Source organism: Oxyura jamaicensis, chromosome 9 (assembly GCF_011077185.1).
Source record: "Oxyura jamaicensis isolate SHBP4307 breed ruddy duck chromosome 9, BPBGC_Ojam_1.0, whole genome shotgun sequence".
Taxonomy (NCBI): domain Eukaryota; kingdom Metazoa; phylum Chordata; class Aves; order Anseriformes; family Anatidae; genus Oxyura; species Oxyura jamaicensis.
The window spans coordinates 3,977,996-4,196,505 of record NC_048901.1 but is presented as its reverse complement, the minus strand read 5'-3'; the positions used below and the strand labels follow the sequence as shown (position 1 = coordinate 4,196,505).

Below are 218,510 nucleotides of genomic sequence, written 5' to 3'. Positions count from 1 at the left end.
TATATATATATATATATATATATATATATATATATATATATATATATTAATAGAACATAGCAAGAATGTCAGATTATATGCTTCTAAAGCTTCCTAATCAAATTGCTCTCTTAATGCAAACCAGCTTAATTTTTTCATATTCCTTAAAAATAACATTATTTACATTTTACACATTCATTTCAATACCCCAAAAGTGATTTCAAAAGTGACTGTCAGTTTGAAAGATTAGTCCTACTTACCATGCTTTCTGTACTGGTAAGGAAAGCTGACAGGTGCATCATCAGCAAGCATCCAAGGGTTTCTGTGATTAAACCCTCGAGTTCACATCAGAGCAGATGAAAGGATTTAAAAGCTTAAATATATTTTTTTTATTCCTAATGAACTAACTTTAAATATTTAATGATTCTCATAGGCTTTTAGGTTTGTAAAGTACCATTTAGAAAAAAAAAAAAAAAGATTTAAGAAAAAAAAATCCCAAAGTAATCCATTTATTTTTACATTTTCTAACCCAATTCTTTGCTTTATCTGAAGTGACCACTTACCTACCCAAGAGAAAGTTTTGATAAAACTTATTTAGTGTCTAAAAATGTGCAGTAGAATGAAAATTCAAATCAGCACTGCTAAGTTCTCTAAAAGGGAAGACCTTAAAAATAATTTAGCTGCATATTGTTTACTAGTAAAGAAGGAAGATAGGAAATCAAAACCATAAATTAAACTATAATGAAGATTTTTTTTCCTATATGTTATTGACTTACCTAATTATATAACATTATACAAGGGGCTGAAATTACGTAGCTTTATAGGACTGTTCATCATGCACTGTACGTCCAGGTATTTCCTCTGATCTATTCTCAGTTCTAAGGCATAAATTGATGGACTGGAAAGTGATTTCTCCTCTTGTGTTACAGTATTGCATCTGCAGCCAATGAAGTTAGGATCTAATCTCTATCCTTTTAAAAATCAGTGAAGGACTCATCAATTTTAATGATTGTAAGACTGGAACCTTCCAGAGCAGCATCAGGTAGCTCTGCTGGGGTGAGAACACTTTATAAGACAGGTAAAGTGCTGTCAGCAGTACATGCAGTGAGACCTCAGTGCCAGCACCAAACATGAATTATAAGAATTCCTTTGCTGAACAATAGTTTCTACATAAGCTAGATTATCCAGTTACATCATTTTAATACGAAATGGTACTGAAAGCAGCATGGGAGAACCTTTATGAGAGAGATTCATTTTTATGATAGACAGTTTCATTTAAAAATAAAAGTGCATAATAAAGATCTTGTATACTGAAGCTGATACCCAAATTGCTCTCAGAATAGAGTTCATATAGAACAGGGTACCCCACTAATCTGTCTTTCTTCTGCAAAATTACTACTTTTCCCACTTTGAAAAGGAATTCAAGCAGTAAAAACATTAATTGATAATACCGTTCATTAAGATGGTATAAAAATAAAACGCATTGCCAAAATTGTTCGCCAGCAATCACTCCTCATGAAGTACATATGCACACATTTAGTTAGGAAAAGCCTGCATTCCTTCAGTCTGTCCTTTTACAAACAGAAAAAGAAAGGAATTACAGAAGTCCCACCATGCACAAATCCTTCCCAGCATGTAGAAACCTGTGCCTCGCCAGGGCACATCAAGATGTGGGTGCCAGCTAATGAAGAAAGCAAAAGGTAGAAAGAAGTATCAGTGTTCGGCCCACAGCACATCTCCTGGGAGCGTGGGGCTGTCACCTGCTTTCCCTTGTGTTGGCGCTGCCCTGCAGGACACGCGTGCTGAGCACCCCGTGGCACCATGACCAATCCCCCCCTTCCCCACCACTGCTGCTGTGCTCCCCGGCTGGACAGGAGAAGCTCTTCTGTGCGGTGCAAGGCAGCCAGTGCCAAGCGCGTTATGCCACTAGAAAAGTGTGGCAGATGAGCCAGAGGAGCTGCCTTGCAGCATATCTACAGCATGGCTTAAGTTCAGTGAACTTGGGCTCTTCAGCGTTTCTCCTCTGGTTTTTAGGAAGCTTTGAGTTGTGCTGGTTATTCTACACCTTGAAACCGGGCCCCAGAACCTGCACAAGCTTCTCCCATCACCTTCAGTCCTGTTTCAAGTCCAGCTCAGAAAGAATTAGGGCAAAGAAATGTAGTAGAAAGAGGACGCAGGCTTTGAAAGCAGCAGTGTCACTCATGAGAGCATACCTTCTCACATAATTACTTTCTTTTCATAGTTTCTTTGTTTTCAGTAAAACAAAGGATATGCATTCAGCCAGAGTAATTAGATTTCATTTAATAAAACATTTAAGGCTTGATTCGCATTTTGAAGGGGAAAGAAAAGAAATATGGGAAGAAAGAAACACCAGCTGTTTTCACAGCTGCCACAAAGGTAAAGTCAAACACACAACAGAAGCTGTACATTTTTCAAAGTCACGTCCCACTGGGAGCTCCAGACCCTTGCAAGTGCCATGCCCATCTCCCACGGACACGCAGCATCTCTTACACACCCTGCTCGGGTCTCATCTGCTGACAGACTTGGAACAAAGTTACGCTCCCCAAAAGAAAACTACAAATGCAGAGACAAAGAAATCGTATGTCACAGATCATCAGCCAATCTAATTATTTGGCTGAGATGATGTTACATTCCAGCAGGAAAACAGCATTTAATTAGGCTGGCATGAGTATTATAACCAGAAATAAAATGAAAATTCAAACAAATGCCACATATGGGTATAATCTTTACATAACTAATAGCAATTTCAATAATATGGTTAATTTGTCAAATTGTTGTGACTCGTATCAAAAATAAAGGAAGAAAAAGAAAAGTTAAACTCCAGAAATGTACATGCATATTGGCCCAAGGCTGGGAAAATCTGCAAGAACTGTTCAATAGTGATGAAGTTATCCCAAGTGCTCTTGGGGTCAAGCAATAAGGAAGGGTCCAGAGAGCCTCAAGCAAGAAGGCTGCGGGAATCGAGCTCCTGAAGCATTGCAGAGGAGCCTTGTGAGAACCAGACTTTTCCTTGGTACCCTATTCCCAAGTCTTACTGTAGTGATTATGTTGGCAGGCTTCCTCTGGCCCCTTCTTTTCAAACTGATTTCCTCCTGCTGTCCCTCTTCATTCAGTTTCTCAAGGTCAGATCTTAGCCAATAAGCAGTGCACAAATGAGTGATGACTAGGGAAGAAAGCAAAAATCTGGACTGAGTTCACAAGGTAGCTTGCTCAGAGACAGAGTCAGGCCCTAAGATCACAGGCAGTAGGAAGTCTCTGGCTGGACAGTGGATGGAGGGGCTGCAAAAGGAGAGAAGGGAGCTGCTAATGCAGCAGGGCACCTTGGTCTTGATTTTCTTTGCAGGTAACACCCTGTCCTCAGGGCAGTTACCCCAGACGTACAATAAAGAATTGGATCCTTTAACACCACCAAGTCCCAACAAGCAGAGATGAGGTTTTCGGGTGTACAGTCTCCAAACAACTTGATAAGGAACACTGACTGTGCTTCTTTTAATACACAAGAATTGCAAAGGTAATAGCTATATGGAAGAAAAGGAAGAAGAAAAGCTAGCAGAGAAGCTAGACTCCCACTTGAAGCTTGAGTCTATTTCTGAGGAAACGTAGGCAGTCTGATAAGATGACACAAGATTGAAGTGTGAGAAACCCAAAGGAATTCCTGAATTCACCTAATAAGCAAATGGCAAGCTCCAATAAGTAAATATGTGAAAAAAATCAAATTTAATAAATCTCAATTCATTGCTTGTTTATTGAACGGTTATGTCCTACTGCTCATGTGCCAGAATTACTAAGAAGGTGTTTTCTTGGAGCCAGACATCCTGAGAAGAATCCACCAACGGAGAGCTTGAAGAGACCAGCCAGCCTGAGCCCTCACGCATTGAGTCCTTCCCACCAATGTGGGCTACTGCTGCAGGACCAGTGCTCGTAGGCTCGAGTTCCATTCTCGTTGGACTTGCTTGGTCTGCTCTTGTGCATTCACAAAGTTTTGTATTGATTATATAAATATTTGTGGTTTGTATGAATACAAAATATCCATGGAGTGCAAAAATGAATGCTCACATTCAAGGTACAAAGAACTACTCTCAGGTAATGCTCTGTCACGCCTATTGAGTTTACACAGATACCTTTAGTTCCTCATGATAAATTAGAGACATGCAGCTATGTACCTGTCCAGGTTCCTCCCTTCTTTTCTTAAAGCACACAGTTCTTTACCACTGCAAGAGAGTGAAGTTGTCATTTCCCTTAAATCATCTCGGGCTTTTAGCATCGATTCTCATTTTGCACAGTTGCAAATGACCTCAGCTGTCACAGGAGAGATACAGTAGTGGTTTTGTTTACAAATTATTTATTTCTATAAAATATAATAAAGTTATTTTGACCATACGGATTTAGTATGCCAACGATGCAGCTATGGAAATAAAGAACATCATTTCTGAGTAACAAGAAAAAGAATTTCACAGTAGAAGAACTATTGATAAACTGCGTCTAGGCTGTCTCATATTTTAAAGGGATCAAACAATCAGATTATCAAAGGGTGTGCAGGTAAAGAGCATTATATCAGGTTGGACTTGCTATCCATCATGCCTGATGTCCCATTCAAACCAATCAATCCTCGTGATTAAAAAAGGAATTTCCCCTTCTTCTACCAACAAACAAAACTTCAAATCCTACTGCAAGTCTCAGTGAACTAAGTCAGCTGGAGAACTTTTACCTGTGAGATAACAGAACTAGATTCAATTTCTGATCACTTTAGTTATCCAAACACTTCACCCTGACCCCGAGTTACTTCTAGTAACTCTTCCATTGTCCCCTCCTATCCTTCAGCTTCAAAGACATCACTTACGGGAAGTTTATTAGCAAACACTCAGACTAGAAGCGGGTTGAAGATGGTATAAAATGCTCTCTCTGGCCCCAAATAACTGGCACCCTTGTGCCAGTTCTGCTAATCCAGGAAGTTTAGAACCCTGGCCTCAAGTCTTTCAGGATCAAGTCACTGTTACACAACACAGCCTGATTCCCAACAGTTACACTGCAGTGCAGTACACCTTCACATCCTCAAAACCGTATTATTTTTCTCAGCAGTTTACTGGAGGAAATCAGTAAGTAATTACTAATGGTCAACCCCGCCAAAACCTCGTGGTGAAGGCCTGGAAATTTTCCCAGCAGTGAAAACAAAAGCATTTCCCTTACAATACACTGAAACGTTTGTCACCAAGGCTCCTCATTTCCTGTAACCAGGTTTCAAGTTAAAAGGTGTCAGTTTGACACCATATGCAAAGCTGCTAGGTACCTAGATTGGAAGTTAGCACTTTATTCCCTACAGACGCAAGAAGTACACATGAAGGTTAGAACAGATGGTGGGGAAGTCAGGAAACGTATGTTTTTATCTGGACACCTTCACACTGAGAAATGAAAGAAAGAAGCCACCTTTCCTCTGCTGATACCACTCTCTCTTGGTCTAGCAGACAAAGTTCATTGTTTTTACTTCTCTGACTTTCACCAAATTAACTGGTTCCACCTCCCAGGGCAAGCTGAGTGAGCTCTAGCCCTCCTCTGTTGCTCCGTGTCATCCTAGGGAGGATGTTGTGAGCAATCAGGGCACAAGCTCCACAGTTACTGCAGTGCTGCGTGAACCTCTCTAGCTTCTTTATGAACTGTAAACAGCTAAGAAATGGGAGCAAAGGCATCAGATTTTACCAGTTAATGCCACATGAATTTTAACTGCTCAAACACAAATCTACAGAGGCCTAAAAGGCATTTAGCCTCCTACTGGGACAGCAACAGTGCAGATAAGGTGCACACTGTGCCGTAATACCAAGAATTAAAGAACTTTCAGATGAATGATTACCACAAAAAAATAATAAAAAACACTCAGCTTTCCATTTTGGTCAATCACTGATCTTTTATCTTGAATGAGACATGTTTCCAATAAAACTACCTTTAAATTAAAAACAGATTATTTTTCATTAATCAATTTTGTTCTGCTATTCTCATAAATTCAAGACTGGGAAACTGGTATTTCAGTAAAATCACCATAATACTTCAAGTCCAAAAGAGACCTTAGAACTTCATTAAATCAGAGCTGACCTGCTTGCATTCTCTGCAGCGATTCTGTTTCCTGTGATACACCAAAGCCCAGGAAATATTATCCTTCTTCTCACCTATGGAAGGAAAACAAAAGGTTAGTGTGATAATGATTGTCCTCGTAGTACACGGCTGCTAATTCTAATCTGTCTGCTTCAGCCTCGGGAGGCTGAAAGGCAAAGGTGAAAGTGGTACAAAATTGGCATGCACAAACTGCAGAATGGCTTGTTTTAGATGAAGAAAATCATGGGGAAGAAAGAGGTTTCCATAAACGACTACAGCATTTTGGCTGACCATGTTGCACACTAAGAGCAAAAATACTTTTGTCTCTGCGTAAGTGTTCATAGAAGTCTGATTCCCTTTCCACAGTCCTCTTCCCAGCACAATGAATTTTCTTGTTATGTTAAACAATTAATTTCCCTTCATGCCCTATTCAGCTTTCAAATACTCTTAGACGACAGACCCCTTCCTTTGTCACTACTTAATGGGTTTATAAACATTTAATCTTTCCTTGTAATTTCATCCCAGCTGATCATTAATCACTGTCCCCAAACTCCTTCTTCATCAGGAAGAATCACCAAGGCTTGACAAGCACATGCAGCCATGCTTTATGCCCACACACACGTCCCGAGAACAACCACCTCCTTGGAATGGCCTTCACCCACTTCCCAGCACGCAGGGTCGGTGGGGAACCCTGTAATTCCAGGAATGTCTGAACGCACAGAACTATGCAAAACCAAGCTCTAAAGGCAGCTTTGCATTCTAGCTTGTTCTGCAAAATTTGAAGCCTTTCAGAGGGCTAATTCCAGTTGGGCAGGAGCCTCTATTCACCAGGAACATATCTGAAAAAATGCTTTAAAGCCTAAATTCAGCAGGCTACAATGCAGTCCTAGGAGGAGTACATCCCAAATCCTCACAACGTGAGTATTTTCCATGCTGGGCATTGCTGTGATGGTACTGTCAGTGAGGAAGGATTTCTTACTGTCTTTTTGCCAGTTGCCAGATTTTTTACTGTCTTTTTGTCTTTTGGCTCCTAGGAAACTGTGCTTTGACAGCGGTAATTATGACTAATACACATATACGACAACCACAAGACAAAGATCAAATGATTTGAAAGTCCCAAGATTATTTTTTTAATTAGAATGCATCTCTGCCCTGAAATTTAACTATTTCTAAAAATTATTTAGTGATTCAACGATCATTGCTCTTTAGCTTTACTTGCTGTCTGAAGGGAAGAAAGTGCAACTGAAAATGACTCACAAGCACGTGTTATTCATCATTAGCCACAGGAAAAAATAATTTGATTCCATCTCATTGTTAGTACAACATGAGGAGCTGTGATGTTTCATTCATAGTTGTATGTGATCATGAGAACTTTGTGATCATGAGAACTTCTGAGTACAAGCTGGTTAAGAATCTAAAAAATACATGAAGAAAAGGGAATAAATTTCTGGTTCTGTATGTATTCAATAATACTTTGACCAGTTAAAACCCAGATAAATTGTTCACAGTATGTTTTGATGATTTATTCCCTAGAAAAAGTCATGGCTTTCAATTTTTCATTGCTGCCTTTTCACAAACGAAAGGTAAATTAAGAGTATTCCCTCAGATGCATTAAAGTAAAGCACGATTCTTTATGCTCCAGTTACTGGAAAGACCAGAGCAGTGGAAATAACTGAACTAAAATATTCTATGAAATATACAGCTCCTTAAGCTCTGCAACCTGGGCAACTTTTCCAAAAATCACTGGCTTCAAAAGCTTCTGAAATCCTGCGAACAGATGATGCTCGGAGAGCACTGTCTTAATTGTCTGCAGTGGAGCTGTTATGCGTAAGTATTTTGCAAGCTTACTACTTGTCTGACTGGGAAATTCATAATGTCTCTCTTAAGGAAAGAGCTTACTGCACAGAAACAAGACAGACACCAAATCCAGAAGCCTGTATAGCAACTATTTTATTTACCTTCTATTTACAATAGAAAGAAGAGGTTCAATCCTTGCTGAACACTGGTCAAGCAAACAGGCACATTATAGGAAGACGTGGCTCGTGAGGCATTTTACCCTCTCCCATTTCTGCCATACACGGCAATGCCTGCCTAAATCGCCTCTCCCAGGCTGTGCATTGCAACACTGATGGCTTTATCTTGAACCCACTCTTCAGAGAAACGACATCTTTAGGTAATTCAGTTTTCTTTGATCAGCCACTGAGACACTTCGGGAAAAATAACTGGAAGGCATACTTAAAGGATGCAGAAGAGCTGAAAACCTTTGTGGAGTAAAGGGAAAGATTTTTTATTTTTATTTTTTATTTTTTTTTTCTAGGGGGCAAAGAAGTAAACATCAAGCAGGCAGAAAAATACTAGTTTTGGACTTAGTGGGACAAAAGCCTACTATTCCACTTGAAAAGCTGCCTCTTCAAAAAGAATAGGGGGACAAGGATTTAGGATATAGATCAATACTAAACCTGAAGGCAAACACAGACAATGAGCCCATCAAGAGCATACAACAATATTCACACGAGGAAAGATGGCCATGACCGAGTAGCATATGCAAAACCACTACCGCTAAACAGGCAGATTAATCCTCTTCCACCTGACCCAGATCTGACAAGACTAGCAATATCACAGCACGGCCACCTCTTCCCCAGCACAGCAGCGAGACAGAGCACAGTTTCCCCAAATTAGCAACAGAAATAATTGAAGGGTTAATTTCTGTTTGAGTGGAACGTAGAAAGATGCGCACATCAGGAATTAACACTTACCAAGAAAAAAAATGGACTGAACTGCTACAAAATACTGCTATGAAGAAGAAATTATTTAATGTAAGTAGTATGGGAACAAATACATATGTGAAATACAGGGTAAAAATTTGAGAACAATATCGTTCCTGAGAAAGCAGCTGTAACATGATTGATCACTTTGGTCTTATTGAAGCAGACTGAAAAACTCTTGCAAACACATATTGATAAAGTCATTCTCTTACTGGATATTCCAGGAGATCTTTCCTACCTCTAACAACACTTCATTCTACAACTCTTCTCAATCATGGAAAAAAAAAAATATAGAAAACTCCAACCTCAAAACCCAGAGCACATGCATGAGATACAGCCAAGAACAGGAATTACTTACAAATCAGACTTGAATTCTTGGCATGTAACTTTGGGTGATCTAAAAATAAATGCGTGTTTTTTTAGCATTGTCGTTTCTTAATCATGTAGCATAAATAAGGTAATACAAAGGCTACACATCTGGTTGCTGATGATTTGCTTTTGTGCCTGAAGTTAATAAAAAGAGATGAGTGAAGCTAAAAAACAATCATTTCTCATTCACCCAGTTATAAAAATGATTTGTTTGTGCTCTTTCCCAGTACAATGTCATGTCAATACAGCAAACAGCTGAAGCTACTAATATATTTCTCTTTATCACAAAGCATAAAGCATTTAAATTTATGTTAAGAAAATAAAACTATATATGTTTATAAATACTATACATAAGCATATATTGGTAATATATTGCAGAAAAGCATATATTGTCAAAACTTGCAAGATTAAGTTCACCAGTACAAGGAAGAGGTGACCTGCAACATGCAAAGCAAGTCGGTATTACAGTGATGATTCTTCACAGATCAAAAGGTATTTAAAAATACTGTAGATTGCACATATCTTTTCTTTCTTTCCTTTTTTTTCTCCCCCTCACCCCCTTTTTTTTTTAAAACAAAAACAAAGCAATAGCATTTTATCCCTTTTGCAGAACTAGGGAAAGAATTAAGAGACACAAAATGCCTTCCTGAAAGTATTTGACCAGGCTTGCAATAAAACAATGACATGCTATGCACAAGCAGTGCTCCTACTGCTAGCCACAAAATACGCTGTTCGTTTCAAGTCATTCAGAAGGCTGTTGTGAAAGAATTTTTACACAACAGCTTTTTTTCAGACTAGATATCGGGCTTCAAGTCCCTTTGTGGCGATTTACTTTGAATCACACATAATCGAATCTTCCAGGTGTCCCAAAGTCAAAAAAGTCTTGACAAAACATTTTTTTTTTTTAACTATACCATTCAAAACAATTTTTAGTAGGTTTTGTTTTCATTTCAAAGAAAGAGATATTGAAAAATCAAAAGTACTTTAAGGGAAACAAGATTGTTAACTTCAGTCCTCTATAAGAATAACATTTTTTAGACCTGCTTGATGAGTTTTTGGGCGTTTGATTTCCCTTCAAGTGGCCTGGAAAATCCCACTCTGTTTACAGCTATAAATCTCTCACCTTTCGTAAGATTTAAATACAGTGTTTAAAAAGTTATAAAGAATATTGTCACAAGACAGGCAGCAATATGTCCCATGTCATAAAAAATGATCAATTCAGTTTTTAAGCAGTACAGAAAGGCATGAGCCAAAGCACCCAATTAAAGCGTTCTACAACAGTTCTGCATCTCAGAGAGATTCCTTATCCCCAAGTTCCTTCACAAAATAATAAATAAATAAAATAAAAAATAAAAAGGATTTCTGAGAGCCAGCCAGAGCACTGGATAGGAGTTTGACAAAGGTATTCTGCACATCGCAATATCCATGATTTTTTTTTTTTTTTTTTTTTTTCATTTTTGCAAAGGTAACGTTCCAGTCAACACAATGAATTCTAAGTCTAACACAATACCTTACAATGTACTCAATCTGTATAAAACACGAAGGGATTCTCTTCTCTTTGGTCATGTTTTCCCTAAGTAAATTTACACTGTTGTGAAAATACCAACTGGAAACATTCCTCCTATGTGTTTTGTGTTTATATACATGTTACTGACCATATGAGCATCTAGAATCTTTAGGTAACCTACATGTCAAATGCTGGCTATCCAAACCCCTTTGGATCAGCAGTAATTCTTGTTGCCTGAAATATTTTTTTTTCATTTATGCCTAAAAGACTTCCACTGCAGATTCTTAAAAACATGTGCTTCAAAGAGATTCAAAAGACCCTGTGTTTTTATTTAAACTACTGCTCTACATTTGGATTTCCCTGAGGAAATAGGACAAAGTAACAAGCTTGATCCCCTTCATTCACGATTACCAAACCTTTCAATTGCATTTATTGCAGCTCTTGTATTTTTAAACACACTGAAATGGTGACTCCGCAGTCCAGCCCACAGCTGCTGGCAGGAAAGCATTGCATCTGAAGCAGAAAACAAGGCTAATCTTCTCCACCTTAACCTCTGAGGAGAAGCCAGAGGCAAGTGTGGTCTCTACAAAAGGAGGTCGGAATCATCTATTATGCCACCAAAAATATTAACCAACCAACCAACCAGCCAAAAAAAAAGTATAAAGATACATAAAATAACATCTACTGTAAGACGTGAGGAGGGAACCACAAAAACAACTGTGCAGCCCTAGCATGTATTCATTTGTCGATTAATATCCTTAAATGGTCCCAGGAAATGAAGCAGAAAATAAACTTACAGAAAAACAAGACTTATTAAGCAACTCCATTACCAGCAGCGTGCATGGGGTTGCCACAAGAGAGCTGCTCTCTGCCCTCCCTCCCCGGACACCCACCACCTGCTCCTCTCCTCCTCCCCTGGGTTAGAGGAAGGCCTGATGCACACAAGATGTGCATCACAGAATGGGATGGGCTGGAAGGGTCCTTAAACATGACTTAAATCCAACATGATTTAATCCCTGCCATGGACAGGGACACCTTCTACTAAACCAAGTTGCTCATGTATATCCAACACACTGCCTGGGGAAAAACAATCACTGCGGCTAAAAACTCCTCTAAACACTCCTAAAACTCCAGACCACTTAATTTAATGAAACACACCTTCCCTGCCATGCTTACCCAGCAAAAATCTCTCTGAGATTTTTTCTTTTTCCCACATGGAAAAGATCCTGCCCAGGCCAAGGCAGGCCTTGGCTTGCAGGCAACCAGCATTCCCCACAGAAGCCCCTTACCTGGTGCTTCTCAGGGCAGGCTCCCCTGAGGCAGGTGCTGAGGCACTGCTGGGGGATGGCAGCAGTAGCAGATGGCTGCTGCCACATGCTAGCCCTTTGTGGGCAAGGTGGCACTTACTGCCTCACATCACCTCACTAGGGCTGGGGTGGTGCTGCCCTTCCAGCCACCCAGCTGCCTTGGGCCATTAAACCCTCATGGTAGCAGAGATGAAGGATGGCGTCTGGCTGCCTGCGGCACTCAGGTAGGCTGGGGTGCCAGTAAGGCAGGGGAGTAGCTAGAGGGGCTCATACTGCTCAGGTAATATTGAGGCAGAGAGAGAGGGATAGACTGGTGTTTGGGGCTGCTGGAGGCTTCTTAAAGATGAAGGAAGTTTGAAAAAAGTCTGAAAGAAAATCTCAAGCATCCCACTGCCCTGTGCCGTGGGGCTTTGACTGTCCCCTGAAGTGCTGAGGTGAAGCTTGGGCAATGGAACGGTGGTGGTGGGTGCCCCGCTGTGGGGCTGTCAGTCAGAGCTGGGGCTGTCAGCCGGGGGTCTCCTGTCCTCAGACAAGGGTTTTTGGGAGTCATATTGCTGTGTGGGTATCTTAGTGTGCACCTCCTAACATAGTCTGTCATGTTGGATGTGTTGTGTATTTTGAAAATCGGTATGTCTGGGGAGGGATTTGTGAGAGGCCTGCAATTGCCTGCACCCAGAGCAGCAGCATAGTGCTGGTGTGTCGTCTCCATAGATAAACCAGTGTGTTTTCTTGTGTGGAAAGGCAAGCACCTTACAAGAAGAACTCTTGCTGGTCTAAGCCCTAACCTTCTTTTAAGATCAAAGCTCTCAGTCTAGATGTTAGCAATCCCTTCCTATTTGGAAGGTACTCCCCCTTCCTTTGCGAGACATCACTTCACACTTGACCAGTGCTTGGGCATGAATGTACTGCCTTTACACAGGATGTTATCCGTTTTTTTTGCTTACCTTTATAGTTGCTTTTGTTTGTTTGCTTTTTTTCCCCAGCAGCATGTTGTTATCACCGCTGTGTTGTGGTATGTACTAGCAAACAGCCGTGTACGGGTGGGCAGGGGGTGAAGCCCCTGGAGCTGACTCGCTGGCCTCAGGAACAGACTTTCCTCCTCTGCCGCCAGCACCTTATAGCCAGGGGCACCAGGACCTGTTAGCAGCTTTTGTTAACGAGCACCTGTAATGGCTTTAACTGTGTTTTTTATTATTATTATTTTTTATTTTTTTAATATATATTTATATAACTTGATCGTTTTTGTTGTAAGGCTGCAGAGCACTGGAGGATTCCCTCACTGTTGATGTCTTTCTCCCCAGTGTGTCAAGAAGCAGCAGGCAGCCTGTGGTGTTATAGACCCCTCGACTTGTTCTTAACTTTATCTTTGTGCTAATCTCTGCATTATCCAGGAAGGATTTGATACCTAATAACCAAGAAATAAATACTGCATCTCGTAAAGGAAGTGGGTTATATCCTGTTTTTGTTTTTCCTCCCTTCCTTCACTACCTGTGATTCTGATAGCAAGAACATGATTATCTATTGACTGGAAAGGGAGTTTGCTTTCTCCTTTGGGGTGAAACTGGGAAATCAACCTTTTAGGTGAGCTTGGACTGGTGTAAGGGGTTTTACCTTCTTTGAGAAAACATAAAGGAAGACCATGTTTCCTGTGTTTGAAGTGATTTCCTTATGTAAAGGTCTCTGTAAAAGAACATGTCTCCCGAGCCTATTACAAGTCCAAGCTTTTTTGAACTGTGTCTACACCCCTGGCGGTGACTTGCGGGAAAGATCCAATACAGCTATTCCTATGCTCTAATTCAGCTAAGTGCTTAAACAAACTGTTTCTAATCAGTATTTATCACACTGACCTGAGGCCTTCATAGAGATGCTTGGTAACTCACTGCTGGTTTTCTGCACTGTAATTCTTCAGTAATTCAGAATGCCATGCTGTGCGTCTCTTGCCTCTGGTCTGTGGACTACACACTGTAAACATCAGTTTTCTGTCTGTTTTTTCTCCCTTTGGTGCCCTGCCCCTCTTCTTTCTCAAAGGCTGTGCTGCTACATGTGACTGCATTTTACAAAAGACAGCATTAGTGATTGCTGGCTGAAATTCCAGGTACATAATGATGAAAAGGGGCCAGAAATCCAGGCTGGAGTAAGGCAGTGAATCAGCTAGCTGGAGGTCACACAGGTTTAATGAGGAATTTGTCTTTCCAGTACAAAAAGATAAAACAGAAGCGTACCACCTGGAGGGTGATGTGCTAATGAGCATGCATTTGAGGGTGACTTTTCAGTGGGAGCAGAAGGGAAACACCTAAATGTGCTCTTCAGAGTGCAGTGGGGGACCAGTGCTCACACCCCTCACATGCAGAGCTCCTTCTGGGAGCTGATGAGCGAGCATCTTGGATAGCAGGTCATTATAGGGTGATTTTGGGTTCTTTGTTTGTTTGAAATTTCTGTTACTGCTCTCTCCTAGACTTGGTGTTTGACACTTCATGTCAAGGCCAAATGCTCAGTCTTGGGGAGGTTACCATCAGAAACAGGTGTGAAAAGGAGGTGAGAGAGGGTGGAAACACCACAAGTGCTTTTGGCTGTGTCTTGTTTGTGTCTGTGAACGTGTCTGTGGTGTTTCTTTAGATCTGTAGCAGGAGGTGTACAGTTTAGGGTGGGAGTGAGCAGGACTGATTTTTTGTGTGTGTGTGAAAAAGTGATATGACTTCCTAAATAAGGCAGATCGCAATCTTTTGCTGCTTAATCTTGCTCTCTGTGATGTCCTTCCTGGAACCAAGCAGCTGGACCCTCTCAATTCTTGTTGCTCTTCAGTTGATCTTACTTGTGCCTCAGAGGAAAAAAATAATATATATATATGCATAGACTGGACAGTTTTCATTATTGGAAAAATATGAGGAGAAAAGCAGTACTCTTGCGTGGCTTTCCTGAATATTAAATTTCATTAAATAAGATGTATGGATTACTGCTCTCTAGGTACATTCTATGCAGCTGGAGGAAAGTGATCCATGGTAGTTTAAGGTGTTTGTTTTTCTGGTTCAAGAGGAATGGGGACAGGAACTGGGGAAGGACAGGGACACTCAAGTGTAATGTGTGAATTGCATAAATCATGAGCAGTGTGTGCACCCCAAGTGGAGAAATAAAGATGAAGATGAAGTTTGAATAGGCTAGGAAATTCAAGTCGGGGCTTCAAGGAGGCTCTTGGTAGTCAGAATCCAATTATATTATTTCAATAGCTCCTTGAGAAGTTGCAGCACGAAGCTCCTTAGGCCTTTGCATATCTAATTGGACCTTTGGTTATTGGGCTGCAGTCTATTAATACTATTCTAGTGTGGTGCTGTTACTGTTCACACAATTTTCTTGTTAAGCAGCTCGCATCAAGATGCATTATGGATAAATGAAGACGAAGAGCTAGAGTTAAGAATTGAAAAGACCTTAATTTCCTCAGAGACTATCCTTTAAAGGTTGTTGAGGTTGAGGCCGCAGTGTTGACTTAAGCAGGAATGGTGAAGCCAATGCAACTGTCTACTGAACTAGTTAATAACAGTAAAAGAATTTCTGTCACTAGGTGAAATTGGCGGTTGTTGTTGCCAGTAAATTGCAAGTCATTTAAATGCAGCCAAATTTATTTTCAGCATAGTTGCATGTTCCTTCTTCTGTAGTCTCTATTTTCCTTTCATGTTTGTACTGACTTTCAAATGAGAAAGCTAGTGCTTGTTCTGAAGGGATACAATTATTCAACATTATCTTCTAATTAATAAATGACTAATCATACTGTATTAACCTTAGTATGTACTTTCTGTGGATGACATGCTAATGCAGTGTTCAGTAATTGATAATATATGGATTCATCAGAGTACGCTGACCCTTACAAGCTATCTTGCAATGTCTATCAGTAGAAAATGAAAAATAAATCATGCAAAAGGAACCCTTTTTCAGAGTTCAGGTGCAATATATGTTGTATCTACATGTATATTTATATAGAAAGGAGCCTCGTTTACTTTTTTCTTTGTTTATATAACGCTTTTTTAAACAAGAGTCAGGAATACAGGACTATAACATTATTGATACGTGGAATGTAAATGTTTTCTCTTGGACTCCTGTAGCTCTCTGAAGATATGAAATACTTGACCTTTGTAGAGTGACATGCTTCTGCTTTTCCATATGTCACATAAATAGCGATGTGGAACTCAGGAGTCCATTGGAGGGACAGACTCTGCCCTGTGCTGGTCTCAAGTTTTCACTCCACTGGTGACTAGGCCAACTCATAGCTTGATCTCTTTTCATTTGACAAGCTTTCCAGTCTGTTACTGTTCCTGCATCCGCTGGGAGTTGCCTTCCCTAAAGGCTAGTGACTGGAAGGTTGGAAATTGCTTATGGACACCTAGCAGATCACAGCAATGCCGCATCCCAGATCTGTGTTTGTATCATCTCCTCTGCTTTGGGACTTCTGAGGAAGTGTACAAGATGTTGTATCCTTGAAGGCTCCATGAACTGACATAAACAGGGTGGTGTTAAGAGCTCTACAAGCACTGTTTGCCTCCAGAGATGTAAATGACCCCTGTGCAATAGCTGACCTCTACCAACACAGGAAATAACATAATGTCACATCTTTTTGTGTTTCTAAGGGATAGTATTGAGATTTTGAAGAGTTTTTTTGCTTGGCAGGTATAGTTTTCTCAGGACTGGAAATAAACAGTTTCCTGTGGTGGGATAGTTGTAGCAAGAATAGCAAGTCATTTCCATGTATCTGCGTAGCTCACTTTGAATTGCATCTTGTTTTAAAGCCTTGATTAAAGAAGTACCAGCATAATTTATTTTCTTGGCTAAGGTATGCGCTGTTTTACCCTACACAACTGGTAAGTCTAGGAGAGAAGCTTTATTGCCCTCAACAGATAGGTGTGGGAAGGCAGGGGTAATAGTCTGTGCAGATCTGCGTCCCTTTTGAAATCAGGTATGCTGGCATGCCACTTTCAGTGCGAAGGGGATGTGCTCATCTCTAATGAACATGGCTCTAAGGCTACAATTAAAACTCTGACTTGTTCATTTCTATTAGCTGCCTCAGCTGTGCTGTTGTGGTTCCTAATAGGCAATGATACTTAAAATGGCATTATGAAATCTGAAGCATGCTGCATTTGTGATTGTTTGCTTTAAAATAAATTTTGCTTCATTGTAAGTGTCCAATGTGATTATTTGGGAGTCACTGCTGATAACAGAATGCCTAGAGCTTCTAGGAAATAGGAGTTAATCAGCTTTCAGGAACAAATTCATGGTGAGATAATCAAATATTTCCCTGTTCTGGCTAACTAGCTAAGTTTCATTTATGGATAATGATCAGAAGAAGCCCTTTGAAAGGATTTTTAGCCAAATGAATTTGGAAAAAAGCTACTGAGAAGTTCATGTAAATTCTTCCATCTGTAAGGTTCAGAGCAACCTCTAGGTCAAGAATTTTGCAGTAATTTGCAGAAGTATAAATGCCTTAATTAAGCAAGTTTTAAATAAAAAGAGGAGCTCGAAATTGTTGTCTTTAATCTATTTATACATCTGTTTTTGAGGTATTAGGGGGGTAAGTGGAAAGGCATGTTAATCTCAACAGCCAAAATGAGATTGCCATTATATCCTGAAAACTTCTGTAGACATTTTCACATTCTTCTGCTTTGTAACTGCTGCCACACAGTGTTAGCATAACTAGCTAACCTGATGGAAGCTGATTGTCTTATCTGAGGCAATTTAATCAATCCTTATGATTGTTATCAAACATAATGCTTCTGAGGGATCACGTATTAGCCCAGACCATACACTGACAAGCAATCCCCTAATGGAATGCATTGCATACGTTTTGGTCCCAGCTGGGATTATTGCTTTCATTTACTTAAATACAAGTCTTGGATGTTTCAGGTAAGTGCTTTGTCCTTTAGAAAAAGACGAAGAAATATCATTATGAAGTATACAACCAGTTATTGTTTACAACTTCTTTTTCTTTGAAAGGGAATTAATATTGAGTACTGCTCTGCCTTGTTTTTTTTTTTAATTTTATTTTTTATCAGTAGATGATCTGAAATGCTCCTATCTCAGTTCTGCTGGCCCCACAAACTGGCAAAGGTCCTGAGATGATTGTGGTGGATGTTTGAATCCAAAGCGTGAGCATAGGTCTAGATAGAAAAGTTCACCAAGCAGCAAGGTAACCAAGCTATTATTCTTGTGGCATTTGTGAGAACATAAATGAACAAAGGTGTTGTGGGTGAAAGTATTCTTGTTTTACAATGACTCGCCCTCAAGTTCAGAAGCAGCCTTTACTACAGATACATGGATATGTAACCAGCACGGGCTGTTGGACACAAATGTTCACTGCCAACTGTGCTACGTACCTTCAACTGTTCATTGAGCTGCCGTATTACAGGCAGCAAAGCAAATATTTGGACCTCTACTGTGTCACAGCTGCAATTGGGAGCCAGATCATCCTGTTTTATGATCCTATTTGACTCCGTGTATGCTAACAGTATCATTGGAAATGTAATAGGCTGGATCTTCTCAAAATCTGTAATGATGCTGCAGGGATGTATAACTCAGCAGCTACAGTGAAATAAATGTAAATTCATCCTGCTGTTCTGTTCATCTAGGTCTAAATCATGTTTCCTGTTTTGAATACATCTGAGATCCCTCCCTCACCATTTCCCCTAGTAGCGGAGTTCAAGTGCAGTTGTGTGTTTTGTAAAGGAGTTCAGCCAACTTCCAAATTTCAACACCTGTCAGCAATCAGCACTGACTTACCAGAGATGTAAACAGAGATGTAAATACAACTCCAGAATGGTGTTTCTTTTACTTATTTATTTATTTATTTATAGGGGAAGGGAGGAGGAGGAGAAAAGATTACACTGCATTATAGCTTTGGTCAGAAGAGGCTGGTGTTGTGCCCTAGCTAGGTGGGCTCCTGTGCCTTTTCTTGGTTAAAGTAGGGCAAGGTCTGTGGCATGCAGAAGCCACAGAGGTGATGCAGCTAACACAATATCCAGTCACTTTGGCTTTCCTGTCTTGAAAGAACTCTTGTAACCAGGTTAAAAGGGAAAGGTTTTCAGTGCGAGGTTAAAGATTGAATCTCTGCTCTGATACTTTCCCCCCTGCGCAGCTCATGGTCTTCGAGTTTTAGGCAGAATGAATGAGCCAAGTTTATTCTCTCAAATCTTTTATAATGCTGCTGGCTCTTGCCCACTGGAAAAAATCAGAGCCTTTGTTTGGTGTTTGTGCATAGAAGCAGTTTGTTGGCTTTGTTGTATTTGTGTAGGTAACCGGAGGAGTTAATAGACTCCAAAGGGATCGTGTCTCAGTTCAAACAGTGTAACTCTCATATGAAGAAGAGCATTGATTAAAAAAAAAAAAAAGGCAATATTTCCTTTTTGTGATTATCCCAGAATATAGTTGATTACTCATAGAACAGCCAGTCCTGACCTCATTGCTTCACATGTCCTCACAGTCTGTTCAGGGTTCTGTTGGTGAAGAACGGAGGCTAATTACTGCTTAATATCAATTGAACAGTAATAATGAAAGAAAATGCATTGCTAAAGCTGACGTGAATGAGTAGTAAAGCTATTGTGGCCACAGCTGTTTTTGTTTACTTGACTGTCTGATCCATTGGCTTCTGATGTAAAGTGGGCTAGTTGTATGGAAGATCCATTTACAAAATGGTAGTTTTCCCACACAATGTTAAAAAGGGAACCCGTGAGCACGATGACACATCTGCGAGGTTCATTCAGCCTCAGGTGATGCTGCATGTAAGAATGAAAAATGGCTGATTTAATGATCAAATATAACATGAAGAAAAACTGCAGAGGTAGCAGTACTTTGACAAATGTTCCAGGACTCGTCAGCAGACTACAAACTGGTCATAAAGCTTGGGTCCTATGCTGCTCCTTGATTGCTCTTGGCTGAGTGAAGTGGTCCTCTGCAAGACATTTACTACAGTTCTGGAAGTCCTCTTTTGGGAACCAGGTATTGAGAAAGATGCAGATTAAAATTCTAGATCTGTTTTCTTGTTGCTCTCTTTTAGACCACACAAGCTATGAGAAGCTGAGGCAGTTAACCTATGGGGTGTGGAAGTTTGTAAACAAAGGTGACCTGCTGCTCTGTCTCCCCTGAGAGCAGACCAAGGAGATGCTAGCTGAATTTTCAATCTGGAGCAGTTTAGACAAAGAGATGGCCTGTTCTCCACCACTGGAAGCCTGTAACAGTAGGTTGAAAGCAGCTCTGTGGGTTGGATTGTTATCCCTCTTGGCTTGGGTCAAGGCAATGGATGACAGCTTTTCTAGGCGTATTTTCTGTGCATTGGGTAGCATGTGGAGTCTCTTAAACTGATGATCTTGATGCCTAGCAGAATTGTTTGTGCAGGCTTTCACATTTTACATATAATCATATTAAGGTAGATTTCAAGATTAAGAATCACCCTAGTTTTTGTCCCAAAGAATAGATCTTTTTGACACAAGCAGGAAATCAGTCCAGATTTCACATTATCTCAAGTTTGATTTCTGGCTTCATTGACTGAGCAGATGGGATCAGTCCCATCTCAGTGTGCTGCAAGGAGAATAATGATGATTGCAGCTCTCTGTTGAGGTACTTAGGATATTTCTCATTCAGGGCTTAAATTAGAGTTTCAAGTTGTTTGTAAAATTAGTGCATGTTATGCTTATGTGCAGTTGAAAACATATTGTATAAATGAGCAAGAAGATCTGATCCTACATATTTATGTGTTTTTTTTTTTTTGCTGTTGTTGTTTTTTCCTCAACTCAGCAAATATGAATGGAATAAATCCTGGCCTGTTGAAATCTGGAAAGTGTGCACACTGTCTTAAGTCGCACCATGATTTCAAAATGCATTCCTTTCCCACATAGATGTGGAAACCATGTGAGCTAAATGTAGCTTAAGGCACGTTTTTATTTTTTTACAGCTAGGAGGTCTATGTACTCCTAAAAAGGCAGCTTGTTTTGGTACTTGTTTGTGATAACACAATAATTGCGCTAATATTGCTGCCCTGAAGTTTAAGATTGTAAATTCTCTCCTAAAAAAAAAATTAAAAAAATACACAAAAATTATAGTAAGTATTTGAATGGTAATAAGAATTCATCAATTTCAGCATGACATCTGAAATATAAGACTTTTGTTCTCTTTTTAAACGGAGCTCTGCTATGATATCCAGAAATACTTCCCATTAATCATTTTGTTCAGGCTTGCCAGCATGTAAATCTTGCCACGGCTGGGAAAAATCAGTACCCAAAATGAATTGGAAATCAGAAGCACCACAATAGAATATATGATGTGTAAAGCATTCAAAATACCGAGCTATTGTCAAAAGTCTAAAAAGCAAGTTGGCCAGCAAATGAGCTGGTGTGCCAGGCTGCAGCCTGAGAGCCCTGACAAAAGGAGCTTGCTGCTCGATGAAATCGGTATGGCACAAAAACGGGTGGAGAACAGAAAGAGCTGCCCTGTGTGTGCTCACGGAGCCCAGGCACTCACCTCTTCGTGCAGGGGCTGTCGGGGTGCTGCTACGTGGGTGCCCCCGGGGCCATGAAAGCTGCAGCTCGGCCGTGAGGAGCAGGAGGAGAGGTCAGGTGCTGGGCTGCCTTCAAATGCATAGCTTGAGTTGGGTTTCTTTTTCTTTGAAATTACTGCACGGTGCACAATCACCAGGACTGCCTTCTGGGTCAATAATTTGGTCTTTATGGTTGAGGGACCCAGTTTTTCCTTGAAGTATTTCCCTTCCCTCCCAGTCCTTTCTAGACTATTAAATTAAAAATTGGCTGATCCCCTTGTTGTCTGGACAAAATCACATCCTTTAAGTATTCATCGAGCTTGTCATGGGTGAGTTTTGCTGTGCTGCAGTTCGCTTCAGTCCTTCCTTAATGATCGCTGTAAGCTGTGACTGTCTCTTTGCTTTGGGTTTCTGTGGCACCAAGTGCAGTGGAGGCACCGCAAGCAACATCAGACCTTGCATGACACTGAAAAGCAAATACTATACATGCAGGTGAACAGTGGTTTTCATTTCTGCCGAATACATACTCATACATGCTTCAGTATCTTCTCACTAGTTCCTCCTGGCAAACTTGTGTGTGGAAATGCTTACTAGCAGAGTATTTCTGTTTTCTTTGTCTTCTTGCTTGAGAGCTTTTTGAGAAGAGATGCAGCCCCCGCGCCCGTGTGGCCAGGGGAGGTGGCGTGCAGAGCAAACTGCAGTTATCAGTGCGCCCATGGTTGGGAGAGGTTGTCAAACCGGGTGCTGAAATTCCTGCTAACGAGCTCAGTGTTCCTTCAGCATTTTGTAGGGTGGTGGCTAGTAAAAATGTAAGAAAGAGCAGTCTGCAGAGAGGAGGAAAAAAATAAAAAAGCCCCCCATATCAGTTTCCGTAGTAAAGGCAAAAACTGGCCAGAACTTCTGTTGCTTTTGACCAGGACCGAGTTGGAAGTAACAGCTTGATGCTGAAAGCATTTATATCTCATTACTTGTCCCTTGAGCTGTGCAGTTCTGCCATCAGGGTTTCACAGAAGCAAGCCTTCCAAAGCAAATAAATAAATAAAATCCCAGCTGACAAGCTAATATAAATGGTATGAAACAGAAGGGTAAATGGGGAAAAAAAAGACTGATTTGACATAAACAAATTAGAGCTGTTGACAGTGTGGGTGATTTTGAGAAGTGCGGTTCCATTAAATTCACAGATATGAATCCTGACAAATAACAAGCCACGGTAATTTATATAAACAAGGAAAGGAAATAATGAGTGGATGTGGAAATCTAACAAGAACTCGGTTGTTAGCACAGCACCAAACGTGGCAGTATGGGTAGAGAAAGCTGCGAGCCCCTGCCACGAGGAGACAGCGCCAAGTGCAGTGCCTCGCTGGAAGCGCTCAGAGCACTGCGCAGGTGTGGGGAGGCCGTGGGAAAGGCTGCAGCTCTCTGCCTTTCACATCCCATGACAAACAGAAAGCACGTGTAATCAGCAGGGTTAGACTGTAAAGCCATACAAAAGCTGAGCTCTCTTGGTGCTGTGTTGTGTGAGCAAACGAATGTCTGGGGGCAGATGTCTCCAAGGCTGATCCATGCAGATCCCTGTGCTGTACAAGCGGCCGGGCTGTGGTTTAACATCGCCTGAGACTCCTTCTCATTCATCTGGCATTTAATCAGCTTTACACTGAAGTCTCCATGCAGGTGTGCAGTGCTTGTTGAGAGTGTTTGGCCAGTACCTCACCTAACCTACCGCTTCCTGCCGGCAGGCACCTCCTGAAGTTCACGTTGCTCTGTTATTATTTTAAAAAGAGCTTTTTTCCACCTTGCATTGAGGGCTGCTAATGGACAAACCCATTAAAAATTCAAAGCACTGAATTTATTTAGATAAAAGCTGTTAATTATAAATGTCCAACCATATGGCCATTAGGACTAATGTTTAGAGGGATAAAGAGAAATTAATATTTCAGACAATAAAGAACTGTTTTAGAAAATAGAAACTTTCTTCATGTTATGTTTCATGTAGGCTTAACAATGGCCTGGTGGTTGGTAGCCTGCAGTGGTTCACTCTAAAGAACTTAGTATTTTTTTTTTCTAGTTAATGCCTTGCTATTGAAGTGTCTCTATTAAAAAAAAAAAAAAAAAAAAAAAAAGAGAGAGAGAGAAAGAAATGCCTCAAGGAAAGCCAGATGGCTGAATACCGGCATCTGAAATGAAAATAAAATATTCAGCCATACATATGTGCTTTAAATACACTTAGCTGTAGTCCTTTGTTTATGAGCCAGGCTTTTCTCTATTGCTTTTGCATTGGTAACTTTGAACTTGTTCTGCACATGTTTTAGTAGATCAAAGTTGAGTGAAAATGTGCTTAAGTCCATGTTTGTGCCTTGTGGTTCTTGTCCCAAATCAAAGATGCAAGGTCAGGCTTTGGGCAGATGTCACGTTTTTAAGGTAAATGTTATTTTGGGCAGGTGGAGAAATTAGTTTTTCTAATTTTTCTGTATTGGTATGTCAGTCTGGCAGTTTTATTTCAAGCTTTGCATGTGGACAGGGGCATTGTTAGCAGCGCTTTGAATGCGTCGCAGCACTTCCTGATGATAACCACACTGCCATTGCCTGTAGTTCTGCTCCTACTGAAACTCTTTTGACTTCACCTGCAGCTATGGAGTGCTAGTTGCCTGCTACTGCATTGTGCAAAGTGAGCAACAGCTCAGGAACACGTGTGTGCAAATAGGCAACACCACCACCAACTGAAAAGCGCAGCGAGGACTTCGGAAAGCCCCGTTCTGTATCTTACATAGAAGCCCAGACAACTCCCGGAGCAGTCTACGTAATTCCCTGCAGGTATCCAGCATTTTTCATACAACATTTAAAAGGCAACTGTTGTATTGTTTCTGCACTGTGAAGCTCTAGGTTTGGTGGAAAAAAAATCCTTTTAATCTTTCCTGTGTTTTCTTGCTTTAATAGTCAGGGTGTTTGAAGGCAGTGATTGGAGACCAGGTAGCATCAGTCGCTGGCACCAAAAAAAGCAATTTAGGAAAATGCGTCCATCAGAGATCCTGTTTTGTGAAGGGTGCCCAAACAGAACCTGCCATTTCCTTCACACTGCTGAAGGGTCAAAAGACCCTTGATGGAAATGGAAGGGAAAAACAGTTGCAGGGTCTATGTTTCTGTGAGTTGGGTCGAGAAAGCTGAAGAGATGACGGTTTGTTCCAGTCAAACCTGCTCACTTTTTTCCCCGATCTTTAAAGTTGTGAGCTCTCTTTTCTTTTCCTTGGTATAGCCCTAGCCTGGACCTGCTAGCAGCATTACTTTGCTACCATCAAACTCTTTTTTCCTTCCAGTCTTGAGACTAATAAGTGAGTTTAAAGGACTAAACCATTGGCACTTGTGATTCAAAATGTGGGCAGAAAATTACGTGGTGTAAATTAAAGCTGCATGAATTGCAGTTACGTGGCCCTCTGCACAGCCTCTTTCAGGCTTCCTTACCACCTCATCTTTTGGCCCATCCGCTCCAGAGTGCTATGAACTTTTGTGGCATGTGAGACAGCGTAAATACCATTTTGGCAAGTCACTGAGTCTATTTAAGGAAGGCTGCGAGTGGGTGCAGCTCGGTGTACCTTGCTCCCGTTGAGGGAGGGAGCAGAGAAGGCGTGATCAGAAATGAGATGTGGCGGGGGCTGGACTGGTGGCTTTCCATCAGGTCTTCACTGTCATAGCTGCTGCCTACAGCAGCATATTTTTAGAGCAGTTATATATTACAGTGATGTCAGATGCTGTTTTGGGTCTTTTCTAAAGGAAGAATGGGAGAGTGAAAAATGGATTAAGGTTTCTGGTAAAACTGCTAAAAGTGTGTGAGGACTTGCAAGGTGTCCTTGCTCTTCAGTGCAGAGGTGATCCGAAACTTTCAGAAAACATTAGGAAAGAAAGAGGCCCATCTAACAGTTCTAGGTTTTTGTTTCTAATAAAGGGTTATTAAAATTGGAAACCACTTTTAAATCGGCACAAACCATTTCCCCTGCCTCTTAGTTTTTACCTGCTGTCATTTGGCTCACCCAGCAGCAGCCGATGCAGCTTTCCAGCAGTGTTGTGTAGGGACAAATGGCACTTGTCCTGTACAGGAATGGAAGTTCAGAGTTAGCTCGTATCTGAGACCCGACTGAGGGAAACACCAAGCACAAGGTCAGACACTCTGACCTACAGAGAACCTCATTCAAGTTTGAAATTTTACGGAGTAACAGAACTGTAGGTGAATATGTGGAAAATATTTTAAGAGTGCTCAAATACTGGTACTGTGTAATAACACTGGCCTAATTCCATCACTAGACTTTTTGATCTGTTCTGGTTACTCAAAAGCTCCAACTGCAGAAGCAATGTGTGATTCCTGAATATGCAAATAAGATGACAGACTGGAATCCACTGCTGGGCAATAGAAGATAACTGAAAAGCTGTTGTTAGTAATGCTACCACAGGTTAGCAGAACTGTACTGCGCATTCATCAAGTTCCACAGACAGTAAGATGAGCTGTCCTCTGAGCAACCCTACTCCCAGTAACAGTTAGCTCATCGTCCAGTGGATCTGAAGCCCCGTGGGTGAATGCAGTGGTTTGGGATAATTTGGTCCCACAGCTCAGATTTTGTTTCTGGGCTGGCAAGTTACAGTTCTGTAGGGCCTTTCCTGAATCTAGTGAAAGCAGCTGCCTGATCTGAGACAAGTTCAGAGTAAGTTAATTTCTGTAGGAATCACTGTAGTGCCGAAGTCAGTAGTGATCTCACTACCCTTAATCGTGGATTTGCTGTGGAGTTAAGTTGGCCCTCCTGAATAAGCTTGTTTGTTTTTGAGGGGGTTGTTTGCAAGGTCAGCGTTGTACAAGAGAAATGTCAGTGCAGTGGTTCTCTCGGCTGTCAGCACATGGTGTTCCCCTCTCCCACCCCAGAAACAGGGAATTCATCACTGTGGTGTTTGGGCAGGACTCCTTGAGCGCTGGGCAAGGTGGTCAGGCTTCTCAGAAAAGAACTGCTCAAGATGGGGCTACTGGGACCTTGCGTTACAGGAAACGCTTTGTTGTGATGCACCTCTCTGCACTCCAGTGTGCATCCCTGTTAGGATGCTGGCGAGATGATTCCCATGTGCCAGTATGCCCAAAGCCCCTTTCTGGGGTTGGCTGTTAGTATTTCTGTAGGAATCTATCAAGTAACTTTTGGTAAATTCCCAAACCTCAGCTTTAATCTAGACAGAGACATTTGTGCTGTCTTCATTTCTTGAGACCTTTTTTTTTTTTTGAGGAAACTTCTCTTCTATTTGCATTTGTTTGTAAAACCCTTCCACTTTAGCAGATGGGAACATGTTCAGTGACTGTCTTATTTAAGTGTGAAAGTCAGTCTATTTCAATGCACATGTGCCTTATTATTTGGAATGAGATCTTTGTAACCATAACAATTGGGAGCTGGCCACACAATCTGCACTGGTTATGGGAACCTCTGTCGCCCTGACCTTCATCCGCTAGAGATGGGGAAGCAGTCTAGTCTGTTTCCAATCCTGTGCGTCGCCCTCTGAGCTAATTTGTTTTAAATTGTATAGCAACAGCATTTACTGTTTAAGCAAAAATCTCTTAGCACATGTCTGTCTTTATTGCCTTTTTTCCTCCTCCCTTGAAGCTCTTTGCAATTAAACCTCAGTAAAATACGAAGCATCAGAAACGTTAAACTATCTTGGCAATGAAGAGGCATGAAACAGATGAATAATGAGAAGCAAAAGATAAGCAGTAATGCCACTTTCATTCTGGAGTGCCTATTCTGGCAGAGAGTTCACGTCACCTTTTACTACTTCATATCCTATTTATGACTCACAGGAATGATTAAGAAAAAAAATATCCCAGCAAAGAACAGTCCTTAGATTTCTGCTTTAATTATGGAAATGAGAAACTTCAAGGCCTCTTTTGCTGCAGATTAAGAAGTATCTGTGAGATTTCCAGTGCAGTTTAACTTAGTCACATGAGGATAAAGGAAAGAGGGGGGGAGACTCCTGCATTTTTCATAGATGTGCCCATTTTGAGTAGCATGTGAGTTCAGCTGAGACAACGTACATCGCTTCCTTTTTATTTCTTCCCAGATGTTGGCCTGAGACAATCCTGTGTTCATGGATAATAGACACTTGTGATAAATATCGTTCAATGAGCTTTGCTGTTATGAGCAGGAGATCACGGGGGTCTGGAGACTCCCTGTGCAGTTTTTTAGCTCTTGTATTATTTTTCTATGTGAGAAAAACGTGAGAGCTCTAAAACTCAGTGGACCTGCTTCTTTCTGTGTTTACACTAGTTTTACAGGGATGTTTCTTTATTGCTTTCAGTGGAGTTTGCTGCTAATTCTCACTTCTGGAAGAAGTCTGAGTCCTGTTATGTTTGGCAATTTAGGTTCACAAAATTTATGTGGTGTTATTTGTATCCTGCTCTATATTTAGCCTTCTTTTTAGCAATCCGGAAAGCAGGAAGTAAAAATCCCATCAAATACTTCTGTGTAGTGTGCTGAAGTGAGAAGTTCGGGTAGGTCAGCGTGGACTGATTGGCAATGAGAAGAATGTGGAGGCATTAGGTCTGAATTCTCAGCACTATAGGCAAGTGATATAACGCAGGGAGATTCAGCAAAAGTTACTGTGGCAAAAAACAAGCCAAAGATCAGATGCAAAGGACCAAACCCAGCAGTGTGCTCCTATACAGAGGGGAATGTAATCACCTGAAGAGTTCCCCGAGGTGTCTGGAGGATGTAACACAACACTGATCAGTTGTGCAGAATGCTGCAAAAACATTCTAACTCGGTCTTGTTCTCTTGCTGCCAGTTGAAGCAAGCCATGGGATAAGCATTGTTTCTGTATTTTCTACATCGTGCCAGGAGATTGAGGAGATAATCAGGAAATAGTTTGGTCAAAGTGCCATGTTTACTCTGGCTATATAACAGCCCAGAGGGTTTCTGGTGTTCTGTGTAATAGAAGATGGGAGCCCTGAAGTAGTCGCTGATGTTGGATGGGAGCGTGCCCGATAATTTGTCATGAACCCTAAAGCTGGTGTTTCAGGATCTGGGTTCCCCTAATGCTTGCCACTACCCTGGCAGGTTTCTGCTACAGTTTCATATTGCCACAAAAGCTTTTCAGCTTAACAAGCTGGTATTTTCCAGTATGAGAAAGCTTTGTCAGAACATCTCTGAGCAAATCTTCAGTGGTATTCACAATAGCAGCCTGCCAAAGGAATTGCAGTGAACGCTAACTAAGGTGTTCAAAGCCAATGTGAAACTTTAATAAAATGAACCTTGAGTTGCTTTGGATCGTGTGTATCCTTTGTGTGTGTGCATGGAATCAACCGACTCATATGCCATGGAGCCTTTAAACAATACCAGCTCTTCACGTTCATTCTCCATGCTGCACTAGGGAAAGCAGGCTCCATCTGCGGTGTGTTGGAGACCCACAAGGTAATTGCTCTATTCAAGTAGGAAAACAACAACAACAACAACCACTTCATACGTCTACAAACCCACTCTAGAGGGACTGCAGCAAAACCTGTGGAAATAGCCTTAATTCCTTTTAGTAGCACCTTGGGAAATGGGTTTATAGTGACATCATCCTAGAAGAGCACGTAGTGATTTCCTGGAGAGATCTACACACTTGGATGCATAACATAGGCGGCGTCTTCAGCTGACAGATCATATTGCACAGACCCACAACGCTATCTGCCCGTAGTAGTATACCGTGAAGGGGTAATGGGAAACTGCAGCTCTGCTCCTCGCATACCTGGCTGAGCCTGTACTCCAGCTCTCAGCGTGGCTGTCTCAGTGACAATACCTTGAATTCAGTACATCCTCGACCGAGTTCTGTATTTGTACTGTCCAAGCCACACAATTTCCTAATAACTCTAAAGGAGAGCATATCCCCTAAAGGGAGAGGCAAATGGTGAATAATTTGAGAATAGGTATGCTGAATGATGTCGTTTAAGGAGGCTGAAAGACAGGAATTCTGCAGTACACATTTTTCACCCCTATAAATAAAGCCAAATGAAAATAACAGATTATGTTCCCACTGCCACCTTATTAGCATAGCTTACAATATGGCAAGGGCTTCTGAATTTTCCATGCCCAGGAAGGCTTTTTTATTTTGGTTTCATGCTAAAGTTGAGTAACTGGAATACAGGAGAACTATGTAACGGAACCTTTTTGAAAAGTATGCCATTTGTGCTGTTCTTATGTTAAAATCAAAGCAATTTATTATTATTATTATTATTTACTTCCAGAAGAAAATTCTGGCAAAACATTAATTTGTTTAAATTTCTCTTTGGTCACCGGAAAGCATTTAAGTAGCAGTAATGTAAAATTCTCTTGATAATGGAAGAAAAAAAGTATTGTCATTAACATTCTGTCCAAATGTGTAAGTTTGGAGGAAATTTCATTTAAGAATAGCATACCGTGAATGTTGAATCAGAATTGGTCTATGTAGATCTGTGGGTAGGAGCACACAATTCAGTCAGTTCTGAAGATTTTGAATGCTTCATCTAGATAATAAAAGGGCTAAAATCACACATTTCTAGGCTGTGCTGTCTATTTAGTCATTGTTGTTGATCTCTTAGTGGTCCAAAATGATTAATGGCATCTGAAAATGGAAGCTCAGATATGCCTGTGACTTCTGCCCACTGCTCCACAGCCACCATATTTAAGTGAAAGATGTCCCTCAGACAGCTCCTCAGGAGACCGTCCACACTTTCTGGGCCTCACTTGAGTTGGTGCCTCTTAATGGAACTGACTGGGATTTTAATTAAATGATTTTTCAGCTTGAAGTGTTTTTTGCTTTGAAATAATTCCAGAAAATAAAGTAGCAGCTGGCCTTTAACATGTAAACTCAAGACAGACAAGGAAGCTCCACTTTTTCTTCGATTTACCCTGTTCCCCTCCAAAAAGCATTTCTGTATGCGGTGGCATTGGCTTGTATGCCTGCTGACTATGAAAAAACATAGTTTTTTCCAACTAGTATTTTATCAGCTGTACTATATAAAATGCAAGTCACTTTTGGTTGATCTAATTAGAGTTTGCAAATTGTAGTCCCAAACAAAAGCCAGTCGCTCTGTATTAAACATTAACTCTGGTGCACAGAGTGCAGGTTTTGTTTCAGAGGGGTAGTCTGTGTACATGCATTTAATTAGCCTCTGTCAGCTGTTGATCCTCTACTTTAAGACTAAAAACAAGACAGGATAACCTGGCATATCTGAATTGCTGTGTGCAAGCTCAGTGCTCAAAATGTTGCCAAGGTACATATAGATAGCTAACAGTACTATTGTAAATTTACTGAGAAATCCTGTGGTGAAAATAAAGGTTTAACTACAGCTTAGGATTCATATTGGGAACTACTCTTTTTCCATCTGGGTACTGGTTACACAGTGCTTACACTCCCTAGTATGCCAGCCCTCTTGCTGGGGACAGTTGATGATGAGCACACTATAAAATGCTTAAGCGTGTTTTGAGAGTGGGAAGGACTAACAAATGCAATATATATGAATGTGATACATTTGTAATGAATTGGACATACAAAAACTACATTACGGTAGTGTGGAGAGTGTGGTTTGACCATAAGGATGCCAGGGGATCTTAAGCTATTAAGGCTGATGCTTTGTCCTTAATTCACCCTGTCATTTCTAGGTATTACAGTGCATGGCACTAAACAGAGCCCACTGCCTCACATCTAGTGTTTAATAATTAAATATATGATGTGAATTATATTGGACAAAAGGAATCTGCTGTGAACACACTTTCATCCTACAATTTTCACACAGTATATTTAGGACAAATCTCAAGTCTTTGCAATTGGGGGGGTGGTGGTACATGAAGTAGCTGTAACATTGGGGGAGCGGGGGGCAGGAAATCATCTTGTAAAATTTAGTGCATTTGCAGTACAGAGTATTTAGACTGCTACATTAGAAGGCGGGTACTTAAGGGAATGTAATGGCTCAAGATAACAGAATCTGTATTTTGCCTCATTTGAGCTGTGTATCTCTATTGTGTAAATCCATAGAGGTATATTCAAGGTGATTAGCTAGGATTTAGTTCTGTGTGGGAGCAGGGGGAAAAGGTCTAATGGAAATGTTGACAGACCATTAACTAGAGTATCACTAATGGGTGCTGTAATAGATAGAGATATTTTTAATTGTAAAGAGGTTAATTGGTATTCCTCATTTGCATTCCTGTCTTCCTGAATGGTAGCAATTGTAGCTCATCCATTGATAGGAATGGCTATTATACTGAGAGAATATAAAGGATCACAATATTTTCTCCAAGAAAATAAGTATGTGTATGTGGAAGAGAAATAAGTTAACTGGCACAGGATGATTAGCCAGCTATAACTGTGGAGAAAAGCAGTTTTCCTAACAGTGTATGTAGGGAGTGCCTGCAGGAAGTTGTTTCCATAGTACTTAGAAGAATTTTATCTTTTTAATTGCTTGGGAAAAAATAGCTGACTTCCACTAAAACATTTGCAACAACACATAAGTCATGGTAATTTTCAGCCTGCTTCTCAATGGAAATGAAAATTTTTGGAAACGTATGAGAGAAGCTACTGCTCTTTTCCTCTGTCTCAGGTGCTGAGGGGAGTACTTACACAGAGCCCTAAATGAGGCCCATCTTCCTGTACTAACGGAATAAAAGGGGCCTCTGCTGCCCTCCTTGGTGCTTGGTTAGGCCGTGACCAGAGGAATTGGTGCCCCAGGGCTGCCAGGCTACCTCTCGCCTTGCCACCGGCCCCTTCTGTCGATAACTTTCCCCACATGCTTTGCAGCTTTGGATCCCAGCACGGCACTGGGGCCTGGAGCAGCCTGTGATGGAGCCCACTCCCGTGCCAAGGAGGCAAGGGCTGGCGGTGACTTCTGGCTGTGACAGGCCTCTCTCCTTTGTCCACCCACGGCTCTCTGTGCTTGGAGCTGGCTCCAGGGGGTGGTGATCTCCTGCACTGGCTGCCCCAGGAGCAGGAGGAAGCCCAGGGCCTACCCAGCACATGGCCTCTCCTCAGTGCACGATGAGCAGCAGGGAACTGGCCTCCCTCTCCATTGGAAATGCCCTGTGCAAGGCCTTCCTCTTCCACATAGCTCGCTTTCTTCAACTTGAGTTAATGAGTCTTTGTCTAATTAAGAAAAACAAGCAATAGACTTCACATAGCTGCATCCGCAGTTTTTCTTCTGCTATTGCCGCTTCTTTAGCTTCACCATCTCTACGTCCTTGTTATTTTTTGGCTGTCACACTTTTCCCCCTGCCCTGTACGTGCTCTCCCTATGGGTCTATCAGCTTTTTCTTCCAAACTGTCCTTGCCCTCCTGCCCGGTCCTGAAGCATGTAGCAACAAGTATTCTGTGTGGATTTTTTAAATACTGAAAGAAAACACATTCAACAAATGATTTAGTTCTGTGGTTTATAAAGCTTAAGTATATTTTACTGAATGAATATATAGTCTTTTAATTTCTTTATAAAATTAATTCCTTAATGAATTTAGCCAGTAGCAACAACTTACTCATAAATGTCATCTCAGTGTGCATAGCAAAACTGAATTATTTAATAGAGGACTCTGTCAATTTGTCAGTCCTTAAATGCAAAATGCAATTTCTTCTATGAGTCTTTCCAGTCTTTCAGCTTCTAGTATTTCTTTATCCAATGATCCAAATTCTGTTTTGTGAAAGTGAGCAACTCCGACTTTCCCCATCTGTGCCCATTTCCTAATTAAACAGGACTTACCTGCAGTGTTGGGGTGGTAGGGTGGGGATTTAATGTAAAGTTAAATAATGTAGATAGGAGTAATCCTATTTCAGTAAAAGAAGTTGCCCCTCACCTCCCATTCCCAGTTCTCTTGTAGTACACTTCATTGTGGGTTGCTTTTACAGGTTTTGTGCTCTGTGCCCTTCCAGGCACTTTATTTGTGGAGTTCCGAATAGCTGTGGGGCTCACTAGAGCTCCTTGCTCTCTGAGTAGCTTGGATATAAACAAGCAGTTGCCTGCTCCTGAATGAGACCCAGCTGGCCTGCCTTCCATCTGCTGGGCTGCCCTGGCTCTCTGCTGCCCACTGACTGCATAGGCAGGGTGGTCCTCTCAAGTAATAACATCCGCGTAGTGCCAAAATCCCAGGCTAGTTCTCAGCTTGATCGCTTTGCCAATCTGCTTCACCACACGGCCAAGCAGTACTTTGCCAGCGTGAGGCCGGAGCAGTAGCCGGGGCTGGGAGGGAAGCAGACCGGCGCTCCTGGTTCTGCGCGTGAGCCAGCGCTGCAGCTACACAAAACCCTGAGATGGCTGGAGATTGTCAGGTGCTCTGATAAGACATTTAACAGCTTACACACGTGGTCACGTTTTGTACACTGTGCACATGCCCTTCTCTGCCAGCTTGGAACTAATGGAGAGGGTTGCTTGTGTTGTCAGATGTCCTGGGGTTTCTAGGGCAGTGAGCAGCGCCTGTCAGCACCCCCACGAACCGCGGGATTTTCTGCTCCTGTAGGCTTCAGGAGGCCAAGCCTCTGTGCAACAGCTTTGGCATGTGTGCCGTTTGTGCAGTGGAGTCATGCAGATAGAAGCTGAAGCACACCGGTGTCTGTAGCATAAGGATTTTTCACTTTAAAAGTCACCGACTGCTTTGGCAGGGGTACTCATTCTCACGCTGTGAAGTGCCCTCTGCATTGTGTGGTGCAAGGAAGTGATCTGGTTGAAAAGAACACCCTCTTCTTTGTGTTTTTGGGTTTCCCCTCGTTCCCACCCCAAATGATTTCTGCTTTGGATCATGTCCATGACCCAGTTCCCTGCAAGGCCACACAAATGGGAATGAGTAGTGGGGTGTGGTGGTGACAAACAAGCTTAAACTGCCTTGCCTTTATACTCCATACGGCGGTGTGTGCCTGCTTGTGGGCTGGGAGACTGAGGCTACTCTAAGCAGAAACAGAGCATAGTGTGTGAGCGCAGCCCTACTGACACAGCTGGATTTATCCCAGAAAGCCGCCTACTTATCCCTTTCATGAGCTACACAGTAAAAATAGTTTTGCGTGTACAACTGCATCTAGGCTGGACAATTTTGCCAGGATCCACTACACTATAAATATAGATGTCTGGAGCTGGGACCTGACCAGAGAAATGTATCTTTACCAGCTTTAATTGATTTTAGCTAGGAGCAAACCGGCTCTAGAAGAACTACTTATAGCTTAACGTTTCTGTTGAAAATGTAGCATTTAGTAATTAATGGGTTTGGAAAGCAGCCAGAATCTTTCAATCTAATCCAGTTTAAGGAAAAAGAATCAATTGACTTTTTTTTTTTTTTTTTGGAATGGTAAATATCATGAAATATTTTACAGCAAATCATGGTTAAAAATAGCCCAGTTGCACCAACTGTCATATAGGATAAATCACTTGCATCAGGATATGATCTTTATGATTTGTGCTCTATGCAAATAAGCACAGGGTTTCGCTCTGCATTTTGTATTCAGGCAAAGTTCCCTGTGGACTTCAGTGGGAATTTTGCCTAAGCAATAACAGCAAAATTGGTCCCATGTGAAAAAAACTGATCACTGGGGAAAATTAAGAGATTTTTCTTAAAGGCACAGATGGCAGTTAAGCATTTAACTTTAATTGGCTTTTTACATGAGTAGGGACCCCTCTACCGTTGTACCTTTAGAAGACTCCTCCTCAGTATACTGGAAATGCCTTGCCAAAAGAAGAGAAATGCCTGCAGTGGTTGTGGATAGTCAGTCCCTGGGAGGGGTAGAGCCAGTGTGCTCCAGGGAAGTGAAAGGGCACTGTCGAGGGATGTGAAACAGCTGAAACAAATGCCACAATAAGGCAATGAGAGCTTCCTTTACTCTGTGTTCTCTGTTAGGCTTGTTGTGGCAGCATTGGATGTGTGAGGAGGGAGAGCAGGGCAAAAGGAGCCAAACGTGGCTGGGAGAAAGAGCAACTGCAGAAGTTCCAGGCATTTAAGAATGAGGCAAAGAGACATGAATGTTAAAGCTGTCCTGACACATGGGATGAAATCATTTGGAAACAGTTTTCTAGAAGTTGCTATGTAATCTTTCAGCATATGTCGAAAGTTACTTGCAAATAGGGAGATGGTTAGGTTTTCACTTTGCTTAGAGTGATCATAGCCTGATACTAACAGCATGAACAAACCACACCTCAGAAAGTCACTTGAAGTTGGGGTTACAGTGAGCACTGTGTTAGTTTCTGTAGTTCTACAGGTGGTTGTGGTGGTGGCAGTATGCGTTCTGGCTCTGGCAGTAATTGTGCAGCTTGCGAAGTGTAGACATGGCTTGCTTATTGCTCTCTAAGTAAAAGCTCCACTTCCTTAAGTGACACCATTCAGTCATGTAAAAGCTACCTTAGGCTTACTATGGTAATAAACAGAAAGGTGACGTAATAATCAAGAGACTTTTCTATATATTTCCTCTAGGCTGCTGCCATTTAAAAATATTAACTCATGTTAAAATCCAGATAAAAATCTAAGCAGTTTCTTTTCTATACCAATAATTTCCTTTTTGCTCAGTCTATGCATAAACAAACAAACAAAAAAATAAAATCATTTTGTATTTAAAAAGCATCCTTCTGCTAAGAGAACTGAACTATAACTCCAGCAGTCCCTAGTGCAGACACGTGAGCTATGGTTGGCGTGTACTGGTGAGCATACGCGCACGTTCAGTGCTACAGGCACGTCATCGTGATTGCTAAGCCAAGGCTTAGGATGCGGCATAGGTAACATTGCCATTGAAAATTTCACTTGCCTCTCATACATAAGATTTATGATAGTCTCTGTGATTAAACTGTTGTGTTATAATGAAATTAATACTGTTAACTTGGTCCTATCAGCTAGAACTAATTAGAACCAGGTACTAGGTCCTGGAGTTGAATGCAAGCCTGGAAAAGTCAAGGAGAGAAGCAAGAAAAGGCTTAGGTTAAGCGATGTGCTCAGAGGTCAGGAAGGCAAGGAATCCATATTACAACATGGTGTGGCTGCAGCAATTGAAGACTGGCAGCAATAGAAACTAAGAAACTAAGAACAAGGACAAAAAAAAAAAAAAAAAAAAAAAAAGTAAGGGGAGGGTGTAAAGGAGAAAGAAGCAAGCCAAGTTTAGCTTTGCTTAACCAAGGATTTTATTTATTTATTTTTTTATTTGGGGGGGGGGGGGGGGGTAGGGTGGGGAGGTCATTTAAGGTGATGAAACCTTTTAATACTTACATAAATGTAATTCATCTAAATAATTACATAAGGGTCTCTGCACTAAGTCATGTGTGGCAGACCTGGAAATCATGGGTTTTCCTTTTTGTTGGGGAGCCTTCCTCCATTTTCCAGCCAAGCAGAGACTGAGTCAATAAACCCAAACTCTGTAATCCATTTTTCTACAAGTTTCCCTTACTTCAGGGACAGGCGGACAGCCTTTCTCAGTCACTAAGTGGTCAGTTAGCATCTTAAATTAAATGTTCTCTTCCTCTTGAAAGCCCTTTGTCTCTCTGCCTGCAGACTTCAGGCCTTGCAAATCCACTTTGCTCTGAGCTTGAAAGGGCTTGTGGTCCCCTTGGCGAAGAAGCCTCCTGCAGAGGTCTGTCTCCTCCTATTGTGTGGTTTGTCCTTCCAGGCTACTTACTGCAGCTCTCTGCCTGGCCCTGTTGTGTCCTGCATCTATTAAAAGACTGAGCAGACACCAGTGTGCATTTCTACAGCAGATTGTTCATGTTCCCCTCTTTTCTCAGAGTGCAAATGCAACCACAGGTCAAGTGGTATCTCCCCCTGACGTTGTGTATGTTTATACATATATATATAAATGCGTGTGTGTACATGCACATAACTAAAATAAACGTATCTTTTAAGTAAGGAAGCCTTGTGTGTTTGTGGGTTGTTTTTTTTTTTTTTTTTTGCTTGTTGTTAAGAAATTCAAAGTGAGTGCAAATAATCTGTCTGCCAGAATCTTGCATGGTTGTAACTTCCAGGAAGGATCTAGTGCAAAGGAGATGGGGAGAGGGGCTTGATGGCTTCTCTGAGGAATGGTTCAATGGTTCTCCATTGCTGGCTGTCTTCAAACCACGAAGTCAGGTGTAGAGCTCTGCAATATGAGAACAGAGGTAGTACTCTCTGGAAAGGCATATATTTGTTCTGGTTAGGCCCCCTTTATAACTAAGGAGTGAAAGCTAGTCATGGCTTCATTAACGTTGTCTTTATACATTTATACATATTTAAAGATGATCCTTGGATTGTTCTGTAATGAACAATTTTTGGGGGGGTTGGGTGTTGGAAATCAGGTTACCTGAATTTTGATCCAGTCCTTCTGCCATCCATGCAGAAAGTCCTGCAAATGATAATGTAGATGCTTTTTCCTGGGCTGATGCTATCTGCCTGAGACAAGAAGCTTTTCTGCGGTTTAACTGGGAGTGGAGCCACCGGCCTTACAGAGGTCACAATAGTTCTCCAGTGCCCTTCCCACAGTGACACTGGAAGGCAAAATGAACGTTTCCTTCCAGAGCTGATGGAAACATGGTCCCTGGGATCACTGGTACAAGAGCGGTAAGACTTGGAAATTGCCAAGAGTTGCAATAACATATGTAGTCTGCAAGGGGATTGTATCTGGGTTAGTTCAATTACTGGGATGAATCATGCGGTGAAGACATAGCCAAGAGCAAAGTTACTCTGGAAAAGAAGATACTAGCTTTATTTCTGAGCCAGTATCAGAATCTTTTCTTTCAATTTCTGTTCCTCTGGAGGCTGAGTTAGAGCTACCCACAAAGTGATTCATGGAGATGCCCATTACTTGGGTGTTTCAAGCTTATGGATTAAAATTCATAGTTCTTCAAATTGTTAATGAAAGTATAATGAATTTAAAAGGATATCATTTTTAAACTAACATGGAAGAAATCTCAGGAGGCAATTTCTCTTTGTGGTACATTGACTTGGGGCAGAGATAAGGAAGGTCTGAAATTTTGGAAAAATATGGGAAATAAAATGCTGTTATTACATGACAGGAATCTCCACTTGACAGAAAAAAAAAAAGAAACAAAAAGAAAAAAAGAAAAAAGAAAGAAAAAGGAAGAAGGAATTCCTCAATTATAGCACAGCTACAGCTCTTCCTTTTAAAGTATCCTTCAAGGAGAAAAAAATCAGCGGTGGAGCTGTAGGCTAGCCTCTGGGCTAGGAGCAGAGCTCTTCTTTTAGGGCTGCGCACTGTTACGGGAAGTGGTGAGAGTCCTCCCTACAACAGGCACGGGTCTAGGAGCAAACTTTTCTCAGGCCATGCTTCTGATGGTCGTGTTGGCCAATGCTGCCTGAAGGAGGCAACCAGTCTTGCACTGTGGTTGTTTAGGTGGCCATCTCGAGTGCTCCTGAAGGGGATGTGATATTGGGGCTAGTAAATCTGCAGGAAGTCCTCTTTCTGTGGTCTGTGCGTGAGGGCTTGTGTTTTAGCACTGCTTTTCATGTGAACATGCATTGTTTTGAAAGGAGTTTATTCTTTGTACTTGATTTCTGGTATTAGAATAGCAGTTGTTAGTTTTAGAAATAAATTCATTTGAGCCAAGATTCATGCAAGAGAAATATGCCTGTAAGTTGAGAATGGAGGCAGATCAAAATGACATTTATTAAGGGGGAACACACACTGTGCATATTTGGACATCTCCCATTTTTCTGGCTTTAATGCGGGGAGTGAACACTTCTGCTTTGTGTCCAGGCTGCAGGTTGGGGAGAAAGCAAAACTGCACACGTTCTGAAAGGAGGAGCTACAACACAGGTTTCCACTCCAGGAAAAAAGGAAATGTTTCCGTCCAAAGCACCATGCTTACAAATTCTGGATGAGCCTAAACCTGCATGGTTTCATCCTGGATGCTTCTCAAACAGAACGCCTCATTCCAGGGCATGCATCTTATAGCAGCACAAGTAAAACAGCGTAAATGTCACGCTCGTTCTGTCCGAGGAGCTTAGTTTTGTTGCCGTGCAATGGGAGCAGGTGGTGGGAGGTTGTTTTGATGAGGTTAAAAAGCTCCTCCCCTCCTTCCCCAAGCAGCAGCCTAATCTGCGTCAGCAGTAATTGTGTGCCTTGCACTGCTTTCAGTGAGGGTGAGTGCAAAAGCTACAGCAATACGAGGTATCAAACCGAGGCGTAGACGTTCCTTTTAAGTGGCTGCTCATTTCCTTGAGCCATAACACGGGCTAAAGGTTAACTTACACATTCTCCGTGGAAGAACAATTTTTTTTTGGGGGGGGGGGAGAGGGGGGAGGAGGGAAGAAGAGGGGGAGGGGGGAAGGGTGGTGTTGCATATTCTTTTCTACCTATAGACTGAACGCGCCAGTGCTCTTGACGCAGGTCTCTTCCCGCTGGATGACTTGCTAGCTGGCCCCAGCGCGGCGGAGACGAGCCTGGCGCTGGCCGGGGGGGCGCCGAGCCCCCGGGCCGGGGTTGGGGTTGGGGTTAGGGTTGGGTTCGGGGTTGGGGTTGGGCCGTGGCTGCCCCCGTCCCCCTTTGCTCGGGCCGGGGAGGCGGCAGGAGCTGTCCGCGGTGCTGGGATGCGGCCGCGCCGGCAGCCGGATTGCAGCAGCCGCCGAGCCCCGCCGTCCTGCTGGCACCCGAAGGTAGGCTTGCTCTTTGTTTGAGAAGCCCTGATTAATCGGCAGCAACAGACTAAGGCAGCTGGAGAGAGCAAGCCTGCCTGTAGTCACGGGGGAGAGAGAGAGAGAGGCGATGCCACAGGCTAGGCTGCTTCAGACCTTCTGTGTCTAAGTGGCGATGAGGGAGCGAGTGTGTTTCCTGCTGCAAGAAGCCATTTGGATAGGATGTTTTCTACTCCTTACATTCCTTTCTTTTTGTCTCCACAGAACATATTCAAATGAGGCACCTTAGCAATCTCTGTGTTAGTGCATATGATGGTGCTGTAATCTTCTATGTTGTAAAGTGGGTAAGAACCATCCAGTTTCTTCTCTGCTGGACCTCAAAACAGGGTGTTGTTTATACCCTCCCATTATCTGTACCCTCTCTTCTCTGAATGTGGATTTAAAGAAGCAAGCACCTGTCTTCTCTTGCCACTGCTTTTTTTAAAAGCCAAACTTTCCATGCCGTTTTAATCATATGTTAAGAAGATCCGTAATGTAACGCTGACTTACAGTGATGCCGAATTCTACAATCTGGGCAATTTTGCCAACAAGATTTAATGCACTTTAACTGAAGGAAAAACTGAGCCTAACTGCAAATCTGTTTCTTATGGTGCTGAAATATCCCTTCCGACTGCACTGAGATAACCACAGGAAAGGGCTTTTACAGGCAAAAGTCACCTTTGATTATTGCACTTAGCAGTCCCCGTGGACTTGAATTTTGGTACGTACGTATTTTTGAAAATTCTTTGAGCATGCTGATAAAATATGGTGCTAATTAGAATGAAGAAATAATCATACTTACAGGATGAAATAATGAGTAGCTGGAATGCATAATGATGAACTTGCATGTCTTTTAGGGAGGTATTAATCAAGCCATTGCTAAAGTAAAAGCTGAAGTCGATTTGACTGTTTTTGTGTACTTCACATGTTGATTGTGCTTGTAGTAGAGACATTTTGCAGCTGGATTTTTTGTTGGTAAAAGGCACTGTTAAATAATTAAAAACATTCTTTGCTATTTTCTGATGAATTAATTGAAATAATTCTTAACGTCTATGTTAGTGACTTATTAGACACGCTACACCATTAATATTTTACAGCATCTTAACATGATGCTGGTGGTAGTGAAATCTCCATTTCATTTTAAGGAGAGAAAAAAACCCACATCCATCAGCAAGCAAACTCATTCTTCTGAGTTCTAATACACTCCTGTTTGCATACAGAATATGGGTGTTTATGTCCCTGTGTGGCTTTATTTCCTCTTTTTGTTCATAAATCGTCCACATAGTAATGGGATGATAAAATGTCATAATTGCACTTAAGTACTGGCTGTTCTGAATTTAGTTTTGTAATTGTCCAGCATCCGTGTGGTTAGGAGGAAGCATTATTTTCCTCAGGGGATAAAAGTGATAGAAGTGTTGCCTTATTGCAAAGTAAACAACAGCTCTTTACATTCTAGAGTCATCGAGGAGTCATTGTTAGCAAAGACCTTTCCCTTTTCAGAAAGCACTACCAAGGGATGCAAAATTCAAGGCTCATTCGTGGTCGTTTCTATATACATCCCGCCCTTCATATGGAATTTTTTCCCCATTTCTTAAAACTACAGGGAGGATGACTTTCCATATGAAGGGCGGGATGTCTATAGAAACGTGCTATTACTTTAAACCCATGCAATAGCATTCTCATTCTACTGAAGGAGCCACTTTTAACCTCTTTAAGTGAAGGACTTAGCACTACTTAGCTTCAATGATTTCACCCCGGTGCTAGAGCTCATGCTGTACAATATAATGAGGACAAGGTATATAATGTGTAATCCCAGTCAAAATACGGGGGTACATTTTGTATTTCCAAATGAATGTAGTATTTTTCTTTAAATGTCTGCATAAGAACTTGCCAAATGATATATAGCAGGAAACTTGTAGCCTACTTGAGACAGTCTTTACTTTCTATTTGACATGAGAATTGAATGCATTACTGTGTGAAAATAGTAATGCCAGAACATTAAGAATGAGGAGGGAATACAGCTTCAAAAAGCATGTCTTAGAAATTTTTCACATCATATTTAACTGTTTGGGTATTTCAAAGGTCAGTTGGCATAAGGCACAGTTTTGATAAGAGGAGACTTCTGGAAAGTGGTCTCTAGTATTTTTTTTCATCACTGAATTTTTCTTGGTTGCAGAGGAAGTATTCTTTGCACACACGATACCATTAGGTCCTCATTGGCACCGCTGTGGTCAGCAGTTAGTGAAAATTGGATATGGCTTGTCTACAAGTCGCTTATTGCCTTGCAAGTGACTAGAACACAACAGCACAAACTTGAGGGCTGAACGGCTGGTCAGGATCCTTCATTTGGGCAGAATCCTCCTGAAATACTGTGTTGTGAGAATTGCCAGGCAATGCGAAAGTGGATGTGTTTTCAAAGAGGAGGCAGTATCTGGAAGGGAGACAGGCAGGCTTGGGGAGGTATAGACCTCTTATATATGAAAGGTTGGGCTCAGGACTTTGGGCAACTGCACTCTTGTGTTACTGTGCTCGGTTCTCCTATGTTAAAATAACAACAACAACAAAAAAATCCCTCTGGTTTAGGAAGAAGGCAATCAGTGCCTTTGTCACTACTTCAAAAAGCTCCTTCAGTTTAATGTCAGCATTGCCAATTTTCAATGCAGCACAGCTGCAGCTTATGGCTGTCAAGCATGCTGAAAAGCAACCAATATTTTGGGGGTCCTCATGTGAGTAAGCAGGAGAACCACCTATCTGAATGGTAGCACCTAGCAGCGCTGCAGTATTGTGATACTAGGACAATTGCATCTTATTTTATGAATTCAGTATCTTTGCATGCTGATCACATGAAAAAGAGGTGTTTGGTTGTGACCAAGAAGCTGTATGTTTGGCATGGGAGAAAATAGTTGAGTAAAAAGTAAGGTGTGCAACAGTCTTGTGAAGCACAATGTGTTATTCTCGCATATAAATTATTTCTGAATCATTACAAAGCTCTTGACTTCAATTATGTAAATATTAGTAGGCAAAACCAGTAAGGGGATTGCTTGCCCTTGCCAGCAGCGAGCCAGATGTACTGGCTGGAGGGGGACAGGGACACCCACCCCTGCTTTACTCCTTCCATGCTGACAGTTGATTACACAGGCCATGACAGTGCGAGCTGCTCTCTGCTGCTTTGTAAATGGCTCTCTGATCTGGAAGAAAGCATGTCTAGATTTGGAGGAAATTTTATCTTCCTGAATTTTAAAAAAGACTGTATTGTCAGAGACGCCTTTTCTGGATGGTCTTAAAATCTTTCCCCAGGATGGTAACACTTGTTACAGAACTTAAACCAAAAACACTCAATGTTTTTATTCATCAGTGTATATTTAACAAACACAGCAGCATTGAAGGGACCAATGCACAATTATGTAATAAAGGTAGGATTATTCACTGCCCAGTCACCTGGCCTGTGTTGCTACTTGTAAGAACATGTACAGAGTTCTCATAATTGTAAAAGCTCTATTTATAGTGTAGAAAACAAAGATTAAGCTACAGGTGGAGGTGTGTGGGACTCCATTTGTGGCTATTTGGAGGCTCAGGTGACAATGAACACAACTGTATTTCTCAGGGAGGTTTCACATAGTGTTAGTGCAATCTTTAAGAGCAAAGTGAACACGTTGAACAACTCCTTACACGTGTCCTTTCACTCAGGAGAATTTCCAAAAATGTTCAGTGTTTATTGAATGCTTACAACAAAGTTCCTTCCATTAATTTCAGTTTTCTCAGTATGTTGGCTCCAACAGAGGCAAAAAAAAAAAAAAAAAAAAAATAGGGGCAAAATCCAGGGCTTTTCATCATGTTTCCTTCTGTCCCCACACAGTGAAGGGGGGAAGAGAAAGGAGTATTAGGAGAATATCCCAAACAGAGCAACTCTCAGTTACTATTTTCCAGAGTGTATTGGTTTCAAAACCAAAATATACTGAATACAATTTGGTTGCAAATAGAAGGTGGCCCTGTGTGCTCCTTGTTACTAGCTAATAAAATATCTGCCCGCAACATGTATGTTAGGGTTACCAAAATGGTGGTGCCTCACCTACAGCTCACACTACATATTTAACAACTTGCATTTGCATTTTTAATCAAATATAAATGTACCCAGAACACTTGCTTGTACTTGTATCTGCCCTGACAGATGGCTAGGAATTGCTTGCTGCCTGAGTTCACCAGCAAGCAGAACCTTTGATCACAGGCTGAGCGGTGCTGCCCACAATCAGCATTTCCCGATACGAGTGGCAAGCAAATGATGTGTATGACTTGGTGGGCCACGTGGACTGCAGTTGGAAAGCGCATTTACTATGTTAACGTAGTATCTCAGAAGTGGTATTGCTACCTTTCAGTGAAATTGGTCTGAATGTGCTATGCAAGGAATAGTAATACTATAAAAATGTTTACAGTAATTAGTTAAGCTTTTTGCCCCAGCTGTTTGCATTTTTATTCCCTGCTTAAGCAGAGCAAGTACAGCCATCAGATAGTAGTAAATGCAATGAGGCTGTAAAATACCATGCAGGCAGGAGATATGCAGGTTTTATTCCAGAAAATGCTTGCTGTAGGTATAGATGCTTTTCAAAATTAGTGCCATAAGAGCTTGCTAAAGGCTTTGAAGTCTCCATGAGCCCCCCCCGGCAGTTCCTCCAGGAATACCCCAAGCTGAATTTGGTGTCAGTAGCATGCAGGCATTGACTGTCAGTGAGGAGTTCAATAACAACAGCTATTCTCATTACTGTTGCAGGATTGGACCCCTGTTGGGGCAAAGAATGTCTTGATCTATTTAATTAAATACCATGCAAATTTTTGGCATTCTGAATGAGCTTTGTAGTAGTGATAAAACAGTATATGAAGTATTTGTTCAGCTGTGTGCAGTGACCAGAGACTTACTTATTTTAGTCTTTTTCTGATTGGAATGACCTTGGTATTAATCCTCCTGTATATAAATAAATTTAACTATAAAAGGAGATGCAGCATACCCTTAGGAGTCACTCATTTTAGACCTCTAAAAAGAAAGGTTAAGCATGGAAAAAATGCAGAATTGTCATAAAAGAGGGTGCAAAGCAGATCAAGTTCTGTCTCTTGGAAAAATAGATCTGAACTGCATTTATTGAGGGCCTGCTGAGGTTATCTTCAGGATAAAATTTCATATTATATTTCAGGAGTAAAATCTAGTCCTTGGAGAAATCAATGGCAAAACTACCATTAAGGTCACTACAGTGGGGTTTCTGTTTTACAGGTTTATCTGAATTGAATTAAATGCAACACCAATGCTGAAACTCAGCTTTACTAGAATTCCAAAATAGAAAATAAAGTGTAATAAACATATGCTGTGGCAATGGACTAGATCTTAACCATCAGGCAGCAGGAACCATTTGGGAAGCTTGGAGGCGCTGGAGTTGGAGCAGCCCATGCCATTTCTATTGCTTTTAGTCAGGCAGGCCTCACTGCTGTGAAGAGAGCCCCCCAGGTAGGGGATCTAGTGCCTGAACTTACTTTTCTTAATCAGAAGGGTTAAGAATTGGTCTAAAATGATGTCTGCTGGAGCATTCACTCCTTTGTGGACACTGTGCTGCTCAGTGATTGCTCAGTGCATGTTCCGGCCCAGTGGAGTGCTAGCCACCTCCAGTGCGACAGCTATGTGACATTGGCACGCATTCACATTTGGGCTGTGCTAAGACCTCTTCACTGGTTGTAGCCTGCGGGGATTAGTAGAAGATACCAATATCCCTGCTGAAAATACGTTAAGATCAATGCAGTGACCCTGAACGTCAGGCTCATCCTTGTGTTCAGGCGCAGATGATAGCAAAGGTTGTCTTGGGAGGCAGAGGTGATGGGCGCAGGCCCTTCCCAACCTCTGAATCTTCATGTTTTTAACACAGCTTACCACTGAACAGAAATAATTTTGAAATAGAAAAACAGAAAACAAGGGAAAAGTCATTGGTGTGCACCGCATTAATCATGAACTATCTAAAATCAGCTTGCTGCCATTGCCACTTCACATGATCAAAAAGGGGGAAGAAAAGGGTGGAAATATTTCTCTACCCTTCACGTGCCCTGCAGATTGCTTACTCCATGGATGTGGAAACATTTTGTTCTCGTGCTCAGGGCTGTGCCTGAATGTCCACAGTGATTGCTAGAATCTATTAGGTTTTTATTTTCATTTTTTTTTTAAATCAGGGCCTACCCTGATCAGAATGTTGCCTGTCCAGCAGAGTAATAAAGATCAGAAATATGGCAGTGTGCTAGGAGACGGAGGAGAAATTTTGATGATGATTACGCAGGGGCTCTGCCCCTAAAAACCTGTGTGCAGACAGGCTACTCACTGCCTATTCAGTAAGATCACTTCTAATAGCAGTGCTGGCACTGTTCTCAGGCACATTCCGAGAAGTCACAGCATCCTTCTGCGGGAAGGGAGGGCTGGTCTCGCAGCGGCGAGGCAAGCGGGCCTTGGAGCGGCGTGCAGCCACCGGGCCTGCCGGTGCCTCGCTCCGTCACCCCGCGACGGCCTCGGCTGTAAGATGGCGGCCCCCTCACAGCGGGGTGTGGGACAGCGCCAGTCAAGATCGTAGCATCTCCGTACCTTAGAGCAGGAAGGCTGCAATCAGCATGTAAAACGAGGTGGTGCACGCCTGCTTTTTAACGTTCTGTATTACTCACATAACAGATTGTTAATCTGGTTGTAGAGAATTCAGCTGGCCAGTATGTTTCTTCAAGTTATACCTTGTCTTTAGTCACCTGTAGTATTTATTGATGCCTGCACACCAGGGTTGTTGTGACTCCGAGGCTGTCTGCTGCTGAGTGGGAAGCCTTCGGGCCTTTCTGAGAGCCTTTAGGCTGCCTGCCATGGAGCCGTAAGTGGGCTGGGGATCCCAGTGCGTGCCAGCTCCACACTGCGCAGCTGGGGGTGCTGTAAATGCAAGTGTCTGTCATACCTGTGGAAGAAATACAGAAGCTTGGAGAACTCAAGCACTTCACAGTTCTGTAGGTCCCAGCTGAGCTGAGTTTTCTTCTCTGTTCTTGGAGCTTCAAGCTAATAGGCTGCCAGGCAGCAGATGACTTAGGGGCTCATGGATTCATTTCTGTGTTACTGAGAAGTACTGGAAGCTATTTTGCAATACTTCTTTCTAGATTTTGAACCTGAAGAAAAAAAAATAATAAATTTTTTGTTTCTAAAAACAGAGCGGTATTTTCCACCTCAATTTTTTGAGGTGGAAATATTCTGCAGAAGAAGAATTTTGTCTGGTCATCTGCTTTGAAGCTGTGTCTAAACTGTGAAAAGGACCTGTTGTCCTTGGAAACTTTTTCAGCCCCCTTCAAACCAAGATTTGGGGAAACCAATGTCCTTGCAACTGACAGCTGTTAGGAAAAGCAAGGGGTGGGAGAAAACCTTATAATCCACATAATTTGGGGGATTTGAACAATATATAATTGGGTGGATCAGCATCACTTGAAAGAAGAGGCTGTAGGGTTTTGTCTTCTTGTCTCTATAATACTACAGTTCTGTGTTCTGAATTACTTTGTTTATTGTCCTTTAGACAGGAGTAAGTATAAAAGTTCTTACAGAGATGTTAATTACAATTGACACAGTCTCGCTGTCATAAACCAGAAGTTATTTTCCTACTGATTAAGGTATTATGTGTTTTTCAACCTGCAGGAAACGTTGCTTTCCTTTGTTCATTATCTCCTGCAAGATGATGAGTTCTAATCAGGAGGAGGTCACTTTGGGCGCTTTTCTCCAGTATATTGAAGATATGGGGATGAAGGCCTATGATGGCTTGGTTATACAGAATGCATCAGACATTGCTCGAGAGAATGATCGCATGAGGAATGAAACAAACCTGGCTTACTTGAAAGAAAAGAGCGAAAAACGCCGAAAACAAGAAGAAGCAATAAAACGGTAAATATTTTGATAAAAAGATGCGTGGCCTGGCAGAGTGAATGAACAGTGAGCGGCTCAGAGTCTCAGCGGTGGTAAATCTGCTTAGAGCAGTTGACTTCCAGCTGCTTGTTGGTTTAAAAAAAAAAAAAAAAGAAAAAGAAAAAGAAAGAAAAGGCATTACAGGCCTGTGTCTGGCTACTAATTGCATGTGAATTATATTGTATAGACACAGTACTGAATGGTTCTCCTCTCAATGGAAGAGAGTATTCCCATCAAAATGTATTAAATTTAAGCATGTGTGGCATCTTCAGCAGGTGTGATTTGTAACAAAAATTTTAGGTGTTTGCAATTGGAGACCTATATCTAATGGAAAATAGGTCCTCAGCCACCTGGTGCTTTTAGTTCGACAGTGTCTACTTTGTGCAAAGATGTATTGTGCAAACCCTTGCAAACAGGGACAGCCTCACAGATGAAAACAGGTTCTTCTTGAGTTGGTTTCAAATTCTGATAAGCTTTCAAAGCTCTCTGATTGGTATCTACAAAAATTTTGTCTTGTGTTATTCAACTTCTTCACCATTCTGCGCTCTCTGAAGTCAGTAAAAAAAAATTGTATTTGAATATTTGAAGTGGATCACACACCTGATGGGCACAACCCAGTAACAGCTCTTGAACAATTCCATCAATTCTAATTGACAGTTAATGACAGGAGCACTTACACGATGTGGCCTCTTGTGCCAGAGGATAGTAATGAAATCTCTGCAGTCTTTTTGACAGGAAAAGAAGGGTGCATGGGAGAGTTATCTATCTATCTATCTATCTATCTATCTATCTATCTATCTATCTATCTATCTTTCTAGAGAGTTATTTACCTATATACATGTACACTCACACACACATTTGCATGTCCAAAATTTGTATTTTCTCAAAATGGACAAATTGTATAATACAATTAAACCATCGATCTAAAGGCTAAACTTTTATATGCAAATGGTTGGCTTGAGCACAAACTGGTAGGGGCCTTTGATTTCCCCCCCGTCCCCCCCCCCACCCCAGCATGAATTTTCCATATTTCAGCTTAAGTGATTAAATTTTGTGCCATATCTTGGGTAGTATACATCCAGGTATAACAGACACGCTGTGCTGTGAACATTCCAGTGATGCCTCAGTACTCTGGTAATTTTGATGGAATGTTAAAAGGAAAAGAGCAGCCCATATAGTCTGGGGGGAGGAGAAGAAGCAACATAAAGCAAAATAATGGCTGCTTTACTTTCCAGGAATTAGAATTATCTGGATTTCCACTAACTTGGTTTCTGTAGAGGATATAAGAGTAATGTGTAATTAAAAGTGAATAATGAGAGCCAATGCAATGTTTGTTTTCGTGCCTTCTGGACTAGTTACCTTGTTGGTTCCTTCTGGGTGATGATTAGAGGGATTCAAACTGTTGAGGAGTCAAAGGCATAGGTAGCTTGTATCAGGAGCTATGCTATGCATGACTTGACAAAGAAAAACATTTTTTCCTTGCAGCAAATAAATGCAGTTTTTGTTTTGTTTTGATCTATGCAGGTTTTATGCATTTAGTTTAATTCTTGCCAGTTTCGTTCAGTGTTCCTGGGAGCAGATACTGGAAAATTTGTTGAAGATGAGTGCCTTTAGCAGTAAAAAACAAAACAAAACAGTAACAACCACAAGAAACCCTGCAGTTTTAGTCTGCTCTTTCTTTTGACTACTGTAGTTACATACATTGCAGAATTTCCAAGAGGGATGAGTAGGGTCTGATGGTAAGGGGGAGTTAAACTGTAGTTGTATGAAGAAGAGGAAAAATTTGAATGTCTCATCTGCTAAGCAAAAGTGCTAGTCAGTAAACCACTGTTCTAAAGTAGTGAGATGAAGAGTACCTTCTTATCTGTGGGCAATATTGGTGGTAAGTGGATGGTTGGACTAGATGATCTCAGAGGTCTTTTCTAGCCTAAATTATTCTATGATCTTATATTATTGGCTTTTCCCACTGACAAAAATTATTTGCAAATCTAATTTGAACTTTTTTGAATTTATTGAAATTTCACTTTTTCATTAATTTACAACTGCTGCAAAAATAAATTCCTCGGTCCTTGTGGTGGCAACTTAATTTGATAAGCTGTTAAACTGTCAATGCATACAGATTTATTTAGAATATGGTCTTTAGGGTTGACAGCTAATTAGGCTGTGCTCTGGCTAAGCCTTTCACGAGCACTTTTATGAGGGATCATAAAGGTCACTAAATGCCAGAACAGGCTTTGTTGTAAATAAGTTTCTTGAGGCATGGGAGTAAGTTTTGGACCTACCTGGTTCTTAAGCTTCTCCATACCTAATTTGAATGGTGGTAATAGTATGTCCATTTCCAACCTTGTGGTTGTTTTATGTGGTTTTGTTTATTGATCCTGGCAAAGTGATTTGATGAAGAGGTCTGGGTAAGTGTTGATGATTTAGGGCTGAGCCAAATCATGAATTTCTTTGCTTACGTTAAACAGAGAGGGCTGAGAACAGAGCTCTGCTCCCCAGATAATGTCAGAAAATGCAAGGAAGATTCCCAGCAATGCTGTGGGTTTATCTGAGGAACAGTATATGTGTATTGTGCATGCATAAATGTGCGTGTATGTGATTTGTAGGCACCAACATTTCTTGGATATAGTACTATTCTGTGCCAAACTGTGTTCGTGTTGGGCCCCTCTACTCCCTGCCCATTTGGCTTATTGCAGTAGCATTGGTGTGTGTGTGCGCGCGTGCAATATCCTTCTAAGGAAACAGAGTAGGGCAAACACCCTAGGAAATCTTAGAAAACGTTTTCTTTACCTAGATTTTTCTGTCTTTTCCCTGTGTAAACTTGGGAAGGGAAAATAGATATTCATGATCAACCCTTGATCAGTACAACTAAGAGCAATGACAGACTGAGGGAAAACAACTGATTTGACTACAGGAACAATGATGTCTAAAGTCACTTAGGCTGATTGCAATCAAGTCTGCTCCCTGTAGTAACCTCCAGAGGTTCATCCAAGCCCATGTCTATTGAAACACAGCAGTCAGAAAAGGTAACGTAGGATTATTGACTTTGTTCTGTACTAGTTTCCTTATGTCTTACCTTATCTTCGTGGGTATTTATATTACCCTATTTCCTGATAGCGTGGCCTAGATAGCAAATGGTGCACATGTGCAGTGATAGCAGCGCTAACAGTCTGGAGACTATCAACAGCCGAAAACGATCTCCGTAGCAACAGGGGAGCCTTCCCCTGCGCCTCCCAGCAGGTAGATTTTGAGCAGGAGAGGGGCCTCCAGCAAACACACTCCTTTTGATGGCAGGAATCAAAATAAAGCAGTTGCGAGTCCTTGGCACCTACTGAAAATTGCATAAGTCTGATGATTTAATTTTTGAGAAGCTATTCAATGTTGGTGTTCAAATGGTCTCTTTGAGAAGTAGGCTGCTCATGTACATTAACAAATTAATGAGCACTTTAATATTAATACAGTGCTGGTATTCACACAAACATTATTGCAAAGAAGCTGTTATTTACCTAAGTCATCTGATAATCATGCTGAATGACTTAAAACTTCATTGAAATGCATTAGTATCAGCAGTTTGGAAACAAGATCTGAAAAATGACCCTAAAAAAAAAAAAAAAGTGCAATTATATTTTTGCCTTACAAAAGGATACATTGTGTTGTTTCTTCAATAGCACAGAGGTACTGTTACCGTGATTGCTATTTCATTCTCTGTGGTTCTGATAGGTTAATTGTGGGGAAAAATGTATGGATCTATTGTAAATTGAAGGGGACAAACCATGCATCACATTGGAAAAAAAAAGCAACTAGCCTTTGTCTGATCTTGCTGGGCTGAGTCAGCTGATCTGATCTGAATTTCTGACCTAATTTTAGTAGAGTACTTAGTGATCATGCAGAGAAAATAAGGTTAACATGCTGATCAGTTAGCTGGGAGTAAGCCATGGTAAATATTAGTGCGTATACATTTAAAGCCTAATTTTTAGGCCCTCTTTCTTCCTTCCTTTATTTGTCTGGACTTACTTACTTGATCGTTGTCTGTTCAGGAGGCTGTGTCCAGACCAAGACAATACACTGGCGTGTTGCCCACAGAGCTTATAAATTGCAAATAAAGTTACGAAGCAGCATTAGTTTCACTGGGAGTAAGCTGCAGTACTGTGAGATGTACATTTGCGATGATACAGTATCTGCCGTAGGCAGTGTTTCTGGGAACAGAAGGTAGGTTTGGCTCTGCTGTTCTGGGTGCCAGGGAAAAGGTGAGAATTTTGAGTTTACTTAAGGCACCTCTTATTATAAGCAGTTGCTTCCTTACTCATCCTTAACTGAAATACATATATTTAAATACTTTGCATCTATTATATTTAGTCTTGTGTGATACTTCCTTGGTGACTTTTTCTAAAATCGTATAAGTACAAAGCCTTAGTAAGAAATAATGAACCCTTCCTCCTCCTCCTCTGTCTCGTAAGGCTGAAGCATGTTGCATTAATCATAGGGAGTGGCAGGGGTTGCACACTTTCACAGGAGATGCATGCTTTCAAAGTTTTGGCTTCTAGTTTTTAGGTATCATTTGAGATCCTGTTTCTACTGGGGGAGTTGACATTTTGATTTGTAATACTACAAAAATGTGTCTGCTCTAGTGTGAAGCTGGTGGTGTCAGTAGGCATGCATTTCTGCCTGCCAAATCTTGGATGTCGCCACCAAAATATTTCTGCTTCTGATGGTTTCCCTGACTCCTAGCTCATTCCCAGCACCTAAATGGCTCTGTGCAAAGCCTTGTTTCTGCTTGTTGAGGGAAGTATCCAGACAGATGCCGTCAAGAGGAGGAGCTTTTAGGAGCACTGTTTGTGCTAAAGCTAGCAGAAATGGGCCAGCCAGCCAGTGGCAGAGTTAAGCTCTTGTAATAAAGAAGGAATTGTAATGAGCAGCTGTCATCCTAACCTCTCCTTTCCATGGCAACTCAAATATTGAAGAAGACTAACCCATGGGCAAAAGTAAGATAATATTTTTCTCTCGCTCTCTCTCTCTCTTTTTTTTTTTTTTTTTTTTTTAAGATTGTGAGGCAATTGAGTTCAGGTATTGCCTGTCTGTAGTTTTCTGTAGATTCTGTCCTTAGGTTTCTTCATAAACAAGACGTAAGTTATGTGTCCTTTGGCTAAAAGTTAAGTGTTATCAAGTGTGGGCGACAGCAAGCAAATATAAAAATACTTCTATGTATGGGACTATTCGCTGCCAAAAGCTCTGTTTAGCTGAGAAAATGTGTGTTAACTTAGAGTATGAGGTCATGTAGATGTGTTTCTACCAAAACTTCCTACCGGTATAAAAAATACCGAAGGAAAATAATTTCAATATGATCTTACTGTTTATAATAAACTTAATTTCAATAATGTATTGAAACCAGGGAAATACTTTAGGCAAAATAATGTTTAAAATACTTCTTTTTTTTTTATCTGAACATTTGCCTGTAGTTGAAATTCTGCATAGTGAACTAACATTCCTAAATGTGGAATGTATGCTTACTAGATTACAATATGCTTACAGCCAGACCTCAAGAAAAATGTCAAGGAAGTGCAGTAATTTTTTCTGATTTGGTGAGGGGCTCAATTAAAATACCTGCAAGCACATCATTGAGATGTTGTAAGTTACTAGCTTATGAACCTGTTGTTGATGGTTTGTGTTGGTGTGGGGGGTTTGTGTATGTGTGCGGCTGCTTCTGGTGTTGTGTTTTTAATTCAAATGTAAGTTCCCTCAATGAATGTGGGCTTTGGATATGGAGTCGGTGGTATATGCGCCCTTAATCAAAGGGCATGGGTTACGAGAAAGTTATGCATGTGGCATTGGTTCAGTTTTCTTTCTCCTGGATGTGTTGCACGCTGATTTCATCCTGGATTAAATTAATGTTGTTTTACCACCTTTATGGTTGAAGTGTCTGATGAGGTACGATAGAGACTAATTTTATTATGATTTCACAACCTTTTTCTTATAAGAACGATAGCCTCTTTTGGAGTTGAGTTGATTTAGAAAGAGTAGCATTGACAGTTTTTTCACTGAGAGTAAGTAAAATGGTTGTGCAGTCAGTGACCTCCAAATGTGTTTTGGTTGTATTTTGTAAGTAAACAGATGTGGTGGTCTAGCCAACAAATCCTCCTTTCCAAATGCTCGTATCCATATGGCTGCTGGTATTATTGCCATAGAAAATAAACAACAGACACAATGCAAACTATATTATATTGCTGTTGCTGCTGTTCTGAGAAGTTTTATTTTAGGACAGTCATGCAACAGAGATGCTATTTAAAATTTACCATAGTGGCTGATAGCAACTCGGTAATCCGAAGTTTTTAAAAATAAATAAAAATAAAATCACCTCCAGTTTGGTATTTAAACACTGATATTGTTTCCTATAAATCTTCCATGTTTTTAGGGCTTCTGCCTACTCCTTTTACTCTTTTTCAGGGGGAAGTAAGAGATCTCTTCCCCTTCATCACTTTACGAACTGCCCAGGCGTGTACTGGTCCACTACATCAGCAGGTGCATTTTGGCTTAAGATTCATTTGCTATATTTAAAAGCGTAATTAGAAGCGTGGGGTCACAGAGAGCCCAAAGGACTTATAAGTGGGTTACAGAGCCCTCTTCTACTGAAGATCCAGTCTAAGTGGCTCCACACTATTGCTATTGCAGGCTGTCTGACCACCTGTGTAAATGAGTGAGCTGGCCCTGGTCCAACTCCATTTGGACGATGTTCACACACAACCTACAGTCTGGTGTGCTTTCAGCAGCCCCACTCGTTGCGGAGAAGGTCTGGTGTACCGCCGGGAGATGACAGAATCACAGAATCGTGGAATGGTTTGGGCTGGAAGGGGCTGTAAAGGTTGTCTAGTGCTGGGGGGGCGTATGGATCATGATGTACAGTTCAGCCATTTGTTCCTATGCTAACTTTGTTTCTAGTTTTCTCCCTATCTCATTATTACACTATAATGAGAGAATGTGATTGTAATTTTAACTTGGAAGCATTGCCTCTTACCAAAAGTCGTCCTTAGCAAGACAGAAATGCACGTAGAGCTGTTACGTAGATGTTTTGCACAAGCCTGTAGGGTTCTGGTGGTGCTGCTATTTCCAGTCAGAGGCTTGCATGTGCTTTGAAAAATGTCTTCAAATACATTGTGAAATTGCATGGTGTTTACCTATAGCAGAAAAAAATAACAACTGCTATTGTGAAGACTGGATTTAAAAAAAAAAAAAAGCAAGACTATTTTGAAACATTCCCAGATAAAGTCGTTATAACTAATCTGGGTTGGAGTTCATTAATGAAGAAATGCATTCAGTACAATAGTACAACTGATGTCATGTAACACTAGCAAGCCTAGCCAGGACTGCTGGCAGAGTGCAAGCATCGATCTGTTCTCGTTCGTTCAAGGCTTCCAGTAACCACAATGTGCTGCACGCTGAAGTTCAGTGACACCTGACAAATGCTGTCGTTGGCTGTGACCTGGATTAAGAATTCCTGTTACAGCCTGAAGCACTGAGATGAAGACATACAGAAAGTAGTCTTGTGACCCATAAGCAGTAAAATTGCAGCTAGCCACACTCCTTGGCATGCACAAAGCATGTTCATGCACATGCATGTAGGAAGCTCTGCCAAAACTGTCTGTAATGAGCACCAGTCAGACAGCACAGCAGAACCAAAGATAAGTGCTAGCGCTAGTGTAACGACTGAATCTATTGTTTAACAATAGCTGTTCATAAAGTTGAAGACAAACATGTTATCTGAGCAAACCAGCTCAGTCCCTTGCTCCTTCTGGGGCCATAAATCACATCTGTATGTATTTTCCTGTTAATGATAATACAGATTACTGCATGCCCCACCCAGCTGGTAGGCATTTGTTCACTTTGCCTCTTCTCTTTCTCAGCACCCTTCTGACAGGCTACACATGCTTCTTATTTATTCCTTTTCCTTCACATGGAAACATAAACATGGTATGGTCCTTGACAATTTAATCAGAATCTTTATTTTCTTAGCCTAAAGAAGAGAGTCGGCTCTTAGGTATACCCTTGAAAATGCAGAATTTCAGCAGACCGCCTCTGCAACAGAGGCATCGGGTGATGGGCACCTTGTTGCCAGATTGACCTAGATCAGTGGCTAAAATGCATGTGAAATAGGAATGTGCATTTGTACTGATTAGATTTTTATGAAATGGGAGGCAGGAGAGATTAGAGAATAAATAGATTGCAGAGACATTGCTAGCTGTAGGTTTTATAGTTAATTTGAGACTCACTTTATTTTTTCTCGCTTTCTATTCTGATTTGTGTTGTAATCCTAAGTCAAATCAGTTTAAAAATATATATTAAAAAAAAAAGAAAAAGTGAAAAGTGTTGTTGGCACAGGGCCTTCAGCAATACCACGGTGCCAGCAGCGCAGGGCAGGATCCGCTCAGCCCTGGGAGGAGCCCCGCTGGGCTCGGGTGCTGCTGGGGAGCCTAGGAATGAACCAAGTGAGCTGTTCTGGTCCCAGAACAGCAGTCATAAGTGGAATTGGTTTTTGTTTTGTTATTGCACAGTACCCAAGGATCCCAAATGGGTTAGACTCCTCCGTAGCACTAACACTGCGTGCGCAAGGGCGGCACACAGCACGAGTCAAAATTGTACCCAACCAGTGACTAAAGGGGCAGCTGAAGAGTTAAGGGGCTGCTCATTTCCTTTCCTATATTAGTACAGCACAGGATAAACTGAAGTGTATCCCCGGTGGCTGTGATGAATTGCATCCAGCAGTACTCTCCGAAAGCTGGAGAGAAAGAAATGCTTCCAATAGACCCGGGCAGATGCTTCTGGAACGTGTGAAGACACGGCCACAGCCAGCCAAAGCACACAGAAATACTCCTGCTGACAAGCATGTTATGTGACAAAATTGTAATGTTTTAAAAGATCAAAAATGAGAATGACTGCAGGGCTTACCATAAATTAACAACATTTACCTGCATTTAATCCATTCTTCCTTCTGGTGGGTTATATAGGGCATATCTCACCAGTAGATCCTCCGCTAGCTGAGGGCACTTTAGTTATTAAGTCGAGATCACATGTTAGGAGCCATTAAGTGAATTGCTTTGTACAGCCTTTCCCTGAATGCTAGGGCAAATGCAGTATTTCATACCCTTAGCTAATTTCATGCTGTAATTTAATTTCTGAAACATACTTTTAATTGAATCTTTAAAGACAAAAGGAAACTGCTGAGTCCTTTAGTACTGCAAAAAAAGATTGTTTAAAAATGTAGCCCATCTAGAGAATAATCTTCTATAATTAAACATAAAGTTTGTTTTGCTTCCCTGCATGCAGCTATGGAGAAGCAAATTCCTGCTGTCTGCAGAAGGCTCAGGGCTGAAACAGAGGTACCGGGGAGCATGACAAGTTGTTTTGTGCCCGGCTTTGTAACTCTGACAGAAAATCCTGCAGCCTTCCACGATGTGCAGGTCTGAATCAGGAAACAAAGAGAGGCTAATTAAAAAATTAGACTGCTAACACCAAAATCACATTAGTAGGAGCTCTGACTAGTGATCTCATTTTTCTAATTTCTGGTAATGAGATGAACTTGAGAGATGTCAGCAATTTTGTACTAAACAAAAAACAGTTGTGCAGCAAAATTTGTTATTTGCATCTTGAAACTGCATCCAGTATTTCAGTGGCTAGATTTTGATATTCATCATCTGTAAACAGATTCAAAACAGTTTCAGTAAAAATCCATATACTCTGTTAGGCAACTGTGCTATGGGAGAAACCTCTGGATTGTAAATGTAGTGATGCAGATGTCCAATTTTATGGATATCAGATTATCAATCAACATTAAATGCAACTCGCGCTAATAGAGGAGAGGAAATCCTAGAGCATCGCTTCATGTTTTAGTATTCAGGTTTGTTTAAATCAGCAAGAGATTTGCAATGGAGATTTCTCCTTTTATTGCTATTGGAGAAAAGGATATGATACACAGTGGAAGTGAGATGTGTATGGGGACACGGAGAATCTAAGTGGAGTAAGAAGCATAAGGTTCAAAAGGAGAAGGATTCGAAATTAACCTGCAAAACCCAAACACAATATCTTCTAAGAAAGGGAAAGTACAAAAGCAACATCTTGTTCCCTGCTTGATGGGGAGGCTCTGCACCTCCTGATGCCATGCGTTGGTGGTAATTACAGGCAGGAATGGGGCCGTTGGAAGAGTTTGGAAGCCAGTGTGGGAGGGGGAGAGGAATCCACTTGGCTTTAACCCAAATTTAATTTTTATTTGCTTTCCTTGCTGGAAGGAAACACCAAGAATCAATTGTCTTTTCAATATAGGTTATTCTTTTTCAAGGACTTTTATGAAAAGCAAGGAAACAAAGGGCTAACTTTTATTAAAAAATTGTGTTGTATTGAGGTCTGCCTGCCTTTACTCACCTGCTTAGAGGCTCGGGCACTCAGTCTGTATGGTTAGACTCATGGCAATGTTTTTGCTTGAAGCTTGTTCAGTAGCATCAAAAATTATTTCAGGACTTGGAAATCTTTTCTCTGGAGCAGTAGCACACACAAAAATCACCTGCACACGTACTAAACACTGATGAGCTGAGGTCAAGGTGTGCCACAGGGCTGCTGGCGCCATGGTGAGGTTTCCAGAAGTACAGGAGCGGTGTGTTTTGTTGGAGCTGGCCTCCGTCAGAACAGTCCTCTGACTGCTCCTGCAGAAACAGTTCCCTCTCCAAGTCTGGCTTTGAGCTGCAGGTGGCTTCAGCCCTATTCTCTCGCTGCGTTGAAGTCCGTGTGATGCAGGTGTTGTCAGCCTGTTGTGTGAGCAAGCTTCTTAACTTTGGCACCAGGTATTAAAACCTGAAGACCTTTTCTACCTCAGTGTCAGGGACACGTTGCACAGGAGCATTTTGTTTTTTCACTGGAATAATTGTCCTGGTTTTGATGGCTGGAGCAGAAATACAATTTTCTGTGAATTTAAATGGAAAAGTGTGCAGAAATTCATGCACTGCAACATGTGACAAATCCACAGCTGCCTTCAAAGACAGAGCTGATGGGATTCACGCTGAAGGGCTATTGTTTTGAGCTAAATGGTATTTGTGACATGCTGATTAAAACTTTTCAGCAGATATTTTAAATTCTTTCAGCTTCGCATCTGAACTGTTAGGCTAAGCAAAGGACAGCTTTTCCTATGAAATCATATTCCTGCGTTGTTAATCTGAATTCTGCTAAGTCTCTGAAGTAGATCAAAAACTGCATATGTACTTGCCATGGCAACCCCTATACCACATGACAGACATGCTACTTCAGCCAAAGAGCTTCATGGCTTATTAAACAGGCACGCACAGACCCATACACACACCAGCCTGGCACGTGACAGCTCTAGCCCTGGCAGATTCTTAAAGGGAAGCTGTGTTGGAGCATCACAGCAATTTCTTCATCAGCCTCATCTTGCTGGAGTTCCTTCCTATCCGCTTTGATTCTGTGCTGAGTCTAAAAATATATATATAAAAAAGGCAAGAAAGTTGGCAAGACTCTGCTATAGGTATTTCACTTTCTTTCATTTGGAAAAATCTGTTTGAGAAAATGAAATAGTTGGTTTTGATTAGTGTAATTAAAATGGAAGGGTCTCTGCAGCGGGACAAGCAGTGTGCTGCTTTTCTGGACGCATCCTCTGCTGTTACCTCCTGTGGGCTCCTGTACAATTCTGTGTGAAGAAGAATGGGGAGGGGGAGAATGGGGAGACTAATCCATCTCAGTATTGATGGTGTGTTGCCAAAGCACTTACCAGAAGAGCTTTTCCTTGCCACTTAGCACGCATCCGCTCAGAGGCGCGCTGATGGAGATGGCAGTGATCTCTAGCTCCTCAGGTGCAGCCTGGCAGGACATCGCTCGACGAGCAGAAGTCACCCAAGGCACGTGATGAGCAAATCTGAGGGGCAGCAGTTTTTGTGGTGGGCAAAGAGAAGTGGAGATGGGGGTGGATTAAAGCCAGAGGGAGTTGACAACTTATGTCTGCCTGCACCTAAACGCCCTGAAGGAGCGGAGGACAGCAGAAGTGCAATCTTGCCCTGATTCAGGTGCTGTGCACGCTGGACTGGTGTCACCAGCTCTTCTGCTGCCCCTCAGTGCCCAGGGAAGCACACTGGTGCACTCAGAGCACCGCTGGAGCTATTTACTGGAACAGTGTACTGTGCCAGGGAATCCCTTTCTCCTTCTGTTCTCCTTTCCTCTGTCAGATCCCTGACCGAAGTGGCATGGTTTCTCTTTCTCTTGGTTGGAACCTGAGTTTTTGTAGCAAGCACTTCATCTGAGGCCAGGTGCAGCTCCAAGTGCCTGGCTAAAATGGAGAACCACACTTTGCACAGCAAACCCTGGTGAAAAGGCTGCTAGCTGCCGTGTCTGCTGTGCAGCTGCAATTTAACAAGAGTTACAGAGGCAGACTCTCGAGTCTGAGTGCTGAAATTAATAATTTTAGTGATTTATGGTGTTGCTTTTGAACTTAAGAAAAATCTATTTTCAATTTCCAGTTTCAGTCAGTCAGATTTTCATCTTCATTTCCGAAGTAGCCAGTCAGGGTGCAGACACGTGTAACCAACACCGGGCAGCGAGACAGTAACGGTTCCGTGCATTCTGCTTCAAGTGAGCTTGTTACCCCTTTGGAGATGCTCCATAATAAGGGCACACAGCCGGCTCTGAGAATTAATTTAGAGAGGTACTTGTGCGCAAATTGACCACTGAGCAGAGAAGCAGCGTTGTGTTCGTTGAGGGACACGGATGAGAAGGGCGCTCGGTTCTGAAGTGTGCGGCCACGCATCTCTGCCAGCCAGCACACACGGGCTGTCCTGCAAAATCAGCACTGAGCAGGGAGACGTTTGAAAATGTGATGCAGTAAGTCTTCTGGCAGGGCAAGGTATTTTAAGTTGCAGTTTTAATTGTATTTTATGGCACTATTGATCTCTTTAAACATTCTTGAGCTACTTTATTAATACCTGCTCTGGTACTGTAGAGGGAAATGGAAACTAAAGATCATGGATTTCCCAGGAAGGCACTAAACAAAGGCCCTGCCCACTCCAATGAAATGTAGTAAAGATTTTGGCAGCCACTCTCAGCTGTCTGCGAGCGCTGTGTAGTCCTAGATCTGCAGAGTGAAGTAGTGACAGCAGCGTTGCCCCTTCTGTGAGCAAAGAGCAGGCTTTTCAAAATTCCTTTGTGCCTGAAAGCAGGACTGCATTTGCAAAAGAAGTCGCCAAAATCAGAGCTTTGCTGGAAGACCGGCCTAAGCCTCTCCCCTGTTCCAGGGCATGGGTTTCATTTCTGCAGTCAAGCAACTGGAAGTTTTGTTATCTCAAGGATTACGTACACCGCCACAGGTTTCTTTCTGTATTGTATTTGGTTGCAGTTACAGCCATGGAAAAGGCTATTTAGGCTCATGACAAAATATTTTGACTAGCCTCTTCCTACAGACTCATTTGTTTGTCCTCAGTGTATGTTTATTGTGAATTGTCTTCCCAAGAGACTGCAAACAAAGCGGTAGCTTTCCCTAGCAGGTCTTTACTGTCGCTTAATGATGGGCTCATCCAGGAGATACGATATGAAAGGGGTTTGCCTGACTGGGTCTAAAATTTGTGGAAATCGTGTCATTACCAGAATATATCAGAAAAAAAGGCCCAGCAACTTCATTGCAAGACAGTTCTGGTTGCTAAGAGACAGCATGCAATTATCTGCCAACTTGTTTACCATTCGCAAACACTTAGCAGGGCGAGAGCTGTGGACTGCCTGCATTCTAAGCCATACACAAAATAAGCCAAAATGCATTTTCTTATCAAATGCTTTTTTAAAAGGGCATTTGACAAGGACACAAGAGCTTTAACTGTGACCTGTGAGTTTTTTCTAAATGTATATCGGTTATTTTCATTTCCCTGTCCATCCCCAAATCTGCATATGCTTGTTGCGTGTATTTCAACTGATGATACAGAAGATGCAAACAGATGAGATGTATAATCCACACAGTTTTTCTAGTGAAGGACTTCCAGCTACACTTCCTTGAAGATGGTAGTCTTACTTTATTAGTAGCAATGCTCAGCATTCCTGTGTTATGACAAGGTTACTGATGGCTGCTGGTGTTAATTTAAGGTTGACCAGCGTGAGTCATTGACTCGCTTTTTTCTAAAATGCTTTGTGTTGCGCTCGCACTTTGAGATAAGCAGTGCGATTTATTTTGCGTGCAAAAGAAGTTGGTGCCGCAGTGAAGCTTACATTTCTCTGTGTCACTGTGGCTATTATGTAGGCAGTGTAAGATTTATGCCATCCTAAGCTATTCATTTGCTTGGTTTTAAGGGCATGCATCTAGTAAATGAGGTACAGACAGTGCAAAGAGCAGCAGAGGTTTCTCCCTCTGTTTCCAGAATGGTAACACCTTCCACTGATTTTTATTTAGTTAAAAAATGAATTTTTATTCTCATTATGAAACTAGCTGTAAAACTGAAGAACTCACTGCAGTACCGAAGTGCTTCTGACCAGCCTCACAGTAAGCTGAAACCTGAGCTGGCATTCGGTCAGTAGATGAAATACATCCGTACACATCATGGTTTTGGGGGCATTGCTCTGGGAAGGCTGGAGCAGGGCACTGTTCAAGACTTCAGTCATCTCTGGCCTTAGCAACTTGTCCAGCAGAGGCTTTGAGTCCATCCGCTCACTGAAGTTCATCAGAATTGAAGAAAGATGTTTTCATGAAGCTCTAGCATGGACAAAATACAGGTCACTTCACCAGAAAATTGTCCCAAAACAACAATTTTTTTTCGGTAGATAGAGGTAACCTCTTGCCTTGTTCACACTCCTTCGGGGAAGCACACCGGAGTTTTTAGAGATGTAATGAAAACCATTTGTGTCAGCCCATGAGCGTCCATCTCACACATTTCTCTGATCCTCGTGGCTGCAAAAGGAGTTTTGGTTAAGTTCTGACTAAAGGCGTCTTTTGAAGCCTGCATCAGAAACCACAGAGCTGCAGGCACATTGGCTTCTTTCACAGTCACCCTTCTGCTGGCAGCAACAGCAGTGGGACTCTATGGATGGCCAAAGGACCAAGTCCCAGTTGTCCTCTTAAAAAGAACACCTGCTGGCTGCTCTGGAAAGCTCTGCTAGGCCACAGAAGCTTGGGAGGGACTTTCTGGTGGTTGCTTCTTTGGGGACCCAGTGATCTGCTGTTTGCTCCAATGTACAGCTGATGCGTAGCCAAGGAATGCTGTCTTAAGAAAAGTAGTGGGGTTAAGAAAAGTGGTGGGTTGTCCTGCAACACTGCCCAGGTACTGTGTTCAGATGCAGAAAACCTTAAGGGAACGGAAAGGCAATTCCATGAAAGGATTTGCTGCTACCTTATTTTTTTCTAAGATGAATTTTATCCTCTGTAGTCAGGAAAAAAAAAGATGTCCTTTCAATAGTATTCCTTTACCTGTCTCAAATTTCAGATGTACAACTGGCAAAATGAAAAAGACTGCTGTTGATACAGGGGAAAAGTTTCAGATTTGATTCTGATTCTCCTAGCTTTTTACTTTTTTTCATATGCAGAATCACTTTAGGGTGTTCTCTGAGAACAAATAAAACAAAGGGGCAGGAAAAGCTTTTTTGCGTGTCTTTCTTTAACGGCAAGGTATTCAGAACTGTCTATTTATTGTAGACCTCGTATTATAGAGCGCTTGTAAAAGACCGGGATAAACACTCCAGAGATGGTGTTGACACTGAATACGATGATGGTATGTGTACCTTTGCTGTTTCTTCAGCACAAAGCTTTTCCTACACAGTTTCCAATTTGCTCTCTATGATCACCTACTCTTTCTTTGCCTTAATCTTACAACATGGAAATAATACAAGTAAAATCTGAGGAGGGAGCTAAATGTCTTTGATACTGAAATTCCTGGCGTGGCTGTTTCCCTTCATGTTTTCTGTCTTTGAGATGTTAGTGATAATCCTGCCTTTTATAATTTTATTATTAAGACCAGCCATTTTAGTTCATTTGCAAAAGTGACCCTAAACAATTAGATGGAGTGTATGGTGGCTTGTGTTTTCATTAATTAAAGAAATGCGAATCATCATTCCATGCATGATTAGCAGTCCTGTGCTCACTACTGTAGTTTAGTTTGTGAGATAATGCATAATTTAAATAACGTTTTCTTCCAGCGTCCCCTAGTGCTGTACATGCTGTCATGCTAAGCTTCCTACTGCGTGGTCAATTCCATGTCCGAACGGCGTGTAGTTCATCTTCTGAATAATATTTCCTCTTTACTTTTCTAAATAATTTAACTTTCTTCATAGATTCAGTTGTATTTTGTATTAGGACAGAGTAAGAAGCTTTTGGTGGAAATAGCTGTCAGTGTATTTGAGTGCCTTCAATATTCTAGATGCTTTTTGGTACTTTTTTGGTACTTGTTTTCGTTTGGTTTCACAAGGCTGCACGAACTCGTGTGGAGTCGCACGGCTTGTGGTCTGATTACACGCGGTCCAGAGAGGCGCTTGCCTGAGCTTGAACCTTCGTTCTCACGGTACCTCCTGTCACTCCTTTGAGTACATCAAGTTTACTGGGCAGAGCCACCAGCAGCCTCTCAGCACTGGATTTCAGGTAGAAAGCATGCTTATGCACCAGCTGCTCTGTATACAGCCAGCGTTGTGGTGTCTCCCGCTGCTGAGCCAGAAAGGAGAGAGGCAAGGGGACGGCAGGAGGCTAAGCCAGCGTTAACGGCAGTGCGTCTGCTGTCAGAAGGTTCCAGGTAAGCCTGTGGCTCAGACGTCTGAGCAATACTTAGGAGGTACAATGGGAATATTGAATACATTAATTCTGCTTGTTTGAAACCATCACCTGTATCCCTTCTCCCTGGAAGGTGGCACAGCTGTTAGTCTGCAAGATGCCTTGGATGCTTGTTCTGTCCGGTGTGGGGATTTGCTGTTTTCCACGCTGATGATAAGGAAATGCGATTTTTTCACTGAAGAGCATGAGGGAGGACAGGGCAGCAGAATTTAGATTAATCCAAAACAGAAGTCTAGAGGCTGTGAAGAAGGCCTGAATTAGCATACACCTAATGGGCTCAGATTGCATGAAGGCCTACACTAGTTGAGCCATGGTTATTTCAATGAGCTTTACGAACCATCAGTGATTCAAAGTGCTACTTCTTTTGTTCTACTTGTTATCAGCCTTGTGGAAAGAAACCTTCCATCACCCAAGTAATTGAAGCAGAGATAGGAGAACAAAGAAAGCCATCAGAGGAACTGAATCTCTCAATTAGTTTCTGCTAAGGCATAAGGGACTGTGGTTGAATTAGCTACTGTTGGTTCCTGGACCCACAGGTCCCAAAACCAAATTTTTTGGTTTGGGAACTGGAAGCCCACTCTCCCTTTGTCCTCTCTAGAATATGGAAAGCCCTCCATTAGCTTTCAGCAAAGAAAGAGAAGGTAAGATCTGCACAAAATGGCCACAGAAAAGTAATATATGAAGAAAAATCTAGGCTTATTAAGATGCAATCTTTCTTCAGCGAATTATAGCACTACGCTGTACATCGAAGAAGGCCTTACTTTCATTGGAAGAGCAAATTGAACTCTTTTTTTCCACTTAAAACATTTTATTTTATATGCTTTACCCTTTTCCCCTTGCTTAAATCCAAGACTATTAATATTGCTGTTATTATTTGCATAGTTGACTTTATTTTTTCTATTTGCTGGTCACGTAGATCAAAGCAGGAGAGCAGATATCCACGTGAAGAAAACTGAGGTGCTTGTTTATACCGACAGCTATTTCCTAGCCAGGCTGCTCTTGGGCAGTGTCAGTACTTCCCAGACCTCCAGCTTGGACTGCAAATTTTAGACTCCACCTGTAAAGGTCAAAACAGGGCAAATTTCTGCTGCCTGCTGTTTGCTGCAATGTCCCTGTGAACTGATGATTATTTTGATAGCTCTGTATATGTTGAGAGTTGCAATTCTGGTGACTGCAAGCTTTTATGGTATAAAAGCTTTACTTTTTGTTGTTTTCAAGTGGGGCATCTCTTGGCTTCTCAAACAGCACAGCTGCATCCAAGAGCAGATGGTGCTCAGATTCAGAGGTTTTCAGGTTTAGTTTTTGCACCATATCGCATTGTAAATGCCTCCACCCATATGACTCAGGCATTCATGTTGTAGCAGAAGGTACCTGGATGAGCAGGATTGCCTGAAAATTTGCTGTATGGCTGTAAGTAACTCAGTGTAACTCAGTAACTCAGTAAGTAACCTGCAAGGGGACTCAAGTCCCAGTATGGTGCGGGCTTACCAGAGCTTTCATTTAAAAGGCTACATTTAGCCTTAAGAAAGCTAATGTGGGTGGCACTTGGGTGTGGAAGTGTATGAAATGGTAGAGAAAGATGAGAAAGAAGGATAATGCCTGCTCACCTTCTCTCCTTCTCCGTGAAGTCAAAGCATTAATCGTTTTTACCTCGAACTAAGAAAAATTTCTGGTTGTTTGATCAAAAGTGGTTGTTTGTGTCCTCAGACATGCCTTCATTTTGGTTGTTAGTTGTGGTTATGTAGTCCATGGGGTATAAAAACGTCTACTCTAACTGTGTTAATATTGCATGGGTTTTGTCATTGTTTTTGTTTTGTTTTGTTTTGGCTTGGGATATTTATTAGAACTAGTCAAACATCAGCAGAACTAATTCAATGAATAATTTGTTTAACAAGCAGAGGCAAGGTTCTTCAGGTGATTCATCCTCTCCGATTGCCTCACCTCAAGCTTTGCAGTTATTTTGTTTTCACTGCTACCTCTCCATTGGTCTCTGCAATACTTCCTGCTGAAAGCGATGCAAATCACTCTTCACAGTCCCTGTCATCCTTCTCTGAGTGTGTGCATGTGAAATAATGAGACGTACCCTAATTTGAGCATTTTGATCCTGCGGAGGCTCAGGCATCTGTGGCATGCTCGGCTCCCACTTTGAGCCTGTGGGTCTCATGTGAGTATAGAAGCAAAACATGAGTTCCAGTCATGTATTCTTCTTCAAACAAATGTGTCTTATTAGCTGATCAAGCATTAAGGAACGAATTGAGCTTAATCTTAAAAGTAGCCTTTCTCTTAAAAAAAAAGGAAGTGAATAAAACCATGGGTGTTGAAACATACGTGTGTGTAATGCCCATTTGAAGTGGGAATTTAAATATGGGGGGTATCTGAATGTGGTTCCTGACTACAGCCTGCAACATTTGTTAGGGATTAACTCTAATATTTGCTTAACATATTTGATGAAAAGGAGCTGTGAAAGCTTTAAGGTTTGGTGTGCAAAGCTACAGAGGAAAAAATGTGAGAAGTTGGTGCAGCTGCATTAGCTTGCAGGTAGCCAGTGTAGGGAATGGCAATACGGCAGCGTGGGCTGTCAGCCACAGTACAAATCCTGATCCTCTGGGGTTTTGTTCTCTGTTAACCCCACGCTGGAGCCACCTCCAAGTGACTTTCAGCACTCTTGCTATTGGTCTTACCCAACTCTAACCTGCTTGTTGCCGTAGATCCCATGGATGCAAGCACACAGCTAAACGTCCCTGCACTAACAGGTCGCTGCCAAGGGTTGTTCTGCAAGCTGGCTGTCACGCTCTGGTTTCTCATCTGGGGTCTTGTAAAGAAGCAGTTGGGTGTCTCCAGTCTCCTGAAGGTGTTTGTAGGAGGCCCAAGAGCACCAGATTTAGCTGGAAATAACCTCGTAGTCTGCTTGAGTTTTGTCTCATTGCCTGTTCAGCCTGGGCTTTGCTGCCTCTTGCAGAGCTGCCTCCTGCTCTGGTCCTGCAGCCCGTGTAGGACAGGGTGGTGTTGGCCCCTGGCCTGTGCCTCCCAGAGGGGCTGTTGGTGGCAATGGGACAAAAAGCACCCAACCAACAGTAGATCAGTGTCAAAAGGAGATCTGAGCAAAATGGTTTCCTAAATCATTTAGTTCATGTGATCTTAAGTGCCAGTATAGACTGTCTTCAGTGGGAAGTACGATTTTTCTCAAGCATTACCTCTCCAGGAAACTTGATGTCAGCTGCATAGGCTTATGCACTGAAGATACAGCATCAAGCAATCTGTCTGCATACAAAGACTAATCAGAGTAAACAGTATGAACTCATTCCTCACTTTTGTTTGCAATAAGTCATTGGGGAAGTGCTATTTTTTCCTCATCTGGTAGTTTATTTGTGAGTAGCCTGTTGCATTTTGGCAGTATTAAAGAATGCTGATGTGGGGGTTCTGATTCAGCTCCTATTCATTATTCATTAGCACTCCAAATAAGTAGTTCAGTTTGTGCTGTTTGCTGCGAACCATCACGCTGCTGGAACTGTCAGGGATTGCAGTAAGCAAAACAAAAGGTCACGAGCTCTCCAGGTCTTTTTGCAATTCTGCAGCAATCCTTCCGTACAATTGCATAAGCAAGCAACAAATACAGTGCTATCAAGTTGCCTTTCTCATCTCTGCCCTGCGTGATCATTAGTGGCTCTGCACCGTGTGGAGTTGTTCCGCCCCAAGGGAGATGAAACCCCACCTGAGAAGTTGCTCCTTAAGCTGCTGCATCCGCCAGCTGCTCCATGTCCCCGTTCTTTGAAGGTGTGACAGGCTGGGAGGGAACAACCCGCGCGGCTGCTGACATCGCGTGCGATGGCTAGCAGGCTCTCGGCGTCCTGGTATTCACTCAGCAAATCATGAGCGTGAAATGAAGGCAGTAGGCCCCACACGCCATTTGACAATAATGGTGTGTTAAACCCGCTGCTGTCTGTACATTAGAGGCATTACTTGTAAAACTGCGATGCTTTTTGAAAGGCTGTTCCCTGACTCACCCTCAGCCAAGTTTTTCCTTGCTCTGTGGGGATGCTGAGGAAAGGGGGGCACTACGAGGAGGCTCGCTCTGCCTCGAGGCTGCTGTGGGAGGCCCAGAGATAAGCAGTGCCTGGGTCCAGGGGGATGCAGTGATAACACCTTCCATATGCCTCTGGCACCAAGGAGAAACTGGGCCAAGAGGAGCAGCTTGTGCTTCTGATGTTTATGAGCATGACAGGGACCTTGCTTCTTCCTGCAGATTTTTTTACAGCTTTCTGTAAACACTGGGTGCCATCAAAGCGAGCAGGCTAGCTAGGCTTTGGGTGTGATCCAGTAGAACAGTTCCCGTGTACCAGCATTACGGACCGTGTGGAAGGAACCGCTTGTATATACTGATACGTTTCTGTCAGATTCTTTGGCTAAACTGGCTGTAGAGCAACATCTTCAAGAAATGAGGCTCCGTTATAAACTGTCAAGTTTGAGTTAATTTCCTAAGCATTTAAAATATTTCAGAATTAAATGTTTTACATTTCTGGTCACATTAATTCCCTAGTTGTGATTGTTTTAGTTATTCTTCCCTTCCAGACTCCCAGCCAGCTCACTCAAAAATAATGAATTGCTTTAACGGCGCGGTGACTGGCAGGGCTACTCCTGGTCTGTGAAGTACTCTGTGGTAGATAGCTTCCACCCGTGTGCTCTTTGCAGACCTGCGTTTGAGAGGGTAGGTGCCAAACTGTCACGTTATATGGCCTTTGCTAATTAACCCGGGGGGAGGAGGCATTAGTATTGGTTCTGGATGATTGTTTTTCGAGAAAAACTTTCGCAGACAATGATGTGGAAGTTATCCAGAAGTTTGGTTTAAAAAGTTCTTCTCATGCCACAGAAAGCAAAGATGGTATTTTGCAGGTAGGGCTATTTGGAAACCACTTGGTACCATTTAATGTATGAGATGGCTGAGTGACTTGTGGAAAATAAGGTTATCTGACAAATTCAGCCCATATTTCAGTTCATAAATCATTCATAAACTGATCCTGATTTCCACAATGTATTCATTATTCATAAGTGCTCACTGAATAATTTGTGCAAACAAATTTCAGCCTATAGAGTACCCATGAGTTTTGTGTTTGTTATTCTTAGTACGTGATCATGGCATTGGGTTCTGTTTTCTTATTGTATGCAACTTCTAAGTAGGAGAGCAGCAGATAACAGTGAACAGTTCCCAAAGCAAATGGAATACCTTTCCTGTATGAGACAAAGAGTATTTATGTCGTGCTTTGCGACTGCTGCCATAAACACAGCAGCACTGCTGGGTCTGTAGCTGCTTACATCTTCAAGCAGAAGCCCACAAAGACACTGTTCAGTTGTGTCTTTTCTTCTTAAGAATCGTACATCCAAACTCCTAGGCTCCTTCAGTTCTGTGCATTTTTTTTTCCCCAGGAAATTTTTTATGACAAATTGGCATTCTTTTTTTCTTCTCCTTTTTTCCTTCAACAGAATTATTCTTGTATGTGATTCTTTAGTGCTTGCATCACCATGAATACTATGATACACTTGATTACCGTGCTGGGGAGCTGGGGGAGTTAGGGTATGGGGGCAGAAGAGGTGAGGAGCAGGGAGAAGGTGATAGGGGGAAGCTGTAGACAAGTGTGAGTATGTGTGTATAAATTTTGGAAGTTATGTTCCAAAAAATCTTCATGAAATGAGCTGATGTAAAGTAAACCTCAGTTCATTTGAAATAAGACATGAAGTTAAAGTGTGAGGAGTCTCCTCTTGGCCATAGGAAGAAGGTTGGAGAGACTCCTGCTTGATCTCACCTGTCCTAAGTGGCACTCCAGTGGGCAAGATGTTACCCAAGGGTCACTTCTGTCTTGTGGTGCCTGTTTTTAATATCTCTAAAATAGATGTATCATTCCTTACTGGGGATTCCGAGAGATACTGCAGTTCAGGCACCACTTAATGCTTTTGACCTGTAGGAAACCAACTAGAAAAAAGTTTCCAGTTTTCTCTTCATTACAGGGAATAGATACGAGTTATCAAAAGGGATGGGTAAGGTACTTTTTGAACAGCTGTTGAGGTATAGATTTTGAGACAACAGGCTATTTTCAGTTCTTTGAAACATCCTGCGTTTGTTAACACAGTGATACTGAATTGCTTTATTGTGAGGAGAAGCAGCATGTGGTAGAAAATAGCTAGTAATGGCTATACATTTAATATGTCAGCTCTCTTTACTTATTTATTTATTGTGGGCATCAGGCATCTTGCACAGCATACATCTGGAGTGATGAGCAGACCCCATCTCTTGTGTGTAGACACAGACGTACACATGGCAGAGCCTTGACGTTACTAATATGCATCTTCGTGCTGAGAAAAACAATCACATGCATCCTAATTAGCTCTGTTTGGAAAGCAATAAATACTAAGATTGTCTGATATTTGTACAACTGCACCATCCAGAAGCTCTGAGGAAGATAAAAAGCAGCCTCATGCGTCACGGTAGAGTGGCATTTCTGAAAGCCTGGTCACTATAGCTGGCGAGAAGATCTGAGGCAGTGACTGTGTGAGTTTTATTTGGGTGTTAGAATGGAAACAGAAATCACAGCGCAGGGTTGCCGTGAGGTGCGTGACGCTGTGGAGGCTGCGTTCTTCAGCCGCTGTTTCTATACAGTATTTGCGATGCTGAGAGGAGAGTTTGGGTAACTTGCTCAGAAGGCCTGGATGCCTCTGACCTGCTGTGGTGAAAGTTAGGATAGGATGCAGCCAGCTGCTCTGCTGGAGGGGGACTGGACAGTTGCCAGAAATACTTCCTCATGTCTAGAAGTAAGCCTTGCGAGGTAGGAACACACACACTTGGAGCAGTATGTTTATTGAGAAGGAATTTTGGTAGTGTCTGCACATAAAAGGGTTGTTTTTAATCCAAAGAGTAAAATTAACTCAGCTGAAAGACTTTTGAGCTGTGAAAGAAGTAAAAGGCAGGTAGAACTTCTTCAGGAGTTTTGCTGCCCAAACTAGTGCTTCCTACAGCTGCACCCTGAGTGTGAAACAGTGAATGATGTGCCACCTATTGTAGTACAGCGAAACAAAAAGACCCAGACATCTGTATGAAAGGGCTCGTATCTCTTCCAAGCCCTCTGTTCACCTTGAGAAGTTTAATATGTACCACTAGGAATGATGACAGTTGAAGAGATGCCATTATGCCGTATGCCCTGTTATTGGTCCCTGGGGAGTATTTGCAAGTACGCAGATGAGTGTAAGTTACTGCTATGATAATCAAACCGTGTGTGTCTTGTGGCACATATAAATGATATACTATTTCATAAAATGCGTTCTGTCTTTAAGCAACATTTAATTTAAAAGCAGCATTTCCTTTCAAAGTATTTCTCTTGTATATAAGACCAAATAAGTATTTGTCATGGAGAGGGCAGAATTCTGTAGGCAATAGCTGCAGATTATTTGATTAGATCTGGAGACCTCAAGAAAAGGTATCAGTTCTTATGTCCTCTCACATATTGTGCTTAAATTATAATCTTTCCCTTTTCCCTCTGCTTTACTGGGTACTAATCAGCTGTGTAATTGAATTGGCAACGGTTTCACTGCTTATGTTATCAGTCCATATTTTTCAGCAAATTCAGCCATCCTTACATCTGAAAAATGAGTTTTTGAATGGAGAAATTCACAAGTGGAGATCTTCAATCCCACAGTAAATAACAGAGACAGTGGAACTCATTCTATTCCTGGTTCATGTTCTTGCTCTAGGTTTTCCATCTTTTCTAAAGTTTTGTTTCAAAGTGTATAGTTTTCCCACTGAGAATACACATTACTAAAGGATTTCAGCAAAAGGCAAAGATGGTTAGTGTGATCTGTCTGCCCACATTCGGGAAATTGACCTATCCGAAATGTATTTTTTTTTGTCACTGATGATCAGTTCAAGACTCTTGTGGGATTTTCCTTCTTCCCAACAACTCCTAAATATTTCCATAGCTGAAAAGAAAATCCTTGTGGCTAGCAGGACAGTATAGCTCCCTGCCCCAGTCCAGAACAGCCTCCCTGAAAACAAGAAATCCCTCCCAAAAGAACTTCAGGTCCCAGTCCTGGAGAGGGAAGCAGGAATTGCTCTGTGGCTAAAAGTTAGTTTCTATTTATGCGTAAGCTGAATAAAGCAGGGAACAGTTAATTTCTACTAATAGAAAGGATTGCGGAAAACAGCCCAGGGCTAGCTCCTGCTGCCTTAAGTTGATGGAAGGATTCTCACCCACTCAAATAAAAACAACATCAAGCTCCACATAATTCTAGCATTTTAGGGGCTGTTTCTTTCTTTGTTTGTTTTTGTGATTTTTTTTTTTTTTTTTTTTTTTACTGACAGCCAGGCAGTCAGGAAACTAACCAACTATTTAATCTAATGATGTGTTTGCATTTATTAATCAATCTGAATATATATCTTCCTCAATGTGACATTCTACCCCTTTGTCTCCTCCCCCAGATCTAAGCTGGTAGCATTCAAAGTGATGAGGATCTTTTTTCCTTTTTCACTTGAGAAAGTGGCACCGAAGTTAGAGCACTTCAAAGAGATAATCTCTGCACAGCTATTGTATAATTAAACAACAACCTCCCCGTACCCGTGTACGTTCTCCTTGATCTTTGAGAACGAAAACAAAAAGAAGAGGCATCTCCCATGTTTGTCTCATCTGACAGATGAGCATCAGCTCCTCACCTGTCTGCTCCAAGCTGCCTTGGCTTTGTTGGAAAGAAGCTGAACTAGGGCAAAAAGATTTGCATGCTGCTGTAGGAAGCTGCTAATATAATCTCTCTACCAACTGATTGAGTTGTGCAGATGTGTGATTAGTGACAGCTTGGTCAAATGTGACTTTTTAAATATAGGATGGGATATGTGCAATGACTTGCAGGATTTAATGCGGAGCCTTAAGCTACAGACAAGGGGATGCTGCTCGTCCCTTTTGCTCAGCATGTAACAAATAGGTTTTAGCTGTAGCAAATTAGGTAGAGCTAGATGAAATGAGAGCCACCTCCAGCTGAATTATCCAACTTAAAACAGCTTTAGCATGCTATTTTTAGATTTAAATATTCTAGCTTCGTGGTGGGAGATGCCAAAGTTAATCTGCTTATGAAGATTCAGACTTCTAAAGTTTCCACATGGGGTCTGTTCAAGAAGAAAATAGATTTTCTCTTTTAGTGTTTTAAACAAATTTAACTTTGGATTTTTAATTTAGCTGGAGGAAGCAAATTGCTATCCGGGACCACATTTTGGTACGGTAGATAAATCTTTACAGAGCCAAATGCTGAAGCACGCTAACTCACATAATGCCGCTGGTTCTGATGAAGTTACAAGATTCCTGCCATCAGCCAAGGAATTCACAGCTCTGGAATCAGTGTGAGTGGTATGAGAGGGGACAGGATGACATGGCTCCCCACACGGCTTATTTTTATCTGTTTCCACACACAAGCACAAAGAAAAGTGATCAAAGATGATTAAAATATCACCACCTATTACTGTCAAAGACAATGGACTGGCTATACAGAACCGTAAACGTTGACCCAAATGAGACAGCAGTTTACTTGGTTTCCAACTCGGTTTAATGAAAGCATCTTCTTTTAAAAGCTAGTTTGTCTGAGCTCTAATTCATTGTTACATATAACGCAACGGTAATTATTAGTGTTGCTGAGCTACGGTAGAGGGCTGAACGCACAAATAGCTTTTCCTGTAGTCTGAAAGTAAAACAGTGTTACTGGCCTGGCTGCAGTCCCAGCTGGCTGGTTATAGGAACGTGTCAAGGGAGAACAGGAATATAGACATCAGTGGTGTACTTGGAATTAAAGCTTGCTCTGAGCTCTTGATTCCTTCCCTCTCCTTAAGGGTTTCCAGCACAGTGTGATGTGGATAACTCACTTTAGCACAAAGGACCTGTCCAAGCAAGTGTCTGAAGTATTGTTTGAGATGGGTTTTCTCTAAGGAAAATATTTGTCCTTAAATCTTTTCAGCTCTAATTAGGCCCAGGTTACCTACATTTCATGTCTGTGTGAGCTGGAATTGCTAGTGTTTGCATGGAGCAGCAAATGAGGAGCTGCCACGACTGCTTTGTAAAATGCAAGCGAGCAGAGTCTGGCGTTCAGGCCCAGGCGGATTTTATGGCTGTGGAAAAAGGATGCAGCTCCTGCCGCATGCGGAGCCTGCTTCAAATAAATGTGCCTTCTTTCCAAAGCTCTTCTTCCCTTCAGGGGTGAGAGCGCTTCCCGGCAGCGCTGCCAGGGAAGGGGTGCTGCGTGGGAAGGGCTGTGCCCGACGGGGAGCTGCGGCTGCAGGACACTTCGCTCCTGTCTGCTGCGTGCCTGTTGGAAGCAGGAGGCTGGGAGAGCAGCCCCAGCGATGGGGACGGAGGGAGGAGAAGTGCTGGCGGCTGGCTGGGCGAGAAGGGAGGACCTGGTCATTCCCAGGCTCCAGTGGCATGCTGGCGGTGTCCTGCTGGGGCGGCGGGCAGTGATGGAGTTGTCTGAGCCCTCGGGTCTTTGGGCCCTCGAGGCAGAAGGAGCAGCGCTAATGTGCCCGTGGCAGCCAGGATGGGTCATAGCTCGTCATGCTGCGGTTCCAAGCACAAAGGAAAATGCTGCATTTCTTCTTCTGCTGGTGTTCGCTTGTTCTGGATGAACGGATTGAAATGACCGTGGAGAATGGGTATGTGGGAGGTGTGCGTGTGTCTGTCTCCAGAGACAGCGAGCTCGCTTCTGGAGTTGTTCTTGTGGCCTGGTTTTTCACCTGCCCAGCTATCAGGGTAAATCAAGGCGGTTCCATAGAGTGAATTATACTACCGAAATGTTGCTGGTGTGTTAAACCGCTGTGATGCTGGAGTCCGGCTAGTTGTGTCGGCCACCTGGGGGTAAGATCGAGCTGAGTACTGCCCTCCAGCAGTATAGTCACTGTGCAGGTCCAGTTCCTGGGCAGGGACCTCGGCAAAGATGTTGCCCTCAGTACTGCTGCTGTGCGTTAACCTGAACCACGAGCCATTGCACAGCTTGTATTTGCGAGAGTTGAAATGGATTTTTTTTCTTCTTGGGTTATTACTGTCACTGATTATTAAAGGACTAATTAATGCTGTTGATTCTTTATTATTGGTTTAGAGTTATTTTTTTTTATTACCCACTTCATGAATGCTAGTTACGTAAAAATAAAGGCTCTAATTAATTGACTGAGTTAACTTTTCCAATATACATCAGTCCCGCTCCTTCCCACGCATGCATCCAGACGAGCAGAATACAAGTGACATATGGTGAAAGGAAGCAGAATGTCTAAGCTCATGGCATTAAAGTGGTAATAATAAAGAATTCACCAAATGAAAAATACCACCAGTCTACTCCAAACAGTCTTGATCAACACTAAATTCATTTTTATTGGTTTTGGTGTTAATTATTTTTTGAAAAAAAATGATCCATATAAATTTAATTTGTAGCATGGTTGTTAAATTGTAAATAACTGAAATTGCTGAAGCTTTTCCTCTAATAAAATTGTAATTGGCCTTTTAAAATAACTACATTAATAAATTCCCCTTTTCCCTCCTCCTCATACTTGACAAAGCAGAGACCCTTGGTTGCTGTAAGTCAGCATCGTTCCTTGCGTGCTGTGAAGTTTTGCTGGCCTGCAACAGCAGAGGGTCAGGCCCAAAGGAGGGCTGAGACACGGGGAGAGAAGCACCCTCTACAAGGTGCTCGTGTATAGGAATGTTACTCCGGCTGAAGTCAGTGCTGTGCCACTGCCAGAGGAACAAAGTAAGACACTAAAATTACTTATCCTCATTTGGATGTTTTATACACATTGATTGAAATTTGAAGAAAAAATGCAGTTCTGTTTTTTCAGTTGCTGCTCGTTACATGTTGGATTGATTCTGTTTGTGTACTGAACCGATGACGGCTGTAACGCACCCCTTCTTGGTTTACCTTCAATACCTACATGTTGCCTGTTGTAGCACATCGGCATCTTCTGATCCACAGTGTAAGGATCTCTATGTTCTCTAGCTCTGAAACGGGGCAAAAACTTGGATTCATCCCAATTCAGGCCCATGGTTTGAATCACTAGAGCTACATGTTCGGATTTCCTGGGCACCTGCTGAGGAAGGACGGGGGCCTCCAAGGGATGAATCACAGCTGAGGCTTGTTTCTATGAAGGATGATGTAAAAGGCAGCTCAGGCAGTATGTGGTGAAGCAGAGAGGGGTATGGAGATCTTCCAGATCCTGAATGTCATGTAAGTTTAGGAATGTCCTCTCCTTTGCAGCAATCTCACAGACACAGTTCTGATGTTCTGTTTTCACTGCGTGCTGTTTCTGATAGCACTGTCGCCTGGAGATCATTTCTTTGTTAAAATCACCTTGGATAAAGTAATGGTTTTGTGCACAGGAATGCTTTGGGTTTCTGTGCTTACAACTGCCAATATATTCCTGGTTTTTAGACGTGAAGCCTTTCTTAGCGGTTAGTGTATTTCTGGGTAGCTCCACCTGCAGATTCGACATTAAATACTGTGGCTTGTACATGCATCCTTCACTGTTCTGCACGTGTACAGAGGACTTTACACACGGCAATGCAGATTGCCAAGCGCTGTGGCCCCATTTCCTCGGGCTTGTACCTGCAGCTTTGGTGCACCCTTGCGTTCGTACGGCAGGTATGTGATGGCCGGACAGCTCTCTGCCCTGCGCACAAGCCCCAGGGTGGAGCACGGTCCTGGAGCTGGGCTCTGCCTTTGGGCACCAGGCTGTGCAAGCACAAAACCATACTCCTCTGCAGGATTTGGGGCAGGATTCTTCCCCTCATCGCCAGCAGCCCCCTTCAGTCTCTTTAAGGCCTGGAGAAAGGCAGCCACCTAAGGTGTCACTTAACCATGCTGCTGCAGCCGCAGCCTCCCAGTTGTACCTGGAGAAGCGCTGCTCCTGTTACAGATGTGGGAGGCTGTACACACCCCAGAAATTGGCCCTTACATGCCAGATTGCAAGAAACCTGCTCTAGTGACTCATTATCCTGAGTCTGCAGGGTGGCTCTCTGGTTCTCTGTAAATAGCACTCAGTCTAGTCTCAACCTGTTAAAAGTGCGTGACGATTAACATTTTTTTCCAAGCGTTTCGTTTTGACAGCGCGATAAACAAAAGCACTTGTATGCATCTTTCTTTGCTGAATTATTTATCTGAATATAGGTATGAATCATTCTTTATTGCGGAACACAGCACAGTCAGGTCCTAGCACTAAAACATCAGTGCTAATTATCTGGAAATAAAATTGTCAAAAATACTTGATCCTAATTAGATTTCTTTTTAATGTTTATACACTGTGGGCTTGATCTTCCTCACAGTGACTGTGTAAATCTGGAATAATTTCATTGACTCTAGTATGATATCCATTCAAATAAGATGATAACTTTATGACTTGTTCTTATGGTTATTATGTGCCATTAGCTTAACAAGTAAGAAAGAATTTCAAACTTTACATTTTTTTAAGTAAAAGCTGACATATTAAGTTGACATATTTCCTGCTGCATATCCATAGCATATCCGTTTTAGAAGCTATACAATTCGAGAAATAGGTCTCCCTGTACTCTGAAAATAACAATATGCTATTATCTATTTTACATGTGAATATGGGTAATTAACTGGCTGATTTTTATATTAGCTGGAGTTCGTGGGGCCAAAGTATTACAGATGATGGGCACAATGAGTGATACTGAGTCACACGCATTCAAAGGTATCCAGATCCTCTTGGGTTTCCCCATGAAGTTCATTTTACTATTCTCTCTTCCTTTGAAATCAATTCTCTGTATGTTTATTAAATGAAGCTCAGCTACTTCTTGATGTAATGCCTCAGCTGTTCTCCATCCATTTTCTCAGTCTCTGTTCATCAGCACATTCCGTCCTGTAACACTGCCTCAGCTTTGCCTTTCTGACCCAGGAGTTTTCTGGAATAACCTCCTTACAGTCGGACCCCAGAACTGGATTTAACAAGATATCACGTGGGTTTGGATCTAGTATTCCTCTCACTGTCTTTACAATAGAGATAAAATTTAGCTTTGTATCTGAACCTCGTTTAGGTTTGAAATAGGGCACATTTAGTGAGCTTGCAGGCTCCTGTCCTCGGTAAATGGGAATTTCTGAATCCTGACTAATTTCTCAGGGACTCTTGGTGATCTCTCCAGGATCTCCAGAGGCACTTCTGCAATTCCTCCAGTCCAGACTTCCTTCGCTGTAGGCTACTCTTGCTAGGGTCCACGCATATTTAATAAGCACAAAGATTAAAACCAATAATAAAAAAGCTGATTTTAAGAGTTAAATTCAAATGCAGTTACGCCAAAACACCAGGGTTGCACATAGTTTATTTTTGCAGCTACATAAGTAGAAACAAAAATAGAAAACATTATTTACAGCGAATAATTGATGTTATTTTTCTCCTTTATAAATTGCTTAAGGGGGGTTATGATTTTATCCATATATTTATAAATTTCCTATAACTGTTTGGATAATTCCATAGCTAATTCTTGAGTTACTGAATAGTTCATAAACAATTCTTTTTGAGGGATTTGAATTCAGAATTCAGCGGCTATCAGGAGCTGGTTTCCGGGGACTGTGGCTAGCTCTGGGTTCCCACTTCTTCATGCTCTGTAGGACGTGTTGGGTCCCCGTGGGGCTGCTGAGGGTGCCTGCAGTTGAAAAGCAACAGGGACCTGAACAGGGCTGCTGTAACAGAGCAGGGTGTTATGTGTCTGGAATGAATGCTCCGCTTTGAATCTTGCTGTCTGGGAAGATTTGGCAATGTTTAGCCCTAAGCTGAGCCAGATCCGAGCCAGTGGCAGGCCAGGGTGAATGGGTGCACAGCAGAGGTGTCCTCCCACCATCCCAGGAGTCCTGGCCACCAGCCCCTGCTACCTCAGCCATGTTCTTGGGGGGTGCTCACCCCAGGATCTCTTTAGTCAAGTAAGAATAGAAACCACACTGCTGTATAGCTGAGAATCAAACTAGAGAGCTCTTCTGAAGAAATGAATCATTTCTTTTCCATACATTTCCTGAATAAATACCCAGAGAAGTCTGATTCCCAGTGTCAGCCTTCCTTGTCTTTCGTTTTGCTTTACGGGGACTTGAGCCTTGTTCTGTTGTGTTGCAGCCTCATTAGCACAACCTGGAGAGGCCATCTAGAGAGTGCACAGATGTACAGTGACACATGCATTTGTGTCTGATAAAATATGATGATCCAATAAATGGAGAGATTACATTTATCACCCAAGGAGTGTGAGTAGGAAATGGGGCAGATGCCCAGGAAAGGGCTGTTCAGGATGCTTTAGGCTGTGTCTCCTTTCATTCCAGAAACTCCAACTCAGTCAATTCTACTACGTTTATGACTGTAATGAGGGGTGTAATGTCTCTGTGAATTACCTGAAAATCTTTTAAAAGCTCCGTCGCTATTCTTTCCCTTGAGGTTTCAGACTAACCTTGGATATTTGCCAACCTGGGAATCTACCTAACTACGTGAGGTTACAGGCAGGGCAGTGGGAGATGCTTTGGGAAGGACAGTGGAACTGTTGTACTGCTTGGAAAGTTGGTAATTGGTAATTGCATAGCATTCCCCTGGAGACTGGTTTGAGGAGAAGGAGCTAGGAAAGTCCTGATTTCCTGACACAAAAGTCCCATTTTGAATTAGAACCATCTCCTAAAGTGGCTCATCTCATCACCCCAAAAATCTCCCACCACGTGGCTAGGCTATGTGAGGACTTCAGGTGAGGCAGAAGGCTGGTCTCAAAGCTTGTATTGCCAAGACAAAGAAACTCAGTGACTGTTACAGATCCAAAGGTATTTCCTCTTGTTCTAAAGCAAAATTAACTCTCTAGCCTTGTGAGTACAGAGTACACGGAGGCCATCCATCCCTCCCCTCTCCCAGACTCTCGTGCACCTCTGCAGCCCCTACTGCTCCGTTGCTTTCCCTGCCTTTCCCAAGCTGCACTGAACTGTGCTCCCTGATCAGCTCCTGCCTTCTGCAGAACATTTGCACTTGCAAAAACGTAGTCACTTGAAGAAAGCAAGCAGTTTTGTCATTCCTCAGAGGTCCAGTCTGTCTTTGTTTGGCTTGTCTCATCGATGCTGCTCCTGCTTTTCCTGGGCCTTGTGCTGCATGGACTGGAAGGCGGTGGCCTCATTTGTCCAAAAGCAAGGTGAGGGCTGTGGGTTGTGCTTGCAGGCTGAATGAGTCATCTCTCCCAGCTAGCCTCCTTGCATCCCTGCTGGAGTTGGCTAAATAAGAGACGTATCCCCTCCCTGTTCACTGCAGTACACTGCCTAACCTCATGATTGTATGCCAGGCTTTACAAGGCAGATACAAGCACTACAGCTTGCTCTCTCTGCTGTGGCCTCTTTACAGTACCAGCTAAATTTGGTTTTCATCCCAAGTCAGAACCCCTGTGTTTTGAGGAACGAGGAACAGCGTTCAGTCTAGATGGAGAATGGTAAGAGCTCAGCCTTGCCCTGAGTGCTAACAGACCTTCAGTGGGAAGGCCCCATGATGATAGTGCCCATCATGGGAACGCCGAGGTGATTAGTAGTTATTAAAGGTGGTTTGTTTCTCCTCTTGTGCTGTTCTTAAATCTGTGCTGTGAAGTCTGCTCTGTGGGGTAGCACAGAAGCAGAATAAATAGTTTTGTGCCAGGGTTGTGCTCTGCTAATGTGATCTTTTTCTTGGCCAGCAGTAATATTCATGCTTCAAGCCAGGATCACCAGCTTTGGCCTCCCCCTGGGCCTTTTCAGATTGACCCTGACATGGAGACCCCAGACAGAAGCACTAGAAAGCCTTTAAAATCCAGCAGCCTGGATCTGGTTTGTAGCGTACTGGTTGATCTGCTAGTGCTGGCATTGCTGCTGTGAAGGCAGCTTTTGCCTGTATAGCCAGCATTACCAGGAGCAGCATTATTCCTCAGTTTCTTTCCACTTCTGAGGCAGTATTTCACTGGTAACTGTCTATAATAAGCTACAGCAGTGAGGGAAGCCCATAGCAGAAGCCAAAATTCAGCCTTAATTCAGAGAGTAAAATCCTGGTGCTTTTGAACTTGGAAGCAGCATTCTTTACAACGTTGTTGGTGCAAAACACTTGGATCCATGGTGCTCAGATCCAGGGCAAATACAGTGCAGGCTTGGGAAAGAACAGCAATCTTAATTTCTTCTCACATGATCAAAGTTTAAATTAGGTCCCTAGGTATACTTCAATAATAAATATGTAATAAACTACTGAACTTCTGAAAGTTTTCCCTAGAAAGTTATAAAATATGCAAAGTGTTACTTAGGAGACTGGAATGGATTCTTCACAGTTGTGTTTACCCAGTAGATCAGACATGTTTAGGAAGTATTTTAAATCCTTTATTAGGGTTACACAAAAGAGCTATTTTATTCTAGCAGTTGAATCAATATTTAGGCAGGTTTAAGCTAGTTATAATTTGTCCAGGACACTGGCGTGGCTTATTGTGCTTTAATCTATCCTAAAAGAATGCATTTAGAAAGTATTTTTAAGTACTTTAAAGAAATATTATGACATTTTGTTGACAAGGTAACTCTATCTAGACAGCAGCATAAGGAACAACTGAAGAGATGGAGATTATTTGACTTGGAAAAAGGAGTAAAGAATGTTCTTTTACCCTATTTCCATGACTGTTCTGTGAGCTAAATCTTATGAATAGGCAGTTTTAAGGGTTTTGGGTTTTCAAGCTTTGTACACGGTATCTTATGACTATGAGTTCTACCAATGCATGATGTCAGTGGTAAGTATTTCTCTGTATATTTTGTACAAAAAAGCACCATATTTTTTGAGGGGGAATAGTTTGATTTCTGCGAAGCAGTATTTTTAATTATGTTTCCAGAAAGCAGGTTTCTCCTTGGGCAGTTGCTAAAACACAGCTTATTGAGCCTTGCTTTGCTTTTGAGCTAGAGGAAACTACTTTTAAAACACGGTTGTTATCCAAATGTTTTCCTTCTCAATGTAGCAAGTATGTACAGAAAAAATGAATTATTTTTCGGACTGAACTAGATTTGACATTACATTATTCATAAGCACAAACTAATAGAAAAGACTCTGCAGTGAAAATACTCTGCTTATACATATAGGAATCTGCAGTATGAGGTTCTTCATTTATTACACTGATACAAGATGGCCAACATTAGAATTGGAAAAATTTCTTTATAGCAATTAAATTACCTGGGATTCATTGTAGAGGCTAATTTAACATATCTTCTAAGACTTCCTTCTAAATCTAAGTAAACAGTCACTAGGATTTCTATTTGTATCATCGGAATAGTCCTACGTCTCCTTTATTTGAAGTGGTAGTATCGTATCCTTATGCTATGGTTTTAGGGTGAAGCAGAATTTCCAAGGTAATGATCAGATTTCATTCCTTCCAGAGAAAATACTGATTTGACTTTGGCCATCTTGTAAACATCATGGTGCAGAGGAATCAAGCAGAGAAACACATAAGATGTCTTTATTGATTTATATGTACAATGACATTTACAGTGTGTGGTTGCCCAAAGTAGCAACATACAATTTGATCTGAGCATGGATCTAAGTTCTCAGGCTTAGCCTCAAGAATAAATGAAATGGCAAAGCTGGAATTCAGGGAAACAATCACTGATTGACTCTCCTGAAGTAATCTTGACTCTCATTTTATGTCATTGAATCACCAGATTGTCCTTCTGTATCAGAATGGCAGTTTCTGTTGTGGAAGGCTGCTTGCTGTAGATGAGAGGCTTGCGAGGAAATGGGTGTCACCAAAAAAAAGTCAGCAGTTACATGATGCAGTATCTAAAACACGGGCCTAATTTTCTCACTGCAAACAAAGAGAATTTTTGAAGTATACCTTTGCCGTGCCAGCAATGAGAGCCATGTCAGCAGATCTAAACCCAAACTTTGGATTTGTTTGTGAATTCAGGACCATTATTAAATCATGTGCAAAGGTGGGCCTGTATCAAAAGACAGCAGGTAAGGGTGTTTGATTCTGACGTAGATCAAACGTCATATACTCCGGTTCCACTGATGGGATTTACAAAATTCAATACAAAATCTTATATCTGAGCTGACCTGAGCATTATAACCTGTAACCAGGTAGTGTCACTGTAGCATTCGCCTTGGTTATTCTGGAGATGCACAGAAGGCCGATGTGTTTTTAGCCCTTTATTCAATAATGAAACTGAAAATAGAAAAGAGTTTGCTCTCATCAACAGATGGGTTTTATATCCAGTCCAGAGAGGGAACAAATGTCCTCCTCTGTGGAGTATTGCCAGTTTGAATCCTGATGAAAGGATTAGTGTCTTTGGATCTGGTCCATGGAAATGGCTGATTTAATACCATGTCTTTTACCATTTATCTTGGCAGCAAACATTTTACCAGTGGCACCATGTATTTATATACAGGGTTATCCGAAGGGAAGAGTAAATCGAATGAGGGGACACCCATGACTTGTCTAAGTCATGTTGTAGTAAGGTAGTCACAGTGCCAAGCTGCAGAGCTGCTTCCCTTAAAGCCTCTGTCTGTCATCAGCTTGCATTTTTTTCCCTGCAGCGTACTTGGACTGCATCTTAAGCCATGTGTCTTTCGAAGTAGCCGTTGGTAACTTCAGAACCTTTAATATGTCAGCTTAGAAGAGTTTGATCCCAAGTCCAGTGTGTTGTCAGAGCTGGAAGTCATAGTCCACCACAATGGACAAGGTCTTCAATGGAGAATACACAGCGAGTGTGTTGCTGTTTAAAATGCCACAGTCAGCCTCTTAAGACTGTTGTTTGTGAAAGAGAGAAGGTTGCTGAATGTTACCGTCGCAGCTTGAAGTCCAACTTTTGACAGCTATGCTCTTCAGTTCCAGCTGAGGAATTATTGCTATTGTTTCTTCCTTTTTCAAAGAGTTTCCAATGCACTGGCAATAGGCTGAGAGGCACTCCTCACCTTCCGTCATGAGGCTGAAGGTTCTGTTGCTACCAGCTCATCTCTAACATCCAAGTCCCCTGTGAATGACACCTGTAACATGTTAGGTGGCTAGGAAAGTGTTACAACCTACGTAAAGTCCAGGAACTCCCTCTGAGTTTCCAGACAAATAATGCTAAATTTATTGGGCACTTGAAATCACATTTGTGGCCTTGAATGTAGCTTATTGTCAGTTAAAGGGGTCTTACGTCAGGTTACATGTAACAGCAAAACTTTTAGGTTTTGTGTTGCTTTGATAGAAAGCATTGAATTGTCCCCATGCAAATGTACTGTACTAGGAAGCTTATTCTTAACAGTGCATTGATACACTGTATTGTACAGCTGATGCAAGTTTTAATGGTTTTATACTCTGTCAGCATGATGTATCATAATTGCTTTGTTGGACCAGTTACAAGCTGAGCGTAAATATTTAGTATTAATGAATTCAGGTTTATTATGTGTAAGTGTATCTGCAGTGCAGCAAATACGCATCCATCCATGAAGCATCTTAGCGTGCTGCGGGCAGGACTTCCCCTTTCTTCCTCTTCCTCTTGTGCACCTGCCTCCTGAAAGGCGAAATAACTTGTCCGTGTGTTTCTGCAGTCCGTACTGGGCCCCGCAGTCTGTCATGCCTTTTGCTAACAGCAGAATGCCCAGGGGCTCAAACCTGCTCACAGGCCAATGGCTGAGGGCTGTATCATAACTGACACCACGAGGTATTTTAATTTATCTTTCTTGTACGTGTCTTGTGTTTTATATCATCAGACTTGCTTCTCCTACCAATATGCTGCAGAACTTTGCAAAACAAAGTGGAAAAGAATGAAATGGTGTCAGCAGATAAGCCAAAAGCATGTTGTGGCCTTGCTTTCCACTGCTGAGGCCTCGCTGCAAAGCACTTCTGTGCTCTCAGGACGAAGACTTGGCATTCCCTGGGGAGATTGCCCCTGTCACTCAAAAGACTGGTGGGGTTCTGTGTGGAGTCAACAGCTTCTTCCCAAATCCAAGCGATTTGTGACGGCTTGGGATGCCCCCCTCTCAGAGGGCTCTGGAGCTGTGCTCCGGCATGCTGCAGTGCACTCAGACCAGTACTGGTGTGTGAAAGGAAAGGGTGGTTCTGGCTTTGGGACCAAAGCCTGGGAACTGAGACATGGACTCCAGCGATACCCAGCGATAAACTAATAGTAGCAATTTCCCCTCCTGTGGCAATGTGAGACCTAAATACCCAAATTTGTTTGGTGTCTTTCATAATAAGGAGGGATGAGCTTCTCATTAAGGCGTGATTGGGGTGGAGCCAGGCTCCCTCTGCACAAAGACTACATCTCTACATCTCTAATACCAATGATAAAATTGTCATTTATATTCAAAGCCCCCGAGTGCTTAAAATTTAGTTGGAAGTTGTAGGAAATTTGTTTATTTTTTTCCTGTCCCATAAAATCACAGTCAATTTTCAGTGCTGTTAGTAATAATAAATTGGGAAAAATGTGCATGCTGTAAACCATTTAACCATGATTACTTAAACTTCGTTTTTAGTTTAAATGCTAGTAAATAATTTTACTTGTCTATGCATTTTTTTCTATTAATGAGGTCGGTTTTGCTTAGCTTGGAGGCATGGCTGTTATCTGATGTTACTGCTTTCTCATGTAAGCTCTCGTAATTTACTTAAGGTTGCTAATATTTTGTAGTCATAACTGTAGTGGAATAAGAACTCTACAATTATTCAGTAGGGAACTCAGCTTTCAAATTGCATGTAAAAACTCTGCTTTGCTGGAGCTTACTGTAGGTTAAACTCACTGAGCTACTCGATGGTTTTATTAGAAAAATTAACTAAAAGCACGTATGTTTTCAGCTTGCCTGCTCTTGGAAATTTTTTAAGTTGCTGTGGAGAATTCCAGAGGGGTTTCCATTGTGTAACAATCATCAGAACAACCCCATGTTGCTCGTGCCCATAGATTCCTCTTTTATGTATGGACAAGGAATCCCAGTGAAGGCAAGCTTTTCTGAGGGTTTGGAGTCGTGTATTTTTTGTTCAGATTTCCAAGTAAAAAGTTAAAACTATATAGATGAAATTCCCTTTGCTTTAATACAACAAGATTCAGAGTTTATCGAACGCACCTGCAAGCTCACCTTAATAATAATCTGAGTTCATAGACTCACTCAGCCCGAAAATAGACTGAAAGGTACTAGAATTAGTTTCTTGCAGGAATGTTTTCTGTCACAGAAGTTCTAATATTGAATCGCGAGAGCTTTGTTCTGAGGGTGTTTTAGTCCCTGTTTTGTCTCAGAATTGCCCTAAAGGCAGGACAGAGGGATAGCAAAATTTTGGTGGGAAGGGTCCCAAGCCTGGCCTTGACAAAGGATGTGATGCCTGTGATAATGGGACAGAGGGGACTGGGGAATGGAGCCCTGCTCAGGTTCCTGGTTTTGTAATGTTTTTTTTCAAGCTTTGAGGCATCATGTTGAATTCAACCCTCTGGTTTCCAAAGCAAGACACTACTGACTTGGTCAGTTTGGACGTTTGCCTCCTAGAACCCTGCCTTGTTGGTAGCTTTATAACTTTACAGTCAGACACTTCCTAGCTGAAATAGGAGGTTGGTTCATATTCTGACAACTGGTGTAAACCTTTCATGGAACGTTTCAATGTCTTTTAAACAAGGTATTTAACTACTCTCATTGCACTCAATACAGGAATTTGGTCTTTCATTTCCTGGCTGTACTCCTGTTTTGTTTAGTCATTAAAAAAAAAAAAATCATTGAATTTCTTTCTCCTTTTCAGTTCATCAGCTGAAATTAATGTATATGTCATGTGAGTGAAAAATGTAGGAAAGCAGTTGTCTCCTAGCTGTCATTCCTATATACTGTTTGTGGCATGTGCAAGTGGAAGGGTCTAATGACAGACTTTGGGATACGCCTGCTTTTCCCTTTTCTGGTATACTCTACTTGATTCTATTGAAAGCGAGGAATAAAATTAACGCTGTTCATTTTCCTATAATTTGAAGCAATACGTTTTCTCTGAGCCCAAAATTCAGGTTATTTCCCAATCCCATTGTGCTCAGAATGTGAAGGAAACCGTCATCTGTTCAGTCCTGAAAAAGAAAATTTAAATGCAGCTTTAACATGTCTCTCTGCTGATGTAGGCTTTCTCTGACGCACACTGATTGCCTGTCATACTCTGTAAATCAGAGTTAGATATCTGCATGCCCCATAATACTACTGCTAAAATGGGATCTAATTGTTTCTCTATTCAGCTTGAAGGGCAATAAACACAGATTAATAAGCATATGCCTAAATAACTCATGTATTATGAAATATTATAATTTGCATTTTTATCTGCAGTTCAAGAATTATAGATGCTAGCTTTTGAGAAACTCTATTAATAGACAACCCAGTGTTGTCACCTGCACAGCAGGGAGCGTTCTCTCCCTGGGAGATGCTTTCTTTCCTTGATGCAACTATTTCGTGAGCCCTACTGAAGTTAATCTGGGTCTTGAATCAAACCTGCCCTGAAGATTTTACTGGATACACCTGTGAAGAAGAATAAACCGCCTTTCAATATCTGAGGGTAGATTGAAAAGTTCAGCTTGAATCACTCTCAACCATCTGCTGAACCCCATAGTTTTGATTTCCTGAGTTTTTTTCTGTAGTATCTCGCAATCCTTAGATTGGCCTTGTTTTTTTTTCTCTTGGAATCCTACAGCAGGATTTAAAGTACTTAAAGTTTTTTTGTTGTTGTTGTTGTTTTAAAAAAAAAAGCTGAATTGCTGCTACTAGACACACAGATATCCCTCAGTGTTAGCTAGTCTGCTGACTGATTTGGGCTGCAGTACTTGGTATCTCTGAGCCCCTTGCTGGCTTAAGTTGTTTTAAAGTAGACTCCTGCCTGCAGTGTAGCAATGGGAGATGAAAGTTCGTATTCGTCAGAATTATATTACCTAGAAAGAAGATTTTTTCAAAGGGGCTCAAGTGACCTAGAAATGTACATCCACTAAAATTTTCTACCAACTGATTTGAAGATTTTAATAATTCATAGTGCAAAGAAAAGTAGCAACACGTTATTCTGGTTTGCCATCTTTCTGTAAAATGAGGTCCCGACTTCATGTAACCCCAGCTGCCACAGCTCACCACCCCAACACGCAGTGCTGCTTCTTGCAAACTCAAATATTTTGAGCATGCCTCTAAATGAATGACAGCTCAAAGAGTTAGATGAGAAATAAAGGGAGTTTATAGACCTGTGCTGCTAACAGCATTGAGCTGATCACCCCTCATGCAGTGAACTAAGCCGATAGATTCCCCACTTATTTGGCATCATTACCACTGAATGCCCCTTTTCTGCAGGCTACATGAATATCTACTATTTCTTTTGTTCTGTGTTTAACTCCTTAAAAATCTTCACACAGATTTTTACAGCTTGAAAAGTATTCTTACTGTTGAAAGCAAAATTTAATTTGGCTCCAGCTTCATAAGCTGTACTGATGGTCCTCTGGGCAATGTAAGTATGCCACTAAAGGAGCATTTAGATACCAGCTTCCTTCCGTGTCAGATCTTGCTCTACTATTTGGCAAAAAGCTTCCCTTGTAAGGGAAAAAAAACCAACAACAACAAAAAATGCACCACACAAACAGCAGTGACCAAAAACCAGTAATTAGCTGAACATCCCCATTTGCAAAGTAATTCTGTGAGTGATGAAAATCAGCATGTGCTGGTTTTTTTTTTTTTTTTTTTTTTTTGGCAGCTTTGGCAGATTACTTGTAGCTTTTATCATAGCTGGTTGTCTCTGATGTTAAATTCCTGTATATGGCTGCTAGAATCCCTGGACCTGTTCCATTAGCTCTGTCTGTAGATAGAGGAGGAAATATTTCTGTACTTTACATTTGGGCAATTCCCTCTGATTTCAAAGGGAAGTGCATGGACCTGCAGTGACCGTTTTGGAAGACCCAAGTCTGAATGTGCTTCAGGGGCTGGCTGAGTGTGCATGTGTGTGTGTGCATGGGGCAAGCAGTGCTTTTGCTGGCTAGCCTCCTCCAGGGAGCTGAATGAATTCACGGGGTTTTCACCACCTCATATACACATTACGCTTGCTTCTCACACACTCTGACATGCAATATTAAATCAACTGTGTTTCTAAAGATATAGTGTCCTTTTTTATTTATTTCTCCGAACAAATAACCAGCGTCTGACAACTCTGGCTAAGTCAATGACATCCATCAAGACAACGAAAGATCTTTTTTCTTATTATTATTTCTAAATATAGGTGTGAAGCACATTAATATTCTGATGTGACAATAATGGCCATTTTGTCATGGATTAAAAAAAAAGTGACATGCAGAGATATTTTCAGTGGGACTTTGTTTCTTAGTGAAGAAGGTTCTTCAGGCTTTGATGCTGAGAGCTGTCGATACAGGTCGTACAAGATTTCAGGATGTTTTATTAAGCCTACCTGTGAAAGAAGAACAGAGGGCATCACTTGTTGTACCAGTCTGTGGGAAAGGAATCTTTTTCCCATTTTCTGGGTTTATCACACCCGTGAAAAATGTGCTTAGTTTTTTAGGGTCTGTTTCATTTTGCAAGATGCAGACAGATATTAATGATGAGCTATTGTCCGTTTATTTATTGACAATAACAGAGGTGATCAACAAATGTTCTGAAACCTTCCCTCCAAAACTGAGGAGAAGCAGAGACTTGGTAGTTTGTGTACCTGGTACCCCAAGGTAGTGCTAGCTGTAAAGTCAAGGCAAAGGACTCCAACAAGGCTGTTCCAGGACAAAAAAGGGTTTTCTGGGGATGATGTCTATAGGTTCCAGCATCTGTGACAGTAAGGTGATGTGCACAGCAGAAAGTTTATGTAGCTAGGTAGGGTAAGCTACAGTAGGTTAAACTTTCTATTTTGTTCCCTGTGCTTGAAGACCAGTTCAGCACACAAACACTGGAAGTGGAGGAAATATCCAAGTAAGCTTCATTCTGATTTGTCAGAACTTAAACTATGCATTCCTCTTAAATACAGAATTTTGGAATACAATTTGTACATTAAAATGGCTTCAGTCCCATTTAAATTGCTAATATGCAGATGCTTTTGTGGTAACTGTAAACGGACCCCAAATATCTGTGAAAGTATTACCTAGCGTTGTACTTGCAGTGTTTGGATGTTATGTTCTGTTCTAGAGAATGCAAATCCCCAAGTTTTGCCATGCACTGAAATGTCTGGAAGCAAACTTGCCCTTTGTGAATATAACAGCTCTGGAGTGGTGAGCCGTCAGAAGACAAACGTGCATAAAACCATCCCTTGTTGTGTCCCTACAACATCCCTACTATGACTGTGCAAATGAGAACTGCTCCATGGCTCTGCAAGCCGTGCATGCCTCTGTTCCTTACCTGCTCATCTGGCATTAATAAAAGCAGCTGAGAGACAACTCAGCCCAGGGAGTGAATCCAGAACTGCGGCTTGCGAATAACAGAATTATCAGAGAATTGTGAGAATAACTGGAGTTCCAGGTCTCTAGCTGAACCAAAAAATCTATTTCTCTTTTTTGCTGTGGGTCACTCTGAAGTGAAATTTGTGAGGGTTTTTGCTCTGAAACATTTTTTTTTGTTTTTCCTGTTCCCTGCCAGGTCAGGATCTGACTCCTTTCTCTTTGGGGCTGGAGGCCTTAGGAAGCACTTAAAACCTTAATTTAAAACCTTAATTTCCTTGTATTTGAGCTTGGATTTTAAAAGGAAAGTAGAGTGATGTTTGCTCGAGGGACTCAGAAGAATATCTGTACAGCCACTGTTTGAAATGAGCCTGAATCGGGAAAGGTTAGGCACAGTGTAATATCTTGGCAGCGCAGCGCGGCTTATGTGTGCTTGGTTTACAAATAACCACTCTTGGAACATCAGCACCTTTCATTCATTTGTCTAGGCTTTATCTTTTCCCCACCTCTGATCCACAAAAATGTTCTTTTACTTTTTACTTATTTTTCCTTCATTTACAACTCTTACTCAACCCCAAAGAAGCATTTTATTGCAAGAAGAAAAAAAAAATGAAATCTCCCCAGTTGCTCAGGCATTATGGAGTTTGTGCCATGTGGTTTTCCACTAAATGTGACAAAAACACAACCTTGTTCTAGCTCCACCCGTTTTTGACAGGATGCAACCCCCCACCCATTAACACGAGCACCCATTTACACTCAGTTTAAACATTGCATATGGCTGGTGTCTAATTCTAGGTGACTGAGCATATGAGCTTTCATTTCTGCCTTTAGCCGTGCATCTCCCATGTAAAATTAAAAATACCTCTAGTCCTGTAAAAGCAGGGAGCTTTTCGCTCAGGCCTGTGCTTTCTCCACGCACGGCCTGTCCCACACCCGTCCCGCAGCCCTCGGCCTTGTGTGGCCCGCGGCCCTGGCGGCCTTGTGCTCCTGGTACCGCCTCGGGCGCTGGGCACCAGGCTGCTGCGGGCGTGCAGCCTGACACCCTCTTCGTGAGGCCCCTGTTTGAGGCAGCCTGTGAGGACAGGAGTGTCGCTGGGGGCAACAAGTGGTGCCTGCACTTCTGTTCGCTCATGAAATGCAGTTCTGTTCAGCGCTCCGTGGCTCTGAAGCATCTCTACTCCTCGGTTACTTCTGTCCACGCTGACTGGATCGTCAGATCTGTTTGAGAATTGTATGTATAGGTTTTATTTATCAATGTTTTACCTACAGAATTTTTCAAAATCCCAGCCACTGGTACCATTTTGTACGAATTGACTTGCAGGATAGCAGCTCACCGCTGGGAATGCACTTGTTTGGCTTCTGAGGTTTGACTGTTTCTGGGCCACGGTTGGTTGGTCGCGTTCCTCCTCCCTCATGCAGTGTGTAGGACCGAGCTGCCCTTCGTTGCTCCTCAGGGACCCAGTTAACCCCCGGTGCGTGCAGGCTTCCACACACTCGGCTCAGGGCTGCCTCGGATGACAGGAGCCAGGCTCACAGCAGCAGTGCAGGATCCTGTTGGGGTTCTGTTACGCATACAGGTTGGCCTGAAGAAAGGATTTTCTGGAAATAACCTGATGTTGGAAAGCCGATGTGGGCACACCTCTGCAAGTGGTATTGCTTGGAGCAGATTCAGAGGCTACAAGCAATTTCTGCAGGGCTTCCTAGATATCCCAGTGCAATAATGCAGGTGCACAGAGGGAGTATAAGCTCATGGCAAGTTTGCAGGATTAAACCTGTGGGTTTGGCAGGTATGATAAAAGAATCAAGTTTACTTTATAGCATTAATGCATTCTGTGTCCTGAGAGGCCTGACTGCTTAAGCAGCACCTGATCTCTTGCCTCAGAAGCAGAGGCATATGGCAGAGGAGTGTTTGATGTGCATGGACACATCAGTTGCTCACTGTAGATATTCCTCCAGGTGCATAAAAGAACTCAAATTTGACCTTTGCCATGTTTCATTTACACTTTAGCCTGTATCTAAAAGTGAGGGTAGCTTTATCCTATGGATCTTGACGTTAGATCAGCAGGACTCATTTGGAGTCTTTCAGCAAAGCAATGCAGACAAAATCATCTATGTTTTTTATGCAGAAAAAAATCATTCCTTGTTTCCAAGGAATGAAGCCTCTGAAATATGATTCTTGGAAAATAAAAAAAAAAAAGAAGAAGAAATGTAATTTGTTTGTATGTTTAATTTCTATAATCAAAAGTGGTGCAGCTTTGTGTAAAACTGTACTTGCAGCGCAGTTCCTGAATTCATGATTGTGATCCTGCCCTTCTTCCCTCAGTATTATATTTCATGGTCTGCTGAAATCATGTTTAGGGGGATAAAAATAGTATATCTTCTGTTTTTTGGCATCCAACCTCTAATTTACAAATATAATTTATGCTAATCTTGAAAGTGCTTCTCAGATACAAAGTAAAATGTGTCATCCTTGGTATATGTGTGTATAATTTATTCTGATGGGGAATAGACATTTCAAAGCCATTTCAGCCCTTTATAGTCAGAACGTTTGATAGGAGCAGAGGAGCTGCATGTTCACTGCTCTAAGAGTTAGGAAGCGGTTAAAAAATAGCCTAAAATAACTGTAGATATTCTCTTAACCCAAAAAAGGCTAGAGGCAGTGAGGGATGGACTGCTGTTTGATCAGTCAAGTCAGCTCATATACAGTTCTTGAGTTAACTATTTTTATTCCTTTTGTATTTTTGCTGTTTGATAGACATTTTCATGATGGACTGAGAAAAATTTTCCTAAATCATTCATTGTAGTTAATTTTTCTGTGATTTCTCTTTTCTCTCTCTGGTCAGATGGCCTCCCTGATGGATTAGATGCCGCCACGTGAGGGTGGCACTGCACGGGCAGACAGCTCATTGCCAGGGAGAGTCTTGGCCACCCCCTTGGGCTGTTTGCCCTGCAGTTCACAGTTCTCCCCATTTCTGCAGAGGAGCTTGCAGAGGCTCCCAGCCCAGTTGCTCCTGGCTAAACACAAAGAAACAAACAAACAAAAACAGTACCTGTGACTGAGGCTTCCTCCTTGCTCAGAAGAGGAGTGAGCAAACAGCTGCCATTGCAACAGCTTCATTTGGTTCTCTGGAATGTCAGAACTCAGAGAAGGAAAGGTACCTGCTGTGGTTGTCAGCTGGGGTGGATCAGAGCATAGAAAGGGCAAAAGTATCTTCAAAGATGCCATGCCATCAGCAGGGTGCTTTTCCCTTCCTCCTGTTTAGGAAGTCAAGTCTCATACTCAGGTGTAGTTCCATTTTTGAGGCTGTGGATAAAAAGTTTGAAAGTCTCATATTAGGAGCACAGGAGGAAAAATGGAAACCAAACAAAGATAATGAAAACTACCGAGTGGTTCTTGGTGCCTGAGGCATGAAACTAATCCATTGTAAGTCTGAACTGAAAAGAGAGTTTCTGGATGAATAGCAAGAACAGTGGAAGGTAGATGGCTGGGAAGAAAATGTAGCTCTAGGTTATTCTGATTTTATGGGACTTATTTCCAAGAATTCTCCTGCTCCTTACAACTGGACTGAGGGATTTAATATTCCATACTGTTTACAGTTAAAGAAGCTAACTCAAGGAAAACAAATCTGCACAACTATTCATTGGTTTTCCAGGAATTAATTCAATTTCTGCCTGGATCAAGTAATGAAACTTTGCAGGAAAATAAAACCAGTATTTGCAATGCTAAGTAGGAACAATGCAAATTGAAAAGACCACACTGACTAAGGCAGACAGTCTCTGGATATTTCTTATTTGCTATGTTTTTTCCAGCAATGTGATGACAAGTTCTTGCCTTTCTAACTTAACAACTTGAAAATACTTTCCAAGTCAATAGGAACATTATGACTCATAGCAAAGCCAGGTGATGATGACCGTCTTAGTGCTTTACCCATTTAGAGTACTTCTGTGTTTGTTTACATTTAGCTATCCACTATAACCTGCCCCCTTGTGTTGTGTCATAAAATGAATAATGGAAAAGACTTTTTCCTCTGTAGTTGTTCAAACACTTGAATGTTTTGGTTATTCTGTGTTCCAGTTTGGTCAGTGCTCCAGTACCTGCTTGATCCAACAGAGCAAGCAGAGCACAATAGGCTGGGATACAGGCAGGATGATACTGCAGGTAGGAACAGCAGCTTCAGTGTGGTTTTATGCTAGCCCACTTCTGACCTCAGAAGTCTGAGCTGACAGATAAAACCTATATTGGAGATGCAACAAGACTCATCAGACTCATCAACTGGAGCTCTTGCTCTTATTTTAGAAATGGAAGCTAAAATCCACTATTACTGATTTAAGGCAGATTCAACTGTTTTGGTATTTGCCATAATAATTCAGTTCCAGTCCTGTGTGGAAGAGGGAGAGGGATGGAAAGCTCGCCTGCCTCCCAGTGCACCCAGGAGGAAATGTGTAATGTGGCAGCACTCGATGGTCTACAAGGGTCTTGTTAGGGAGGCTTTGGGAAAGGCTTGGAAAGTGTTCTTTGATGGAAATCTGCTTCTGAACCCTCTTCTTAAGGCTGGCTGGAGACAGCCTCACCGCACGGCCCTTTTTCATCCACTGCAGCTTCAGTCTCTAGACTTAGGCATATGCCAAAGCGCATTTCAGCACCAAGTCAGCTTTGCTTTATGTGTGTAACATGAGTGATCACATGAGTAATTTCGTTATTATATAAGTCATGTCTTTTTTTGTAGACAGATGTCTGTTGCATTTTTAACGGTTATTTGAACGCCGTACATAATTCTTTGTCAGAGAAGCAGTTGAACCTGGCCAAGTTCAAATTGAAACTTCCCAGAGGAATAATCCAAATCTGTATTTCCATATATATTAATAAACTGTTTAATACTTGCAGCAACTCACATAATACAGTTTTGAAATGAGATAGAACCCATTATCAGTACAATGAGGAGCACAGGCTCTTTCCTGTCAGAAATAATGGAGTGAGATCATCTCTACAATTATTTTCCCTAGCTGTCCCTGTAGTCATTTATGCAGCAAGGTGCATATAAATCTATTTCAGCCCGTTGTGGTACAGTGGGAAGTAGCCAGCTTCAGCCAACTTGTGTGGATGCAAGCAGAAGAAGTGTACAAGTAAATCCTTTAACACTGTCTGGTTTCATCACGTACCACCAGCAGCTCTGTGCATTGCAAAGCTGTGTTGCACGTGTCCAAGCTGAACTGCACCATGCTGCTGCCAGAGAGTTGGGGATGCCACATCTGATTTGTGCCTTTCTGCTTTTGTACTCTGGGTATGAGTCTGGAGAGACTCCTTTCTTTGCACACCGTGGTGTATTTCTGCCTGTATAACTGCCAAGTGAACTTGGTGCTCCACCTGATATTATGCTCGTGCTTATTAGACAAGCTATTCTAGGAAGCACCCACTGCTTGACATTCAGGCATCATCTCCAGCTTAAGTAACAGATCTAAGCCTTTGGGATCCTGGTCAATGAGCAAGAATTAGGGGCTCATGTTCTTCAGTTTGGAGTTTACAGTACCCAACCATCAGCAGAAGGTTGGCTCCTATGCCCAAAAAGAAACGGACTGATGCTTAAATGTGCCTGAAAAGGGGGAGATTGCATTCTCCTGTCTTTGCCTAGTCACTGAGCAGCTGATGTAGGAGAGCAAGGCCGGATCTACTTCAGTCATGAAGCAGAAGAACAAGGTCTGTTTCCAGCTGTGCCCACCACCTCTCTCTGGCTACAGGCTGTTTATTCTCAAGTGTACGAAGCAGCAGAGGCAGGTTTTCACCTGTGATGTTGAAAGAAATTCAGTAAAAAAAGAAAAAAATAAATGATGGAGAGAGAAGGAAGACTTATTATTTTTTTTTCCTTGAGATAGGGTTTTTATTTCTGAAATATAAGATGAAAGTTTGCAGGAAAAAAAAAAAAATAAAGCTTCATATAAGTGCAGTTCTGTGTATTCTTAGGAGAAGACTCAAACCTTTTAGCTCAGTGGAATTTATGTAAGTGCATCCAGAACAGGATCTGCTCTATGATGGGTAGTCTGAACACCTCCGCAAAGAAGCGAAGTAAATGCATCAAGTAAATAGAGTAATCTGGTAAAAATTATAGTGTTGGACACGTGGTGAACTGAAATTTTGTTTGCTAAATGTGATTTCTACAATAAAGGTAGGAAAAAGCAGATTCCCCACCTGCATTCTTCAGCATATTTGGATAGTAATCTTCTTTAAATAACGTGGCAGGCACTTCTGTAGTCTAGCGTCAGAGGATTATATTATTTTCAGGACAATTTATGAAAGATTAGTAGAGGCATAGTTAATCATTTAAATTGGCTACAGGTTTTTTATTAATCTTGAAATTAATGAGTTCTACCTTTTGATCTTTCTCGCTGCAAATCCCTCTGGAACTGATGCCAATTAGGTTTCGGTAATAACTTGGTTTTGAATGTGGACTGGTGTGTGTGTATGTGTGGCGTGTGTGTGAGCAGGGGGCTCGTGTGTGTATGTGTACATGTGTGGGTACGTGTCGTTGCCCCTGGAGGGTGGCACATCTTTATTTAGACCTGTTTGGTTGTTACCAGTTTAGAAAGTGGACCTCTCCACTAGCGGATATTAAAATAAAAATGCGGGGACCTCAGTAAGCTAATAAAGATTCTGCTTTACCATGCTCAAAGTTGTGCATTGCACAGTGCCAATCTGATGCTTTTAGGACAACCAGGTACGGCTTGTTTGCAACCTACAAAGAAGACGAAGATTAACCATCTGCTGGGGGCAGTATCAGGGAATGAAGTGACCTTACTCACTCTTGAAATGAACCATTGAGAAATGTGCTTGTCTTTTAGAGAGGGAAATGTTTTCAGCACCAAATAAATTACACCAGCCCAAAGCAACATTGGGTAAAAAACTTTGAGAGGAGCAGACTGACCCTGCTTAGAGCTTCATTCTGTGTGAAGGGGAAACAGAAGGTAATTAGGGCTTTCCGAGACTTGGCAGTTCTCATACTGACATCTCTACATGCCTGCAGTGGTACTACTTCAACCCTCCTAGCAAACAGGTCCATTTTGACCTGTGTGTGTTGCTGGGTTTCGTTACGCGGTCACTGAATGGCCTTAATTGAAATGTGCTGTGGGTTAGAAGGATATGCATGAGTAAGAGCTGTGTTTCAAAATTCATAGCCATGCATGAGTATAGCAGAAATAGCACCAGGTTCTGAGTCCTACCATTCCCAGAATAATGGATTCGATGTGACAGCTCTTGTTTCAACTGAGCTTGCTTTCTTCTGTACCTGTGTTTCTGAATGGCCAGCGGTTATTTTCTTCCCAGTGTTCCACAGCTCATGGTGTTTTCATCTCCTACCTACACTTGTCTTACCAGTCTGATGCTTCTCATGTTGCAGCTTCATATAGATTTGATAAGGTGTTAATTTTCAGTCTACTATATCCAACAATTTTTAGAACATTACTTTCTCTAACCATTCTTTAGTCTGAAGGGGAATGATTGACTGGGCCCCAGGAGCCTTATTTCCCAAGATACACGTACGTCTGTAGTTAAAGATGAGGGCAGATCAATACACTATGTAGCATTTCTAAAGCAGTGTTCTTGGTCCTACTGGCAATCTCTTGTCATCCTAAAAATCTCAGTTCTGATTTCTGATGTTTGAAATTTGCTCTGTAGGCAATTTCAAGTCACGGCACTATGAAACCTGAACAAAAAGCTTTTCTCAATTTCTTCTTGTAAAATTTGGAATGAGTGCATAGCAGTATATTAACATTTCAGTTATTGGCCACTTGTGTTGAAAAACTGGTTACTGCATTCTAGCAGTCATCTTGTTTTAAGGAAAGAGCATTGTGTATTTACAACGCAGAAAGGGCAGTCTGCTCGTACCTGAGACCATGGTTTCAGGTACATCCGAGGCAAGCTGGATCACTTACTTGTGTGTGTATTTTCTCTTACAGCATAGGTGGAGAAGTAGTGAGAGGAAATGAAGGAAGCTACGTGGGGAAGCATTTCCGCATGGGATTTATGACAATGCCTGCTCCTCAGGACAGATTGCCACATCCTTGTTCCAGTGGCTTTGCCGTGAGATCCCAGTCTCTTCATTCTGTTGGAGGAACTGACGATGAAAGTAGCAGCTCTCGCAAGCAGCCACCACCTAAACCTAAGCGAGATCCCAACACCAAACTGAGCACCTCATCTGAAACAGTCAACACTGGAACAACAAGTAAGAGTGGGAAACTACCGGATAGGACTGAAGGTAAACACTATAATTCTCTGGAAGAAGGGTTTTGCAGACCCAGCATTAAGATTAGCCAGTTGATATTCATGCATGTGGGTATTACTTGTATGCTTCCACAGTGCCAGCACAAGTATCCTAGATCACTGTTCCCCAGATTTTGGACTAGCAGTTAATTGCCAAGCTGTGACATTTCTCAGAACGACAGCACTATAACCATATAACATGTGTTGTTATATAATGGGGGAATGAGGTGAGTTCATTCAAAATGGAGGGAAGAGGCTGCTGTCAGATGGCATATAAGATACTGTTGCCTGCACTCCAGCCAATGACTTATCACTGTGGTCACTAGCACTGTACAAACCACTGCTTTGGAGACGGTCAACAAAGAAGTAAAAGACAGAAATTATTTAAAAGAATACTGTCTGGCCCTGAAACTCAACAACAAGAAAGTATCATCTGATGGTAAAAGTTGTACCTGAGGTGGTGTAACGTTTTGCCCCAAACTTGTCTTTGCTCATTAGTCTACATTTCTCTTCCCATTCCTCCCAATTAAATTTTATTTTCTCCTGAATGCCGAATCTGCTGAAAAAATGCACTGAATGAGGATATCCCCTCCTTACTCTGAACTACTACAGATGAGCTAACCATATAGGGATCTTCCTTTCTTCCATGGAAATGCATTTTGTCTGGCGGTAGGACCAGCTCTACTCCCTGCTAGGAGAGATCAGGATGACTCTGCTTCACAGTGTGAACTGTAGGAGGAGCCCTGAGGGGCAAATGGTTTTGATCGGTGCTGGTCTCTCCCACTGCTATGTTACATATCAGATTTGACATTCCGCGCGATGTGCTATGCTCTTAGTGCATATCCTTTTTGCTTGCGGTTGTGGCCATAAATACTGGTTAGTTACGCTCACGTTACAAACCCTTTTAGGTAAATCTGATTTATAAGGTCATCAGTGATAACAAAGGTGAAAAGGAATGTGTATTTCAGCTAGTAATATGTATGTCTATGCTTACAAGGATGATCACATGATGAACAAACCCATAGGCTTGTTTATGCTGCTGTGAAGGCTTATTTATGCTGCTGTGGGTAGTTACTTTGCCTACAAAATTTATCATTACTTTCCATATCTTGTTCGTTGCAGTACCACTACACCAGCTCCCCGATCAACTAACATGAAAAGCCTAAGCATTGAGTAGCTGCCCTTAATAAAAACAGTTTACCACAATTTTATTGGACCCGAAGCCTACATAGAAACCATTCAGATTTGTGCCACGGACAGATTTAAAATCTCGTATCAGAAAGTCTTTGGAGTCTGTCATTTATTACAAAACAATGCATGGTACAAACTTCTTGGTCTGATAGGCTGTGAGGAGCAAAGGCAGGAGCTCTGAAGGTACTCAAAAGCTATTGTAAAAAATTCTGTGTTTTAAAATATTTTAATAACTCTTTAGTTTTTATTAGCACTTTTTCTCCCTGAGTCTGTGCAACCAGAATCCCAGAAGCTAAAGGAAGCTCATTTTGCACTGAAGGCACTATAAGATCGGTTCTCACATTTTCTAACCTGTTAAATGAATATTCCTGCCAGTGTGTATTGACTGAGTCACACTGTATCATTGGGTTCTTTGCTGTAGCTAACCTTGGTTTCCTCTCTGGACTGATTAGGAATGGGGTCTGTTTTACACCTACCCCTCAGCACTTTTCCTTATTTACTGAGAAGCAAGAGACTATGACAGCCTTTGAAGTAGAAGGAGTAATGGTAATAGTAAGTGAAATACATCCATGTCTTTTACTGATCTCACAGAAGTTATGGCAGACTCCTTAAGCAGTCCACATCCTCATGAAACAATCTTCTTCAGCATTATCATTCTGCAAGGTTCTGAAAGTTTTGCTTCCTTTCCCTCATCTCTTCCTGCCATCTGAAGTTTGATACCAAGAGCATAATATGTGGTCACATCCCTTCTGATAGATCTGAAGGTTTGAAACATTTCTGTTTCCAAGACCAAGTACCACTTTGCTGCTCCCACTCTGTGCAGGCTGAGCGTGATCTGTCCCATCACATGATGGTTTTCAGTGGCACATGAAGCACTGTGGCAGTCTTCACTGACTAATCCGTATGACCGTAGTACTACCATACACTCCAACAAGTACTGGAGTTTTCAAGTATTGGAGTTTTCCTCGGCTTCATTATTATAATCAAGAGCTGAATATTCATAGCAAGATCCCTGGAAAGAACTGGTGAATGAATAACTCTCCATTGGTCTCATGAAAGATGTTACCAAAATGTTACCTTTTACTGTGACTAAATTCCTTCAGGGAGCATTGAGAATCTCTGTGATGCTTAATATATGACCTGTATTCTGTTTGTTCTTCTAGTTTATATATTGTGCAGCAGTGGGCACCTTTAGACTATCTCACAATAGATTTAGACTATAGTCACAGTAGATTTCCCCGGAGATTTTGAACTGATGGAACCCTTTAATCGTGCCATTATCTTCATGTGTTCAGAACATCTGCCCTGTTTGCATGTGTCTGGTTTAATACATGCCAGATTTTTAGGGGTCACATTGTGGCGTGTTTTTTGAAATAAGCAGTCAGGTTTTAAAGTCTGAGATATAGTCAGGTGTGTTAGAGGATGGTATTTGGATGAACAGGCTGGGTTTCTACAATGCTTTTTGTGTTCTCCTATGGAGGTGCAGGAACATCCAGATTTAAATTTCAGTTACTGCTGCCCATATTTACACAAATATTTGTGTATGCATACATCTCTCACACATTTGCACGTACTTGTGGCATTTGCAGGCTGAATATCTACAGCTCTTTTCAGGCACTATGGAAAACAATGATGAAAAATCCTATTGTTTCTCCATCAGCTCTTATGGAATCTATACAAGAGTTGTCAGAAAATTGTTCCAAGCTCATTTTTTTATGGCAATGCAGAATAATTTGAACTATAATATCTATTGTGTGACCCAGTGGCTACTTTCAAAGGGAATTTGCTGCATTTCCTAGGCAACCAGGGACAGCCTTACCACTTGGTTGTATTGAACATGTTTACTTTCTGGTTTTTGATAATGATCCAGTTTGTACCAACAAAAGCAGTTGCTGATGGTAACTTTTATTCTTTTCCTGATTGTGCTAAAGTCAAAATATTGAATCCATCACATCATAACAACTACCATAACAGTAGATTATGTTTTGAATATGAGCCTGACTTTACTGCAGAAGTGGCAGGAAGAATTTGGTCATGAGCTTGAAAGATCTTTTCCTCTTGAAACACAAATAGCATCTGTAACAGCCTCAGAACCTCTGTAAACTTTTCTGTAAGTGCTCTTGCTTCCAAATTTGTGGGAGTGTGAAAAACTTATTTTTAAGTTGTAATGATACACGTTAACCCTGTCTCATTATGCAGCAGTGTGATAACGCTTCTGTGTGTGTTTCATCGTGGTCTACCTTGGCTCTGCCTGAAAGAGTGGTCTCCAAAGTGAAGGCCTGACTCCCCTTAACTTTAATTTTGTTGGTGTGTTGCCACACATGCTTTTGTATCCCCTCCTATCCTTCACTGTTCCTTTTTTGCTCTTCCGGCTACCTCCCATATGCACCCACTGAAAGCCTTCCACCAAATACATTTCTCCTCTGAGACAGTTTCCAGAAAGTTGTTTTTAGAAACGTAGGCTGCCTTTCTGCAGGGCTTTCAGACCCTGGTAGGAACAGCAAACAAATGTGCTGTGCCCCTTACATCACACGTTGGAAGTGAGAAGTGAACTGAACAGGGTAATTTTAAATAACATATTTCAGCACGGAAGGCATATCTAATCTGCATCCTGAGAGGCTTCTTAATGAGAAAATGCAAGAGTTTAACTACATGATGTGCTCTCAGTACCCAAGCTTACAGAGAAAGGAAGTAATACAACAGTATAATTGGTGAATGTAACCAGCCTCAAGTGGTGGATTTTGATGAGATCATTGCTTCTCCACAAGAAAGATTTCCAAATCTACTGCAGCTCCAACACAGATGAAGAGTGATGAGTGAATTGTGTTTTGAAAGATAATTTTTGTTAAAAATTTCTGAACTTGTTGGGTAATTCAGATGGCACCTACATTATATATAAATAAAAATACATACATGTAAAATATAATAGTGTAATTTATGTATATATAATATGCACATTTATATATAATGTAAATGCCAGTTGCTTGTGCTTGTGCGTACATAAACGTGCACGCAAATGCCCATTAAAACTCAGAAAATGCTGTTCACTGTAATGCTGCTGCTGCCAGAGCCCATGGGAGGTTTAGGTCTGATAAGTGGAAATGCTGCAGGGACCCCACCTCTGGCACCCACTCAGTTTGTTCAGGGCTTTCCTCCTCAGTGCCTGGAAGAAGATAACCTTCGTGCTGCTTTCTAAGCCTGCGCAGCCTCTCTCCGTTGCTCAGTAATCTCTAAAAGTGGGTGACTTGTAGGGAAAAATTTCCTCTGGAGAAAAGCAATTACACTAACTGTAAGTGGGGTTGCAGTCCAGCTGGTCTCTCCCATAAATCTAGTTTTCTGTCAGCTACGCTGGTGACTCTGTGTTGTAAACTTGAACTTTTGCTACTGTCATTAAACAGAAATTGGGTTAAAGGGAGTTAGAGCTTTCCCTGTTTTTACAAGGTGCTGGTTTCCTTTTATTTCCTACCTTAGCTAACATTGAATTCAACGTGAACTTTGAAATAGTGTCCTCTGCAGGACTACGTCATATCCTTCCTTACAGCCAGATCTTACTCCTGCATCTTTTCATCTCTGCCTACAAAAGGAAGAAACATCACTAATGAGCCCTATTCAGACCTAGCAAGCCTAAAGGCGAGTTCTGGTGGGTGTAGCCAGGGGCACCAGTTACTCCTCCTGGGCTGTCGGCTCGCCTCCTGCCAGGCCTGGCAGCCCCATGCTGAGGCAGCAGAAGGGAATATTTTAGGCTCCCTCGTCGCCACAGCTGGGCATCACCGTGCCTTGTGGTGGAGCACAGGGGTGTGCAGCACCGTGGGGCTGTTAGCTACGGAGGTGTGATGCCAGCCAGTGCGCAGCCATGCGTAAAGCAGGACTGGTTTTCCTGCCCCTACTTTCATCTGATTCTTGACAATAGCTGCCATTCGTGACTCCAGAGGTCTGCCCTGGGAGCCTGAGTGGTGCAGGGATGGGTGCAGTGCCTCCAGGCTCTACGCCAGCTTGTTCCCGCTGAGTTGCTCTCTAGTAGGAGGCACACAGCAAAGATTTTGGTCTAATTGCTACCATTTGATAGCTCTGAGATTTTCAAAGGCTTTGCTTTTGGGGGTGGGGAGTGGTCGTTTTTTGGTGCTTTTTTTTTTTTTTTTTTAACCAATATTTCAGTTTGTCCCTCCTGCAGCGAGCTGGTTTTCATTTGCCAGCTCCCAGAGCTGGGTTGCTTGCCTGTGCGCACAATTTCCTGCAGCATTTCATCTTTTGGGTCTGTTTTGTGGTCCCTCAGATAAGGGAGGGCAAGGGGGAAGGAAGGAATGGAAGCAGCGGTTCTAATAGCTGTTATAATAGCTTTCTGCGCAGAACAATGAACACAATGTGATTTTTGGAGGGATTTATAAACAAGTTTTGAAGCCACAGAGGGAGTATGTTCTTAGCCTCAAGGCACATATGCATACTCATTAACGTTAATGGAAGTTGCAAGCACTGAACAGAAAATAGACCACGCAGTGGTAAAAGACATGAAGATCTAGTTACTGACTTGGGAATTGCCTTGTGCCCAGGACCTGGCAGTTGGTACTTCAGCAGTGCTGTGCTAGTCTATCCTGTGTACTTAGTGTCTTTTTTTCTTTTTTAATTTAACAAAGTTGCTTCACGTATTTCTCATGTCTCTTTTCACATTAGGATGTTACTCATTTGCTCAGAGAGATACTGCACCTTTGGAAAAGGCACAAAATTAAATGTGCAGCCACCCTGCTGTACAGATCTCTCTCTGCTCTCTAGGGTGATGGGAGCTGTGATGTTCTTGGTAATGGAAAAGCCTTCGTAATGTGAGTACAGGGAGTGTTGTGCTGATTTACCAGGTTGGCTACAAGTGCAGCCAGTCCAGCAAGAGGCTGCATCCCTGAGCTACGGCTAGAAAGCCCTGCCAAACTCAGGTGATTCCTGCAGAGCACGTAGGTTTTTCTGCAGCGTATTCTGCAGGGCTCAGGGGAGTTAATAAGCGTGCTTGCAGCCCAAGGTCCAGGCTGTGCTTGAGAATTCACACCATTTTACCCCAGAATTAGCAAACCATCTAGGGCCTCAAAGCACTGTTGAGTACAACACAAAGCTGCTGAGAGGGAGACTCCAGGCTGCTGGCATCTTGAGGCTCACTGATTGTATAGGGTCACCACAGTTCCTGGACATGTCAACAGCGCAAGAAAACATGAGTGACTTGTTTGTGCAGCTGGATTGGGCCTGGGAGAGAGTATTAGCACAGATTTCACATTGTATGAAGGTCACTAGGCTGCTTTTAGAGCCAACCCAGCTCTGAAAGCACTTCAGCTCTGCTCTTGAGGTGTGAATCAATAATCTTTACCAGAAGGACCACAATGAAGAGAAAGTCTGTGCAGAAAGGTGTCATGTGGGTGCTCTTGGCCACCGCATGGTTAATTTGCAGCCTCGATACACAGCCCCTATGTAACTAGAAGGTTATAGAGTCAGTAAATCCATTCATTATTGTCAAGTCACTGTATGTCAAGTCTGGAATATTGCTAGAAAAAAAACACCTCTAAGTCATAATATTTGTGACTGTATTTCATTTTTTATTTTATTTATACCTCAGGGAATCATAATAACGGGCCTTCTCAGCATTTCCACCTGTGAGCTGAAATCCTATCAAACACTAGATTCTTGCATTATTTTGCATCACTGAACAGCCCTGAAATCAGGGCCAGGAGAGGAGGGGAGGAGAGATCCAGGTAATTCTCTTGCCTCATTTTGACAGCCCTTTGGAATACGTTAAGTAAAATGAAATGCCTGTGAAACTACAAAAATAATTTTGGAACGCTCATACTGCATTTTTGTTTTCCATACTGTCTTTGACATTGTCTGTTAAAGGCACTATGGACAAATGAGTAAGGGCTTGAGGAATCAGGCTGAAATCCGAAAGTCCCTGTTTACTCTTAGAGCTGGTCTGTGGCAATAGAAGTGGCTGGTGAAAGTCATTTGGGATTGAACAGAAAATAGCTGCAGTGCTCATTGCATAGCAAATGCATTCGATGTCCACCTCTTCAGCTTACCTTATTTTTCACTGGCGCCCTAATTCCACTCTCACTGAAACAAACAAACAAGACAAGTCCTTATGGAGTGAAGTAAGACCAAGCACTCAAAGCATTTCCTGCCAAGAGGTTGATACCGGGGGCCAAGCACCCTACGCTCATGTTGGCTTTGCTGGAAAGGAACGGTGCTTGGCAGAATCGCGTCCTAAGAGACTGAAGTCTGTCTCCAGGTGAGATCCAGTCACGGCTATCCTGTTTCTTTGGTAATTTCTTCCTAATGACTGTTTGAGTATAATAGTCTTGCTTGGTGCACTGAAGTGCTGCTTTCATCTCTTCCACTTGGCTTAATACTGGGTGACATCAAGCAACATATGCCTGACATGCTGGAACTGTGTTTGGCACTTCATGCTTTTCAGTTAGTATGTGTGCAAACAGTGCTGTGTAGGGGTAACGTGTGCAGCAGTGACAGCTCAGCAGAGCACAGCTTCTTTTTTGCAATGCCATCAACTTGCCTGCAGGTCCAAGTGTACAAGCCTGGTCTTCTCAAAGATGCATGGAAAAACAAACAAACAAACAACAACAAATAAAAGAAAAATGAGAACAAGCACAAACACATTTTTTGTGCTAATTTTAGTGGTCACAGCTTTGAACTGCTGGCATCTCAGACAAGAAGCACATCCCCTGAAGTCCAGCATGGTGCAATTTACAGCTGGTTGCTCGTTTGGGTTTGGGGGTGCTTGGAATGAAGGAAGTAAAAAGCTGGGGGATGATCAAGAGATTGTCATCAAGAGACACCACTTAGCGTCCTTTCCCAGTGCAGTGGTGTAATATATGCAATGGCTTCCACCGCTTCTTGAGGTAGTCATGAATAATGCTCAACCAGTTTTTGTGTAAAACTTGACTCATTCTAGCTCCTTCTATGCCTAGTAGTAAAACCAAAGCAGTAGTGCAAGTACAGGACTCCAAGCGTAAACATGCCTGGAAAAACTCAGCTCTTTGTAGGGAGCAGTATAACCTGTGGGGTGCTGGTCCCAACAGGGCTTTGTGGGATGAAGATTCCTGGCATCTTCTCCTTCATGCTTGACTGCAAAGGCAACTGCCTCCTCGGGAACATTTATGTTCTTGGTAGAATACAAAAGAGTGGCTTCTTTGTAAATCTTGACTTTGGATCAGTGTGGTAATGCCACAAGTGTGCAGGTGATTTATCTCCTCAACTGGGAAGATTTTAATGAGATTAGGTTTTTACTAATGACAATGGAAGTCTCTTAATACTTGGATTTTGGTGAATAAGATGGGAAGTAACCCTTTGATTTAGTGCTGCCTGAGCTAAATGGGTTTGGCAGTCATGGGTGAGGTTGGAACAGCTTCTGGCAGCAATTCTTCTGTTCCTCTTCATGCTCCATCTTTGTCTTTCATCCTCCGTCTGACTTTGCAGGTGGCACAATGAGGTTGTCTAGCCTTTGAAACAGTAGAAAATTCCCTCAAAGCTTGTCTGGACCTGCATGCAACGCCGCCAAAATGGTACTGTACAGAGCACCTATACCAGGTGAATTTGTGGTGATTAGGCCAGGCTGCCTGACCCTTACAGATCAGCACTTGGCTCTGCTAGTTGCAGCTGACCACTCTGCAAAAACAAGTGATGTGACATGATGGATGCCAGGCACACCGAGAAGCTCAGGGGGGGGAGGCAGCTGATGATGTGTGGCTTGTCTGTGATTTTGTCCACACTTTATTTAGAGTTGAGGAGGAGAGAGGAGTCACCCCTGCACGAAGGACGTAAGATGAATAGCTGCGAGGCTCTTTTCCTGAAGCCGGCTGCGCAGAGCATTCCAGCAATGCTCAGCCTCTGACCACGGAGGTGTTATGTCTCCGGGCAGTGCTGTGTGGTTGAGAGCTGCTCTGGCAATGCTCTGTCCCTTTCAGCTATCATTATGTTCACCCCCCAGAAGATGCCCAGTGACAACCTGCAGAAACGGCTCCTGCAGGGTCCCCTTGTGTCCTTTTGGGGAAGGCTGGAGCGGCCCTCTGCATGAACTCTTGCTCAGCGCGGGTTATTTGCTTCCCTGGCGCTCCTGCTGCGGTGACTCGTTTGACCCCTGCAATCAACATCGCGCTTCGTTTTGAAATGTGAGCTTCACCGTGGACAGGCCCGCCAGAAATCACAGAATCACAGAATCACAGAATTTCTAGGTTGGAAGAGACCTCAAGATCATCGAGTCCAACCTCTAACCTAACACTAACAGTCCCCACTAAACCATATCCCTAAGCTCTACATCTAAACGTCTTTTGAAGACTTCCAGGGATGGTGACTCCACCACCTCCCTGGGCAGCCTGTTCCAATGCCTCACAACCCTTTCAGTAAAGAAGCTCTTCCTAACATCTAACCTAAAACTCCCCTGGCGCAACTTTAGCCCATTCCCCCTCGTCCTGTCACCAGGCACGTGGGAGAACAGGCCAACCCCCACCTCTCTACAGCCTCCTTTAAGGTATCTGTAGAGAGCGATAAGGTCGCCCCTGAGCCTCCTCTTCTCCAGGCTGAATAAGCCCAGCTCCTTCAGCCGCTCCTCGTAGGACTTGTTCTCCAGGCCCCTCACCAGCTTCGTCGCCCTTCTTTGGACCCGCTCAAGCACCTTGATGTCCTTCTTGTAGCGAGGGGCCCAAAACTGAACACAGTACTCGAGGTGCGGCCTCACCAGAGCCGAGTACAGGGGGACGATCACCTCCCTAGCCCTGCTGGTCACACTATTTCTGATACAAGCCAGGATGCCGTTGGCCTTCTTGGCCACCTGAGCACACTGCTGGCTCATATTCAGCCGACTGTCCACTATCACTCCCAGGTCCTTCTCTGCCTGGCAGCTCTCCAACCACTCATCTCCCAGCCTGTAGCTCTGCTTGGGGTTATTACGCCCCAGGTGCAGGACCCGGCACTTGGCCTTGTTGAACTTCATGCAGTTGACCTCAGCCCATCGGTCCAGCCTCTCCAGATCCTCCTGCAGAGCCTTCCTACCCTCGAGCAGATCGACACACGCACCTAACTTGGTGTCATCTGCAAACTTACTGAGGGTGCACTCAATGCCCTCGTCCAGATCATTGATGAAGATGTTAAAGAGGACCGGCCCCAGCACCGAGCCCTGGGGGACGCCACTAGTGACTGGCCTCCAACTGGACTTGACTCCATTTACCACAACTCTTTGGGCCCGGCTATCCAGCCAGTTTCTAACCCAACGAAGCGTGCGCCAGTCCAAATGTCAGTCAGCAGCAGTGAGAGGCTTTTCGTACCGCACCCTCAAGGAAAAGAATCGCACACAGTCCACAAGACCTGAGGGGAGAGGGGCCTGGGAAGGCTGCTGGGTCCGTGGCACCGGTGGGAGGCACCGAGGACGCGCAGCAGCTCGAGTGGGCGCTGCCGGGCCTGTGGAGGAGTCGGGCACGTGGCTCCTGCTGGAGTCCCCAAGGGGTCAGTGTTATGCACAATAACACCTCAGTGGGTCTGCCAGCTTCATTTAATGGGCTGCCATTGTTTTAGAAGCTCGGCAAACAGATCGCCGCTTATGTAAGCGAGTAATGGGTTTGACCTACTTACTGTAAGTAGGAGATAGGCGTTACCGGGGAGCTACAAGATGAAGAGTCACATACCTCTGGATAAATTATTCAAGTATTTGCATATAGTCACTGCTAATATTCTGGGCAGGATTTTTATGGGCCAAAGCAACAGTGAAGTCAGCAGATACAAGATACTGTTCTAAACAAATGAAGTAAGTCAGCTACGCTCATTGTTTCTCTTTCTCCCCCTTGGTTTCATTCTTTCCCTTTTACTCTGTAAATAATTTCAAACTCCAGTATTTGGGTGTAGGTACTGTAGAAATAACTGAGCCAGGAACTCAGTGTTTCTGTGAGCATGGGACCAGAAAGCCTCTGCCCCGTTCCTTCTCCAAGAAGTCCTTGGAGTCCAGCAAGTGATGCTTTCACACGCCATCTCCCCCTACGATGACTAGTAATTGATACGAGTGTTCTTCCCATGAAGCCCAGGGTTGCATTCAGCCTGGAGTATGCCTTTGTTCATGTGAGCTTTGCAGAGTGACACTGCAGGGGCCGTTGGTGCCTTCCAGGCAGCAGATCTCGCATGGAAGAGCCCCTAAGCCCCCCAAGGCCGAGTAGTATCGGAGTGGTGTCCTTTACGTACTGAACTGAGGTGACATCGGCATCTAATGCACGGCTCAGCTCATCACACAGCACAACCTGTAAGTCAGAATGCAGAGCCTCACCGTCTTTTGCAAGGTGTTCGGAGAATGGGAGATGGATAGCTGCGGAGAGCGGAGGGGGCAGAGAACCCAGGATGACAGCTGCACTGGAACTGGGCTCTGATAGCTCCACAACGAAGATGCTGGGTGGAGGGTGGCGGGGGCTGATCTCAGCCCGAGTGCTCAGTGTGAGGTGCAGTCAGTTTGTGGGTAGCTGTAAGAATAATGATAACAATTAATTTACAATAAAATGGTGAAAGCCGTTCAGCTTCCATCTCCAAGGTGACAGTGAAGATACCATAAATGTTTTAAAACTGAAGGGCTTCACTCATGTTGTTTCCTGGATGCTTTTCCATACTCCATTGTGACCGTATTTAACTCTTCAGTGCTCCAACTCTGCGCAGATTTCTGCAGAAGAGCACCAGAGCCCCAAACAAACAAGCGAATATGCTTAGTAAATAAATCTCTCAGCAAGTATGGTTCAGTAGTTTTATCCACACACTCTTCATGTAATTCATCTAGTGATGCGTGCTATTGGTGAGTCGCCATGCCAATTGCCTTTCTATATCTAGAAATCCTTGCCATTATATACAGTCCTTTTATTTTATTTTAGTGCTACAGGCTGCAAAATCTGTTTCACATGCGGACTGCAGGCTATCTGAAACGGAACAAACAGACACTTTAGCAGCAATATCGGGTGCTGTGTGGGTAGTGTAAGGATCCTTTACTCAGATTCCCATTTCCTCCCACCTCTTCTCTCAGAGCCTGCTGCCACAGGAACTGCTGCAACTTAACACCTATGTAACGAAATAGATCCTGGCCCCTTGGGTCTAGGTGTATTCGTTCAAGGATATTTTTCTAAATGGATACTCAGGAATCATTGCGACCTCAAAGAAGTTAGGGTGAGGTTCTGTTTACCTCCATTTACACTCAATTTTTCAGTTTTCCTTTAGAAGGAGGATGATACAAATTGGCTTCGCTTTTTGTTTTACGTACCCCAAATCTTGCTTGTGGTGGCTTTCCAGAGCTGTGATGACTGACCACAGCTTCTAGCTTCAGTGAATATTGCGGAAATGCTTGATCACAAATACTTTGTAATTATTTCTCACAACACTTCTTTTATTTTTATTTTTTCCTTTGCATATTCAATGTTATCTAGAATAACTGAGGACATCAATGACGTGTTCTTTGAAAGAACTAGGATATGAACTTCAAAGTATATGAAGGCATGGGGCTGGGCATTTGGAAGGAGGCTTAGTCACTTTGTAATTTTCTAAAAGCTTATTGAGACCTTTTACTGTGGGAAAGGTTGCTGAGCAAAGCCCGGTGTATCAGGTGAATGCCCGGAGCAGGGGACGGCTATGAAGGAGAAAGCTGGAAGTCGCTCTGCTTGGAGCTTGGCAGTGAGGGGACGGGCTCCTTCCCACATGCTGATATGCCAGAGTGCAAAGTTTTTGAAATCTCCTGGCATCTGTGGATCTCCCCTTACCTTGATAATGTGGAGCAAAGGACCTCCAGCCTCCACCATTCCAGGTCCAGGCTCTGGCAGCAGGTTGGCTTCGTGAATCCCAGGCAGATGCGGCTCACTTGGCGTATATGGACTGAAAGAGCCATGGCATTGATGCTGCAAGTTTGGTTTTTGGCTCAGAGACAAGGGCTAGACCAAGTCTGGCAGCAGCGTGTCTTCCAACCATGGTGCCTATTGCTTGCATCAGTTGTGTTGTTGGATTAGTGCAGAACGGAATTTAATTGCAGGGCCCTGTTCTGCTATTATACAGGTGTTCAGTTCTGGAATATCACCATGGAAGCCTCTAGGTTTCCACCACTTTGAATTAGAGCAGATATCCATCATTTTAAAAGCTGGAAGAAGTTGTAGCCAAAATAAAGGGACCTGAGTACTTCTGAAGAAGTCTCCTTAATCACAGCCTTGAGACATCTGAGGATTATTTTAGCATTAGCATGTATTGCTGTTTTAGTGTCAGTATTACTTTATGACACTGACTTTTAGTCCTTTCATTTTGAGTACAGTTTTGTCTTCTTTAAAAGCCCAAATAATTTCCAGTAAGAGGTAATAGATCCAGGAGGTGGAAGAAATATGTTCTGCATGAAATCATTGTGCTGAAACCACTTATTGCTTGCGGAGGTGTTTGAATGAATCAGATGGTTCTTTTATTCCCTCCGTGTTCTTTCCCTTGTTGCTTTCTTCCCACTAGCAAGAGGTAACCCGCAGGGAAATGACTGGTGTCCATGAGAACGGTGCTATTTTGAAAGCCAGTTTCTCTTCGTGACAGAGAGGCGCTCTCTGACGTTACTGCAGCCCAGCGATGACGTTTCTGTAGTCATTTGCTAAGATGTCCCCATGTGTGTTCATTTTCTGGCTGTTCACGGTGTAAGAACATTTGCCATTGAAAATTTTTGGGAGAAGAAAAGATGCTCCAATAGGTGCATTTACATTTGTTCTTGTTTCTACCATGGCTTCCCAAGGGAGCCACTGTGCAAGGATTGATATAAACAACAAAAAAGCCCATTTCCTAAAATACTTTAGAGGTTAAACTAGCAAAAGACAGATGTGAAAAACTGCCTTTAAGGGCTGAAATGACACGCAAGGCCCCGTGATGACAGAGATAGAAATTAAACTCAGGTTTCCTGAGTGCCCATTTTTTGCACAGTTCAGAGGACTGTGCCTTTTTAAATCCAATCTCTCTAAGAATTTTTCAAAATTCATCTACTGAGATAATGAAATCAGACCCAGTGTAAGCACCGGTGCACAAATGCACTTAAAATCAGGTGCAACTTTGAACAAGCAGTTCATTTCATTAAAGCCAGCGGGATTACTTACAGGCTTAAACTGACACACACACTGAGATTCTGTGTTCCATTTGAGCTGGATCTTCTCTGTTAAATTGCGTGTTGTAAATCATAATCTGTGTGTCTTTGGTTGGGTACCCAGCGAGTTCAGTGTTTAATTAAAGAAATTCCATTTCCTTTCACTCCTGGAGGCTCTTTTTTGATAGAGGCACCCCTCAAAATGCAGCCTGATTAATTCCGTCCGCATTTAAAGTAACATTTTTAAGAATTTCAGAATTTGCTAGGCCTCAAATCATTCCTTCATTTAGAAATAAATCGAATGCTATGGCCTCTTGCTGAAGTTGAAAGGAAGGACTTTTCCTGTTGCACATATTTTTATTCTGTTTGTTAGAGTGAACAATGCAATAAATCATCCCGGTCTCTGAACTACAGGAGCTGGTAAACACCGAAAGGACTACAGAAAATGATAAAATCCATTTTGGTTTTTAGATGTTTTCACTCATTCCTTACAGAGTGTGCAAATAATTAAAAAAGCGCTAACATTTTCATATTTCTCTCTCTCCTTAAAAAGAAAAAAAAGAATACTCCAAGAGGGTAGGATGCCAAGCAGCATTCTGTATTTCCAAAATTAACTGTGAAAGACAGATCATCTGGGCATGTCTGAAAGCCATGCGTAACCTTTGCGCTACAAATATCTCATTTCAAAAATGTCATATTCTGCTTATTCGGTAGGGCTTCCATAAGGCTATTTTAAGCACTGTGCTGCTTGCTTCCAGATCAGAACTGAAGTTATTCCTGCCTGTGTGTTTGGTTTTCTTTGCAGTTTATTAGAGGTGGATAACTGCTAGGTAGTAGAAAGCTATTAAATACAGGCAGTGGCTGCCCAGGAAGTGTAAACTCGGTGAAGTTCAGTTTTATTTGCAAGGCTTGTGTTGCCTCCGGTTTTTCAGCTGTGGTAGTTTGGCCATGCAGGTAGCCGAAAAATAGGGCCCTCAGCACAGCACCCCCGAGCTCCTGCAGCCAGGGTAGTGGCAGAGCTGCCGAGCCGTCCTCCTCCTCGCACCCCAGCTCTGCGCTGCTTCCTCGCAGCCCTGGCAGCGTATCTGTTCGGTGCTCTGTGATGAAAATGCCCACAGGGGCTTTGGCAGGCAGTTTTGCATGGCTAGTTTACGGAGCTGGCACCTGGCAGGGGGAGAAATTGTCCCTGCCTTCATCTTCCTCTATGACTTACCCTGGTGGGGAGAAAAATGGAGCTGACTGAAAACCAGAGAATCTCGCCGAGGGGATCCCTGGGGCTGGTTCATGGAGGAGATGTGGGATTTGTGGAGAGGAAAGGGGGCGGGAAGGGCACTGCCCTGTTTGGAGACGAAAAGGAAAATCCACAAACTTTTGTTCTGGGAGGAGAGATCTGGAAAAATGCCCAATTCAGGAGAAACTGAACATGTGAAAATGTGTGGCTCTGCCAGCCTGCAGCTGAGCATGCCAGCTCCGTGCCCTCTGCTTCCCCATCCCAGCTGCAGCGGAGGACTTGGGGAACCCACGGCTGTGAGCCGCTTCTTGCTTTCTGCAGGTTGTGCTGACCCCAAGCGCGCTCTCTTAATGAATTTCAGTTTCATTCTCTGTTTACAAGTAGATCAAGAAATCAAGAAAAAAATTCCAGGCATACTTTTTTACCTTTCGGAAAATTGCTTGGTTTTGGCCAAGATTTGATATTTGGAGTAACAATGTTTGTTTCGCAGGAAGAAGCTCTCCCTCTGGAGTGCCCTAGGCATGGAGATGCCCTAGGCATGGAGATGCGGCGCGGTGGCGGCGGGGGCCTCTCCCCTCCTGAGCCCGCTCAGCGGTCTGAATGCAAGAGCGGTCTCAAGCCAGTCTCAACAGTTCGCAGCTTGGTAGTTAAAAATGGTATTATAAGGGTCGCAAACATTAACCAGACTTGTCTGTCTTGGTGTGTGTACACCTTTGAGGTGGAATTTATACAGGGAGTCAAACATCAAACAGTGCACTTCCAAAAAAGTGCTATCAAACAGTGCATTTCCACCAAACCCAAGGAGGGAGGGCAAAAAAGGCAGGACTGTGGGGAGTGAGGTGACTGTGCCGTAAAGTCCTGCCTTCTGAGCTGTTGGGGAAGGAAGCAAAATGCTTTACTTTTTCTCTGTTTTCACGGCTATTTGTTACAAATGTGTCACTGCCTTGAGTTATCTTCATACACTTCCTCTGTGGGATTATAGTATTAAAAAAAAAGTGAACATCGGTTTGAAACTCAGTGTCATGATTAATTGGGACTTCTCACCTGTGGAGAATTAACAAAGAACAAGTTTATTTCTGGTTGAAAAAGCTGTGACAGATTCTCACTGTCCTCCAGAAAGGAGAACTCTGGGTACAGACCAGCTGTAATATTTTTCCATGCCTCAGCATCCCCCAGATCAGAGCAATGCACAGCACGCTGCAGAAGACAGATGGACAGTCCCTGGAGCGGAGGAGTTGCAGTCTCAGCCGTTTCCTTGGACGTCAGTGGCAGTGGTGGCTGTCAGAGCAGCGCCTTGAGGAAGCACGGCCCGGATCAAAGCCCACCAAAAGTCCACAGGAACTTCCATTTCTTCCTTTTAGCTTTGGATCGGGCCCCGTGTGCTCTGAGGTGCTGGTGGCTGAGCCTCAGGGCAGGTTTCTGGGGACAGATGAACTGGGGACATGGAAATCCATACTGAAAAGCACTTCATTACTCCGTGTTTAGAGCAGACGCCACTGCAGTGTGTGTATCACCAATATGTCAGCATGGTTTGATTTTCATAGGAGTTTATGTTCCCAGCAGGCACCGAATGCTTTTTCTGCCTGATAAATGTCAAGTACTCAAAGCAATCTTGCCTGCTCCTCTCAGGAGATTGCCAAATAATCTCCCCTCATTGGCTATGGGCTCTTGCCAGGCCTTCTGCATTCATGCACATTTATCCCTGCCAAATGTCGGTAACACAGGATCTGTGCAAATACGCCCTGCTCCTTTCGCTAGCTTTGCACCGCTCTGTTCAGTTACAGGATTCCTATTTTTCCTCCGTCATTCAGGGAAAGAGCAGGAGTTTGGGAGCAGGTACTCCATAACCACGTGTGCCATAGAGCAGCCCTTGCTATGGAGCTGTATTTTGGAGTAGAACCTTAGTTCATTAAACATAGTAAGTGTCTTGCATTGTAGCCTTCTTGAAGCTAACCCAGTTTATCTCCTGAATGCCCCATTGCAGCTGACGGGAGGTCTGAGTAGGTGTTGAGCAGCTCCTTTGTTCCCAATCATGATAAAAAGATTTCTTTGCTAAGGTATTTTCTCTAGGAAGTCTTTCAGGACCTAAAGTTTCCACTCTGAGTAGGATATAGGAGGTAACTCTGTACCTTTACAAGGTTTGTAAAGTATTTAGAGAACTCAGTTTTGCATTTTGGTTTTAATAGTCCTCTTTATTAAGGAGAGAAAAAGATCTCCACACACTGGCAATAGATGCTTTAATAAAATAAACTATGGCAGAGGAAAAATGCTTTGAATAGAAAGAGGAAAGCAAATCTTTCACCTTGTCATGTTTTATCCTGCGGTTCATCCAGCAGGACCGGGTCATTTGACCTATTTGTTGATAATGCCACCAAGATATTTTAGGCTAATGCTACATATCACGCGATGGCAGACGAAAATGCTGTGTGTGTCAGTGCGGCACTTAATTTCAACCCATGCAAAAATACTTCACAAGACTAAGTGGCAGAATGTCACTCATTTTTCCTTGACATTTCTCAATTCCTTGTCTGTAATGTAATAATGGCTGGCTGTTGTATATGCAAACCCCACCGCTTCGGGAGAGGTCTAGCCCACGTGGCAAAACCTCATCAGCTTGGAAAAAATTGTGAAAACAGAAGACAAAAAGAGGCAAAATATGCTATTTCTAGCAATTTGTTGGAAAACACAGTGCTCTTAACCACTTTTATCCATTTTTAAGTGAAAGCACCAGTTGACACTGGTATTAGTGTCAGCTAATGCTAGCATAATGTCTGACACTGAATCACCTCCAGCACGAGTGTCTTTTTGTTTACATTGTCCATCACCATCTCTCCAGATAAAAGATGGAAGAGCGGGGATATGTCTGTGATGGCACTCTGTGTGACACCAGCGGCATAAGAGATGTAGAAGACAGAACAGGGAACAGGGGTCTACGGAGGGCAGAGGAGCAGGAAACAATTACGGTGCATAGGGAACTGAAGCCTGCAGGGAGCCCCTCTGTACAAAACACACATTTTCCCAATGCAGCGATGTCTGTAATCCTTGAGCTGGTGTAAAGCAGAGTTCAGGTCCTGGGCAAAATGTTCAGAAATGCTCGGGCAGTTTGTGCCAGTCTCATTGACAGCCTCCTCATTTTAATCACGCCAATCTGACGAACATTGTGCTTGCCAGGGATGCAAATGAGTTTAACAGAGGTGTGGAGAGAGGACTGAGATCAAGTTTGTGTCAGTAGAACTTGCATGAATGTAATATACAAATAACATACTAAATAGGAAGGGAATGGTGATTTAGCTGGAGCAGAGCAAGAAAAATCTGATAGTATTGTCAAATACACGAGGAGGAATACTTTCTGCAAAGCCCAAATGATTCCTGTAGCCTACATCTCATTCCCCAAAGTCTATCCTAAGACATTCAAGAAAATTAATTTGGGTTAATTAAAAAGACAAATTTAAAGTGCATTAGGATATATCCACATAGTGAAAAACTATCAAGCTACCAAGTGCACTTATCTGTAGCAGCTTTTGCATGTCCCTAGCCTGCTGCAAAGTGGAACACATTAATTGGAACCGTCATGAAAGCATAATATCATTCTTTGTGTGTGTGTGGTTTTTTTTTTTCCTTTTTTTTTTTTTTTTTTTAAATTGTGACTACATTTCTTTTTCTTAGTTATATGTTCAACTTACACAAATGCATTGAAGAAGAGTGGTCTTGTTGCATCATATATGTGTACACACCCACATTCAAGTCCCTTATTCCTAAACAAAGCTAGAATCTTGTTTAACACCTGCCTCTATCGCTATGCCTTCTAAGAAGTGCAGAGGAGTTATTTAGCAGATCAAAGCAGAAGAGTGACAAAGCAGTAACGTGGTATTAGAAACCTCCTCTGACACTGACCAAAGCACATCATGAAATGCTGTTGTGCAGGCACCTCCCACCCGCAGCCGGTGTCTTAGCAGACCTCAAAGTGCTGCCTAGCAGCTAGCAGAGCTGCTGGCTGTAGGAGCACAACTGAGGCTGTTTCCAAAAGAGGATTTTTAACTCCATGAGCGCTGCCTGGTTGGTTTAACAACAGATATTCTCTAGGTGTTGACTGATGGGTCAGCAAGTGGTATCTGGAAATTCTCTGAATGCTGAGTTTGCAGCAACAGATGCGTAGCAGCGAATTGCAAGGAGCCATACTGTTTGGTAAGAGAGAAAGCTGCCATTCTAAGCTGGCCTGTAGTTTAGGATTTTTTGAAAACTGAGAAACATACAAAAGAGGTATCAAGGCTTTCATTGCAAGAACTGTTTACCCTCTGGAATACTAATTAGTTTTAGTATACGTGGTAAATTTAATTTCTGAATTAGTTTGTTGAGTCCACATAGGAGAAAAACTGACTTCAGCCAAGCTTTTAATGAGATATTTTATTAACCCCAACATTTAATGAGATATTTTATTAAAAAATCTTTGAGAGAGAACAAAATGAGTTTCTTTTGTCTTTAATTCATCAGGATGGTTTTTTAAGAAACCCTTTCATTTCAAATTAATTTTGGTACTCTATTTTGATTTGTAATTTCACAGATAAAATGATCTCATTCCTAGATACAACCTGTTTCGGAACTATCTGAATCTGTGAGGGATTTTGCTCCTCCTGACTTCACTGAAGTCTTATGAAGCCATAGGATGGAATCCAGATAAATGATTAGGATTATCCCAACAAAAAGTTACTACAAATAAAAGAGTCTTGATTCATCACTGTGTTACTGCAGAGTTCCATCATTGTCATTCCAGTGTGAGTGCAGGATCTTAACTGTTCTCTTGCAGCCATAAGGAGTTAATTTGGAAACTTAGTTTTATGTCTTTGGCAACTTTTTATTTTATTTTATTTTATTTTATTTTAATCCTACAGTGGTATTTCAAAAGCATAATATTTTAAAATGGAAAGTTCCCTGTCCAAAGAGTTAGGTAGAGAGCAGTTGTCTTAGAGGAAGGGAAGTGCTCACTAGCTACTGAATGTTGGAGAGTCACAACCTCCTTGGGAAAGATTAGGAGTGTTTTTTAATAGGATGCTATTTTTCTAGTGTTCTACCGATGTAATACTAGAGAGAACCCGCAACAAGCTGGTCCCGGTAAATCCATTCCAGAATTATGATGCTGTAACACACATCCTACGTTTGACAAAGGTTGTTAAATATTTCTGATGAATTTGTATTTTGTTCTGTTTTCAGTGTCAGCCAAACCAAGACCTCACAGTGATGAATATACAAAGAAGATTCCACCTCCTAAACCGAAACGAAATCCAAACACTCAGCTAAGCACATCTTTTGATGAAACTTATATCAAAAAGCATGGCCCTATGAAGACACCACTCACTAGGGATGCCTCCTTGTCACAGGTCAGCAGTCCTGCCCCAGACACAGAGGAAGAAGAGCCTGTATATATCGAAATGGTTGGGAATATACTCAGAGACTTCAAAAAAGATGAGGATGACCAAAGTGAAGCAGTCTATGAGGAGATGAAATACCCTATATTTGATGACGTAGGCCAAGATTCAAAATGTCAATGTGAATATGACCATCACACTTGTTCTTCTCAGTGTGCTACTCCCACAGTGCCTGACCTAGATTTCACCAAGTCTTCAGTGCCATCTACTCCCAAGGGCTTGCTTTGTGATATACCCCCACCATTTCCAAATCTGCTTTCTCACAGACCTCCACTGCTGGTGTTCCCGCCAGCACCAGTGCAGTGTTCCCCAAATTCTGACGAGTCTCCTCTAACTCCGCTAGAGGTCACAAAGCTTCCCGTTTTAGAAAATGTGTCTTACATCAAACAACAAGCTGGAGCTTCTCCATCTTCATTGCCACCTCATACAGCAGGCCATCAAAAACTGGAGAAAGAGCAGACAGTATCTCATGGAACTAGCACTCCTGGGCACACCTCCTCACCTCCTCATCCTTCTACCTTATACAGAACACAGTCTCCACATGGTTATCCTAAAAGTCACTCTGCCTCACCCTCTCCTGTCAGTATGGGTAGGTCTCTTACCCCTTTAAGCCTCAAAAGACCTCCACCTTATGACTCTGTACATTCAGGAAGTCTCTCAAGAAGCTCTCCATCAGTGCCTCATTCTACAGCCAGAAATACATTGCAAGAGGGAGGAAAGATGGTAAATGTCTCGGTCAGTACATATGGGTCGTCATCTCAGAGTGGTTCCCGTTCTCGGACACCTACCAGTCCTCTGGAGGAACTAACCAGCCTCTTCACCTCAGGACGAAGTCTCCTGAGGAAGTCCTCCAGTGGCAGAAGATCTAAGGAACCTGCAGAAAGTGAGTTCTTGATATATTTTTTCCTCATTCTTCCTCACAGAGTAACAGCTTCCACCGTATTTTACTAAATCAAACATTTGCAAAAAGCAAATCCCTCAAGAGTCTGAATTCTGTATATATATATATATTTATCTAGAAGAAAAGTAATTATTGTTAAAATTAGTTTTCATATGGTTATAATTTAAGATTTCTAAGCGTGTATACCTTACTACAGAAGCCTGTCAGGCAGGAGTACAATTCATGGCTCAGTCTTGGAAAGGAGTCAGTTTCATTAACTTTTCCACAGTCATATTGGTCTCATGTGAGTTAGGGTCCTCCAGCATCTCACATCCTTAATTTCGCAACGGATGCTAAGATGCAGCGATAGTCCAAGAGGTCTGCAGTGAAATAACCAGACTGTAGTTGTTTTTTGGCAGAGATCGATTTACCGCCCTTAACTTTGCCCATGGTCACAACGTGTATGGTGGAAACCAGAAGTACCAGCTTAAGCCAGTCCCCTCCTTCCTGCTGACGGCTTCTGTGCCGTGCCATGGAGTATCTCTTGTGGTAGTGTGGAGTATCATGCTGCGGCAGTGTGACTGCTTGTGAGGCCATACTGTGTGGATCAATCTCAAAACCAACATGACCTGAAACACATTAACCGCACACAGAGAGAAGTACAGGAGGAAGTTGTGCAGGAAAACCTTAAGCCAATATTAACTTTGAATATACTGTATCGTAAAATCATTGTCCCGTGTGCATTCGGGATTACACAAAGCACGCCTTCTGAGTTAGTGAAATACAGAAACTCTCAGTGAAACCAGCAGGAGTCAGAGGTGTGAGGGAAAGCAAAACCTGGCACCAGTGTTTCTGGTGCAAAGAAATGTTCCTGCTCAGTGGTGCCAAAGGCAATGTCTTGCCGTGAACGTTAGCCATAACACCTTCTGTCAGAGAGCAAAGTGTGCTCAGTACACTTTCTCCTCTGACTTCCATAAAATCAGTTTATGAATTCGAAGTCTTGCTGCCTGCCTAAAAGGAAAGCTCTTTTTGGAGAACGGCCAGTTTTCTGTTTGTGCTAGTGTTATACCTATTTGGTAGCTGTAATGTATAAAGTGCCATGTGACAAACTGTGGTGGCTGTTAAAAGAAGGTATCCTGGTTCCCAGGCTAGTGCATTGCTGCAGAAAAGGTGAATTTTCCACTGCCTTTCCAGTTGTCCTTATGCTGCTCTGTTACCTTACTGATAGCGGAGTGGTCACGGCTGAACTCCTTAGCTCACGCTGCTTTGGGGCACACTCCGGGAGCTCACAAGAACTCCCCATCCAGGTTTTCATGGGCAGCTTGCATCTGCCTTTCACATCTGCTTCACAGTCACAGAAAGCTAGGCTGGTGTTGCCAGGTCACCTTGCTCTGCCTAGTGCTGGTTGTGCCAGAGCTCGGGTGAGCAGTGGTTGATCACAAGGTGCCTGCGGTACCAGGTGCTGCACTGGTGTCCCTCTGACACCTCTCCTTGGTAAGCAGCTCACTTGGTTCCTGAGTGTCCGTGATCACCACCAGCTCAACTGGGCTGCCCATCAGCGCCGTCCTCAGCTGCTGAGCGAGTCCGTGCAAACAGGTAAGTATGGAGCAGCTCGGTGGCAGTGGTTTGGGCTGGCGTACAAAGCCTTCCTCCTCAGTCATGGGCTCCTCTGCCTCAGCCCCGGCAGTTTTATTCTTGTGTCTCCGCAAATCAGGAATAATGATTGAAATCAGAAGGTGGAGGTGGGAATGGATACTGAGAGTGAGCAGGATACTGAGAATATGAGTCAGGGCAGCAACTCTCCTTGTGTGGCTGTAAGACTTTGTATACAGCCTGCAATCATAAATATTGTTATATGAGCCGCAGCTCCGTGATTCAGTAGGGTTTTATGAAGTGATTACAGTAATAAAAATACAATAACACCAGATTTGTATGTTGGGTGGAAGCAAAACTATGCCTAAAAGGTAAGGTGATTTTTGCAATTGGGAACAGTTACGAGGGATGTGCAGTGACATTTATAAATAATTGTAGTGAAGTGGTAGAGAGAGTTTGGCAAAATGCAGACAAGACTGGATGGTATTAAACATTCTGCCTACTGAGCAGTGACCAGAAGTCCTCTCTAAACATCATGCTACGCCTAAGCTAGTGTTGAGCCTCACAAATATGATGGTTTTATGCTTAGTGATGTTGGCAGAAGTACTAGGTTAGGAACCTGTGGAAATACCTGCAGTGAGTGTGGCAGGTCCAGGGAAATTTCAGGCAATGCATGTGCTTCTGTCCCATACCTAACTCCAAAAAGATCTCTATATTCCACTTGACTGAAATTGAATACAGACTATCAAAGGACATCTCGGTGATAACTTGAAAATAAATCTTGCCCTGCAGATCTGTACCAAGAGCAGCTTTTCTTACTGGCCTCTCAAGAAGCATTGTGCTTCCTCTTTAGGAAGTAGAAATGTGCTCATCATTGGTCATGAATGGTAATACAAGAGTCATGAAATGGAAACCTTTTTCCTTTACTTCAAGGACAAAACATTCATTTTGTAAATGGATGCCAGTGGTGAAAAGACTCTGGAGTGCAGCTGTGTTGAGTAAATGAACTGACTGCCCACCTAATCCGATTGTAATTCGTCTGGTATTTACAGTATGCCTTAATCCTATGGGATTACTGCACTGAGGAAGAACCAGGTTTGCACTCAGATATTACAGAAGTCCTTTTAGGATGCACAGAAAACATACACAGGCTAGCATTTCATGTCCTGCAATTTTGCGTTGAAATGATCCACCATAAAAAAAAAAATAAATAAATAAAAAATCTAAACTGTGGGATTTTAAAGTAGAACGTGCTCAGACTACAGCATTTACTCACCATGATGATATGTAGTGATACCACGGGCAGACTGGACTAATCGTAAGATGTGTTAAAGAAATCTTGCGCCTGTAAATCACGCTGGGAGCTTAAGGCACTCATTCAGTTCTGGATTAGTTTTTTAAACTACGAGAGAGCAAATGCATAGCATGGGACTAACTGGGACTGCCACATTTTTATATTTCTCACTTTAGTGTAATTTGGTCTCCACATAAAGAAAGATTTCCAGAATCCAGAGGATAATTAAAAAAGGGGGAAAAAAGAGAAAAACACAGAAGAGCAGAGTTATGTGGCTTTATGAAATTGTGCTAAGAAACTAAGAATATGTGCTTCTAAAACATGAAATTATTCTGAGCACATCTCAAGTAACTTTCTCATTGAATCCTCTAAGACTCAGCCCTCTGTGAGTTGTCTGAAGCTCTCACTGCCATATGCTAGTCCAAAAAAATAGCACAATACTAAATTTTATATTCAGGTGAGTGTATTTGGAAAATATTGCGGCAGTTACGGAGAAAATTCGCTCTCATCTTTATTGTTATTGCTGCAACTGACTTTGTGGAAATTTTGCACCTGAGTCTAGACTCAGAATTTATTCCCTGGCTTTGATTTTGTGGCATTTTTGAATGTGTTTCTTTCTGGGGAGGGGAACTGCACAAACCCTATTCCCAGTCATGGAAAGCTGCCCTTATCCCCTCTTCTGTATTATTTTCTTTGTTCTTCTGGCATCCCTCCCTCCACCCCCCTCTTCCATTTTATTATTGTCGAGTTCACTGGAATTACAATAGTGGGAGATTGGGGTACATCGGTGATATGAATTGTCACCTCAGGGCCACATTTTCTGAAGATACGAGTTTCTGGTGAAGCCCCAGCCGAGTTGCCAAACGCGCTCGGCATCCTCAGGCTGTTGTGATGTGCACATCTAGATTTTACAGGCAGCTCGCTTACTGCGCTGTGTTCCCATAAAAGTTCTCTCGTGTGCTGTTAGCTTCTTAAATATACATTAAGACACAATTAGGAAGGTGGAGAGAGAAGAACAAAGGAAAATAAATTGTAAGGGGAAATCAGAAATGAAAATAGGGAAGATCGCAAAGAAAGGCAGAAGGATGGAGAGAACCCTACAGAAAACTGAAGAAAGATGTCAAGCACAAAAAAATGTGAAAGAATAGAAAAGATAGATGTTATTAATTATCAGTTACTGTGTGAGGTTACATGGTAGCATGCCCTAAAGCTGGCAGAGCCCCATAAAGCATAATGTCAGTCTCAGAGGTTAGAGGAAACTGTTTAAAGAGTGCCAGCTGCTGCCCTTGGGATACACGGTGGGCTTTCCTAATGCGTTTGGAAGGCATGTGTATGGCTGCTGTATCCAGCTGTGCTGAACACCGAGTTGCCTTTCCTTGTAGCATGTTCACTGTGTTACACATGCCCTTCAGAAAGCTGGAATTAGGGAGCGAGGCAGGCAGGAAAGGTGGGAACAGGGTTTCAGTTTGCTGGAGAAAATACCGACCTGACCTCGTTCACATACGGGCACACCTACCTACTGGAAAGCAAAGCACAGAAGTTGTTGCTGTGTATCTGAGCTGCACTCATTTTTGTTGTTGTTGTTGTTTGTTTGTTTTTCTGGGCAAAATGGCCCTGTAAACCTTCGCCACGGCTGACCAAACCTTTTTGTTTGTGTACTGGTTGCTTCCGTTTGTTAAGGCTCCGCTTTCCTTCTGACTTCCTGGGACCTTCCTGCCCGATTTGAGCAAATTTGCGAATGTTCCTCCTAATGAACTGCACCTAATAGTCACCTATCTAGCGTGCTCTGAGCCTGTGCACGATGCATGAGGTCGGCACACACGATGCGGGGCAGTTTGCTGCTCTGCGGGCTTTGTACCTTCTGGGTTTTGCCTAGGGGGAGTTTCCCTCTTCAGCTTTTAGTCACAAACGGGGAGGAAATTTGTGAACGTGCTACTTTGAAAATTCAGTTCAAGTGATTGTAAATTGGGATGATTATTAAGATTTCCTGTTCTTGGCTGGTGCCCACTGTGTTAGGAATCTGAAATATTGTATTATAATTTGACAAATAGTGGAGGGCTGAGAGGAAAAATGGTTCAATGTGTTAAAAAGGAGCTCATTCCAATTGCAGACAGCTGAGGCCCTGCCACGAAGAATTTGTGGAGTATTAGTGGAAACATTTTAAATGCACTTTTAAATTTATTTATTTATTTTTGTGCTAGTATTTTCCAGAGAGCTTGAAAATAGCTTTGGGGTCCCCGTTAGGTAGAACAGGATGTTGGAAAAAGAGTTTGGGAAATGAGTCAGGTGCAAATCCTCCTCACGGGGTTCGTCTGGTTGCTTAACCTCCACCTCTGTGCATTAAACACAGGATGAGGGACGTGGGGCAGGACTTCAGTTTATGTATTCCTAATGAAGTTAGAATGAAAAATGCTGACTTAAGGAAGGTGGACTTGATGCCATTGAACTTTCTAAAAATTTGGGTACACTCTCAGCCTCTGGTATTCTGAAGGGGTAGGGCTTGCCTCCAAGACTGGCCATAGAGAGTGTTGGAGCTATTCCATTGCATGCCGCTATTCCTCAGCCACCGCATAGCTGAGAGTCGGAATCAGACACTGAAATTCAGATGCTGAAATAATGCCTAACCTCTAGGTTAATGTATTTTCTGTGGTTTTATATAGAGGGTTGTCATCCTAATCCTTCAGCCCTTTATAGCCAGACAGCAGGCAGTCTGAATGTTCTGTTCAGTCTGAGACAGCGACAGTGTAACAGAAATAACACTGCATACCTGGAGTTATTCGGGAATGATGCTGTACTTTTGAGCCAGAGGTATATTGGCTTCTCCATCACAGGTGAAGCAGCTGTTCCACTAGAGGTTGTATTTTCTAGTCTAGTGACCTGTGATATACAGGGAGTTAGACCAGGCGGTCACTGCAGTCACATCTCGTTTGGCAGTCCTGAAAGTTGATCTGAAATAAGAGACTTAGGTGAGGGAGCAGTGGGAAATGCCGCAGGAAGTGGATTAGAGCGAAGGCGAACACCAGCTTTGATGAGGATGACACTCCCTCACCACAGGCAGGATGTGGGTGTACCACAGGTTGCTGCATTTAGTTAAAGCCTGAAGAAGTGCTTGCTCCTCAGCTGTCGTTAATGGGGATATAAACAAGCTTAAGCATTGCAGCACCAGAAGTGCTTTCTTCAGGTGCCCACTTGTAAGTGCGTGTTCAGGAGAAGAGCTGCGTATGTCTGCGCACACAGAAGCCACGAGCTGTCTGGGCTGCTGGCAGCAGGTCTTTGAAACAGTGCCCTGTGCTAAGGAATGTGCCTGCTGTGGTGACTGGATGCCAGCAAGAGCTGCTGGGAGACAGAACGGAAAATGGTGGAAGTGTAAACACAGGAATGACAGGATGTGGTCAGCATCCTTCAGGAACCAAGCTTTTGGAGCAATAAAGAAATAGCTTTTGCAGTTGAGTGGTGTTGAGTACTGCTGCAGCCATACCTGTTGTTGTCCTTTACTAGTAATCCCTAAATTCCCCCCTGGGAGATGGTGGGCAATGGGCTAAATACTTTGACATGCATCAGCTAGTCTGGCCAGCTGGAGCCTCTTACTTGTTAAAGCTGAAATATGTTCCCCCAATTAGCAATCACAGGAAATAAGCAGAAAGCAAAATCGTAACACGGCATTCAGGTTATCCAGCTAAGCACTAAGCTAACCAAGGTTTCCAAGGTTTACGCTAAGTGGGAAAGATTGAGCTGTGGAACAAAGATACAAAGAAGAAGTGGAACATGTGAAAGGATGCGTGGCAGCTCCGTGGCAGATTGCGTGGCTCTGGGTGCCTTCGCTGTGCCGTCGCTGCCTCATTGTGCATTGCGTGCCAGTAATGCAGTCCTCTCTCAGCACCAGGGATAATGCCAGGTTTGAGGACTCGTGTTTCGAAAGGATAAATCGGTAGGTACCCATTCCTTGATTGAAATGCACACTACGCCATTTGTCGTCTTGCTGCTTTCACACAAAAGTGAGGATGCCTATTTAAAGGGCCTTTAATCAGTCAAGCCACTAAAAGGTGGGATGTCCCCTCCACTTTTGAGATGAATGAGTCTTTGTTACTCACAGTTATTAAAACAAAAAACACGCGTTTTGAGATGATATGCAACGGTTTGGCTAATTGGTACCATGACATTGTCTCCTCTTCTAATTCAGCAGTTTAGGCTCATCAGAAAATCAGGTCCTCCTGGGATCACGACCGTATACGGAATCACTGAAGAAGACATAATTTCATAAATAATTGCTCAGGTTTTTCTGGAAACAGCTGCTGTTTCTGATTGGTGTATATGGATTTATTTATTCCTTCTGTTTGTATTATTTGACTGCTTGCTACACTTTCTGGGTAGCAGTTTAATGAACATGTCTTTTTACGAAGAAGAAAACTTATAAATGGTAAAAAAGAAGAAAATAGAGATAAAGCTACTTTCTGTTTGTTAGATTTCAAGTAAAAGATGGTTTCAGGTAAAAGACTGAAAAGATGGTTTCTTTGGGTTTTTAATATAACAGAATAATGTTGTCTGAACGTTGTTAAAAATAAAGGAAAAAGCCCCTTTAATTCAGTTACTGGCACCTATTTTACTGTGTCACCAATAAGCAAAGCAACATGTGCTGCACTTAAGGATGTGGATAATGATAATAGATTCTGAGTTTTGAGTGCCATTGATTTTTTCTTTCTTTTTCCCTTAACAAAGCTTTTTAAGCCAGAGAACTATCTTGACCTTTAGGCCAAATCCTCAGCACTTATAAATCACCACTTCTTATTTGAAATCAGAAGAGGTACTCCAGTTTACACCATCTGTGTTTCTGGCTTCAAGAAAATAAATTTGTCCTTTGTGGCTAGAACAGCTTATATTCAAAACGGGGTAGTCATACAGCAGAACGGTGAATTGGAGAATTTATTGTCTTTTTGTTTTAAATGGGACTACATAATTATGGACCAATTTGTGGTTGCTCAGTAGAAGTGGTTAAAGACATTTAATCTGGTGAAGGTTTCCATAGGCATGCATTGCCTTCAATGAAAGAGATAAATACGATTTGTTAAAATTTCTCACTGTGTTTTTTAGGGAAGGTGGTATCCATTTAGGGTATCTCCTTCTCCAATGGATCTAAGGAGAAAAAAAAAAAAAAAGAAAGAAAAAAAATATAGGTAGGGATCTAACAACTTTGGTTTAAAGGAATGATGTAGTTTTATTTGCATAGCCTCTGCTCAGGATGTTGGCGTTGCTGTATCAAATGGCAGCGGCCAGCCCAGCAGTGCAGGGTTGTGGCTCCGCAGGTCGGCAGTGCCAGATGCAGGAAAGGATGTGCCCAGAGCTCAGAGGGTGGCAGCTGTGACACCTGCGGTGGGTGGCTCTCCTAACCCCACGCTGCCATGCATGTCCTGGATTTGATACGTGGCCACGTTTCATTCCTGTCCGCTAGAACAGCGAATGGCTGCATCGAGCATGGACATGTTGAAGCTTTGTACCCCGGAGAGGTGTTACAGGACTGTCTGATTATTTTTAAACTGGTGTGAATTAGAGATAATTTATTTGAAGAAAATATGAAATCTCACACTAGAGGAGATGTCTGGCATCAGGCGCTCAGCTTGGGTTTATAGCACTTCCATGGAGTGCCTTTCTAAACTCCTATCACGTGTTGCAGCAATTGGAGAGTTAGCAGTTCTAGTGGAATTGCAGTTTGGGCATAAAAAAGGGTATCTGTGCATGTCAGCCAGGCTGTCAGGGTGAAGCCATGACTTTTGGGATTGCCATCTGGCTGGCAATACACTGCCTTTTTCAAGGCAGTTGCTACACCTTTTAGAATAGGACTTTATAACCAGGTGCTGATACCTGGAATTGAATCAGTTTTTCTTTTAGTTAGGATTCAAATGCATTTTTCTTTGTTTTTAAAAAAAGTAAAACTAGAGACCCTGAATAGGAAGGCCTCACTTTGTCTGTTTATTTTTAAGAAGAACAACGTTCATAAAGTGCTTTTAACCAGATATGACATATTCCATAGGTAGGCATATGGAGATAGCATTTCAGCCTGTTTGCTCAGATTAAATCACAAGGATTGAGATCACAATTTTGTTTAGGAAAAATAACCCTAGACCAACCTACCACCACCAACCTGAGGACTGTGAGCTTTAGCAAGGTGAAGCAGTGTGCAAGTTTCAGAGAGCAGAGCTTAACAACTTCACCCAAATTTCCCATGAACGCATAAAAGTTTCACTAGCAAAAATCTGCAACAACCTCCCCACCCCTGAAACTGGAATATCTACATCATAGCCAAAGGAGCTGCTCAAGATCATTTTTAAATGCAAGTCTTTTGAATGCTAGCTTATGACTTCAAACCTGGTTTCATCATCTTTTGAGCTGCTGTCATTGCATCTTTACAAGAGGTGGAGTTTAATTAAATGCCTTATCTGCACTTGTAGTGAAAAAACTCTTGCTCTAAAAGCTATGTGGTTTTAAGAGAAGATGGTGGAAATTTGGGGAAGAATAAAGGAAAGAACAAGGTTTCCTCCCTCAGCTCTAAAATCCTCCAGTACTTCTGACTGCTCTTCTTGATGTTTCTTGAAATGTCTTTACCGTGCTGATCTGTGTAACAAAGACTGACAATTTCTTGGGCTAAGTGGCTTATATATCCATTTTTAAAAACACAGATTTTCTGGCATGTCTGATTTGATTCCTGGCAGAGTGAGCTCAATTTTTAAACCCCGTCATTAAAGGTCCAATCCAAAGGTCCTTGAAGTATGAGATAAGACATACTTCAGGGGATCCCATTATAAATTACGGCACGAGGGTTCCTCTCCTTGTATTAGGTTGTTGTTCCTTGCAAAACCCGTCTGCAAATCAAGGCATTTATACCTCCGGAATGTAGCAGTGAGTAATACAAAGACTAAGAAAAAATAGCATGTGGACTGCATAGTATTCTACACGTTTTTTGTCAGTGTGTTATCTAATCTACCCATAATACTGTGATAAAAATTAAAAAACAAACGAACAACAACAAGAACAAACAACTTTGAATTGAGAAAAGGTAGACATGGTCTCCTTAAGTCTTCTCTGGGTTTTCCAGGAGTCTATCAATAACAAGAGAAATCACCGAGCTGGAAATAGCTTTATTTGGGTTATACATAACTTTGATTCAAATATTGAACCCTTAAACTGTAGGAGTGTATAAACATCCTAGGTATAGATAAGGTGAGAAGTACAGGAACACTGAAGAAATACTTGTCAAGATGATAATGCATATAAAAAAATAGGTTCATTTGCATTCAATTTTCTGTGAAGGTTCAGGTTACTTTCACTTCTCTGAACGGAATTATCCATCCCTAATAATTATTTTTTGTTAAAACAGTAATATGCAATTAGCACTCTGGCATTTAAGAATGAGTAAGGAGAACTATTGTTCTGGTAACTATTCATCTGAAAAAGAGAAGCTGTATGTATAATTTTGTTGGAGATGGGAATGTCTTTATTTTAATGTGTGAATTCGTAACTCATAAAGTACCTTCCTCCAAGAAATCCACAACCATTTTACTGCTTGGGCAACGTTTGTGTAATTTATTTTTAATTTATATGTGTTGTAACACATAGAGACACACTTGCTGTGCACTTGCGAAAGCAATAATAGTAATGTCTTGCAAGCACGGGCATCAGCCGGAGCTGTGTAAGGCCATCTGCGGTTTTACTTAATTCCTCGGGATCTGAAGTCTGTGCTGCCATGGCTTAACAGTTGCTTAGCTAGCAAGAGTAAAAAACAGTTTCACAAAATGAAAGCAGTAATTAGAAAGGAGGGAGGGCCTAAAATCATTAACTTTGTTAAGAGACGGAGAAAGGCAGAATGGCATGGATGTTTCATTCTGTAATCGGGAGAACTTGCAGAACAGTACCCAGCTATGGCTTGGCACAGCGTCTGCATTGACAAGTCCATGAGCTTGTGCCTGGCTTTGTAAGGCTGAGAGCAAAATTCAGGTAGCGCCAACAATACAACAACTTCAGTCTTTCCCTGGTAACATACTGGGATAGAAGGAAAGCTGTACAGATGAGATATTTGTTTCAATATTGAAAGGTAAATTTTATCATTTGCTAAAGGAGTCTATAAAGAGAAACCATCACTAACTTATATATATATAAAGGTAGTTAAAAAAGAAAAAAAATATATTTATTTTTTTCCAACTTTCTATCTGATTTTTTACGTGAAAATTCGAGGGTGAGGATTTTGGTCTCCAGTTTTCACGACCAGTGCACACATTGCTATCTCTGTATTTTTTTGACCAGTGACAGATTTTTTTTCCTACTGTATGTGGATGGTGCTGTAGGCTTTAGAAGATATGAAAGTGATCAAACAATGGAAAAACACTGCATTTGAACTGCTTTTGTAGTTCAAAGGCTGCTTTTCAGCAGAAAACTTGACCAAAAAATGTTGCCACGTTTGATATAGTCAGCACTTCTATTAACGATTGATATTTTGAAGTGAAGCTTTGAAACTTAAGGTCATGAACTTTCTTCCAAAACATTTTTATTAAAATGTCTGTATATTTCAGTTTTTCTGGCTCTCCCTTGCCTTCTGATTTCTTGTCATACTGTGCTAGGACGTATGCAGTGACCATCGAACCATCAGTTCCACATCAAAACATGAAGGCTGTGCATCTAAGAACCTGAATAATGGAATGAGCATGGAGTGAGATGAACAAGGTTGGGAACGAAAGCAGTTAAGAAAGAGTAGGCTCCACCTTCCTTTCAAATTGAAAGCTAGTAACAGTTGGGCAACCTTTCATAGCAAGTGTCACCGATTTCCACAGTTCAATTGCCTGTTTAATTGCAGTGTTTTCTTTGATCAGTGCTGAATTTAGGGTGGGGATGGCAGGATGTGCTTGTGTTGCACGCACATGTCACTGAGCAGTCCAAGGGCAGTGTCAGTGATACCAGTGGGGAAGGCAGGAGGAGAGGTAAGGTTCTCAAGACTGCCACAAAACCACCCCAGCATTTCAAAATAATCATCTTTCTTCTTCTTGCGCTTAAATCTTGTTTGCTGCAAATAGACACAGACCATGCATGTACCCCTCCACAAGTACGAATTCTGTGTGCACACATTTAGTTTGACGGAAAGGGCAGCCTGGATTATCAGTGGGAGATCTGGGTGCACAGACTATGTAAGAGAAACGTTTGCAGCTCACCCATAGCAACTACGCTATACACTCATATGAATCAGCCTAGCTGGCTAGCCCAAAATAATAACTGCAGGAAAGAAAGTCCTTGCTCTGTTGAGGTCAACGATAAAATTGCCTTTGACTTGCTGTACTTAGCTTTTTGCCCAAGAAAGCAGTGGGGAACAGAGAGGCTTGTGTTGAGGTTCTGGTTATTCCCAATATATCCAGCTTTGAAAGCTGGAATTTAAAAAAAAAAAAAAAAAGAGAGAGAGGAAAAAAGACAAATATGGAGTGAATATCAGAGAACAAAGTGTTCTGCTTAATTACGTAATTGTGACTGCTCCGAGGGAAGTAGTAAACCTATTAATAGAGTACCACAACACCTCCTTTCCAAGAATACCACTTGATTTGACGGTGAGAATCCCAGGACATTGATTTTTAATTGCCTTGGTAATACAGCTGTAAAACAATGCATATACTTCAGGTATATTCTTAGTCAAAAGATCAGGCTGTGACGTGAACTGGATCAGAATAGGCACATGTGAGAGATCAGGGGTGGGAGTGAAAGAAATCATTATGAGATAATGATGGCCCCATTGGAAACGGGAGGTATTATGTTGTCACCATTTCTATAATATGTGGCAAAATATAACCATCTGAAATGGCTCTCCTTATGTAAGATTAAAAACAGGTTTTCCTATATTTCAGTCAATCAAGAAGATGACTGACTAAATCACAAGAGGATTTCTCCTCTTACTGTATGTCATCAAACAGTGTTAAATGTATGTCTTAAAATGCAGAACTTCTAAAACTTTATCTTTTAAGTGACTGATAATGCTGGTTGAAATTTATTGAACTTTGAAGAATACTTTTTTTCACCTAGATCTTAATAATCTTAATTTTTCATTGAATATCGCTTCCCTAACTGTTCTTCAGAAATTTCTGGAGCTTCATATGGAATAATAATAAGTTTACTCAATATAGTTAACATATGAGAATATCTCTGTCTCCCTTTACAATGTTTTTCTCCTTTTCCATATTTGTTTTGTGTTTAAACCGTATTCTTTTATTATTATTATTATTCTAAAGCTTTGGATAATCTTTTGATATAAATCTACCCCCCCCCCCCCCCCCTTTTTTTTTTGTTGGTCTCCAATTAATTGCAGTGGGGGCTTTTTCTTTTCCTATCTCGTTGTTCTTGCCGGGACTGCCCACTTAACAGCTTTGGGATAGCCACAGAAAATCGACCAAACAGATTCTTCATGGGTCCCTCTTTCCCCTGCCCTTGCTGTCTGTTGAAGGCCGGGCTGATCTTGGCAGGTCTGTACCGGGCAGATGCGAACTCATCCATCCGTGTTCCTCTGTGTAGAAACAAACCCCACACTGCTTACAGGAGCACGTGCTCAGTGAACACCGAGAAGCGTTTCAGCCACGTCTCCTTAAATGTTAGATGGTTTGTGAGACTCTTTCAGGCTTTCTATTGATTTTGCATGGAACTAGGTCAGAGCTGCTTTTAATTGAACAAGCTGGCTGCTGCAACTCTCACTTAACTGTAAAAAGGGGTATTAAAAATTGATATGCAAAGCAAACTTCTGCCTAATTAGCAAGCAGATGAAGTCAGCATAGACAAACCACCATAGTTAATAAAGATGAGGAAATGGCTTTCACTGACAGTATAATATACTCCCGTTTGGGGGGAAAAATGGCTTAAGCACCAAGCATTATCCACGTTTCTCATGTGCAGTATTAATAGCCTATTTGTTTTCTTTGGGCAGGCTTGTGATACACTTACGACTGTACAAAACAGACAACCACACATCAAGAAAGCCATTAAAAGGCTGATCCTATTTTTGAAATGCGTAGTACAGGTAAATACAAGTTCCTGGTGTGCAGAAAGAAGTAACACCCGCCTGGGATTTCCTCGAGGGCTCCGCATACGATGTCCACAGTGGATGGGCACATGCTGCTGTTGTGCTGGTGGCGTGGCGTGGGACACGGGTGGAGCTGCGGGTGGCTTTTTGTCCTCACCAGGAGCTAGGGGGAAGGGACAAGGAAGGGGCTGAAGCCTGAGACATGTCTGTGGTAGCTCCAATCTTCACACACGTACTGGCTGCGTTCTGATCCCACGTCTCTATCCCTCCTGGTGGCCAGGTGTCCCTTTGGGGACATTCCTCACTGCTGCTGGTGGCCAGGTGTGCCCTTGGGGACACCACTGCTCCTGCGTGCCCACCATGCAGCCATAGGTATGGGGTGAGGCCCGTGGTGCCGGGGCTGGGGTGGTTGGGGCTTGTCATTCACTGCATCTGCACCCCATCGCCCCCTCCCAGGTGGCTGTCCTGGCTTTACATGTGCCTGCTCGTGCTTAAATATAGGCCCTGTGAGCAGTGCCATTTGCTTCCCAAAGCATCCGAGTTCTGCCTGGAGTGATGTATTATTTATTTAGGTTTATAACAAACACACAGATGAAGACTACATGAATAATGCATGGTTGATTAGCTTATACGTTTCAGCTCACAACTGACAAAGATGGCAGAGAGCAAGCCTCGTTTAAAGTTCCTTAAGACAATGGCTCTTCCCCCCCCCCTCCCCCCCCCAGAAAAGGCCCGAACAGCTACAAAGGTTCTGCCGATTATACCTAGCTTTGTGCTACGAGGCCACCAGAACCTGAGATTAATTTGTGTTTTTAAGAGCTTAGTGGCAGACTGACCACAGAGTATACATTCTTTTGAACGGCAGCTTTTCAGGTAAGATGTTTTCCGTAGCTGTGTTTTTCAGTCTGCTTTGGTCTGAGCTACAGCTGATTAACCCGGTTTGTTTCTCACTTTCTTCAGCACTTTCGAGTCTTCCAGTCCCCAGCTCACATGCCAGCCTTGCTGAGTGCGTAGCTGTTAGGGGATCCTTCGTAAAGGGGAAACTGTACACATCAATTATAAATAAAATATGTTCTCTGTACAAGATTCTAGCCACCATCTTATTCCTGACATTGAGAAGCCTGAGATTTGCGTGATATAAATAAGGAAAATGCATGTCTTTGAATATTAAAATACAGTGACACCTGGAAGTGCTTGAAGCATTTGAATGCCTTTATGGCAGTTCAACCAACTGTATCCATAAATATTTAAAGCAGTGAATTATTTCTTGAAATTTACATTTTTATGTACTATTTTGGCTTACGAATTATTGAACAATAAAGATGCTTTCCATAATAATTGCAGCTTTCAAAATCAGCACTTGACTGCAAAAAGATTTGCCTGTGGCCATCATATGATTCGGTGAATTCCCAGCATAATACTGAGCTTCAGTGTCTCCTAACTTCAAATTAAGGTTTTTAGCAGCATGAGGTAACTTAGATCCCATCTGTGTTGCTGCACTTCTAAAATAAAAAGTAATAATAATAATAAAAAGTTGTGTGGCAGCTACTGTTATGTTCCAGCTGAGTATATGTGACCAGTTAGAGTTTGTGTCTTTAGTATGGCATCAATGTGGATAAAGGGGCCTCTTAAATCTTGCTGTAGTCTTTTTGAAGTGTTGTCCTGTTTAACATACACTGCTTTGAATTTCAGCCGATGATAAGGCCACCACCCATGGGTACCAACAGCCAGGAGCTACGTGTCTTCTGCTGTCAGCCACTGCCTCCTGCCTGATGGCATGAGCGAAAATACGAAGCCACGAGCACCGTGTTTTTACGAGGGATAGTAATTTGCACCACGGAGTTTGCTCCATGGGGCTGCATTTTCAGCAGAGAGTAGCTGGCAATATGAAAACCTCCAAGTGCAGGTGGGGGTCACCAAAAGGTCCCAGTGTTGCTCCAGGACCTGGGAGAGGAGTGTTTGGCACTCCTGGAGCTGTCCCGGGCACGTTAAAAGTGAGATACTCTTTTAATCAAGCAAGAACTAGCACAGTGATATTTTTCTTACTGACTTTGAGTATGATTCCCTCTGACAGTTATTAAGGAAGCTGAAACTCTTGTAAAATTCCCCACAAATTATTTGAGTGAAAGTGAAGCAGTACAATTTTTTATTATTTTCTAAATGTATTCTGAAGTAAACAGGAAAGTAATATTATAGAAAAGTATATAAAACACTGACAGGTTGTTTTTCTGATTGTGTATCAGTGTTTCTGATAGTGATCACAAAATAATAATGATTTGGGCTCTGGGATGGGTTGCTTGACATTATAATCTGATTCAATCTGCTTTTCATTTTTAGGATATATTACTTTTCAGATAAACTGAGAACTGAAAATCCCCCCCGAAAGAATAGTGGAATATAAATTTACCAAGTCTAGACAGCCAGCTGAAAACTGATTTTCTACACCTTACAAAGAAACAGACTGTAAGCCAACTCTTTCTTTAGCCTGAATACTTCCATAGTTTCCAGCTGTTTGTAGAGAACTGCTGTACTTTGATTCAGCTGATAATAAAACTAGGCATGCACAAATCATTTTTATCAAGCACCAAGTGCAAATGCTCCTCTGTTGAGTAAACTGAAGTGGACAAATCCTTAGCTCCACACTCAGATGGAGTGTTTCCCCTGTAACTAAGGGCTGACTGCACGAGCATGTGAGATTTCAAGGGCTGGTGTTCAAGTAGTGTCAATGGGATGCACACAGGGAGGGTTTTCACCAAGGCAATCACAGCGTTTCCAGTAGAATGGCATAGTAAATTAACTCTGCCGCGTGATGCGTCGAGCTGGGGGTGCTGGTAGGGCCAGCTTCAGTATTTCTGAACATGCTTGCTATTCTTTTGGCTTTCTCTTCATTTTGCTGGAATGTAAGCACTGCAAGCTGGACAGAGTCTAGCTAGGAAGAGTTGTGTGCATTTCCAAAATATTTTGAAATTTTGGTCGTGCAAAGTGCATGTTATTGGGAAAAAGAAAATCAGATGTGTGTGCATATCTTATATGAAAAAGTGCATAATTATTTTTGATAGATTGATATTCAGAAAAAAAAAAAAAAGCCTTTTTATTGGTAAGTGAAACAGTTCAAATCTAGTAATTTGGGCTCAGCATTTCTTTGCACAGCTCTTTGTATTAGCAAGTCTCCTTACGCAGTCACGGAGCTGGTCCCTGAAAGGCAGATGTCATGTTAGACTGATACAGACTGCTAGTCAACTTCATACCCTGTGGGGGTACCAAACAGGAAAAACAAACGGTTTGGATTTTCATTGCAGTGTTCTTTTTTGCATACACTGAAGTAGGTAAGCGACCCAGAAGTTCAAGGAAGTGGTTTAATTTTTGAAAGTCTTTGTCACACAAATGTCACTGAGTGTTGTTTATGGGAGCTACTAAACTGGGATCGTTTTTTCCCTTTCTGATGGAATGTTACTACTGTGAGTAATAAAAAAATAAAATCTTGGAGGTTGTGGTATGATATCCTTAACATGAATTTTCACTATTAATTAATAGTAATTCATGAAATACATTAATGCTTGTATATTACACTGCATATCTGGTTAGATTTTTTTTTTCCAATATGATGTTTCCTTGAGGAACCTTCAGAATGACTGTGTTGGTGCTCTTCAACAAGTTCATCTGCAGACAATATGAGATTGTGTTGCTGTTGTGCTTAGGTGTGGTCCCTGTCATCCCATACCGATGTCAAACATTGCCTCTACCACTTTTACTGTCGCAAGGGTAAATGGTGGGAGAAGGGCTGAGCCACAGATCAGAGTTCATTTTCATGGGACTGTACCACCTGAGTGGCAGTTCCTGCTGGATAGTCTCAGTTCCAGGCCCTGGGGGGGATCAGGAGAGGAAGGGGTTACCCAAGCAAATTTTGGCACTGCATCTCTGGCAGTCCTGCGCACCCAGAGCACTGCTGGAGATACGTGGCTCCCCTGGGGGCTGTTGTCACCTCTTGCTTGTGAATGGCTCCTGGCATTTTCCCTCCACTTGGCTTTCCCCCATCTTGGAATGTATTTTGTAACCACAAAAAGGGTTCCAGGCAAGTTTCAAGGAAAGACTGTCCATCTGTATTAAGTGTAAATTCCAAGACTGTTGGTACATGCTGAAATTAAGGTACATCAGGGGGCTGATTTCTAAGCCTGGACAGCTAGAACTGAGAGCATCACGTAAGGATGTTTCTGAGCTTAAATATGATGCATAAAAATCCAAACTCCTACAAATGTTTTCTATTAAAAGGAATTAAACAGTTAAGCAGGCTTTGAATAACTGAGTACCCCAGTGATTAGCTGTTATGACTTAGTAATCTAGTATTTCTTCTGTGTATAGTTTTTCATGTGAATTTTACACAGCTACAGATGGAAAAGGTTGAATTGTTTCTCCATTGCATTGCTCAACCTGCAAGAAAAGAAATGAGGGTCTCAAGAAAGGAACAGAAAATCACCAGCCATGAAGAAAGCTGATATCACTGCTTGAAAAAAAAATAAAATTGAAAAATCATTCAATTGTTTTTTGAATTTCTTCCCTTATATTGACTTGTGATGTTGCAAGCAGAGAGTCATTGTACAACTGCAAGGATTTTTCAGTGAAGTGAAATTTTATTCCTTAGGTTATGGGGTTGGTATTAATGCTGGACGGATTTGTGGATTGTGTGCTTTCTGTTAGTGCTCATGGAGGAGTGCAGATATGTTGCTTGCACAATATTGCCTTAGGAGAGAGCTTCCTTAGAAAGTGCCTAGAGAAGAACTTACTCTCAGGGAAATGACAGCTAAAAGAATTGATGTATTTCCCTAAACTGTTCATAAAAGCATAATTTGATAGGATTCCATTTTCAGAAATATTTTCCTGGTGTATAAAGGTTTTAGCAGAAAAGTCACATTTACCCATCTCCTCCATTGTGTATTGTTTTAATTAAAAAGTGTGTTGAAACCAACGTAAGCTATAGGTTTGGGGCCTAGATAGTAAAACAGTGATACAAATTGCGCTTAAAAGATTTGTGATTGGTATATATGGAATATTGAGCAAAAGATTGTTACCTGATATAGGTAATTAGCAGGCACTCTCTAATGAAATATGCATCTGTGTGTTTTGTAGAACCGCTAGATGAGCTGAAGATCAGAAGTCACAGCACTGAACCACTACCAAAGCTGGAAAACAAAGAGAGGGGAGGCCACCATGGGACAGCTTCCTCCAGGGAGCCAGGGAAAGCTCAGGAATGGGATGGAACGCCGGGCCCACCCATGGTCTCCAGCAGGCTGGGGAGATCCTCTGTCAGTCCAACCATGTTGGCTGGAAGCAACAGCTCAGGTACGTCAAATAGCAGAGGGGGGAAGATCTCATGAATCTCCTTGTGAGCTAAAGGATCTCTGAAGATGTAGGGAAGCGTCTGGATTCTCCAGTCTTCCAGATATCTTCTAGAATCTGCCCATTAGCTGCTGCGGTAATAAGCGTTGCACTGTCTGCTTGTGCTCTCTACTGAAACAGGATTGAGATGGTGATAGAAAATGTAAACTTGTAAACTTGCCGTTGAGCTATTTTAAAAGAAGATAAAAAAATCCATTTGACATTGAAGAGGAACACTAAGGCAGACAGCCCTCCCCTCTTTGCAAATGACAACTTAGAGAAAAGTTCATAAATTCAGATGTCACATGTGGTAACAAAAACACTGTGCAGAAACAAGGCTCTTATTGATATGCTAGGTGAGTGGACACAGTCGCCTTTTCTTTATGCCTATACATAAATTTATATAAAAGTGACTACAGATTTCAGAAGTCTCAAATCCATACCTATCCATTTTATCCATCATATTTCAGATATATATAACAATGAATTGCCATAAACCATGAAAAGTAATGCAGCCTGTTTAATAAATTGAATAAGACAAACACACCTGATGAATGGATGTCCATCTAAACAGATATGTATAGCTCTTGGATAAGCACTGCATTGTCACTTTTGAGATTTGACAGTTCACTTAGGGTATTGCTTATTGGTTGGGTTGTGAAAAATACACACTTTAAAACCAGCTGGCATATACCGAATTGGAGCCTCATGGCCAGTCTTCAATAAAAGTAAGGCTATGAGGGAGCTACTCAAACAAGAAACTAATCCTGCAGGAGTGGTCTGCTGGGCAGTCAGTGGCAGAGATTAGTCCTTACAGTGCTGAGACAGCGGAGTTACTCAGCACTCATGCAGGGCATTGCTTCCCTGTATGATAATGGGACTTGCATTTTCCCTGCCTTGCTAGAAATTACACCAGAAACTCAGTAGATAACTTGAACAGCCTTTACTGATGTGAAGTATCACTTACAGCATTGTGTAGTCCAGCTTTCCTTGCTGCAGCATGCCCATGAAACAGTCCTGCCTATAACAGCAAAAGGGACTTTTCTGCAAATTTCATGACTCCAGCACGGGTAATGTAGGTTTTAGTTCCTTTTGTTAACTTTTATGTTCTTACAAAGCATTCTGGTACCTAGAAATTTTCCAGGTTAGCTCACAGCTTTGCTAAGAATTGTTCCTGGTATATTACACAACATCAGTGCTAATGCAGGTAGCAGAGTAGGTTTAAAGGTACCACATCAAATCATATCAGGACATTTCATAACTACACCGAAGGTCTGTAGCAATATTTTCAGTTCTGCTGGATGATGGTATGGAGCAGAACGGAAGGGAAATGAAAATTAAAGAGTATGTTCTTGGCAAAATATGGCACTTCTCTCCAAACTTTCTGCATAAGTTTTATTTTAAACAGTTGGTTGATCTCCAAAAGCAGACAAAACATTTTGGCCTCAGTCTTAGTTTGGCGTCAGCAAACTGCAATAGTTGTTGAATCATGCCTTGATTTAGTTAACTGTGACTTTGTCCTGCATAAATAAGACTTCCAAAGAATAATATGGAAAGCAAAATTACAGAAATATTTATTGGCTCAATTTTGACTCCTTTTTTATCATGAAAATTTGTGAGCTGATTATGATTTTCCCTTCCCCACAGATTTAGTGATATGTTATTTGATGAATATTGCCTCATCTGCCAGGAGTATTTCTCCCCAGTGTCTCTAGCTGTTGCCTGAGCAACATGGTTTACTTTAATCGGTTGGGCATTGCATTTAAAATGCTGTGTACAGTTCTCATCAATGAACTTGTACGTGATCTGTAACAGTTCATTTCTTACAATTAAATTAAAACCGTAACCCAGTGCAAGAAAAGAGATTTAATACATCTGTATGGGTATAAATGCTTTCTGGCATCAAGGAGGTAGTGATTCTGTGCTACGAATTTGGAACTTAGATTTACCACAGGACCAACTAAAATCAGGACAATCCCCAGTATAGTTCTCATTCTCTTTCCAACACCATAGATAAGAGGGAAGAAAAAAAAAAAAAAGCTAGTTTTTGTGTGGTCATGTCCTTGAAAGACAGCAGTTTGCCACCTACCTCCTCCTTTGCACTGGTCCAACCATTTGTTAGGGCACTGTTGGAATAATTTAAAGAAAATGGGGTTGAATTGCTCTGCAGTAAAACAGAAACAACGTGAAAGGACTTTGTGTGTGTGTTCAGTAGGGAGCTCTGCTGAGACAGATTAACTAGGAACTGGAGTGAGTACCTGATTTTTCTGTGGGATCTCTGCACCTGCTAGTAAGATCAGAAGGGGAATTAACCTTCTCCAGACAGGATCTTGGATCTTTTGGTCATTTTGCTCAAATGAGCATGGTCTGTCAGATGTACTGTCACTAATGACTGATTGTTCTCTCATCTGCCACATAATTTGTCAAGACCACTTTCTGTTTCTTGTCATCCTATGTTTTCTTAGCAGAAAGCAATGTAAGTGGCTTGGAGACACGCTGGCCTTTAGAAAGTCATTGTGATTGTACTGAACAGCCACATGAGATCTGTGAAACAGAAAGCTGTGGTAACTTCACTCCAGGAGCTTTGAAGAGTATTTTCTGGAATGTTGCTTCCTTTTTTCTAACTGCAACCGCGAAGCAGTATTTTGCATTGCCACCTGCTGCTGGAGACAGGCACTGCACTGCCTTTAGCAAATTCTCTTCAGTTGTGCACTGCCTTTGAATCGCCATCATCTTGTCTCTCAGACAATCCATTTAGTATTCAAGCTGCAAACGTTGCAGATAATCAGGAAGGGAGTAAATATCTGCCTTTCGCTGGAACTAGTGGTTCATATTGTGGTGGATTTGCAGAAGCAATGAATAGTTAACTTCCAGCTCTTTGGGAACGAAGAGATGCTTGTGGAGCCTGAGGTGCAAGACACGTTCTTTAGCACGAGAAGGGAATAGGGGCAAAGTACCAATTAATGCTAGGTAGGGCTGCTTCACTTGAAGACTCAGCATTCCCACCAAACCCTACTTTTTCTCCTCAAGCAATATCAGGGTATCACTGTGCTACTAAATCCTCCAGGATTCTTGAAGCAAAGGGAACTTAACGCTGGAGGTGTACATTACTGGGCAGCCAGGTCCAGGCCAGGATCCAGTGCTGCTGGAGCTTGCCTACACTGGTCACCCGTGTTGTCAGCCGACAGGCTCTCCCTTAGCAGCACCTGCCACCTAAACCAAGCGAGCAGTACTGGGCGCTGTACACTAAGGGGATCAACCCAGTGTGCCAGGAGCCAGGCGTGTGATCTCCAGCGTGCTGGGTCACACCGTGCCAGAGCCGGACTGCAGATGCCTGCACTGCCCTCTGCAGCGGTGGCGTTACAGCCGTTTGAAACAAAGCAATTCCCAAACTGTCCTTTTGGTCCAGAGTCCTGAGACTGATGGATATCCATGCCAGAAGCTTCAGAGAAAAACAGAAAGAAGTGTTAAAGAAAAAAACGCTGCCAGAGTTTATTCCTTACCTCATTGTTTATGTTGTTGACATCGATCTGAAACATGACAGTTCAGAACAAATCTTAATTTAAAACATACCTCATCTAATGCAGACATGGTTTTTGTCATCTGACTTGTTTTTGAGTACAGCTTAGCTTTTGGCCTCTTGATATCTAGTAACACTGAGTTGCATGGGTTCGGTGCTTCCTTTGTGAAAACAGGTCAGTTTGACACGCTGCTGTGCTTTCAGCACTAAGTGCCTCCTGAAGGTGAAGTCCTGAATACTTTCTGTATGTGAAATAATAACATATATCTCATTCCACCTGAAGGTTGCATAATTTCCAGTTATGTTTCAGCTTACTCCTTTTTAGGAGACCAACACGGCCAGGCCAGTATGATGATAATAGGTGTGACTCATTTTTCCAGTATGCATGTTTTCTTTCTTTCTTTCCTTTTTTTTTTTTTTTAAAAATTTTTTTTTGCATGTGATTACTCTCAGCCTGTCACATCGCCTTGTTTAATTCAAAACGTGCTTCTTGGCAGCTGTAGCAAATAAGCAGTATTTCTCTTTTCATGTGCAAAGAAGAGACTGTGACAGGATAAGAAGCTTCTCCAATGTAAGTGACAGCCAGAGTATTTTTTTGAATTAAGATTAGGATAGGCAGAGTGAAGTCTTCCTTGGATGAATAAAAGAATTCTTCCCGTTAAGATCCAAAAATAAAAATTCTGCAGAGCTGTTGTATTTCTGGAGAATATAGAAACCCATAACACATTGGTATAAAACTGATAGAAAATATTTCCATAAAATCGTGTCTCATCTCAGCATTCTGCTTTACTGAGAAAAATCCAGCAACTCCCTCTGCCCTAAATGCAACCAACCAAGCTTCCACATCTTTTAGCTAAGATGACAGCACTTTGTTGTGCTTCTGGAAAACAGGTCATTTATGTGAGTGCTTAAATACAAATCAAGTACACAATTTTAAGGCAATCTTATTTGTGATTGGAAAACCTGTATTTCTGTGTTGGGTATTCTCTCCTAAAGTTCTCACCCACACTGCTGTCCTACTGGGGCTGTCTGCTCACTTGTATCCACGTGTAACCCTGCTGGCATTGTCAGGACTCGGCTTTAAACCTGAGAGCTGAGTAATGCCAGTCCCAGCGCAGCTGACCATGTCTGTGGGCATACTTCACGTGGAGGTGGAGGTGGAGGTGGTCCCTACCACGGGGACTGCTGGCAATCTTGTGGCTGCTGTGGGTGACAGAACGGGTGACCTGATGGGACTGATACACAGCTGACCAGCCAGCCCCTCCTGGCTTTGCGCTGCGTCAGCACCTGGCTGCTGGAGGTGGTTCAGGCACTTGGTGAGCAGCACGGTTTTTGTAACGTGGCACACTAAGAGGGATGTGTCATTTGAAGCTGTGCAAAATGACACCACAAAAGTTTCATAGGTTAAATATAGCAACTGAATCTTATGAACATTTTTGTGCATAACATAACTAAATAATATCTACAGAGCAGCTCAGTAGCCACCCTCAATAATCTACTGAATTCCAACCTGCTGCTCCAGAATTCAAATCCCATTGATTGCAAGGGGCATTTCTAATGGCTACTCAAGTGCACTGCATCCTCTGGCCCCCATCCAGTAAAGCACTTAGACATACGCCTATAAGTTCCCTTGCTTGGCAGTAGGCTGCTAGTCCTCGTCAGCATTCGAACAGCTTGCAGCAATGGCAAAAGGCTCCTAGTGGTGGATGCAGAGAGGGTTTTGTGTTCAGAGGGGCGACTCTGGAACTCTTTCAGGCAGTTTTGCTTTCGAACCATACGTCCACATAGTGAAGTGCAGCACAGAGCTGAGGTGCCATGACAGCTTTATCAGTATGGAATCATAGAATCATTAAGATTGGAAAAACCTCCAAGATCATCTGGTCCAACCATCACCCTACCACCAATGTCACCCACTAAACCATGTCCCTAAGCACCATGTCCAACCTTTCCGTGAACACCCCCGGCGATGGTGACTCCACCACCTCCCACCAGATGTACTTTAGCTAGCAGTATGATGGAGCATGACCAAATGGGTCCTCCTCAGAGGACAGATGTCTTGCGAGCCTTCCCTATGTGCTTAGGCTGCCTAAGATGTCCCCTGCTCCACACCATGTATTATAGTCACAGGGGGAACTTCTCAAGAAGTCTCATGACTACTCATTTCAATATGTTAATGGTGAGCTATCTCAATATCATTCACACTAGAAACTATCCCTGAGATTTGCTGCTAGAAGTTGTTCTGCCTTCAAGGTTCTCATCAAGAAATATTAAAACCATTCTCATTCTAGAACCAGGATCAGTATCAATATGCAGACTTTGTAGACAAGCTGAACTGACCATATGAACATGGTAACCAAGAGTTCAAGATACCGAAAGCTGCTGGACAGTGGACAAAATTATTCAAGAAAACCTCTCACTACTTTTTAGACAGCCTAAAGTCCATATTAGTATTTGAAATGACCATTGTACTCAAAATCTAGTTACCCTCAGTACAGTAAATAAGCTGTCCAGCCAAAAAATAACATGCTGAAGAATGCAGAACAGTGAGTTGGACATCACTTATGCAACAGAGCATTTATGGACTTTTTTCCACAGTAACGTGCAGTTTGAAGATGATACTCAGAGCACTAATTACAGTAGAATATTTATTTGGTCTAAAAATATTCCCTCTGAGAGCAATGGTATGGCTATTAAAAAAAAAAAAATCCATTTCATTGCATAACCTAACTTCCTGAATTTTTTTTTCCTTTTTTTTTTTTTTTTTTTTTGCTAAAAAGATAGAACAGTCTTTGAAACCACTCTTGGTGAGGATCACCACGGAAATTGCAATAGTTCCCTTAATACTGTAAAATATATTACAGGGAGATAAAGGAACTAATACTTCATCTGTGCGTGATAGATTTTATTTCTTTGATTCTAGATGAAAAGAGTCTCTTTGGCAAGGAAATGGTAATATATATATATCCAAATTAGAGATTATGACACTTCTCTCTGCTTTTCCAAAGTAAAGAAAACAACTCAGAAGCAATAGCAGACAATACCTCAGAGTTTTTGACATGCCGCGTCTGATTTTGCTCGTCATGGCAAAAACAAAGCCTCTACTTAGCAGTAGGTGAAAACCAACCAAAAACCCCACTTCTTGGGGGTCTGGGGGACACGAGTTCTGTTATTATATCTGTACTACTGAAAGAACCAGTCAGAAATCTGGCACGCAGACTGTGAAATCTGAACAAAAATCTAATCAAACCTTTGAAATAACTACCAAAGTCCCAAAAAAGCAAAACAACAGATTATGTACAAAACACAAGGTTATGGGGGAGATCAGTCCGCTCCTTTCTGCCTGCTTATTGCCGTGTTGACTCGTGGTATGTTTACAGACTGACTAGGAATGAGTGCATTGAATAATGCATTCGTCAAACAGCATAAATATTTTTGCTGCTCAGCCAGCTGGATGCTAACCAACCTATTAATATTTAGTTGATGAATATTCACCCATACAGATGCTTTCACTGGTCTAAGTGCTCCAGCTTAAGTGGATAGCTCTTCTCCATACTCTGTTGAATTCTGAATTCCAACGAAGATAAGCATTTAAGGTGACAATGAAAAAGCATCAGTGAGACTGGAAGGACGTATTTCAGCACACTGCTGGTAGGTGGCGTACTGTGCCAGCTGTCCTCAAGTTTCCAGGACATGCCAAGTGAGCTTAAGGATGTGCTAGTGATGGACAATTTTATTCCTTTCAAACAATGACCTGACCAGTGGCTAATGATGATACTAGAGATCCAGGTAGGAGAGAGATATTAATATAAACCACACACAGACAAAGCAGCAGTGCAAATGAGGCATGAGAAAATATATTTCAGAGAGATGGAAGCAAAAGATATATGAAAATACGTGCTTCAAAGGCATACTTCCTAAACCTACAGAAGGCATAAGTCCTTCTCTTTGTGAAAATATACAACCAAACGGGAGAAATTCTTTCAACTCATTGTGAGGAGGCATGGTACTATTATAATTGTTATTCATATTAAACCACCATCATTTCAGAAAAAAAACTTGGAAGTTTACTATTGTACAAAGTATATCTGCTGAATGAGAGTGTCCTTGTTGTCAGTGTTTACCTGCTATATGGAAAAGCCAGGTACAGGGTTAGGAGGAAGACTTACAAAACATGAAGAGAATGAACACATTCCTCTAAGCCAAAGGTCATGGGTTGCAGGGAGATATTTCCTCAGCCATAAACACGAAGTATAGGGACAGCTATTTTTCTCAAGCACAAAGAGGCAGACCCTTTTCTCAGGAAACAACAGTTTGTTATAGACCAGATGTGGGGTGTTGAACACTGTGGGGTAGCACGCTGGTGTCAGCATAGCTCAGACACTAAAACCCTCCAGAACTCCTGAGCCGCACGGTCACCTTCATGCCAGGACGTTAACAGTTGTAGGCTGCGCTGGAAATCACTGGGGAGCCTTCTGAAAAATGCTTCCATGGACAACAGAGGGGAAATGCAATACCTATGTCGTTTCTGTTCAGTTCCTCTCTGGAACTGAACGTTCTCTTCTATTCAAGGCTTCTGTAATCACCTCAGTGCTGAGGAACTGAGTTTGGAATTTACCACTGTTGAAGTTCAGTTTCTCTCCTTTCTTCCTGCTTTCATGTCTCTCAGCTTATTGCTCTTAACACATTTCCTAGAGCTTTTGGTGTCATTCCAAATCCAAAGTACCACAGTATCTTCACTGCTTCTGTACAGTCCTTCCTTAGGAGGAGAGCAATGAGAGTTTTTGATGTGCTGCCTGTCTGTTTGCTGCTTTATACTTTCTACTTCAGCTTCTGAGATTATAGAGAGCAAGGAGAGAAGCTGGGATGTTGGATGGGTTCTGTCCTAACCCCCCTTCTTCTAACCCAACTTTTGGGCCAAATGCCCAAGACAAACTGGAACCCAAGCCTGGAGTCTCCATTTCAAGTGAATCCTGGGTCTACCATGTTTCAATTAATGCAGCAGTAACCAGCCTCCAATTCACTGGTTTCTTTTCTTTCCTTTTCTTTCCCAGAGCCTAAAGCAAGTTGCAGATTAGGTCGGTCTGCGTCCACATCAGGTGTGCCTCCTCCATCCGTTACTCCGCTCAGGCAAGCCAGTGACCTTCAGCCGAGCCAGGTACCATCGTTAGCCAATCGTGAATGACTCCATGTGCTGCAACATGCCAAATGTTTCTCACCTCTGTGTCTGTCATTTGTTACAGTAGATGAGTTTTTGTTTTCTTGTCTTTATTTTCTGTGCGTCTGCGTGCATTTGTGTGTGCGCATCTCTCATTGGCAACGAAATTCCACTGGATGCAGCCAGTAGAATTTTCTTTGCTCTTAATTCTTTGTATACTTTTCTGTCTTCATTCTGTAATATAAATGTAGTAAAACTGTACTGTATGAATTCGCTGGATTTTTTATTTTTTCACGTTTTCTGTACTTTTTTACTGTCTTTAAAATTTATCAAACTTTGATAAATTTAATCTGTGTTTAAGTGTAAATTTCTTTTAAATGTCGTCTAAAGCACTTGCACCGATGTTTGTCAATGACGTGTACATACCTTTGACTACTCCCCAGTCGTACTATAATATTTGTGCCAGTCTTACATTTGTTTTGAGCTCAGTGCATGATTGTATTACACTGTGATTTATCACTGTCCTGAAAACTGCTCTTACAGCAAGTTGTTTTGTTTAGTTAAGGCAGCTAGACTCTCTTCAGCTTTAGGCCTTGTAATGCTCACAGGACTATGAAATAGTCTGCTGCAGTTATATCTATTGTATATTGTTAGGAACCAAAAAACAAACTAAAGGGGTAAAATTCTCCTCATATCTCAAACTGAGATACTTTTTTTTCCCCCATCAGAAACAATAATGCCACACAGACCCTTAAGAAATAAATTGAAGTGTTTGGGTTTGGCAAATTTCTCCAACAGAGAGAAAATGGAAAAGAAATAAAGACATGGGAAACCTATACTTACCTTTATTTTATATGCTAATACTTGATATTGTATCATTTCGCTGCACAGACCTGTATTATTAGTTTGACAGAACAAACTGCTGAGAGTAGTAATTGAGAGGAAAGGTTTCACTTAAACATAACGTGAATACCTTCTGTCAAGCTCAGAGCGCTCCAACGTTGTACCACTTGTGTGTACACGTACATGGCTGTGTATGTGTGCGGGTGTACGTACACACAGACACACACCTATCTATATACGTGCACGTACACACATACAGGTATGCACACACACACAAGCACCCTTATTTAGATGGTGAATTTTCAGTTGGCTTTCAGGGAATTAGTTCCCATAATCCTATTGAACTTCAATGAGATCTGAGTGGTAAACTCCCTTAGGACTACTTCACATGTAATTCCCTATTTAAGTTCATTGTAGCTTGGTGAGTTGCTTCAAGAAGCTCTTGGCCAAAGCAGAAACCAGAATAAGGTCAATTTACTCAATCCAGAGCATCCTGTACTTGTTAGGAAGGTTGTAGTTGTGTAGCCTAGTCCATACTGGTTAAAATGATTTAACTGCAAAACTGAAGCTACTGTGTTACTTTAAGAGTCCTGCTGGACACAATGCCTTGCATGTTTCTAAAACATATTTTACATAAAATCAAATCCATAACGGAGATTCAAAATGACAGCCTATTTAAATAGTGCATCAAGTATTTATTTTTATTTTTTTTATTGAAGGAAGAAATTAAGGTAATAGTACTTCCAAAGGACTTGAGTGTCCTGGTGTTCATGTAGTACACCTTTTTTGATAAAGCAGGTCTCACGTCAGACATGATGATTTGCTGGATACTCAGTGGCAAAGGCACCTTCAGTGTTTTGAAGGCATTTTAGTCTCTCAATTTATATTAAGAACTAAACAATAAGCCTTGAAAGCAGAAGCTGATGTGATAGAAGAGATAATGAGCCTCTTAGAAGCTGCAGTCAGGGTTCACTGAAACTGTGGAGGAAAAATCCACCTCACTTTAAACAGAAGAAAGGCACAAAGATGATAAGAGGAATTTTCAAGTGACTGTAGAGGGTATTCTTGTTAATTGAATAATGTATGGGCATGTCTTCATGAGAAAAAACAAAAACTGGTAAAAGCTTTATCTCTGCTCGTCTTCCCCTCCCGTTGTCAATTTCTTACTATCAATCTATTAAATTGCCATTTCTTATGAATGCATAAATTTGTAAAGGTGTGGATTTGACCCTGATTCCAGCTGAAAGACAGAAGTCTCATTATCTCCTTGGCTGATACAAACATTGCATTGATTGTGTTCTTTATACACCTACTCTACCTGAACGTGCAAATAATCTATGATGAGTGAAATGTGTTTGGAAATGCCTGGGTTGTTAGCCCATTCTGAGTCTGACAGATGGTGGCATACAGTGTATTTGTTTTTGTGTGCTGTGGCTATTGATTATATTGATACTGGTTTCCTTAACTACATCATCACCAACAGTTACGCTTTCCAAAAGATTAAGCTTCTTGTCATCCACCTCTGTGTTGATGATATGGGCACAGCTGACGTTCACACAGGGATTCAAGGTGGAGGGGTACATCTGGGAAAGGGCAGAATACTGTTTTGATTCTTTTTCTCAAATCTTCATGGATCCCCAACTAGTGTTTTTTGAGCATTTAACTTGAGAAAACATGCAAGCATTTAACTTGAGCTCTCCAAGGCTCATCAGTTTTAATACAGAATAACTCATGCAAGTAGTAAGAATGCTTAGTAACTCAAAGAAGGTCTGAACTAAGGAAACCTAAATTTGAATTTCAAACAAATACTAGCTAATTTTATAACTATTGGCATTTAACTCCTGTATGCCTTACTTCCCTGCTTCTGTAATGGTGTAGGAGTTGCGAGGATTAACCAGGTAATATTTATGGGACATATTTATGGTGTATGGATGGTAAGCATTACAGTGATCACTTATAAATAAAAAGAAAGGGCTTACAGTGCATTACGTGGCTGGTCTCTGATGGAGAACCCTTAAAAGTAACACTTAGAAGTGGTGACCTGCAGTTACCGACACACAGAGGCAGAGAGCATGCTGTTCTGTACTTCTGGTAAATGGCGAGGGCATTTTGAAAGGGTTGCAGGAAGCAACCTTGGATTAAGTCATGAATTAACTAAATTTAGAGTGAAGGATAAACAAAACAAAAATCACGTAACTAAAGTTATTGTGTAAGAAAAAAGTTGAAGAAATTAAGGAAGTAGAAAAAAAAGTCAAAATGTAACTGTGAACATGAAACTATAATATGGCAGAAGTATGGAGTATCTTTGAGTTCCAGAAGTGGCAAATAGCTACATATGCTAAATACATATCCTAATATATATCCTAAAGAGAGGAATGTAAGTAGTAGAGAGGTGTTCTACATATCACAGAATGGGTTCCCCTGTAGAGGTTCTCCAATGTTAGCAGAGAGCTTACAGGGAATGGAAAAATATTCTAGAAAGTAAGAAAGTTGCACCTGAGATATCAAGTAATGTGTGGATAAAACTAGAAACAGGGGAAGTCCATCGGAATTTGACCATTATATTGAAACACAAACAAGTACCAGTCTTTTGTAGCCACCCAAGCAGACAAAACAGAAGTTAACCAGAACATGAGGTTCATAAAGTAGAAATCAAGTATGATCCCAGGATGCCCCAGTAAATAAATGATCTCCCATATTGCTGCAGCTTCTGTAGCAGACATGCTCAGGTGTTCTTGCCCCTGAAATGGCAAATCCTCAAGCATGGCAGGGCACACCTGTAGTGAACTAAATTGTTTGCTTGTGTAAAGTAAGAAGGATTTGGAGTCATGGATACCACCGCAATGATTTGATGGTTCCCAGCCTCCTGTCACTCTCTGTCTTCATCTCAGGGTAACAAAGGATTACATAGGAAATCCATGTCACATACAGGATATATGTGCACTGAGCATGCTTATTTGTGAAGAGTAAAATGTTTCAAGCAACCTGTACTATGGAAGTCACCCTGCTGGAGAGCTGAGCATCTTGCATCCGTATTTTTAATGTACATAAAGCCATCTCTAGGTCACTGCCAGGCTTCTTTGAAACACACACACACACACAAATCTGCTAAATTCCATTCTAAAGAAAAGTAGCCAATATAACTATCTCTTGTTTTATTTCTTTATTTATTGGCAAACGAATTTTGCAAAATGAAATTTCTTTTAATTAAGATATAGACAGCCATTGGAAAGTCTTGTGTATTAAGCTGTGTATCAGCATGTTTGTAATGGCACGTTTATAGACACATCCTGAAGAAAAGGTCCACCTGTTTATATGATCCACAACCTCAGGGAAAACACACCCTTTGATAACAAAGCCCCTGATAGCTACAATTCAATATTTCAGCTTTTCTGTGAAGCAGAGCCTGCTTTCAGACATTTCCACAAAACTATGTACCTTATCTGCAGATATGCAGCCTCTCCTCACGCTGCCAGTTAGTTACTTGCTTTTCAGTGGGAAGGGAGCACTCTAGTCCCTTTACTTTTGTCTCCTTGAGGTATGCTGTCCTAATCTCTGGAAGGCAAGCATACCTTGCAAGGCCTGGTGTCTTCTTGTGAGGGGGGACTGATACCTATCTCCAATTTAAGCAAGGAAAGAAGGTTTAAACTTAACAGTGGTGATCAAAGTAAAATCCAGAAGCCGTGCTGAGATTAGAAGGAATAATTTAGAGGAGGGAGTAAAGATAGGCAGGCAGCTATGAAGGAACTTCAACTTCCATTGCCAGAACAGAGAGAAAAGACTAGAAAAGAGAATCAACACTGAACTTTTTCTATAGATATATATATTTTTTTCCTCCCAAAATGCAGCTCCAAACGTGTGGTACCTGCCCCAGCCCGCAGCAGCCGGAGGCAGTGTTTGTGTTCCCTCCTCCCAGCCCAGGCCAGGGGCCTCCAGCCGCTGGGCAGAGCCCTCAGCCCGTGCCCTGTCGGTACGGGATTACAAGAGGGGGCCCACACAGCCGGCCGAGCAGACCATGTCCCTGTGGCCCAGCACCAAAGGAAGGGTCTCTGCCAACGCTTTCAGTGGGTGGCTTTGATGGGCAAGAATTTTAGATGCTTGTTTTTGGTATTTGAACCCACTACCAAAGCTGATTTAAGGAAATGGAAAACGGAGTTTTTCCGGAGCACAGTCCTGAAAGCAAGAAACCAGGATTTTTCTAGCGTAGTTTTCTACTGTGTATGTATTAAAGCCTGCAGGGAAGCAGAAAGCAGAATTTCTACTTCCAGTCGGCAGCTGGAGGACGTTTATGAAGGTTTCCCATCAGCACCAAGTGCCACCGGCCTATTTCCACACCCCCTGCGGTTTCTGTCGTGTCACCGCTCGGGCGGAGCTTGCGCCGGCCGACCAGGGGCCGGCTGTCGCCTGCAGCGGCCCGGCAAGGCCCAGCCCGGCCCTGCTCGGCCCGGCCCGGCCCGCCCCAGGGAGGCCCGGCCAGGCCCTCTGAGTCCGGTCGCGGCACTCCGTGAGGCGACGGCGCCGCCTGGCGGCCCCCGGCAGCGCCACGGCACTCGCCGAGACCCCTGCAGCACGGGGCAGGGCCTGGGCAGGGCCTGGGAAAAAACCCGGCGTGCGCCGAGAACCTCTCCGCAGGTCTCTGGGAGATAAATTAAAGACTGAGCCTTCTGCAGCAGTGGTTGCAAACTGTCCCTGTCCGTGGCTGCTCCCTGGCTGGTGCAGTCCCCGCGCCCTGCAGCGCAGCGCTGGCTTTAGGGCCTGCGCCCTCCTCGCCAGTTAAACCCCAAATCCCCCCGCCCAGCAGCATAGGTGGCCTTTTGTTTAAGCCTGGATGTTTAGGTGCTGACGAAAATGCAATTAAAACACCCACGTTTTACCATGAAAAAAAAAAAATCTCACATTCAAAGTGATGTGAGACCTTATCCTCAGGGCAACTGCTATTTAATTTTATATTCCAGCTGAAAAATCCCAAGCACATAGTTTGAATTGTTCCACTGTAAAGTAAAAGAATGGTGGGAGGGAAATACGATGACACAAAAAAAGCTTAGGTATCTATTTAGCTGCTCTCCACATGCGTTCTTAGAACAATGCCCTGTAGTTTAAGTGCAGTATAGGCTCACCGAAAGAAATTCACAAAACTTGAGAGAAATAATGTAGAGTTGAATCCTGACAGGTACTGAGCATGCCTCAGCAGTGCAGCCAAGCGTTTGCCTCATGGCTAAGTGCACGAGTAATTCTGTTCTGGGTCAACTAAGTATCGCAAACCCAGTTCTTAATGTCTCTGGCCTTCGTTGTGTATACAAAGCGTATAATAGTCTTTGTATGCCTTGTAAGCATTGTGTTCACCCTGTAATTAATGAATGCAAGAAGGTTAAATTGTTACTATTATGGCTATAATTATTTTTGAAAGCACCTAGACCAAAAACATCCCCAATGAATTGGCATTATCATGCTTTAGTTGGCAAATGTGCATCTGAAAGCATATGGTCTCTGTATTACTCTGAGCACAAACAATGCATCTGTGCTCTTCTATTATTCTCAGTTTAAAGTTGTAGTTTTCCCCAGCAGTAGCGTACAGGAGTTCAACGCAGGCAATAAACACCCTGCACTTGTTAGGCCTCCTAGCAGGGTTGGGTTCCTGGCTGCCACGTTTAATGACTTCTGCTGCTGAAAAATGAACATCTATAAATGCAGATCCATGCTGTTCCATATCTGATCACAGCATTTTTTTTTTAACTTCCATTATATGAAAGAAATACAGTAATTGCAGGTAGATGGAGAACTCTGTAGACTGGAGTACTCTTTCATCCTGTCTGAACACTAGTGAAATTGTAACAGGAAAAAAAAAAAAAAAAAAAAAAAAGTGTGCTAGTAAGAGAATTAGTGTCTGCTAATGGCGTAAATGAGTGTCATTGCTCGGTACTGTAAATCCTTGCTGGATGCAGTCCTTGAAGAATCACAATCTGAAAGCAGCATCAAACCCTAATGATTCTGCTTTTATGGTTCTAATACTGCAGAGAGGTTGCAATGAAAGCACCAACTTCTGTCATACCTGCTCTCTGGGCTGGAGGGAAAATAAAGATCCCACTGGGTTGCTGGTTAAAGATCTCAGGTGAGGCGCAATCCCAAATTCCTGTTCAAGAGTCGTACCTAGCTACAGTGCTAATTACTGCTCTGTTATGGCTATCTCTTTTTTTTTTTTCCCCGTTTTCAAAATTTTTGAAAGTATACTCTGTATTTTGGATGTAGAATATTTAGAAACATATAGGACAATTCATGGGATGGTGATAATAGTTTTCTTCTCCTTCCTATGTGTAAAGTCTGTTCCCCTTTAGCCAATGCAGTGGCTCTGAGATCTCTGTCTCTGTGCTCCTGGAGCCAACATTGTGGTTGTTCCTTTTTGCTACTTGATCTTTTTCTTCATGCAATCTGTTTCTTCACAGTGTAGTAACAGTCCCTTAGCCTCTTGCTCTGTAATCAGAAGTCTCATGGGTTTTTGGTCTGCACTTTCTATACACCATTTATTGCTTTGGATGGTAGCCCGTGATGCTGTTTCCTTAAAGGGACTTAATTACTCCTTCTGTTTAACCATCACTTATTTAATAAGGCTTGGGATAGTCACTAGATCCAAAGTGTTCCTAATTCTGGCCAGTAGGATCTACCACAATACCATCTGTGGCGTTGAAGAATCATAAATAAGGTCCATAAATAAGGTTGTCTAAATATCATAAATAAGATATCTGTGTGGGTAGACAATGTGAGTAGAACAAATCCTGTCCTTACCCCAAGGTTTTATAAGTCCAGCATAACAAATGAGAAAGAAAGCGGTTGTAGGATGGAATAGATGGGTACATATGTGGCTGCTTAAGCTTAGGTTTACACTGAAATTAGAAAGTGCAGTATATGGTGTAAAATCCATATGGTGTAATCAATATGGTGTAATATCTTTGACAGTGATTTTAATTAGATTTATATGCCACTAACATAATGAAATGCATTTGAATGTCTAACACCAGATAACAAGGTAAATGTAATTAGAAAAAAAATTACAAATGATGTCTCTTTCTCAAGTGTCCCACTTACGGAGGTGGATTGCTCCTTCCATGGAGATGTCTTTAGTGTCTGCATAGGAGAAAACAAACGAAGGTAGACACAAACTGAATTTTGTGATGCTGGTTTTGCAAATGGCTGGGAGGGAGAAGCGCCTCTGGGTCCCACCTGGGAGGAGAGACAGGCATGGAGGAACCCAAAGTAGAGTACTGAGAGACCCCCCTGGCACAGGCACTTCACTGGTGGGATGTGGGCCAGCTTCTACCTTGAGATGATGTCTGGATTTGGTCAGAGTTTGGCCTGAGTGTATGTGAAAATCCGAGCCATTCAGAACCACAGGCCTTGTTCAGGCCTTCTTCACAGATGAGGCATCGCACCGACTGCCACCACCTAAGTGCTAGGGCACGACCTGTGTCCTGAAGTGCCACACACCCTTCTGGGGAGTTTGCACTGCTGAAGGTTTTGGAGACTGAATTTCTTGGTATGCTTTCATGCCTTTACAAAGTGCAGCAGGGCCCCGTGCCCACGAGAGGGTGCCATTGGATTACTTTACACCATCTTTTTTTCCTGCAAGGAGAAATACACTGCACACATGAAGGCAAAATTCTGTTGTCGTCAGTCCAGCTAAAAACACTGTCAACATTTTGGATGAGAGCAACAACAAGAATTTTAATGCTGTAGGGAAGGCTCCACAGTGCATTATGCTGAATTTCAGCTTGAATCTGGTCTTACATAATCAGTGCACGAGTCCAAAGCTGTGCAAATTGTTTCTAAATATACAAACAGCAAACAGAGAACTCTTATTAAAAAAGAAAGAAGAAAAGAAAATGAAGACCTTGGAGTGGATGGAATTGCCACATCCATCATCCCTCACCTCCAAGGCAACGCCTGACTGATTGGCACGGGAAGCAAATGTGTCAGAGCCACCTTCTGTTGGCAGACAGCCCTGCTGCTGCTGCTGTCCCAGAAATTTTTCTTCAGCATTCAGCTGGTCATGCAGCAGAAGCAGGTCACTACGCTGCTGGGTCCTGCTTTGCCAGGACCCTGTTTTATCAAGAGCCGGAGGAAGCGCACGCTGTGAGGCCCGAGCACATGCTGTGGCCGCGGCAGGCCCCTCGGCCCAAGCATGGCGGTGGTGGCTCACTTCATGTCGCTGACAGCGCGGGGCTTCTGCTTGGCCTCCCGGGCACAAAAAGTATCGAACAGGAGCACTATGGGCTGTGACCACACAGCAGCAGAGCTCCTACAACGTTGTTGCTCGTTTTTCAAATGTGCCAATGGTCACGGCCTTTTAGGACGCACAGTTTGAGGCACACGTTGTGCTGGGGGAAGCGGGCCGGCTTTGAGAAATGTACTTCTGCAGAAGGAGGGTGTTGGACGTGGGAGCAGGGTCATCAGACCTTGCGATCTCTGAGCACCAGGCCTATATTTTGTCTTCCTACCTTTCCTCACTCCTCGAGTGCCAGCTTGGCTGCCATTATTTAAGATACAGTGGAAGAGAGTGGGAGGAAGAATATTGCATTCTCTTGCTCTGATCTCTTGTTGTTCTTGGACGGGCCTTGTAAGCTTGCCAGTAGAGTACAGAAAGAGGTTTGTTCCCTCACATAAGTAGCTGAAACTTTTCAAATACAATAATATTCTGACAAAGAATGGAATACAGTGTTCATGATGGTTTTCACTTCCCTCTCAATTTTTTTTTTTTTTCCCTCTTTTCCTAGTGATTTCACAGATCTGGGAGATTACTTCTTAAAAATGGAGAGGACAGGCATAAGAAGATATTATCAAGATATTACCTACATTTTTTTTGTTGGGGGGGGCGGGGAGGGGAGGAGGTGGGGATGTTGTGTCTGTTTTTGATAGACTTGGGACAGTCTTTCAGTACTTTGAAAAGCTCAACAGAGAAATAAATGTGTGGAGAAAGACACTGCAGCTGATGCAGCACATGTATGTGGCTGTTCCCTGGAAGGTGACTTACACTCCATAGCCCCTGGGAACTGGTGAGGAGTTCAAAACAGACTACATCAGTAGGAGGACAAGAAGGCAGGCAGATCTAGCCCATTGTACATCCTGTATTGTAAGTGAAAGGAAGTAGGTTCTCAGCATGCTTAAAGCAAAAGCGGACCAGAACCTCCTAGTGTGGGCACACAATGCTTTTATAAAGAAAAAAGAAAGAAAGTCAGGAGCTGGGGTGGAAGGAGGCAGTGAAGGGCAGGGTGCCCTGCTCCTGGTGCTGTCTGTTGTGACTGACAGGGCTTCCCCTTGCACCTTCTCTTTGTAGGACTTTTGTATGGCTGCGTGCCTCCAGTACCCCACAAAGAGGGCTCAGACACAGGCACAGCAACCAAAGCACAGTCTTTCCACCCAGGCATTTTATTATTATTATTTTTTTGAGAGTCAGAGTTCTGCATGGGGTATAGAATTTAATGCAATGTAATCAGAAACAGAAACAAGACCTAATATTCCCAATAAACAACTTAGGCAGGTCCATGAGACATACGGGGAGATGTATGCCTTGAAAGTCTGACTGTTTAATTGGAAAAGTGTTACTAAGCAATACCTCTTGCAGCTTATGAAACACTGAATTAGTGAGATCACTGTCCTATCCTGTCTACAACAAGAAACTAAAAATTAAGTGGAGGTTCTTCATCTCATTTTTAACAGCTCTTACAGCATTGTTTGTGATTCTACTACAGATAAGTAAAAATTTGCAGTAGTAATAAATATATAATGTAATTATGTGAAATAATTTCAGCCTAAGCATCCATAAGTTGCCAATAAAGGATTTTGTTTGGTAGCATTCCTTCCTCTTTATGGAATCTCTCTTTAAGGCATTTCTCATAAATTTGCTTATTCTCTTCTAAAACTTGTAAATTCACTTCAAAACTTGTTCTGAGACTTTTATGTGCAAACAATTAGCTTAGTCACATTAAGAAGGATGCAGTACCAGAACAATAACAATTGAAAAGTTTATTTCAAATGGTGTTGCAACCACTATTGAAGACATTGTGCCTTGGTTAAAAAAAAAAAAAAAAAAAAAAAAAAAAAAGAATAAAAAACAAAACAGAAGCATGCAATTTCCTTTTTCTCCCTTTTCTGTGTGTATTTATGTTTAACTCAGGGCAAGAATTTTATAATATTCTTAAAGGAAAAAAAAAAGTAGAAATAAAAATGGCATGAATTCATGAAAGCATGGGTTTATATATAGGCATTTTCTGTAAATGAACCAAATGTTCTGTATTCTAGGTAGAAAAAAAATATCTGTCTGCTCATACACATTTCTATTACCTCCATGCACTTCCACTTGTCTTACCTTTTCCGTATATGAACTGAATGTATTGTACCATGTTTTCTGTTCGAACTGTGTGTGCCTGATGCATAAAACACGACACAGGACAGCAAGGTTTTCCCCACCATCTGCGCTGTCACGAACCATCCAAGCTTTGTTCTCATGGCTGTTGTCATTTCACCAGAATCTTTCGATGTTTGTATAGCCTTATACAGTATATTGCACTTACTGTACCTGTATAGTATCTCGTCTGTATACTGTATGCACATAGATATGTATAACACTCATGTATGTATGTATAGTATGTTTATATATCTATGTATATGTATGTGTGTTTGTTCATAGTCTTTCACTAGCAACGTGTGGCTATTCATATACATTCTGTATGCCAATTATGAAGAGGTATGAATGCCGGCACCCACTTTTGATAACCTACTTTTATCCTCATTTTGCCTTGTTAAACAATGAAAATAAAAATGTCATGTATTTTAAATGAGAACTTTAAAAGATTATTATTTTTTACTAATTTAAGGTTTCCAGTTCTTCAGGCAAAAAAGAAAAAAAAAAAGACAAGATAATTGTATTTCTTATGACAGCTCTCTGTAGTTGAAAAATATTTGATAACAGGCCACATGCTGTAGCTTTGGCTCACTGTATCTTGTGCTGCTCAGGGGTTCCTAGGTTTGGAGATGCCCTTACCCGGCTGGACTCTCATGCCGAAAATCCCAACTCCATTCACTGGGGCACTTGCAATAAATCTAGGGGACGACCTATGTCTGTAACGTCTCGCACACACCAGTGCTGGATAGAGAAGGGCCTTACTCAGCCTGGAAATAAAAGTTTCTGCAGTGCAGGTGCGCAGTAGGAACAGGTGCCTGTACCATCCCTTATGAGTCAGTTGAACAGGAACATTGCAGACACTGGTTATCAGCTATGATTTCAAACTGCCTCTTACTTTGCAGTCCACAGTAACGTATAATTGCCGATTGATTAAGCAGTTATTGAAACAGCTAACAGTCATCTATTAGCCCTTTGTAAAGTTATTCGTAACCACCACGCAACTGCATGTAGGCGCAGCTAACTGGCCTTGAGCCAGCGAAGCACTGGTTATCTTAAATAGCAGAACATCCCTGCAAATCAAGGGGACAATTACGTGTTTTCCAGTTGAGCGTGTATTTGTTCTTCATTGAATAGGAGCTACAGTGATAATCATATGTGTTTCTGTCTGCGGCCTATGAATGATAGATTTACTTCCTTTGAAGTTAATCTTATCGTCGTGTTATCTTGTCAGCCAGGCCAGTCTCAGTGCATAGTTACTGCAGCACAGTGGCAGTAGCTACTCAGGAAAAAAATATCTTAGAAGATAGATCCTTGTACAGGAAATACAAAAGAATTTTTAGCATGACACAGCCACTGTTACGAAGAGCCTTCACCCCAACTAAAAGTGCATGATAAAAAATCCTTCTCATTCTTTTCTTTAAAGATGCAAGGTTAAATTCTGACCTCACTCACGTCAATAGCAAATACCCATTTAACTCATAAGCTACAACTGGAATGTCCAAGGAATGCTTTTTCTCCACAGAAAATAGGATGGGGAAAGGACACATTCCATTAATCGAGCTGTGTGTGCATGGGCCAGCAGCCTGATCTTAAAAGCCAGAGTGGTAATTAGTGGACTCTTGGATCGCCAGCCTTTTTTTCTTGCCTGTATTTCAACTCTTCTGCGTGTCAGTAAATCGTGTCTATATGAGATTTGGGTACTGTATTATTTAGCAATTCTTGATATAAATGAGATTACACAATGTTGTTCTGAGGCTAGAGTAAAGGCCTATCTCATACTAAGGATATCTCTCACATTCGAATTCTTGAGAAATTTTCAGTACAGTTTATAAGTCTAGTATATGTTCATTAAGTACATTTCAAATTGGGGTAAGTGTTGAATCATAAATGGTTATCCCTGCCTATTAATCTTATTTTATGCGTCTTTAAAAAGGAAGATGTGACCAAATAAAAGAACAAGATCATCTGTGTGCACTGCGTTGTTTCAGTCATACTTTCCTAAAACGTTTTCTCCCGTACAATGAATACAATACTTGAAAAATGACATGTAAGGTAAGAAAATGGTCATTGACTCAATTTCACCGTTAGAAAAGGAGAAATGTAAGAGCACATATTGAAATTTCTCATCTGTAAAGCAACTTCATTGTCTTTAATTGAGGTATTAGTGTGTTTAGATCACTAAATAACAAATGAGGATTTGAAGGCACCAACCAGCCCTTTCAGAGCTGAAGCATTCTCCCTTCCTATATTACTTTGATCATTTTATTTTTTTTATTTCTATTTTTAAAATATTCTTGTGACCATTTTCTTGAAAATGCTAGATAAATGCAAAGCTTTAGTGGCTTTGCTGAGAAACTGGTGTGCTGAGGTTCTTCAGCTGCCATAGCAATGCAGGTTAGTTAAATATTCAGTTCTAATACTAGCACCAGTAGGAAGAGTGCTGAAGCTCATGTATGTGTTTCTGGCTTGAGTAAAATGAGGTCCAATTTAGGTTCCCCAAAGTGGAGAAACTCATTGATTTTATGGTTTCTCCATGTCACATTTTTTTTTGAACTTTAGACTTGGCCTCACTGTTGACTTTCTCTTATTTCTTCCAAAGTCTTGGTCTTGTTTGCACTCATTTTCATTCTTCAGTATTCAATTTCTCTTTCTTGGCTTCTGCTGAATGAGCAGAAACAAGGACCTAGAGTGTGCACTCTGCTACCCTTCTACACCAGAGCTTTTGCAGCCTGCAAGGGTTGGGTCTTACGGAGATAAGGATCTTGCCCACCAGCAGCTCTCACTGCTCCATGCCACACCTGAGCGTAAAGGAGGACAGACTCTTCCCTTCAGTAGGAGATTTAGAATCTGGCAGTTTTTCAAAACTACCACAATTTAGAGTTAGAAACACTAATTACAGGTGTTTTGTGCTGTGGTCATGGTTACTCAGTCATAGTCAGGGCCAGCTGTAGTGGTCATTGAGGTCACTGCCTCAAACCATCCTGCTGTTTAAGACTGGTTGATGAACAGTTAAGGCACACATGTGATGAAGTAGCAACCTCCAGCACAAGGAAAAGGTGAGGAGACAGAGGTAGTAACATCTTAATGTAATCTGGGATGTTAAAGTGTTACCCTGCAGGTGCTGTACTGCAAAATGCGGTTAGCATGAGGTCTCTGTGTCACTGAACTCTGCCAAAGTCTGGATATCCTGTCCTTTGTTCCTCCTGTGACTGACCTAATACAACATTGAATTTTCCTTTCTATCTTACAGTGAGCGAAAGGATGTATCATGGTGGGTTGCTTGAGTTCTCCATTTCCTGCTTAGCAAAGGCATAGATTAAGCTTTGATTTTTCATAAGTAATCTCAGTTGGAATGCACTTTGTGATGATCCACTGCATAAATGAGATGCATGAGACAACTTTACACAATATGCCTAGTTTATGTTGCTCTACAGACTTTTACTTTAAACTTAATAGCATTTACAGGATGTGTTAACTAACAGCAGATCAAGCAGTACCTTTCAGACAGTTGTTTGGCTTAAAAAAAAAACAGCTTAGCTGAGACATACATGTTTACAAATATGTTAATAATGCAAGGTCAGGAAGATCTATAGCCAGACTGTCAGAGTGAAAATGAAATGCAGGATGGTTTGCTTTATTGATAGCCTCAGCAATAAACTGAGGGTAGCTGGAAAACTCGAGACATAGGAGTGTGTGTGGTGCTGATTCTGTATAAAGTAGCTGTGACATTTAGTTATTGGAAGCAATGAATCATGAAACTGGAGGTCTGGAGTCAGAGGTGCTGATGGTTTACTAACCATTTGCTAATTTAATTTTAGGATAAGTATTAATTGTTCGTAGTATCGAATCGTTGAGAATTCTTGGAGTTCCAAAGATTCTTTTAAACTGATTTTAAGTAGTGGATCAGTTGGGCCGTAGAGAACGGATGATGTAGTAAGTCTTTAAGTGAGTCCCATATTTTAAAAAGGTCTCTTACAATATTGCATCGTATAATTACAGGATCTTCATTAAGTGGTAGAACATTTTTTACACGGACTCTACTTTTTTTCCTGTAGTGGTATCATTTGGAAGAAAACATATTCCCAGAAGTTTAGAAATTCAGAGTAATGGAAATCCAAACACTAAACACAGCAATTCCTATGTTACAATATTATAATAGCCCTTAAATGTGATGCACGTGCAGTTCTGTAAGTTGAAATAGCAGGTGTCAGTGAATTCCTTTAATGTTAAATATACGGTGTTAGATTACAAGGTGTTTCTTCCTGCACAAATATTTTGTTAAAACTAAAACTGGTGTGCCAGGAGAATCCTTTCCCAGTGCTTAGATGTATTATTACCTGGATTCTAGTACCAAGCAAGACTCTGTGTTCCTAACACCTACATTATTTCTGCCACGGCAGACATAACAGGCTAACTGGCAAATGTTGATTTCCAGATCTGTGCCAGTAATGTTAAAGATGTTGCTATAAAAACAAAAATAGAAAATTGGCATTTAGTGGCTGGTATTGCACTAGGGAGAAAATCTTGAGAAAGCAGAACACACGTGTGTTTTCTCCCACTTCCAGTGTATTCTGTGTGTCAATCAGAAATGTACTGCTGTCAATGGTTATGAAAACATATGCTTAGTGCAGGCCATTGATACAGTTTTTTACGCCTTTTTCAGTCAATATCCCTCCCTATTCAAGGGAGAATGGAGAGTTTACTTGTGTCTCTTAAAAAGAATTTGTGAAAGATCTGAGCGGGCCGTTTGTGTGGCGCTTAGCACATCGTGTGTGCCTGTGCCTGTGGTGCAAGTATGCGAGTGCACAGGGGTCATCTTGATGCGGTTGCTGGTATGGTAGGACACCTGCTAGGAAACACCTCAGGCACTTCCAGAGAATTTGCAGTTGCGTTATCAAGTGTCCCTGGTAGCGTTACCGTGCACTGCTGGCTGCATGGAGAGTGTCTGCTTTCAGCTCATGGTGCACACGCTGCATGTTCCTGAACATGCTACGGCTTTTAATCACCTCTGTGTTAATAATCAGTTGTTGTTCTGAATTTAGCAGTAATGGAAGAACGGAGTAGCAGTACTGAGCTATATAACTGGCTAACTGTCCTGGGCCAAATTACTCGATCTTTTGTGTCAATATGGTTCCAGAGTGCCTCTGTCACAGAGAGATATGGCTGCAAATGTAGCCTGTAGCTTTACCCTCACTTACCAGCTTTAATAGCCACTGGAATTAGCAACATTAAGTGCAGAGCAATGTTTATAGCTCGCAGTTAGCGACATAAACCTTGTCCAGCATCATTTTCCAACCGCTTTTCAGAAGGCTTTTTAAAACATTTGGGTGTTTTTTTTACTATTTGTCTGAACAAACTGTAGTTGAATTCTTGGACCCGTGAAGTCAGCAGGCACATTCCCGTTGGCTTCTAGCAAGGTCCTCAGTGCTCAGAGCTTTTGAAACCTGCTTCATGCTGAACTCCTGCACTGGACAATTCCCCTTTTGTACATGTGTGCTAAGAGGATCTCCACGTCACGCTAAGACTATCAGATAACACACCGTGAAGTAACTCTTGCTACTACTCACCATGGCCCTCCGCCACTTGCACCCGTGGCACGCGGCTACCTCCTAGGAGTCACCCTCCTGCGTGGAAGTACCTTCCCTGGCCAGGTGGCTGGGACCCATCTGCATCAGAGCAAGTGCCGTCGAGAGTTTCAGTGGGAAAGAGTTTGGAAACTCCCGTATGAGAAAAGGCAAGAGGAAGGGAGTACCTCTTTCTCACAGAGGATGGTAAGTGGCTTTCAGAAAGCCTTTCTTCTTCACTTGTAGCCTGCCAAGGCAAACCAGCATGCTTGGCTCTGCTGAGTGATGTGTAGCACTGCTCACAGATTGCACCGCTCATAGCTCACTTTGTGTACTGGTACTGGAGATACTTCTAATAATCTCCTCCAAATGTCCATGATGCTTTTATTTCAGTATAATTTGCATTGGTTTAAGAACACTTTGGTACAGCCTCATGTCAGATCTTCAGCTTTCATTTTATCTATGGTATGCAGTTGTCATGAAGAAAAGAGTATTTGTACGGCATCCACAATCACACGTGTGATGTGGTTTTTCCCATTGTGAAGTGAAATCAAACTGTCCTGTTAGGAGAGGGAGGAAACTCAAAAGGACCAGGAGAAAGCAGTATCTTCTTCAGCCCCATAATCTGTACAATTTCAGCAATGTAATTGGGAACCTCCAGTACTAGGAACAAATTATGGAAGGACCACTGTGTCATGGGACTTATTTATTGCTTCTGATTTACCTTCCAAAAAAACAGCAGCATTAAAAAAGGGCAAATCAGGAACTTGTCAGCCAAGATGTCACAAGGAAAAGCATTAGAATAGGATTTTGTATAGTCTAAGCCCTCATATAATGAAAAATACTTCTTTTAGGTCATTAAAGGTTCGTACACCACAAAAGAAAACACTCATGGTAGCATTCAGAACATGAAATATTGAGTGGTCAATTCAAATATTAGAAAAGGTTGCTCAAAAATTAATGAAAATGGGCAACATCTTTGAATTTTGTGACTAGTAATAGTCTTCTCCCCATTTATAGCAGCATGTATTTTCATGGGCACTCTTGTGAAACTGTATTGAACCTTTCAATGAAACATTTCCTGAAATGCCTCTCAGCATGACTGGGAAGTAGCATGAATTTATACAACCTGTGCTTCACCCGCTTGGCCTGGCTCCAGAGAAGTCCCCAAGTCGGGAGCAGAGGCCCCTGCACTGCCACCGACCCCGCAGCGAGGACGATGCTCTTTGGGTCTGGACGAGCAGAGCCGCACCCTGCACTTGTTCCTCTTGTCCCGGTGCAGCAGGAGCACAGGGCACTTGCCTGCCCCAAGTGTGGGGCTCACAATTTATCTTTCATGGGGCTCGGTTCGAGACAAGAGGATAGGAGTGGGAGTTAGGCTGCACATAAGTCTTTTTGCCAAGAGAAAGCCTCTTCTGCGTGTTCATGAATCTATTTATCTGTCACACACAAGCAAGTAAAGTTTAATCACACTTAAGAAACAGTGTTCCAGGGCTGGTGCTGAGGATATTTCACTCTATATTTTTAGCCTGGCTTCCGCATTTTCCTTTTCACAGCCCTTGTATTTTTCATGTGGAAAGGCTGTGCTATATGGGATCATTTGGTTTGTGTAAAGCTCAAAGGTGTCGTTGCATCTTTCTGCAGTAGCGTGCATGTGTTTAGCAACTCACAAAGAACTGCTTGTCCACTGCGCTCGTGCACTTCGTGTGGCACGTTGTGTCCTCTGGGTGAAAGTCCAGTTCCTGAAGGGCCAGAAAGTCCTATCCCATGTTCTCAGTTGTCACCAACAAAGAGATGCAAGATGTTTGCTGTACTTTGTAACTCCAGCCAGCAGGTGTGGAAAATCACATCCATCAGTAGCTGCTTAATCATGTTACTAGAGAATATTTCCTTCTACCTGTTTTCCATCCATAACAGTTACTCTCTTTGCTGAACAAAACTATTGTGCTTAGTTAAGAAAAGGGGAAGAACTGTGTTAGTTTTCATTTCAGTGTCTTGCTTAGACATCTGCATTTGAGCACTTTGTGAACCCACTGCCTGCCTGAGGGGCAGTGCAATGCAGGTGCAGGCTTCTGGGGCTGGCATCGCCCTGCCGGAGCCGTAGGGGTGCCGGGGCAGGAGAAAACAGAAATAGTCTGCTGTGACACCAGGCAGGGCCTGGCAGCGTGAGTCACTGCCTGTTCCCCAAAGCCTCTTCTGGGTTTTCTCCAGGATTATGAGTTTTTCTCAATAAATTCTGATGTGGCGGAGAGCTATGGAGCGTACTGCCCTCTGGATGGAGGACCTGTCCTCTAAGAGCTGTTGGGCCGTACATGTTCTGCCCATCAAACCACTGCCCCAAGACAGTTCTGTGATCTTGGTCAGGGCAATCGCATTTAACTACAAATTTGTAAACCCTTGGGACTGTCTCTTGTATTTCTAGAATGATGCAAAATATCAGTTCAGTGAGGTAAGAAGAAATAAAGAAAGGCCCACTGCTAATGGGGGCACCTACACACACAAAAATGCACCAGTCACTTCTGTGACGAGAGATAGAGTTTGTCTCTGTCTCTCAGATCTTCATAAAGCATTGAAACACTCAGCAGGAGTGATCTTTTGGGCTCTATCTTTTACTCAGAAATATTTTTCTAGATGAAATATTTTGTATTATGTTTTGAGGATGTGTAAAGTTGTTGGAGTTACCGCTTTTTCTTAATTGAAAGATGGTTTATAATGTTATTTCTTGTTCTGTGGCACTGCCAATGTAAAATCTGAGAGTGTTTAACAGATCATCATAAAGGTTACTTCTAATGTTTTGGGAATCAAAATATCAGAGGAACAAGGGCGGATACTAAAAGTAAGGTGACAACACACTGATATCTCCTAAGGCCTTCCAGAAACTTTATGTTTTAAACTGTGTGGAAGAATTCACTTTTGCATAGTGGAAGAGTTTTCTTGCTTTTTGTTGTTGTTGATGTTCAAGTTTGGAACAAACATTTGCTTTAAATAAGGTTTTTGAGGAAAATTATCGTTCTCTGTGATTTTGAAGATAAATTGTGTCTTAGGCCCCAGATAATTTAACAAGAAGAAGAATCAGCAAATTTCACAGTTCATAAGTGATTGTGTGGCCGCCTGATCCACCTGATACGGAGTGGTCAGGAGAGCCCTCCTGTTCTTACAGGCCTCGTATTAGATGCTGCCTCTTTCTTCCCTTTTCAGTAAGAACAGGCTTTGGGCCAAGACTCTTCAGTCAAAATCAACTTTGCTTCTCCTGTGCAGTGTCTCGTTGGCTGCTAGCACCAGTGTGATGGGTTTTGTGCCTGTCTGCCTACATCCACATCGGCAGCCAAGCTCTGACATGCTGCCGGATGCGTACAGGTCCCGTGTGCTCTGGGGTCCTCCAACAGCAGAGTCATATAGCTGTGCATAGTATGAATGCTCTACTTTTTTCTATAAATTAACTTGTAACATCATTAGTTTTTGTGTCTCTCACATTAAATACATCCTTTGTTATGATAGAGCAGTGATATTAACAACCTGGTGCACGACCAGAGGAGCCAGCTGAAGCCAGAAAGGAGGGAGGATATGAAAAGAATTAGTACTGGAGCGAAGCGTGAGCCCTGTCGGTTCAGCAATCACTGTAAGGATTAGGCCTAAGTCCACAGTGCTAAACACTTGAGCTTTAAACACCTCAGTAGTAGCCCTACTGAAGTCATCAAAGGTTATTGCTGTGATTTCACAGCTGTGCTGAGTGCTGTGCTGGCTTGGGAGCCTTGGTGCCCATGGTTTGTCTGACAGACACTGAAAATTTAGATAACACTCTTTGGGATTTCGTATTAGCAATATGGGCCCCTACAAGAATGACATCGAGGCCCTGGAGTGTGTCCAAAGAAGGGCAACAAAACTGGTGAGGGGTCTCGAGCGCAAGTGTTATGAGCAGCGGCTGAGGGAGATGGGGTTGTTTAGTCTGGAGAAGAGGAGGCCGAGGGGAGACCTCATTGTGCTCTACAACTTCCTGAAGGGAGGTTGTGATGAGGAGGGGGTTGGCCTCTTCTCCCAGATAACTAAAGATAGGACTCGAGGAAATGGCCACAAGTTCTTCCTTGCAGAGATTTAGATTAGATATCAGGAAACACTTTTTCTCTCAAAGAGTGGTCAGGTGCTGGAACGGCCTGCCCAGGGAGGTGGTGGAGTCACTGTCTCTTGTGGAAAGAAACACCTGGACAATGTGCTGGAAGATATGCTTTAGTAGCTTAGTGGGTAGTACTGGTGATAGGAGGACGGTTGGACTAGATGATCTTGCAGGTCCTTTCCAACCTTGTGTTTGTATGATTCTATGACTATTGTCATACCTGTGTATGGTAGGGAAGTCTTAGCCCTCAAGCAAAAATAACATTTAAAAAACCCACTAGTCTTAAAAACCTCTGTCCTGGAATGTGGAAATACTCAAATTCGTCATAGTAAGTGATTCTCTAACTGCTACACAATATGGTGGCCAGTATAAAAAAGGATTTGGGAGCTGTCTACACTTAGGTTTATTTTAGGGGCTGTTGTTTAAGGGGGTGGCAGAGTGTTGGTGTAACTGATACATTCTGCAACACCATTTCTATCTTTGGGAGGCTGCAACTGGTATTTTAGAGCTTAGCATGTCAAAATCCTGCTTCAGAGCCCTTGCATCCCATGAAGGGGTTAGCTACCAGAAGACACTGTGCTGGCAACCCCGCGCGTAGTGCGATGGCGGGAGCGTGGGCGGCGTGGAGGTAGCACCTCGCACTGTCGGACGTGCCGGGGCCGTGCTCGCAATGCGGGGGAACTGAAGCGAGCAGCAGGCAGCAAGGGGCTGGTGTTAGTGTGCTGTTTGCTGACGGGATGGTTGTGGAGGAGAAGGTGCTCCCAATGTCTGCAAGGGGCAGTCGGCACCAAGTGCTGTTGTCTTCAGGTTCAGCCCAGAAGGCGGTGTGCCACCGTGTGTTGTCCATGTTGTGTTTAACAAACTGTGTGCAGACTTGTGTTGTCCCTGTCCTGCCCCACGTAGGAGGACCCAGCCAAAGCGAAGACACTGCTGCGTAAGTAGTAACACGTCACCGATGAATAGCATGGCAGGAAACCTGCCCCACATTGGGCCTCATCCAAAGATGTGTGGAGTCGCCCATGGGGCGGGGAAGAGCAAGTATCTCCGTTTCGGTGAGTTTGGGACCAGGCCTGGGCACCCAAAGAGAGAAAGTCTGAAGGTCATGGCAGATGGCATGCCTCACACCTGCACCGCGTTAGATCACTGCTGAGGTGAAACCCGAGGATGGGATTAGAAAGAGCAGGCGTGGTGGGCTTCCAGAAGGCTTTTTGTTCATCCGTAATACCGGAGGATATCCCCACAGATACTTTGCCCCTGTAACTCTAAATTTTTAAGAGCATTTGAGAGCAAAGTTCCTATTGTGGTCTACCTGAAATACTATGTAATGTATAAGGCAAGGTACCCAAAATACTACTTCATGTACAAGGCAAGGTAAACTTGTTTTTGTTTCAGTATAAAGAAAGGTAATTTTATCTGAAATTCTTTTATTCTGTGCCATTAAAAACATTCTTTTACATGTTGTTTTTGTTTTTGTTTTTGTTTTTCAAAAAAAAAACAAACCTACATTTCTGTATTCTCTTTATTTTTCTGTTTGGCTGCATTGTTTGTTTTTACTTTTTCTTGTTCATGTTTATTCCTTTTGCTTTATTTCTTGCTATAATCTGAACATTATCTATTTATCCATAAAAGCTAAATGCATTTCAAGCTGACCACAAAAGTCAATGACTGTTTCATTGTTGGCTTCTAAGAAGACCAGTCCCCAGTGCTAGGAACTTGGTGCTTGCCCACACTTAGCATTTTCAGATTTGTAATCGAAATGTATATGCATTGTTGAATATACTCACATACTCCTAATAATAAACACACGTTTCCTTCATGAATCATAAAATGCTGCCAAAGTATTACTGTACATGTGCATTTGCATGACAAGATCAGAGATGTACTTGGACAGCCCCTGCAAATGTATGGCATGCATTTACTTACAAATCCTTAATTTATGACTAATGTGGAAAGTAGATTTTGGGAGGGAGACTTAAGAAATCACTTCAGATTTGCAAGTAAGAGCTCAGAGGAAGTTCTCTGTTCTGCAGGTATACAGCGTGTGATCCAAATACGATAAGCCCTTTCAAGATAGTTTAGTATTCGGCATTTCAGTTCCAGTCCAAAGCATTTGAAGGCGCACACATTTTCAATCATGTGAGCACCCCACTGAACTCTAATGAAGCCACTTTCTCAGGCTTTGGCGGGGCTGTGACATATACTTACAACTAAACATATGCTAACCTCTTTCTCTGGATCAGGATCATGTTTTGAAATATTCTACATGTGTGAAGACATGGAGTTTCTAAACAGTTGATGCTTTCCAGTTAATGAAATATCATCATAGAGGAGGATAGGTTAATCCATATAATTCGCATGGAGTTCATTAAATCATTTAAAAAAAATTAAACACGGAGTTATATTTAGCTTGATACTCACAAGTGTTAACACCATGCTTTTAATGTGACAGATTGGATTTGGAAAGCAATATAAAACATGGTTTTGAGTGTATAGAATTTTTTATTTCCACAATTTAAGGACATTGTTAAGATCCATGTGCCTTTTAAAGATCTATTCCATCATTTAAAATCCAAGTAGTGCTAGTTTGCTGAAAACATTTATCTTTATTAGCTTCCAGTGCTCTGGAGAAGCTAGAAAGGGGACCTTTTATTACCATTTTTTTTCCTATAGGGTAGTAGTTAGAAGTGAAGACTGAGTTTGTTTCTGTTGTTAGCATGGAGATTTTTTTGTTCATGAGACAAATGAGAGTATTTCAAGAGTAATGCTAACTTGGAAAGAAACAATGTCGTCAATTCATGGCCAAATAGTTATTTGTATGCTTTTCTTCTTCTTTTTCCTTTCTTTCTATCCTTTTTTCCCCCTAACAGGTGACGTGTATGCAGTGGTTGCAAGGGGACCATACAATGCTGGATATGATTGAGAAAAAACGTTGCCTCTGCAAAGAAATAAAAGCTCGACAGAAATCAGAAAAAGGACTCTGCAAACAGGACAGCATGCCTATTTTGCCGAGTTGGAAAAAGAATACCGGGACCAAGAAATACAGCCCTCCTCCTTACTCCAAACAACAGACTGTTTTCTGGGACACTGCAATTTGACAGGCGTGTGGAGGATGCCCTCTCCACCATGTTGCACCATGCACAGGTAGCCAGCTTTCTTAATAAGGCAAAGGCTCTAACATAAGACTTACCTGCAGGTGGTGAACTTCCTAGGAAAAAAAACACCCACACAGTGCTCACCTGTCAATCAAGAGAGAGATTTAAGTTTCTGACTGGATTAAGGCATACATATTTATCCAGGATTTTTTTGGATCCAGAAGATATCAGAATGTAAATATTTTGCCGATATATTGAAAACACCCAAACTAATGACACTGCTTAAATATATATATATATATATTATCTATAAATTCAAAAAAGTTTATGAAGAATTTTACTATATAATGTTACTGTTATACTGTTTTATTAACTATTTTCTATGTGGTATTCTAACGCTCCCCCCTGACCCCCTTCCCCCCACCATTTTATTTCTCTTACCTGCCTAGATTTGGACTCTGTACAAAAGCATGTGGTTGTACCTTTTGTTTAACATGACAATGTACAAAACAACTTGGTGCTAGGGCTGTAGAAGTTACCTAGAGTTGTGCCCATTAGACATCCTTAGCTGTTTTGGGGGAGGGCTGGACAAGGGAGAGAGTTTTGGTGGGAAACAACAAAACTGCAAGCAATGCAAATACAAGTGCTCGATCTGGATGCCCAAGTTGCATTTACAACACGAATTGTTCTGCATCAGTTTTCTTGTAATCACATAAATTGCCCTTGGTTTTATCCTCATCGGTTATTAAAATCTCCAGCTATAATTTTTTGGCCAAGAAGGGAAACTAAATTTTCTGCAGAAAAGCCTGCGACAGAAACTCCTCCTTCGTGACCTTCAGCTGGCTAGCGGAGACCATGGTTCACTGTGACTGAGCATTGTACAGCCCGTGGCGAGGAGCCCCAGTCGTTAGCAGGTCAAGGCCGTGGCCCTGCAGCCACAGATCCTGTCCTCATTTGTCTTTGGTCCAGAAAATAAAGGTGACAAAACCTGTTTACGTGTTTAGTAGTTTTAAATCCAGCAACACGTCCTGTGTCAGATTACCTTGTGTTACCTATGAAGGCTGGCATTCAGACCCCCAAAAGCTGGTAGGGAGATCTCCCTCCGTTTCATGTGGTTTTGGAGCAGAGGCCATATAACCGTCCTCCCAGGTACGCCACGTCGTCTCCCTGGCTGCCTCTGCAATTGGCTTACAATCCTGTATTATATCACACCCACTTTAACAGAATATTATGTCATGACCAAAGAATTACGACCTCCTGGTTTTAATGGGAGAAAAAGACGGCTTATGCTGATTATGAGGGTGAAATCTATGAGGTGAAAAATCTTCCAAAAGAAGCTGTTGAGAACGAGGGAAACTTGTACTGCTGTGGAATTGTGGAATGGAAAAAAAAATCTATGGCATATATTTTGTATATTTAAATTTCTATGTGTCTGAAATCTGGTAGCACAAAAGTTCCTCTTTAAAACAATCATTTTAGTATTATATTCTCTGAGAAGAAAAGGTGTGTTGTTTGAAACTTCTTGTTATATTGGCTTTTCTTTGAATTCTATTGACAGCATTGCCACAGCTGTAATTGCTGATCAAAAAAACCAAAAATATCAAATTTTAGAAGGTTTTTGTAATCTATATTGCTAAAGTTTGAGTTTGAGTAATGCTTTATGAGTAGTAGTTTCTTTTCAGCCTCTGAAATAAAGTTTTTAAATATTTTATAACTAACTAATGTATATTTTGATGTCCAAACTGAGATTTCTGTAAAAGATAAAGTGTGTGTTTATATGTGTGTATGTATATTAGCATTATTGTGTATGTATATATGCATATGTATACACACATATATATGTATATATGCATGGATCTCTCTATTTATACTCATAGATGTGTGCATCAAATATTTGTGTGCGTTATGAATATACAGTGGCTGGAATGGGTACGCAATTGAAATGCAGATTTAAAGAGCCCCTCACAGCCCAAATGACAGAAGAAATGAAAAACTCCAGAGGCTGTGAAGGAATCTTTGAATACATGTAACATCCACGACACCAACTGTACAATCTGCTTATTCTCTTTTTTTTAAAGAAAGAAAATGGCAGAAGAAAAACTCAAGAGATCTCGCAAAGTTCCAGAATCTCCTGGAAAGAAGACGACTTGTTGGTCGTGAGAAATCTGTTGAGATAACAGGTTCATTGTTCAGAAAGCGTTTACGCTTTGTCTTCCTTGTTATGTGGCAAGAGAAGAACTTCTCATAACCATGTGTGAAATACTCAGCTCAACCCTTTCCCTCCGCTGCACTAAATCTCTGGCAACAAAAGCAAAGCCAGCATTCGGGCAGTCCCGGTACTTCTCTGCACTGTTCTCCTCCCGGAGCAGTCATTTAAAGCCCTGCCGAAGCACTGGCTTTGCAGTCCAGACCCGTGGGTATGCTCGGGCGCTGCGGTGTCAAACCCTGTGGAGGATGGCAAACATTAATGTGAACAGTTACTGTGTTTAATAGTGTTTGTTCATGTTGTGTCCTCTTCATATCAATGCGTAATAGGAATAATGATCAGGGAATTGAAGCATTCTTGTCGTAAACAGACTTGCTTGTACATTCAGCCTGCCATAAAAGCCGCTCAATGTTTTGCTTCTATTACTCAATGCTATTTATGTTGTCCTTAAATAACTGCCCATGTGCTTCCAGACCTCCATTGTATCCCATGGAAACAATGGCTTTTTGTTTTTAAGTGCGACACCACATGAAAAAGTAAAATATAACTTAGCACTTACCTTCCAAGCACTTTAGAAATGTGGACTGAACCTCACGCTTGAGAGAATCATTTTACAGAGGAGGGGAGTGAGGCTCAGGCTGTGATTTCCAAAGGTCACAGACGGAGCCTGGGCTTGACAAGCGTTTCCTGCTGTCCGGTGATTGCTGGCTCACCCCATCGCTCGAGTAAAAGGTGCGCCGTACTGCCCAAAGCGTGCTGTCAGAATGCTGTTCACACATTTCCCACGTCACCTATTGTCTCAGCAGTTTCTGTGTCACAGGGTGAATGACAGTGCTTAGTTACACGCACTCATTGAAGCTGTAGTCTGTATAAATATGCAATCTGTATATACATACAGATCACATATATACACACACTTATGAAGACTGTATATATGAAATTGTTTGGTATGCACTTATTTTGCTTTAAACTCCTGAAGTTAAACATTATTGTGTAGCAATTTGTGTAAAGTGCACTGTGATTTCAAGAAAGCACAGTAAAGTCACAGGTCTTGTTATTCTTGCACTAAAAATGTGTTTACGTATATTAGCCAATGTATGTCTACTTTATTGCTCCTTATGACAAATTAAAGCAAATGGTATAAAATGGTATTTTTTTGTTTGTTTGTTTGGATTGTTTCTTTTTAAGTGGACAACAGCACTATGTTTTTAAATGACAGGGTTTTTAAATAAAATGAAATCATTCTGTGTTCATTCCAATGTAATACATTTACCAATATCTTAAAATTGAATGTCATGTTGCTTTTTTTTCATATTTCATTAGAAATTGTCAGGTATGTGCCTGAGATTGTGTAGGAGTAAGGAGTAGCTAGAGGCTAACTGTAATCATATATTACTAGCCGTTTCTATATACACAGTATAAATACATATTAATTTTCTTTTCATTTTTGTACTTGATTTTTTTAGGTAAGATGTAATTAAATGTACTTTGATACTTCTGAAGTAATAAGATGTTGTTTGAAGATCAATTCTGCTTTCTTTAGTGCATTGACAATATTTTACAATATTTTAGTGCTTATTTATTTGTGCTCCAGTGTAATTATAATAAAAAGCAATAGTTTAAAATATTTGGCTGTTCATTTTCATTTGATGGTTTCATCTTAAAGCTGTGTTGTTCACTGGGGATTAGGCAGAGATTGCTTGGAAGGAAAGTCAAGTCATAGATGTGTATTTACAGAATTCCCCAGGCACATTCGTAATTGCATCATTTGTTGAGGAAAATCAGTGAATTGCTTTAATAGGTTAGTATTGGCAAGACATGCCTGGTTGCATCTGATGCCGTGAGTGCCATCCTCCAGTAAATGCTCAGGATAAGATTTCCCTGAAGAGCATCCAGAAGTTTTTTCTTCAAGTACCTATCAGAGTTTGGGACAGAAGATGGGCACATCAAAGACTCTTCTTTGGAGATCTCCCCATCTGTAGAATATCCACTACGGGGAGAGGGACCCATCACACCCTCCCTGAAGCTCTAAAAAAACTATCTAAAAGTGTAATTTTATGTGGATCCAGCCAGAAACTTTACTCCTATTGGGATGTAATCCCCATCCTACCAGCGGACTTCCGTGGGGCAGTGGGGGACAGGACAGGAGCTGTGGAGGAAGGAGAGCACCTGTACAACCTTGCAAATGATACTGATCTTCTAGTGCTGTTTTTCATTACGTGGATTTTGTTGAAGTTTTGTAGACTGGATTCTGCAACTGGGAATCTCCCATCCTTAATTTTTGAGATGAGATTTTATAATATAAAGTTTCCAAGAGCAAGTAAGCAAATATTTAAAAAAGAACCCAGTAAGGAGCAGTAATATTCTTTCTGTAGCACTGACACCAGTGCTACATTATTCATGTTTGTATGTATCTGTATGCAGAACTGATCTAGTGGGACTCTTTTGGTTGTCTTCTGCAGGAGCTGATTGTGAATCAGGTTGCAGATATCCAAAAAGTGCTTTCTAAGAGCTTTCCTGCTCCCGGACCCACATGCTTTCCCTGAGGCACAGCCCCTCTCTCTTCAGCAGCAACCCCACTGCTAATGCCTGTGAAACAGCTGAAGAGCTTTGCTACCTCATTCTGCTCCTCTTCCTCTCTGCAGCCACTGCCATGAACGTTCAGAGGGACAACCTCCAAAGCAAACTGCAGCCTTTTGTCCTAGGCCTGGTATTTTACAGGGAAATCTTACAGGGATGGCTAGAAATGAACAGAACAAGGTTTTGCAGGGATTTCTCCAAAAATCTCTGGACCTAAAAGAGGACAAGGGATTTTTCTGTCAGTTTAAGAGTCAGATTGTGGTCTGTTCTTTTCAGCGGGACAGTTCCCAAAGTCCAGCCTCCTAGCTCCTTTCTAAAGACCTTCCAGCATGCCCCCCAACATCCGTGCCCTCCCCATGCCATGCCTGACCACTGCTGGAGACAGTGGCAACTGAACCAGAGAAGGAATGAAGGGGGAGGATTGCCAAATGCAGGAGGAGCATAAATCTGGGGCAAAATCAGATTTATTTACTTATTTATTTTTCCTATTTAGAATATGTGCATTGGCTTGCTTTGCCACTGCAGAAAGACTTTCTATGTGCCACTGTTTCTTAAACAGAAGAGGTTTAAATTAAAAGGAGACAAGACCATAAAAAGCAACGGTTGAGTTTTACACTTGCATTTTCTCTAAGTTTATTTGAAAGTTGAAAGGTGTCTGCAGTGCTATATCTTGGGTCTCTGCTCCCTTTGCATTTTAAAAGCCATCACAATAACAGTGGCTGGAGTTACTGCTGTTTCTTCGCTGCAGTCATTCAGAGTGACCTTAGCTGGTGCCAGAGTGGCTGCGAAGCAATTAAAGCAGGCAGGGGCCTGTCTTGCTGGGGAACAAGTAACCTGCCCTGAGCAAAGCGGAGAAGTCGAGCAGCCGTTAGAGGAGCGATGGGCCAACATCCCTCAGATCTATGGCCAGAGCTGACAGAGCTGGCAAGGGAACTGCAGGAAACTAAATAAAATTTACAAAAACTAAAGACAACTGAAAAGAAACACTGCTCAAAGGCAAGACTGAACACATTTGGCATTTATTTTCTAAACCTGCCAACATCTCTTTTATGGTACAGTTTTGCCTTTAAAACAAAATTACATACCTGTCACCTATTAATTGAGATTTTTGGCACAATGATGGGTGATTGTTTTAGTGCTCTCCCCACCTGTAGCACATTTTCATCTTTCTTTGTCCTCTTCTCTCTTTCTGTCTCAATCATTTCTTTCATGGTGTGCTTTGGGAAATATATTCGTAGGTTCCAGTGAGAGTTCCCCTCTCCTCTTTTGTTCCTTTTAATGTTGTACTCTGTTCTCAGCTGGCTTCATGCTCTCTAACCCTTCATGAAAATGTACAAAGAAAGCAGGAGCAGGAAGCATCATCAATTTCATTTTAAATAATAGCATTTATGGCTGCTGCTCTGAGTGTATATACAGCAAGTTTTATGAAGGGATTCAGACATGCTAAAAGGAGTAGATAAAGAGGTACTGAGAAGCTACATGCTGGGCCATGGCTACTGGCATACTACCCAGTCAGCAGCAAAGCTAATGGCTAGGCTGGTGGTCACATTTCTCCTGGGCTCTAACATCCTCACCCCAAAAGCAACTTTGGGTGGAAGAATAGAAGGAGTAGGCATTAGGGGAAAGGTTCTTTGTCTGCAGTTGGCAGGACACCAACGCAGGCCGGGAGGAAGTAAAATGAAGTATATTAAAAGTAAGGACAACTTTTCCCGTACACCTTCTGCCCCAGGTCTCACCTCTCTCTTGCACATCTCTTGCGCCATGAGCAGCCCACAGCGGTGGCTGAGGAGCTTTCCCTACCTCTCCTAGCCCCAAGGAAGCTGGCAGAGGAGTCCAAGAGCTTCACCTTCAAGCAAGGTATGGGCATGAACCTGGCACCTTCCTGCACTGTGCCTGGTCCTGGGGTTGGAGGCAGCAAAATGGGTGACAAACCTGCTGGGAGCTCGCTGCAGCCTCTGAGGAGCATTACAGGAGGTTGTGTAGGGCACATCAGCTGGGATGACAGGAGATGATGGGACCTGGGAGAAGATGGGCTTCTGGGGCTGGGCTCCTCAGGGGGCTGGGTTGCTTTTCCTTCAGGGGGGCAGTAGTGGTACATGTGCTTCTGGCACAACTGGGCCTTGGGCTCAGAGGCTTCACTTGATCCAAATCCAGCCATAATATCTGACTGGATCATTTTACCAAAATACATGATTTACTCTGAGATACAGTTTGAATTTAGTAGAAATGTTTTCTAAAATCTTGAGAGAAATGTGAAATGCATTGGATTAAACCACTTCACATTTATAGATGTACAGCTTTACAGATGTAACCAAAATAAAAATAAAACTGCTGCCTCAAGGTTACGTTAAAAAAATAAAAATCCAGGCATTTCAGGAAGATGAGAAGGCGTGGGGTGGCCACCACAGAAGGGCCCCATCCTGAGGAGGACAGGGGGAAGCAGCTCGGGCTCTCTGGCTGACAGCCCCCCGTGAGGGACAGGCTCTCATGCCTCGACAAAGGCTGGGTCTCACAACCCAGGCTGAGGGAGTGTGGCAGTTGGAGTTAGGGAGTGAGAAATGGCTGAGAAAATGGTGGTAAATGGTAAATGTCAGGCTCCAGTGCAAGAAAGCCACTGAGGTGAGCCAGCAGCCAGAGCTCTGGTCTTCAGCCTGTGCGACAAGCAGGGGCACAGCTACCCCATGCTCAGGTGTGCCATGCGGGCTTTGGGCTGACAAGATTCCTGTGGGTCAGGCCCGCCGTCTTGAGGAAGCATCCCAACCTCCCTCCTGTGCTCCTGTTTCAGATAATGGCGGCGTTCTGGGTGTTTCCAGGGGGGACAGGCCCTGTGCTGGCCGAGGTGAAAGCAGGCAGCGCACTGTGGCCGTCTCAGAAACATCACCCCAGATGACAGGAGATCACAGGGGTGCAGTTCTCCAGCATGTGTGACAGCCACCAAAAGGTAAACTCTGAAAAATTATTCGACCGCTGTGCCGTGTTCCCACAGAAAGGCGGTGCACCGTCTGGGGAGGTGGGGGAGGCGCGCCCTGGCTGTCAGTGCAGGAGGGGAGCCTGCACTTCCTCAGCCACCACTCCTAATTGAATTTCTCTGGGCCGTGTGCTCTATGACCTTATACTTTGTTTAGACATTAGCACCTCTGCAAAGTGGGTGTTAAATGGTGCTGTTATGGTTGGTAACATTTTTATGTCCACTTGAAGAGTGTAAATGATTCTACAAGGTGCCCGGCAATGGAAAATCAGCCTTCCCTGGGTCTCCAGCTGGCTGGTGTAATTCAAAGTAACTCCTGTGGAATTCAGCTCCCATCTAAGAGCTCTTTTCCTTCCTAAATTCTTCAGGTTTTTGTTAGCTGTTCTTGTAAATACAACAACTGAATCTCATTCATTTTCTGCCTGGCTTGTAGTCTCACCTGAGTTTCTGCTGTGTGGTCCATCCAAGAAGCCTGAACCCAACGCTTTCATTCCCCTGGCTCTTACCCTGTGTGTGAGAAAGGTCACGAAGTAAAGGTCGTAGTGACAGAAACTACATATGCAATAACCTGACAGGATAAATTCTCTATGGCAGGTGTTTGCCTGGCTGGACACTGCCTGGCTTGTCAGGTAGTACGGCAGTGAGCTCCAGCAGGGCTGGTGGCACTTGCCTACAGGTGGCTGCGGTGAGCTGGGCTGTGCTGGCACACGGGCATTGGGAGCAATGTGTTTGGGATGCGGAGCCTTGATGAGGTCTCCATGCAAAATTTTGTTGTGACTGATTTGCAGCAGGCTGTAAGGTTGTGTCCGCCCCAGTCGGTGCCATCACCCCCTGGATGCTGGTTTCTGGGCTAGGCAGCAGCAGATGCTGTTCTAGACTGACATGAAGATCGAGAGATTACAGAACAATACAGATATGTGGCCTCTTTTGTGTATTTTTAAGCAATGGAAGAAAGTCAAGCAGGAATAAAAAATAAAGACTGATTCAAAAGAATGAATACACCAGGGGAAAACATTGTGTCCTCCTGGCATACATTTCTGCTGTGCTGTTATAACCATATGAACTGTGGGGATGTTGCTTCACCCTCTGAATTGTTCCAATTGAAATTTCTGCACACACCATCTGTAAGCCTTTCCTGCTATGTTCTGGCCATTTTTCCCCTTGACCATTGTGACAGTATGTTTGGCCTAACTTCTTAAAAGTCACATAATCTAGTGGTACCACAAAAGAAGAGATGAAATATGCAAAATAACTGAAATCCAATGTCTTCAGGGTATTCAAGGCTGCAAGCAATGCCTCAATCAGGACCTGCCAATGCAAGACAAGGAGAGTGTGATCAGCAGGGGAAAACCTGTGGTACTGTACACAGTCAAATGTTTGAAAATGAACATCTAGAAAGGTGATTAGGCATCTCCTAGACCCTGAATATCCTGTTTAGAGCATCTTGCAGCACTCTTTTGGGTTTGCAGAATCACTTTGAGGAACGGAAAGCTGAAAGCTGGTGTATCTGTGAGGGAAAGCCCACCCAGGCATCTCAAGGGAATACCAGATCAGGGGCTGCTCTGGCTCTGTACACATTCCTGTGTGTGCCTTTGTGTGTGACTTGGGTATCGCTGTAAGCACTTCAGAAACAGGTACTGCACGTAGCTACCACAGATGATTCTAGAATGATTTTACCAACATATGTCAGGGATTTAGTGCTATGGACTGAAAGGTATTGGGAATTTGACCAGTTACCACGTGTTCTGCCTTGTACTCTTGCTGGTATTTCATTTCTACTCAGAAGCTCTCCACTGTTTCTTATGTCACTTATGGCTATTTTTGTAGATACAGAGAGATGTACAGATCCCTAGTATGCTGTCTGAATTAATACTCTGAACGTCTGTCTGAGAAATGCTGAGAACCCTTCATAATAACATTTTTTGAAATAAACTAAGTAACACTTCATGTAATTTTTTTGTTTTCCAAAAAAAAAATCAGATTCCTCTACTTTCCATCTGGTTTGGGCATTCAAATACATATGATATTTTGAGACTTGCTACCAAAAAGAAATTTCACATTTTGACAAATTTTAATTCAAGTTAGCATAATCTAAGCATAATCTCACCTTCAGGAACATAGGCGAGCAAATTTGAGCTCAGGCTTTCTGTACTTCTGTAAGAAAGTTTTTTTACTGCCTATTTCATTTCCACAGAGACACAACTGCTTTTGTTAACAGACTTCTACCATGTGTAAATCACCTTTCTCCCCTCTCTCTGAGAAAGAATTAATATGTAGTGCTTTTTGCTCAGGTTTTCCTTTCTCTGTATGTCCACAAGATAAATGAATGCTCTGTGAAGTGTCATTAGTGAGTCTGGGGGAGGGAAGGGTTGTTTAGTGTCTTGGTATGGTGAAATATAGCTGTTACATGTTCTGCTAGTTCAAGGCGTGTCTTAGAAAACTTTTATACTGTTTCCATGACAAACTAATAGGAAATAAGGCAAAATGCTGACCTGGGATTTTTGCTTATGACAGAGTCCTCTGTCCTTCAAATTGTATCTCTACTGAAGAGCACTTGATAATACAACAGAGAAGAATAATTAATGCTACATTTACTGCTGTGCTAGCTAAGAGGAATGCACTCTTAGATTTATTCTAGACAGAGATTGTTTTATACCAGTTTGATTTATCTTTGGGTAGACTGTTATTGGCTGTCAGATACTGTCAAGGGTAAATCAAAGCCTTAATGTGAGTCCAGTGTCAACCTGTCTCAATGTATTTCAGAGAACATTTTAAACTTTGGAGATCTCAGCCCTGAGTATGCCCTTGCCTCTTTCCCCCCATTTCTAAATATAGTCCCATTTTCTATTATCTACACCTTACAGATGGTTTGCAGATTCCTGCTATTAGCTGGTTTCTTTTTTTTTTTTCCTTTCTTTTTTTTTTTTTTCTTTATTTTAATGTCTTGTGATATGCTTCTCTTCTCTTGAAACTCTCCTGTAAACCTCTGAAATAAAGCATACATTGGTTTGCCATGACAAAGAGGGGACGTACCACTTGTATGCATACAGTACAAGAAAATGGTTACCAGATTCCAAGTACCTCTGAACAAAAATAAGAAAATAGGGTCATCTGCTTCTTTTTGGCATTCATGTCTTTCACATTAAGAAGGTGTCATACTGTTTATGTTAGGACAGCTCCAGCTCGAAATGCTAACATAGTAATTTACATTACCATAGATTTAGGCACTTAGGCGTGTGAGTAACTTTCTTCTGGGGAGTACAACATTGCCTTCATAGGGGGAAAGGATTGTCAGTCATCACCTACTCTTGCAGAATCCAGCCAGCAGTATATACTTTAGTTTAACAAATTATAATTGTTTAAAAAATAGTTTTCAGTGTCACATTTGTCATGTGCTATTTGATTGATACGGTTCTGCAAAGGATTGTGAAACTTTAGGATAGAGCCTTCTTTTAAAAACTCTTTTGGGGGGCATTAAGCTCTAGTGCATCTAATTAATGCTTTAAATATTCTTTCCCATCAGTTTAATCTTTATCTATCGCTTTGCTGCCTTGTTACCTAATATTAACTGCTCATTGAAATTGATTGTTTCTGGTCCTTTCAAGCGTTGATTGTTCTTTCATGGCTGAACATTTTAAAATAACACTATTGATTTTTCTCACATTATCGCCCTCCTCATAACTCCTAACTAGAGAGTGTCATTGTGGCCTAAGGACACGTGGGAACTCGTACTAATGATAAACTTGGGATGAAGAATGTATGCCGAGTTCAATATTCATCCAAGCACCAGGATCTTAAACCAGTACTTTGGTTTATTTTCTTTAAAAAATAGTGGAAATATTTACCCACAAATACGTAATAGCATGACATGGATCCTAGAATGTGTTGATTGGAACATCTTGAGTCTCCATAAGGTTCTTATTTACTGAATTTCCACAGTTTGTTTCGTGAGATCGGAGCAGGACTAGAGAATAGTTTCTGTCCTCCCTCCCTCTGCAGCAAGGCCCTCGTACTAGCAGGTGTCGTCTCTGTTGTGCCAGGTGCCTCCTCTGTGCTCTCCTTCATCTCCAATGGCTTTTCCATGGTCATCTGTCTCCGACACAAGAGGCCTGGCAATTGCCACACCCTACCATGACAAAAAAATGCTTGGTGAGCATCAATAAATGGTAATGTCTTCTGTCATTTAGCACTTCATAAAAAATAAAGTATTCCATGTCTTCCTACCTCCTAGCTTACACGGTGATTTTCAAATCAGAGACATCTTTTGGGAAACGAAAACAGAGAACACCTGCATAGCCAAGTGGCGGCAGAAGAGTTTTCCTGCCATACTTCCTGAAGCAAGTGACTTTTTTGAAACTACGGTCAGTTTACAAGGAGAGAGGTGCCTACAGCAGGCGGCTACGTGTGTACAATAGTTTGGGCACTGATGCCATCTCTCACACTGCTGAAAGCCCAGAGCACTCGCCATGTGCTCGGAGGCGCTGCCGGGCTTGCAGAGTGCTGGTGGCTGTGCAGGAAGGAGGCGTGCATCTGCTCCAGGCTGGCAGGATGAGCAGAAGGATGAAGGATTGCCAGGTGGGATAATTTGTGCCATTAGTGGTCTGATAGTACTGTATCGCTCAGCCTTGGCTTTAAGAACGATATTAATTGGATTGCTTTCCATTTTCACTGGGGAGGGGGGACAATGTTAACAATGGAATGAAATACCATGTGGCCAAGAAAAACTTGTATAGATATTACAAATGTTAGGACATACCAGGAGGATAAGCGCATAGAACAGGAAGTACAGTTGACTACAAAATTCTTGCCAAAAATTTGTCTATTTATCCTTTTGTATTGATACCAAAACATAAGAAAATTCTGCTTTTGATTAAAAAATATGAATCAATTCTTGGATGTTGGGTGTCCTATGATTTTATTTCCAAAGCAGGGTTTTTTTTTGCATTTTGAAATGCATTTTTAACATTAAGTAGCTGTTCTACATTAATATAAAAATTTGAACAAGTCAAAAACAACTTTTTGGTGCTGTTCATGAAGTTTAGGACCTGGGATTAGGAAAGAGTGAAAACCTTGTTCCTTTTGACAACAAGTTTTAAAAGCAAATTTTAAAATGATTGTGCAAAGAAAAAATAAAAAGTTGGAGTGGACCTGGTGACACGTTAACACTAGGTCAGTAACCATGGTGTGGGCTTTCAGAAGAACTGGCTGTGGGCATAGTGTCAGTGGAGATCACCAATATTAAGAAAATGCCCCTGAAACAAGCCCTGAGACTTATTAAGAGCAGTTGTTCCGTGAAGAGCAAACACACAAAGTGATGGGAGCCTAAAAACCCACATGGAAACAAACAGTAAGTGTCACGGCCTATTCTGTCTTTCTACACGAGAGAGAAAGAGGTCATCTTTGTCAGAGCTGATTCAATTTGCTGCTTTCACTGTGTTATTTCCATTGTCAGACTCACGATGTTTTCCTGAGTCTGGCCTGATGGTCTCTGAAGGCAGATGGCTAATGTAGACATGTGACTGATCCAGAGATCATGCTTGTGATGCTTACGAGAAGAGTTTGCTCAGGGTCTTTGCCCAAATGGTAACCGAGAACTTTTGGGCAGATGAGACAGTGCACCCAAAAGAAATCAATACATTATAATTTCCCTGGGTTAGGAAGTTTGAAAATATTTTCAGGAAAAATATTTTTAAAAAATCTTTCCTTATATGTTATAGATATTGAGTATTTTGTTGGTTTCATTCTGTAGAGGATTCTCACAAGTGCCTAACGAGGAATCAGGGAAGGGAGCGTATTAACTTAAAAGCCGTACACCTGTAGGCCACTCTTCTGTCCTCTCCTGAATAACTGACCTTGCATCTCACCTGGCAGCGACACTTTGCTGTCATTCCTGTCCTACTGCAACTCCCCTGGTGTGTGTGGCATCAGGGGCACTCATTTTTCTTATAGGTCCTGACCAGCAACACCTGGAGCCTCCAGCACCCACCTCACCTGCCGTGGGCCCAGGAGCTGCATTTAAACTCAGCACAGGGGCCTTCCTCTCTTCCTAAGCAGCATGGAAGTGGGGCTGGTCTCCAGGTCTGCTGCAGCCCTGTCCTCCCTGGTGGCTGTGGTCTTGGCTGGCGAGCTGGGCTCCTTGCTGCTGCCATCTCAGCATCTTCAGTTCAGAGCTTCACGGGCTGAACAGAAACATCTAAGCAGAGGTGAAACCAGGTGGAAGCAGAGTTAAAGTAGCATTTTCTATGTGCTCAGGGGAGAGAAAATAAAGTACTGAAAAAATTGCAGTTTGATCCAAAAAATAGGAAATACTCATGAATAGACTGGATGGGCTCTAGTGGATGAAGTAAGAATTACAGGGAGGCAATAAATACCAGTATTGTAGATAAAACAGTTAAATAACACTGGGAAAACAGCCAGAGATACTGTTATAATTTAAAGCCACTGCAAAGAAACTTGGTACACTTGGTGTATTAAAAAAAAAAAAAAAAAGCAACCATTAATTGAGTAAGTGGGAGAGTAATTCCAGGTACTCAAAGCACCTGTGTTGCCTACATAGATGCCTGGCACTTGTGAAACAGCTCTGAGGCTTATGGCATGGTGGACTCACCAAGGTATGCTGTAGATAGATATTTTTTCCACCCTGAAAACAGTGTACTGTTTTGGGATAACTTTTTGGTTTGAAAACGTGTTCTGTTGCTGTGGCTGTTCGGTTTGGTGCAGGGGATGGCCATTGGCAGCCCCCGTGAGACATTCTCGTCCTTGGATCTTGGGCCCAACTATGTACTTCTGAAGTCTGGATGTTTTGCCGTTAAAATGTTCCTCACTAGCTTCAGAAAGTTGGAAATGGTCATGGGATTTGCTGTTTTTTGTAACAGCTAGTAAAATCAGCGTTGTTGCAGGGCTGTCCCGTGGAGAGCTAGCTGCTGGGGGTTATTGGTTGTTTGCGGGGTGCTGTTGGATGCAGAGGGAAACTGGGTGGTCACATAGGAAGGTGCACCAGTCCTGGTCTGTAATAGTTCCTAGTATTTTCCTGCTGGCCATGTGAATCTCTTGCCTCGCTTTATAAGCTTCTAATTTAAATGTCACCAGCACGTGGTGCAGCAAAGGTCTTTGGCCTTGAGCAGGGCCCCTGGCTGCTGCACGAGACGTGGCGTGGTGGCGTGCAGCAAGGCGGCATGTGAGGGCTGTGGGCAGGAACCCTAGCTCAGCCCCAGCTGCTCTGGTTGGGCTGAATTTGGGCAGGTTACTGAGGCACCTCCTGTCCCTGGGCTGCGAACATCAGATCCAATTCCCTGCGTATTCGTGACAGCGGTAGCAGGAGAGGAATCTCACTCGATACGGAGCTGCGGGCATCGTGCCAGGGGACGTGTGTGCACTGAGCCTAGAGCAGGGGTGGCAACGCACCCGTGTTGTCTGCGAGGTGCTGTGGTGGTCGTGGGAGGATGCTCGTGGAGCCTTTGCACAGTAATCTTTGAAATACCCTGGATTTAATTTTGGTGTCAGGCTGCTTGTTTCTGCTGAGAACAGTTTACAGCGGAGATGTGTGTTTATAGAGAACTGTTAGGCTGCCCTTTAAAGTGTTTAAATAATATTGTATCAACATGGTGCAGACTGATATGTATCTTAGCAACTGTGTCACGTTCATGATGGGCTAAAAATCCAAACAGGAATCAAACAATCTGGAGCCTCAGAGCTTAGAAAGCTGAGAATAGGGAGAAAATTACAAGGTTATATCCCAATGGATGCTCCCCTTCAGCTTCACACTGTGCTAATCATAGGTAAACAAGTATCTTGAAACTATAATTAAAATGAAAGATATATATACACACCTCCAGAAATGAATACCATAAAGAAACTGCAGGACAAGACAAATATTGAAATAGCAGAGGTACAACTGATGTTTGAAGGAAGGTTAAGTCTAAAATGAAAGAAAATACACCTGCCTGTTTCATGTGTTCTGCTCATTTTCAGTCCATTCTTAAGATTGGAAAACTCTGTATTTGAACACTGTATATTTACCCCAAGTGCTCTTTGAGCAAGAACAGAGGTGTGTTTCTGTCCCTAGGTGTTAACGAATGCATGGCATGGCGTTACTGTGGTGTTACAAAGAGGTGCAGCACTGAGCTGTGCAGAAACCCGCTCCAGAGCGGCGTCTGCAGGCCTCTTGTTCTCAGGCAGGTTGAGTAGGTTGGAAATTGTCCCAGAGCCACTTGGCATCACACTTCAATTATCTTATTGTGTGACTATTTTGGATCCTGATCAAATGTATGAGAAGTTGTTTAATTTCAGGAGGCTGGGTTGGTACTGTCTGCAGCACCTGATACAGGTCCGCAACGACTTACACCAGGGAATGAAACTTCCTCTGCAAGGCACGTTTCAGCTTTCAAAAATGTCATGCAAGAGTTGTTCAGATTTCCCAGGTACTCATTTATACAGAGATCTATGACTCAACTAATGGCTTGTATGAGGCTGATATTTAAAGGCATTATTAGTTAAGCCTGTTAAGTACCCCGAGGATGATTATAGGTCTGAGTTTCGAGCTGTCAGTACCTCATCAGAACTTTCACTCATCAGGTGTCTCTGCTGGAATACTTACAAGGCAGGATTGCACTTGCTTTGTTCATCTTCCTTTCCAAGAACAGAAAACCACAAAGATTTCAGTGCTTCTGCTTGATTGCTACAGGAATGGTAGAAGTGTGCAAGGGGATGTGTAGAAGGCTGACAAAGGATCACAAATCCATGAAGTAGCGTATTAACCAGGTGGTACCATGTCTTAGCTCTAGACATCCAGAAGTGATTTCCAAGCAAAGCATTTCTGCTGCAGCAGAGCATGTTCCCACTGCACCTGTCCTGTAAGGGATGAGAGATGTAAAGACTGTTCTTAAAATGGGAATTGGTACCACCAAAGGTGTAAACAGCTTAGAGTGAGGTATCACCTGCAGGAGGAACCCAGGCTCCCAGCCTTTTGAGGCATGTGAGTGAACAGTAAAGAAGCTTCCAATTGAGGTAGCTTTGTCTCTAAAAGCTTGTGCCGAAGAATTTAGGTGTCTATTCTTAGAGGCTCCTGGCTGAAGAATGAGAAGGAATCGGATCTTATTATATCCCCAAGGCCAGCGGGCACACTGCTCTCTGATTTTCTAGAGCAATACTTCCCTAAGGTCAGAGTGAGCTAACTGTGGCAAGAATTTATTCTGATTCTTCAAGAGGCTGCGAGTTCAGCTGAAAATGGGAGGGTTTGAATGAAGGTTTTGTGGCTACGTGGAGAGCAGGAAGAAATACATGAATTTATTTGCATTTTTGCAAGGCTTCCTAGTTTAGAGTAGTCTTTCCAGAGGTGTTTGGCACAGGAAAAGCGTAGCTTCCTAGTAAAACATACAGAAAACTAGGTGGAGTTGTTACAGCATTTGATATGGTTGTTTGTCTTTGTTATTCAGCCAAATTTAATTCACATAAAATCGCTGATATTTATTCTACTTTGACTTTCTGGTAAAGCCAGGACAGGTGAATTTTCAAATGATGCAAAGTGTAAAGTGCTGTTTATTATATGGTACTGGCTACATTGCAGAATAAGGGAAATACAACTGTATTTAACTGTATTATTTAAGATATTTTGCATTTGATGTTCCTCGCTCAGAGATTCACAATTCAATATTTGCAATTAATTAATATTTTTGAGCACGTTTCACTAGAGAAGTGGCATTGATTTGTTTCTGTCATGGATTTTCTAAGGAATACTTTCAATAGTTGTTAAAAATCACTGAAATAAGACTTAAAGAATGAAGAAGTAATGACCCAGCCTGAAACTGAAACAAAGTTTGTTTTAGGCATTAATGGTTACAAACGTAGTGCAATGATTCATCCAGGAGCTGTAAGTACCTGGGAGCCTCAACAGAGCAGGGGCAGCCCCTCGGGTTCCAGCAGGGCTTTGGGAGGAGGTGTGCTGTGTGAGAACAAAGAGATCACTTGGCACACGGAGATTAAGGGATCAGTTTGGTAACATGGAGCAAGAATACAGCTACTAAAGTTAAAAGGGCCTCGAGCTTGATTCACTGCATGATGCTGAGGGGACACAAGGGGGTTCTGTGGTTACGCTGCTTATTGTTTGGTGTGAACCTCCCAGGAGTGGAGGCTCCATTTAATCTTTAGTTACTTTGACCTTCCCAGGTCTTGCGTCATGTCTGAGGCTGGAAACTTTACCGACCGTTTCTGCTGATGACTTGCACCTTTTCCAGGAAACACAGCGGATGGTCTAGGCATATCTGTGTGTTAAGACAGACTGCATTTCACCTGATGAGGCTGGAGACTTCTCAAAGACCCCAATGGCTCCAGACAGGCACATGAAATACTGGGATACTGGGAGCAGCAGCAGAGATGGGAAAGAGCAGTAACTCCAAGAGTTGGAAAGGAAGCTTATTTTTAAGTGATTCCTTTGGAAACAGTTTTTATTTAAAAAAAAAAAAAAAAAAAGAGGATCTAAATAGAAAGGCAATGTAATGATTTCTCAAGAGCTAATAACCTGTTCCTAACAACATAAACAAAATTTAGTGAAATTGGTTTTATTGGATGATAAAATCCCCTGGGTCTCTTAAATAAAATGCCCTTTTTGGTGAAATCAAATATTTTCTATGGGAAAGAACGTATTTTCCCCTCAGGAAAACTTTGTCTGAAGAAAATGAAATTGAGTTTTTTTGCCTCTGAATATCTTTCTGTGAGATGAAGATGCTGAGCACCCTGCAGCCTCCCTGCCCCTTCAGCAGCCAGTCAAGGGAGGGAAAAATATACCTGGGTGCTCTGCTTCTCTATCAGCCTAGACTGTTCCTGTAGAAGTGCCAGGATTTTTTTTCAGTAGACATCATGAAGAAAAAATTTCTTGTGATTCTCCCAAAATATCAAGCATCTAAAATGCTTTTTAGAATCCCCTTTCTTCAGAGCAACCCCCCCCAATTCTGAGTTTTTACCTCCCTCCAGAGCAAGGGGGGAAAACATCCAAAACTTTATCACTTTCTGCAGGAGTGGATGACACCTTCCAGACAATTCTGAGACATTTGCTGGATATTTGTCCAACATAGCTATGGTGTAAGGAGTGCCATGCCGTGAGAAGGAGCGTTGTGCCTGGTGGGGGCGGATGCTGCCATCTCAGTGGGCCTGCCCCAGGATCAAAGACATCACAGGCCTCATAGGCAGCCTCCTTCATCCTGAAATCTCCAGCTGAGCTTCACAAATAGTATTGTGTTAAATTCTGAGAGCTGTCTACTGAGATTCCTTTTGTCAGCCAGTTCAGATTTTTTTTTTCACTGCTTATCTCTTTCTCTGGATTATCTTCCTCTTTTTTCCTATCATATTTCTCTTCATGTAGCACCTACTTTTTTTTTCCTATACAAACTTCCTTCTTGGAGGACAGGGAAGGGGCATGACATGAATCTGTTGTTTTCAATCCCATTTCCTACTGATAACAGCATTTTCATCTTCATCATACTGAAAGACGCCTCCCAAGATATGTCAGAAGAGGAGAACTAGACAGTGATACCAGTATTCCTTCTGGCAAAGTGAAAATCATCCTTGCTTATGCCACGGATGATTAAAACAAGCAGGCACTGTCTTAATACTAAAAGTCTCTCCCTGGATGACAAGGCAATAATATCAGTACAATTCTGTGATGTATGTATTTGTTCTCTTTGCAAATTATTGTGGTACAAGGGCCTTGGTGCTTTTTGCTCTTGTTGACTTGTTCCCTATTCTGGAATTAATGACATTGATGATTCCCTTGAACTGATATTTACACAGTACTTTCCTATTGAGAAACTAGTTCTTGGGCCACAAGTGGGAGTAGATCGGCCTTTGATAAATTCAGAAATTGTCATATGTATTTGTCTGCCCGTGCTCCTGCTTGGCAGGTACATATTTATTTAAGCCTGCAAGCCTCCTTGATTTTATTTATTTATTTATTTGGTGATTGCCTGTCAATTTCCTGAGCAGCATTTTTTTAGCAGAATTTCCTAAAACAGTAAAGTTTTCCATCAGAAAAAAGTAACCACATTCACTTCTGACTGGGCTGGTTGAGGGGAAAAAAATAGTGCTGTTAGCAATCTTTTTGTTTGTAGATACTTACAGTGAGAGATTTATAATCTGATGCTTACGATGCGCTAAAGTAATTGAGGGCTTCAAGGAAATATTTTCACTTCTTCTTTGAGGTGAGTGTAGGTCGTGGTTCTGAACTAGCTTTCGTCTTACCTCTACAGTTACACAATCTGACACTTCAGGTAGAGCTCAGTGGATTTGATTACATGGGACCCCGCTTGTTTACCTTTTCTAACTAGACTACTTAAAATTGCTTTTCATGTCCATTAATTTTTTTAGAATGACTTTAAATTATATGACTGTTTTTTCTCCTAGACCTTGTTTAATGTTCAGCTTCCATGTTTTGGTTTGAATCCTATGTTGCAATGTTCTCATTTGTTTTTGAAATCAGCCATGGTTACAATATTTGGCTTCAGCTTTTTTGAACACTTTGGAGTAGAATAGTATCTTTTAAATCAAGTAATCTTTTAAAAGTAATCTTTTAAATCAAAGATTAATCATGTTGAGTTTTGTCATTAGAGAGTTTCATCTGCTAAATTTAAAATTACTTTAGGTTGAGTAATTTCAAGTATTACCAGCAAGACATTTAAGCGTGGGCTTTTGTGAATTCTCTGTTGCTTGAAATCAGAACTCTTCTGCTTCCTTTACACTTGCTGTCAAATCACAATACAATATTTACAAGAACACTTTGTCCAATTCCATTAGTCACAAAGATACAGCCAGCTGACATTCTACTTCTTTCAGCACCTGGAAAGTTTTTATTTAAATCTGCCAAAATATATAATTTGTCATTCTTTCTGAGATATTTTACATCAAATATGCAACAACAACAGTTCTTCTGTCTTGTTGGTTATCACTTAGTCCATGCCTAGTTACTGGACAGGCTGTGCTTGAGTAATGGAAAGTATCTGCTTGTAACTCCTCTTAGTCTCTCATCAGCAACACTTGACCTGATGCTTCAAAACAGATTACAGTAGGAACGCAGATCTCTTTCATGAAGACTGGGTATTGTGCTCATTTATATCTTTTATTTTTAGATGCTGGACAAAACTGCTAAAATGTTCACTCTGGAGAGCACTGCGTGCACGTAAGAAACCATGCTGAAGCTGGTGAGCCTCTTTGTAGAGGCAACAATTAGCTGTCATGATTAATGATTTCAAAAGTTAGCTCATGCTCGTGTACTTTGCAGGGTCTTATGACCAAATGACATTCTTGTGTGGTTTTTTTTTTTTTTTTTTTTTTGATTTTTTTTTGTTGTTGAGTGGTACTTAGGCTGGGGGCTGCTGCCTAGCAGTTACATTAGTGTATTTTGTATCAATTTTCTCTGAACCATCAGATTTGCGTGAAGCAAATTTCTGTAAATCATGCTTATATATTTTTTGGGAAAGATTTCCAAGTATTCTTGTAGAAATTGGAAAACTTCACCTTGAATTAAGTCTGAGCAATCAATGTCTCTTGTGAAAGCTTCCATTGAAGACTCTTTCAGGAAGGAGAAAATAAGTAGTACAATATCTCCAGTTCTATAGTCAGCAAAGCAATTCATTTTTCATGTTACCCTTCTAATTTACTGTCCTAGCGTTGATTGAATTAACCAGCATGTTGGGAAGTTAATTGAATATCTTGGGTCAGCAAGCGGTACTGATGAGATGCTAATTTTGCCCTGACCTCCCTAGGTAGACACTACTGCAAATAGGCAGGTGAACTATTTGGAGCTCCATTCTGTTTCAAAGATATAAAAAATAGGGAAGAATAAGGCTTGAATTGCTGTTTTTGTTGGAACTACAAATAACTTGCAACTCTTCATTAAAGGGAAGCACCAGAGGTAATGTCACTTCTTTGAGAGTCATCCTGAGCTGTAAAGCCATAGCAGCCCTCTTCATTAAATATAAGGTAAATTCCAAAACCAGTACCCCCAGATTGCTGTGTCACTGGCTTTCTACACCTTTTCACATTTAACATTTTGAAAGTTTTTATACGAAACTAGTTAGTTCCAGGACTTTGCCTTTAATTACAAGTAGGAGCCAACTAAATTTCTGGTCCCAAAAGCTGCTCTTCAATGGAAAAGCTCAAGTCCAAACCCTTGAGAACCATGCCATATTTTCATTTTACCCTTTCCTTTCATTTACCCTGTGTGACCATGAGCTGAATCTTTAGATGCTAAATTTCACCAAAGAAAAAAGCCATGCCTTAGTTTGTGATTTTTTAATGCAAAAATTCTGCTTTTTCAAGGCTGATTAGTTAAGAAAAAGATGAAGAACCTTCATTCACTGTTGCATAATAACTTTCAGTATCTTATAATGGATTTTTAGCATCTAATATAGAAACTAGCAATACAGTATTACTCTGACCTAATTCAAGAATCAGTCAAAATAAATGTGTTACCACTGTGGAATTTAATCAATACAAATATATCTTCTGTTTTTATGCAACAGCAAATGCCAGAACATGTATGGACATAAACTGAGGCAAGCTGCATGAGCTGAAGTGTGTATACTAAGAACAAAGACAAAAGTTTAACGGCTTCAAAAAAAGTCAATACAAAAAAATCTATTATTCCCTTTCCTTAGGGTCATGGGGTTTTACAGAAACCATGAGGATCATTCATTAGAACAGTGTTTTCATGCCAATTGTTATATATCAACACCAAAAACGACTTGCAGTTACATGATAAATATTGCTCAGTGAAGAAGCACTGTAAGAAAAATGTGTAACCATGTAATGATTTTTAAACTAGTAATCAATTTTGTATGTCTTAAAGTGGATAGGTCTTTCTTGAGTTTTGTTCCTCTTAAAGAGGAATATAGTGCTTTAAAATTAATCAAATACACAGGGAGTGTGGGCATGGTAAAACTACTTTGAGGAAAACAAAAGCGTGAATCTGAACTGCTCCAATGTGCTGCAGTGTGACTCCAGGCTTACTGGGAAAGTTAACTAGAGTGTGAGCTTTGTGTCTGTGGTTCTGTCACTCCAGATCATCCCAGGTTTCATGAGTGAAAGCTGTTATCTGTTGAAAGACCATTTGTAAATAAGCATGGATTTCAACAAGTTTTGGTGGTTTTGCTGTCACTGTTGCACATACCTGGTTTTGGCAATTGCTGCTTTGATTTTTTTTTAAGCAATAAGGAGGTAGGAGGCAAGCTGGCTCTGTGCACACCTGCTACGTGCTGAAGGCACGTGTGGGGTCAGCTGGCATGTGGAAATCCCTTCCTGCCTTTGGGAGTAACAAGCAGAACTTCCAATGTGAGGTTGAGTATTGAAAAACTTGAGTTAGGTCTGGCTAAGGAGCCTCTCATCTTAGGGAGCAGAAGCTCTAAGAAGGGAATGGCTGAGGGAACAAGCCTCACTCCAAGATTTAATCATGCATATTCTGGGAGATTTTGGCTCTTCCAACAAGTTTGTCAGAAGTAAATGTGAATTTGGGTAAGTTGGAATAAAGGAGTTATTAGGAATTGATTAGATTTGTCTTATGTCCAATTGTCACTTATTTCAGTCTTGTGTAGTTTGAGCTTATAATCAGTCAACCTTGGAGCATATTTTCTTGATTAAAAAAAAAAAATTCTAAGTCATTTCCAGAGGTTTCAATATAAAAATCAAACTTATGCTAAGTATAAAGGTTTTTTGCTAGTCCAAATGTGCTCAAAACCTCTTCTTGCAAGCACTGACTGTTGCTAGTTCAGTGCTAGATAATGAGTCCATATTTTGTCAAAGCAATTTCCAGTAGTTAACTTAATGCCAGCCCCAGTTTCTGGAATGGAAGCACAGGAGAATATTCATAAATAAATTACCCTTAACCTCCATTAAGCACTTTGTAAATTAAGTCCCAGGTTCACAAGGTTATTTAAAAGCAGACCTCATATGTAGTTGCCTAATTCTCTGAGGGAGATTGAAACAAATGTGAGTTAAGTGCTGATAGGGAGCTCTGGAACTGGGCCGAAGTGAAAAAGGCTTAGCTTAATTTGCCTTAGGTCTACCTTTCTCTATCCCGTACCAATAACAAGGCTAAGTCTTCAGTGTTCAGACATGGAAATTTGGCACTCCACTGTTTACTACTGAAGTTCACTTCTGACCAACAAAGGAGAATGCAAGTCATGCTGTCATTGGGACTGTGTTTGTATGTTTATAGAGTGTAAAACTTAATTTTAAATTGTTCTGGTTTTGTTCAAGCATGATCATGCAAGGTACTTGATGGGTCACAGGAGAGTTTGCTTCCTCAATTTGTTTCTTCTGGACCACTGTAAGTCTAAAGCCCATTAAATTGGGATATAACCAGGAATAATAAAAAAAAATCTGATCTGAATCAAATGAGACTGGTGAAACTGAGATGTGCAAGTTAATTTAATTTAAAAACAACAACAACAAAAAAAAACTTTTGTTGTGGTTAATGAAAAATAGGGAACAGTTTCTAGTTTTAATTTCACGTTCTTCAGCAATAGGTGGCTGGACGAACAGAATTTTACTTAGTTGTTGAAACAGCAGCCATACCTTGACCCCAGCCATCCAAAAATGGTCAAAAAATTGCCTTAGTAGGGCAGGGAAAGGTTCCCTGACCTGGAAATGTCCCCAGGCAGGCAAACACCTGTGTCACTTCTATGCTGCACTTGGCTTTTCAGCTTATGGAAGGCTGGAGTGCAACCATCCATCAGCAGCAGAATAACTTTATTCAAAGGCTAAAGAGTTCTTAGTTGATCCAATTTGGTGTATATATATGATTGTAAAAAGTGTTGATGTAAAGGTGGTGAATAAATGCCTTCATTTATCCTTCTTTTTGCAGTTTTGCTATATCAATAGTGGAACTACAAAACCAGTCTTTCTGGGAAACAGTATCATCATACCTGTTGGCTTCAGCTTCTGGATTATTCATTTTCCTGTAAATTAAATTTCAGGATAGATTTGATTGCAGTTAAATTTGATAGAAGCTGAGTAAAGACAATGGAGAAACTATGAGTATAGCTAAAGCAACTGAGCTCTGCCTTGGATGCCTTCCACAGTTTGCTTTCCATTGTATTAGTACTGATTGGTCCCAGAGTGCAAATTAATTTCTGAGCTCTAGAGGTTAGTTACATACCAGTATTATTCTGGCATCAGATCAGGAAAATCAACACCTTAGTTCTTATATCTTTTTAGTAGATTTTTTCCTTGGTTTGAGATTATGGCAGGTGGATTGTTTTGTTGCTTACCTGCAAATCTGATTTTCGCATGTTTATTTACCATCCGAAGCTCAACGTGAACAACAGAGTCAATAGATTTTTTTCCCTGACAAATCTACATTATAGATAACTATTCAGTTCTTTAGGGACTAAATGAATGTTTCTTCTTTTGCTACCCTTATCTTCTAATAAGGTTCCTTTTTTTTTTTTTTTTTTTTTTTTTTCCTATTATAAACTTCTATTCTTGTTTGTGCTGTTAATAATAAATAAGTTTTGAGAGTTACTGGAGGGGAAGGAAAGTTGGGGACCTAGCATTAAGCTAAATGAGTCTAAACATTTCTCAATGCGTAACATGTAAGATACTGGCAACTTTAGTTTTAATCGTTTTACATTCACAGAATACTTCTCAAATTTAAAAAGGTGCTAAATAAAAATGTGGCATTACAGGAATTTCACAGCTGCATTGTGCACTCAAATTAGGGAAAATAGGGTTTTGTCTAACTTTACATGTGCTGATTGTCATGATCATACGGCATTGCAATCTAAAGATTATATTTAGTATTGCAGTCACATTATGGGCTCATCTTTGACAACATAAGCATCTATCTAGAAAACACTTCTATCTTTCTTTCTTTTCTTTTTTTTTTTCTTTTTCTTTTTTTTTTTTTTTAAATCTGGCTTTTTCTTATTTCATGTTGAATAGTCTGAAACTTTTCTAAATTTTGTGAAAAGCCTGAGGGTGACAGAGGCAAGGTCAGTTGTCTGGCAGTGAAGACATCCCCTCACACCTCGCTCTCCCTAACTCTGTTTTTGGTTTACCCTTGCATTATGGACCTGAGAAATTTCAGACAACACTGTTGCAACCACCTGTGTGTTTCAGGAAGGTATTAAAACATATTCAGGAACCGTCTTTCAGAATTTGCATCTTCCAGAACTGGCAGTATTACATATCGTATCTGCCACCGTAACTGCAGCATTTGCTGAAGTTTGCCACAGAATGTCCAACATAGCCACAATTTCTGCCTGCAATTGGAAAAGAAGACACTTGTGGTTAATTTTTGGTAACAGTTTATATATGATAGTTTTTGCTTTCTTTCACTTTTTATTCTGTCAAAGGATACATGGGTTATGTTGATAAAGCCTGGACTTTGTTCAGAGATGTTTAAGGCATTGCCAGTATTCTGGGCCAGGTCTTCATGGTTATATTTTCTCTTGTATAGCTCAAGCAAAAGTCATGGGGTAAAAAAAAAAAAAAAAAAAAAAAAAGCTTTGTTGGTACTGCACTGTTTTGGTCCAGAGAAAGCTGCTGTGTTTAAATTGTGTTTAAAACCCTGGCCATTATGTTGCTTCACTGCTTCTCCAGCACAGGGTCATGGGATTCTTTCCTTCACTGCAGCTGTATGTGTGTTAACTGCCAGGAGTCTCCCGGAGAGAGCCTACTTCCAGCAACTGTACCCAACCCTGAAAAGTCTACCTGTACTTACTGCGAGATCTAGCTACGCAGGGAGAACAATTAAAGCTGGCTAGTTCTTTTACACAGGCTGTGCCTAGCTGTCTTTCACTGCCCGCTTCCAGGTAGGAAGTCACTTAAAACCAGCGAAAACAAGATGAAACAAGATGCCCCAGTGAAATGAAATAGACGTGGGGTAGGCCTTGCACAGTACACCTTTCTGCTGTGCAATCTTTGGGGACTGCAGTAAATACGTGAAGCTTATTATGGTGTCTTTGAACTGTCTGAAAGCACAGTCTGTTGAATTACTTCTCTGATCATTTAAGATTATATATCTGAATTTATACTTCCAGTAAGATCTGTTATTACTCAAGGAACGAAAGCCCAAGAACATTTTTTTTCATAGGATTGCTTTAAATATTTGTTTTTTGATGTGGCTCTTGCCTTTTGCCTGACTAATCTCACCAACAATTTGGTATCTTTTCCCATGATAAACCATCTGATGCCAACTAGTAAATGAGATGGATGCTGAGTTTGGGGATAAAACATGAAAGTTCAACACATTCAGGGACTTCTAAAGTTTTTATTGCCATGGATGGAGAAATTGCTATTCATGAGGAAGAATCAGGGTCTTAATTCATGGGTGGCACATGCAATGGAAACCCAGCAAGTCTCCAAGGGGATACTTGCCACATCTTTAGTGTTCAAAGCATGTATATTTATAGCATGTGATGACAGAAGCCAGGGGAATAATGGTCTGCTGGGTTTGCAGACTATCATGGGATACCCATTGCAGTATTGGCAAGCAGAAGTGGAGGACAATGGAAAGTGATCTTGTTTTAGTGAGCTTATTTGGCAGGCTCACTTCTCTCCATCCCACTGCATGCTCTCAGTCGACCTTGTCTCCATCTCTCATTTCTCCCTGTTCTGGTTCTCTTGCATCCTTTTTTTCTTCCCATCTGACTAATCAGTCAGACAGATGATCTGTAGAGAGATCCTCATCTCTCGGTGAGAGCCTACAAGTGGGAGATGAGATGTGCAGGAAGCAGTCTGTTTTCTAGAATACCCTCTGGCCAAGTTTTGATAGAGGCTAACGACTACAGAAATAAGCTTTGCATTTGCTCTTACTTTGTTTAGACACTTTTCTTTCATTTTCTTGGCTAGTGCCTTTCACAAAACTTCCTGTATGTTTGCAAGCTGTGGATATACAGCCTCCTTCCGTGGGAGGCTCTGCAGGAGCTAAAGCATGTCCAATCGCTCTCCAAACACTGTGGTGGGAGCAGGCTTTCTGAAGGATAAGTTGACTGTGGCAGACTAGAATGACTCAGCCATAGTTTTAACCGCTAAGGATCATGTAGCAACATATTTTCAGACAAGAAAAATGCCAAGAGTAAACCAGATGAGTTCTCAAACCACACAGCAGAATGAAAGTGGTGGTTATGATACAAGCTGTTTTATCACCCTAGCAATTTTCCAGTGGTCTTGACTATAATTTTAGTAAATCCAGATGTAGTGTTTAGTTAAAAAAAAAAAAAGTTTGGAGTTGGTTTGGGGTTTTTGGTTTGGCTTTTTAGTTTTGGTTTTCTTTAATTGACTGAGTTTTCATATTCTGTAAAAGGTCAGAGATGAATGGGAAGGGTTGATGCATTTCTCTGCGAGCTCTACCTGCCTCTTTAAAAACTACATTTTGTTCCTGCTTTGGCCTGAAGTTTGCAATTTATCTGTAACAGTCTGTATCTTGTGGTCTAAATCAGCCTTACTCCAGCAGAGAAAGAGAGGCCTGGCAGCTTTGAACTAGAGACATAAAAAGTAGCAAGGTTGTCCTTTTATAATCCCATAGCATACTTTTTACAAGTCTTCTCTCTAATTGTGGTGAACATGATGGCCACCCTCCCTTCAAAGTCCTCTTACAGGGAGCACATCTTTTTATTTCTGGCTGGCAAATGAGAGGGATGGCCTGGCACAGGCAACACTGCTGGAACTCAGCTGCCCCTGCCAGCAGTGGCTCCCAGATGCTTGTAAGATCATTTCTGACACCATGATAGTCTAAGAGGGCAGCAGGATCTGTGGGAAGAAGTAATAGCTTTTATTAGCTTGATATTCTTGGAAAAAGACAGGCTTTCAGGCACTCAGCCTGTCTTCAGGTCTGAAATTGGCTTCTTTTCTTGCATAGCCAGCCCTGGGCTGAGAGGCTGAGTGTCTGCAAACTACTCAGCTTTTTTTTATTTTCCAGTGGTAATGAAGGCTGGTACCTCTCCCTACAAATGCTGACTTGACTATCAGATAGTACTGAGACTTCAGTGGGTGGCAGAAGCTAAACTAGTCTGCATTACTTCATCACAAACCTGAGGTGGAACAAGTCAAGGGTGTCTGGAATGGGTGTGAGTTTCTGTTCACCTGAACAAGTCCAGGGCTTATTTCTCCCTTTGTTTTGCCTATAGCAATGACCCTGTAGGGAGGCAGCAATTGAAATTCAAATAACAAAGGCAATACCAAGAGGTTTGCTAATACAATGTTTTCCTTAGCTGCTTGTGCACTTTTTACACAAATATTTTCTTCCTCTTGATATTGGGCTCTGTTTCACAGCAGGTCCCTTAGTAGATTCCTTGCCCAATTGTACTGTAGCTGAATGATAAAGTTGTTGCAGGTGTAATGACTCCAATATCTTCCTCTTAGAGGTCTGTGTAGTTCAATCAACACCTCCTAGAAACAACAGTATACACATTGCCATGACTTTTTAACTTCTGCAAAAGAATACGTGAATATCAAAACCAAAGCATACTTAACAAGTATAGATCCATTGTTGTTGCCTGTTCTGTTTTTCCCCATGTTTGTCTCTGAACAGCTGAATACAATGAAGTTCATTTTTATTGCTAATGTCTTGAATTTGGCTCTGCAGAAACCTTGTAGTGGCACCTGCCAGGTGTCTGCTCATGGGCAGCCTGGGCAGCTGCTCCTCACCCTGCTATATGACTCTTAGAAGGTGAGAAAGAAGTTTCCTGGAAGGTATTAGTTTCCTGGGATCTTGTTTGTGCCTGTTAAAAGGCTTCTTGCTGATTACTGAGTGAGTCATGCAATCCTATTGAATTACAGTATATGCACCTGTAAAATGCTCTGCCAGATAAAACATTTTCTCAGGTATATCTGGATGTATCGGTGTCAAAGGCAGCTTTGTTTGGGATGGGGTGAAAAGTTTTGCTTCATGTGCAACATCCAAGTGCACCCACAACTGCCAGATTAACCACCCCCAGGTGTGATAAATGTGCCAGCCTGAGCACCTGGGCCTCTCTTGGAGCTGGTATCGTTTGGGGCTGTGAGGCTCAGCTGTCCTGGGAGCTTCGCCTTCCTGCTGCCATGTGCAGGCCGGAAAGCTGTGGGCAGTGCAAAGCTGGGTTTGGCTCTGTGATGTGCAGCCTGTGGGTGCCTTGGAGGTGAGGGGGCCTGGGGAAGGGGTGCGGTGTTATTTAGTGGTGCTATCGAGGTGTTTCTCTCCAGTGTGGTAAGTTAAAAATCCCCTGGTAGCTGAGCTAAGTGCTTGCTTAATGCTGGGGTCTTCCAAGGATGTCCTGTCCTGGCTTGAAAAAAGCCTAGGGACCAAGTGAAAAAACTATTCAAGGTTAGCACTAATACTAAAGAATTAGGACAAAAATCTAAGCTTTCAGATGACTCACCTATGGCACTGAACAAGTGAGAGATGTCTGAAAGGGCCTGTTGGTGCGTGTGGCTGCTTTATCAGTTGTTCCCAAGGAGCTGGGGTTCGGATGGAAATTGTGGGGTCCTTCCTCCTGTAGACAGGCCCCCTGATGGGAGGCAGAATGGTGTGGAACAAAGGTGGGGTAGCTCCAGAGCAGGCTCAATGCCCCACTTGCAGGCTTTGGAAGCTGTGCCTGCATTGCTAACACAGCTCTCCTTTCCCCTCTAGGGAAGGCAGTGGATGTGGACTGAGAAGCAAGTCGTTTTTTCCAGAGCAAGGGAGACTTGCGATGAAGTACCTGGAAACTGGGTGAAGGTAGGTCAGGTCCTTTTATGTGGCTCACTTCAGACACTTAAGATTGCTATCTAAAAAATCAATATTATATAAAAATGTGCTTGTATTTAACGTTCATTGGGAGCAATATGTGATCATCCTTTTGATGTCTTTTTTTTTTTTTCTCAGCATATCAGTGGTATATGAACTCTAAAAGGAAAACAGTTTTCATCACTATTGCCTGAACTTCTTAGAGTGACACTATTTTTAATTTTTCTTGCAGCTTTGAGACAAATTGTACCTCTATCTTATGTTGGTTTAGACCCTTCCATAACTGATTCAAAATGCAAAGGACTTTGAAGCAATGTTTTTAGTTATGGTGTGTCCATTTAACAATATCTGTCATGGATAGAAAATTCATGAAATTCATGTGCTTGAATGTAATAAAAAAAAAAAAAAAACAGCGGGGGGGGGGAAAAACACTTGCTCTGTGAAGTATTCTGATTACCCTGTGAATAAATCCTAAACCGGATAAAATGATCAAGCCACTTTTAGTGTATGACAGGACACACCTAGCTGCTTCCATGCAGCTTCTCACAGTACATTTTAATGGGGCAAACTTTCTTGTTCAAAAGAAATTTTACAGAAACTTGAAATATTTTCTTATGTCAAAATTACTTTTGTTTCTGGTTCTTGCTTTATACTAAAACAATGTTTTAAGCTTACACAAATTCTTACGATTTCCCTACAAGTCTTTTGAATTATAAGTAACAAATTTTCTTCAATATCACTGCTTCATGTAATTTTTGAATCTAGTTTTAAACTTGAGGTTGAATTAATTAAGCACAGCTATTTCTATGCTGACCTCCACAGTAACTCTGATTCTGTTCTCCTGGAGTGGAGAAAGCTGTGACAGGTGAGGAAGACTGGGTTTAATTGCCTTGGTACTGATCCTGTATTCTTTCACCTAGATGGCACTGCTGAAACTGTTTCAGAGAGGTAGAGGCACCTGCCACAGGAGCTAGAGCAGGCCTTTTCCCGTGTGTTTCCCAGTCACCTGTACACAGACACTCCTTAGCAGAAGGCCGAAATCTTCTGCAATAATTGTGCAATGCATTAAATATGAAGAAATGCCTTGTCATCTCTCGTGCCTGAGGCATGGGTTTCGTTAAATATATCTTCACAGTGTGCCTGGCTTCTAATTGCTAATACTGGTAATTAAGTCACCCAGATTTTTAATGAAAGTCTTGAACTTAGCTGCCCCGGATTTTGATCTTGTATTGTTTCTGTCATAAAGGAACAGAAATTCCCTACCCTCATTTTCTCTAGTATTTTCCTTATCAATAAAGCAAGCAACTGAAGTGGCTATAAATTTTGAATGTTTTTATGTTAAGGCTCTAAAGTAGGCAATAACATGCCCAAATGTTGTCATGATTATTTTATAGATCTTGGGTTGAATTGCTCTCTGCTTGTGTGAAACTAGCATCGCCTGCGTCTGTGAGGTGCAGCGATATCCATATGCAACTAACTTCGGGAGAAGCCACTGAGCCCAGCACGCTGTAGCCCGGTATAGTCATTGATTTGGCCTAGGAAGACAACATGGGCACTGGTCAAAGAAACTTTTTTTTAAAAAAAGAAAAAGGCAGTCAGCCAGAGTAGGTACATATGTAAGAGTACACACGTGCGTGTATGTACACAGCTCAGGAGAAATCATTGAGATCCCCAGAGAATCAGAGAAGAAATAAAGCAGGGTACACGTGTGGGGATCTGAGAAGTGACTGCTTTATGCAGTTTCTTGGGAGACGTCTTGACATAGAAACTTGCTCAAGCTAAGGGGTGGGTTAATAGGTGCTGTTTGGAGTAATCACTTTTCTTGTATAAGTTTTCAGAAGATTAGGGGATTATACTGCCATTTCTAAAGAGCACCAAGTAGAACTAAATATTTGTTTGCATTTCTTTTCCAACAATACAGACCTTACTGGAACACATCTTTCCTGTCAAAACTGACTTTTCAAGTATGGGTGAAAAATGTCAAAAGTTTGTGGTTTTGTTGTTAAGGAGATTTTTTTTTTTTTTAGGGTTCTGGGAACTGAAATGCAGCCTAAAGCTAAAAATGACACGCCCAAATATGAAGCTTAGATAAAATCAGGCATTCTAAAAATACTTGAACTCGGTCTAGCTTCTTTTAAGTAAAGGGTAGTTATAAGAAATTGTTTGATAAAACTGAATCCTGACTTTAGTCATGTCCAGCATTAGAGTGGTAGAAGCATCATTGAATCCCAATGAAGAAAAAATACAAACTTTTCAGTATGGGCTTGTGAAAGAATTTATGAATTATATCGATCCCAGGGAGGGTAAAAATCAAGCTTCACAGTAGATGAAGGCTGTAGTAAAGCCATAGCTATTAAAACTGCATGCTTTTAAATCTGATTTCATTTTTCATCCTGTCAGTGGGAATTACATACCAAGATGTCTATGTGCTTTAATTGTTTTTAAATTTTCTAATTACTTTATTATTATTTTATTTTATAATAAATTTTATAATAATTTTTATAATATGTTATAATTTATTATAAAGTTACTGTATTTAAGTAATAATTCTAATGTGTGAGGACAAGTTTATGGGGTTTCGTTCACTGAGCACAAACATCGACAGGTCAGGAAATGTTCTTGGAGGTGTAGAATTGACGTTGTCCTTTTTGGTGTGAAATTTCACAAAGCATACATCAAAATACCAAAAATGGTAGAAACCCACAATTTTAGAGTACATGGAAATGCCGTGCCTTGACAAATTTCCACTTGGCCTATTCATTTCTCCGGGTGAAGGTTAAGAGCTGACAGTAGTCAACAAGTGTTGTAGGGGAAAAATAGCTCTTACATTCAGCAGGAAAAGACACAAATCCAATGACAAAAAGTGAAACTATGTAAATTCAGACTAGAAACAGGGGAGTCTCTTATTAGCAAGGATAATTATGACTGGAGCAACTTCCTCAGACATGTGGTAGTTCCCTCAACATGTAGAGTATTCAAGCTATGACTGAGTATCTCTCCAAAAGATGCTATAACTCAAACACAAAGATCAGCTATCTATCTTAGATAAATATCCCTACTCAGCTTGAGTTTTGTATTTGCTTTCTGGATCAGGTAAACAAAAGCATCTATGTGCATTTGAATAGCATAGCACACAGCGAAACGTGGTCCTGTGGATTTTCTGAACTCCTCTTTTACATCGCTCACAGTTCCATGGAACAGTAATGGTAGGAAAATATCTGTTGTTATCAGCCTCATTTCCTTAATTCCACTGAAGTATTCAGTGAAATCCTTGTCCGGTTATGGCAGTATTCATGGCTATCTGCTAAACTGCTGCAGGATAATGAAATCTGAAGGACAGCTTATGATATCCATAAAAACAACAGATGTTACGTGTGGGCAAATGTAATGAATTAACTGACAGCAGCTACAATTGATTGTTAGTGTAATGGCCCCAATTTGCAGATAGTTTAATAATGGATAATGCATAAAAATGCTTACTGAAATCAATTGGACTATTCAAACTGTAGTAACTTGAGACTTGTTTCTTTCTAATTAAAAGACCAGACCTTAAATCAGCTTGTTCAGATTTGCATCCCCTTGCTGTGTTTAATGGCCAATCTCATCAGATTCCCAGGGCTCATACAAAAAAAATCTAGCATGGGGATTAGTGGTGGTGATGCTTCTGAAGTCAGAGCTCAGTTGTATTTGTGTTATATTGCAAACTGGGAGCACGAGGAATGCTGTCTCTAATCCATGTTAAAGCAACAGATTTCACCAGCTAAAGATAGAGGTCTCTTTAGTGAAAGAGTTGTTGGCCTTGAGTGTGACTTTCTTTAAAATAAGAATCTCGAAGGACATCATGTTCTCTTCAAGGTCAAACTGACATGAGCAAAAAAAAGTCTAGATGAGTTACAGAAAAATCTATTGTGCTCTCTGTACAGACTCCTTAAAGGAGCATGCCAGGTTTGACATCATGGAATTCAAAACAAAATCTGACTCTTATTAACTGTAATTAAAATGTTATTTGTGTCAGTTAAGTACATAATGCCCCTAAAAGATTTTTATCTTGGGATCTGCTGAGGTTGAGCCGTCTCTACAGCAAAATCTGAGACTGTATTTCAGAATTAATTAGATCACACTGAAAAACCTGTTAAATCCCATTAACCCAACTCATCTTAATTGTCAAATTCCCATTAAAATAGGTATTTATTTCTCTGAAACTATTGTAGCCTATCCAGTAGGAGTAATTCTAATTTGTGAAGAGCTTAATTCTCCATTTGGTAGCTTAATGTAGCATGGCCATGCAGACTACAGAGCAGGCATGTTTTTTCCTCTAGGGGTGCACTTCAACTTCCCACAAAAACTGCTGTGGCCCCAGCTGTCCATCCTCAGGGTAGCATTAATGAGTGCTGTGGACGCCAGTGGGATCAAGTCTTTCTCTTGTGATACCTGTGAGATGGGATCCAGTGCTGGGTGGTGGGGGGGTCAGAATGGGATCACCAGTCACTCTTCCTGGGGGTGCTGTGAGCTCTTCCACTGCATCATACATAAAGCAGGGACAGTTTTCAGGGCATGGCTGGGGGATACATGTAGTTAGAGGTGGGCAGAGCCTGCTTTATGACTCAAGGACTGCCTTGGCTGCTGGGCATCTGTACAGCCTGGGGAGTCCCTGCCAATGCTTGCATTGTGTTCAGGTGGCATTTCTGGGCAAGGGGGAGAAGTAGGGAGGAACCTGGATGGCCACCAATAACACTGCAGGTGGGCTGAGGTGCCCTAGCAGCATCTGTGTGGGTGCTCAGGGTGTCTGAGCTGTTCTTGCCTGGAGTGCTGCAGGTGTGGGTAGCCTCTCACATGGTTCCCAGTGTCTCAGTTACCTGCTGAGGTCTTGAAAGCAAGGGGACGCTTTTTTAGTACTAAGTAAATCCTGGTTCTGCAGGCTGATCTGTAATGTGGAGCCCATCTCAAAGCTGAGACCAATTTATATCTGTGTAGGGCCAATTCTAAGTATTTCTAGCATGCTTGAACTTCAAGAGCAATTGGGAAATTTTCTGTAATCGGAAAGCTGTAACTCCATTGCTAGATGGTGTTCAAACCTTCTTGAAAAGCTTAGGAAGAGCAACCAGTTCCTGCAGCCATGTTAGAACACCGGCACAGTGTATTCTTGGACAGGACTGTGGCATGCTCTATTCCATGATGAAATGTAGCATTTTAGAACGGAGACACTGCTGCAGAAGAAGTTTCCCGATTAACTCTCATCTCTGAACCATGCAGTGAGAATTTGATCAAGGGCAGTGCTCAAAGGCATAGTTTTGGCATGCTGTAGTTGTATATGCAAGTAGTTCCACAATAAAATTACTCTTTTTGAGAGCCCTTTTGCAGTAGGATGGAAATGATCAGTAAGTCTCAAGACACTAAGAATTGCAGCCAAACACTTCTTGAAGTACTTTTTTTTCAGTGAAAACTTTCTTAATGTGCAGTCTCTTTTATTCGTTTAAAAATCTGGTCAAGCACTACAAAGAAATGTGAAAACTTAACGTGGTTTTGCTATCTTTTTGTGTAACTGAAATATTTACCTGCAGATATGGACAAGTGTTCAGAAATGCAAAGGAGGTTGAGGCAAAGTGTCATTGTGGAGTCTGAGCTAAGTAGAAATGACATTTGGCATAAACAAGCTATTTCAGGAAAAAGCAATTTTCAGCCTTTTTAAATAACTTTTATTAAACTCACAGGTGAAGAAAAAACTTCACATGGTATATAATAACTTAGATTGTATCATAAGCGTATTTAATACTTACTGTTGTATTATGAATTGGGAGGACAAATAGAGTCCTCAGTAATGAGTTTGCACAACACTTAGTGCAGCAAGACAGGACAGGCTTGCAGTGTGAAAGTGAATGAAGGTGAGAAAATTGATTAAAGAAAGAACTACTTGATATTGAGCATATGAACCACTCTTGGTACTTAATCATGTTCATGATCGCGTCCTAACCTGTTTTGTGGACAAATGGGGGCAAACCATTTTCTCTTTGAAAATGGTTGTTGAGCAGGTGATCGTGTTGCATCTCATCTCTGTTAAACCTGTGCACTAATGGGTCTCTGTGCCCACTCTCTAGAAACAAACCAAATGCATGTTAGTTTTGCATCCTGAAAAACAAAGTCCCTAACAAGCTAAGGTCTGAAATGAAATGTAATGCAATTTAGTTAAAGAAGTGATCTCTAGAAATGCAGAATCCCAATCTCTGAAACCAAGGGGAGCATATTGGTTTAATCTCTGCAGAAGGAAGATCAGGCACCTAGTCTTCAGATGCAGAAGGTTAATTTTGCATAACTGTGGCTATGTAGAAATTCAGTGAGAATAAGATAAAGGTTTAAGCTGCCAGTTTAAACAGAGCAAAAATCCAAAAGATGTCATTCTTACTCTAAGTTATTTACTACTTTTTAAAAATAGTTCAACACTGTTTGCTTGATGACTGAGAAGGAATGTTCCCACTTAACATCCATGCCCATGTGTACAATTTATCTCTGGATTAATGCTTGGAGGAATAAATCTCATTTGAAACCTTCAGTGTAAATTAAGCTAAAAGTCATGATTCAAAAAGCTTCCTATTTAGCAAATGTTTTGGTGCTGAGTCAATGTTGCATAACTAGACGTGAGGGGGGGAAAATTATTACCCGTTTCTACTTTTATTTAATCTCAAACTCTTTTCTCAACAGTGAGTCTTGAGGCGTTGATATAAAGCCTGAGTAACTGGGCTGCGTTGTGCAATCGTAAGGCTGTGTGGCTGTAACTGGGGCAGAAGGTAATTGCTTACGCAGCTTTTAGAGGTGGTAGGGAAAAGGAAGGCTTTTAAAGACTTCACCAGTCTCTGTGTTACCATGTTCAGAATGGGATGGCAAGAGCAAAGAATATGGTGTTTTCTTTGAATATATATATATAAATGAATCATATCCATTAAAAAAAAAAATACACATTTGAGAAGTTTCTTTTCTAAACTCAATTACCTAAGTAATTTTATTAGGCATTCTGAAAACTGCTTCATCCAGGCACATGCTTTTTTATACTTCAAAATGTCCCTTAAGCCTTGCTTGGAAAACTTGGGTTTCTTATTTTTGTCTCCTAAATGCTAGCATCCTGTTTGAAAATGGGATACACGTATAATGTGGCAATATCTATAAATTCAAGTTGTGATGCCTATGAGATAATGGTTTCTGCTTTGTTTTTATCAGTCTTTGTGTGCTTGTTGTATTTAAATGCAAGTCTTTTAACAGCTGGTGAATTTCTCTTTGTACTGATGGGACCTTGTGTGTGCAAGTGTGGGTGTATTTCCCAGAGGTCATGTCTTCCTTCTACTTAATAGTTTGTGCTTTTTGTATAGTTTGTAACAGAAAATGTGGCAGTCTCAGTCAAATTCATCTGTAGAGGAATTTGAGGTTTGCATGAATGTATTACAAATAGGGAAAAATTGCCATGGAAAATTGAGGAAAAGATGTGAAGGGAGTAAGAAAAGTAGCTTCCAAATAAACATTTTGTCTATACAGGAGTGGTGATGGTGGTGTAAAACTTGTCTGAAATCCAGAAATTAATAATCTGGGAGGTGTCATGAGCTTCTTGAGTCCTGTTTCTGGACCTACTCTGATGTGGGATGCAATTTCCCTGCAAAATGGATGCAAGTGACACCCATGCCATAGAACAGGTTATGCTGTGGCATTATAAAAGAACTTTTAAAAGTTTGGCTGAAATCTGGATGTTGTCAATGTATTAAAATACTTTGGAGTGCAGGTTCATTTCAAAAAATAATGCAAGCGAAGCCTCTTTTCATCAAAATCTTTTTTTTCCCCCAAAACTTATCTTGCTTATTGCAAATGCTAAGCTTTTTACAAATCACTATAAAAATTCTACTTTCTTTATCATGTTTAAGTAGCAGCATTTATCTTTCATTGCATGCTTATTTATTGTACATTTAACTTAAGCTTTTGTTTAATTCACTGATGGCCTAATTTGGTAACTTCTGCTAAGAAATTAACTCTTCTGGGGGAACCGTTAAAACAATGCATGCCATGTAGTTTCTCATCACTTCCTAACCACTTCCTTAGCCTGAAATGCAGAGATCGTGTTCTTTTCCTTCTGAAGAAGCTCACAAGGCAAATGCTGAAATGCTCTGTATGCTTTGACCAAAGAGAAGTAAGCACAAATAGGCAGGGGGATCTCTTGTGGCTTGCCCCTGTTTGTAATCCTGCAGATCAGTACTCCATAGCTGCACATGCTGCGGTCTCCTGGCTGGTAACAAGCAGTTGCACAGTGTTCTCTGTAAGGTGAAGTACAAAACATGAGGAAATGGGGTTCAACCAGTAATGAAAGTCTTCAAAATGAAAGCGTAATGAAAGTCTTTGAAAGATTTGGATATCGCTAAATATAAATTAATGTTGCTAATCTATGGTAGGTACAACTTTCAGAACAGTGGCAGAAACACAAGAGGACTACTAAAAAACCAACCTGCTCTATGGGGTGTGTGTTTGATCTGAAAGGTACACCCCTTTTTTTCCAAGGTGGGGTGAGCTGTGCCTACACTGTTTTCCACCTGTTTCTTTGCTGCAAAACCTTATAGTGAAGGCCACTTCAGTCCTTGCTGTTCACTGCTGTACTTCTGAACTCTATCTTTGGATGTCTTTTCCTTGTGTCCTTTGGTGTCATTTCCATCAGCTGGAGTCTGTTAGCCCCTAAGCCTATGTGGTGTGGCGATAGAATGAATTCCTTTCTCTCATCACTGTTTATTTTATTGCCTGCTTCAGCTTCTTTAAGATTAAACAACCCCAGTTCACTCATTCTTTCCTCATATGTCGTTCTTTCTAGCCCTTGACTACTTTTGCGCTTTCCCCTGATCTTTCTAATTGACCTAAGTTGTTACAGTCTGGTGTCCACAAATAGTCCTTCCCCTCTGGCACCATTGTGATCGATAGCACAAAGGGACCGTCTTGTGTAACTCATGATTGCAAGCTTCTGGAGCTCCCTGGTTCTCTTCTGTAGATCGCTACTTGTACAGTCCTGTTTAGTGCAAGAAACTTCTTGTCCAAGAAAACTCAGTCTCTTCACCTATTGACTTATATCTGTGTGCTTGCTTTAGTTTGTTTAGAGTTCAAATTAACTTTGACCATCCCAACTTCCAAAATAGCAAGCAGTACCAGAGCCAGTGCAGCCCCTTGCAGAACTCTCCTTTGCTGTACCCTTGTGCCTGACAGTGAGCAACAGACAGCTGCTGTCTGGATATGGCTTCCCAACCTCCTTACTAAAATCAGGGTATGGAATCTACTGCTTCTCCTCTACCCACTGCCCAGACAATCTGAAGCAAATCAATCCAAATCAATCTAGTTCTCTAGTTCCTTTCTGTTCCAGGATAATGTCTAATATGTATGTGTCAAGTGCCGGGTTTATTCTAGGTATTTCTAACAGCTCAAAGTATTTTGCCAGGTATTGAAGTTAGGCAGGGTGGTGTATGTTGCGTCCTGTCTATTAGAGCATCTGTTGTTATAACACTACAGTTGTAATAGCATGCATTTCATGTTAGAAAGTACCTAGAAATTTGATGGGTAATTATCTGTATCTTCAATGATAGATGTTTGTGGTAAGCAAGCAGTCTTTACAGCCTTCTCCTATGTACAATTTTATGCAAGGGCCTGAGCTCGCTGATGCTAAGAGGAGAGTTCAACTTTCCTCTGCAGCAGCAACCAGCTACAACTTGGCCCAGTGAAGCGCAGCCTACACAACAGTTAAATGTGAGTCAGTAGTAGGAGCCATTTTACAACCTGGTAAGTTCTGCCAATGCTTACTCCGGATTTTTACTTACGCAAAGTAATCATCTGATCCAAGACTGTTTAGGGCTTTCTTCCCCTCTAACTCTTAGTTTAGTAAAAATAGTCTCTTATGGTAAGACACAAATTAACAGGCGATCCATTTTCCTAATGAATAGCTGTCACTTTGAAATGAAGGACAAAGTAATAGTGGAGGCAGATCTTAAATATGGCCTTCCATGTTAAATTAAAAATACTTCTTTATTAGGTCCAAAATATAGATGCCAAATTAACAGCTGAAGCTTATAGTGTATACAGACAGTCTGGCTGTGGTATGCTTGTCTAAAAGATTTCCATGTGTTTATATAGAGTGAGGTGGTAGAAGTGCCTGAAAATATATTACAGAACTATAAAAGGAGGGGAATGTAACAATACTATCTGAATGCTCCTACACTTGGCAAACAGGTATTTTACTGTAGATTAAGTTTGCTAGAAAGCTCATATAACTCATGTAATTTGGCTTCCTTAATTGAAATGATTTTGAAAATAGCGCCGATACGTGAGAACTGGATTCTGTTCAGCTACCAAAAATATTTTATCAAAAAGACTGCTTCACACTAAATTTAAAAACATCAAATCTGGGTAACGTTAAATTCAGGAAAGTTGCTGCTAGCTGTAAACATGTCTGTTAAAAGCTGCCTCAGTAAAATGGCTCAGATCATTTAAGAAAAATGAAACGGATGTAGTCCAAAAAAAACAAGGATATGACAAACTGTGGGTGAATAGCTAGAGCCAATTCCAGTTCTTGGATATACTTGTGACTTCTGATCATGCACATTAGGAAGCAGAATTTGGGCCAAATAGTAAGTATTTTTTAACTAGAAAATCGGATATAGAGAGGTATGAAAATAACAAAGGAACAGCTGGCAAACATTCTGCAAAAATAAATTGAGAATGAAGTTGAAGACAACATGTGAACAAAACCATGAATTCTTGCATTCATTTCTTGAGCTTGTTTTTTAAAGCAAATTTCAGCACAGGAGAAAAAATCTACACTTAAACACTTTCAGGAGTGTGATGTCACTGCAATTCAGCTGTATCAGTACAGCTGATTCAAATACAAAGCTTCAAGGATGTGAAGTGCACTGCAAGAATAGGCCTATAGGAGAGGAAGCCTGTAGAAATGGGAAGTGGAAAACAAAATTCTGAAAGGCAAATGTCTTGTCCAGGTTACTTGTTATAGTGACACACATTTATTGTTTTAAGAACAATAAGGTACAGTAGCGCTACACATTTTTATAGACCTTGAGGACAGGATGAAAAAGGTCGGGTAGCTAGCAGTGGTTTATGAAATGGTTTGAATGATTGTGGGAGTGGTCAGTTATTCTGACAGAAGAGCCCAGGAGTGAAAAGGACGAATGTGGAGATGCCCTATTTTTGTCAGCCAAAGAGGCTACATGATTCTGCTGGCAGTCCGTCGTCATAGAGGAATAAAACATGCTCTTGCTTGTACATAGAACAAGTCCTGTATTTGTAAGTTATCTGTTGATAAGGTCAGTAGTGCCTGATATTTGTTAAAGCCGTTCCTTTTCCTATAGGAGTTTAGCCACCTGTTGTCCTTGAAGCCAATTCCATCTGAAAATGGAGTACTAGTAAATGGAGCACTAGTATTCGAGGCATTCCAGTACTGTTTCTTAACCAGGAGATGGTTTGTGCATCATGGAGAACATGTAAAGCATTTATTCAGTTTCATGCTGTTGGTAAGCAAAGGGAATGGATGTTTTATGCATCTTCCTGTTGTCAGGGGTGGAGGGGGGGTGGGGGGGTAAGAAATGCTCATGCTTAGGAATGCTCAGTCAAAGGCCTGAACTTGGATTCCTTTTGCCAAGCAAAGGCACAAAACAAAATTTGAGTTTTGATCGTTCCCCCCCACAACTGCTCCAAACCTGACTTATGCAAACTCTTGATATCAACTCAGTAGCATTTGCAAAGCCTCTCCTTTGCAATTTTTTTTTCTTACAATCTTTTCAAAGCCATGAAGTTATGTATTTTCTGTACTATTATTTGAAGGTGAGAGATGGTTCTAGTTTTTATTTTTAAAATGCAGCAGTTGGACAAGTTTATAAAGTATATAACCACTAATAACTGGATCCAAGAAAAAGGAAGGAATTCATATGCACTAAGGATGTTTGTGTTTTTAAATACTGCGTGGTAATCTTTCTAATAAGGGACAGACTCTTTAAATATTCTATAATGTGAGGATGTATTTGAAGTTAAGGGAAGTTGGCCTGAATAAGTAGTAAAGTTCAAATTACTAAAGATTAAAAATGATAGAAATATTCCCTTGCTCTTTTTGACATTTAAATAATTTTAAGTGGTGTGGATAGTCAAAACTTGTGGCATATTCTTTAGACCTGGTTGAATCCAGATCAGCTCTACTGGCTTAGGCTTGTTGTCCCTCTGAACTAATGGCTTGCCTTTGACAGCAGCCAGTAGCAGATGCTGAAACAAGGGGTATAAGAATAGGGCAAGCATATGATAGTCCTTGCTGTAGGCAAATAGTTTCTTGGAAGTCTGTGGTCTTCTTAGAGAAGGTGATCATAACTATAGAAAGTACCAAGGAGTGGCTGCACTGCGGATTAGCAAAGCAATGCAGTGCTGTTTTTCTGTTCATTACCCTTCTTTCACTTCCACTTGCATTCCTGAGTGCTGCTGGGCATGAAGCTGCATATTCCACTCAACTAATCTACGTAAAATCCAGTGTCATTTTTATGCAATTAGGCAGCGATGAATTCTAGCGTGTTTTAGTTATTTTCCTTTCATATGCAATTTCACTTGCCATTTTATTGATGGCTTGGTATCTAAAGATCCTTCTGCAATTTTTTCACTTTGATACCTGCTCAGTTGCTTCATAGAGTAACTTTTCTCACTCTTGAATGGTTTTTTTTTTTTTTCTGCTGACTGTTTACTGTGCAGATCCCCCTGCAGTTCAGTTTCCTTTAGAACCCTTTTAATGCTCTTTACCTTAATTTCTTACCTTACATTCACTAGTAGGCTTTGCTATGACCTCTGCCTGCTAGCGTTTGCTTCAGCTGAAGTACAGCACTTAAAGACCCAAGGCTCTAGGGAAGGCTGTCTGTCTGAACCAGGGTACTGAGCAGAGTGTGGAGAGGCAAGCACTGTCAGCGGGTCGTGAAGTTCAGAGCAGGGATGAACTGGAAGGATGGAGATGTGGAGTCTAGGGAGATGTGGAGTCCAGTAAAGAATTTGTGTAGGACTGGTACTTTATTTGGTACTTTCTATAAGTCACCTGAATGTGAATTTTCATACTTTCAGACAGTATGCATTTTAACTTCATGCTTACAGAACATTGTTCACATGTATTTTTGTATGTCTTAGGAATGTGAATTATGTTGGCCTTGGATTTTTTTTTTAGCATTTTCACATTCACAGTTGCTCATGCTCACCCTGTTAGTAACCCTTTCTTTGATTTTTTTTTTTTTTTAAGGAAAAATCTGTGCTTTCTTGATGCTAGTGTTCAAACATTGAAGTCTTTCAAACTCAGATGCAACTTCAAAGAACTGTAGAAAGAATCTCCAAAATAATCACTGTATTTTACCACGCTGTTAAGTATTCAGTGGCAGAATAATACTTCCTCTGCAAGTTCCTGGAATTTGAAATGCTGCTTGCAAGGAATAAGTGAAATTTTAACAGATGGAGCTCCTTGTTTTTGTCACCTCCATGAAAACTGAAATTGAAGTCAAAGCATTTTATAAAGGTATAATTTCTTTAACCTGTCTGTCATCACATGTACCTGCGTTGTATTAACTAATGTCAATTTTCCATGCTTTCTAGGCACAGCTTAACCAGTTAAACTAATTGGCAAGTAATAAGTGTTAGTGTTTTTTTGTAACTCTTACCTCATTTAGTAGTACAAAATATAGTGAGTTAATGACTGATCTTAACATGACTGGTAAAGGTGGAAACTTAGCAGCATCTGGTTTTAATCCTAGCTTTTGTAGTGGGAAATTTTTTTTTCCAAGCTATGGATTTTGGTATAGGAGAATGCCTTCCTAATACAGATGTAATTCAACCCCATGTAAATTCAGGAAGAAATGAGCTGAATTTGCAGTCTGAGATGGTGATGGCCCCGTGCTGTCAGGTTGCATGGGACTGCTGCCATGACAGGGCAGGTTACAGACCACCTCCTGACATGCATGGTCCAAAGCCACCCTCCCTTCTCTGCTGCTGTCTTCTTGGCTGCTAACACTCAGCAGGAGGTTGTACATTGGTGGCACATATCATAATTACTTGTCATAATTATTCTTAAATATTGTTATCAATAGTTATAGCAGTTAGGCATCTAAGAATTTAGTTATGAAGCTGCTTTGAAAACAAGCATATTGTTATACCTAGGGCTCACCTTGACCTCGCGAGTAAAGAGTGTAAGCAAGTAGCCAGTATCATTTGTGGTTTGATTGGAAAGACTTTTTGCATGGTGCTTTAAAGAAGGAAGTTGATTTACTTGAATTTGGCCATCAGAATGAATCCAAGCAACAATGTGATCAGCTTTGGTAGTTAATAATAACCAGTAGTGTGATAGCCCCGATATCAGCTGTAACCTACCTTGTAAGGTTATGTTGATACTAGGGAACTAAATTATTTTCAGTAAGATAGTTTCAGATCCAGCTTTACTACAGCTGAGGTCTACATTTGAGCATTCAACTGTAGAGGATGCAGAGAGCATTCTTTCCTCAAGCCCTAAAAGATGAAAATAATCTATCCTACAGTAATAAATGTAGAGAACATGAAGCCATTGGTATTTTTCTTATTCCTCCTTCTCAAGGTCCCAGGGGAAGGCATGCTCTTTCAGAAATAAGTCACTTCAGTTCTGGCAGTTCCCTTCTTGCCTCTCTCCTGAACACTTAAGCTGCTATGAGCCATACTTGGTCCCATAATGAATTCGAAGGTAAAATCAAAGCTTATCAGTCATAATGCTTCCTTTAATGTACTCGGAAACACCTACCTCCCTGCAGTGGAGCCAGCATCCTTACACTTGCTTTA

At 41.8% G+C, this 218,510-nt stretch overlaps 1 protein-coding gene and 4 long non-coding RNA genes across 10 annotated transcripts; 3 read left to right on the top strand and 2 right to left on the bottom strand.

The window, feature by feature from the left end:
- Nucleotides 1-31,649: 31,649 nt before the first annotated feature.
- LOC118171709 lies at nucleotides 31,650-33,462 on the bottom strand. The gene is made up of 2 exons (XR_004753343.1): nucleotides 33,351-33,462; nucleotides 31,650-32,652 (listed from the first exon to the last, which is right to left on the bottom strand). It is a non-coding gene; the product is annotated as an uncharacterized LOC118171709 (long non-coding RNA).
- Nucleotides 33,463-39,493: 6,031 nt separating this feature from the next.
- NYAP2 (neuronal tyrosine-phosphorylated phosphoinositide-3-kinase adaptor 2) lies at nucleotides 39,494-176,381 on the top strand. 6 transcript variants are annotated; one of them, XM_035334246.1, is made up of 9 exons: nucleotides 39,944-40,103; nucleotides 40,347-40,842; nucleotides 47,800-48,042; nucleotides 99,137-99,435; nucleotides 120,164-121,261; nucleotides 140,305-140,517; nucleotides 149,125-149,228; nucleotides 173,007-173,280; nucleotides 175,310-176,381. In XM_035334246.1, the coding sequence occupies exons 3-8, from the start codon at nucleotides 47,837-47,839 to the stop codon at nucleotides 173,232-173,234; spliced, it is 2,148 nt and encodes a 715-aa protein (XP_035190137.1). In that variant the 5' UTR covers nucleotides 39,944-40,103; nucleotides 40,347-40,842; nucleotides 47,800-47,836; the 3' UTR covers nucleotides 173,235-173,280; nucleotides 175,310-176,381. The 6 variants fall into 6 exon arrangements, with proteins under 6 accessions (XP_035190135.1, XP_035190136.1, XP_035190137.1 ...); XM_035334244.1 differs by lacking the exons at nucleotides 39,944-40,103; nucleotides 175,310-176,381 and adding an exon at nucleotides 39,494-39,590 and having other exon boundaries at nucleotides 173,007-174,624; XM_035334245.1 differs by lacking the exons at nucleotides 39,944-40,103; nucleotides 175,310-176,381 and adding an exon at nucleotides 39,590-39,689 and having other exon boundaries at nucleotides 173,007-174,624.
- Nucleotides 176,382-189,887: 13,506 nt separating this feature from the next.
- LOC118171841 lies at nucleotides 189,888-191,319 on the top strand. Its single transcript, XR_004753422.1, has 4 exons — nucleotides 189,888-189,959; nucleotides 190,044-190,143; nucleotides 190,810-190,920; nucleotides 191,218-191,319. It is a non-coding gene; the product is annotated as an uncharacterized LOC118171841 (long non-coding RNA).
- A 9,152-nt stretch (nucleotides 191,320-200,471) lies between these two features.
- LOC118171824 lies at nucleotides 200,472-202,111 on the bottom strand. The gene is made up of 2 exons (XR_004753414.1): nucleotides 202,006-202,111; nucleotides 200,472-201,724 (listed from the first exon to the last, which is right to left on the bottom strand). It is a non-coding gene; the product is annotated as an uncharacterized LOC118171824 (long non-coding RNA).
- Nucleotides 202,112-202,835: 724 nt separating this feature from the next.
- On the top strand, nucleotides 202,836-204,097 carry LOC118171823. Its single transcript, XR_004753412.1, has 3 exons — nucleotides 202,836-203,091; nucleotides 203,583-203,669; nucleotides 203,817-204,097. It is a non-coding gene; the product is annotated as an uncharacterized LOC118171823 (long non-coding RNA).
- Nucleotides 204,098-218,510: the final 14,413 nt, after the last annotated feature.

What these genes read in the sequence shown, in the direction of transcription:
- NYAP2 (XM_035334246.1), top strand. Translation starts at nt 47,837, where the DNA reads ATGATGAGTTCTAATCAGGAGGAGGTCACTTTGGGCGCTTTTCTCCAG. An exon ending in CAAGAAGAAGCAATAAAACG is followed by an intron (nt 48,043 to 99,136) that starts GTAAATATTTTG and finishes TTTCTCTTACAG; the next exon opens with CATAGGTGGAGAAGTAGTGA. An exon ending in GGCTGGAAGCAACAGCTCAG is followed by an intron (nt 140,518 to 149,124) that starts GTACGTCAAATA and finishes TTTCTTTCCCAG; the next exon opens with AGCCTAAAGCAAGTTGCAGA.